Source organism: Mobula birostris, chromosome 2 (assembly GCF_030028105.1).
Source record: "Mobula birostris isolate sMobBir1 chromosome 2, sMobBir1.hap1, whole genome shotgun sequence".
NCBI classification, from domain to species: Eukaryota; Metazoa; Chordata; class Chondrichthyes; order Myliobatiformes; family Myliobatidae; genus Mobula; species Mobula birostris.
The window spans coordinates 29,385,433-29,666,733 of NC_092371.1; the positions used below are offsets into that span (position 1 = coordinate 29,385,433).

The 281,301-nt window shown below is 42.4% G+C and overlaps 3 protein-coding genes and 1 long non-coding RNA gene across 14 annotated transcripts; 1 reads left to right on the plus strand and 3 right to left on the minus strand.

Moving 5' to 3' along the window:
* Window positions 1–33,379: 33,379 nt before the first annotated feature.
* Window positions 33,380–62,247, minus strand: neurl2 (neuralized E3 ubiquitin protein ligase 2). Of its 2 annotated transcripts, XM_072239436.1 has the most exons (5): window positions 62,183–62,247; window positions 53,022–53,200; window positions 52,126–52,597; window positions 36,191–37,051; window positions 33,380–34,315 (listed from the first exon to the last, which is right to left on the minus strand). In XM_072239436.1, exons 4-5 carry the CDS (start codon window positions 36,870–36,872, stop codon window positions 34,200–34,202), a joined length of 798 nt encoding a protein of 265 aa, XP_072095537.1. In that variant the 5' UTR covers window positions 36,873–37,051; window positions 52,126–52,597; window positions 53,022–53,200; window positions 62,183–62,247; the 3' UTR covers window positions 33,380–34,199. The 2 variants fall into 2 exon arrangements, with proteins under 2 accessions (XP_072095537.1, XP_072095526.1); XM_072239425.1 differs by lacking the exon at window positions 62,183–62,247 and having other exon boundaries at window positions 53,022–53,239.
* Window positions 39,674–206,803, minus strand: snx21 (sorting nexin family member 21). Of its 6 annotated transcripts, none has more exons than XM_072239411.1 (5): window positions 131,660–131,819; window positions 130,851–131,104; window positions 84,545–84,696; window positions 71,390–72,099; window positions 39,674–39,691 (listed from the first exon to the last, which is right to left on the minus strand). In XM_072239411.1, exons 2-4 carry the CDS (start codon window positions 131,092–131,094, stop codon window positions 71,428–71,430), a joined length of 1,068 nt encoding a protein of 355 aa, XP_072095512.1. In that variant the 5' UTR covers window positions 131,095–131,104; window positions 131,660–131,819; the 3' UTR covers window positions 39,674–39,691; window positions 71,390–71,427. The 6 variants fall into 6 exon arrangements, 5 of the variants coding, with proteins under 5 accessions (XP_072095512.1, XP_072095503.1, XP_072095490.1 ...); XM_072239402.1 differs by lacking the exon at window positions 39,674–39,691 and adding an exon at window positions 69,496–70,868; XR_011882724.1 differs by lacking the exon at window positions 39,674–39,691 and adding an exon at window positions 69,498–70,563 and having other exon boundaries at window positions 70,689–72,099.
* A 10,853-nt stretch (window positions 206,804–217,656) lies between these two features.
* Window positions 217,657–222,262, minus strand: LOC140185795 (uncharacterized). 3 transcript variants are annotated; one of them, XR_011882727.1, is made up of 5 exons: window positions 222,211–222,262; window positions 221,841–221,924; window positions 221,451–221,580; window positions 221,192–221,357; window positions 217,657–217,785 (listed from the first exon to the last, which is right to left on the minus strand). It is a non-coding gene; the product is annotated as an uncharacterized lncRNA (long non-coding RNA). The 3 variants fall into 3 exon arrangements; XR_011882728.1 differs by lacking the exon at window positions 221,192–221,357; XR_011882726.1 differs by lacking the exon at window positions 217,657–217,785 and having other exon boundaries at window positions 219,904–221,357.
* Window positions 221,384–239,257, plus strand: LOC140185784 (troponin C, skeletal muscle-like). 3 transcript variants are annotated; one of them, XM_072239469.1, is made up of 6 exons: window positions 221,385–221,487; window positions 228,950–229,007; window positions 233,650–233,793; window positions 234,253–234,367; window positions 238,546–238,682; window positions 238,800–239,257. In XM_072239469.1, exons 1-6 carry the CDS (start codon window positions 221,485–221,487, stop codon window positions 238,829–238,831), a joined length of 489 nt encoding a protein of 162 aa, XP_072095570.1. In that variant the 5' UTR covers window positions 221,385–221,484; the 3' UTR covers window positions 238,832–239,257. The 3 variants fall into 3 exon arrangements, with proteins under 3 accessions (XP_072095550.1, XP_072095570.1, XP_072095560.1); XM_072239449.1 differs by lacking the exon at window positions 238,800–239,257 and having other exon boundaries at window positions 221,384–221,487; window positions 238,546–238,738; XM_072239459.1 differs by lacking the exons at window positions 221,385–221,487; window positions 238,800–239,257 and adding an exon at window positions 223,799–223,906 and having other exon boundaries at window positions 238,546–238,738.
* Window positions 239,258–281,301: the final 42,044 nt, after the last annotated feature.

Below are 281,301 nucleotides of genomic sequence, written 5' to 3' on the forward strand. Positions count from 1 at the left end.
TGGCCTCTCCTGTCAGTGCTGCCCTCCAGTGTGGAATGACAGACTGGATTGCGTGTGCATGTTTGTCAGTGCACTGCTGAGAACTGCACCATCAATTTGTGGGGCATATCACTCAGGGACTTAGGCTATACATATGTTTTTTTGCTCACTATGTTAAATGTGCTGTGTTTGTTTTGCACCTTGGCCCCAGAAGAACTCTGTTTCATTGGGCTGTATTCATGTATGGTTGAATGATAATTAAACTTGCATTTGATTTGAAATAGAATAATGAATCCTCAAAGGAGAATTGGTCATGCTGCACTAATAAAAGGCAAACAAATTGTAATGGGCATGATGAAAAGTGCTGCATTTAGGATCAGTTACTTGCCCTTTATTTAATTACCACATAAAAGTGTAAGGAAAGAGTTAAATTTGCTGTAAGTCATTTGATTCCTCATTGATATATGCTTACAGAAAGGCACTTGTAAGGCAAAATAATATTAGCCTGGAATTACTCTTCCCTCTTATATATAATGTTAATATAATTTTGAAATCTATATTCATATAATTGTGAAATACCCTGGAATTATGTATTAATAAATATAATCCATAAATGTTCTAAATGATAAACATACCACAACCTTTACTTTGAAATATTATAGAGCTTCAATGTATTTACATTCAGTTTTCAAGTTACAACACTGTTTTAAGTTGTAACAATAAATACAGAATGGAAGTCAGTACCGCATTGTCAATAAACCGACGGCCCATTGAGTGCCGGTGCCGTAATATGCATACAGTATTTAAAGTGCTGCGCACTTTTCAGGCAGTGTAAAAAAAAATTCCCTGCTCAGAGCAATAGCTGGTCTGCACAGCTGTAAAAATAATTAGAGGGAACATTGCTTAGACTGTGGGAATGTTTTGAGAATGTAGAAGGGGACCAGTCCAGAGCCTTGAGAGCATATAATGATGAAAAACATGCTTGTATGGGAAAGGAAAATTATGTGGGTACAGGTATCAAATGGCATCTTACCATGGGAAAGCTCTAAGGTAAGGGGTTTTGAAGAACATTAAAAAGGGCAATTTCTTTGTACAAACTGAAATCTTCTATTAGGCAGGATTACAACTAGTGCTAATATATAGAGACAGAAGCATTAAGAGACAGTGAGGGAGGGAGGGATAGGGATAGAGATAGAGAGAGAGAGTAGAAAATGATGTCAGACTCTTGTGGTTCCCTCCAGCATTTTATAGATTGGCTTGGTGACTGTTTGATAAACATTTTGATTCTTTCTATATCTCATCAGTATTTTCTTTGTTATGTATTTTATTATTTATATGACACCAATAAAGTAACTTCCTATAATTACCTCAAAACTTGTATAGTGCCTCCTTTGTGGATACTTCTTGGTGATTCAGGAAAGAGCAAAGAAATAATTTCAAAATATTTTCCTTACAAATAGTTCATTGGTTAAAAGCATAATTTATAGGAGAAACAGGCAGATAAAGTCAATTCAGAAAAACAATTCAAAAATCTGGCTTGATTTTTGTCCCCCATGGATCTAAATATGGTAGCATTGCATTTACATAATATGAAAATATGTTTCACAATACTGACAGGTGTTTTATTTCCATAAAGCCATGTTCAACTTTTATATCTTGCATTTAAATTGGATTATTGGTTAAAAATGTTTTGTGATATCCTGAGATTGTGAAGGACACATTTATTCCCATTTTTCTTTTCTGTCCAAACAATGTTCAGTGCTTCATGGAAATAAAAAGGAAAGTCTGTGTTTTCTACTGAGGTTACAGAAATCTTTTTTCTCTTTCAACCTGTTTAATATTCTTCCTCTGCTCACAATACTGAAATTCCCATTGGGAACAAGGGAAGATCCCTTAAGAGATTGTAAAAGTTTTAGCCAAAGAGAAGTCAGTCAAATTCTTAAGAATCCCTTTGTTTATTCTCCAGTTAAAGGAAATAATGGAATTTTGAAAGAAAACTTAAGCATTCAACTCATTATAACATCCCTCACACATGGGAAAGGGATTTCAAATTATTTACTACCATTTCACCTATTATCTCAGGAAATAATTTTTTTATTTTAACATAACTAAGTCATTATGACATCACTAAAGTAGAAATTTGCTATTTTTGTAATGAGTGGCACTGAAATATGAGATACATTGCAGAAGAATGATGTCACCGGATAACAGTTTATTAAAAAATCATAGAATTTGTTCCAGTGGTAAGTTCCATTTCTCACAAGAGATTCTGCATATGTTGGAAATTTTGAGCAACACACCGCTGGAGGAACTCAGCAGGTCAGACAGCATCTATGGAACGAAATATTTGACTTTTCAAGCTGAGACTCTTCATTGGGACTGGGAAGGAATGGGACAAAAGCCAGAATAAGGTGGTGGGGAGAGGGGGAAGAGTAGACGCAGGCAGGTGGTAGTTGGGTCCAAATGAGGCGGAAAGTGAGTGACTAAGGATGGATGATGTGAGAAGCTGGGAGCAATTTGTCCTCTTGATTGTATTTTTACAGTGCTACTTCCTACTTAGTTTCTCTTTTTAATCATATGCCTATGTCTAACATGCATCAGGTATTAAATGTATGTAGTGAAGTAAATATTTCAAAATAATGGAACCATTACTGAGGCATTTCCCACTGCCTTGACAGTATAGGGGCATGCTAGATAGGATAAGACAGTGGGAAATAAAGTCTGACAATGAGTACCAAAAACATGCATTAAAGCATTTTCCAACTAGGCAGTGGTAAAAATTAAAATGAGAGGTATGTGGTTTGGTACCAGATGGCTTACCAGGCCTTTACATTTCAAAGTCAGCAGAAGTAAAAGCAATACCATTATGTTCATATCAGGGATGTTTACATTTAATCTGCTGTTCAGACTGCTGGCTCCAGCTGCAAAGCCAATAACAATTTCCATCAGGTAGCATCTTTACCAACTCAGGCAAATCTGAGGAGTTCCCAGATGTGCTTAACTTGAAAGGCATCTTTACAGGGAGACACAAATTGCTCACAAAAGTTAGATGTGTTGTTCCTTTCATACTTGCAGCTGTAATTTTGCACTTCCTCACAAGGTTTTGAGCTCTGGATTTCTCTTATGATAGATTCTGATATCATTGGATGCAAGCAATTATAATATTTGTATCACTTTCACATATTAATTCCCATTGCATATCCATCCCTTGCTTTTAAGTGTTCCAAAAAAACAAAACTAATTACTGTATATGATCCAATTTTAAGCATAAAAGTAGTTTAAATATAATTATGTAAGTGTTGCTGAGTGAGGGAAGAACACAAATTATTGGGGGTGGTGGTGTGGGAAGGATGCCTACAAATTATTCCTTTTGGAGTATTTTATCCACCACACAAGTTTCATTATTTGGAAAATATAGCTTGCATAATGCTGCCACATGCTCATTACCTTGCATTGGTCTAATGTACATTTTTATCATTGATTACAATTTTGACAAGTATATTTTTCTACTTACCAAGCATGGCAAGAAGAGACCACTTACAATCCACATTCTAACATATTAAAGATCCTTGCTGTGTAGTAGCTGGTACCCTTCTGCAGATAACACGTCATTACACACTGCTCAGTTGGACCAATCTATATGTGAACCGTATGTGAAGAAAAGTTGGAGGTTATTGGAGTTTGTGTAACTGTACATAAATTGCCAATTACTTCGGAAGGCACCATATTGACATGTCTGACTTTGCAGCCTGGGCTAACTCCCTAAAGGAGGCAATGTGAAATCACAGTCAGGTCAGAGCACTTGTTCTTGACAGATACAGTTCCACCTGTGATACGAAAAGTCATCAAAAGTCTGAATTACAAAAAAAACAACCGGCTCCTTTCAAGCTTTCTTTTTCCATTTAAATACTTTTGAAGTGCTAGGCTCTGGGACCATCTGCTAGCAGAAAGCCTCTCTCAGTATTATTTTTATTTGCACTATCTTCTTTTGCACATTTGTTGTCTATCAGTCTTTGTATGTTTATGTATAGTTTTATGTAAAATTCTATTGTATTTCCTTGTCCCTGTAACTGCCTTCAAGAAAACAAATGTCAAGTTAGTAAATGCTAACATATATGTACTTCGAAATAAATTTACTTTGAACTTTGAAACAAAGTTCTTGGCACAAAGATTGTTGCATTTTCTTGTAAATATTTTTCTTGCAGTCAGAACAAAGTGTGGTTTCTTCACATAATTTCAACTTCTGCATTTTGCTCTTGGCCTAAAGTAGTGCTCATACCTCTGGCAATGCCTGAAAGGCATGCTTCTTCCTCATTACCTAGAAATAAGCACTGATTATCAGGTGTAGTCATATAAATCCAGAGTTAAAACACCTAACTGGCAGTGTGGATAGATGTTGCTTATTGGTTCCGCTGCAGAAATCCTAAGGCTGTGAGCTTAGTTGTTCAAAGTTGCTTATCTGTTATAGACAAATCAAAATTTCTCATCTGTATTGCAGTGGGAAGAATAAAACACTACATTGAAGCATTACAACAAAGAATGTATATGGAGGGCATCTAACACCAGCTAGTTGACTGGGCAATTGAGAATATCACCAAAGTGATAGTGCAGGATACTGAAATGGATGTTGATAATTAAAACCTGTCAGGAAGGGAGAAAGCATACAATCAGAGAGTCAGACAGGGGAAAAAATGAAGAAAAGACCAAGGTAGAACATTAAATGGTACTTCTTAGAAACAATGCTCAAAGGAAATGGAAGGGTAGTCCTGAGTAGCAGAGAGAAAAGGCATAATCTAAAAATTTTAGTGGAGCAACGAAACGGTAAGATGCAGAAAATATTTGTGTGAGTGTGTATAGGCTCGAGACTATAGCAATGCAGGACTTGGAGTAAATCAGTATATTAGGAGAGCAGGTAAAAAGGGTAAGACAATAATCATGAGGAGCTTCAGTCTACATACACACTGGACAGAACAAATGAGAACAATGGTGTGAAGAATATGTTTGTGGAATAGTGTTACACTAACTGCTATGCTTGGGAGGTGACATGGTAGCATAACGGCTAGCATAACACATTTACTACACCAGCGATCCCGCTTCCATTCCTGACACTGTATGCAAGGAGTTTGTATGGTCTCCCGATAACCACATGGGTTTCTTCCAGATGCTCCTGTTTCTAAAAGAAATATAGGTTAATTGGTCACATGGGTGTAATTGGGTGACATGGGGTCATTAGGATGGAAAGGCCTTTATCTGAGCTGCATCTCTAAATAAATAAAAATAAATAAATAATGTAAAAGAAAACTCTGTCCATTAATGTGTAGAAAAACCAACAGAGAATAAGCTATTTTAGATCTAATATGGTGTATGGAATATGCAAGCATATGAATTAAGAGCAGGAGTCCCTTTAAGCATGCTTCGCCACTCAATAAAATGATGTAACTTCAACTCTGTATTCCCACCTTGACCCAGTAAACTTTCGTACCCTTGTTTATTAAGAATTTATCTATCTCTGCCTTAGAAATATTCAAATACTATAATTCGATCTCCCAGGAGGAAATGAATTTCAAGAACTCTCAACCCTGTGAGATAAAAGAATTTACCTATTCCTGTCTTAAATGTGTGCTCCCTTATTTTTAAGCCACTAGTTTTAGATTCTTCTATACCTTGACACATTCACCCTGTGAAGCCCCTTCAGAAACTTGTATGTTTCAATGAATCACTTCTTATTCTTCCAAATTCCTTCTAGTACAAGTTTAGACTACCCAATATTTTCTCATAAAACTAAATGCCCATTACAGACATTAGCCCAGTAATCTTTATCTGAACTATTTTAAATATATTTGCATCTTTCCTTAAATAAGGAGATCAGAACTGTACAGATATAACCTTACTAACTGAAGCATGATCTACCTATGTTTGCCTTTAACTCCCCTAGCAATAGGTAACATTGTTAGCTTCCCCAATAGTTTCTTACCTGCATACTAATGTTTGTCAATGATGTACCAGGACACCAAAATACCTTGCATTTCAGAGATCTAGGGTCTCTTGTCATTCAGATAAAATGGACAATGTCACATTATACTCCATTTACTATATATTTATCCACAACTGATCATATCCTTATTGCTTTGTAGCCTCTGCCACTCACACATTCAAAATGCAGGTCTGATGAAGGGTTTCAACTTGAAATGTTGGCTCTGTTCCTCTCTGTAGATGCTGTCAGACCTGCTAAGTTCCTGTAGCAAATTGTGTGTGTTACCTGGATTTCTAGCATCTGCGGAATCCTAGCGTTTATTTAATGATACAGTATTATTAATATATGTACTTAAGGCACTAAAACCCAACAGAAAATAATCTGTCTAGCTATCAAAAGAAATTGAAGATAGCTTTACAACTAAGAAAAACTTAGGATGTTGCTATAGAAAGCAGCCAGGCAGATATTTTGAGAAATTTCAGAATTTGGAAAGAGGACCAAAAATATAAAAAGAAAGGTGAAAAGAAAATGGAAAGCAGAATCTATCAGATTCTCAATGGAAAAGTAGTAAGATTGACCACAGTTAATGTGGGCCCTTAACAGAATAGACAAGAAAAATAATAATGGGAAATATGCAGCAGAGAAATTGAATATTTACTGACTGTTTTTACAGAAGACATAAAGTCTCTCAGAAACAGTGGAGAGCAATAACCTAGAGTGAAAGAGGATTAGCAAATTAAAATTTGGAAGAAATTAACGGAATTTATGCAATTAAATCCCCAAAACCTTATGACCTGTCTTCCAAAGTTTTGATGAAGTTGGCTGTGGAGAAAGTGAATGTTCTTAGAATGCTTTCAACAGACAAGAATAAACTACTAGTGTATTCTTCTTCTTCTTCGGCTGTCCATCGATTTCGATGTTGACTGTGCTGAGAGTTTAGTCTCTGCAGGCACATTTATGGGCCACAAGAGCAGCATTGGATCGGCACTGTCTCCCAATTGGTTGCATTTGTGATTTTACTGGTCTAGCACCGAATGTCTGCGTTCATGACCTGCTTCATATTTCTTCTGCCTTTTCTCCTCTATAGCTGGGATTGACTTCTTGACAATGCAGTGCCAACTTCCTCTGTCCAAAGCATCTTTCTCCCAGGTGTTGACATTCATGTCAGTGTTCTTCATATGGTGCTTGAGCACATCTTTGTAGTGCAGCTTCTGACCACCATGCTTCCTCTTTCCTTCATGTAGCTCCCCAGAGAAAACAGCTTTGGGTAAACGATCATCGCTCATTCTTGTGACATGACCAGTCCAACGCAGCTGAGAAGCTGTAATGAGCGATTCTACGCTGACTGTCCCAGCACGTTTGAGCACCTCCACATCTGGTACCCCCTCTTGCCGCTTGATGTGTAATATTTGGCGTAAATGCCTATGTTGTGTCTTGGTCAATTTCTTGATGCGTTTCTGATACAATGTCATCATTTCAGTTGAATAAAGCAGAGATGGTAAAACACCTGTGTTATACACTTTGACCTTGGTTACCATTTTAATGTCATGGCGAGACCAAAGTTGCTTCTGCAAAGCACCAAAGACTTTTGTAACTGATTAAATTCTCCTCTCAACTTCCCGATCTGATGAGTTGGTGTTGGTCACAGTGCATCCTAAGTATGTGAAAGAGTCAGAATATTTCAGCGCTACCCCATTGACTGATATGACTGGTGGTTGGGTCTCACTGGGACTACACAGAGGAGGAGGCTGGTTCAGAAGTTCGGTGTTGGAGACATTGATCCTTAGGCCAAAAAGAGTGGCAGCACATGAGAAGTGGTCTACAATTTCTTGAATCACATTAACATCAGTAGCAACCAGGCTGACTCATCTGCATGCAGAAGCTCTCTGACACAGAGAGCTTCTTGATTTAAACTTACACTTAAACTGCTGCTGCCAAGGCGAAAAACACCCAGTGAAGCACCCAAGAAATTGGATGTCAACAAATTGGCCAGTGAGGAACATCAGGGGAGACTTGTCATAGCTTTGACATTATCTCTCCAAGAAGACAAAGACCCTCTCAATGACCCAACCAATATTGAAGAATGCTGGAAGCAGCCCAAGAAAACCATCCATTCAACTGCAAGTGCGGTGCTTGGTCACCCTAAGAGAAAAACTCCTGACTGGTTTTAAGAACAAAATGAGTCAATTCAAGAACTGTTGGAGATGAAATAAAGGCTTTATATGTGTCACTTGAAAGCGAACTCTGAAAGAAGCAAAGCAGCATTTAAGGCCCTGAAAGCCAAAGTTCAAAGGGAGATCAGGGCTATGAAGAACAACTGGTGGAATAAGAAAGCAGGAGAACTGCAAGCAATGTCAGAAAGGAATGCCTACCATGGGCTCTTCTCAGGCCTGAAAGCTATCTATGGTCCAAGAAGCAATACAGTGGCCCCAGTAAAAACTGTAGATGGGAGCAGGCTATACACTGACAGGAAAGACACCATTGAGTAATGGAGGGAACACTTCTGTAACCTTCTAAACCAACAAGGTGCGGCTGACCACAATGCATGTGAAAGGCTCACAACTAGACCGGTAAGACGAGCTATGTGGACTCATCACTATGACAGAACTTAAGACTTTAAAAGACACCAGAAGTGGTAAAGCACCCGGGCAAGATGGCATTCCATCAGAAGTACTGAAGCAAGGTGGCCCTGCTCTGAAGACTGAACTGTTGAACTTATATAATGCTTGTTGACAGAGTCAATGTCTCCCTCAGGACTCAAAGATGCGCTGGTAGTCACCATCTACAGGAAGAAAGGTGACCGTAGTGTTTGTGGAAACCACTGAGGAATCTCCCTTCTGTCCACAGCTGGCAAGATTATGGCAAAGATACTGCTCAACTGGCTCAAGATCATCTCAGAAGATGTGCTTCCTGAAAGCCAATGTGGCTTTAGGGCTGGAAGAGCAACCACTGACATAATTTTTACTTTGAAGTAACTCCAGGAGAAGGCAGTAGAACAGCAGCAGCCATTGTACATTGTTTTTGTTGATTTCTCACAAGCATTTGATACGGTGGACAGAGAAACATTCTGGGAAGTGCTCAAAGCTTATGGCTGTTCAGATAGGCTGGTTACGATGATCAAGTTGTTTCATGAGAACATGTCTGGCAAAGTATCTATCGGAGGAGATGTCAGCGAAGCTTTCACCATCAACCACAGGGTAAAACAGGGATGCATTCTTGCTCCAACTTTGTTCACACTATATCTTGCTGCAGTTTTGGAAATAATGGACCATAATTTGGACAAAGGTGTGTACATCAGGACTAGTGTATTAGTGTATTGGGGACTGGTTAACAGACATAATATAGAGAGTAGGAATTTACCAACCATTTTAGAAGTGTAGTGTTGAGTGAATGTGACTAGTAAGTGTAGTGATAGAGGTATTAATGTTGCAGCTCTTCACAATGATTGGACTGAGGGGATCAAATGTAATCTGTATGCTCATATTTGTTGATGGTACAAGGGTAGGTGGCCGTGTAGGCCTCGAGGAAAGTTCAACAAGATATGGGCACCCTAAGTCCATAGGCCAGGACATGGAACATAATGTGAGAATAAATGAAGCCATCCATTTTGGTAGCAAATTAGTAAAGTTTTTCTTTGAAATTTTGAGGCACTAAGAAAATGTGGATGTTCGGTTGGACCTGGTGTCCTTACAAATCACAAAAAGTTAATATGTAGTTAAGGGATAGAGCAATTAGGAATACAAGTGGTGGGTTGGCCTGTATCGCAAGAGGATTTGAAACACAAGAGTCAAAGATATCTTGTTGAATTGTATAGTCCTCTGCTAAGATTATGCCTAGAGTACTATGAAGAAGTCTGGTTTCTACTTCCAGTGAGAGAGGAAGTGTAGTGAATTAGCGTTCTGGGATAAGGCGCCAGGAGTTTAGAAGAATGAGAGTTCTTACGCAAGACAGGACCAATCCAATGGGTCAAGTTGTTACATAACAACTCAATTCTTTGTCACAGTGTAATAAGGTTTTTAATTTTCATTTTACTTCAAACCACTTGAAAATCTTTGCTGAAAATGACAAATATTATTGGCGTTACAACTGCACAATCATTTCATCACAGACGTACAAGGGACGTTTTTCAATTCTGTGGCGTAAGCAGATGCACTGTCACTTTAAGAAAATTGTAAGCCTGTGAATTGTACAGCACGGGTCACCGCATTGCACTTCTCCGCCCCACGCGAAGCAGCGAGGAACATGCCGAAGAAAAAGACAGAGAAAGGACACGCATCTTTTGCCCACCCACCCAACAAGTATATGGTCGCTGTCAATTTACAAGATTCGGATTCTCCGCACAGAGTGAATGCGACCGTTAAAGACGGCAGAGTGAACGTGTTTGGGCAGCACGTCGACGAGATCAAGACTAAAGATGGGGAGGTGCGATACAATTTCCATGGGTTTTCGAACGAATTTGAACTGCCTGATAACGTGGATCCAAATTCTCTCACTCTTAGTGTGGCCGATAATCAAACCATCTTAATCGAGGGGGACAAAATCGGTAGTCGAGGAAACGGCAAAAGACAAAAGGGTCCACCAAAGGTACCACGGGAATCTCGATCTCAGACCAGGGCTCACTCCGAGCCCCAACCCCAGCCCCTCCAAGAAAATAGAAAAGATGATCGAAGTACTGAGAATAAAGAGATGTCTTCGAAGGCGGGGAAAGACGAAGACCCACAAGCTGGACCACAACCATACAAGCCGATTCAGGAAAGCAAGATTCTTCCTTGTGATTCGCCAGTTGCTAAGTGGACAAAGCCCGACCCGGACTCGCCCCCACGCACTCCCTGTTGCCCCCTTTGCTGCGGCCCCGTATAACGGCCAGCCTGCAAGAAGTTGACAGACTTTTCCTGCATATACAGATCTCGACAAAAGGTGCAAAGACTTGGCCAAAAAACTGAAGCCACGCTTTAAAAAACGTAGCAGAAGATATTGCAAAACTTGCGAAGACTTCTATCCGGCTTCCAAAGAATGTTTTAGCATACAAAACTTCTGCGCTGATAAATTTGACGGTGTAAAAATGAAGTACGTTGAATTGGAGCTGGAACCACCGACTCCCCATTTTCACCTGTTTAATAAATCTGACAATTGTCCTTTCTCGTTGAAATTTATTCACAACTCATAAAATATATCGACACATTTTAATATAATTTTATTACAAATTAATTCAATCAAATGTTTAATTTGAGGTGTGACTCTAGAACAATAAGATTTTTTTCTCCAATACGTAAGACTATAATAAAAGTAAAACATTAATTCTGGTCATATTAAAGATATTATGGCTTATTCCAAAACCCATGTTGATTTGTTTGACAATTACGGCCCCTGCTAGGTTAAACTCTGGTATGTTAATTGTTCATTGTAAATTGTCCTGTGATGAGGCTAGGGTCAAATCTGTGGGTTGATAGATGGTGCGGCTTATTGGGTAGTAAGGGCCTGTTCCACACTGTTTTTCTAAATATATATATAATAAAAAAAAACAAAAAGATGGCAATGAGATCATGAGAAGAGTGAAAAGAGTGATTTAACAAGCTATAATGAAGAGAAGAGAGGTAGACTAAATGGCACAATTTTGTAAGTAGGGACATGTATTTCCAGAGGGAGATTGTTTTGGTGTAGAAACAGAGTGACTGTGAGTTTTATACTTGCTTAGAAAGAAAGAAAAATAAATGAGATTCTCAGTTTTACAATTTATGTAGTGGCAAAGGCTACAAAAGTAAAAGAAGTTATATTAAAAATTAATTGGATGCAGTATCAGAAAATAAGATTAGAAATTACATTGGAACTATGGGGAAGTCCAGAACGAGGGGTCACAGTTTGAGGATAAAGGGGAAGCCTTTTAGGACCGAGATGAGGAAAAACTTCTTCACACAGAGAGTGGTGAATCTGTGGAATTCTCTGCCACAGGAAACAGTTGAGGCCAGTTCATTGGCTATATTTAAGAGGGAGTTAGATATGGCCTTTGTGGCTAAAGGAATCAGGGGGTATGGAGAGAAGGCAGGTACAGGATTCTGAGTTGGTTGATCAGCCATGATTACTGAATGGCGGTGCAGGCTTGAAGGGCCGAATGGCCTACTCCTGCACCTATTTTCTATGTTTCTATGTTTCTATTATCAAAAGGCAAATTTTTTAAACTAAATAACATCAAAGAAAATAGAGTCCTTGACCCTGAGAGGTTGCCTGTGCACATTCTAAAATAGGGAAGAAATAGCAGAGCTACTTTTACATATTTAATAATGAATTCAGCAAAAGTTGGAGTTGTGTCTGGTAGAAGTAAAACTTAACTGATGAATTAAGAACCATTCAGAATAACTATCTTTTTGGGAGACAGAGCTTTAGACTTAGGATTACTTGATTTCAGTCTGTTTTGGAGATTTCTGAATTTACTAGTAACTCAGATCTTTCCACAAACGGGGCAAAAAGTGTTTGGTGTGGCAGGAGGAAGGGTCAGGGAGTGCAGAGAGAGGGATGTAGTTTATGAGGTGGTGTCAGTTTGCTATTGGCATTAATCTGCTGTCTGTTCCTGATGCATGGATACAAGGTCCCAATACAAGGGTCCTATATAGCTGTAATATTACCTCTCGGCTCCTAATCTCAATCCTACGATTGATGAAGGCCAATGCACCATGTGCTTTCTTAACCACAGAGTCAACCTGCGCAGCTGCTTTGAGTGTCCTATGGACTCGGACCCCAAGATCCCTCTGATCCTCCACAATGCCAAGAGTCTTACCATATCAGATTGTATTTACTCTCCAAATTCATTTTAATAGCAAAATAGATTTAATCTTTTCCTAGCACTGATGTTTATCAAACTGAGAAAAGGACCTTTATTTTTAATTGACCAAGTTATTAATGAAATGTTTTTGTTACTTCCAAGCTGTTTTCCTGATCTTTCAATATTATGAAACAATCTTCATATCATCTGTTCCTTTTTTTTGTCTAGCACTGTATCAAGTATTTCCTGGTGAAAATGCAAGAAAACGTACATAAATATTGTCTCATCAGTTCTCAGATGTTACAAAGCCACCATTTTAGTAGAATGAGCTGTCACGTTGGCAAATGGCCAATGTGCACGAAATTCTCAAAATGACAAATGAAATGATTTAAACACGTAAGGTTTTTATTAATGTAGAGTAAGAAAGAAGTGTTGACTAGAAAACGACAAGGATTTCACTGTGAATATTATTACGGGAACTTTTGATACCAAATTATCTAATTAACACCTCCACAATGAAGTACTTAGAACTGAACGGAATTGTCGGTCCATACTTCCGTGCTCAGTGATTAGGTGTACAACTTTCTGATTTAGGGATTAGCATTCCACTGATATTTCTATAAGAACCAAAACAATCTGTCTGGGGATTGTCCCATTTTCCATAATAGTCGCTGTATCTCTTACAGTTGACGTAATCCAACGCTTTAGCCGGTCGGTGGTCTCGTGGCATCAGCATTCGAAGCGAATGGTCTTAGGTTTGAAACCAGCCGGCTCCTTGCATGCTTTCAACGTGCTGGGTTGAACGCCGAGCTAGCAATTCGGCCTTGTGAAAAAAAGTCAAATGCTACGTAAAAAGCAAAAATGCCGCCGATGTGCCACAAGGCGCGAAAAGGAACAGTTCACTGTTTTGTTTGCCAATGACCCTTCACTTTTTGCTTTCATTTTATAACCCGAACCGAATTCCAAAATTGACTCAATGGGATGAAGATGGTGGTCCTCGTTCCCAGCAGAACATCATTTCCCGCTTCCTTTTTTTCATTTTACAAACTGTTTCCAATTTATCGTGTTTTTTTTACGAATTCCCGCGAGAAGATCCTGCTTTAATAAATTTTTTTAAAAATCAGAATGTGTTTTCACTGTAGTTTCATAAGAGCTGTGTTACATAGCCATGTGTTAATAATTGTGCATAGCCATTTTCATCATAAAGGCAGATAAACGCTTGCAAATCATACACTGTCGGTTTCAGAAAGTTACAAACCCGTGAATTATGCAACGTTGGCCGGCAGAGGATGGCGATGCATACAAGTGTCCTATGGGATTAAAGAAAGGCGGGGAACAGCTAAAATTCCGGCAAAGGGGACCGAAGTACTTGGTAGGGGATGACACTCCGGAACAGTTTGTTATCTGTATCAATCTGGGCGACGTTCCTCCAGAAAACGTGAACGCCACCATCATTGGGCGGACTGTGAATATCACTGGGGAGCGGGTAGAATTGCATGAAGAAGATGGGATGGTCAGAAAAAACTACCAAGGTTTTAACAACACATTTAACATTCCTCCAGAGGTGGACATAAACACGCTAAACTTGACTATTTGTGAAAAGCACACTTTGCTGGTTGAAGCCGATTATTTCGAAAACATTGCCGCTCTGGAGGAATACAGTTCGGACACAGAACCCAGACCAAGTCGTCTGAAATCCTCGCATAAACTGAGTTCCCAAGAAGCATCATCTCTGGATTTGGCATCGTGGCCAACAAATATTTCGTCAGAGATAAGTCAGGACTCTTTGTACGAGACTGCTTTGACACCTAATGCATCAAGAATATCTTTCATAGCCAAAGGAGATCCCAGCAGAAGAGCCTCCATTAGCGAGGAAAGAGGCTCGGTCTCGCAACCAGCTGCAAGTCGAAGTTCCTTTATAAATAAAGGGAGAACCCAATCTATGCATCAGGAAGGGAGGAAACACTCAACATCCCACCCAGTTGAAAGCCGAAGAACATCAATGAGTCCAGAACAAATTCAAGATATGCAGGAGGAGGGGAGGAGTGGCTCAGACTCCTACCGAGGTGAAAACAGAAGACCTTCGATAGGGCGGGAAAGAATTCGATCTGTTCAGGAGGAAGGGAAGAGAGGTTCAGTGCCCCATCTAATTGGAAGCAACAGAAGTTTAATAAGTGCAGAACGAATTGAAAATAGACCGGAGAAAGGGAGGAGAAGCTCTGTGCAACACCCCGAAAGTAAATCCTCTAGGAATCTAGAAAGAGTCCAAGGTGAAGAGAAAGGCAGTTCAGTATTTCAGCAGGGTCAAAGCCAAAGATCCTTAATGGGATCAAAAACATGGCACACTGTGCACGAGGAAGGGAAGAGAGGCTCAATTAATGAACATAGGAGATCTTCTACAAACGGAGTTCATGGTAAAGAGAAAAGATTCCCAAAATCCCACCAAGAAGAAAGCAGAATATCATCTGAGAATCCAGAAAAATACCAATCTATTCACAACAAAGTGAAAAGGGAGTTAAAATCTAGTACTAGAGACATGACATCATCCACAGAAAGATCAACCAATTCAAATGAGACTTCTCTGGACTCCAGTTACAGTTCAATCTCAAATTCGAGCCAAACCTCTTCAATCACAGATGAAGGGGAAAGTACTGGATCCATTCCAACATCTATGCAATCCAACCCATCCATCAGTAATATAAATGGGCTTTTCCCAAAGTCCACAAGGAATTCATTTTCTAGTCAACAAAATTCATTAAGGCCAAGGCCAAGAGATCGGCTGGCCTCAGCTGCTTCATCGTCTACCCTTGTTAAGTACCGTCAGAGATCTAAAGCTGCTAAAAAAGAAAAGAAAATTTCATTTGATACTTTTCCATTCTGCTGTTGTCCTCAGTAATTCTGAATCCCTGAGACACCTGACATCAGCAAGAAGATGCAATCATACATCATCCCTGTAGCCTCAGCAATGGAAGACACTGGGAGCTGGAAATTGGTTCAGACCAGAACAAAACAAAACTTATCTACAAAAGAAGCCATTTAATTTCTTAAATTTCTGGAATAGTTTGTCAAAGCAGAAGATCTAGCTTTATGCCTATTTGGAATTAGTAGTCTCTAAAAATGTAGCTGTTTAATAAAATTATGAATTAATCTTTAGAGTATTCTTCAATCATATTCCTTGTGTTATGTTTTAGATGGAATGTAACATCATATTTTGAACAAACTGCTTGCCAACCTTACTCACCTCCCAAAGTGAACACCTCTGACTTGTCTGGAATTAGCTCCATCTGCTATTTTTTCTCCCCACATTTCCAACTGGTCTACATTCTGCTGAATCTTTTAACAATCTTTCTCATTATCTACAACTTCACCACAATTTGTGTTGTCTACAAACTTATTAATCAACCACCTATATTTTTGGCCAAATCTGTTATATCTTATTATAACAGAGTTCCTCACATTGATCATTGAAGAACACCACTGGTTACAGACATCCAGTCAGAATTACACCCCTCCACTAATATATAAACCCTATATATAAACTCTACTATCTTACACCCCCTTCCCCATTAATCATCTTCATTGGATCCTCAAAAAAAAACCTCATTTGTGTTTGTGAGGCTTGATTCCCCCCACCCCATACAAAGCCATGCTGGCTACCCTTATAAGTCTATGCATTTTCAGATACAAGTAGATTCCAATTCCAAGAAGCTTCTCCAATAAGTTCCCTACTACTGATATAAGGTTCCCCCAGCTTTTAATTTCCTGGTTTGTTTCTATTCCCCCTTTTAAACAGATGAACAATATTGACTAGTATCCAGTCCCATGGGTCCCCACTTGTAGCTAAAGAGAATGCAAGGTTCCCTGTTAAGGCCCCAGCAATCTACTCCCTTGCCTTCCTCAATAATCTGGGATAGATCCCATCTGGCCCTTTTTCAAGAGCCTCAACTCCTTTCTTGATATCAACATGCCCTAGAATATCAGCATACCCCTCGCTGAAACTTCTAGCTAGGATATTGTCTTTCTACCTATATATGATTCCAATGTGTGTGTCACTCCTCCATGACTCCAATGCTGTTCCAACCAATTCATGTGGTTTGAGGGTGACCGCAGTTGGATGCATTTCCTGCGGACATTTTCATTAGGGACAAGAGTGCTTCCTCGTCTCCCACATTTCACTGGAGGAACATACCACTCCACTGACTGTTATTACTGCACTCAGTAAAGGAGTGGACATACTCCACCAGGGACCACCTCCCTTTTATTCACTGCAAAGCCTGTAGGAGGTATGGATGACCTGTCCTAGACCAAAACATTGTTGAGATCACTAAGAAGTTATGGCAGCACTTCTACTTTCTTAGAAACTTGAGATTTAGCATGTTATGAAATAATCCAAATAACCTCCACAGAAATGTTGAAATTATCCTGATTGGTTGCATCACAGCCTGGTAATGCACAGGGACACAAAAGGCTCAAGAGATTTCTGGACTCACCTAATCTATTGTGGGGACAGCCCTCCCCACCATTAACAGCACCTACAGGAGACACTGTTTCAAGGAGGTTGCTTCTATCTTCATAGATTCCCACCATCTAGGTCAATGCTACCACCAGGCAGGAGGTATAGAACCTAAAGTCCCACACCACCAGGGTCAGGGACAGCTACTTTCCTACAATTATCAGGATTTTTAACCTACCTACACAATCCTAAACTACCTCAGCAATGGGATAGCTCAGACCACCTCACTGACTTGTCTTTGATTGTGTCTTTGTTTTTGTTTTAGCACTGTGGTCATGCTTTTGCATAGTACATGGTCAAAGGAGACAGAAAGCAAAAGGAGTAAATGACTTTTTATAATTGCTGAAACTTCATTACTGTTACTGATGTATGACACTGCAGTCACATGGGATCATTTTTTCTCTCTGAAAATAATGAGACTGATTCTTAGTGAACATGGCTAAATGTAGATATATATCAGATTAAATTGTAAGAGAAACTGCCCTACATTTCATTAGATTAAAGGAAATATTTGAAATGAATGCAGAGAATATGAAACAATGTAATAAAAAATAGCGTTTGAAATACAAGTTGAAATGATCAAAATAAGAGAAGTGGTATTCTGGGTTCAGGATTGTTGCCAGTTCCATTTTATATACAGTGTGTAAGTTCAGTAGTTTCTATGTATCTCTCAAACTTTCTACAGTATCATGATGACACAAAGGTTGGGGGTGTTGTGGATAGTGTGGAGGGCTGTCAGAGGTTACAGTGGGACATTGATAGGATGCAAAACTGGGCTGAGAAGTGGCAGATGGAGTTCAACCCAGATAAGTGTGAGGTGGTCCATTTTGGTAGGTCAAATATGATGGCAGAATATGGCATTAACGGCAAGACTCTTGGCAATGTGGAGGATCAGGCGGATCCTGGGGTCCGAGTCCATAGGACACTCAAGGCTGCTACGCAGGTTGACTCTGTGGTTAAGAAAGCATTTGGAGCATTGGCCTTTGTCAATCGTGGGATTGAGTGTAAGAGCCGAGAGGTAATGTTGCAGCTATATAGGACCCTGATCAGACCCCACTTGTGCTCAGTTCTGGTCGCCTCTCTACAGGAAGGACATGGAAACTACAGAAAGGGTGCAGAGGAGATTTACAAGGATGTTGCCTGGATTGGGGAGCATGCTTTATGAAGACAGGTTGAGTGAACTCGGCCTTTTCTCCTTGGAGCGACGGAGGATGAGAGGTGACCTGATAGAGGTGCACAGGATAATGAGAGGCATTGATCGTGTGGATAGTCAGAGGTCTTTTTCCCAGGGCTGAAGTGGCTAGCATGAGAGGGCATAGTTTTAAGGTGCTTGGAAATAGATATAGAGGAGATGTCCGGGGTAAGTTGTTTTTTTTTAAAAACGCAGGGAGTGGTGAGTGCTTGGAATGGGTTGCCGGCAGCGGTGGTTGAGGTGGAAACGATAGGGTCTTTTAAGAGACTCCTGAATAGGTACATGGGGCTCAGAAAAATAGAGGGCCATGGGTAAGCCTAGATAGTTTTAAGGTAAGGACATGTTTGGCACAGTTTTGTGGGCCGAAGGGCCTGTATTGTGCTGTAAGTTTTCTATGTACCTATGTATAATATGAACTAATTATACACACAGTGGCCACTTTATTAAGTGTGCCTGTACACTTGCTCGTTGATGCAAATATCTAATCACCCAATCATGTGGCAGCAACTCAACGTATAAAAGCATGCAGAAGCTGTCAAGAGGTTCAGTTGTTGTTCAGACCCAACATCAGAATGGGGAAGAGATCTGATCTAAGTGGCGCTGACTGTGAATGATTGTTGGTGCCAGGCAGAATGGTTTGAGTATCACATAAACTACTGACCTCCTGAGGTTTTCATGTACAACAGTCTCTAGAGTTTACAATTATGTGAAAAACAAAAAAAAACATCAGTGAACAACAATTCTGTGGGTAAAAATGTCTTGTTAATGAGAGAGGTTTGAGGAGAATGGCCAGATTGGTTCAAGCTGACAGGAAGGCAACAGTAACTCAAATAACACTGGACAACAAATTTTTTCAAAGGTGTTGCTTCCTCAAAATTCTTTTTTGTTTATGATAGACTGCTTAAAGATGAACACAAATATAATTTCAGACTACTTGTATCAAATAGAAATTTGCAGAAACAACAAATTAACTTTTATTGATTATAATGTGTTTAATTGCATAATGGTGCTGATGCTTTGCAATAGTTCAACTGAGTTAAAAATGTTTTGTTAATGATTTTCATTTGTAGTCGGTGTCTGGGGCTTCTCACTTAAGTGTCCAACAATAATTCGCCGGCATTGATGGATTGCATTTGCCCTGGTATCTTTTCTCCATGACCGCAATGTCCTGGTGAAACCTTTCACCATGCTCGTCACTAACAGCACCAAGATTTGCAGGGAAGAAGTCTAAATGGGAATGCAGAAAATGACTCATTAGTGGCATGTTGTATTTCATTGTTTTATATGCTTGAAGCATGCTTTCAACCAGCTGCATGTACTTGTAGTTTGGTGCTCTGTAGATGCCGAAAAAAATTTCAACAACTTCCTTGAATGCCTTCCATGTGATTTTCTCCAGTCCCACTAGAAATTCTTCAAATTGCCTGTCCTTGATGACCTGTTTGATTTGTGGACCAATAAAAATGCTTTCCTTATTCTTGGCATCAGTTATCTTGGGAAGCATCTGCCTCAAATATCAAAATCCTTCATAGAAATTTTTGTACCTGGTGATAGCAAATTCCATCCTTACAATCCTGAACCCAATAATTATTACTAAAACCTGTCCTGCCATGCTGCCTAAGCATGCCCAAGCATGCCTGGACGAGATAGGAAACTTTCCAGCTTACATTGTAGGCAACCTTTTAATTGACTTGAATTATGAATTGAAATAATAAACATAAGTTTAATAAAAATGGCGCGTGATAGGGAAATTTCATGGTGATTTTCATGATCAGTAGCCTAACATTCACAAGATACACTTAAAGGTATTCAGGAAGCAAAATCTTTGTTGTCCAGTGTCACCATATGTTAAACAGTGGTGTGCAAAAGAACACCTCTGAACACACTACATGTCAAATCTTGAAGCAGATGAGTTCAGCAGCAGAGACCACGGACATACACTCACTAGCCTCTTTATTAGGTACAGGAAAGTGGTTACGGAGTGTAAATGAGGCCAAAGTTAATGCCAACTCAATGACCCAGAGTCACATATTTCTACTACATCATTCCAAATATCACAAATCTGTGCAGTTTTCAGTAAGTTAGTCCAAAACAATACCCTGGAACCTAATGAGATATGACTATACTTGCTAGATAACATTATATGGCAGTTCAGTTGTATATTTCACACAAGCTGTTTGCCTGCTTTTCAATTTATAAAATTATAGAACAACAAGAACTAATCCCACAGTTCTTGTCACACAGACTTTTCCCACACTTCAAAAACATCAACAAAAGAAGGCAAAAGTTTTGGTAACAAAAGAGGGTACAAATATAAGAGTAGCAAGAAACATATAAACAGACTGTAAGAACATTTGTAGATATGTTAAAGGATTAATAAAAGTTTATATGGGTCCCTTGCAATATGAAAGAGCAAAAATTATTTTGGGGAATAAGGAAATAGCAGAGAATTATATTCTTAACTTCTTACAGATCCAGTCTTCACATAAATTTTACAATGGTTTCTTCCTTAGCTTGTTGTGGTAAGTTCCACACTTCAACAAATATCTGTGTAAATATATTTCACTTAATCTCCTTCCTCATTTTCTCAGTTGCAATTAAAAACTCAAGATTCACAAAAGCAGAAATAAAATTCCCTAGTCAATTTACATGTAATAACTATTCACATTATTAACTCTGTAGTAAATCACGTTTCAGCTTTCTCAGGTCTCTTCTCATAGCTAGAATTTCAGAAAGGCTGATCAATGAAGTTTCTAATGACAATTTCCCTTTCTATAAAGATGTGCCCACAATGCACAAATTACTTAAGATATTACATAGTCAAGGTGATGCATAAATTAACCACAACTCCTGCATTGTAATCTTCCATCTCATTTAGAAAATCTTTAATATAAATATATCTAGTAACATTGATTACTTGGAATTTTTTTCAGTCCACCTAGGGTCCATGCATCAATCCATTAATATATACTGATTCCTAATATAGTTAGATGCTAGATACAAAATGTGTGTTATGTCATGGGCGTTTCTTTTTAGCGTTAGCTGAGCAGAGGGAAAAAAAAATCACGTTTCCACCTCCGACAGGGTCCTCACTTTGTTGGAACAATAATTACCGTTTTATATTCGATTAACTCACCAATTCATACAAGAGTCTCATGGTGGAAGGAACTGGACATAAGTAATTCGATCTATAAAAATTCTTACCTGATGAAATACTAGTAATCCCCGAAATCTAGTCTCCTCGCTCTATATAAAGGAATGAACCCACTACCTTTATCCGTGGTGAGTGATGTGACGAAAGTATCTGTGTGTGATGTCGCAATGAATCCAGTGTGATGTCATAGTCACGGTTAACAGGATTACCAAAGACAATCGGAAAAATATAAAACTGAAGGTATAAACACAGAATATATCAATTTCTTAACACAATATACATAGAATATTTTCGCTTCTTTTTACAAGTTTGGTATCAAGGACACCTGTCTTTACTAAAAGACTTCTGAAACTTTCGGTCTTTGCTTCATTGTTGCTTCATTGGAGGGCGAACACTTGCGCGGCTGTATTTGAATAAGCCACGACAAAATGTGTTAAGTAACGAGTTTATCTTACGGTAACTTACGGTACGGTATCTCATGGTCAAGCCTAAATATACAAGCTGAATGAAATAGCGGATGAGTTTAATTTATTTCGTGTAAAGCGCTTTCTAAAAAGAGCCTGGGCTACCTTCCGTCTGTGTCTCTAATAAACAAACAATGCCACAACCTTATTTCACTTGTTTGCATCACTAAGGTGCACGAGCGTGTGTGATCTCACACTCACAAACTGTGGCGTAAGGAAAAAGCGGGTAGAAACAAGTCTCTCTCCGCGGGACGGGGTGCGGCAAACAAATGGTTAATCGCCTGTGAGAACTTCTCAGAAACGGCCAGGGACACACAAAACAGGACCAATGCAATCCACCACCAACCCTTCCGAGTTCTCCTACTTTGTCAACCTAAGCGGAGTCTCTCCCGAGGAACTGGCCGTGAAGATCAAGGATGGGAGGCTGTTAGTGTATGGAGAACACGTGGAGAGATTCAAGGATGCCAACGGCGCGGAGAATTTAAATTTGCGCGGCTTTTCGAACGAAATTAACCTCCCTTCGGGCATTGGTACTGATGAGTTGACTTTCAGCATCTGCAACGATCATATTCTAAAAATCCAGGCGAAAAAGCCTTGTCCATCAGCTGCCCCAGCCGTCAAGACCCCACGTGCAGAGTTAAAACCTGCACGTGAGAATGTGAATCATACTTGTCAATCTGTTAGTTGCCCCGGTCCCCTGCCAGCCGCCGATCATCCCCCGAAGAAGCCGTGTCGCCACGTCACGGAGTGCCCGGACAGGACGCAGGAAGCCCGGCAGCCGCAGGCCGTCGCTGTCAACACGGCTCCCAAACCGAAGCATGCCCAAGGGTAGAAGGCAGGTCGGAGTCCCCAACTGGCTCTCCTCAAGAGTGATCTGAGATAGATACTTCACCGAGAGAGAAAGAAGAGGAATTTTGGATTTTTTTTTCCACCCGTGGGACGTTGAACGAACCTGTGACGAAGACGGGAAGTTATTTTGCTAAACTGCTCATGGGGATGGGGGGAGTCGGTTTTCAGCCAATGCCTGAAGTTGCTTAATAAACCATGGGCTTAATGTTCACTGCACTTCATTGTTTCAAATCTTACACGTATTTTTCTGGCCATCTTAACCTAACTAATATTTAAAATATAAACAATAGATTTAAAACAAAAGTGAAAAGCTAAGAATTAGAGCTAAGGATCAGCCATTGGGTGGGGTGCTTTAGCTCAGATCACTGCATTGATACCAGTTATTCATGGCGAACGGATTCAAATCTAATGCAACACACAAAGTGCTGGCGGAACTGAATAGGTCAGGCAGCTTCAATGGAGGGAAATAAAAAAAGGTTAATTTGCCTCCATTGACGCTGCCTGACTTGCTTAGTTCCCCCAACATTTTGTGCCTGTTGCTCAAGATTTCCAGCATCTGCAGAATTCCTTATGTCTATATTCCAATGCACTGCACGATATTTTGAGATCACATTCCAAGCTTATTTTTCTGTAAGGACTGGTTACACTTAGAATGCAGGGAACATGCGATTATTATTCATAACTGCAGGTAAGCATTACTCGTTAGCTGCTGTGGGCTCAGAGGCAGCACCGGGTTCTGTGAGTTCAGAGGAGAACACACCCCAAGCCCCTACCTTCACCTTCACCTGGTTTCACCTATTACCTTCTAGTTTGTACTACTTCCTCGTCCCGCCCTCCCCCCGACGTTCTCATTCTGACGTCATTCTTTCCAGTGCCGATGAAGGGTCTTAGCTCCAAACTTCGATTGTTTATTTCTTTCTATAGCTGCTGCCTGACCTATTGAGTTCTCCAGCATCTTGTGTGCGTTCCGCTGGATGTCCAGCATTTGCAGAATCTCTTGTACTTATGCTTCTGGCCTTCATAATGAAACACCAGGAGGTATGTGATAATGGAGAACAAGTATTCTTTCTGCCAAAACTCACATAACAGATAATAAAAATATTACCTTTATTTGTCACATGTACATCGAAACATAAAGTGAAGTGCATCGTTTGCATTGAGGGTATGCTGTGCGCAACCTGCAAGTGTCGCCACGCTTCCAGCACTAACATAGATGTTTACATCTTACCAACTCTAGCCCGTATGTCTTAGGAATGTGGGAGGAAACCCACATGGTCATGGGGCAATCATACAATTACAACAGCAGGAACTGGAGCCTGATCTTACAGGCATTTGAAGGTAAAGGCACTCTTATGATTTTTACCAGTTAAATATTCACTATTTTTTTCTGTTACAGATTAGTTGTGGATACTATAATTTTTAAAGCATTACATTGGGCAGGACTGCAGCTTCCTGTTAACTAAACTACTCCTCCAGGTCTCAACAATGAGACAGTCAAGAGCAACACTTTGAAGAAGTGAAAACTTGAATGAACTCAATATAGTTTGCATTCCAAAAGACACCTTTTGATTCCCTAAAATATAATTATTAGTGATCATTAAATAGTTATCAAACATGGTTTTGATTTCTTCTTAGACAACAATGAGCATCAGGTCTATCTCCCAAGCTCTCAAGAAACATTATACGTGACGCATTGTCCTCAGTTTCATATGTTTTGAGCACAGTTTTCACACAATATTCCAAATAACTTGTTCCTGTGCCATTGAAATTGGGTAAACATAATTTTGATGCTTTAGCATCCATCAGGAAAGTAATCTCATCACTTTCTCGATGATCTGGGTAAAAGGACTCTAATGGCAGTTATATACAGGCCTCCAAACAGCTGCAGTGATGTGGACTACAAATTACAACAGGAAATAGAAAAGGCTTGTCAGAAGGGCAGTGTTATGATAATTGTGGGGGATTTTAACATGCGAGTGGATTGGGAAAATCAGGTCGGCACTGGATCTCAAGAGAGAGAATTTGTAGAATGTCTGTGAGATGGCTTTTTAGAACAGCTTGTTGTTGAGCCCACTAGGGCAGCAGTCCCCAACCACCAGGCCGCAGACCGGTACCGGACCGCAAAGCATGTGCTACCGGGCCGCGAGGAAACGATATGATTTGGCGATATGAGTCAGCTGCAACTTTCCTCATTCCCTGTCACGCACTGTTGAGCTTGAACGCAAGCGAGGTCATTACCCACGCTTCATCCGTGTCAGCGCGGGAAGGATATCAACTCCTCAAGCTTGCAAATGACGGCGGGCTGAAAAGTATATTTGACATAACATCTCTGCTGGCATTCTGGATCAAAGTCAAGGCTGAATATCCTGAGATAGTCACGAAAGCACTGAAAACGTTGATTCCATTTCCAACATCATATCCCCGCAATGAATGCAATGGAAACTAAATTGCGGAATAGACTGGACATAAGGAACCCCCTTCGAGTATTGCTGTCTCCCATCACCCCTCGACAGGACCGTCTTGTTGCAGGGAAACAAGCGCAGGGCTTCCACTGATTCAGCGATATTGGTGTGTTGCAATGATTTTATATGTTCATACGAGGAAAATATGTGCTGTGTGTTTAATATCCAAACATTACCTAAAATGTTATGATGCTATTGACTTATAAGTGACTTACATAACCATGTAACAATTACAGCATGGAAACTCTCACCTAGTCCCACCGACCTGCCCTCAGCCCACAACCCTCCATTCCTTTCCTGTCCATATACCTATCCAATTTTTCTTTAAATGATAATATCGAACTTGCCTCTACCACTTCTACTGGAAGTTCGTTCAACACTTACTTCAAGCTCCCCCATCCTCCCCTGATAATTGGCTCATCACTATATTCATGCGAGGAAAATATGCGTTGTGTGTTTAATATTAAGTTCGTTAGATAAACCCTTTTAGAAACGAAATTGAGTATATTAGCCACTTATCACCTATATTCCGGTCGTGATTAACACCCCCCCTCGAACAGAATCGCCAAAATCGATTTGTAAAAAAAAATCGGCACGTACACGCATGTGCACACAGGTGCCTGCACAAGGCTTCATGGTCATTGTAGTCTTTCTCGGGGTAAACACAACGTATTGGACTGCTACTCTTGTCCGTTGGCAACCCTACACCCCCATCCCCAGTCAACTGGTCCGCAAAATATTGTCAATATTAAACCGGTCCGCAGTGCGAGAAAGGTTGGGGACTCCTGCACTAGGGGATCGGCTGTACTGGATTGGGTATTATGTAATGAACCGGAGGTGATTAGAGAGATTGAGGTGAAGGAACCCTTAGGAGGCAGTGATCATAACATGATTGAGTTCACTGTGAAATTTGAAAAAGAGAAGCCGAAATCCGATGTGTCGGTATTTCAGTGGAGTAAAGGAAATTATAGTGGCATGAGAGAGGAACTGGCCAAAGTTGACTGGAAAGGGACACTGGCGGAAAGGATGGCAGAGCAGCAGTGGCTGGAGTTTATGCGAAAAGTGAGGAAGGTGCAAGACAGGTATATTCCAAAAAAGAAGAAATTTTCAAATGGATAAAGGATGCAACCGTGGCTGACAAGAGAAGTCAAAGCCAAAGTTAAAGCAAAGGAGAGGGCATACAAGGAAGCAAAAATTAGTGGGAAGACAGAGGATTGGGAAGTTTTTAAAACCTTACAAAAGGAAACCAAGAAAGTCATTAAGAGAGAAAAGATTAACTATGAAAGGAAACTAGCTAATAATATCAAAGAGGGTACTAAAAGCTTTTTCAAGTATATAAAGAGTAAAAGACAGGTGAGAGTAGACATAGGACTGATAGAAAATGATGCTGGAGAAATTGTAATAGGAGATAAGGAGATGGCAAGGAACTGAACGAGTATTTTGCATCAGTCTTCACTGAGGAAGACATCAGCAGTATATCGGACACTGGGCTGGCAGGGAAGAGAAGTGTGCGCAGTCACAATTACGACAGAGAAAGTACTCAGGAAGCTGAATAGTCTAAAGGTAGATAAATCTCCAGGACCAGATGGAATGAAGGAAGTAGCTGTGGAGATTGCGGAGGCATTAGTGATGATCTTTCAAAAGTTGATAGATTCTGGCACGGTTCCGGAGGACTGGAAGATTGCAAATGTCACTCCACTATTTAAGAAGGGGGCAAGGAAGCAAAAAGGAAATTATAGACCTGTTAGCTTAACATCGGTGGTTTGGAAGTTGTTGGAGTCGATTGTCAAGGATGAGGTTACGGAGTACCTGGAGGCATATGACAAGATAGGCAGAACTCAGCATGGATTCCTTAAAGGAAAATCTTGCCTGACAAACCTATTACAATTTTTTGAGGAAATTACAAGTGGGCTAGACAAGGGAGATGCAGTGGATGTTGTATATTTGGATTTTCAGAAGGCCTTTGACAAGTTGCCACACATGAGGCTACTTAACAAGATAAGAGCCCATGGAATTACGGGAAAGCTACATACGTGGATAGAGCGTTGGCTGATTGGTGGGAGACAGAGAGTGGCAATAAAGGGATCCTATTCTAGTTGGCTGCTGGTTACCAGTGGAGTTCCACAGGGGTCTGTGTTGGGGCCGCTTCTTTTTACATTGTACATCAACGATTTGGATTATGGAATAGATGGCTTTGTGGCTAAGTTTGCTGATGATACGAAGTTAGGTGGAGGGGCTAGTAGTGCTGAGGAAACAGAGAGCCTGCAGAGAGACTTGGATAGATTGGAAGAATGGGCAAAGAAGTGGCAAATGAAATACAATATTGGAAAATGTATGGTTATGCACTTTGGCAGAAGAAATAAACGGGCAGACTATTATTTAAATAGGAAGAGAAATCAAAGTTCTGAGATGCAACGGGACTTGGGAGTCCTCGTGCAGGATACACTTAAGGTTAACCTCCAGGTTGAGTCGGTGGTGAAGAAGGTGAATGCAGTGTTGGCATTCATTTCTAGAGGAATAGAGTATAGGAGCAGGGATGTGATGTTGAGGCTCTATAAGGCACTGGTGAGACCTCACTTGGAGTACTGTGGGCAGTTTTGGTCTCCTTCTTTAAGAAAGGATGTGCTGACATTGGAGAGGGTACAGAGAAGATTCACTAGAATGATTCCGGGAATGAGAGGGTTAACATATGAGGAATGTTTGTCCGCTCTTCGACTGTATTCCTTGGAGTTTAGAAGAATGAGGGGGGACCTCATAGAAACAGTTCGAATGTCGAATGGCATGTACAGAGTGGATGTGGCAAAGTTGTTTCCCATGATGGGGGAGTGTAGTACGAGACAGCATAACTTAAGGATTGAAGGGCGCCCATTCAGAACAGAAATGCGAAGAAATTTTTTTAGTCGGAGGATGGTGAATCTATGGAATTCGTTGCCACGGGCAGCAGTGGAGGCCAAGTCATTGGGTGTATTTAAGGCAGAAATTGATAGGTATCTGAGTAGCCAGGGCATCAAAGTTATGGTGAGAAGGCGGGGGAGTGGGACTAAATGGGAGAATGGATCAGCTCATGATAAAATGGCGGAGCAGACTCGATGGGCTGAATGGCCGATTTCTGCTGCTTTGTCTTATGGTCTTTTCAGTGGCACTTTCATCCTCTCTAATACTAGGCCAGCACTTGAATTGCCAAGGCATTGAAGGCTAAGGACCAAACATGGGTAAATGGAACTAGTATCACTAAGTGCAAAGACACAGTGGACTGAATGAGCTGTATCTGTACAGTATGACTCTGTGATTCTATAACTCTATCTGCTATCAAACTCAGCCGACAATAACACCATTACTCCATGCAGAATTTGTCTACAGTGAGGTTCCTTCTTGATCCAACAGTTTACATGCACATCACCTTGATTTTATCAACTGTAATATCATGAAAACTTTCTAGTTAAAGGACTAGTGCTGAAATTGTATTTTTCATCCTCAGTGAACTTTCTGTCCTCCTATGACTTCAAATACAACATCACACGTATGTCTTGAGGGTGGGGCCTTGGATACTATTGGTTTCCAAGCCTCAGGATCATTGCAGGTTCCTGGTGCTGATCTCTGCCACATCTCAGTTTGCTACTCACTGCTGCATTAGGAAAATCACTCAGAGTGCATACTCAAGGATAGTCAATGTTGTCAACCTTTCCTGCAGCCCATAGGAGTGACAAGAGGATTTACCTGTAATGCTGACTTTCCTGAAGTGCAGGCCGTTAAAGGCTGCACTCATCTCTAAGTAGCCATCTCCCTGGCAATCTACTACTAGAAGTGCCTGGTTCTAAATCTCTATGTTCTCTGTGCAACATGTTTCTTGCACTCTTTTTAACCCCTTTAAGGCACTTTCTTGACCACTAGATACAGCAGTAGAATTAGATCACTTGGCTCTTCAAATCTGCTCCAGCATTCAATCATGGCTGGTTTATATTCTCTTTCAACCCCATTCTCCTGCTTTTTTTCCATAACTTTTGACACCCTTACTAATCAACCAATACTATCAGCCTCCACTTCAAATATACCCAGTGACTTGGCCTCCACAAATATCTGTGGCAATGAATTCCATAGATTCATCACCCTTGGCTAATGAAATTACTCCTTGTCTTTGTTCTAAAGGGAATATCTTCTATTCTGAGGCTGTGCCCTCTGATCCAATACTCTCCCACTATTGGAAACAGCCTTTCTCATTCATGCAGAATCTATTAGTGAACAAGTGACTGAGTTTCCTCACATGACTAAATGTGTTAGCAAGCATTAAGTTGCACATTCGTTCATTAGTGAATGCTAATGTTGATACCTGGTCTTCTCCATGATGTTTGTTTAGAACTGATAATGTAGTGTTCATTCCATCTTGAAAGAAATCAGCCAGAGGCTGATTTACTCCTTAAATCAGAAGCTGACAATTCAAACCCAACAGTGACAGCTCAGAAATAATTTCCATCAACTGGGTCTAATTATTGTATAAGATATTAGCAATGTTCTTTGTGTGAAAAGTGACACTGATTCTGAAGTAGTTGCAATGTTTTCTCTCATAAGACTTTACTTTGTTCACATAAAGGTGATTGTAGTGTTTATTTATTTAGTTTAATGATACAGCAAGGAGTAGGCCTTTCCAGCCCCACAACCCTGATATGATGTCCGCCATTTTATTTAAAGGAGCCTCATGCAAATGGAGCTTCATCAGCATAGCTCATTTGCATCATAGAAGTAGTTGTTGACTGAAAGATCATTGATGGTTTCTCCTAATGTGAAGAGCAACACTGTATGAGTTGTAATGGTTTATCCCATTGTAAGATGGTTTAGGTAACAGCAATCTCCATGACAAGCACTCAGTTATTAATCTGAGGGGAGAATGTAGCTCAACTGTAACATATGAAGTGACTTATGTCAACTGAATTATTTGTTGTTTTGTATGATAGAACAATAGCTATTCTTTTTATGTGAAGAGCAATACTGGAAGTAGTTGGAATTGTTTATCTCATTATAGGTTTTACTGAAAAAGTATCCAATCCTCTATATTATTCAAAAGTGTCTTACAAAGAGTTGACATCATTTGTAGAGCTCATTCATAAAGTATGGAATAATTTTACAACAAATAACCTTTTCCAGCAGTTTCTTTGCTTTATTCTCTTCAGAGTACTGAATTTCTCTCCACCATTGGTTAGGAGATTGACATAGTGATTTCAACTGCAGCCTCTCAGCGCCAAGGACCCAATGTTCAGTCCTGGCTTTGTTTGCTGTCTAGGTGGGATTTGCAAATTCTCCCTGTGACCACATTGGTTTTCCTTGGGTTCACTAGTTTCCTTCCAAAGACATGCAGATTGACAGTTTAATTGGCCACTGTAAATTGCCTTCATTTCTCTCCCTATGAAGGCAAGGAAGATCTTGTAGAGGTTTGCAAAATTATGAGGTGTATAGATAGGATGAGTGCATATGGGCTATTTTTCCCCAGGTGGAGTGAGACTAAACCTAAAGGTAATAGATCCAGGGTGACAGATGAAATATTTAATGGGTTTCTGTGGGGAACTTTCTTCACTTAGAAGGTGGTGTGATGTGGAATGAGCTGCCAGAGGAAGAAATGGATGCAAATTCAATTGTAAATGTTAAGAGAAATCTGGATATGAGAGGAGTGTGGCGGGATTTGGTCCTGCTGCAGGTAGATGGGAGTAGGCACAGGATCAGACAGGCACAGACCAGATGGGCCGAAGGGCCTGTTTCTGTGATGTAGTGCTCTATGATTCTACAAGTGTTAGGATCTGGGGTGGGGACAGGGGGAGGATGATGAGATTGTGTGGTGAATTAGAAAAGGGACTAATGTAGGATTAGTGTAAAAGAATAATTGATGGTCAGCATGGGTTTGCTGGGCCAAAGGGCCTGTTTGCATGCTTTATCTCATTATGACTCTAGGAGAACATCACTCCACCCCAAAGCTTAATTTGTGTAAAGCCTGTTTCTCCCCCAGTTATTTGTTCACTAGAACTCTAGCCCCAGCATGGCTCAGATATCATTTATCGCAATATACAGCTCTCTCCTTCCCCTGTATGATGCCAGAGGCCCATGAATGGATGAAGGAAATCCATTCTCCCACAGCAGTCACTGAGCTGAAGCAGACATCAAAATCAAGGTGGATACAAAAACCTAAATATTTGTGTGGGTCTTTATGTGACTTTCCAGAACATCTGTTCTTTAGGATTAAAGTTTTCTCAGCTGCTGTGTAACAATCAAATATTACATTAGTGCTATAACATCTCTTTGGCCTATCCTATAAACTACTTTCCCCTCGGCTTCTGATGCTCCAGAGAAAACAACCCATTTGTCTGACACACACAAAATCCAAGAGGAACTTAGCAGGTCAGAGAACACATTTATGGAGGGGAATAACTGGTCGATGACTTGGGCCAAGACCTTTCATCAGGACTAGAAAGCAAGGGGGCAGAAACAGAATAAGAATGCTAGGGGATGGGTAGGAGTGCAAGATTGCATGTGATAGGCGAAACCAAGTGAGGGTGCAGATGGGTGGATGGGGCAAGGGGGATGAAGTGAGAAGTTGGGAGAGGATAGGTGGGAGAGGTAAAGTGCTGAAGAAGAAGGAATCTAATGGGAGAGGACAATGGACCAGGGAAGGAGGGGAACCAGAAGGGTATGTGGAGAATAAGGGCTAAGAGGATTGTGGGCCAAGTGAGGGCAACTGGGCCTAGCAGGAGGATGCTGTGGTTAGCATGGACCAGTTAGACTGAATAGCCTGTTTCCATGCTGCATTACGCTATTCTATTCTCTTTAATCCTGCTTTTCCTGGCGTTCCTAGTCCCCTGCACGGGTTCTGTCCTGCTATCTTTATATTCCCAAAGGTTTCTGTCTGATCCTTAGCTTCCTATACCTTACATATACTTCTTTTTCTTTTTGACTTAGCTTACCACTTAAAGCATGGGTGCCATAGTAGCATAGTGGTTTGCGCAAACCTATTACAGCTTGGGGCATCAGAGTTCAGAGTTCAATTCCGACATCAACTGTAAGGAGTCTGTACGTCCTCCCCACAGAATGTGTGGGTTTTCTCCAGTGCTCCAGTGCTCCAGTTTCCTCCCATAGTCCAAAAACGTGCCAGTTAGTAGGTTAATTGGTCATTGTAAATTGTCCCATGTTTAGGCTAGGGTTAAATCGGGGCTTGCTGGGCTTTGCAGTTCCAAGGGCCTATTCTGTGCTGTATCTCAAAATAAATAAATAAATACCACCTCTGTCATCATCCAAGGTTCAATTACCTTGCCATCCTTGTCCTTCCATCTTATTGTAAAATGCTGGTCCTGAACTCTGATAAACTGGTCTTTAAACAACTCCCACATATCAGGCGTGGACCTTTCCAATAATAGCTACTCCCAATTAACTCCTACCATCTTCTATCTAACAATGTCGAAGTTTGACCTACCCTAATTTAGCACTTTCCTGCTGGTTCTAGACTTATCCTTATTCATAACTATCTTAAAACTTAAGGAGTTCTGATAACTATTCCCAAAATGCTCTCACACTGAAAGGCCTGTCAACTGTCCAGGCTCATTTCCCAAAACAAGTCCAGAATGGTCCCTCCTTTTGCTGGACTATTCATATACTGTTTCAAGAAACCATCTTGAACACACTGAAGAACTTCTGCAAATTCAAGCCTCTTGCAGTGAGAACATCCCAGTCAATTGTCACCCCATGTGACAACTTTGTTGTTTTTACACCTTTCCATAATCTCTCCACATATCTGTCCCTCTATTTACTGGTGGCTGTTGGGAGGCCTGTGGTATAACCCTATCAGATTCCACTTTTCTTATTTTCGAGCTGTACTCATATTGCCTTAGTGGGTGAGCCCTTCAATTAGCCAAAGGCAAGTGTGTCTGTGTGTGTAGTGGGAGGAGTAGTTTTAATAGATATTAATATTTAGTCATGTGTTTTAATATTGTGTTCATTCACAAATGTAACATCCAAGATAAAAATACTATTTTTTTATTGAAAATGTTAAGTTGAAGTTGTTTATTTGTAAAGTGTGTTTCATATAACAGTTGACTGTGTAATGCTTGCATTTGTCAAAGAAACCTGATAAATCCTTCTTTTACAGAGATGGATTAGTGAATTTTTTGTCTTAGAAATGTTCAGTTGCAGTGGTGTTAATATGTATTCCTCACACTCTAACATTTTAGTTGCGTTCATTTACTTTTAGGAATGAAGTTATACAGGGAGCCTTTACCACTCAGCAGTGATGTAATTAGTGACACCAGATTCATCATGAAACTTGTTATGACAATAATAGTATTATCCGTCTTTCGGACCTATAGGCGATGGATAGCTGAAAAATCACTGCAAGTAAAAATAAGGTTGTTAAACTTGAAACAGCAAAATGGACAGCTAATGGGAAACAAGATAGAGATTATGTTTGAAAAAAACAAAAGGGCACCAAATCACTCAATGTATTAACTCAGTTAAATCCCAACCTTTGTGTCATATGAAGGCAGAAGAGGGGAGCAGGAGTGAGACAGAAGCAGAGACAGAGATATGGGGAACATTGTTTTTACTGCTGATAGTACTCCTATATGAACGTCAATAGAACACATTACAGGAAGTGAGGATGTATATTTCAATACCACCTTAAAGTTCATAATAGCTTAATAACTTAAAATACTTATGTTTTACATTCCAATAAATCTGGGTCTGCAGTTAACAACAATCCGTGGACTTAATAAGAAACCGGGAAAGAAAAAGTAGTATGGATGATGACATAATGGTATGCAGAAAACCGTCCGATTTACTGTATCCATCAAGAGACATGATCAAAAGCTTTTCCCAACACCACTGCCTCATTCATATTTGCAGTAATTCTTTAACAGTGCTGGTAGGTCCAGCCAGTCTATAGCAAGTCTGTGCATTATGTGCTTCTGTACAACCTGTCGACACAGAGTCTGTAGAGATGGAACTGTAGGGAGAAGGACAAAAATGAAAAGCAATCTTAATAATCAGAGATAGCAAAACTTCAAACTGACAGAGTTTATACATTTGATCCATAACTATCAATGGACTCCTATTTGTAAATACAAGGGGTTCTGCAGATGCTGGAAATTCAAAGTAACACATACAAAATACTGGAGGAACTCAGCAGGTCAGGCAGCATCTACGGAGAGGAAAAAAAAACAGTTGATGCTTCGAGCTATCAGAGCCCAAAATGTCGACTATTACTCCCCTCTGCACATGCTGCCTGACTTGCTGTATTCCTCAAGTATTTTGTGTGTGTTACTTATAGAGAATATGTCAGTCTGCATGGTACCTTATGTATAAATTTATACAAAGCTACTTGTATTTGTCTAGTATGTAGTCCAAATCAGTGAGCTGGTTGGAAGATTGCTCTGTAGAATTGCCCTTCAGTTGTACTGTATTTCCTGATTAATTTGAAATATATTTTTATTTCTCTTGAGAATTGGGGCTAAGAAGGCAGGGGTATGTAAGAGTTAAATGTGATTCCTCCTTGGCATATGCTAAAATAAAATGGAAGTCTGAAACAAAATGATGTTAGCTTGGAATGGGATTGTTTTGAGAAGGTACAAGAGAAACAGTCCACAGCAATGTTTTGAGAAAGTTAAAGGACAATAAATCTACAGAAATAATAGTGGATAATGGTGAAAAACATGTTTGTCTGGGAAAGGTGAGATCACTGTGAAGGTGCAAGTGCTGAATGCATGGGAAAGTACTAACATAAGGGGTTTTGAAGGGTATAAAAAGGGGAAATTCCTTTGTGCAAGGAGAGAGAGAGAGGAGGGCGCGCACACATGTGTGTGTGTGTGTGTGTGTGTGTGTGTGTGTGTGAGTGAGAGAGAGAATCCTCCCTTAGGTCTAGTGTTAGTGCTAAGAGTTGGAGAAGATAGGGACAAGTATGTCAAGAGGGTGTGTGTGTGTGTGTGTGTGTGTGTGTGTGTGTGTGTGAGAGAGAGAGAAAGAAAAAGAAAAAAGGCTGCATGAAAGTTTTCTGGTATTCTGCATATCAGCTCATTTAGTGATTGATAAATATCAGTATGTTTTCTGTACTGCTACTTAATTAACCATTTGCTTTTCCTTCTGTATTGCATGTTTTATATAACTGTAGTAAAGTGATTTCTTAAGGTTTAACACATATACAGTGTCTCCTTTGTTTTCAAATAGATATGCGAATGCCAATTGCTGGATCAGAAAAGAACATGGAGTGAATTTTAAAATCATTTTCATTATGGGGAAGTTCAAACCCAAACTCATCCATTTCTTTGTGCCATGAATTTCAATACCATATGAACTTAAGTAATGTTATGTCTAACATTTAAAATTTACAGAGTAAGTATTGATTGCTTATATATACATTATAACTTTCCTGATTTCAAAATGTAATTATGTTCTGTTGAAGTTAAAGAAGATCTGAAATAGGCAGAAAATGGTCTACATGCATCTTTGTCCAATTTATCCTAATCACAAAGTATTACAATTACGATTTTAAACACTGGATTAACAAAATACATCATATATTTGTATAGTTGTAGCAGAGTAGCTGATGAACACCACTTTATACAGACATTCTGATCACACTGTATCAATTTACCCTATTTACTCTGAATCAAAAGTAATTGATTTTGTGTACTAAATTTTCATTATAATTTTTGCAACATGAAAATTTATCTATTTTCTAAAATGGTGTAATGGTTTGTAATCTCAGATGTACATACAAATCACAAGTGCATTGCACTGGCATTCTAGAATATGAATATAAGTTTATCTCTGAAACAGTTCAAATTGAAAACTTATTGTAATGTGATAAATTGATGATACTTACAACCATAATCCACTTGAATAATCCTTACAGACTTGGTGGAGGCAAACACATCTACAACAGCATAGAGAGGCTGATTTATGGGAATTCCTCTGGCACATGGACCCATGTCCTCACCATTGATGACAATATGCATATCCCCCATGTTACCACGAATGATATACAAGACCCCAACTCTGCTTCCTCTGGCAGTTGCCGGAAGAATATTTGACCTGTACAATTGATCTAAGATGTGACTGTACCTTCCTGGCCGGCTTCTTCCCACCAGTTTCTCCTTGGGGACCTTATAATTTCCAATCTGCAGGAAAGCCTCCATAGTACAGTGTGATATTGGAGCAGTATTCAACTCATGGCCATCAGTAGAAACCTTATTGTGATTTCTTGTTATTGCAAAAATCCAGCTGTTCCCCAAATTCACCAGATCAGGGAGGGAGTACTCAGGAACAGATTCTAGATTTCTTGGATCATGTGCCGTCAAACCGATCCTTACATTTCCACACCATCCTAACTCTTTCTCTTCAATTTCTACAAGGAAGATCTTGCCAGGGTCCAATGGTTCTCTACTGAAACAAACTCCATTTCCGAAGCTCTGTGCCCTGGTAGCCTGCGTCTGAGAATTATCCAGTATCACATTAGTTCCGTGGATGTGGTGGAAGCGCATAAACAGATCGGACTTTGCAGCCATTCTGTGATCCTGACTGCATCTGCTATTTTTAACTGCTGCTGGAATTTGTGTCACACATCAGATCAGAGTCTGACAGCTGGGTAGGGAATTTGACATAAAGTGAGGTCTGTGGCTGGAACTTGCTCTCCAATTTCTTAATCTTCTGCTGCTTCTCAAAACACCAAACAAATTTAAACCACCTGAAGACAGATTAGAGAAGATATGAGGATTTTTTTTCACTCAGATAATAATAGAGGTATGGAAATTATTTGCCTTTCAGATTAATTCAAAACATGTTCAAACAACCTACTGGTGTTTATCTGTACTAACACCAAAATATTGTAGATACTGGAGATACAAAATGAAAACCAAAAAAAAAATGCTCAGAAGGGCCAGTAGTGTATGTAGAGAGACAAAAACAGAGTCAGCATTTCATCTAGTAGAGAGAGGAACTATATCATTCAGCCATGGGGTCAAGATCCAGCAGGCAGATATTTAAATTACTCGGTAGAAGGATAAGGGATAAGATAAGGATTTTTTTTTTGCTGAGGAAATATTAAGGGAGAGGAACTATGCTTGAGAACATTGCAGAGACTATGGCAATAGCTCTACATCAGATCTGAGGTATCGGTAGTGCTCGAATTGTCTTATTGGGATGATTAATTGTCAATGAAATATACAATTCTTGTGGAGCTTGATGGAGTAAATGCTGAGAAGATGTTTCCAATACTGAAAAGATGTATCCTCTGATGGAAGTATTTAGAACAAAGAGCATTGTTTCTGAATAAGAGACAGCTCATTTAAGATGGTACCAAAGAGCATTTCTTAAGGGGTTGTGGATATTTGGAATTCTTTAACCCAGAGTTGTGAAGGTAGGTTTATTGAATATATTCAAAACTGAGACAGATATATTTTTTGGACTTTATGGAAGTCAAGGGTTCATAGGGCCAATGAAATCAGAGAAAAATTATGACCCAGAAGGAGGCTATTAACGGGAAAGTTACTAGCATGGTTAGAGCATTGACTGACTGGTAGGAGGCAGCGAGTGGAAATAAAAGGATCCTTTTCTAGTTGGCTACCAGTGACGAGTGGTGTTCTGCAGGGGTTGGTGTTGGGATTGCTTCTTTTTATGCTGTTTATAATTGATTTAGATAATAGAATAGAAGGCTTTGTTGCCAAGTTTGCAGAAGATAGGAAGATTGGTGGAGAGGCAGGTAGTGTTGAGGAAACAGGAAGGCAGCAGAAGGACTTAGACAGATTAGAATAATGGACAAGAAAGTGGTAAGTGAAATACAATATTGGAAATGAATGGTCATGCACTTTGGTAGAAGAAATAAATGTGCAGACTATTTTCTAAATGGGGAGAAAATCCAAAAATCTGAGGTGCAAAGGGACTTAGGAGTTCTTGTGTAGAACACTCCAAAGGTTAACTTGCAGGTTGTTAGTGGTGAGGAAGACAAATGCATTGTTGGCATGCATTCCAGGAGGTCTACAATATAAGGGCAGGGATGTGAAGCTGAGGTTTTATAAGGCACTGTGAAGCCTTACCTTGAGTATTGTGAACAGTTTAACCATATAACCATATAACAATTACAGCACGGAAACAGGCCATCTCAGCCCTTCTAGTCCATACCGAACGCTTACCCTCACCTAGTCCCACTGACCTGCACTCAGCCCATAACCCTCCATTCCTTTCCTGTCCATATAGCTATCTAATTTTACTTTAAATGACAACATCGAACCTGCCTCTACCACTTCTGCTGGAAGTTCGTTCCACACAGCTACCACTCTCTGAGTAAAGAAGTTCCCCCTCATGTTACCCCTAAGCTTTTGCTCCCTAACTCTCAACTCATGTCCTCTTGTTTGAATCTCCCCTACTCTTAATGGAAAAAGCCTATCCACGTCAACTCTATCTATCCCCCTCATAATTTTAAATACCTCTATTAAGTCCCCCCTCAACTTTCTACGCTCCAAAGAATAAAGATCCAACTTGTTCAACCTTTCTCTGTAACTTAGGTGCTGAAATCCAGGTAACATTCTAGTAAATCTTCTCTGTACTCTCTCTATTTTGTTGACATCCTTCCTTTAATTTTGGGCTCCTTATCTAAGAAAAGATGTGTTGGCATTTGAGAGGGTTCAGAGAAGGTTCACAGGAATGATTCTGGGAATGAAAGGATTATCACATGAGGAATGTTTGATGGCTCTGGGATGTACTTGCTGGAATTTAGAAGGATGAGGGGGAATCTCATTGAAACCTTTCAAATGTTGAAAGGCCTAGACAGAGTAGATATGGAAAGGATGTCTCCCATGGTGAGGGAGTCTAGGATAAGAGGGCACAGCCTCAAGATAGAGGGGTATCCATTTAAAACTGTCAGTACCTCCAATTGAACTCTTTTTGTGTGTTTCCCCTAGCTGTCAGTCTGTGGTTTTGTATTGCCATGTGCTGCTGTCCCCATTCCTGCTCTACTTTGACCCCTGTATTACTGAGTACTCTGTCTCTCATCTATTTCTCATTATTACCTGTATTGCTGCCACCTGTGTCTCACTGTGCTCCACCTATCATCTGCCTCTCTGTTTATTGCTCAATGTACATTAGTCTTGTATTTTCATCTGTTTATTGTCAGATTGTGCCAGTGAATTTTCTTGAGCCTTTTCAGCATTTGTATCTGTACTCTGTCTGTCTGAATATTGACTCACCTGTTTCCTAATTCTGGTTTTTGGATTTCTCTGGATGTTTTGAACTTTGACACTGACTTGGTTTGCACCTTGGGATTTGTTACTCAATTAATATCACTGTGTGCACAATACTGGGTCTGCGATTGGATCCCTGCTCCAGCACCCTGACAAAAACAGAGAGGTGGGAGAATTTCTTTAGCCAGAGTGTGGTGAATTTGTGGAATTTATTATCACTGGCAGCTGTGCAGGTTAGGTCATTGGATGTATTTAAAGCAGAGATTGATAGGTTCTTGATTGGCCGTGGCATCAAAGGTTACAGGAAACAGGCCCTGGAGTGGGACTGAGGAGGGGTAAATAATGGATCAGCCCAGTTTGAATGGTGAAGCAGACTTGATGGGCCAAATGGCCTGATTCTGCTCCTGTGTCTGTGGTCTTAATGCTGTCATGTTTATGCCAGGGTTACAAAGGGCTGCCCAAGATCACCCCACTTTACAACACAAGATCTATAACTGCAGGTCACATCACATCTGGGCATTTATTAAATGAAGTGAAGATTTCTGTTTCTACCATGCTTTCAAGCAGTGAGTTACACACTCCTAACATCCTTTTGCTGAAGAAAAAAGCTCACATTTTCTCTAATTCTTCTATCAATTAGTTTAAATAATCGCGGCAGGAGGAGAAGATGGCGGCGCGACGCAGCTCACAATGGCCACTCTGGTGGTGATGTCTGTTATCTGTCAAGTAGGGTGCCGTGCACAATCCTGATTTGATGGAGACATACAACTGCTCTTCTTGCCATATCCTAGTAGAAGAAGAAGAAACTTCTTCTTCTTCTTCATTTTCTGATCAGTCAAGGCATCAAACGATATGGCAAGGAGGCAGGTATATGGGGTTGAGTGGGATCCAGCATCAGCCATGATGGAATGGCAGAGCAGACCTGATGGGCTGAATGGCCTAATTCTGCTCCAATGTTTTATGGTCTTATGGCCCTTAGGGGTGGCATGCAGGTATTCTGAACGATGGTTAGTTTGTCTATGTTTTGATTATGAATTGATTATGGGGAGCAAGGACATGGCAGACCAATTGAATAATTACTTTGGTTCTGTCTTCACTAAGGAGGACATAAATAATCTTCCAGAAATAGTAGGGGACAGAGGGTCCAGTGAGATGGAGGAACTGAGCGAAATACATGTTAGTAGGGAAATGGTGTTAGGTAAATTGAAGGGATTGAAGGCAGATAAATCCCCAGGGCCAGATGGTCTGCATCCCAGAGTGCTTAAGGAAGTAGCCCAAGAAATAGTGGATGCATTAGTGATAATTTTTCAAAACTCGTTAGATTCTGGACTAGTTCCTGAGGATTGGAGGGTGGCTAATGTAACTCCACTTTTTAAAAAAGGAGGGAGAGAGAAACCGGGGAATTATAGACCGGTTAGCCTAACGTCGGTGGTGGGGAAACTGCTGGAGTCAGTTATCAAGGATGTGATAACAGCACATTTGGAAAGCGGTGAAATGATCGGACAAAGCCAGCATGGATTTGTGAAAGGAAAATCATGTCTGACGAATCTCATAGAATTTTTTGAGGATGTAACTAGTAGAGTGGATAGGGGAGAACCAGTGGATGTGATATATTTGGATTTTCAGAAGGCTTTTGACAAGGTCCCACACGGGAGATTAGTGTGCAAACTTAAAGCACACGGTATTGGGGGTAAGGTATTGGTGTGGGTGGAGAGTTGGTTAGCAGACAGGAAGCAAAGAGTGGGAATAAACGGGACCTTTTCAGAATGGCAGGCGGTGACTAGTGGGGTACCGCAAGGCTCAGTGCTGGGACCCCAGTTGTTTACAATATATATTAATGACTTGGATGAGGGAATTAAATGCAGCATCTCCAAGTTTGCGGATGACACGAAGCTGGGTGGCAGTGTTAGCTGTGAGGAGGATGCTAAGAGGATTCAGGGTGACTTGGATAGGTTGGGAGAGTGGGCAAATTCATGGCAGATGCAATTTAATGTGGATAAATGTGAAGTTATCCACTTTGGTGGCAAAAATAGGAAAACAGATTATTATCTGAATGGTGGCCGATTAGGAAAAGGGGAGGTGCAACGTGACCTGGGTGTCATTATACACCAGTCATTGAAAGTGGGCATGCAGGTACAGCAGGCGGTGAAAAAGGCGAATGGTATGCTGGCATTTATAGCGAGAGGATTCGAGTACAGGAGCAGGGAGGTACTACTGCAGTTGTACAAGGCCTTGGTGAGACCACACCTGGAGTATTGTGTGCAGTTTTGGTCCCCTAATCTGAGGAAAGACATCCTTGCCATAGAGGGAGTACAAAGAAGGTTCACCAGATTGATTCCTGGGATGGCAGGACTTTCATATGAAGAAAGACTGGATGAACTAGGCTTGTACTCGTTGGAATTTAGAAGATTGAGGGGGTATCTGATTGAAACGTATAAGATCCTAAAGGGATTGGACAGGCTAGATGCAGGAAGATTGTTCCCAATGTTGGGGAAGTCCAGAACGAGGGGCCACAGTTTGAGGATAGAGGGGAAGCCTTTTAGGACCGAGATTAGGAAAAACTTCTTCACACAGAGAGTGGTGAATCTGTGGAATTGTCTGCCACAGGAAACAGTTGAGGCCAGTTCATTGGCTATATTTAAGAGGGAGTTAGATATGGCCCTTGTGGCTACGGGGGTCAAGGGGTATGGAGGGAAGGCTGGGGCGGGGTTCTGAGTTGGATGATCAGCCATGATCATAATAAATGGCGGTGCAGGCTCGAAGGGCCGAATGGCCTACTCCTGCACCTATTTTCTATGTTTGGTCTCAGCAGTGTAGTGGACACCAAATGCAATGGACTGGGTTGGAAGAGGTGCGCGTGCATTTGGTTCCATCTATCTCCTAGCAGCCTCTTTCTCACCCCTCTCTCTCACTTCTATAACCTGCCTGTCTCCCCCTCTGCACTTTCAGTCCACAATGAGTCATTGATTCATACAACATGGAAATACACCCTTCAGCCCATCTGAGACATGCCAACTAAGATTCCCATCTAAGCTATCTTGCCACCTTGCCTGTGTTTGAGCCATATCACACTAAACTTTTCCTATCTCTGTACCTGTCTAAGTTTCTCAATCAAATACGTTGACCATCCCTTTGCCTCCACCGGTACAACTTGATCTTTGAGTTCTTCCAGCAGTTTGTATTTTTGGTGTACAATTCCAGTACTTGGTGTATCCATTCCTTGTTCTCTAACAATGGTATAAAAGTAACAGTTCTCTAATTCTTCAGCATTACTACTTTAGCCATGTATAGTTCAAAATAATATAGTCAGAGCCTCCATAGTTTCCTTGTTTGTTTGTCTTTAACAACTTGGAATATATTTCATTAGAGTTTAGTAATTCCAATTGATGATGCTAAATCTCTAATTATTTCACAAAATGGTTCCATAGATGAAGGAGGTAATTTGTCAGTTGTATCTACTGACTCTATATCAGAGCAATCCGGATAGTCTTTCTCATCTCCCCTTGCTCCTGCAAATTCCAATCTATCTCCCCTTTGATTTAATCTTACCTTCACCCCTGCCTTTACACGTGAACTCTGGAATTTAATAATTTGTTGCATTAAAAAAACATTTTTCTTCATGTTTTGTTTACTGTGCTTAACCTGTTTTTTCCCCCTAGCTTCTATAGATCATTGCAAGGTATTCACTAAGTCTTGTCCGTCTCCATACACAGGCTCTACTCTTTCCTGAGTTTTCCTTCAGCTCTTCATATAATTTTAAAACATTTGGATTTTATTTCCTAATTTCCCTTTCCTTGTGTACACTTGTTAAGTTCCTTCTCAAATTTACCCTCATCCAAGTTTAGAGCTTCTGCTTCTGGTTATTTTGATTGCATCATGCTCTACTTAGGACAATTCAAATGTGCAGGAAGAACAGAGGCTGCAGGAAGAGGTGGGCTCTGCCCAATACATCATGGCCACACTCCCCCCCCAACCACCATCGGTAGTATCTACACAAGATGCTCTCTCAAGAAGGCAATATCCACCATCAAAGATCCCCCCTTCTGGCCATGTCATTTCCTTGCAGTTACCATTGGACAGAAGGTACGGAAGCCTGAAGACCCATACCACCAGGTTCCAGAACAACTAACTCCCTTCAGTCACTTGCTTCTTGAACTAACCTGCATAATCCTAATCAATTCCTTAGTATTGCAACACTATAACCAGTTTAACCACATTGCACTACAGGATTAATTATTCAACTTTATACATTATACATATTCAGAATTTGCTGTGGTGTGTTGGTGCTACTTGCAACAAAAATAATAACATTCAGCAATTATAAAGAATAAACATTATATAAAAATAATGTTAGAAGTATGAATATGGAAAAAAGTACATAAGTACATAAATACCAGTGTGTATTTACAATGTAAACAGCATTATAAAAAGTGGTTTAAAGTGTTTACAGGGCAGTATAGAGACTGAAGTAATAGATAGAATGAGGGGTGGGGGGAGGGGCTAACTAGATTGGTTGATCATATTAACTGTCTGGGAGAAGAAGCTTTTAAGATGGAATGAAGTTTTATAGTCCTTTCCAGAAGGAAGCATTTGGAAAAGGCAGTTTTCCAAAAAATTGCCTTTTTTGATTAAGTTGTGTTATCTTTTTAAAATAGTGTATAATTTATGTTAATTTAGGTATTTTTGTAAATGTTGTTATCAGCTGTTATGTGCCTGTAATGCTGCTGATATTTTTCATTTCACCTGTACAAACATACTGGTGTATAATGACAATGAACTTGCCTTTGACTTTGTTTAATTCTATAGCAATATTAAGTTTCGCTGTACTGTATTATGATCACTACCACAAGAAACACCGATATTCCTTGCAAATGCCCAACTTCATTTCCTAAAACTAAGTCTGGAGTTGTTCTGAATTGTTATGGAAAACGAGCAGTAAAGAATTGGGAACCAGGTTTCACAACCAGGTTCAGTTCATATGCTATCGAGAAACAGGCTTAGGGATCCACTTGGCCTTTCTCCCCTGTTCCTTACACACCATCCCTCTGAGCTACATTGTAAACCATCCACCGCCCCAACAAAGTTGAATAATTGCAGACTATAATGTCCGTGAAATTCTACTATCCAGCAGTGACAAATTCCAGACCAAATCCGCAACTTTATCTTCAACATCTTGGAGATATATCTTAGAGGCAATGTAATCATGATCATCTACAAGAAAGATTGATCTCCCCATGATCTCTTCTAGGGAAAGTCATCCATGACTGATGTGCAATATGCAGTTTTAACTGTACCATTGATCTCAATAAGAAGCTGATGATTATTTGTTTTTGAATTTAGTTACAATTGTGCAAAGTAAGGGCCCTCTTCAGATGTTCTATTTATTTCAGATCAGTTTGTTTAACATCTGTCACAGAGAAATTAAAGCCAAATTAAAGATTTTGAAGGGCTCCCAGAATGTTCAAAGTCAACATAGCTCTTGAGGAAGTAGATGTGCTATGTATAACGGGAAATCTGTGGCATATGATGAAATGTTCTTGGCGCTTAGGTTTAAGTTTATACATATATCAGGAACAAAGTAGTGGCTCATTTAAAGGGTAGGTCCATTCAAGAACAAAGGGGGCAACTTATGCGTAGAACCAGAAGAAGCAGATGAGGTCCTTACTAAGTAATTTGCTTTGGTTTTGGATAACAAAAAAGGCACAGGGGAGAATGTATGTTAATATTCTAGATCATGGATAAGTTACTGGTTGCATTGAAAACAACATTAAGGTGGATAAGTCCCCAGTGTCTGATGAATTCTATTCCAAGACACTGGGAAAGCAAGGGAGAAGATTGTTGAGGCCTTGACATAGATCTTTTTATCCTCTTTAGCCACAGGTGAGATGCCCGGAGACAGGAGACTAGCCTATGTCATCCCTTTGTGTAAGAAAGGCAACATGGACAAACCAGGAAATTATAGGCTGCTGAGAGTCGTACATCAGTGTTAGGCAAATTATTAGAAAAAAATGCAGTATTTACTTGCACTTGGGAAAACATTGCCTTAATGGCGATGGTCAGATGGATAGACAAGGCTTGATTAGAGATAGTCAGCAGTTAGAGATGGTCAGCATGTCTTTTGGAAATCATGCAGCACAAAATTAATCGAGATTTTGAAGAGGTAACCAAAAGGATTGATGAAGGCAGGATGGTGAAAGCTGTCTCTATGGATTTAGCAAGGCCTTTGACAAGGTTCCACAAGGAAGGTTAGTCTGGAAGATTAGTTCGTATGGGATCCAGGCAGAACTGGCTGAGTGGATATAAAATTGGCTTGATGGTAGGAAGCAATGAGTGATGATAGAAGGTTGTTTTTCATAACAGTGATGTAGCCTAATGCCGAGGTTCTGGGTCATTGCAGCCCAGAGGTCTGAAATGAATTAGGGACTGCAGTCAGCCTAAGTATCATTCCCCCCCAAGCAGATGTGGAGTGTGCTCTGAACATACTGTATGCCAACATCAGTGAACTTGAGACAGGTATCCAGAGGCTTTGCTGATTACAGCCAGGGACTTTAACCAGGCCAACCTCAGAAAGGCACTGCCAAAGTTATACCAACATGTCTCCTGCCCCACTAGGGGCCCGAATATACTTGACTACTGCTACACAGCAGTCAAGGAAGCTTACCATTCCGTCCCACAGCCTCACTTTGGAAAATCGGACCATCAGGCCGTACTCCTCCTCCCGGCTTACAAACAGAAACTGAAGCGGGAGGTCACGGTGTCAAAAGTAGTGTCGCGTTGGACAGAGGAAATGGATGAGGTCTTCCGTGACTGCTTTGAATCGGTGGACTGGTTAGTATTCAAGGACTCAGCAGCTAACCTCGATGAGTATGCCTCAGCTGTCACGGACTTTATTTGGAAATGCACGGAGGACTGTGTGTCTTGCAAGACGATCTGGGTATTCCCTAACCCGAAACTTTGGATGAATTACGAGGTCAAGTCCCTTTTAAAGGCTAGAGCTGCGGCTTTTAGGTCCGGGGATACCAGTCGCTACACGGAATCCAGGGGTGAACTCCGGAAAGTCATTAAGGGCGCCAAGAGGCAATATTGAGCCAAGTTGGAAGCCCAGGCTAACCAGAGGGATGCCAGTAGACTATGGAAGGGTCTAAATGAGATCATTGGGTGCAAAGAAAAGGCTGGGAATATCAATAACTTTGGCGCTTCTCTTCCTGACGAACTTAACGTATTCTACGCAAGATTCAAACAGAAGAGGAGCGTCCCGCTCCCTCCGGATGAACCAGACCTGGTGGCATCAAGATTCATCGTCACTGAGGAGGACGTTAGAAGAGCCTTCCTGAAGATAAATCCCAGGAAGGCGACGGGCCCAGATGGCGTCCCAGGACGGGTTCTCTGGGCCTGTGCAAGTGAGCTAGCTGGAGTGTTTGCTGACATCTTCAACTGCTCCTTGCTTCAGTCTAAGATCCCCTCGTGTTTTAAGAAGGCAAAGATAATTCCAGTGCCGAAGAAGAGCAAGGTGGCCTGCCTGAATGACTATTGACCTGTGGCTCTGACATCAATTGCTATGAAGTGCATCGAGAGATTGGTTATGGCACACATCAACCACAGCCTACCGGTCAACCTCAACACTTTGCAAGTCGTCTACCAGAGCAACAGGTCAACGGCAGATGCCATCTCTCTGGCCCTACATTCCTCCTTAGAACACCTGGAGAATAAAGACATATACGTAAGGCTCCTTTTCATCGACTACAGCTCTGCCTTTAATACCATCATTCCAAATAAACTGATTTCTAAGCTCCGGAACCTGGGCCTTAGCACTCAGATCTGCAGCTGGATCTTCAACTTCCTCACAGACAGGACCCAGGCTGTAAAAATAGGGGACAAGCTCTCCCCTACAATCACTCTGAGCACCGGTGCCCCACAAGGCTGTGTATTCAGTCCCCTGCTGTACTCACTGTACACCCATGATTGTGTAGCCAAGTTTCCATCAAACTCAATGTATAAGTTTGCTGATGACACAACAATTATAGGCTGTATCTCGGGTAATGATGAGTTTGAGTACAGAGAGGAAATTAAGAACCTGGTGGCATGGTGCAAAGACAATAACCTATCCCTCAACGTCAGCAAGACGAAGGAATTGGTTGTTGAACTCAGAAGGAGTAGCGGACCACACGACCCAATTTACATCAGTGGTGCGCAAGTGGAACAGGTCAAAAGCTTTAAGTTCCTCGGGGTCAATATCACAAATGACCTGACTTGGTCCAACCAAGCAGAGTTCACTGCCAAGAAGGCCCACCAGCGCCTTTACTTCCTGAGAAAACTAAAGAAATTTGGCCTGTACCCTGAAACCCTCACTAATTTTTATAGATGCACCGTAGAAAGCATTCTTCTAGGGTGCATCACAACCTGGTATAGAAGTTGTCCTGTCCAAGACCAAAAGAAGCAGCAGAAGATCGTGAACACGGCACAGCACATCACTCAAACCAATCTTCCGTCCGTGGACTCACTTTACACCGCATGCTGTCGGAGCAGTGCTGCCAGGATAATTAAGGACACGACCCACCCAGCCAACACACTTTTCATCCCTCTTCCCTCCAGGAGAAGGCTCAGGAGCTTGAAGACTCGTATGGCCAGATTTGGGAACAGCTTCTTTCCAACTGTGATAAGACTGCTGAACGGATCCTGACCCGGATCTGGGCCGTACCCTCCAAATATCCGACCTGCCTCTCGGTTTTTTTGTACTACCTTACTTCCCATTTTTCTATTTTTTATTTATGATTTATAATTCAAATTTTTAATATTTACTAATTTTTACTATTTTTAATATTTAATATTTGTAAACCAGGGAGTGAGAAGCGCAGAATCAAATATCGCTGTGATGATTGTATGTTCTAATATCAATTGTTTGGCGACAATAAAGTATAAAGTATCAGATGGGGTGCAAAACCTAGCAACCCAGGTGCTGATAAATGTATCTGCAGCCATCGTCAATGCTAGAGAGACAACCTCCTGCCACCTGGTGGTACAATCCCTCAAGGTAAGGAGGTGCATGAAACCACGGGAGGTGGGAAGAGGACCGACAAGGTCCACATTTTCATGGTCAAACCATCGCTCAGGGACTTCAAAAGGTGCCAATGGCGCCAGAACGTGAAGGTTAATTTTTGCCCACTGGCACACCACAAAGGCTGCAGGCCAATTACACACGTCCTTTCGAAGGCTATGCCACACTAACTTCAGTGCAATCAGTTTCCTGGATGCAAGAGGTCATGTATGGAGTCAAAAAACAGTCTGCCTCCAGTCTGTGGGCACGATGGAGCGAAAGTGACCAGTTGAGACATCGTACAGGAGAGAAACCCCAGCTTCCCTGAATTTATTGTCAGTCATCTGCAAGCCCGTGACTGTTATTTGGTAAGCCTGGACCTCGTGGTCAGTTGCCATGCTGACATAGTCACCTCCTATGTGTATGGCCTCAATGGTTGGCTGTGAGAGGCAATCAGCTATGGCATTCTTTTTTCTCTCAATATGTTCTATATCAGTTGTGAACTCAGATATGTAGGCCAGGTGGTGCTGCTGCCGTGTAGACCAAGGGTCTGGTATTTTGGCCATCCTATGCATGAGGGGTTTGAGGTCAACAAATCCTCTAGAAGAAAGCGAAAATGGTGGACAGCCAGATAGAGACTGAAAAGCTCACAGTCAAACATGCTGTACTCTCTTTCCGGGGGTGGGGGCAGGGGGAGGCTGAGCTGCTGGCTGAAAAAGGTGAGCTACACACCTCCAATCAACTGTTCATGCACGGTACCCACAGTACAGTCTGAAGCATCAGTAGTAATGTCTCTAGGTGCATTGGGGAGTGGGTGCCCTGGTAGGGTTGTGTTAGAAAGAGTTCATTTGGTATCATCAAATGTCCAGGTCATGTCTGCTCACGAATCAAGCTTGTGATTAGAGGTATTGCCTTTAAGCACACTATACAGGGGAAGTATAATTTCAGCTGCTGGCAGAATGAAGCGGTGATAAAAATTAACCATACCTAAAAAACTCCTGCAGTTTTTTAGGAGTGCAGGGCGGTGGGAGATCCACAACAGTGGCTACTTCTGATGGGAGGGGTTTCGCAGCTTCTGCGGAGATGCGATGGCTGGGAAAGTTAATGGTTGACAACCAAACTGGCACTTAGCAGGATTAATAATCAACTCTTGTTGGCTTAAACACTCAAAAAATGTGCGGAGATGGGATACGTGTTCAGGTTCACTGGCAACAAGTATGTCATCCAGGTAAACAAAAGTAAAACCTGATTCTTTTAATTCAGAGTCCTATCAGCCATTGGAAAGCCTGCGCTGCATTTTTCAGCCCAAACGGCATGTAAAGAAACTCTAAGAGGCCAAATGGGGTTATCACGGCTGTTTGTGAAATGTCCTCTGAACACACAAGCACCTGATGGTAGCCCCTAACTAAATTGTTGTTGGAAAAAATTAACTTTCCGGCTAAACATGCTGAAAAGTCTTGGGACAAGGTGGCCTTGATAAGGCATCGGTAATCACGTGGGCGGCAACCGCCATCAGACTTAGGGACCATATGGAGGAGTGAAGCCCAGGGGCTATTCCACCGGTGTGTAATGCCAAATTTTTCCATGTTGGTAAACTCAGCCTTTGCAGTTGCCATCTTTTCTGGTTCCAGTCTATGTGCGTGGGCGTGGGCATGGGCTGGTGGGTCAGTTGTGGCAATGTGGTGCTCGACCCCATGTTTTGTGACTGTAGTGGAGAATAAGGGCTTGGTGAGGTTTGGAAATTTGCCCAGCAGTCACATGCAGTGGTGCATGCACTTGCAGAGTCGTTGTTGGGAACTTACTGGGGAGCAGGGTAATGATCCAAAGTCCTTGACTTCCACCGTTCTTAAGATTGACTAACAGTCCTTGGACATACGGGAAATTTGCACCAAGCAGAGGTCTAGCCACTTTAGCCAGGATAAAGTCCTGTGTGTAATGTCACCCACTGAGGCAGAGTGTCACCTGTCCTATCCTGTAAGTCTACATCCCATCGCCATTGGCCACCTCCAGCGAGGTTTCGTCGCTCTTTGCCTTCTCATCAATAGGCAATGCTGGCAGCACCTGTGTCACACAGAAAGTGTCACCCTGAAAGGGTGTCAATAATGAACAGTAGACGACCCTGGCAGCTGGAACCCACAGTGTTCACGTTCACGAACCTCTGATGTCCCAATGCGCTGGCACTGTCAATGATGCAAGGCGGTTGGCAATTCCTAGTGTTTGTACCAAAGCAAGTGTGTTAAAAACACAGAACAGGCATATTTGTTTCAGAGCGTTAGTTAGTTTCACATGCTTATGTTGGAGATCTTGCTGACCAGGCTTATTGAGGCCGGGAAATGAGGAGAAATCATGCACCCCTGCCTGGCTGAATGTAGACTATCAGCTATTTTAGTAAGCTCCCTATAGTCCACCATGGGTGCATTAGCGAGGGCTATGTGAACTGGATCAGGCATTTGCTGCATGAAGAGTTCTTTAAAAATAAAACAAGGATGGTGACTTCCCAGGAGAGACAGCATGTGGTCCATTAGCTCCGAAGATCCAGCATTGCTGAGGCTGGTAAGGAGAGCGACTGGTTTGTGCAATCAAACACCAATAGTATAAAAGTAATGCTAACACATAGAAATATTCGGTGGTGCTGGTGGTGACTTCTTGCAGCACAAATTGGGCCTTGGCTTGTACAAACAAAACAACAGCATTTTGCTCCCAAACCTCCAGCTGTTTCAAAGCAACTACATTGGCCAACATGTTCAGTAACTCTGGAATCATCCTAGAGCATCAGGGTCACAAATAATTTCTGCAAATAAAACAAAGTGAGGCGTTTTATATTTAAGAAAAACTGTAACACATTCTATTGAACTCCAAAACCTGTAAACTAAGCATGTTAAAAACCCTGTAAGTAATTACATCATCATGTCAGACCAGCCTCTTACAGTGAAGACCAAGGGGTTACTTTATATAGCTGTATAAAATCATGAGGGGTATAAGGAAATCTGGGTCCAAGTTTATAATTCGCAAAAGGTTAGTGTAGAGGGACTTCAAATCGCTTAATCAACCATTGAAGTAAGTTTATGCTTCATCTACATGGTGAAGGTCACATTTGAAGTCTTGGATGTTCAAACATTGAAAACTATTCAGAACAGATTTAAAAACAAGACAACTGCCTGCAATGAGCTGGTTGGCTTATGTTGGACAAGTTAGATTGCTGTTTAGAAGGATAAGAATGTTTTTGATTGAAACAAGGGAGTGCATATTTAAAGCAGGGGTGAGGTTAACCCCTTTTTTCTTGGAGGTTCCTCAAAGAGTACGAGTTGCATAACGAATGGGAGCAAGATTAGGTCATAAAGTTAATCAAGGCCGCTGGCCATTCAATAAAATCATCATGTAGTTTGATTGTAACTCTATCTCCATATCACCAAGCAGTAATTTGGAAACCCGTCAGGGTCGCTTGTCAATCAAAATAAGTGGCATGACCACAACCAATCACTCTCCAGTCTGTCTGGTAATCATCCATTCATCAATCAGACTACAGCTCCCGAACCATTGGCTCACTACCTTTTGACTTTGTAGGCAGACCTCCATGCCCGTCTTCACTTTTCTGTCATTGATTGGAGTCGATGTCGACGCGGAGCAGTAACCCCTCTCTGATTTGTACAGAATATTGTCAGTCAAATTCACAAGTCTGCGCTCGCTCGGCTGGTCCGTGGTCCCGGGGAACGGCAGCTCTCGGGGCGGGTTTGGTGTGTCCACTTTCGGTGGCCCGCGTTCGGGCTGCGGGTCCCAGCACTTCTGCCATGAGGAAGCAGGTGGACAGTTCAGCCGCAGTCCCCAGGGACTAGACGGGCAGGCCAGCCTTAGTAACCGGAACCCCAGCGGGCTGGGTGGACAGTAGTAAAAATTAATTCCTGACGAAGGGTCTCGGCCTGAAACGTCGACTGTACCTCTTTCCTAGAGATGCTACCTGGCCTGCTGCGTTCACCAGCAACTTTTATGTGTGTTGCTTGAATTTCCAGCATCTGCAGAATTCCTGTTGTTTGTGTTTTTAAAAATTAATTGTGTTAGTTTAAATGTACCAAGTGAAATGGCATGATCTTTTTTCCAGTTTTCAATTCTAAACCGCTTAATAAAACGAATGCCTGTGACATTTAAGGGATAGTGATCGCATGAAGATTAAATTGGCCAAGAGATAGAAAACCAAAAACAGTGATGCATGTTAAATTTTCAGAGTGAGCAATAATATTCCCCAGGGCTCAATGTGGTTTTTTAACAATGCATTGATAGACTATGGTAAACACGGCATTATTTGAAAGTTTATTCTTTCCCAGTCAGAGAAAAGCCCTGGGCCTGAGTGTATCTGCCTGCTCTGCTGAGTGTTTCCAGCATTCTTGTGGGTTTTTTTTAAATTTCAGATTTCCAGGGTTAAATGTTTTGATTTTCAGGCCTGCGTTTACCTGGCTTGTCACGGTTATCCTTTGTGAATAGAGTTTACACATGCGCTGACTTTCTATACGTCCGGCATCTGACTTGTGCCCAGCATGGATTTAATCTTTGTCAATGGCTCAGCAATCTTCTCTCTTTTATTCCAAAGCAGCCGGTCATAGATCTCGTCAGGCTCTTGGGATTTATCCACCTTCAAGTCCATTAAGACATCTTATGCTTTATTTTTAATTTTCACATATTCTACAATTTCACTGCTCCCTCTCCCTGAATTTTCCCTACAACAATGTACCTCTTTAGTGAGAATTAGTCATTTAAGACCTCACCTTCATTCTTTGGCTTCACCAGTAAATTGCCACTTTGGCTCCTAATAGACCTTACTCTTTCACTTGTTCTTAATATCCTTATTAAAATAGTTTAGGGGTTTTGAAAGTTTTGTTTGCCAGTGTTATTTTTTTTTTATTCCTTCCTACCTTTTATAAATATCTTCCCCAACCCTTGTAACATTCAGTACTCCTGAAGAGTCTCCCCTATTTTCAGTCCTCTACTTTCTGATTTTTTTCCTTTATCCAGCTTTCAGTATCCATTGATACCCAGGGTTTTCTTGGAATTCCTGGTTTATCTATCACCCTTGTAGAAGCACATTGGCTCTGAGTTAATATTTACTTTTAAAGGACTCCCATTTGATGGATAGATGATTTACCTCCAATTTAACTGCACTTAGTCTAAATTTGCCAGCATCTGTCTTTAAGATTTTGAAATCAACCTTCCTCCAATTCGAGGCCTTCATTTCTGAACCATCTTGCCCCTTTCTATAATCCCTTGAAGTTTCCAGAATCATTATCAACATCTGCAGATTGCTTTCTCACTAACACTTCAACTACTAACCTGACTACATTCCATAAGGTCATGTTCAGTACTGTCCCTTCTCTAGTAGAACGGAGTATGTACTGAAAAATATTCTCTAATAGTTCCATCCTCTTTGAGCCTTACTGCTAAAATGGTCCCAGTGAATAATGGGAAAGTTGAAATCCCCTTGTAGTACAACCTTGCATTTCTCTGTGATTTGGCTGCATAACTGCTCTTCTATTTCCTGCTGGCTCTTAGAAGGCTTGTAGTAAAGAGACTGCCCCCATTTCAATTCGCACCTGATCTTAGCATATTCTGCCTCATAACTACAGCAGTGGACTCCTCATTCACAATTGCAAATCTACCATGTTTTACATTCCTCTGCCCCTCCACATGATTATGTCTGAACATACTGTAGTATGGAATATTAATTTGCCAGCTCTGCTCTCTGTCAGATCTCTAATTTCATGGATGACTTTAATTTGCATATACACTCATTGGCCACTTTATCAGGTACACTGTACACCAGCTTGTTAATGTAAATATCTAATCAATCACATGGCAGCAGTTCACTGTATAAGAGCATGCTGACATGGTTCAGTTGTTGTCTAGATCAAACATCAGAACGTATATTATGTCCTTCTGTGTTACATCATTCCAGGCAGGTCAGGTTGGTGAAGCACACATAGTCAGATTTGTCTGAAATGTGTATTTTGATCTGTTGGTGAGGCCGCATCTGGAGTACTGCGTGCAGTTCTGGTCTCCTTACTTGAGGAGGAAGGTACAGGCTTTGGAGGCGGTGCAGAGGAGGTAAACCAGGTTGATTCCAGAAATGCGGGGGTTAGACAATGAGAAGAGATTGAGTCGCCTGGGACTGTACTCACTGGAATTCAGAAGAATGAGAGGAGATCTTATAAAAACATATAAAATTATGAAAGGGATCGATAAGGTAGAGGCAGGAAAGTTGTTTCCACTGTAGGTAAGACTAGAACTAGGGACATAGCTTGAAGATTCAGGGGAGTAGATTTGGGACAGAGATGAGGAGGAACTACTTTTCCCAGAGGGTGGTGAATCTGTGGAATTCTCTGCCCAATGAAGCAATGGAGGCTAGCTCAGTAAATATATTTAAGACAAGGTTGGATAGATTTTTGCATAGTAGGGGAATTAAGGGTTATGGGGAAAAGGCAGGTTGGTGGAGGTGAGTCCATGGTCAGATCAGTCATGATCATACTGAAAGGTGGAACATGCTCAACGGGCCAGATGGCCTACGTCTGCTCCTATTTCTTGTGTTCTTATGTGGTAAACACTGAAGGGGTTTGAAGGGGAGGGGAACATGAAGCTGCATTACTGTGTTGCTGTGTATAACTTGTACTACTACTTCCTGACACTGCATTACTACCTTATGTCCAGAACAAGTTAAACTCCATGGCATCCTTGGACCACTCGATGTGATTCTATGCTCCATTCCAGGCAGGTGAATGGATATTGTATGAGTGCGAGAGTCCATAGGCAAGTGACTTTAAAAGTTTTATTTCCATTTGCACAAAACAGGCTTTGCATTATTTACTATTTAATACTGATTAATGTACCCTTTGTAAAAGTGCATCAGTAAGTGGCAGGTTCCTTCTTGGCACACTGTTCCCTTATGATGAGTGCTTACTTTCAGCCATGTCATTCAGAAAACTGCTAAATGGAGACTAGACCAACCTCTGCCACATGGTTGAAAGTTGGATGTCAAACACCCTTAGCTACTAATTGCACTGCATTGTCTAATCAGAGGTAGATGCCTGCCCATCATATTCCAGAGCAGAATATGGCTGACTTCACTTTTCCAGCTTTTGTAATTATAGGTCTGTAATTATGAAGATCCATCCAAGAAGCATTTAACATGTCTGACAATATCAGAGTCAACTAATTAATTGTCAGTGTAGAACATATTATACAATCTGTCTAACCAATTTTATAGAGTTTTTCTAGGAGGTTACCAGGAAGGTTGATGAAGGAAGAACAGTGGATGGTGTTTACATAGCAAGGCCTCTGACAAGGTCCCATATAGGAGGCTGGTCAAGATTAAGTTGCTTGGCGTTCAGGATAAGTTAGTAAATTGGATTTGACATTGGCTTCGTGGGAGAAGCCAGAGAGTGGTAGTGGATGGTTGCCTCTGACTGGAGGCATGTGACCAGTGGTCTGCTGCAGTGGTGCTGGGTCTGTAGTTGAGACCAGAACTAGAGGTCCTACATATTGAGTAAAAGATAAAATATTTAAGGTAGGGGTTCCCAACCTTTGAATGTGACGGACCCCTCCCATTAACTCAAGGGTCTGCGGACTGCAGGTTGGGAAACCCTGATTTAAGGAGAACCTGAGGGGAACATTCACTCAGAGGTTGGTATGACTGTGGAACAAGCTGCCAACGGAAGTAGTGGATTTAAGTTCGATTTCAACATTTAAGAGAAATTTGGATAAGTATATGGATTGGAGGGGTATTGGAGTCATGGTCAAGACTATGACCAGACTAGATGGGCCTGTTTCTGTGCTGTAATGCTTTATAACTCCATAGAAAAGGTGGACACGTGAATAGCTACTGTTCACCCATTTCCCAATACACTAGAACATGTTGACGCTAAAGGCTGATTTATACCTGTGTGTCAAATGTACGCCATAGGTACCATGTACCCTACGCAGTACCTTACGCTGTAAGGTGACGTGCACCTCCCCAAAAATGTAACTCGCGTCGTGGCGATGCAGACTGCAACAACTGTGATTGGTCCGCTTGGTAGCATCGCATTTCCTCCTACGCATTTCCGGTTGCTTTTCTCCGCCGTATCTGTACACTGATGCGAAATAAATGGTTGGAGACGATGAACCAAATCATCAAATCTACCTGCCAACATCCGAAAATATTTGAAATGCATTTCCTCAACCATGTCTCTCACAAAGAAACTCAACACAGTGGCATAGAAACCCCACCGCCAACTAGCGTTTTGGCGGTGAATTGCAGAGCGACGCAGACACAACTATGCACGGTCGCTTTGGCGTAGGGCTATGCAAAAGTATAAATCAGGCCTACGGCGTAGCCCGTATGCACAAGTATAGATCAGCCTTAAGAAAGGGCAAGTGTGAGTAATGTTGCAGCTCTATAAAACTGGTTCGACCACACTTGGGAGTATCGTGGTCAGTTCTGGTCGCTTCATTATAGGAAGGATGTGGGAGCTTTAGGGAGAGTGCCAGGATGCTGCCAGAGTTAGAAAGCATGTCTTAGGTGGAAAAGTTGAGCAAGTAAAGGCTTAAGAGCAAAGGAGGATTTGATGCAATTTGATAGAAATGTACAAGATGATAAAAGGCATTGATGGAGTGGACAGCCAGTGTCTTTATCCCTGGACGGGAATCGCCAATTTCTGAGGACATCTGTTTAAAGTGAGGAAAATTTCGTAAATATGTCAGAGGTAGGTATTTTACAGAGAGAGTAGTGGGTGTGTAAGACAAACCACTGGTAGTAGTAGAGACAGATTAAAGACATTTAAGGGACTCTTAAATAGGCACATGGATGAAAGGAAAATGGAAGGCTATGGAAGGTTTAGATTGATCTTGGAGTAGGTTAAAAGGCTGGCACAAAATCATGAGCCAAAGGGCCTGCACTCTGCTTTAGTGTTCTATATTCCATGGTTTTTATTCCTGTCTACGCCGCAGTCTCCAGTCTATGTAGTGTCACTGATTAATCTGTTCCATACCTTACAATAATTAATGTTAATGCACTTCAGTTTGTTATTTATGTGTGATGCATCTGTAGATTCTACCTCTCCTTCATGTCATTGTGTGTTATGTGTATTATTGTGCTTTACATCCTGGTTCGAAGAAACATTGGCTCATTTCTATATACATTATATGGTTATATACATCATACACATGTATATAGTTAAATTACAATAAACTTGACTTGACGTACCTGGCTTTATTTTTGGAAGCCAGCTCTAAATGCACATCGATTACCTTTCTGACCTTCAACCCTGGGTACACACTTTTCCTATGTTGCAAAGATACAGAAAAGGAAAAAGAGGTCCCTCTACATGAGAATATGAAAGCTCGATGGATGTTTAACTGCTAGTGCTATGCATTGGAGTTTAGAAACATAAAAATCCTACAGTACGATACAGGCCCTTCAGCCCACGATGCTGTGCCGAACATGTACATACTTTAGAAATTACCTAGGGTTACCCATAGTCTTCTTGTTTTTTTAAGCTCCATGTACCTATGTAGGAGTCTCTTAAAAGACCCTATCGTATCCGCCTCCACCACCGTCGCTGGCAGCCCATTCCATGCAGTCACCGCTCTCTGCACAAAAAAACTTACCCCTGACATCTCCTGTGTACCTACTTCCAAGTACCTTAAAACTGTGCTCTCTTGTGTTAGCCATTTCAGCCCTGGGAAAAAGCTTCTGACTAGTCACAGGATCAATGCCTCTCATCATCTTATACAGCTCTATCAGGTCACCTCTCATCATCCATCACTCCAAAGAGAAAAGGCAAAGTTCACTCGACCTATTCTCATAGGGCATGCTCCCCAATCCAGGCAACATCCTTGTAACGCTCTTCTGCACCCTTTCTATAGTTTCCACATCCTTCCTGTTGTGAGGTGACCAGAACTGAGCACAGTACTCCAAGTGGGGTCTGACCAGAGTCTGATATAGTCACAACATTACTTCTCAGCTCTTAAACTCAATCCCATGGTTGATGAAGGCCAATACACCGTATGCCTTCTTAACTGCAGAGTCAACCTGCGCAGCAGCTTTGAGTGTCCTTGGGACTCGGACTCCAAGATCCCTCTGATCCTCCACACAGCCACACTCTAAGTCTTACATTAATACTATATTCTGCCATCCTATTTGACCTACCAAAATGAACCACCTCACACTTACCTGGGTTGAAATCCATCTGCCACTTCTCAGCCCAGTTTTGTATCTATCCTACTGATATCCCATTGTAACCTCTGACAGCTCTCCACACTATCCACAACACCCCCAACCTTTGTGTCATCAGCAAATTTAATAACCCATCCCTCCACTTCCTCATCCAGGTCATTTATAAAAATCATGAAGAGAAGGGGTCCCAGAACAGATCCCTGAGGCACACCACTGGTCACCGACCTCCATGCAGAATATGACCCATCTACAACCACTCTTTGCCTTCTGTGGGCAAGTCAGTTCTAGATCCACAAAGCAATGTCCCCTTGGATCCCATGCCTCCTTGCTTTCTCAATAAGCCTTGCATGGGGTACCTTGTCACATGCCTTGCTGAAATCTATACACATTACATCTACTGCTCTACCTTCATCAACGTGTTTAGTCACATGCTCAAAAAATTCAATCAGGCTCGAAAGGCACGACCTGCCTTTGACAAAGCCATGCTGACCATTCCTAATCATATAATGCATATGTTCATAAATCCTGCCTCTCTCCATCAGCTTACCAATGACTGAAGTAAGACTCACTGGTCTATGATTTCCTGGGCTATCTCTACTCCCTTTCTTGAATAAGGGAACAACATCTGCAACCCTCCAATCCTCCAGAACCTCTCCCGTCCCCATTGATGAGGCAAATATCATTACCAGATGATCAGCAATCTTCACCCTTGCCTCCCACAGTAGCCTGGGGTACATCTCATCTGGTCCTGGTGACTTATCCAACTTGATGCTTTCCAGAAGCTCCAGCACATCCTCTTTCTTAATGTCTACATGCTCAAGTTTTTCAGTCTGCTGTAAGTCATCCCTACAATCGGCAAAGTCCTTTTTGGTAGTGAATACTGAAGCAGAGTATTCATTAAGTACTTCTGCTATCTCCTCCGGTTCCATACACACTTTTCCACTGTCACAGTTGATTGGTCCTATTCTTTCACACCTTATCCTCTTGCTCTTCACATACTTGTAGAATGCCTTGGGGTTTTCCATAATCCTGCTCACCAGGGCCTTCTCATGGCCCCTTCTGGCTCTCCTAATTTCATTCTTAAACTCTTTCCTGCTAGCCGTATAATTTTCTAGATCTCTATCTTTACCTATTGTTTTGAACTTTTCGTAAGCTTTTCTTTTTTTCTTGACAGCCTTTGTACACCACGGTTCCTGTACCCTATCATCCTTTCCCTGTCTCATTGAAACGCACCTATGCAGAACACAACGCAAATATCCCCTGAACATTTGCCACATTTCTGCTGTACATTTCCCTGAGAACATCTGTTCCCAATTTATGCTTCCAGGTTCCAGTCTGACAACTTCATATTTCCCCTAACTCCAGTTAAATGCTTTCCTAACTTGTCTGTTCCTATCCCTATCCAATGCTTTGGTAAAGAAGATAGAATTGTGATTATGATCTCCAAAATGCTCTCCCTCTGAGAGATCTGACACCTGACCAGGTTCATTTCCCAATACCAGATCATGTACAGCCTCTCCTGTTGTAGGCTTATCTAAATATTGTGTCAGGAAACCTTCCTGAACACACCTAACAAACTCCACCCCATCTAAACCCCTTGCTCTAGGGAGATGCCAGTCAATATTTGGGAAATTAAAACCTCCCACCACGACAACCCTGTTATTATTACACCTTTCCAGGATCAGTCTCCCCATCTGCTCCTTGATGTCCCTGTTACTATTGGGTGGTCTATAAAAAACACCCAGTAGAGTTATTGACCCCTTGCTGTTCCTGATTTCCACTCACAGAGACTCAGACAATCCCTCATAACTTCCTCCTTTTCTGCAGCTGTGACATTATTTCTGATCAGCAGTGCCATGCCCCCACCTCTTTCACCTCCCTCCATGTCCTTTCTGAAACATCAGAAGCCTGGCACACTCAGCAGCCATTCCTGCCTGAGACATCCAAGTCTCTGTAATGGCCACAATATCATAGCTCCAAGTACTGATCCACACTCTAAGCTCATCTGCTTTGTTCATGATGCTTCTTACATTAAATAGACACATCTCAATCCATCAGTCTGAGCATATCCCTTCTCTATCACCTGCCTATCCTCCTTCTCACACTGCCTACAAGCCTTCTCTATTTGTGAGCCAACCGCCCCTTCCTCTGTCTCTTCAGTTCGGTTCGCACCCCTCAGGAATTCTAGTTTAAACTCTCCCCAATAGCCTAAGCAAACCTCCCTGCCAAGATATTGGTTCCTCTGGGATTCAAGTGCAACCCGTCCTTTTTGTACAGGTCACACTTGCCCCAAAAGAGGTCCCAATGATCCAGAAATCTGAATCCCTGCCCCCTGCTCCATTCCCTCACCCATGCATTTATCCTCCACCTAACTCTATTCCTATACTCACTGTCATGTGGCACAGGCAGTAATCCTGAGATTACTACCTTTGAGGTCTTGCTTCTCAACTTCCTTCCTAACTCCCTGTAGTCTGTTTTCAGGACCTCCTCCCTTTTCCTACCTATGTCATTGGTACCAGTATGTACCACGACCTCTGGCTGTTCTCCTTCCCACTTCAGGATATCATGGACGTGATCAGAAACATCCCAGACCCTGGCACCTGGGAGGCAAACTACCATCCGTGTTTCTTTTCTGCGTCCACAGAATCGCCTGTCTGACCCCCTAACTATAGAATCCCCTATTACTGCTGCCTTCCTCCTTTCTCTACCCTTCTGAGCTACAGGGCCAGACTCTGTGCCAGAGACGCAGCCACTGTTGGTTCCCCCAGGTAGAGTTTCCAGATTTTAAGCAGCAAGAATGGTGGCAAGGCTCTGAACAATGGGAGATTAATTTCTTGGTGCTCATTTCCTGTAATGGGTGCATTTTCTCTTGCTCATGATCTTTTCACTATCCCTTCTGTAGGTGGCTGCAGGAGATCTGGTACAGGGTTGCCTCTGGAAACAAAACGGAGTTGCAGCTGTTTCCTGTGCTCAAGGAGTCTTTTATGCAAAACCAAATCCTACTGAAAGCAAACCATGAAGAAAAACTATTTCCCATTTAACCCACCTTGTTTGTTAATAGTTTACCTTCAGTACAATGTACGAAACTTCATCAACTAGCTTAATAACTATCACAAAGTACTAAATATTACAAGTATATGCACATCCTGTAAAAGTTCTGTTATTAATTCCTATCCACAACTGAATTTGCTAATGATATGTTGTAATGTTTCTCCACTTCACCCTCCCCCACCTTTTTATTCTGGCTAACACAGACAAAATGCTAGAGGAACACAGCCAGTCAAGAGTAGACAATAAACATTTTGGGCATCAGGACATCCTCTCCATAGACCCTGCCTGACTTGCCGAGCTCCTCCAGCATTATCTGTGTGTTAATCTGAATTTCCAGCATCTGCAAAATCTTGTTCTTACCATCTATGTTCTTATTGTGGCTTTTTCTCCCTTCCTTTCCAGTCCTGATGAAGGGTCTTGACTTGAAATGTTGATTGTTTATTTCCCTCCAGAGATGCTGTCTGACTCAGAGTTCCTCCAGCATTTTTTGTATTGCAGTACTGCTAGCAGGGTTGTTTGGAATCATGGTCAGAGTCTCAGAATAATGAGGCCAGCTTTTCAATGACTGAGATGAGATTTCTTCACCCAGAGTACAGTGTGACTAAACCGAATGCATTGTGAAACATCAGAGAAACAAATGCAAATTGAATGATCTCTTTGTGGGAATGACCTTAAACTTTCAGTTGTCTGTCACTTTATTTTACTATCCCAATCCGAATCTGATCTCTCTGTGGCCTCTTGCACTGTTAAAATGAGGTGTAGTTGCATTCATTGATTGGAGTTTGAGTTTAAGAATAAGGAAGTCATGTTGCAGCTGTATAAAACTCCGTTTAGGCCATGTTTGAAATACTGGTTACCGTTCTGCTTGCCCCTTTACAGGAAGAATATGGGGACTTTGGAGAGGTTCACCTGGATGCTGCCTGGATTCGGTGGGTATTAGCTATAAGCAAATGTTAAACAAACTACTATTATTTTCTTTCAGAGGCAACCTGACAGAAATACATTAAAAGTCTGAGAGCTATAGAGAGGTTAAGTAGTGTCTTTTTTCTTTAGATATAGGAGCATAATTAGGCCATTCATTCATGGTTGATTTATGGAAATACAAATACTGGAGAGCACAGCTTTTAAGTGTGGTGAGAGTGTTTAAGGGAGATTTAAATGGCAAATCTTCTTTGTTGCCTAGAGTGGTAGGTGCCTGGAACACACTGCCAAGGCAAGTGATGGAAGCAGAAATAATAGCAATATTTAAGAGTTATTTAGACAGGCAGGGAGGGAATTGAGTGATATAGGCCACATACAGGCAGATGTGTAGTTTACATTGGCATCATGGTTGGCACAGATGTTTTGAACCAAAGGGATTGTTCCTGTGCTGCACTGTTCCATGTTCTGTGACACACCGTTTTTGCCTCCCATCCTTTTTACCCTTATTTCTTCTATTTGCATAATCAGGCATAGCCCGGATGGCGAGACTGTTGAACTTCACATATTTTATATTAGCAACAGAATCGGAATTAGGTTTGTATCACAAACACATTATGAAATTTGTCATTCTGTCACAGCAGTACAGTGAGAGCCATAAAAATGTTACAGAAACAGAACAGCAAAAAGGAAATAGTGAGGCAGCGTTCATGAGTCATGGACTGTTCAGAAATCTGATGGTGGAGGGGAAGGAGGAAGAATACATTATAGACAAAGAATCTTAAAAGTGCTGATTATTTGATCCTTTCAGAGGACTGTTTGTTCTACCTATTGCCCCCCCCACCTTTTCTACTACCTCAAAGGTCAAAGTAAATTTATTATCAAAGAACCATGTATGACCCTGAGATTCATTTTCTTGCGAGCATTAACAGTAGATACAAAGAAACGCCATAGGATCAATGAAAAACGCACAGATGGGCAAGCAACCCATGTGCAAAAGACAACTGTAAATAAAAAATTAATAAGTAAATAAGCAACAAATACCGAGAATATAAGATGAAAAGTCCTTGAAAGTGAAATCCATAGGTTGTGAGAACAGTACAGTGTTGGGGATTGGTGTTTCCTAATAAGGAACCAGTCAATATTCTCTCCACTGCACATCTACAGAAGTTGATCAAACTTTTAGATGACATGCCAAACTTTAACAAACTTTTACGTAGAGGCACAGTCGTGCTTTCTTTTGAATGGCACTTACATATCCTCTGAAATAATTACACTAAAGAATATAAAATTGCTGACCCTCTCCACCTCTGATTCCCCCAGTGAGGACTCTGGTTTCCTCCTCCTGTATTTAATAAATGCTTCTTGGTCTTGCTGACATTGAGTGAGAGGTTGTTGTTGTGGCACCTTTCAACCAGGTTTTCAATCTCCCTCCTATATGCTGATTTGTCACCATCTCTGATTTGACGAACATCAGCAAACTTAAATATGGCATTGGAGCTGTGCACAGCCCCACAGTCATAAGTGTAAAATGAGTAGAGCGGGGAACTAAGCACACATCCCTTTGTTGATGATGATTGTGGAGGAGATGATGTTGCCAATTTGAACTGACTCGGGTCTGCAAGTGAGGAAATTGAGGGCCCAATTGTACAAGGAGGTATTGAGGTCAAGGTCTTGGAGCTTATTTAATAGTTTTAAGGGGATGATAATATTGAATGCGGAGTTGTCAATGAAGAGCATCCTGATGTATGCATTTCACTGTACAGATGTTCCAGTGTTGAGTGAAGAGCCAATGAAATGGTATCTGCTTTTGACCTGTTGCAATGGTAGGCAAATTGGAGTCAATCCAAGTCACTCCTCAAGCAGGAGTTGATTTAGAGATACAGCACAGTAACAGGCCCTTCTGGCCCAATGAGCCCACAATGCCCAATAATACCCTAACCTACCAACCCGTATATCTTTGGAATATAGGAGGAAACCCCCACGGTCACAGGGAGAATATACAAACTCATTATGTTTTCACCAACCTGCTCCATACTTGAAGAAGGATATACTGGCTTTGGAGGCAGTGCAGAGGAGGATCACCAGGTTGATTCCAGGGATGAAGGGGTTAACCTATGAGGAGAGATTGAGTCACCTGGGACTGTACTCTGGAGTTGAGAAGAATGAGAAGGGATCTTATAGAAACATACAAAATTTTGAAAGGGTTAGATAAGATAGAAGTAGGAAAGTTGTTTCCATTGGTAGGTGAGACTAGAACTAGCGGACATTGCCTCAAGATTCAGGGGAGAAGATTTAGTTCGGAGATGGGAAGAAGATTTAGTTCGGAGATGAGGAGAAACTGTTTCTCCCAGAGAGTGGTGAATCTGTGGAATTCTCTCTCAGGGAAGTAGTTGAGGCTTCCTCACTAAATATATTAAAGAAACAGTTGGACAGGTTTTTACATAGTAAGAAAATTAAGGGTTATGGGGAAAAGGCAGGTAGATGGAGCTGAGTTTACAGACAGATTAGCCATGATCTTATTGAATGGCGAGGCAGGCTCGATGGGCCGGATGGCCTACTCCTGCTCCTATTTCTTATGTTCTGAAAGCAATTCATCACAATGAATGTAAGTGCTATTGGTCAATAGTCATTGAGGCAGGTTACCACGTTCTAGTCTAACTTGTTATTGTTCCAAGTTCTGATAAATAATTCCTGATCTGAAACTAACTGCTTTTCTTTCCACAGATGCTGGCTGGTGGGCTGAGTTTTTCCAGCATTTAGCATTTTTTAAACTTGTGTTTCATTCAACTGCATTCTTCACTAACTGTGTACAATGAAGGGAGAGGAATCCATTTCACTTCTTGTGATACGACTGGACTGAATTAAGAAGTAAGTCACCACCTGCATTGGTTTGGTGCCTCTTGAGTGAAAGCCTACGTATCATTGGGCTACTTGGCAATAATGACACGGTGTAGAGAGCAGCAAGCTCCCCCTCTGACAGACTGGAAGAGCAGAACCAAGTCAATGAACTGCACTCACTCTGAAACTGACCAGCAGTCATTAATCAATGAACAGATCTGTCATAAAACCTACTGGTGAGCATGACTCTTCCTCCACCTCCACCACTCTCAGTACTAAATACCAAACTGAATCTTCTGTGTAGAATTTAATCTGCTTAATGCAGGTCTCTTTAGGAATATTACCCATTTGTTTTAATTGGGACACATATACTAATGGTGAAATACATTTTTCTTTAATAAAGTTCGAATATGTAGTGATTTAGTCTTGTTAAATGATTTGGCTATTGAAGGAATACAAAGTATCCAAATACAAGAAAAAATTCTCTTCAATCTGTGCCCTTGATTGATTTTATGGTTTTATTGCTTTTGTAAATGATTAGTACACTGCAGGATTTGTGTTCAAAATATATCCAGTTTCCAATAGATTAAGCTAATTGATTATCACTGCAGTATTTGCTTTCAACATAAACTCTGAAAAATGTAAGTAAAATATATATACAAATTAAATAGAACTTGATACATTCTTGGAGCCAAGAGCATTGCTTCTGTTTTAAAGCTAACTTTTAAATTACAAGATTGTGGGTGCTATTTAACTAAAACCACTTAATTATTTTAATATTTTTCCTATATTTTAAAGAATAGTTTTAATAAAAAGGATATGATGATTCATTATTCACTTTTGTTTTCTTATCCATAAACTACATCCTTGTCACCAATTTGCCAAACTATGAAAATAAACAGCAAAAACAGCTGCTTCCAAACTCACCAGAATTCATAAAAATATTATACATTGTATTATTTTTGTTCAGGGTAAGAATCAGTTTTCTGACTTTAGCACTTCTACATGAAGGCACATTAAATCTTTGAAGAGTCAATCGTTAAGGATGTGGTTTTGAGGGAAATGGAGGTACACGATAAATAGGCCAAAGTCAGCATGACAAATCTTGCCTGACAAAACTGTTAAAATTTTTTGAGGAAATAACAAGCAGGATAGACAAAGGAGAGTCAGTGGATATTGTTTACTTGGATTTTCAGATGGCTTTTGACAAGGTGCTTCACCTGAGGCTGCTTAACATGGTACTACAGGGCGGAAAAAAACTAACATGGACAGAGCATTGGCAGATTGACAGGAAGTGAAGTACGAGAATAAAGAGAGGCTTTTCTGACTGGCTGCCAGTGACTCGTGGTGTTCCACAGAAGTCTTAGTTGGGACTGCTTCTTTTTACGTTGTATATCAATGATTTGGATGACAGAATGATGATACAAAGATAGGTGGAGGGGCAGGTTGTGTTGAGAAAGCGGGGAGGCTACAGGAGGACTTAAACAGATTAGGAGAATGGGCAAAGAAGTGGAAAACGGAATACAGTGTGGGGAAGTGTATGGTCCTGCACTTTGGTAGAAGCACAGTCTATTTTCTAAATGGAGAGAAAATGGAGCTTAGAAAAATAGAGGGCTATAGGCAAGCCTAGTAATTTCTAAGGTAGGGACATGTTGGGCACAGCTTTGTGGGCCGAAGGGCCTGTATTGTGCTGTAGGTTTTCTATGTTTCTATGTTTAAAAATCCAAAGTGCAAAGGGCATTTATGCAGGACTCCCTAAAGGTTAATTTGCAGGTTGAGCAGTGGTGAGGTAGGCAAATGCAATGTTAGCATTCATTTCAAGTCGACTAGAACGTGAAAACAAGGCAGTCAAGGGGGAGACCTCACTTGGAGTATTGTGAGCAATTTTGGGTCCCTAATCTAACAATAGATGTGCTGATATTGGAGAGGGGTCACAGAAAATTCACAAAAATGATTCCAGGAATGAAAGGCTTATCATATGAAGAGTGATTAATGGCTCTGGGCTTGTATTTGCTAGAAGTTAGAAGAGAGGGATCTTATTGAAATCTGTCAATATCTTATTGAAAGGCCTAGATAGACTGGATATGGGGAGGATGTTTCCTATGGTGGGGGAGTCTAGGACCAGAGGGCACAGCCTCAGCATAGAAGGAAGTCCATTTTGAAAAGAGATGAGGAGGAATTTCTTTAGACAGAGGGTGGTGAATCTGTGGAACTTGTTGCCACATGTGGCTGTGGAGGCCAGGTCATTGGGTGTATTTTATACAGAGGTTGATTGGTTCTTGATTAGTCAAGGTATAAAAGGTTCGGGGGAGAAGGCAGGAGAATGGGATTGAGAGGGAAATGGATCAGCCATGATGAAATGACAGTGCAGATTTGATGGGCCAAATAGCCTAATTTGCTCCCATGTCCTATGCTCTTATGGTAAGGACTTTGCAAAGCATCACTTAAGAGTCTTAGAAGATGCTGTAAAGATGAGGAAGAAGGTCTTATGGTCAGATGTGACTAAATTGGAACTTTTCTGGCCTCAGCAAGGTAACACCATTCTATTGTAAAGTATGGTGGAGGGAGCATTCATGTTATGGGGAACTTTTCAGTAATAGGGTGGGGAAATCTGGTCATTGATTGATGAGAAGCTAAAAGCTGCTAAATGCAGAGAACCTGAATACGAACTTGCTAGTTCCTGCCAGAAAGCTTAAACTGGGGAGGAAGTTCATCTTTTAGAAGGACAATGATTCATAGCACACTACCAGAGCAACCCTGAAGTAGCTTCAAATAAAGATAATTAATGTCCTTGAGTGGCCCAGTCAGAGTCCTGACTTTAACCCGATTGAACATCTCTAGCAAGACCTCAAGATTTCTGTCCACCACCACTCGCCAACTACCCTGGCACAGCTTGAAGAAATTTGCAAGTAGAAAAAGCAAATCTTGCTCCATCACATTGTGACTTATCCAAAAAGACTACTGGCTGAACTGCTGCTAGAGATGGTTCAACTAAGTAATGAGCAAAGGGGTATGAATACTTCTGAACTGCTGATATTTGTTTTAAATTTTTAGTTTTTCATGCTTTACAATTTTTGCTAGGTTTTTTTTTTGGGCTCTCCTATGAAAAAAGGAGCATGTGATTCACAAATAAAAATACCCAGTTAAATGGATTAAAATCCCTGGTTGTAAAACTCATGTAACCAAAGGGTTGGGGCTGAATACTTTAACAAGGCAGTGTATTTAATAGAATCTATTGAGGCAAGGTGTTTGGTAATTAAAGCAACTTATTTGGAAGAAGATGCATGCATTTGGATTGCATGGTAGCTGTCCATGTTATTTATTCATTGACATACAGTGTGTAACAGGCCCTTCTGGTCCTTCAAGGTGGGCTGCCTAGTAATCCCCAATTTAACCCTAGTCTAAATCACGGACAATTACAATGACAAATTAACCTACCAACCGGTACGTCCTTGGACCACGGGAGGGAACTGGAGCACCCAGAGGAAACCTACATGGTCATGGAAAGAACATACAAACTCCTTAACAGATAGCGACGGGAATTGAACCCGGGTCGCCTGTAGTGTACAGCGTTGTGGTAATCTGTACACTTCCATGCTGTCCATCAAATAAATCCAGAGTATGTTTAAACTTACAGGTAGCCTGAATGTATGTGAAATAAGAAAGCAAAAGAATACATATTTCAATGTTACTTGCACTATCTGATTTTACTGCACATGTCCAGTGGACTGTGTATATGACATGCACTGAAGACTTTCTTTCAATTTTAGGAAATGTGTTACCAACATAATTGTGTATTTAAAATACCATCATTATTGTGCACAAGATCATGGTACTTAGTCCTAGAAAATTGTTTAAACACTCAGATAAATCAAGGTTTGCTCATTTTTGAGGCGCATACAGGTAAATATATTGGATCACTCTGCTTGCACTCAAGTTTTTCAGGCGTTTTGTTAAGATGAATCCATTTTATTTCATAACTTGTCAATTACAGTTCACATAAGTACTTAAAACAAGATTATTCAATATTGAGATTATCCAATATTCAAAATATATTTTGCTATCCTTTTCATAAGATTTAAATCTGCCTCTGTACTCTATAAAGTTTAAACTTCTATCCATATGCTCTTCAAAAATAGTCAGAATAATGTATTCTCATGAGATATTACTACACCATTTTAAAATTATAATCCACTCTTAAAATGTTATTCAGATAATGTTGGAAGTTAGTCATCAGATTACCTAAAGAGTATGTGTTTAGAAGGAACCTTCATTTACATAATACCATTTGCATTCCAAGGAAGTCTAAAACATTTTGTAATTTTAGGAAAATGTAAAAGAATTTATGACAGCAAGATCCCAAAAAGATAATATGCGATCAAGTCAAACAGTTTTCTTGACTGAGAGATAAACAATAATTGAGAGCAGGCCACTTTGGTCAATCTTTGAATAATGGAATTGTACAATTTATCTCCACCTCTAGCTGTAAGTAATAAATCTCTGAGGTTTGTACTTTTGTTTGACGTGGTAGAATTACAGCAATACAGGGATGAAATTTATCCTTTGCTCACAATTTTAAATTGAATATACTGGGAACAGCTTCAGTAGCTATGGCTACATAATCATTATACCAAAATATATGTATCACCTCCTGCTGTGACTGCTCCACATAATTTTATAATCTGTTGCAGTGTTGTTGTTAAGAACAGTCTTCACTGAAGGTGTGTATTAACTCTATCCTGAACAGGACAATATACTCCCTGAATTAAGAAATCACCATAAAAACTCAAAACAGAAAATTGGTAGTTTGGCAGCTTTGGGTCCATGCAAACTAATACATTTCATTCAGAATAACTAATAATTTCTCTGATAAGGATACTACAGGTACTCACAATGAGAAAGCAATCATCTATGATTCATGAATCTTCTGTCGGTCCCATTTGTGAACAATGGGCTAATCCATCATCCAACATGCTCCCAGACTGATTACGAGGAGAAAAGTATCAAAAGATATGATTGGCTAGATTGAAGTGCTTTCTGAAAGTAAATCTATAAAAGAATATAAACCTAAAATTCATGCTTAGATATGATATCAGGAAACAATTACCTAGGGTTCTGGAAATCAGTTCATTCCTTCCCCAGAAAAAGTTGCTTAAACCAAGTCAATTCCGAATTTCTCAGCCAAGACGGATTTTGTTACTCACTTAAGCAATATCCCAACCATAGTTCTGATCCTTGTATTCCACAGAATTTAATTATCTCCTGGTATCTTTGGCTCTATTGCCCCCTGACAGGATGGAAATTGAAAAGTTTAAATTAAACAACAGAGACATAAACCAACTGCTTGTTAGCAAATTTACAATGCCTACATCTTCTGGTTGTCCCTGCTGAAATAAAATACACAATTTTCTTCATCTAAGGTTCATAACAAAAGATCTGTACTAAATGAACAAATGGGGGAAAAAGCCACCCCCTGTTTGACTTCTTTCCCAACAGGTTTAGTAGATTCTGGATTTACCCTCCATAACTGTTGATGAATTCACCAACCAGACCAATGAAATGTAATGCGTGGTTCTGTGTGCTTTCTCTGGTGCTGTAAAATATCCTACACTATTTTACTGAAGACAAAGAATTCCCTTCTGTCCTGGTTTAATTCTACAATTAAACATGTGAAAGTATATTAGCTGGTCAACATCGCTTTTTGTGTTTTACATTTCAGAAACTTTTCATTGTCTGTAAAGTGCTTTAAAGTGTCCTGAAGTAATGAAAGGCACTACAGTTAAATGTATTTTTTTTATTTTTGCTTACCCTTTCTTCCTCTGTCCTTTTATAGAATAGTGTCTAATTCATTCTAAGAAATATTTAATAAGGTGTTCTTTGAGAGTAGGTTGGTTTAAAACATCGACTCCAGACTCTTGGACCTGTTGGAGTCTTGCTTCAGATTGGCGTTTGTCTTTAGCTATCTTCCAGGAGAGCCTGATATTGGAATGAAGTAAAGGCACAAGTAAAGGATGATTTTCTTGTTCTTCGATACCTTGCAAGGCCCGCTCACAGTAAGCTTGGGCCTCTTCAAGGTGATCTTGCTCTTGGTAACACACACAAATAGAAGCCAGAGTGAAGAGTAAATGGCTTGTGTCACAGACGCACAACTTCTGCTGCAAGTGTAGAGCATTGATTAATGTCTCCATAGCATCCTCACACATGCCGCCCCGTAATAATCCTTGACCCACTATTAAATCTCGAAGGTAAAAGAATTCCAGAAAAATTCTGGACCTGCGAATGTCTGCAATTGAATAGATATGCTGGAGATATTGTTCAAAAGCCCGACTGCGTTTTGCAATGGTTTCATGTGTATAGTTTTTCCGGATTTTCTTCTTTGGAAAGATGACCTTCCCCATATCTTCTCTGAAATGCTTGTGGAGTGTTTCATTCAACTTTGCAAAATCGGTGTAACGCCGAACAATCAGAGCCTTGTCTTCATCGAAACATCCCGACCTAATCACGTGTATGGTGTAGGCCTTTGGAAAAGATAAAATACATATCAAAAACTATTCAAAAACATTTGTTGCAGTCTTTTTGAACACGATATACAGTATTTGCAATAACTGTCAGCACTAAGAATATGATCCACTAAACACAGTCATGGTTCCCTGCTACTAGTATTATATATTCATATTCCATCATGGGTGATTTATTATCCCTCTCAACCCCAATCATCTGCCTTCTCCCTGTAACCTTTGATGCCCTTACTAATCAGGAACCTACTAACTTCTGCTTTAAATATACCCAATGTCTTGGCCTCCACAGCTGTCTGTGGCAGTGAATTCCACAAATTCACCGCCCTCCAGCTAAAGAAATTCCTCCTCACCTGTTCTAAAGGGAGGTATTCTTCTGTTCTGGTCCTAGGCCCCCCCACTATGGAAAACATCCTCTCCACATACACCATATCCAGGCCTCTCAATATTAAATAGGTTTGCACAATTTGCCTTCTTTTGCACTTTGGTTATTCGTCAGTTTTCATGTACATGTATAGTTTTTTCCATAAATTCTACTGTATTCTTTATTTTCCTACAAATGTCTGCAAAAAAATGAATCGTAGGGTAGTATGTGGTGACATACATGTACTTTGATAATAAATTTACTTTGACTACCAATTCTGCTTCTGAATCAGAAGGCTGAGGGGCGTCTTTAGTGAACTATTCTGATGAAGGTAAACTAAAACCCTATTGACAAACTTAAAAGATCCTCTGGTATTATCTTAGAGCATAGAGAGGTTCTCAATAGTTACTACTCAACCAACACTGAAATCAAATTATCTGGTAAATATTGCATTATTGATTGTGTGCTTGGCTGAATTGGCTACTGTTTACACTGCAACGTGACCTGATCTCAGAAACACTTAATTGGGTGTGCAGCACTTTAGAAGGGTACAAAAGGTCCATTTTTTTCATTATAAGGTTGGACTCTATTTAATTTCCTCGAGCATAGAGTTATAGAAAACGACAGCACAAAAGCAGGCCCTTTGGCCCATCTGGTCCATGCTGAATCACTTAAACTGCTCAGTCCCATCAACCTGCATCCAAACCATCGCCTTCCGTACCCCTCCCGTCCAAGTACATATCCAAACTTCAATTAAACGTTGAAATTGAAATTGCATCAACCACTTGCACTGACAGCTGATTCCACACTTTTACTACCTGCTGAGTGAAGCTTTCCCTATGGTTCTCCTTAAACACTGAATTTGAATGAGCCAAGGACAATGAAAGGAGACATCCATTTTTTGAGACTGTCTTCGCAATTCCACCCCTGCCCCACCCCGCTGCCCCACCATCTTGTGCACTGTGTAATTATTCTTGCTCTGAGATAATCTAATCAGAGCAATTGAATGTTGACATAAGGAGCTTCAGGTAATGACCTGCGAAACTTGGGACAATTCTCAGATAAGTAGCTATTTATTATGTAAATTGCCAGACCTACCAAAGGAAAAAAATCTAATCTAATCTAAAACTACGTCCACACTAGACCAGATAAATCTGTAACCGAAGCTTTTTCTCTTCGTTTTGACCCCCCCGTCCATAATGAAATGGTGTTTTCTTCCCCTGAAAACCAAACTTTTCTAAAACGGTCTTCAGAGTGTTTAAATCTGAAAACGTCAGTCGGGCGGTGTAGTGTGTATGGGGTAACCGGGGCTTTTTAAAAACGCTGTCATGACATGCCGGAACAGACAGTGGCGACAGCGCGGCATTTCATTGTTTTCTTGAACGCAACCTCCAACATCACAACAACAATATCTGACGATAGATGTGTAACAGCCTAATGTAACATTGTATGGAAATACAAGATAACACGGATGCAGACATGTTTTATTCATTTAACAAGGTGTTTTATTAATGTATTGCTTGTGCAAACATTCAACAGATGCAATTATCACTACTTCCAAAATGTCATTTTTAAGTAGTAGCTTATGTTTGGCATAGACGTGAAAATGTTAAGGCCAAAAAAGGAAAATGTAAGGTTCACTTTTACTCAGGTAAAAATAAAATCACTTTTACCCAGTAACTCATTTTATTGCACATGTTAAATACAGCAAAATAATACAGAAAGACATGGCAAAAGTAAAGGCAAACAAATGAGGTAACAGCAAATTTCACTCTTGCCCAGTAGCAAGCCTTATTGCATTTAGTTGTAGCTGTCGTCCCTTTCATCGGTGAAGAGACTATGGCTGTAGGAAATGTTTCCAGGGTGACCCCTCTGTGGGAGTGGGGAAGATATTGCTGGGGCCACCCTGAGGTCTGTGTGTCCGTATGTGTAGCGATTGTAGTGGCTGCGAGGCTGGTATTGTGGCGGTGAAAAATACTTGGGGGGGGGTGCCATCATATTCCTCATCATTGCAAATCCCTCTGCAACAGAGTTAGTCAGTTTTTCAATGTTCAGCATCAGCCGGGTCATACTGTCCGTGAACTCCCTGTCGGTTGCCTCCATACGCTCCAGTATTTGTTTTTTCAGTTGTTAAGGTAGTAGGGATGGTCCGGGTAATTATAGACCAGTGAGCTCTACGTCTGTGCTGGGAAAGGTGTTGGAAAATATTCTTAGAGATAGGATCTATGGGCATTTAGAGAAACATCGTCTGATAGAGACAGTCAGCATGGCTTTGTGAAGAGCAGATCGTGTCTAACAAGCCTGATAGAGTTCTTTGAGGATGTGACCAGGCATATAGATCAGGGTAGTGCAGTGGATGTGATCTTTATGGATTTTAGTAAGGCATTTGACAAGGTTCCACACGGTAGGCTTATTCAGAAAGTCAGAAGGCATGGGATCCAGGGAAGTTTGGCCGGGTGGATTCAGAATTGGCTTGCCTGCAGAAAGCATAGGGTCGTGGTGGAGGGAGTACAATCGAATTGGAGGGTTGTGAATAGTGGTGTCCCACAAGGATCGGTTCTGGGACCTCTACTTTTCATGATTTTTATTAATGACGCGGATGTGGGGATAGAAGGGTGGGTTGGCAAGTTTGCAGACAACACAAAAGTTAGTGGTGTTGTGGATAGTGTAGATGATTGTCGAAGATTGCAGAGAGACATTGATAGGATGCAGAAGTGGGCTGAGAAGTGGCAGATGGAGTTCAACCCAGAGAAGTGTGAGGTGGTACACTTTGAAGGACAAACTCCAAGGCAGAGTACAAAGTAAATGGCAGGATACTTGGTAGTGTGGAGGAGCAGAAGGATCTGGGGATACATGTCCACAGATCCCTGAAAGTTGCCTCACAGGTAGATAGGGCAGTTAAGAAAGCTTATGGGGTGTTAGCTTTCATAAGTCAAGGGATAGAGTTTAAGAGTCGCGAGGTAATGATGCAGCTCTATAAAACTCTGGTTAGGCCACACTTAGAGTACTGTGTCCAGTTCTGGTCGCCTCACTATAGGAAGGATGTGGAAGCATTGGAAAGGGTACAGAGGGGATTTACCAGGATGCTGCCTGATTTAGAGAGTATGCATTATGATCAAAGATTAAGGGAGCTAGGGCTTTACTCTTTGGAGAGAGGGAGGATGAGAGGAGACATGATAGAGGTATACAAGATAGTAAGAGGAATAGATAGAGTGGATAGCCAGCGCCTCTTCCCCAGGGCACCACTGCTCAATACAAGAGGACATGGCTTTAAGGTAAGGGGTGGGAAGTTCAAGGGGGATATTAGAGGAAGGTTTTTTCATGCAGAGAGCGGTTGGTGTGTGGAATACACTGCCTGAGTCAGTGGTGGAGGCAGATAAACTAGTGAAATTTAAGAGACTACTAGGCAGGTATATGAAGAAACTTAAGGTAGGGGGTTATACGGGAGGCAGGGTTTAAGGGTCGGCACAACATTGTGGGCTGAAGAGCCTGTACTGTGCCGTACTATTCTATGTTCTAAGTCCTCCTGAGCAAGAGCCAACAGCAGTCCGTTGTTTGGCAATTTCCTTTTAAGTTTTTCCAGTCTGTAACTGGACAAACACGCACCAAGTATACCATTTCCTCTTTGCTTGTTTTCTGTAGATGTGCCCTGCACATGCCCAGTAGGAGGAGATTCGCCCAAATACCCATTTTAATGTGGACGGAGATATTTTCAAAAATGCCTGGTGTGGAGGCCTATTGTTTTTACACGAAACCAGCGTTTTCAAAATTATCCAGTCTAGTGTGGACGTAGTCTAAAGGCTGATTTATACTTGTGCGTACTAGCTTACGTCGTAGCCTATGCAAGTGGGCTACACTGTTGTGAGCATTTATACTTGTGCGTTGGCGTGTCTGCGTCGCTGTGCAATTCACTGCCAAAACGCTAGTTGGCGGTGGGGTATCTATGCCAATGTGTTGAGTTTCTTCGTGTTGAAACTCAACACGAAGAAACTCAAACTTCAAACAATGGTGACTGAAACTGAAGGAGGGTGAATTTTCTGTATGTACAGTGTAGTGTCACTTAACAGAATTGGGAAGTTTGAGCCAAAATCAATTTGTCAAAAAAAAATCGGCACGTCACGCATGCGCACACACTGCACGCGGAAGGCTTCATGGTCATGGTAGTCTTTCTTGGTGTCAACACAAGTTTAAAGCGAGCGTCTTTTTTCATAAAAGTGAAAATCCTCTTTCGGTTAATGAAAACAGGTACTAATGCAGGTCTTTCGTAAAAGCGAAATGTCGTAAAGAGAACGTTCGGAAAGCAGGGAACACCTGTACTCAGAGACTGGCAATCACCATTCGAGTTTTAGCTTCAGGTGGAAGTCAATAGGCTGTAGCAGCTAGCTACAAACTGGCATCGAGCACAGGGTCCTCCATAATTTCGGAGGTCTGTAAAGTATTGCAGCCAGAGTTCCTTCCCTGCCCTTCAGTCACCCAATGGCAAGCTATTGCAGCGTAGGAGGAAATGCGATGCTACCAAGCAGACCAATCACGGTTGTTGTGGTCTGCGACGCCGCGATGTGCAATTACATTTTGGGAGAGGTGCACGTTAGTTTACAGCGTAGGGTTCAGCGTAGATACGGTGTAGGGTTCAAGACTACGCTGTACTTACGGCGTACATTTGATGCACAAGTATAAATCAGCCTTTGATGTCTGGGTCATCTAGTTAGAAAGGGACCACAGTTGAAAGGAACAAATACACAAGGTTGGGAGGCAAAAATCATAGAATAATATGGATTGTGGCCCTGAACCAGAGCCAATAAAAAGGTGACACTGGAATGCTACATTTAAATTGAAAAGGAATGAATATAAAAGTGGACACTTCTAGTGCACTATCACTGAAGTTTCCTTCTTAAGTGTTCTCTCGCATTTCTTATACTCAAGTACCTCATTTGTTCCTACCTGCCTATATCTGCAATGCACCTCCTTTTCGCCCCCCCTTAACCTCAATATTTCTCAAAAACCAAGGTTCTCTAAACCTGTTATTCTTGCCTTTTATTCTGACAGGCACAAACAAGCTTTGTACTCTCAAAATGTCACTTTTGAAGGCCTCCCACTTACCTCGTACACCTTTGCCAGAAAACAGCCTGTCCATATCCGCACTTGCCAGATCCTTTCTGATATCCTCAAAATTGGCCTTTTTTCCAATTTAGAATCTCAACCAGAGGACCCGTGAACGTGTCGTTTTTGGGGGTACTGCAAGTCTGTATCTTTATTGATCTGTGCTGCATGCTTGAGTGCTTTGTGGGGGGTGCTGATGCTTTTTGCTGGTGGGGAGGGGGGTTGTTGCTTTGCTTCTGCTCGTGCATGGGAGGGGTTAGGGGGCTTTAGGGTTCTAATGTTTAATTGTCATTCATTTTTTGGGGCACTCCTCTGTTTTCGTGGATGTTTGCCAAGAAAAAGAATTTCAAAATGTATATTGTATACATTTCTCTGAAATTACGTGTACCTATTGAAACCTACTGAAATATCATTTACATACAATTACATTTTACTTCAAATGTGATTAAACACACATGGGTTCTGGAGTGCTATCAGTCTTTCAACTTACGAAATTATCTTATGAAGAAAGGTTGAGCAAGCTAGGGCTTTTCCCTTTGGGGCAAAGAGAGATGAGAGGTGATTTGATGGAGGTGTACAAGATGATAACAGGCATAAAGCAAGTGGATTGTAAGGCTTTTTGCCAGGGTGAAAATGGTTAATACAAGGGTGCATAATTTTAAGGAGATTGGAGGAAAGTATGGGGGTTGTCAGAGGCAAGAACTTTACACAGAGTGGTGGGCATGTGGAACACCTTGCTAGAGGTGGTGGCAGCTCCAGATATTTTAGGGACTTTTAAGAAACTCTTGGAAAAGACATGGAGGATAGAAATTGGAGAGTTATGTAGGATAGAAGAGTTAGATTGATTTTAGGGTAGGTTAAAAAGTTGGCACAACACCATGGGTCAAAGGCAAACAAGAGAAAATCTGCAGATGCTGGAAATCCAAGCAACACACACAAAATACTGGAGGAACTCAGCAGGCCAGGCAGCATCCAGGAACAGCACTGTTGACATTTCGGGCTGAAACCCTTCAGCAGGACTGGAGGGGAAAAAAAGCTGAGGTGTAGTTTTAAAAAGTGGAGGGAGGAGAGGGAGAAACACAAGGTGATAGGTGAAACTTGAAGGGGGAGGGATAAAGTAAAGCGCTTGGAAGTAGATAGGTGAAAGAGACAGAAAGCCATGGAAGAAAGAAAAGGGGGGAAGGAGCACCAGAGGAAGTTGATGGATGGGCAAGGAGACAAGGTGAGAAGGGAAAAGGGGATGGGAAATGGGGCACTACTGGAAGTTTGAGAAATCAATGTTCATATCATCAGGTTGAAGGCTACCCAGACGGAATATAAAGTGTTGTTCCTCCAACCTACGTGTGGCCTCATCACGACAACAGAGGAGGCCATGGAATAACAAATCGGAATGGGAATGGGAAGTGGTATTAAAACGGGTAGCCACTGGGAGATCCCGCTTTTCTGGTGGACAGAGTGTAGGGTCTCACCAATATACAGGAGGCCATACCAGGAGCAAAAGACACAGTATATGACCCCAACAGACTCACAGGTGAAGTGTCACCTCACCTGGACGGACTGTTTAGGGCTCTGAATGGTAGTGAGGAAGGAGGTGTAGGGGCAGGTGTAGCACTTGCTCCTCTTGCAAGGAAAAGTGCCAGGAGGAAGATCAGTGGGGACGGATGAATGGACCAGAGAGTCATGTAGGGAACGATCCCAGCAGAAAGCAGAATGTGAGGAGGGGGTGGGGGAAAGAGGGAAAGACATGCTTGGTGGTGGGATTCCGTTGGAGATGGCGGAAGTTTCGAAGAATTATGTGCTGGATGTGAAGGCTGGTGGGGTGGTAGGTGAGGACAAGAAGAAGAACCCTATTCCTAATAGGGTGGTGGAAGGATGGGGTAAGAACACACATGTATGAAATGGAAGAGATGTTGTTGAGGGCAGCATTAACGGTGGAGGAAGGGAAGCCCCTTTCTTTGAAAAAGGAGGACATCTCCTTAGTTCTGGAATGAAAAACCTCATCCTGAGAGCAGTCGTGGCAGAGACGGAGGAATTGAGAGAAGGGGAGGGCATTTTTACAAGTAACAGGGTGGGAAGAGGTATAGTCCAGGGAGCTGTGAGAATCTGTGGGTTTATAATAGACATCAGTGGATAAGCTGTCTCCAAAGATAGAGACGTTGAGATTGAGAAAGGGGAGGAAGGTATTGGAAATGGACCAGGTAAATCTGAGGGCAGGGTGTCCATTTCCGACACCTCCCTCCCCTTTCTCAATCTCATGAAACGTCAGCAATACCCTTTTTCATTGATGCTGCATGGCCTGCTGAGTTCCTCCAGCATTTTGTATGTGTTGCTTGACCCAACAGGTCTGTTCTGTGCTTTAGTGTTCTATGCTCTGAAATAAAAAGGAGCTCGTGCAATCCAGACAGTCTGAACACTTCCACTTTTAGACAAAATATAATTACACAGAAATTGTGAATCATCACAGATCCAAAATCAGAAATCAATTTGTTTTACTTCCATTCTATGCAAAATAGCAGAATCAGTTACAAGGCATAAGCAGACAACTAGCAAAAATGCTTTATAAGAATTTTGTCCAGTTTGAGGAAGTGAAACCCAAATCAACCACAGTAAAGATTATACATTCCACCACTGAGAACATCCCTAAGAAACATTTAGTTCAACTAAAAAAAATGGTGAGAAATAGAATGTGATGGTAATTTTTTAAATGTTTGATTTAGGAATTCTGGGCTGGCATGGTCAGGGCTAAGTGGAATGTCTCAGTGTTCAAATGGATCCGGTACTGCTTTGAATTTACATTGGTAACTTTGATGAAGAAATTCCAATGAAAATTATTACAGTTTAGAAAGGGTATAAAATAGGAGTCAGTGGATGAAATTAGTTCAGGAGGTTCAGAATGAGTTTCCCAAAATACAGGCTAAAACAGCAGGAAATTAAATGCAAGAAATATAAAATATTCCTTGTAAGGAAAAAAAGTGAATGGCAAATAGGGAAGGTGGTAAAACAGGCAAACCAAGGATTCAATAGATTCCACATACAAAAATGTCATAGTATCAATTAACAAAGCCAATGGAATAGTTAACTACATTGTCAAAACCAGAGAAATAAATTGTGTGATACTGAAAAATGTAACAACTTGCAAGTGAATTTCTCAGCATGCATCACTTAAAATTTATTAAATCTACCAAAAGAACAGAATATAGTATTTAAATTAATTTGCAAGGGTATCTTGCCCTCTAGACCTACAATCTAGCCCAATTCTGACCTCTCACCCCAACCATTTTTGCTCCATTACCTACAACCATGTCTTCAGCATTTTATACATGCAGCTCTAGATTTCTAAAACTCTCTTTTAAAGACATCCCTTCTGTTAAAAAAAAGAAAAAATCAAAATAGTTTGTTTGGAAAACATCATTAAAAATAAAATTTGACTTATGGACAAAAGTCCTTATGGACAAAATTTGACTTATGGACAAAAGTCTACAAATAAAATTTGACTTATGGACAGTCAAGATGAACTTCTAAAATCTGATTGGCTTTAGTTTTTGCAATTGAGGAACAAGCAGAGGATGTTATAGAGCAAGTCTGTTTGGAAATGTGATCAGAAATGAAAAGCCTTTGTAAAAGATGCAAGTAGCTAATCTTCCATTTGTTTCAATGAATGTAAAAATGAGGAGAATTCTTAGAAAATGTCCAATCTCGAAATCCTGAGCAACACATACAAAATGCTGGAGGAACTTAGCAAGTCAGGTAGCATCTATAGAGGAGAATAAACAGTCAACATTTCAGGCTAATACTTCGTGGCCTGCCAAGTTCCTCCAGCTTTTTGTGTGCTTTGCTCAAGATTTCTAACATCTGCAGAATCTCTTGTGTTTATGCAAATCTGTTTATGGTTTATTTTAATAATCCCGTGGGAGTCCATGCATGGAAGGACTCTGAACAGTAGTGTTAATGGCTCCAGGATTTCAACACAAAGGATATGCAGAATATTTCCAAGTCAGAATGACCTTAGAACAGAACTTACTGGAGATGGCTTTCATGTGCATCTGCTGCTCTTGTATTATGTGATAGAAACAACCCCTATGCACCTTGTCCCATCTACTTGCACAAGGACCATAGCTCTCCATACCCCTTTAATCCATGTACCTATGCAGACTTCTCTTAAATTTACAACTGAACCCACACATACCACTTACACTGGCAGCTTGTCCAGACTCACACCACCCCCAGTGAAGAAGTTCCCCTTAAATAGTTCACCTTTCATCTTAAACCTACAGCCTCTAGTTCTAGTCTCACCGGAGCTGAGGGGGAAGAGCTTGCAACCATTCACTCTATCCATACCCTTCATAACTTTGTATAGCTCTACAAGATCTCCCCTCATTCTCCTGCTCTCCAGGGAATAAGGTCCGAACTTATTCAACCTTCCCCTATGACTTAGGTCCTCAAGTGCGGGCAACATCTTTGTAAATTTTCTCTGCATTTTTCAAGCCTATTGATAAGTTTCCTGTAGGCAGGTGACTAGAACTGCAGATAATACCCCAAATTTGGTCTCACCAATCTCCTATACAACTTCAACATAACACCCCAACTCCTATAATGATTGCTCTGAATTATAAAGGCCTATGTACCAAAAGCTCTCATTACCACCCTATCTACCCATAATGCTACTTGTCACTTTTCAGCCAATGAATGAATGTTATCCAGATGTTGCCGGCAACAGACAGACCAATTCATTTTCTGGCAAGTTGTCAAATTGATAAAAAAAAAATTCCACTATGAAAATTTATGGAATTCATTCAGTCAAACTATTGTTCCTTAAGCAGCAAAAGTATTAACAGAGATGAGATGACAAGTCTGGGAGGAGATGTTGAGAATCAAAACAAGGGCACCACTGCTCAATACAAGGGGACCTGGCTTTAAGGTAAGGGGCGGGAAGTTCAAGGGGGATATTAGAGGAAGGTTTTTTACTCAGAGAGTGGTTGGTGCGTGGAATGCACTGCCTGAGTCAGTGGTGGAGGCAAATACACTAGTGAAATTTATGAGACTACTAGACAGGTTTATGGAGGAATTTAAGGTGGGGGGTTATATGGGAGGCAGAGTTTGAGGGTCAGCACAACAATGTGGCTGAAGGGCCTGTATTGTGCTGGACTATTCTATGTTCTAAAACAGTACATTAAAGGGAAGGAGGGTCACATTATCAACATCACTGAGATAACTTTACATTCCACTGTGAACTATCACCAGAACAGAACCAACAAATGGAATGTTCTGGGAAGTAATATCTTGTGAAAGAGACAGGCTGACAACTTGGCAAATTTAAGTTGGCACAACATTGTGGGCCAAAGTGCCTGCAGTATGCTGTACAGTTCTATGTTCTGAATTGATATTTGAAGACCAGGTGGCTACAGTGATATTAAACTGAAGGTATCAGCATCAAGCAAGTGTCCAGACGTGATGTGGAGAAGGGTTTAAAAAGATATCTGATAGGAAAGCTGATGGCAGTGACCCAGACACCCACCAATGAAGATAATCCTGAGTTAGAGACTCAGAGGGGTACTTCCCAAGTGCAACCCCAGCCAGGTTCATTTAAAGCAGGGAATATCTGAATACAAGGAGAGAGTTTTAGAGGTTGTGAAAGTAAACTGATGTAAAACGAAAGATTTATTGTTTCAGCTACAAAGGGAATCCAAGTCGTTTGAACTAATCATGATTAATAAAGTGAAGCTATAAGGAAAAGTCAGTGTCTTATTGTGTGCTACATTTCATTGGCAGCAGAGCAGCTGCAAAAGTTGGAATTCTAAAAATGATTGGTGTTACACAACTTACCAGGCATGGTATGTCTGCAGGGCCGGTTTGTGGTGTATGCAAGGGTGTGGTTCATTAACTACTAAAATAACAGGATGCCCTCTTCAGAACTGCTTTGCTTTATTCCATATAAAGTCAGGAGATAGGGGATGTTGTCTTTTTTTGGGGAAGGACAGAAGAGGAAATATAGTTACAAGGATTTGTTTCTACAACACTAAGAGGTCATAACTTCCCCTTCTGATTCATCTCCCTCACCTCACATAACCCTTTACTCCTTTCTCCCTTAAATTTGTCTTGTTTCTTTAAATAGGTTTATAATATTTACCACAAAGACCAGGGCAAAATAACTAAGTGTAACTCCAATATCAAGTTACAGTAAGGTCCCAACTGATCCTCAATTGCAGTCTCTTTGTGACCAAGGAACTTACGCGAGGGAAAGTATCACCATTTTGCTGCAGTTGGGTGAGGGGTGCTACTAAGCCACTACCCTGCTTTAGCTGACTGTCAAGCCTGTCAAAAATTCAATCTTTCTGTTCCAAGTCATTAAAAGATTGAAAAGATTTTTTTCAAAACAATAATCAAATACTAAACAGCTAAAGGACAAAACCAGGTAAAATACATGTAACCAATTCATTAAAAGAAACACAAGAGATTCTGTAGATGCTGGAAATCAAGAGAAATTCAATGCCAGAAACATATACAAATTTAGACACGTCCTTATGAAGACTGGAGTTAGATTTCATAAGAAAATCTAATTCATTAAAAGATTTGGAACTATCAATCATAACTTGTTCCCTTGCAGGAATTTTGTTTGTACTGTTGCAAATCATGTGTTTGGAATGTGGGAGGGAACCCACACCATACAGACAGCAGTGGAACTGAATCCCCAATCACAGATTGCTGGCCCTGTAACAGCAATGGAGTAAGCACTATGCTACTGTGCCATCGTATTTAGTCCCCTGTACTCTTATCGTTTCTGCATTCGGAGAAATGGAGACCCTGCTCTTGTGATGGGTCTGACATAGCTGTTGCTACACCTCCCAGTTTCAGCTGTCTGCCCAGCACCATGTTGGATCAGTTAGGGGTTGGCAGTACGGGGCTCAGAGTACAATTCACTCACATGCATGCAGGGCATCTCGAATCAGAAATCAGTACAATCCACTCAACAGAAACAACTCTCACCACATATTTGGAAGACGAGTCCTGGATGACATTAGCGCTTGTGACCTCAAAAATCAACTTCTCTTCAATAAACTTCACCTTGGCCTTCTTCCAACTTTCCTGAAGGTGCTTTGTAAGCAGATTGCAGTGTTTAAGCTCACCCAAGGGATTTTCTACAAAACAAAAGAGGTGAATTGTATGTTGCATGTCTTAACAATATTTGAAACTGGAGCACCTCAATCACGTACTTTCCTGGGCATTTACCATCTGTGAAAGAAAGGAAACATTGAAGCATTTCATAATCTGAAGAAATTCCAAATGTACTTTGCAGTTCAAATTTTGATTTGTGATCACAATTGTAACAGGTGCAGCCAACATCTTTGATGGAAGGATAAATATTAGCCAGGAGACTGGTGTTAACCAGTGCAAAGGGATTTAAGAGTCCTCGTGCAAGACTCCCAGAAGGTTAATTTACAAGTTGAGTCTGTGGTAAAGGTGGCAAATGCAATGTTGTTATTTATTTCAAGGGGAATAGAATATAAAAACAAGGAGATAATGCTGAAGCTTTATAAGACATGAGTCAGGCCCCTCTTGGAGTATTGTCAAGTTTTGGGCCCCCTATCTCAGAAAGGATGAATTGTCACTGGAGACAGTCCAGAGCAGGTTCACGAGAGTGATTCCAGGAATGAAGGGGTTAACATACAAGGAGCATTTGGCAGCTTTGAGCCTATGCTCACTGGAATTTAGAAGAATGCATGGGGATCTCATTGAAGCCTACCGAACGTTGAAAGGACGAGATGAGGAGGATGTGGAGAGGATGTTCCCTCTGGTGGGGGTATCCAGAACTCAAAATTGAGGGGTGACCTTTTTGAACAGAAGTAAGGAGGCATTTTTTTTCCCCAGCCAAAGAGTGGTGAACCTGTGGAATGCTCTGCCACAGACTGCAGCAGGTCAAGTCTGTGGGTATATTTTAAGAGGAAGTTGATGGATTCCTGATTGGGCATCAAGGGATATGGTGAGAGGGCATGTGTATGGGGTTGAATGGAATCTGGGAGCAGCCATGAAGAAATGATAGAATGGACTCGATGGCCTAATTCTGCTCCCATGTCTTATGGTCTTAACTCTCAGCTGTCAGTGAAAGTATTTCCATGATATATTTTATAGAATCTACAAAAGCAGAATCTCTGCCCAATTCTTCACTTGGAAAGTAGCACCAGTAAAAAAAAAATGCAGAATTAACTTTAGTACCACATTGGAGTATAGGCAAAGATTGAGGCATATCTCATAGACTCGCACGGCATGAAGACGATTCCTTCAGCCCATTAGCACCACACCAACCACCCACTTGCACTCCCCTTTTCTCATTCTCCTCAAATCATCTCCCCTTCAATGAGATTCCACCACTCTTGGGACAGTTTACAACCATTGTAGGAAGAAACTCACCCTGTTACAGGGACAACTTATAAACTGTCCGCAGACAACACCAGAGATCAGGACTGAAGCTGGGTCTCTGAAGTTGTAAGGCAGGAGCTATACTAAACAATGCCCATGGCACTATTTTGCTAAGTTACTGCCAGTGTTCTGCCCAATATCGTCTACCCAAACTTATCAAAAACAATGCCCCAGAACTCAGTTTGTGGGTGTTTACCATACACCAATTGGCTGCTGTGTTTTGCAACATTGACATCAGCTAAACTATTTGTCTATGAAAAAGCACAAACAGTCCAGAAAGCCTTTTGAATGTGTCCAAAACTTCCAGACTGCTGATGATTCAGAGGCTGACTCACTGCATCCTTGAACTGAGGCCACAGTGCCAGTAGGTACAGAAAATCTCTATGTTTGACTGCAGCTAACCATTGCTGTGCCTCTTAAAAGCAGATAAAGAGTTGCAATGGCCTGGGAGCTGGTTATCTATTCTACCTTCTTGACATCCACATTACTAGGTCCAGAGAAGGTTCAAACATAGACACAAAAAGTGTGACCCTGTCCTTAAATTCCCCACTCTTGAAAGGACATAAAACACAAGCGATTACAAGACATACTGTAGGAGCAAAATTAAGCCACTTGGCCCATTTATTCTGCTCTGCTATTCCAAAGTTAATTTATTTCCCCTTTCTACTCCATTCTCCTGTCTTCTCCCAGTAAACTTTGATGCCCTTACTAAATCAAGAACTTTACTAATGTCACTTTAAGTATAGCTAATGACTTTGACCTCAACAGCCATCTGTTACAATGAATTCCACAGATTCATCACTATCTGGCTAAAGAATTTCCTCTTCATCTCTGTTCTAAATGGATGCTCCTCTATTCTGAGGTTGTAACCTCTGGTCCTAGACTACCCCAATATTGGAAACATCCTCTCCATGCCCCACTTTATCAAGGCTTTACAATAATTGGTAGAACCCCCCTCCCCCCGCCCATTCTTCCATACACCATTGAGTACAAACCCAAAGCTATTAAATGCTCCTCATATATTAACTTTTTCATTCCCAGGATAATTTTTGTGAACCTCTTCTGGATTAATGGCAGAAATAAAAATTAATTTAAAGTCTTATAGTACAGTTGTATTGCTAACATTGGCAATTTAACCTCAGTGCTGATTGCATTGATCGCTTTCTTACCGGAATACTGAACTGGCATAATACTATGATTGAGACTGAGTGTTTTACTTCATTAACAAGAATGTAGATTAAAACAAAGCAAGTAAGCCCTCTGACCTACCTGTCAGCTCCCCTGGTGCCCCTCCTCCTACCCTTTCTTCCATGGTCCACACTTTCCCATCAGATTGCTTCATCTCCAGTCTTTTGTCTTTTCCACCTATCACCTTCTAGCTTCTTACTTCATCCATCCTCCCCCACCCACCTGGATTCACCTATCACCTCCCAGCTTGTGTTCCTAACCCAAACGTATTCTGTCATATTCCCCATCCTTTCCAGTCCTGAAGAAGGGTCTTGGCCTGAAACGTCGACTGTTTATTCCTCTCCTTAGAGGCTGCCTGACCAGCCAAGTTCCTCCAGCATTTTGTGTGTGTTGCAAGGGAGCTTAAGTCTTTTTTTTAAAATTAACTTTTTAAATGGTAACTGGAAATTCAAACATTGATCTTCAGTGCTCTTATCGCTGTTGTGTGCTGAGGCAGCAGGCTGAGGGTAGCAGACACCAACAGAATCAACAAACTCATTCGTAAGGCTAGTGATGTTGTGGGGATGGAACTGGACTCTCTGACGGCGGTGTCTGAAAAGAGGATGCTGTCTAAGTTGCATGCCATCTTGGACAATGTCTCCCAGCCACTACATAATGTACTGGTTGGGCACAGGAGTACATTCAGCCAGAGACTCATTCCACCGAGATGCAACACAGAGCGTCATAGGAAGTCATTCCTGCCTGTGGCCATCAAACTTTATAACTCCTCCCTTGGAGGGTCAGACACCCTGAGCCAATAGGCTGGACCTGGACTTATTTCCTGGCATAATTTACATATTACTATTTAACTATTTATGGTTTTATTACTATTTATTATTTATGGTGCAACTGTAACGAAAACCAATTTCTCCCGGGATCAATAAAGTATGACTATCTCAATCAGCATGTGTAGGTGTTCTGTGTAATACCAAGTTTGTGCACAGTACATTACAATTTGTTTAAGGAGTTAGAAGGATCTGTCATTTGTCAAATTTATTCCAAACTTTTTTTTAAATATTAGACTGGTTTGACTGTGGAGACAAAGGTCAGAGCAGCTCTATTTTCTCAGGATGCGGCAAAGTTCAAAGTAGGTTTATAATCAAAGTACGTATATGTAACCATATACTACCTTGAGATTCATTTTTTGCAGACATTCAAGGTAGAACAAAGAAATACAACAAAATCAATGGCAAAACAACAACAAAGACTGGCAATGTGCAGAAGACAAAATGAACAAACAAGACTGAGCAACACACACAGAATGCTGGAGGAACTCAGCAGGCCAGGCAGTGTCAAACAACACTGAGAACACCAGTTGTAGAGTCCTTAAAAGTGAATCAGTTCAGTGTTGAGGTGAGTGAGGTTATCCACGCTAGTTCAGGAGTCTGCTGTTTGAAGGGTAACGACTATTCCTGAACTTGGTGGTGGTGTGGTTGATACAGACCCATACAGCATAGAACAGGCACTTTGGCCAAACCAGTCTGTGCCAACTAAGATTCCAATCGAAGCTCGTCCCATTTATACAAGTTTGGACCTGTCAGTTTACAACTCACTGCCTCACTTATTCTCAAAGAGCTGCTCCGTTCAAAGAGTGGGGGATGCCTCCCTTTCTCTTTTAGCATGCAACGCAAACCCTGAGTTTTCTCCTGACAGTGGCCTTCCTCAGTCCATCCAGAGAGATTCACACACTGCAGTCTGCAGTTCCTTTTATGTAACTGTGTTTATGCTCCACAGGGATGTCGGGCCTCAGTCGCTCAACAGGATTTTATTTATTTCCACCTACAGCACGGTAACAGGTCCTTCTGGTCCATTGAGCCCCCACTGCCTGATTACAACCATGTGACCAATTAATCCATGTCTTTGGAACGTGGGAGGAAACTGGAGCACCAGGAGAAAACCTACGTATGTCCCAGAGAGAACGTACAGATAGCAGCAGGATCGAACCTGGGTGGCTGGTGCGGTAATAGTTACGTTAACTGCTATGGCGCCATGGTGCAGAACATGGGGATTCCTTTATCTCGTGCGGTTTCTTGCTATCACCTTTGTACACTGCCCTGCGTGTTTGAGCGCTTGCAATATTTTATGGGGTAGTTTGATGCACATCAAATGCATACACCTGAGGTACACAGTGCACACAGTGATACAACCAATTCCCACTTGATTTTCACTTCACACACTGAGGGCCTTCACGTCAGTAAAGCACTGCATAAGTCATACGTAAGAAATTCAAGCTGGACAGCAGGAAGGAGCCTCATTTCTGAACTTCTAAAAGGGATTATCTAGAGCAACCCACATCAAAGTTGCTGGTGAACGCAGCAGGCCAGGTAGCATCTATTGGAAGTGTTTCAGTCGACGTTTCAGGCCGAGATCCTTCGTCAGGACTAACTGAAGGAAGAGTTAGTAAGAGATTTGAAAGTGAGAGGGGGAGGGGGAGATCCAAAATTTTAGGAGAAGACAGGAGGGGGAGGGATGGAGCCAAGAGCTGGACAGGTGATTGGCAAAGGGGATATGAGAGGATCATGGGACAGGAGGCCCGGGAAGAAAGACGGGGGGGGGGGGGGGAAACAGTGGATGGGCAAGGGGTATAGTCAGAGGGACAGAGGGAGAAAAAGGAGAGTGAGAGAAAGAATGTGTGTATAAAAATAAATAACCAATGGGGTACGAGGGGGAGGTGGGGCACTAGCAGAAGTTAGAGAAGTCGATGTTCATGCCATCAGATTGGAGGCTACCCAGATAGAATATAAGATGTTGTTCCTCCAACCTGAGCGTGGCTTCATCTTTACAGTAGAGGAGGCCATGGATAGACATGTCAGAATGTGAATGGGACGTGGAATACTTGGAGTATTCCAAGTATTCCAAGAGACGTGGAGTCCCTGTATACTTCCATCCCCCATCAGGAAGGTCTCAAAGCTCTCCGCTTCTTTTTGGATTCCAGACCTAATCAGTTCCCCTCTACCACCACTCTGCTCTGTCTAGCAGAATTAGTCCTTACTCTTAATAATTTCTCCTTTGGCTCCTCCCACTTCCTCCAAACTAAAGGTGTAGCTATGGGCACCCGTATGGGTCCTAGCTATGCCTGCCTTTTTGTTGGCTTTGTGGAACAATCTATGTTCCGTGCCTATTCTGGTATCTGTCCCCCACTTTTCCTTCGCTACATCGACGACTGCATTGGCGCTGCTTCCTGCACGCATGCTGAGCTCGTTGACTTTATTAACTTTGCCTCCAACTTTCACACTGCCCTCAAGTTTACCTGGTCCATTTCCGACACCTCCCTCCCCTTTCTAGATCTTTCTGTCTCTATCTCTGGAGACAGCTTATCCACTGATGTCTACTATAAGCCTACTGACTCTCACAGCTACCTGGACTATTCCTCTTCTCACCCTATCTCTTGCAAAAATGCCATCCCCTTCTCGCAATTCCTCCGTCTCCGCTGCATCTGCTCTCAGGATGAGGCTTTTCGTTCCAGGACGAGGGAGATGTCCCCCTTTTTTAAAGAAAGGGGCTTCCCTTCCTCCACCATCAACTCTGCTCTCAAACGCATCTCCCCCATTTCACGCACATCTACTCTCACTCCATCCTCCTGCCGCCCCACTAACAATAGGGTTCCCCTTGTCCTTACCTACCACCCCACCAGCCTCCGGGTCCAACATATTATTCTCTGCAACTTCCGCCACCTCCAACGGGATCCCACCACTAAGCACATCTTTCCCTCCACCCCCCCCCCCCGCTTTCTGCAGGGATCGCTCCCTACGCAACTCCCTTGTCCATTCGTCCCCCCCATCCCTCCCCACTGATCTCCCTCCTGGCACTTATCCTTGCAAGCGGAACAAGTGCTACACATGCCCTTACACTTCCTCCCTTACCACCATTCAGGGCCCCAAACAGTCCTTCCAGGTGAGGCAACACTTCACCTGTGAGTCGACTGGGGTGATATACTGCATCCGGTGCTCCCGATGTGGCCTTTTATATATTGGCGAGACCCGACGCAAACTGGGAGACCGCTTTGCTGAACACCTACGCTCTGCTGAACACCTGCACTCTGTCCGCCAGAGAAAGCAGGATCTCCCAGTGGCCACACATTTTAATTCCACGTCCCATTCCCATTCTGACATGTCCATCCACGGCCTCCTCTACTGTAAAGATGAAGCCACACTCAGGTTGGAGGAACAACATCTTACATTCCGTCTGGGTAGCCTCCAACCTGATGGCATGAACATCGACTTCTCTAACTTCCGCTAGTGCCCCACCTCCCCCCTAGTACCCCATCGGTTATTTATTTTTATACACACATTCTTTCTCTCACTCTCCTTTTTCTCCCTCTGTCCCTCTGAATATACCCCTTGCCCATCCTCTGGGTACCCCCCCCCCCACCCCTTGTCTTTCTTCCCGGACCTCCTGTCCCATGATCCTCTTGTATCCCTTTTGCCAATCACCTGTCCAGCTCTTGGCTCCATCCCTCCCCCTCCTGTCTTCTCCTATCATTTTGGATCTCCCCCTCCCCCTTTCAAATCCCTTACTCACTCTTCCTTCAGTTAGTCCTGACGAAGGGTCTCGGCCTGAAACGTTGACTGCATCTCTTCCTAGAGATGCTGCCTGGCCTGCTGCGTTCACCAGCAACTTTGATGTGTGTTGCTTGAATTTCCAGCATCTGCAGAATTCCTGTTGTTTGCGTTTTTAAAGTATCTTATACCATATGTCCAAAGAGCAACGTGCCCAGCGGCAAAGATTGTCAAAGCCCATAACCAATGGGGGGATGTATTCATTTCGAGAGGACTAGAATATAAAAGCAAGGATATAATGCTGAGGCTTTATAAGGCATTGGTCAGACTGCACTTGGAGCATGCTGAGCAGTTTTGGGCCCCATTTAGTCAGCGGGCAGTGAAATCAGCGGAATTCATTTCGACAGACAGCTGTGGAAACCAAGTCACTGGCCCAATTAACGGGAATCTAATTGAGAAACGTGCCAGGATTCCCCTCATTTATTAGGGACACAATGCCACTCAATTGGAGCAGGAAACTGTTGCCAAACAGGTTCTAACAGTGTCAATCACGTGCACTTGTGTGGCCATTAGTCATGACACCACGTTTAGAGAGAACAGTTTTCAAAAAGTGTCCGTCGTGTGTGTATGTTCAAAAAGCAGTGACTTTTGGCACTGTTAGTTAGTGAGAAATAGGCCATAAGACAATTCTGAACTGTTTTGCTCACTGCGGTTTTAAGCATTCAAGCTTGGAGATGCCAGATGCAGCCAGGAGTGAAAATAAAATGAATTCACTACTTCAACGAGGGACTATGAAGAACTTGAAAGTATCAACAATCATCTTGAATGTTCCAAAGAAACTGAAGATTTGAAGGATGCAATTGTCAACAGCATTGTATGAAGGCAGTCCATTATCTGCATTAGGTGTCTGCACTGATTTTGTTCATGATGTACACAAGATAAACTTATCTGTTGATAAATATTAGGAACTAATACAGTTTTTTGGTATTATAGTACTGTTAATAGTGTTATAATTTGTTCTGTAGTTCATTTAAATACACAATTTATTACTCAATTCATCCTTTTTTAAAAAATGTACCTTTTTAACTATTTCCATGAAACTTAACCTAATTGGGCAGCTGCTTAATTGAGCCAAAATGTGCTGGTCCCAATGTGTTCCACTTAAAAACAGGATTTAAAACGGAGGTTGATAGCTTCTTAATTAGTAAGGGTATCAAAGTGGCAGAAGCAAGGAGAGTGGGGTTGAGGGGGAAGATAAAGTCAGCCATAGTGGAATGGCGGAACAGACTCAATGAACCAAATGGCCTAATTCTGCTCCCAAGTCTTACGTCTTGTACACTGTCATCACCTTGGGTAACTATCAGCGGGCAATGCAGACCCTGGATTGTCAACGACAGTGACCACCCTCCTAGCGAGGGAAATTGCATACATGGTGTGGATTGTTTGTGTGAATCACAAGTTATTTCGTAATAGAATTATACAGCAAGAAAACAGGCCCTTTGGCCCATCAAGTCCATGCTGACCATATAACAATTACAGTGTCCCATTTTCTTGACTGTGGTCACTCAAGAAATCTCGATAGCTTAATGCAGGAAACAGTCCTCTGTCTGAGCCATATTCCAGCAATTCGCCAGGCAAGCACTATTCCCCGAGTCCATGAGCATGCAAACTTCAGGTGTAAGTGACATACAGTACAAGAGCAAACCTGTACACCCGTATTCTACAGTAATTCATTGTACCATTCATACAGCCTGGGTCATTTGTACTTCCTTTGGCCTCTCCACATGTTCCTCCCTTCTGATAAATTGGTTTATTATTGTCACATGTACCGAGGTACTTAAAAGCTTGCCTTGCATACTGTTCATGCAGATCAATTCATCGCCCGGTACACTGAGGTACAATAGCAATGCAGAATAAAGTGTTACAGTACACAGAACGTGCAGTACAGGTAGACAATAAGGTGCAAAATCATAATGAAGTGGACTGAGATGGAGTCCATCTTATTGTACTAGGTCTTATAACAACAAGGCAGAAATCATCCTTTAACAACGGGGTAGAAGCTGTCCTTCAGCCTGTACTTTCAGGCCTTTGCAATCAACCATCCATAAATTCGATAGATACATTAGACGCCAAGAAAGCACACCTCTATTTCCTCAGGAGGTTAAAGAAATTCGGCATGTCCTGCAGACTCTTAACCAATTTTTAATCAATGCACCTTGGAATGCATCCTGTCTGGCTACATCACGGCTTGGTATGGCAAATGCTTTGATCGTGACCACAAGAAACAGCTCAGCACAGCACAGAAACCAGCCTCCCTTCCATCAACTCTGGCTACACTTCTTGCTCCCTCAGCAAAGCAGCTAATAGAAAAACCCCACCCACCCTGAATGTTCTCTCTTCTCCACTCTTCCATTGGGCAGAAGATACAAAAATCCCAAAAAAAACATTTACCACCAGGCTCAAGGACAGCTTCTACCTCATCAGAAAATTACTGAATGGTTCCCTAGTATGATAAGATGGACTTTTGACTTCACAATCCACATCACTATGATTTTGAACCTTACTGTTTACCTGCATTGTACTTCTGTACCACTTTATTCTGCATTCCGTTACTGATTTCCCTTGCCCTATCCTCAATGCACTCTGGAATGATTTGACCTGTATGAACAATATGCAAGACAAGCTTTTCATTGTATCAATTCCAGATAGTCATACAGCACAGAAGTAGGCCCTTCGGCCCATCACACCCATGCTGACCACTGTGTCCCCATCTATATTAATCCCATTTACTAGCACTTGGATCATAGCCTTCTGTGTCTTTTCCAGCAAACATCTGGTATCTTCGTAAGAAAATAGGACGAGTCCATTTGACCCTTATGCCAATTTATTCAATAATTTAATTATCTGTTACTTTGGTGCCCCTTTCCTTCGGTATCCCACATCCCTTAATATCCAAATATCTATCTTTATTTTGAGGGTGACACCCTTCACAGCACTTTGAGCACACTATTACTAAGATTCACAACCTCCTGAATGAAGAAATCACCCCCACCTCAGCACTGAGTGCTCAGACTCATAGATAGTGTAACCGCTTGATCCAGACAACTTTGTCAAGGAAAGCATCATCTCCCTTCTTTACCCCGTGAGACTCTCCACGACTTTCATTCATCTCGATGGGAATTTGACATTCAGCTTCTTAACTGTTCTTCAATTATGAACTACAGCAATAGACATTTGTTAAGTGAGGAGCCAAATCTGCCAAGGTGGGAAAATGTAAACAGGTCTATTTTAGGAGGGGATAAATATCAAATGGCTCCATTTATTATCAGAAGGCATATTGTCCAAATAGTGAAGAGATTACAGAGCTCTGGGATGCAAGAATGTAGGCAATACGTGATTGGCAGAAAACGAACAAGTGATTGAGAAGGAAAGCTACTGAATGTTACTGTTTATTGCTAGGGATATTGAAGATAAGCACAGGATGTTATGCTGCAATTTTAAAGGGCAATGGTGAGATCATTTGTGGAGTATTGTGCCATATTCCTCCCCCTATTTAAAAAGGGACATTAATGCATTAAAAACAATTCAAAGATTTACTACACCTGGGGCTGGGGCTACGCCTCATGGCTTGCGTGCTTGGACTTTTTGCCCAGTAGTCATAGAGTCACAGATCAATACAGCACTGAAACAGGTCCTTTGGCCCATCTAGTCGATGCTGAACCATCATTGCGCCTCGTCCCATCGACCCGCACCTGGGCCAGAGCTCTCCACAACCTTCCCATCAATGTACGTACCCAAACTTCTCTTAAACGTTGAGCGAAGAGGCATCCAGCAGTTCTGCTGGCAGCTCATTCCACACTCACCCTGAGTGAAGTTGCTCCCCCTCATGTTCCCTTAAATATTTCAGCTTTCAGTCAAAACTATCTATCCTCTAGTTCTAGTCTCATCAAACCTCAATAGAAAAGGCCTGCTTGGATTTACCCTATCTATACCTCTTCTAACAGATTTAGTTTAAAACAAGTTGTTGGAGGTACACAACAGGACAAGCAGCAACTGTGGAAATGTTGGACAAGTTTGTCTTGCATCCTCTGCAGTTTTAGATGATTGACAGCAGCCTTGATTGAAACATAATAGACCCTAACAGGTCTCAGCTGGGTGGATATAGAAAGGATACATCCACCTGTGTAAGACTTTACAACCAGGGGCCCCGAAAAGAAAAATAAATCACCTCGCCATCCTTAAGTATCAGATTCCTTATTTTTATAAGGAGATTATTGAGTTTTTGAAACTGTCTCCCTCAAAGGAGAGCTTTTGAATAAATAAGGTAGAGGTAGACATATTCTTGAAGAGCAAGAGCTTAGTAGGTGACCAGTGGCTGGTAAAAAGAGGAGATCAGCCATGATCTTATTACATGGTGGGCTAAGTGCAAGAGACTGAGGAGCCAACATGCAATGCTAATTTGTACGTTTGTTCACTAAGCCTTCTCCGAGGAATTGGTATTGTACAGGCTGCTATAAGTATAATATATTGTCCTCATTCTTGCTTCTAACTCACTCCTAACCTTCACCCTGTACCAGTTCTTTTCTTTTCTCTTTACCCTCCATTACACAGACTCTCTTGGGCATACTGTTAAACCTTGAATATTTTTCAGTTCTGGATGGAGGTTGTTCATCTTGAACTCTTGCAGCCCCATCTCGCTTTACACAGTCCTCTCCACCTACTGACCACTTGAGGTTTTCCACCACTTATCTTTATCAGGTTGAACAGCCACCATCTGCAATACTTCAACAAAATTATTTCATCGGCTTTTGGGATATCCTTTGGTCCTGGAAAGTATTTACACATATTCAAAAGGTTCCTAATGTTAGCAACCACTACCTTTACCACAGTATATGTAATAATGTTTGCATGTACAACACAGAGCAGTACAGAACAGGGCCTTTAGTCTACAACATTGTGCCAACCTTTTGAACTATCCCTTAATCTAACCCTTCCCTCCATTTTCTTTCAAAATCTGCCTAACTAATCGAAGAGTCTCTTAAATAGGATAGAGGATTGTCAAAGATTGCAGAGAGACATCGATAGGATGCAGAAGTGGGCTGAGAAGTGGCAGATGGAGTTCAACCCGGAGAAGTGTGAGGTGGTACACTTTAGAAGGACAAACTCCAAGGCAGAGTACAAAGTAAATGGCAGGATACTTGGTAGTGTGGAGGAGCAGAGGGATCTCGGGGTACATGTCCACCGATCCCTGAAAATTGCCTCACAGGTGGATAGGGTAGTTAAGAAAGCTTATGGGGTGTTAGCTTTCATAAGTCGAGGGATAGAGTTTAAGAGTCGCGAGATAATGTTGCAGCTCTATAAAACTCTGGTTAGGCCACACTTGGAGTACTGTGTCCAGTTCTGGTCACCTCACTATAGGAAGGATGTGGAAGCATTGGAAAGGGTACAGAGGAGTTTTACCAGGATGCTGCCTGGTTTAGAAAGTAGGCATTATGATCAGAGATTAAGGGAGCTAGGGCTTTAATCTTTGGAGAGAAGTTAGGATGAGAGGAGACATGATAGGGGTGTACAAGATAATAAGAGGAATAGATAGAGTGGATAGCCAGCGCCTCTTCCCCAGGGCACCACTGCTCAATACAAGAGGACATGGCTTTAAGGTGAGGGGTGGGAAGTTCAAGGGGGATATTAGAGGAAGGTTTTTTACTCAGAGAGTGGTTCGTGCATGGAATGCACTGTTTGAGTCAGTGGAGGAGGCAGATACACTAGTGAAGTTTAAGAGACTACTAGACAGGTATATGGAGGAATTTAAGGTGGGGGGTTATATGGGAGGCAGGGTTTGAAAGTCGGCACAACATTGTGGGCCGAAGGGCCTGTACTGTGCTGTACTATTCTATGTTTAAATATCCCTAATGTATCAGCCTCGTCCACTGGCAGTGTATTCCAGACACCCACCATTCTGTGTAAAAAAAATACACGACCTCTAACATCCTCCCTGAAGTTTCCTCCACTCACCTTAAAAGGATATCCTTTGGTACTAGCCATTGCCGCTCTGGGAAAAGGACAGACACCTGTGGAGACCAAGTCATTGGCTATATTTAAAGTGGAGGTGGATTGGTCCTTGATTATTAAGGGCGTCAAAGGTTATGGGGTGAAGGCAGGAGAATGGGGGTGACAAGGATAATAAATCAGCCACAATTGAATGGCACAGAAGTCTGAATTGGCCAAATGGCCTAATTCTGCTCGCAAGTCTCATGGATAAAGGCACTGTTGTCCACTCTATCTATGCTTATACACCTCTGGAAGAAGTAAGGTTTCAGCCTGCACAGGACACATAAAGATTCAAAATACTGTATACTCTAGTTTATGCAGAAAAATTCAATACAGCGGGAACAATTGACGGAATGTTTTATTGCAATGGGAATGTCGGTCTGCGAATGGGAGAGCGAGCGTATGAGAAATGCCAACATTGCAGTGTCCTTTACAGCTCATTACAGTTAAATAAAAGAGGAATATCATGGTTTTAATATTATTCAGAGCTCCACATTAATTCCTGTTTTGTTAAGCCACAATGTGGGCTTCATTCTGCAGTATGGTGCAGAGAATCAAATCTGATGGGAAATGGAAGAATTGACTCCACTGAGGTCAGTAGAATTGTGTGTGTTTAGGAGGTACAACAGGCAGCCATTAATTTCACGTGTTTTTTACCAGCAAACATTGTTGAATTTGATGGAATAATGGGATAACAGAAGAAAACACTCTCCTTTTGCGTTCATTCAACGTCAGTGAGGAAACTGTTCAGTGGTAGAGCCTGGCACTTCACTAGAATATTTCAGCCAATGACCTCTTCATTAATGCATATGACCGTAAGGCATAGGAGCAGAATTAGGCCATTCAGTCCACTGAGTCTGCTCTGCCATTCCATCATGGCTGACCCAGATCCCATTCAACCCCAATCACCTGCCTTCGCCATTACCTTTGATGCCCTGAGCAATCAGGAAACTATCAACTTCCGCTTTAAATATACTCACGGACTTGGCTTCCACCACAGTCTGCGGCAGAGCATTCCACACATTCACTACTCTGGCTAAAAAAAATTCCTCCTTACTTCTGTTCTAAAAGGGTCGCCCCTCGATTTTGAGGCTGTGCCTCTAGTTCTGGATACCCGCACCATAGGACACATCCTCTCCACATCCACCTTATCTAATTCTTTCAACATTCGGGACGTATAGTAGCACCCGTAGTAGGCTGGATGAACTCAGTACATCTATGTCAATGAATAAAAAGTCGACATTTTGGGCCGAGACCTTTCATCAGGACTGGAAAAGGGGGAAGAAGCCATAAGGTGGGGGAAGGGCGAGGAGCACAAGCTAAAAGGTGATAGGTGAAGCCACAAGAGGGGGAAGGTGATGGGTGGGGGGGGGGTGATAGATGAAAAATGTAGAGTTGGAGAAGAATCTGAAAGGAGAGGAGAGTGGACCATGGGGGAAAGAGAAGGGAGAAGGAGGAAGGAGGTGATAGGCAGGTGAGGAGAGTAAAGGGAAGAGTGGGTCCAAAGTGGGAATGGGAAAAGAGAGGAGGAGAGGGGGAAGAAATTACCAGAAGTTAAGAGAAATTGATGTTCATGCTGTCAGGTTGGAGGCTACCCAGAGTTGCTCCTCCAACCTGAGAGTGGCCTCATCATGGCAGTAGAGGAGGCCGTGGACCAACAGGTCGGAATGGGGATCGGAATTAAAATGATCGGCCACCGGGAAATCCTGTCTGTTGCAGATACAGTGAGCATAATACTACTCCGTCTGGATAAAGTATGTTCTATCATGGTGAATTGATTATGGGGAGCAAGGACATGGCAGACCAACTGAATAATTACTTTGGTTCTGTCTTCACTAAGGAGGACATAAATAATCTTCCAAAAATAGTAGGGGACAGAGGGTCCAGTGAGATAGAGGAACTGAGTGAAATACATGTTAGTAGGGAAGTGGTGTTAGGTAAATTGAAGGGATTAAAGGCAGATAAATCCCCAGGGCCAGATGGTCTGCATCCCAGAGTGCTTAAGGAAGTAGCCCAAGAAATAGTGGATGCATTAGTGATAATTTTTCAAAACTCGTTAGATTCTGGACTAGTTCCTGAGGATTGGAGGGTGGCTAATGTAACCCCACTGTTTAAAAAAGGAGGGAGAGAGAAACCGGGGAATTATAGATCGGTTAGCCTAACGTCAGTGGTGGGGAAACTGCTGGAGTCAGTTATCAAAGATGTGATAACAGCACATTTGGAAAGCGGTGAAATGATCGGACAAAGTCAGCATGGATTTGTGAAAGGAAAATCATGTCTGACGAATCTCACAGAATTTTTTGAGGATGTAATTAATAGAGTGGATAGGGGAGAACCAGTGGATGTGGTATATTTGGATTTTCAAAAGGCTTTTGACAAGGTCCCACACAGGAGATTAGTGTGCAAACTTAAAGCACACGGTATTGGGGGTAAGGTATTGACGTGGATAGAGAATTGGTTAGCAGACAGGAAGCAAAGCGTGGGAATAAACGGGACCTTTTCAGAATGGCAGGCAGTGACTAGTGGGGTACCGCAAGGCTCAGTGCTGGGACCCCAGTTGTTTACAATATATATTAATGACTTGGATGAGGGAATTAAATGCAGCATCTCCAAGTTTGCGGATGACACGAAGCTGGGCGGCAGTGTTAGCTGTGAGGAGGATGCTAAGAGGATGCAGGGTGACTTGGATAGGTTGGGTGAGTGGGCAAATTCATGGCAGATGCAATTTAATGTGGATAAATGTGAAGTTATCCACTTTGGTGGCAAAAATAGGAAAACAGATTATTATCTGAATGGTGGCCGATTAGGAAAAGGGGAGGTGCAACGAGACCTGGGTGTCATTATACACCAGTCATTGAAAGTGGGCATGCAGGTACAGCAGGCGGTGAAAAAGGCGAATGGTATGCTGGCATTTATAGCGAGAGGATTCGAGTACAGGAGCAGGGAGGTACTACTGCAGTTGTACAAGGCCTTGGTGAGACCACACCTGGAGTATTGTGTGCAGTTTTGGTCCCCTAATCTGAGGAAAGACATCCTTGCCATAGAGGGAGTACAAAGAAGGTTCACCAGATTGATTCCTGGGATGGCAGGACTTTCATATGAAGAAAGACTGGATGAACTAGGCTTGTACTCGTTGGAATTTAGAAGATTGAGGGGGGATCTGATTGAAACGTATAAAATCCTAAAGGGATTGGACAGGCTAGATGCAGGAAGACTGTTCCCGATGTTGGGGAAGTCCAGAACGAGGGGTCACAGTTTGAGGATAAAGGCGAAGCCTTTTAGGACTGAAATTAGGAAAAACTTCTTCACACAGAGTGGTGAATCTGTGGAATTCTCTGCCACAGGAAACAGTTGAGGCTAGTTTATTGGCTATATTTAAGAGGGAGTTAGATATGGCCCTTGTGGCTAGGGGGATCAGAGGGTATGGAGGGAAGGCTGGTGCAGGGTTCTGAGTTGGATGATCAGCCATGATCATAATAAATGGTGGTGCAGGCGCGAAGGGCCGAATGGCCTACTCCTGCACCTATTTTCTATGTTTTCTATGTTAAAACAAAGGTAGCAGCCCACTTGTGCAAAGCAAATCCCCAAAACAGTGCATTACTGAAAGTGTTTCCAGTTTTGTCAGTTAGGAGTAATTTTGATCCAAAATACATTCATGCTTCATGGTGGAATCTTTTGCATTTATCTGAATGAGGATCTCAGCTTAGCATTGCATCAACAAAAAGTCCTCCCGCAGCCATGCTCTGTAAGTCACGTGACGAAAGGTTTCAATTGTGAGTGAACACAAGGTTGTGAAGACTGCTAAGTGAATCATTAGGGTCTCCCTTTCTCCCTCCCCATCCATGACACACACCAGAGGAACTTCATTTTGCAGGGCACTCAGCATTATCAAGGATCTCTCCCATCCAGCTCACAATCTCTGACCTCCTACCATCAGCAGAAGACACCTCAGTACAAGATCAAGGACTGTTAGGCTGTGTAACAGCTCCTTCCACCAGGCTGAGAGACTTCTCAACACCTTGCTACCATTCAGTGCAGATTAATTATGACAGCGCCAGCAGCAGCATACTGTTCTATATTTAACTATATGTTGCATATATTGTGATTTTGCAGATGACAGAGTCCTGCTCTCTGACCAGATGGAGGAAGCACAGCAGCTACTGGCAAAAGTGGAAATAGAATGCAATAAAGTTGGACTTCACCTAAACGCTAGAAAGACAGAATACATGGCATTTAACTGCGACAAAGGTACTCTCAAGACTGTAGAGAATGATAACATTAAGAAAGTCTTTGACTACAAGTACCTCGGGTCAAGAATGTTGAGTTTGGAGAAGGACATAAAGATACAGAGGGCCCTGGCGTGGAGGGCTATGAACGACATGAAGGAAATCTGGAAGTCGAACCTGACCAGAGGGCTTAAAAAGAGGATTTTCATGGCAGTCAGAGAGTTCATTCTCACGTATGGATGCGAGACGTAGACACTCAGCAAGACGATGCGGAAGTCTCTAGATGGTTGCTATGCACGAATGCTTCGGATGGCTCTTGACGTGAGTTGGCAACAGCACATGACAAACGTCGAGCTCTATAATAACCTACCGATGCTCACCACTAAAATTGAGGCGAGAAGACTGCAGCTAGCGGGGCACTGTCTACGCCACCCCGAGCTACCTGCCAGCCTAGTCATCACATGGGAGCCCAAGCATGGGAGGATGAACCCTGGGCGCCCTCCCAAGACTATGGTCAACACGCTCCTAGAAGACAGCGGCGTGGCTAATGCAGATGAACTGAACACACTGATGAGGGAGAGGGAGAAGTGGAGAGTCCATCATCGTGCCGATGCCGGCCCCCTAGGCCTGAGTCGACGTAGTAGTAGTGCATATGCACTTTATGTCAACAGAGTACTTCTTAAAAATCAGTTATATTTATTTAGAGATACAATGTAGAACAGGCCTTCCATCCAACAATTTGCACCACCCAGCAAGCCACCTATTTAACACTAGCCTAAATACAGGACAATTTATTATGACCAATTAACCTACTAACTGGTATGTCTTTGGAATGTGGGAGGAAACTAGAGTACCTGGAGGAAACCCAAGCACTCAAAGGATGTACAAACCTCTTACAGATGGCATTGGAATTGAACTCTGAACTCTGACACCCAAGCTAAATAGCGCTGTGATAACTGTGAGGCTATCGTGGGCCCATTTATTGTGTTAATATGCTGTGTGTGATATACTTACAGTGATTTGCACCTTGGAAGCTGAGGAACATTGTTTTGTTTGGCTATATACATGTGTGGGATGTATGGGGTAACCAGGGAGGGGGAACACCTCTGGTGAAGGGGTTTGCTTTGTCCATTTCAGGGCAGCTTATACAACTTTGGTCCCCCGGAAACCACCTAGCTCTCAATTGTAACGCTAAGTAGCTATTCACGTGTGACAGTGGCCATACTCTGGTACACTGCTTCAACAGGCAGTCACTATCCCGGTGAGTTAGGGATGTGTCTGTCCTTGCACACTAAGTCAGCTCTGGCGGACTGGGCGATGAGATCTACAGTGAGATCCAATGGACTGGAAGGTGATACAGCAACGCTCCATGGAGATCGAAGGGCATGACAAGACATAGATGATGTCATGGTCATCCACTGCAACCAAGGAAGACCCCAGCTTGTGACGCTTGGTCGTGCCACTGGTCCTGGAGAACTGCCCTGGTACAATGGCTTTTTCCACCAGGGACAACCACCATAGATAGAGTCATTGAAAACTAGTGCCTAAACAGTCCCTTCAACCCATCTAGTCCACGCCAAACTACTTAGACTGCGTGACCATCGACCTGCACACGGGCCATAGCCCTCCACATCCCTCCCATCCTGATACCTATCCAAACTTCTCAAATACTGAAATCAAAATCACATCCACCATGTGTGTTGATAGCTCATTCCACGCTCTTGCCACCCTCTGAGTGAAGAGGTTTCCCCTCATGATCCCCTTAAACATTTCACCTTTCACCCCTAACCTCTGACCTCTATTTGTAGACTTGCCCAACCTCGGTGGAAAAAGCCTGCTTGCATTTATACTATCTATAACCCTCAATTTTGTATACCTCAATCAAATCTCCCCTCAATCTTTCTATGTTCTAGGGAATAAAGTTCTAACCTATTCAATTTTTCCTCATAACTGACAACCTCCAGTCCCAAGCAGCATCCTTGTAAATTTTCTCCGCATTCTTTCAACCTTGTTTACATCTTTCTGGTAGGTCGGTGACCAAAACTGCCCACTATACTCCAAATTAGGCCTCACCAACGTCTTATACAACTTGAACATAACGTCCCAATTCCTGTACTCAATACTTTGATCGATGAAGTTTAATGTGCCAAAAGCTTTCTTTATGACCCTATCTACCCGTGATGCCACTTTCCAATGAATTATGGACCTATGTTCCCAGATGCATCTGTTCTACTGCACTCCTCAGTGCCTTACCGCTCACTGTGCAGGACCTTCCCTGGCTGATCCTTCCAAAGTGTAACACCTCGCATTTGTCTGCATTAAATTCCATTTGCCATTTTTCTGCCCATTTTTCCATCTAGTCCTGATCCCATTGCAAGTTCTGATAGTCTTCCTCGCGGTCCACTACACCCCCAATCTTCATGTCATCTGCAGATGTGCTGATCCGGTTAACCGCATTATCAACCAGATCTTTGGTATAGACGACATGCAGCAACAATCCCTGCGGCACTCCACTAGTCACAGGCCTACGTATGTACAGTCGAATGACAATAAACTTGAACTTCAGCTTGAATGTGCAGTGATCCAGAATTGAAGAGATGAAGATTAGTTTTTTCTCCCCCCACCCCCACATGCACATCAAAACGCAGTGAAATGTGCCATTTTTCATCAAATCTAGAGTGTCACTGTGCTTCTGGTACTATCACAGCCTGTCCGCAACTCACTAACCCTAACCTGTACATCTTTGAATGGTGGCAGGAAACTGGAGCACCCATGGGAAACCCACAGGGTCACAGGGAGAATGTTTAAACTCCTTACAGATATCAAACTCCAACCTTACAGCTGGCTAACAACTACATTACCATGCCGCCCAATACTCAGAGAAAAAAACTTCATGCCCAGGAGGATTTAGAACTTGCCGGGGGTGGGGGGGGGGGGGGTTGGGAAGCGGTGAGTCAGAGGGGAGGGTTCATATCGACAGCTTCAACTTAGAAAAAAAGGGAGAGGCAACAGCTTAGTAGAAGGCAGTGTGGCCTGTGCAGCAGTGTACTGGATATACTGATGCAAATAATTGTTGTTGTACATAGGCCACTCACTCTGAATGTTGACCTCTGCCCAGTATCCAAGGTTTTATCTCTCTCCAGCACTGTTGCAAAGCTGACTTCCTGAACCCATTAGTGTTTACAATCAAACAACAAGAGCCGGAAGTTGTGAAAAATACTTTCAGTCTATTTGGCCTTGAACATGAGAGTGTTATGGCCCTAAAAGCAGAGGGAATTATTTTCTTCTTAGTGTTATTGCTCTTTGTCTGCCTCTCCTCAGTCTGCTTTCACTCTGTTTGGATTCAACTAATCTGACATCTGGGAACGGCTGAAATCAGTTTCTGAGGTCTGCAGTCAAGTCTCACTGGAGAAGTGAAGTCAGCAAACACTCCCCACAGCCCTGTTCGAATCCACAGAGAACAGAAAGTCAGCTGATCTCCGCTGCTGGGGGCCTATTGTCTAAGCTCTAGAAATTTCTAACTTCTCCATTTATCCAATAGATTCTAATCACATACATAGTCACGTCTGACTTTGGCACTAAATAAGGGCTTGAAATTCTTGGGCCATGAACGCATTTCAAAGCTTCTAACCCAAGAGTTGTTTGTTCTCCCAATGCTCACTGATATTAAGTGTTCCCTCTGTACAGACATTATTGACCTTCGCTTCAAACCCGCTTGCTGAAACCCCCACTCAAAGCTCGCGCACTTACACTGTGCCCGCTCTAATCACCAACTCATCTCCAGTTCCTCCATCCAGTGACACCAAATATTTCAGCATCTGGCACAAATTCTGTGGGGCAGTCTTCCCCTTCACAACATCACAAAGACAAGCACTGAACCCCACAACACTTTACTAAATACACTCCCTTCCACCCCAAACCCTTTATACTCGCCATTACTGCCATCTTTTCTGGTGCCCTGAGTTCCGTGTGAGGCTGAATACCTTGTATCTAATCATGCTGGATGATACCTTCATTTCTCTGACCTACCCCATTACCATCCTAATCCCTGGTGCACTGTTGAGAAATCTGTCTAAACATTCCTCCTCACCATTCTCCCCACATCAGAGATGAGTTAGATCCACTTGCCTTCCACATACAGTTTGCCTACAACTGTAATAGATGATTTCTCCGTCTCTTCATTCTGCTCCGGACCATCTGGACAAAGGAGTTCGCATGTCAGGCCACAGCTTGGAGCTGAGCAGAGCCGTCCCATCCAAGCACTCCATCAAGCTTCAAGACCCAAGCCTCTGCATCTTCCTCTGCAACTGGATACCCAGCTTCCTCATCAGCAGACATCAGTAAGGACTGGCAACAGCACCTTCTCCTCACTGACCATCAGCACAGGTGCCCCACCAGGCTGTGTACTAGCCCCCTGCTCTACTCTCTATTCACACGACTGTGTGGCTAAACACAGCTGCAGTGTAATGTACACCAAGAGCACCTCCGTTGTTGGAGAAGTCTGGATGAGGGGAGTGTGGAGGGACATGTTCTGGATGCTGGTAGATGGGTCTAGGCAGAAAGCCAGGCTTCTATGACTCCAACTCTAAATCACAGGTGGCGATGAGTCAGTGCACAGGAATGAGACAGATCACCAGGATGAGTGGTGCTAACAACCTCGCTCGATGTCAGCAGAAGTAAAGAACTGATTGCTGACTTCAGTAAAGGGGAAGGAGATTGAACATGAGCCAATCTACAAGGGGGAGAAAACTAGTGGTGGAGAGAGTCAGTGGCTTTAAATTCCTGTGTATTAACCGGGACGTTCACTTTGAGATTAAGGTTTGAATTTCTACGGATGTACTGTTGAAAGTTTCTCGACAGGTTGCACAGTGGTCTGGTACACATTCAAGCCAGACTGTGCCCAGTACATTACAGGCACGTCCCTTCCACGCCATTGGTGCTGCTGCCTCATCAGGTCTCCATTATCTGGCAAGTTTTTGATTGAACCAGTGTAAGCATGTATTATGCAAATAACCACAAACTCCAGTATGATTCAAAACCATCCCCTGGATGATTTTGTCCAGTTCTTCTGCTCCTCTTTCCTCCATAAAACAACACCATTTCACTTTGTATCGATGAAACAGTTTGTCCACATTATTTGCAGAATATATACTAATTGTCTAATATACTTATATAAATGCAGAACATAATAACAACACACGCAACATGCTAGGGAAACTCATTAGGTCAGGCAGCATGTATGGAGGTAAACAAACACTCAATATTTCAGGCCAAGGCCCTTCAAGACTGAGAAGGAAGAGGGAAGATGCCTGAATAAAAAGGTGGGGGGAGGGGAAGTAGCTAGCTGGAAGGTGATAGCTGAAGTCAGGTGTTGGAAATGGAAAGGGCTGGAGAAGATGAATTCTGATAGGAGAGGACAGTGGAGCATAGGAGAAAGGGAAAGAGTAAGGGACCCAAGGGCAGGTGAGAAGAGGTAAATAGGCTGAATTGGGGTATAGAGGAAGAGGGAGGGGAGAAATTGATATTCATGCCATAAGGTTGGAGGCTACCCAGACAGAATATAAGGTGCTGGTCCCCCTCCCTGAGGGTAGCCTTATCTTGGCACAAGAGGAGGCCATGGACTGACACGTCAGAACGGGAATCAGAATTAAAATGTTTGGCCACCGGGAAGTTCCATTTTTGGTAGATGGAGCAGTCCCCCAATTTACGGCACATCTCAACAATGTAGAGTAGGCCGCATCAGAAGCACCAGGTACAACAGATGACCCCAGCAGATTCACAGGCCAAGTGTTGCCTCAGGTGGAAGGGCTGTTTGGGGCCCTGAATGGAGGCGAGGGAGGTAGTATATGGGCAGGTGTGGCAGTTAGGCTGCCTGCAGGGATACGTTCCGGGAGAGCGATCAGTGGAGAGGGATGAATGGACAAGGGAATCAAGGAGGGAGCAATCCTTGCAGAAAGCAAGGGGTGTGGTGGAGGGGGAAAGAGATGTAGAAAGTGTTTAATGGCAGCTAACTTTCTGCACAACAGGATCAATATTCTAACTGCATTTCCCCAGGGTGGACCTTCCCCAGATGGACATCTCAGACCGGAATACTGTACAATCCATTCGGAATTTTGCACTTTGCTGACTTAACCACCACTTCCCACTATGCATTTCCTACAACTGAGTGTGGAAGCCTACACAACTGGATATAACATCCTCAAAGACCAATCAATGGAGTGGAGGTAGAGATCAGTTACCATCCAAAAAAAAAAATAAATCAACGGCCCGATCGTCATGCATCTCTCTGCTCTTATGAAATAACTTATTAAAGCATAAGGTGATGTTAGGCCAAGTAGTGGACTTGTGACCACAGTGGGTTAAATATTCTTCAGTACAGCAGGAAAATGATGTAAATGACCCAACTCATATGCAGTGCTAGGTATAAGGCAGTTTCCACAAAAACTACAAACTTCACCACATTGTCAGATACCGGTTCTGATATCTCCATCCTCAGACATACAGAAGACATATCCATAGTTACTGTTTAAAATTAAATCACTTACCACTTTAGGTGCAATTATGAAGCTGGATTGACAAACCCTAACTCAAGAATGAATTCACTTGACATCCCTCATCACTTTGGAACATAACTTCCCTGCTTTTTTGGTGTTAGGCTTTTCTAAATTTCAAGGTTAAACATCAAATATGTGCAATTCAGGTTGCTGCAAATTAGGAAGGAAGACAAAAGCTCAGAGAGGATGTAATGGTACAGTCACGTTATACTTTATACTTTATTGTCGCCAAACAATTGGTACTAGAACGTACAATCAACGTACAAGTGATATGTGATTCTGCGCTTCACACTCCCTGGATTACAAATATAAAATATTAAAAATAGTAAAAATTAGTAAATATTAAAAATTTAAATTATAAATCATAAATAGAATATAGAAAAATGGGAAGTAAGGTAGTGCAAAAAAACCGAGATGCAGGTCCGGATATTTGGAGGGTATGGCCCAGATCCAGGTCAGGATCCGTTCAGCAGTCTTATCACAGTTGGAAAGAAGCTGTTCCCAAATCTGGCTGTACGAGTCTTCAAGCTCCTAAGCCTTCTCCCGGAGGGAAGAGGGATGAAAAATGTGTTGACTGGGTGGGTCGTGTCCTTGATTATCCTGGCAGCACTGCTCCGACAGCGTGTGGTGTAAAGTGTGTCCACAGACGGAAGATTGGTTTGTGTGATGTGCTGCACCGTGTTCACGATCTTCTGCAGCTTCTTCTGGTCTCGGGCAGGACAACTTCCATACCAGGTTGTGATGCACCCTAGAAGAATGCTTTCTACGGTGCATCTATAAAAATCAGTGAATTAATTTTTACAGATTAAATTTTATAGAAATAATTAAAGAATTAAAAAATTGCATTTATATAGCACCCTTCAAAGACACAACACCCACATGTGCCCAGAAGCCTGAAAGCTCACGCTCAGCTCAGGGCTGCACAGTGGCGTAGGGGTTAGTGTAATGCTGATCCAGCACCAGCGGCCTGCATTCATTTCCTGCCGCTGTCCGTAAGGAGGTTTCCCCACATTATCCACAAACAGAGGGTAGTAGGATAACTGGGCACTGCAGGTTCAATGGGCCTGTACTGTGCCGTATCTCTATAGTTCAAAGCTCTAAGTAGATTTATTAAATTACATATACAGTGTGCCAACCCTGAGATTTGTTTTCTTGCAGGCATATGCAGCAGATCCAAAAACCATAACAGAGTCAATGAAAGACCGCACCCAACAGGGCGGACAAACAAGCAGCGTGCAAAAGGCAACCGACTGTGTAAATACAAAAGAGAAAACAATAATAATTAAATAAGCAATAAATATCAAGAACATGAGAAGAAGAGTCCTTGAAAGTGAGTCCATTGGTTGTGGGAACAGTTCAGTGTTGGGACAAGTGAAGTTATCTGCACTGGTTCAAGAGCCTGATGGTTGAAGGGTAATAACTGTTCCTGAACCTGGTGCTGTGAGTCCTGAGGCTCCTGTACCTTTTTCCTGATGGCTGCAGCAAGAAGAGAGCAGGGCCTGGATGGGGGTGGGGGTGTCTTTGATGATGGATGCTGCTTTCCTATCACAGTACTCCATGTAGGTGTACTCGATGGAAAGGAGGTCTTTACCCAGGACGGATTGGGCTGTATCCACTAATTTTTGTAGGATTTTCTGTGCAAGGACATTGGTGTTTCCATACCAGGCTGTGATACAACCAATCAATATACTCTTCGCCATCTACTGAAGTTTGTCAAGGTTTTAGATGTCATGCCAAACCTTTGCAAACTTCTAAGGAAATAGAGGCACGGCTGTGTTTTCTTTGTAATTGCACTATGTGCTGGGCCCGGAACAGATCCTCTGAAATGATAACACCAAGGAATTTAAAGTTGCTGACTCTCTCTCCACCTTCGATTCCCCAGTGAGGACGAGCTCCTGGACCTCTGGTTTCTTCCTCCAATAATTAGCTCCTTGCTCTTGCTGACATTGAGTGAGAGGTTGATGTAGTGGCCAGATTTTAAATCTCCCTTCTGTATGCTGATTTATCAACAAACAACAAACATCGGCAAACAACAAACTTAAAATATGACATTAGAGCTGTGCTTAACCACACAATTATAAATGTAAAGCAGGTCGAGCAGGGGACTAAGCACACAGCCTTGTGGTGTACCTCCGCCGAGGGAGATTGTGGAGGATATGTTGTTGCCAAACCAAGCTGACCGCAGCCTGCAAGTGAGGAAATTGAGGATCCAATTGCACAAGGAGATAGAGGCCAAGGTTTTGAAGCCTATTGATTAGTTCTGAAGGGATTATAGTATTGAATGCCAGGCTGTAGTTGATAAAGAGCATCTGATGCATGCATCTTTGCTGTCCAGATGTCCAGAGTTGAGTGACAAGCCAATGAAATGGCACCAGCTGTGGACCTGTTGTGCCAGTAGGGAAACTGGAGCGGATACAAGTCACTTCTCAGGCAGGAGTTGATGTGTTTCATCACAGTGATGAAAATGCTAATAGTGATAGTCATCGAGGCAGGTTACCACGTTCTTTTTAGACATAGTCATAGTCATACTTTATTGATCCTGGGGGAAATTGGTGTTCGTTACAGTTGCACCATAAATAATTAAATAGTAATAAAACCAGTATGACACCAATATGATTGAGGCCTGCTTGAAGCAGGTGGGTACCTCAGACTGCCGATGTGTGAGGTGATCAGCACAGGTTGTTAGTACTCGACCAAGTGCCTCATCTGGGCTGGATGCTTTCCCTGGGTTCACTCTCCTGAAGGATGCTCTCATGTTGACCTCAGAGACTGAAATCACATGGCCACTGGGGGCTCTGGGAGTTCATGAAGGTTCCTCCATGTTTTGACAGTCAAAATAAGCATAGAAGGCATTGAGCTTATCTGGAAGTGAAGCCCCGTTGTCATCTATGTCACTCGGTTTCACTTTGTAGGAGGTGATAGCATTCAAGCCCTGTCACAGCTGTCGAGCATCCCTCAGTGATTCAAGTTTAGTCCGGAATTGCCACTTCGCCCATGAGATGGTTTTCCAAAGATTGCACCCGGACCTTTTGTATCTTGTTTGATCGCCAGACTTGAGTGCCACTGATCTGGCCCTTAGCAGATTTCTGATCTCCTGGTTCACCCAGGGTATCTGGTTGGGGAAGACTCTGAATGATTTTGTGGTGACTCACTTGTCTACGACTGTTTTTATAAACTCCATGACAAACATGGTGTATTCATTCAGATCCACTAACAAGTCCTTGGGTAAGGCCTAGTCCACCGACTCAAAGTGATCCCATTTGCTGCTCCTCTGCCTCCCATGACCACCTCTTTGTTGTATTAATCCCTGGAGCCTTGCTCTTTAGCCTCTTTGTTGTATTAATCTCTGGACCCTTGCTCTTTAGCCTCTGCCTGTATACAGGTAGAAGAACGATGGCAAAGTGACCAGATTTCCCGAAATTCTGTCTGGGTGTGGATGGTAGGCATTTATTATAGTATAGCAGTCGTCTCATGTGTTGGGACCCCTGGTGCTACAGGTTAAATACTGATGGTAATTGGGCAGAGATTTCTTCAAACAAGCCTGGTTGAATTCTATGATTTGAAATGCATCAGGATGGACTGGTTCTTGTTTGGTGATGGCATCATGCAGTATCTCAAATGCCTGATTACAGTTGGTTGATGGTGGTATGTAAACTGTGGTCAAGATCACAGAGGAGAGCTCTCTTGGAAAATAGAATGGTCGGCACTTGATCGTTAAGCATTCCAGGTCAGGGGAACACGAATATGACAAAACCACCACAGTGAGTTCATCATGATACACACAACCCCATCTTTTGCCTTTACTGAATCAGCAGTGTAAACAAACAAACAAAAACATCTTGAGGTGGAGCTTCTTCCCTCTGCCATCAAATTTCTGCATGACCCATGGACACTACCTCACTATTCCCCTTTAACAATATTCATTGTTACTGTAACATTCTCGTTATAAGAATAAAACTACACCTATGCCAATACCTGCAGCATCTGGTGATCCTATAATCTGTTGTGGACACTGATGTCAGAACATTTCTCAAGAAGGTGAACCCTCACAATGACACCTTTAGTCTCTCACTGCTGCAGTTCAATAGGATGACAATCATACCAGTGCCCAAGAGCAGGGTGAGCTACCGCAATAACTATCACCCACTTCCACTCACATCTACTGTGATGAAGTGCTTTGAGAGGTTGGTCATGAACCGGCTCCTAAGCAAGGACCTGGGCCAGCTGCAATTTGCTCATTGCCACAACAGGTCTACAGCAGATGCAACCTCACTCGGCCACTGACTCACTTAGACCACAGCAAAATCTCCTTCAGGCTGCTGTTTATTGACAGCAACTCAACGTTCAATACCATCACTCCCTCAATGCAAACCCACAACCTTCAAAACCTGAGCTTCTGCAACTGGATCCTCGACTTCCCCATTGGGAGACACAGTCAGTGCATTTCGAAAATAACATCTCTTCCTCACTGACAGTCAATACCGGTACACCACAAGGTTGCATGCTATCCCACCGCTCTGCTCTCTCTACATCCACAACTATGTTGCTAGGCACAGCTCTAATGCCATCTATAAATTTGCCAATGACACAACTACTTGCACTCAATGTCAGTAAGACCAAGGAGTCGATTGTGAACTTCAGGAAGGGGCACACCAGTCCTCACCGGGGACAGGTAGACAGCAGTGGGAAAGCTGAGCGGTTTTGAGCTGCTGGCTGTCAACATCTCTGCGGATATATCCTGGGCCCAACATATTGATGCAATTACAAAGAAGGCATGACAGTAGGTATATTTCATTAGGAGTTTGAGGAGATTCAGTACATTACTAAAGACTCGCAAATTTCTACAGATGTACTGTGGAAAGCATTCTAACTGATGCATCACCATAGTGTATAGAGGGGCCACTTCAGAAGATTGGAAAAAAGCTGCAGAAAGTTGCAAACAGACAAGTCCATCATGGTACTAGCCTCCCCAGCATCGAGGACACCTTCAAAAGGTATGACTCAAAATGGCACCATCCATCATGCTCTCTTCTCATTGCTACCATCACGGAGGTGGTGTAGGAGACTGAAGACACACACTCAATGTTTCAGGAACTTCTCCCCCACCACCATCGCAATTCTGAATAGACAATGAACACTACCTCACTTTTTATTTTTGCTCTCTTTTGCACATTTAATTTCTCTATTTGTTGTAATTTATGGATCTTTTTATTTTGTATTGCACTGCACTGCTGCTGCAGAACAACAAATTTCACGACATATGCCAGTGATATTAAAACCTGACTCTGATTCAATTTTAAATGTCTGGCACAGTACCCTGCCACCAAACAATGAATTTCAATACATATGTCTGAAGTAACTGGCAGATACAGTGATTCAAAAACCTTGTTTATTGCAAAGGGAACTGAATAAGAGAAGGAAGCTTCGCAGAAGTTATTTTGGGCAACGGCTACAGCTCACTTGGGATATTGTGTACTATGTTGGTCACCTGATTGAAGGGACTTCTCTGAGGCTTGTTACCTTGTTGTAGTGGACGGGCTTGCGAGTTTGTGAGGCCCCAGAGTGATGCCATCTGGAGTTTAGCCACCTTGTACTTAGCTCCTGGGTTACCCTTGGTGGTAAGGTCAAGTGGGAGGTTCCAGACAAAGAGTAATCCAACCAAGGTCTCAACGGTGGAGATGGCAGAAGATAATGACACATCACAATGGTAGTGAAGGGAGTGGAAGGCTGCAGCAGTGAAGGGCCCTCAGCTGTCTTGCATTGAATACCACTGCACCCTGACCTCGATCTGTTAAGGACTGTGTGGTGGCTGCCCATGTAGCAGCCTGCCCACATTAAGCAAAGTCATACACAGGCATTCTCCATTAAGGAAACCCACCCTAACATCCTGGTTATGTAGATTCCAGACTGGCCTCCACAGCCCGAGGTCCCAACAATAGACAACCTTGTATGACCCCACCATGCTAGACTCGAGTGATCGCACTACTACTGCCACTTAAGCGAGGATGGTAATGACTAGACTTTCACCTACACTGGGCGAGTTGTCTTATGAAGACTGATTGGGCTGGTTGGATTGTACCCATTGGAGTTCAGAAGAGTGAGAGAGGATGATAGAAACACAGAAGATCCTGAGGCATCCTGGCAGAATGGATGTGCTGAGGATGTTCCATGCCATGGGAGAATCTAAACGTAGGGCCCACTATTCAGAATTTCCTTCTCTCAGGGAGCTTAATGTCTTTGAAACTCCCCTTACTCAGAAGGGCAGTGCAAGCAAATCTTGCAAGATTTTTAAACCACAGACAAGCAGATACTTGGTAAGCAAGGAGGTCAAAGGGTACTGTGGCTTGGCAGGAATTCAGGAATAACACTCAAGTCATCATTTCACTCTGAGAGTCATGAGAGTGTGGAACGAGCTGCAAGCATGTGGTGCATGCAAGTTTGATTTCAATGCTTAGGACAGGTTTGGATAGGTACATGGATGGTAGGGGTAGAGAAGGCTATGGTCCTGGTGCAGGTGGATGGGCGTAGGTACTTTAAATAGTTTGGCACAGACTGGATGGGCTGAATAGCCTATTTCTGTGCTGTACTTTTCTATGACTTCTATAAGACCAGAAGATACAAGTAGAATTAGGCCATTCAGCCCATTGAGTCTGCTATGCCAACCCATCATGGCTGATTTCCTATCTCTCTCAACCCCATTCTTCTGCCTTCTCCCCGCTTTAAATGATTTGGCCTCTCCAGCCATTTGTGGCAATGAATTATACAGATTCAACTTTCTGGCAATAATTTCCTCCTCGTCTCTGTTCTAAAGGGACATCCTTTCATTCTGAGGCTATGCCCTCTGGTCGTAGGCAGCACGATACGAAACATCCTCTCTATACCCATTTTATCTAGGCCTTTCAAAATTCAATAGGTTTCAATTAAATCCACCCCCCCACACCCCAATCTTCTAAATTGTAGTGAGTACAGTCCCAGAGTCAAATGCTCCCTATGTTAACCCTTTCATTCTTGTGAACCTCCTCTGGACTCTCTGTAATGCTAACTCATCCTAGATAAAGGACAGGGGAACCAAAACTGTTCGCACCACTCCAAATGTGGTCTGACCAATGCCTTATGAACACCAGGAAAGGGATGTGATCTGGAGTGGTCTCCCTTTCTACACCTTCTTGCTGAATTTTTTGTTGGGCGTGGAGTTGTGTTGTGGGGATTTTGTGTAGAGGTTCTTTATTTTATGGATATTTTGTTTTTGGTCCATTTTCTCTCATACTGTAGTGAATGAGCCCACGGTGACGGAAGCTGTCTCCAGCCATAAATAACTACTATCTGGAATGGCTTTGGTTCTGTATGGAGGCCATATGGGTCAAAAGGTGCTTATGTAAATACACATTTTTATTCTTACATGTGACTGAAACACTCCATCCTCTCCTGATTCAGTGCCTCAGCCCAAAACCTTAACTGTTTATCCATAGATGCTGCCTGACTTGCTGAGTTCCTCCAACATTCTGTGTGTTATCCTCTATGAGCCTTTCTTTGTCTTTATCCTAACCTGCAACAACATGAATTGGACACGGTTTAATATTTGAGGTATAACTTTACAATTTAGAAAGACTTAACACCAGAAAATCACTCATCCTGCAGATTCGTGCTAAAGAGTTTCCCTCTGGATTAGCGCAATATTGCACTGACAGTAACTGAGAAGTCACGCTGTGTCAATGATGTAGTTTCAATTAACCCAACCTTGGATTAATGGATTGGGTCAGTGTAAATTCATGTGTTTTTAACTATGGCTTGCAGCGGATGTTACAAGCCATGGTAGATGAATTTCTAAAAGAGCAACCGAATCTGATAACTCCCTCCTGAATCAAAGACTTTTGAAAAGTTCAAAATTAAAAATCCTTGCGGGGGGGACTCTATCACTCTGTGGAGGACAAAGTATCACTGACACCAACTTCAGACATTCTCTTTTCTCCCACTGGGCAGAAGATACAGAAGTATGAAAGCTCAAGGATAGCTTCTATCCTGCTGTTATCATTCTTAAATGGACCTCTTGTACGATAAGATGGTTTCTGGGCCCCAAAATCTACCTTGTTGTGATCTTTCACTTTAATCAATTTCCCGTACTGCATATTTTTGGTAGTTTTTACACATTAGTATTATTTTATCTTGTTCTACCTCACTGCAATGTGTATAAACTATATGCAAGTTTTTCCACTCTATCTTGGTACATGTGACAACAATAAACCAATGTCCACCTTTAAATACAAATGTGGAAACTCCTTAATGGCTGCCTAATGGTACAGATCGTCCCAGGTAACAAGAGGGTTCCACTCCTGTGAACTGTTCATAATCTGGACAGTTCCAAAATCAGAAATGTGGCTGTGCAGAGAGTTCACAGCTTAGAAATATAGAGGGCCATACGCTAGGGAAATTCTAGGCGGTCTCTAGAGTAGGTCACATGGTTGGCACAACATTGTGGGCCGAAAGGCCTGTAATGTGCTGTAAATTTCTGTGTTCTATGTTCTTGCAGAGTAGAAGATGCCTGCAACCTCACAGTGCTTACAAATTCATCTTTTTGATCTCCCACATACTTGCTTGTAAGCATTGGCTGGAGAACTCAGGCATTTGTAACCCGAGGAGGAACTGTACTAAAGGTATTGCAACAGCCCAAAAATCCAGACTGTTGTAGAAAAGTGTGAAATGGCACATGAAGCAGTGAGATCGCGTTTGCAGTTTGTCTCTGCACTGCTCACAATCCCTGAACATGTCCCATGGGTCCAACAGAACAGAATCAGCACCTACCAATTGGCACAATGCTAGAGCAATCTACAGTCCTGTGGATTTTCATTTCACTGATCCAAATTCTAATATACTGTCCATGCAATTCTGGCTCTTATGGTTAATTTGTTTCATGGTTATATATTTTCAGAATCAAACCAACCAGCAGCTCGTTCTCCAACATCATTCATACTTCCTACTGCACAGGCATGATGGGCTGAATGGCCTCATTCTGTGCTGTAACATTCTTCGACAGATTTCATTCCTGGCATCACTTATTATTGATGTTAGTGCATTGATCATGTGGATAGTCAGAGGCCTTTTCCCAGGGCTGAAATGGCTAACGTGAGAGGGCACAGTTTTAAGGCGCTTAGAAGTAGGTAGAGAGGAGATGTCAGGAGTAAGTTGTTTTTTTTTTCCAAACACAGAGAATGGCGGGTGCATGCAATGGGCTGCTGGTGACAGTGGTGAAGGAGGATACAATAGGGTCTTTTAAGAGACTCCTGGATAGGTACACGGAGCTTAGAAAAATAGAGGGTTATGTGTAACCCTCGGTAATTTCTACAGTAAGTACATGTTCGGCACAGCATTGTGGGCCGAAGGACTTGTATTGTGCTGTAGGTCTTGCATTGAACTCACCCTACATCTATCCAATTCATTCTATCATTTCTAAATAGCACAGATTAGTATCTTTGGTTTGCATTGAATCAGTCTGTCATCCAATTGATTTCTCCTATCTCTAAATTACTTTCTCTTTGAGCCAATTGTTTAATCTTTGAATTTAGTTAAAAGGAACTTGCCAAATGACTTTGAAATTTTAGAGTCTGCTACTTATCCTTTATGTTGTTGTCTCACTAAACACCTACTATGTTCCCATTCTGCCCTCATGATTGTGATTCCATGTGACCATCTTCGGATACTCTTGATGAGGGCTGATTAAAGGAGGCATAGCTAACTGACGCGAGTTCACAAATGTCTGATTTCTCCTTTGCTTGCGTATTTAAAACTGCTTTCAATCCATTACAAGAGTAGTCAAGTACTGAAGTTAATTAGAAAGGCACACAAGCATTGTAACACTTTCATATTAGATACTGATAGGTTTTGAGTCAAAGTGATAAATGCAATGTCCTAAGCATCAAGGAAGCTGCATTGTTAATGAGTTCAGAATTGAATAAAAAGATGTGGTAAAGACAGTCAGACGCAGAGGCTATTTGCTTTGGAAAGGAAGTCCTCAATAACACTACTACCAAGTCTTCCTTCCTTGCCATCTTTGCATCTTCAACAAATCTGGCTATAATATATCCCGTGTCTTTGCTCAATTTATTAACATAAATTGCACACAATTAAGGATCCACCAGATTCTTGAGGTACCAAAAAACAAACCATTTTACAGTAAAACTCCATTAATCTGGCACACTCAACATTTGCAGATTTTCCAGACTATTGGAAGTTGTTGCAACTCTAATACACCTCCAATTCTTTCTTCAAAAGATGTTACAAAGCAATACTACAGTGAACCCCGGAATTTTCAAGGGCTGAGAGAATACAAGAGATTTTGCAGATGCTGGAAATCCAGAGTAACACGCACAAGATGCTGGAGGAACTCAGCAGGTCAGGCAGCATCTATGGAGAGGAAAAACAGTCAGGGTTTCAGAGCGAGACCCTACATCAGGACTGGAAAGGAGAAGAAGCCAAGGGGGTGGGGAGAAGGAATATAAGCCGGCAGTTGATAGGTCACCTCTCCCACCTATCACCCCCACCCCACCCCCCCCCCGGCTTCTCACTTCATCACTCCCCCTTCATCTGACTTGATCTATCACTGCATTCCATCGATGTCCCGTTGTAATCTACAACAATCTTCTACTCTATCCACAACAGCAGCATTCTGTGTGTCATCTTCATACTTACTAACCCACCCTTCCACTTCCTCATTATGATGATTATGAGGACACGCAGTCCCCTTTTATTGTCATTTAGTAATGCATGCATTAAGAAATGATACAATGTTTTTCCAGAATGATATCACGAAAACACATGACAAACTGACTTAAAAACTAACAAAAGCCACATAATTATAACATATAGTTACAACAGTGCAAAGCAATACCGTAATTTGATAAGAACAGACCATGGCACAGTAAAAGTCTCAGAGTCTCTCGAAAGTCCCATCATCTTACGCAGACGGTAAACCTCCAGTGCCGCCAACTTGCTGATGCAGCATCCAGGAAGCATCTGACTACGAGTCCATCCGTAAACTCCGAGCCTCTGATCACCTCTTCGACACCGAGAACTATCTCTGCTGAGCGCTTCAACTCCGGCCCCGGCAATAGGCAAAGCCGAGGATTTGGGGCCTTCTTTTCCGGAGATTCTTGATCGCACAGTAGCAGCGGCAGCGAAGCAGGCATTTCAGAAGTTACTCCAGATGTTCCTCTGCGCTTCTCATGGCTGTCTCCATCAAATCGGGATCGTGTACGGCCCCCTAGTTACACATAATCAATATTCATTCGGAATGGCCGCGCACACTGCGTTGTGCCGCCATCTTCTCCTCCCTCCTTTCCAAATCATCAAAGCCATTCACAAAAATCACGAAGAGAAGGGTCTCAGAGAGATCCCTGCACAACAGCACTGGTCACTGACCTTCAGGCAGAAAATACTCCCTCTACTACCACCCTCTTCTTTCTGTGGACAAACCAGTTCTGAATTCACACAGCCAAGTTACCCTGGACCCCAAGCCTCCAGGCTTTCTGAATGAGCCTTATGAAAGGCTACAGACCAGCATGTCATTCATTTCAAGAAGACTAAAATATAAGAGAAAGGATGTAATATTGAGGCTTTATAAAGCACTGGCGAGGCCTCACTTGGGAGTATTGTGAGCAGTTCTGGGCCCCTTGTCTTACAAAGGATGTGCTGACATCACAAAAATGATTCCAGGATTGAATGACCTGTCATATGAAGAGCATTTGATGGCTCTGGGCCTGTATTCACTAGAATTCAGAAGAATGAAAGGTGACCTCATTGAAACCTATCAAATGGTGAAAGGCCTTTATAGAGTGGATGTAGAGAGGATGTTTCCTATGATGGGAGAGCCTCAGAATAGAGGGGTGCCCTTTTAGAACAGAGATGAGGAGGAATTTCTTTAACCACAGTGTGGTAAATTTGTGGATTTCTTTGCCACAGACAAAGACAGCTGTGGAGCCAAGTCTTTATGTATATTTAAGGCAGAGGTTCATAGATTCTTGATTAGTCAGGCCATGAAGAGATATGGGGAGGAGGCAGGAAATTGGGGCTGAGAGGAAAATTGGATCAGTTATGATGAAATGGCAGAGTAGACTCGCTGAGCCTAATAGCCTACTCCTACTCCTATATCTTATGGTCTTAGGTCAGAATGGGAGTCTACCATACAGTATCTAATTGTCCTGGTTCAGACTCCTCGACATCAGTGAGACCCGACTGGTGCCTGCTTTGTCAAGCATCTTCACTCCATCTACCACAACAGGCAGGTTTTCCCAGTGACCACCCATTTTAATTCTACTTCCCATTCCGACTGCCTTGATGAGGCCACTCTCAGGTTGGAGGAGTAATACCTTATAGTTCTTTGGGGTAGCCTTCAACCTGACGGCATGAACATTGATTTATCTAACTTCCAGTAATTTCTCCCCCATCCTTCTCTCTTTTTCCATTCACCATCCCGGTTCCCCTCTTTCACCCCCTTCTCTTCTCAGCTACCCATCACCTCCCTCTGGTGCCCCTCCTCCTTCCCTTACTCCCATGGTTCACTCTCCTCTAACACATATCTTCTCTGTGCCAGGAAACCTTCCTGGACACGGCTAACAAAGTCCGTCCCATCTAAACCTGTGCACTGAGAAGGTGCCAATCACTTTACCTCCTCCACCTATCACCTACCAAAGTCTTACTCCACCCCCCTTCCCCCACATACCTATTATCTGCCAGCTTGTACTACTTCCCCTCCCCCCACCTTCTTATTCTGGATTCTTCCCCCTTCCTTTCCAATCCTGAAGGGTCTCGACCCAATACGTCAACCGACCTGCGGAGTTACTCTAGCAGTTTTCGTGTTACCTAAACAATCTCCCCATTTCAGTTGTGCATTTCCATGAGTACATCTGTTCCCAATTTACCCTTCCAAATCTCCCTCAATGTCAGCAAAACCAAGGAGCTGATTATGGACTTCAGGGGGAGTAAACTGGAAGTCCATGAGCCAGTCCGCACCAGGAGATCAGAGGTGGAGAGGGTCAGCAATTTTAAACTCCTTGGTGTTATCATTTCATATCTTGGGCCCAATGGGCATTGCAATTACATAGAAAGCACGTGGCGCTTCTACTTCCTTAGAAGTTTGCAAAGATTCGGCACAACATCCGAAACTTCGACAAACTTCTATAGATGTGTGGTGCAGAGTATTTTGACTGGGTACATCACTATCTGGTATGGAAACACCAATGCCCTTGAATGGAAAATCCTACAAAAAGTAGTGAATACAGCCCAGTCTATCATGGGTAAAGCTCTCCCCTCCATTGAGCACATCTACACAGAGTGTTGTCGCAGACAGCAGCATCTATTATCAGGAATTCCCACCACCTAGATCATGCTTTCTTCTCACTGCTGTCATCAGGAAAGTGATACAGGAGTCTCCGAACTCACACCACCAGGTTCCGGAACAGTTATTATTCCTCAACATCAGGCTCTTGAACGAGAGGGGATAACTTAACTCAATTTCACTTGCAACTTCACCGATCTGTGCCCACAACCTATGGACTCACTTCTTGTGGGCACTGATTCTATTAGAGTTATCGGATTTATTGAATATGCCTGTCTCGGAGTATCTCGGAGTTTGTATATGGTGACATACATGTACTTTGATAATAAATTTACTTTGAACTTCAGGACTTTTTCCTGCCAGCGTTGTTGGTACCATTATGTTCAGTATCATAACTTCTGGCTGCTCACCCTCACCCTTTAGAATGCCATGGTTATTGACAACTCCTCAAATTAAAACTGAACTATGGTGTGTTAAACCATCAGAAAATGGAACTAAATGATCTGCCAATTTCAAGGCAATTGCCTTAGGGCTAGAAACCACAGAAGTTTTGCTTTTGATTGAGAACATAACCCAGATATTGTAGGCGGTGGTGAATAAACAATGCTTTCTCTTCACTACTTTCAGACTTGCACATAGACTGTAATTGGACCTTGGTATGGAAATGAATGGTATTTGGCCCACACCCAGAACAAAATAACTGGAGCCCGCCGAATCTTCAACCAATGCCTTCCTGAGACAGAAACTAAAGCAGAAAATACAAGCTAAAGAATTCAATGTCACACCTGGCACAGGAACTACTACAATTGAAGGATTAATGGTGAAAAAGACAAAACAAAAATCAAAACAACCACAGCACAGAAACAGGTCCTCTGGCCCATCATGTCTATGCTGACCATGATGGCAAATTAAACAAATCCCACTTGCCTGCACACGATCCATACCTTCCTACTGCCGTCAGTCCAGGTGTTTGTCTAAAGCCCTCTTTCATTTTTGCTTCTGCCACCTCCCCTGTTCCAAGCACCTACCACTCAGCCGGTGAGGCGGGGACGCAAGTCCCAAGGGCTTTTGCTTCTGATCGGAAGCACCCAGCCACTTACCACTTTGTGTAAATAAAATGTGTCACATCAATCAACCTTCTTTGAACTTTTCTCTTCTCACCTTAAACATAAGCCCTCTAGCAGTTAATACTTCCGCTCGAGGAAAAACTATCCTATCTATGCCTCATATTTTATATGTTTTTATCAAGTTATGTCTTAGCCTCTAATATCCCAGAAAAAAACAATCCACCTTTGTCCAACCTCTCCTTACAGTTAGAGAAAAATTTTGGTGACTCTCTTCTGCACCCTCTCCACAGCCTCCACATCCTTCCTAGTGGGATTATCAGAGCTGCACAGAATACTCCAAAGGTGGGGTGGCACAACAGTGTAGCAGTTAGCGTAATGCTATTACAGTGCCAGCTGAGAGATCGGGGTACAGATCCCACTACCATCTGTAAGGAATTAATATGTTCTCCCTGTGAAGATGTGGCTTTCAAGTTTCTTTAGGTGCTCAAGTTCCCTCCCACCTTCCAAAGACTACGAGTTAGAGTTAGTGAGTTGCACTGTATGGGCATGGTATGTTGGCGCTGAAGCGAGGTGATGCATGCCCAGCACAATCCACGCTGATTTGATTAGATGCTAATGATGTAGTTTGTTGTTTTTTTTTTGTGTACACATGACAAATAAGACAGTGACAGTGATTCAGGGGATACTTGACAGCAATGGTGACTTGCTGACCAGTCAACAAAACAGAATCACAAACTGACCAGTAAACATTCTGCAGACTATGTACATCAACCACATATAGAATAGAATATGCTCATTTCTAGAGCACTTTTCATATAGACGTTGTAGTTCAAAGTGCTTTACAATGAGATAATGTGCAAACAAGAAAATAAAAAACAAAAAGACATTAATTAAAAGCAAGGTTAAGTCAACAGGTTTCGAGATGGAGTTTAAAAGTGTCAAAGGACTGTGCATCCCTTATTGGTTGAGAAGCTTAGTTCCAAAAGGCTGACTTGCAAATTAACCTTCAAGGAAGGCATCCGTTAGTCCTGCAAGACCATGGATCTACGCCTGGACACAACACATGTCCTCTGCTGGGGCTCGAACTCACAACCTTCAAGTCGCTAGTCCAATGCCTTAACCACTTGGCCACGTGCCTGCACTACCTTCAAGGAAGATTGTTTACATTTAAGAGGCTGACGGAAGAAGACCTGAGAACTCAAGCAGGATTACAAAATGAAAGCAATTCTGTGATGTACTTTGGTCCCAGACCATTGAGAGCTTTAAAAATAAATAAGAGAAATTTAAAATCAATTCTACAAGATACAGGAACTCAGTGCCAGGAGTGATACTCTCCCTCATTCTGGTTTTAGTTAACAGTCTAGCAGTGGTATTCTGAGTGAGTTGATGTTTGTCAACAGATTGTTCTAGAAGGCCAGTAAAAAGTGCTTTGCGTTAATCCAGTCTATGCAATATAAAGGCACGAACTAGTTTCACATGACAGAAACAGACATACCTTTCATCACGTAGAAATGCTGCTCTGGTCACTTACTTAACGTGGGCCAAGTTGCCAAGTTTATAAGTAAGTTTATCTCTTCCAGCTTTGGGACCAACCGGTTTTATCTCTATTGAGTTTTAGGAAATTATTACTCAGTCATTTGTCTGTTGCAGCCCATCCCGGAAGTCAGACAAGGCAGGGTGTCATCATCATCGGGCTCATCCGAGATATACAATTGTGTGCCATCTACACAGAAGTTTAAGCTCTGCAATGATGTCTCCTCAGGTGTAAAGAGAAGAGCAGGGGACCCAGACAACTTCCCTGAGCAACACCAAAAAGTACATTGTTTCTCTTAGAAAACTGCTCCTCTCCAAGACAGAAAACAATCTCTAAGATATGAGCAAAACCAATTGAATGTACTACCAGAGACCAACCCAGTGCTTAAGGATATCTAGAATGTCATGGTCAGTTATGTCAAAGGCAGCACAGAAATCTAGGTGAATTAAAACTGAGACCTGTTGGCATTAATGCTGAACCTGATTCTGAGAGAAAGCAAGCATTAGATTTAGGAGGGCAGTAAATGATAACGCAAAGGACAGGACTGGTGCCATAAATTTTAAACGCATGTACTTCAGTCTTGAAAAATTGTTGACACACAGTCGACTGTATCTAAGGTGCTTTTTGAACACCGTGGCGCATAGCCAGAATAGATTAAAATTGCCAATGAAGCCCAAGTTCACTGCACCGCATCGCATCTGAAGCCAATCATGTAGAGGAGGAGCCTCCTAAAACCCCCAGAGCCATGACCCAGTGTGAGGATTGGTCCAGAGATAAAAATGTCCTTGCCACTGATATCTAGAAATTCAAGGCACCACTAAAGTCACGGCTTGAGCAGCTCAGATTGTTGCTGACCAATGTCATTTGTACCAACATGGTCAACGATCCTCTTCACAGAGGGGTGGTCAGTTAGCAGGTAAGGGAGCTCGCACGTTATATCACAGACAAACACGAAAACAAACAGCTTTGAATTAATCTTCCTGGTGATGGGGTCATGATTATCAGCATTGTTGGAAGTGGGAGAGAAGACAATGGAATCTGCAGTAGCATTGCAACCCGGGAGATAGCCCAAAAGCTACCCCAGTTAGGGTGCAGTGGAGGCTGAGGGGTACCTACTGGCGATCTGGAGCATTTCGCCATTCATAATTGAGTTCCTGATACCCCAGGAGTTGGAGGTTGAGACAAGACAGTGCGGGAAACCCTTCTTATCCAGGATGTTGAATCTATTCTGTAGTTGGATTTCTTGTTGTGAAGGAGTGGAGCGATAATACAACAGACCAAGGCTCCACTAAGGGGGAGTTGAGCTGGTTGATACCTTGGGCCCGGCTCCCATTTGAATCCAGGGTCATTTGGCTCAGCTAGAGAAGCCTCTGAACGTAGAGCAGTGGAATTGGGCCCAATCCAGGGGACAGTGGAGACAGGCTCTCGCTGTGCCAACCATAGTGACTACAGACTTGAGAAACTACTTGCCATCCTTAATCCGATGAAACTGGGATATTCTCCCATTGAGTGTGGCGATTTTCTGGTCACGGCGAAGACAGCCGTCACAGACAAATGGGGAGGTGAAAGGTGTCATGGTCCCTGTCTCCACACAACCGAGTAAAACGGTATCAAGCCTTATCCTTCCCTTATTTCAGTACCAAATCTTTTAGCCAGCTACTCAGCCAGCAGTGCAGAGGTTCAGACCATATAACAATTACAGCACGGAAACAGGCCATCTCGGTCCTTCTAGTCCGTGCAGAACCCTACTCTCACCTAGTCCCACCGACCTGCACTCAGCCCATAACCCTCCATTCCTTTCCTGTCCATATATCTATCCAATTTAACTTTAAATGACAACATCGAACCTGCCTCACCACTTCTGCTGGAAGCTCATTCCACACAGCTACCACTCTCTGAGTAAAGAACTTCCCCCTCATGTTACCCCTAAACTTTTGTCCTTTAACTCTCAACTCAATATTATAATATAACAGACAACAATATTCTTATTATGGCTGCACACAGACAATGGAAGTGGTAAACTGATTAACTCTATATCAGTGACTGCCTGGAGCCTCTTGGCACATGCTGGTCTCCTGAACCTGAGATGTGGACTGCTTCCAGTACTGAACAGATTCCATGTCATCACCAAAAAGCTACTGGTAGAATACGTGACCTCATGTTAATGTCCTCACACAGGCCAGCATTCCAGTTACTGAGGCTCTCATCATGCACAGACAGTTCCACTGGGTAGGTCATGGCTTTCACATGCCCAGCACGAGACTTCCAAATCAGATTCTCTATTCTGCCCTCTGTTGGGTGGACAGAGAGGAAAGAAAAACTCAGGATGTTCCCAGATCCTCTGGGAGAAACACAACATTTCCACTAATTGTTGAGAATCGCTGTCCTCTGACCACTCAAAGTGGAGCAGGAACATGTGTGATGACATGGGGAACTGATACAAGCAAAGAGGCCCAGTATAAATAGCAGGAGGTGCATACCTCCTCTCAAACTGGTGAACCTCATCCCTGCCAAGCAACACCTGCCCTGCAGGAGGCAGAAACAGCCATGTGAGAATCTACAAAACTGAAGTCCTCCTAAGGAACTACCTAAGAAGGAAATGCTGCAAAAATGGGATTGAAGTCTCAAATACTGGTGAACACACACAAAATGCTGGAGGAGCTCAGCGTGTTGGGCAGCATCCACAGAAAGGAATAAACAGCCAAACGTTTAGGACTGGAAAGAAAGGAAGGGGGAAGAAACCGGACTGAGAAGGTGGGGGGGGCGGGGGAATGGAACAATTACAAACTAGAAGGTGACAGGCGAAGCTAGGTGGGTTGTGGGGGGGGGGATAGAAAGTGAGAAGCTGAGGGGTGAGGGGTGGAAAAGGTAAAGGGCTGAAGGAGGAATCTTGACAGGTGAGGAGAGTGGACCATGGGAGAAACAGGAGGAGGGGCACCAAGGGGAGGTGACAGGCATATGAGAAGAGTTAAGAGGGGCACCAGAGTGGGGAATGGAAGAGGGAAAGGGGAGTTGTAAATATTACAGCAAGTTAGAGAAATCAATGCTCATGCCATCAGGATGAAGACTACCCAGACGGAATACGAGGTGCAGCTCCTCATCAAATTGCAAGCAAAAGAAAATCTGCTGATGCTAGAAATCCGAGCAACAAACACAAAATGCTGGAGGAACTCAGCAGGCCAGGCAGCATCTATGGAAAAAAGTACAGTCGATATTTCATCAAGAAGTACTTTTTTCCATAGATGCTGCCTGGCCTGCTGAGTTCTTCCAACATTTTGTGGGCGTGGCCTCATCAAGGCAGTACAGGAAGCCACAGAATATGATGGAATGGGGTTTGGAATTAAAATGTTGGCGACTGGGAAATCCTGCTTGTTGTGGATGGAACAAAGGTGATTGATAAAGTGGTCCCTCAATGTACATTGGGTCTCAACAATGTAGAGAAGGACACGTTGGGAACATTGGATACAGTAGACAACCCTAACAGATTTGCAGGTGAAGTGTTGCCTCACCTGGAAGGACAGTTTGGGGACCTGAGTGGAGGTGACAGAAGAGGTGAATGGGCAGGTGTAGCACTTCTTCCGCTTGCAGAGATAAGTGACAGAAAAGAGATTAGTGCAAGGTGATGAATGGACAACGGAAAAATGCGGAAGAGCAATCCCTGTGGAAGGTGGATAGGGGGAAGGTAAAGATTTGTTTGGTGGTAGGATCCCATTGAAGATGATGGAAGTTGTAGAGAATGATGTGTTGGACATGAAAGCTCGTGGGGTGGTAGGCAAGGACAAGAGGAATTCTATCTGTATTAAGGTGGGAGAAAGATGGGAACTGGAGGAGATACATCAATGGAAGAGGAAGGAAACCCCATACTTTGAAGGGGGGGGCATCACCAATGTTCTGGAAAGGAAAGCCTCATCCTGGTAACAAATGTGGTGAAGACAAAGGGACTGAGAAAATGGAGTGGCATTTTTTTTTAAACAAGTGATAGGGTGGGAAGAAGTATAGCTAAGATAGCTGTGGGAGTTGGTAGGTTTATAAAAGTTTGGCTCCAGAGATGGAGACAGATCAAGAAAAGAGGAGGGGAGTGTCAGAAATGAACTAAGTGAATTTAAGGGCAGGATGGAAGTTGGAGGCAAAATTGATTAAATTGACCAGCTTGGAATGGGTGCTTGAAGCAGTATCAATGCAGTCATTGTTATAGCGCAGAAAGAGTTAGGGGGGCATTACTAGTGAAGTTTAGAACATGAACCATTCCACACAGCCCACAAAAAGGCAGGCATAGTGGGGTGGGGGGGGGGGAAAGAGTGGGCAGCCATGCGGGTGCCCATGGCTACACTTTGGTTTGGAGAAAGTGGCAGGAGCTGAAAGAGAAATTATTTAGTGTGAGAGACAATTCCACCAGATGGAGGAGTGTGGTGGCAGAGGGAACCGGTTGGGTCTGTCGTCAAGAAAGAAGCGGAGAGTTTTGAGGCCTTCTTGGTGGGGGTGGGGGGGGGGTGGTAGAAACATCCATGGTGAAAATGAAGTAATCAGCTCCAGGGAATTGACAGTTGTTTTTAAGATTGAGAGCATGTGATTGAAGTGTCGCAGGTGTACACTGGAAGAGACTGAACCAAGAAGGATAGAATAGAGTTGAGGTATGCGGACACAAGTTCAGTGGGGTAGGAGCAGGCAGTAATAATGGGCCTACAGACAGTCAGGTTTGTGGATCTTGGTAGGAGGTAGAAATGAGCAGTGTGCGGTTAAGAACTCTGAGGCTGGTGGCAGTGGATAGGAGATCTTCATAGATGTTGAGTTTGGTGATGGTGCAGGAGACAATGGACTGATGGGCCTGAGTGGAGACCTTTTCCGGGGGTAAGCAAGAGGAGATATCAACTATTGATGAATACCATTGGATAACACAGTACGCTTTTCACTCTTTCGGCTATTTCCCACATGAACCTGAGAACTTTATTGGCAGCAAGTGTCAGCGACAACTTCATCAGGAAACTAATGCTTTCCTTAACCTTAGTACACAAAGCCAGAAATTGTACATGGTAAATTCTTTAACATAGACAGCACCAGTACAGTCATCTGCAATTTACAGGAAGGAGATATTGAGCTTAGTGACATGGTGTCAAGACAACAACCTTTCCTTCAATGTCAGCAAACAAAGGAGCTGGTCATTGATTTCGGGGGGGGGGGAAGAAGGGAGGGTGTACACGTTCCTGTCTTCATCAAAAGTGCTGAGGTTCAGAGGACTAAGAGCTTTAAGTTTCTAGGAGTGAACCTCACCAACCTGATCCAAGCACAAACAAAAAAAAGCTCACCAACACCCGCACTTTCAGAGGCTAAAGACATTTAGCATGCTCCTGACGACCCTTACCACCTTTTAATTGATGCACCATAGAAAACATCCTGTCTGCATACATCACGACTTGTCAACTGCTCTGCACGTCACTCATGGAACTGTCGAAAGTTGTAGAAACAGCTCAAAACACCGTGAAGAGTAACTTCCCCTCCATGGATTCAGTCTTCACCTTCCTCTGCCTCAGTAAAGCAGTCTGCATAATCAGACCCCACTCACCCCAGCCATTCTCTCTTCCCTCTTCCATGGGGCAGAAGATTAGATTAGATTAGATTAGATTATGAGGACACTCAGTCCTCGTTTATTGTCATTTAGAAATGCATGCATGCATTAAGAAATGATACAATGTTCCTCCAGAGTGATATCACAAAGAAAAACAGGACAAACCAAAGACTAACACTGACAAGACCACCTAATTATAACATACAGTTACAGCAGTGCAAAGCAATACCATAATTTGATAAAGAGCAGACCATGGCACGGTAAAAAAAAGTCTCAAAGTTCCGATTGACTCCTGAGAGTCCCCTATAGCAGGCGGCAGAAGGGAGAAACTCTCTCTGCCATAAGCCTTCAGGCACCGACAACTGTCGATGCATTGGAAACACCCGACCACAGCCGACTATGAGTCTGTCCTCTAACCAGCCCTTCGACACCGAGCACTTCGACCCCATCCCGGCTGCCGAGCAACAAGTAAAGCCGAGGACTAGAGGCCTTCCCCTCCAGAGATACCACAAGACACCAGCTTCTACCCCACTGTTATAAAACTATTTAAGTTTCCTAGTATGATAAGTCGGACTCGACCTCACAATCTACCTCGTTATGATCTTGCATCTTATTGTCTCCCTGTACGGCACTTTCTCTCTAGCTGTTACATTTTATTCTGCATTCTGTTATTGTTTTACTTTGTTCCACTTCAATGCACTGTGTAATGATCTGAATGATGAGTATGCAAGAAAAGCTTTTCATTGTATCTTGCTACATGTGACAATAATAAACCAATTCCAGCTTTAAGAATTTCCAAATCTTTAAAAGAAATAAGATACTACTTTTACCTGTCCTTTCAAGCTCATCACTCTCAAAGCTGCATAAAAAATCAGTGTCACTGTCCACAGCTTGGGCCCCGTTTTCTTCCGCTACATCCGAATCCCCGAAGCTCAGCGTCCCGCTGAGACGGGCGGACACCCCGTCTGTCTCGTCGTAAAGTTCCGATCTCTCGGGAAAGTCTTCCGCCGTTTCATCAGCAACACCGCATTTCTCAGCTTTCCTCCGAAACCTGTGGAGAAGTTTCGAGGCCATGTCCTGCACTCTGCAAGCAAGAGCACGTAACTGTTTACAGTCGAGTAGTGCACTCTTAAAGCAGCACTCATTCCAAGATGCAATGCACTGGGGTAAAGCAATTGAACTTTATCAGAACGTCGAATTTTGCATGAACATTAAATGTTTCCAGTTAAAGAGTGTATTACGACATTGTATTACCAGTACTCGTGGAATTGCAGTAACACACAGCGCTTAACCCCACTGGAGAGGCAAGGCAACAAGTTACTCTCCACAACAGAAGGCGCTGGCCGGGAGCCGCCCACGGGAGGCAGGAAGCTGCTGTTTTCCACTGATTAACGACCAGTTTATGGAAGACATTCAGCCAATGCATACGAGTTTAGCAAGAAATAAATTAGAGTCGAGCGGAGGGAGGGTTGTTGGTCAGCGCACAAATGGAGCGGGTAGCCTCGCCCGGCTCACAACACCCCCCCCACTTCCTCCACATCCATACCCCTCGCCGGGGCAAGTCAGAGGCCCGGCCTCGCACCGTGCGTCCGTCGCCACCAACGTGCAACGTGAGCTCGGCTGCTTTCCTGGGACTCACCTGGACAGCTACCCAGGTTTCATGGCCGGCTCCGCTCCCTCTCCGCCGGGGAAACGTTCCCCGCCTCTCGCCTGACTCAACACAAGAACCGCCCACTGCAGGCGTTGGCAGGATTTCGGTGCAGCTGCCCAACTCCCGGCTGCTGCCGGCCGCCGGTGTGCACCCCCCAAACCCCCATCCATCCTCCCTCCCTCCATCCCGCGACGGCCGAGAGAGGCGGGACTGCCACCGAAGGCCGAGGCCGGGGCAGGAGGGGAATGTAGCGACCGTGATTTAACACGGAAAGTAAAAACCTCAGGGAATGAGTTGGACGCAGAAAGTTCATTGAGAGTAAAGCATCACTCAGCCTGGTACCCTGACGTGAAAGTTTGCAATGGTTTAACATGAGTATTGACCGGAAACCCTGCTTTGCTGAGTAGATGGGGGTTTCTCGACTAAAAAATGATTGCGACTGCCGATCGAGGATTGTGGAAAGGATCAAACAGGGACGCCATCGCTGAATGGACGTGCGCCGTCCCTTGCATTAATCTTTCCACGTATGCAGAGTTCCCGTTGTGTGTGGTCGAGGGGGGTGGCTGGGGTGGCTGGATTTGTCTGCTAATGTCTCTGAGAAAGATCTGTTTCAAAGTCCATTCCATATCCTTTCCCAGTTTGATTAATATAAACAAAAAATAATATGAGCTCAAAGCTTCGAGGCACAAAGTCTCGGCGCTGTTTGTCGTCAAACATATCGAACGATAAGTTTGTCACTGTCAGCTACAATGAACATTTTGAAACGCAATTTAACTTGGCAAGTTAACTCCCATTTAACTAGAAATATCAACACTGTTTCTTTCTCTATGGATGCTGCCTGATGTGAATTTACAACATTTTCTCTTTTGAAAGTTAATTTATTATCAATGTACACTTGGTGTATGTTATCGTGAGGTTCATTTTCTTGCCAGTATTCACGTTAGGTACAAAGAAACAATAGAATCGATTAAAAATGCACACAAAAGCAGACAGATAACTGATGTGCAAAAGAAGGAAAAAATGTGCAAATATACATATTAATAGTGAATGTGAGTTGTAGATTCCTTGAGAGTGAGTCAATAAGTTGTGGAATCAGTTCAGAGTTGACGTGAGTGAAGTTATCCATGCTGGTTCAGTAGCCTGGTGGTTGGAGGGTAATGACTGGTGGTGTGGGACCTAAGGCTCCTGTACCTCCTTCCCAATGGCATCAATAAGAAGAGGGCATGGTCTGGATGGTGGCAAGGCATGTTGTGGGGAAGTGGGGAAGACTTTTCCTGTGAAGCAACACACAGAAGATGCTGGAGGAACTCAGCAGGCCAGGAAACATCTATGGAAGAGAATAAATAGTCAACATTTCAACTGGCTTAGATGGTGAGAACTTTTGTGAACCATCTAACATCTAGTTTTTCAGTTGGAAGAGGAAGCAATTGTACATTGCTCTTGCTCAGTCTGTCTTAGATGAAGAAAAACAAGGGTATGCTTTGGAAGGAGAGATTGAGAAAGTCGAAGGTCAGATCGGCCGAGGTTGTCTCTCAGCGGAGGAGATCAGAAAGGCTGAAATGGAGATCACTGAATTTTTCCAAAGAAAGAGATTTCCAGAGGAATTTGCAAGTTTGCAAAGGGGAGAAAGAGTGAAAAGGAACAGCCATATTTTCAAGCTCAATCCAGTACTTGAAGATGGTGTCTTGAGAGTTGGTGGATGGCTTAGTAGGGTAACCATGCCTGAAGAGTTGTAGCATCCTGTTATACTGTCAAAGGATCATATCTTAGATCTCATTCTGAGGCATGTACATCAAGAGGTGGGACATGGTGGTCGTAACCACGTGTTATCTAGGCTGTGCCAAAAATACTGGATTCCTCGTGCGAGTACAGCTGTAAGATGAAACCTGTCTAAGTGTATTACTTTTTGATGGTTGTATGCAGCCACAGGATGCCAGTATGTGGCAGATCCACCTCTGGACAGAGTCTCTGTGGATGAACCTTGTTTACACGTGTAGGAGTGAACTACTTTGGAGCTTTTGAGGTGAAGAGCAGAAGGAGTATGTTGAAGGGATATGGGGTCATATTTACCTGTCTAGCTATACGAGCTGTTCACATTGAAGTGACATCTTCTTTAGACACAGATTCCTTTGTTAATTCACCTCACTGCTTTATAGCAAGACAAGTACAGGTTTGTGAACTGCACTCTGCTAATGCGACAAACTTTGTTGGAGCTGAGTGTGAGTTGCGAGAAGCCATTGAGAAGTGGAATCATTCATGGATTAGTAATGTCCTTCTTCAAAAAGGAATTGTGGATTTTTAACCCCCCGGCTGGTTCACATCATGGAGGAACATGGGTGAAGTTGATCAGGTCTGTGTGAAAGGTCCTCAATTCCACTATGAAGGTATGGGTCTTGACGAAGAGAGTTTCCATTCATTGCTTTGTGAAGTTGAGGCTATTATCAATGGTCATCCAATTCCTAAAGCATCCCCCGATTCCAATGATTTGGAAGCATTAACACCCAACCATGTGCTGCTTCCGAAGATCTCATCATCCTTACCACCAGGAGAGTTTCAAAAGGAAGACATTTATGCTCATTGTAGATACAAGCAGGTCCAATACATGTCAAACTTGTTTTGGAAATGGTGGGTCAATGAGTATTTACCACAATTGCAGGAATGTCTGAAATGGTCAGGTATGAAATGGAATTTCGTCCCATGAGTTATTGCGCTTATTGTTGATGACATAATGCCTCAAAACTCATGGATTGCCAGAAGAGTCATTCATAGAAGAGGAGTTGTGTGCACATCAAGACCAAGACCAGCTGCCTAGACAGGCCTATAACCAAGATCTGTCTTCTACAGGAGGCAGAGGTTTGAGGAGATATGTTGTGTCAGTACAACTACGTATCAAACAAAAGCATGCACAAGGGAGATTGCTTTAACTTTTGTATTCACATTGAAGCAAGGGGGGGAAGGGAGAGAGAACACAGATCAATGTGCATGTGTACACAACAGATCAATGCATGTAGGTAAGTTATCAGTCCATGAGTAATGCTAAGGGGAGTTATTGCTCTAAAATAAATCAATCCATACAGTACACTTCCTCCCCCTTTAGATTAATGTGGCATAAAACTGTAGATGTCATAAAATATTCAACTTCACTTTCACAACCCATATTCAGATAAACATGTTTTCACAGTAAAAGTCCATAACAAACTTCACTATACTAAAGATTCAGTCTTTCAGGTGGCAGTCTTGTTTCTTTCAGGATAGTGCCTTTGGACCTGTGGAGTGGCATCAGGTTCGGCAGGTGTCTTGTCAAAGACAAATTTCTCTGTCTCAGGTGTCATGTTGCTGATAGTGACTTTATCATCACTGAGAGGCAAGTCCCGTGGCTGCATTGTGTCTGTTGTTGGATGCAGTCAACTCAGTTGTGTTCTTTGGCTGAGCATCCATTATCTGGTCCACATGACGTCTCCACATCTGATCTCCAACATCCACTGTGTACATCAGTGGTCCAGATCTTGTAGCTACAAGCCCACTTGTCTTCTCGGTAATCACACACTAGGGCTTCCCGTCCAACCTCGAAGTCCTTGCAGCTTCACTGGATGATCTGTTTATTCTGTACTTTCCTCTGTAGATCTGGTTTCAGGAGCTCCATGTGAGATCTCAGATTCCTGCTCATGAACAGCATAGCAGGTGTTTAATTTGTCATCACATGAACAGAGTTCTGTTACACAAAAAGGAAATTGTCCTTGTGCTGTTGAGAAATATCCTCCCTGTCCATAGCTTTAATGGACTTCTAGAAGTCTGGGATAAACTTTTCAGCTAACCCATTTGTTGCTGGATGGTGAGGAGCTGACTTGAAATGTTTGATGCCATTTTTCTTCATGAATCTTCTGAACTCTTCTGAAGTGTATTGCAGTCCGTTGTCACTCATAATTTGTTTAGGTAAGCCATTGCTGGCAAGGATATCCTCAGAGTGGAAACAGTCTTTTCTGATGTGGTTGACTTCATTGGTATGAGCTCTGGCCACTTTGAATGTGCATCCACAACAATCAGAAACGTGGAGTCCATCAATGGCCCAGCAAAGTCAATACATACTCGTTACCATGATGAAGGCTGACACTCCCACAGGTGTAATGGTGTCTGTAGGGATACATTTTGAATTTTGTGCATCCTGAAAAGCTTTTGGTTAAGTCTTCAATCAGTCTACCTATTCCCAGCCACCACGTGTAGCTCCGGGTGAGATTCTTCATCTTGACTGTGTCCAGGTGTCCCTCGTGCAGATTCTCTAACACTCTAGTGCACAGTTTAGAGGGAACCACAACGTGAAATCCACATATCAGCATTCTTTCACATATGGACAGATGGTCTCACCTCACCGAGAACTTCGGAAACATAGCATTACCATGAGCTGGCTATCCTGGCATGGTGATGTCATAGACTTTAGTCAACATCGGGTCATTCCTTGTTTCCCTTTGTATCTCAGAATTTGTTATCGACAACTGGTCCACCAATGCTGTGTTGAACACTTCTGCTGGGTCACAATATGAGGGCTTTTTTCCTTCTGTTGCCAACAGTGGTAGACGTGACAAGCCATCAGTATTGCTGTGTTGTTTGGTACCTTTGAACTCTACGTTATAAGTGTGTGCTCCCGGGGATAGTATCCAACATTGTAACCGGGTAGCAGTCATCACTGGAATTCCCTTCCTGGAATTGAAAGTGGACACAAGGGGCTTGTAATCTGTCACTAGGGTAAACTTTTGTCTGTAGAGTTTATGGTGGAACTTCTTTATTCCCCATGCTAGACTAAGGTCCTCTCGGTCGATCTGTACGTAGTTGCATTCTGCCTTGTCAGTGATCTTGAAGCAAATGCAATCAGGCATTCAGATCCATCTTTCATAATGTGTGACAAAATGGCCCCAATGCCTTAAGGGGATGAATTGCATTCCAGGCTGATGGGCAGAGGTGGGTCATAATGGGTGACCAGTTCATCTGATGTTATTAGTCTCTTTGTTTCCTTGAATGCTCTTTCACATCTTTCTGACCATTCCCACTTTGTTCCTTTCTGCAACACTTCCACCAGTGGGTGCAACATAGTAGCAATGTTTGGGAGAAACCGGTGGTAATATTTTACAAGACCCAAGTATGACCTGAGTTGTGACACATTCTCTGGTTTAGGAGCCTGTAGCACTGCTTCAATCTTCTCTTGTGACTTATGTAAGCCATACTTGTCAATGATATGTCCACAATATGAGACTTCATGCTTGAAAAACTCACATTTCACACTCTTTGCACGCAGACCATACTCACTCAGCCTGGTAAACACTTTACCAAGGTTCTGGAGGTGCTCTTCATCATTTCTGCCAGTCACAATGATATCATCAAGGTAACATTGTGTTCCTGGAATATCCTGGAGCCTTGTTCCATTGCTCTTTGTCAGATTGCTGGAGCTGATGTGATGCCACAGACAAGACAATTATGCTGGAACAGCCCCTTGTAAGTGTTGATTGTGAGGAACTTTCTGCTTGACACCTCAATCTCCATTTGCAGATAGACTTGTGACAAGTCAGTCTTTTAAAATCTCTCCCCACCTGCCAAAGATGCAAAAATGTCTCCTATCTGTGGCAAGGTTATTGCACAGTACACAGCACCAGGTTGATGCTCTCTTTAAAGTCCCCGCATATGCGAGAAGCTCCTGCCTTCCCTTTCTTGATCACCGGGACAGTGGGCACAGCCCAATCACTCCACTCAACCTTGGAGAGAATGCCAGATGTCTCCAAGCTCTGCAGTTCAGCATCTACATCAGGACATAGTATGTGAGGCACTGGATGCGCTTTATGGAATCTTGGTGTAGCTGCTTCATCCAGTTCAATTCTGACCTTCATGCCTTTGAGTCTACCAATATCCTTCTCAAACAGCTTCTCACTAGCATTATGCGGCTGTACCAGTCTCTGGTTAGTGCTACCATTTGGGCTTTTTTTGCCTGTTGATGTCACACTGGGAGCTTTGATTGTGTTCCAGTCTAGTTGGATTTTTCTCAACCATTCATGTCCAAAAAGTGCTGGCCCAACACTTTTCAATACATGAAGTTCTAACTTCTGTGTTTGGCCTCCATACATCACCGTCACTCTTAGTTTGCTTGTGGGAGACACTTCTTCATCGGTGTAGGTCTTTAGCATCAGTGAGGTCCTTTCTACTGGTAGCTTAGAAAACAGCCTGTTGTAGTCAGCCTCTGAAATTTATAGCCAAAGCTGATTCTGTATCCAGCTCCATTTACAGTTTTACACCGGATACATCTATTTGAACCAGATGATTTTGTGATCTGCTTCAGTGATGCTATGCAGTTCTAGACATGGCCGCTCACCTTTGTCAGACTCTGTGTTGTCCAATTCTGCTTCACATTTAGTCACTTTATGCATTTGTTTAGCTTTGTGTTTGAATCTTTTAACTCTGTATAGTTTTTCTCTTTGTTTGTTGTTTTTGTCTGACTTGCACACTGGCTCTATGTGACCTTGGCTGTGACACTTCCTGCAGACCTTTTCTTTGAAACAACAGTCAAAGGATTTTCCACATCGATAACATTTTTGGTTTTTCGCACCATTCAGGGACATTTTGTGCATTTCATATTCTAAGCTCCTTTTCTGTAGTTCTGCTGTATCCTTTGCTATAGTCTCTAAAGATATTGCAATGGTCAATGGCTGTTTTAGAGTTAAGTTTCTTTCTGACAGTGGCTTCTTTTGACTGTTTTAACTATGCATGCCGCATACAAGCCTAACCCTTAATACATCAGAAAGTCCTTCTCTAAAGTCACAGTACTGGGAAAATTTGCACAGTTCTGCAATGTATTCAGTAATGTTTTCATTCTTTGACTGGTTCCTTTTGTTAAATCTAAATCTCTCAGTTATTACCAGCAGTTTTGGGTGCAAAAATTTGTAATAATTTCATCAAACATCTTACTTGCTGCCTTTTCAGGAGTTACTAAGTTGCATAAGCGCCAGTATGTTTTAGTACCCATTAAGCTAAGAAGTGCAGAGACTTTATTTTCCTAGTCAACGTTGTTCACATTACAATACTGTTCACTGTCTCAATATATGATTCCCAGTCCTCATTAGCACTATCAATTTCGTCAACTTTCGCGACTAAGGCCATCACCTCCTGTTTTTTTTTTACTTTAACTTTGCTAGTTGTTGTCTTTCACTGTGTACTGTGCAGTTACTCGTGTATCCCTTTGTTAGCGTCTGTGCCATGTCTATACTGTTTAACTCTTTCCTCTCGGTATCTCTGTCCAGACTTTTAGGTTCGTATTTGTCACCAATTTGTTGTGTCTGTACAACTACATATCAAATAAATAAAAGCACATGCGTGGGAGATCAGGTTAACTTGTGTATTCATATTGTAGAGAAAGAGAGAGACAGACAGACAGAGCACAGATCAATGTGCATGCATAGACAACAGATCAGTGTGCATAGATAAGTTATCAGTCCATGAGTAGTGCTAAGGCGAGTCATTGCTCTAAAAGAGATCAATCCATATATTACAAGCTACATTCTGCACTAGGCTAAGTGGTGGTAACCTCTGGCCTAGATGACTGTTACATGACTTGACTGGAAGAAGAAAGAAGAAAGAATATTTGCATAAATGTTAAGATGTTTGTCTTGAAGAATTCATGTCTCATATTTTAGTAGTATGTAGTTGTAATTATTATACAGTCATAATTTGGGGCTGGGATGTAGAGGCCATATATCTATTTTCTGGTCTGTGGAAGCCATGGATCTATTTTCTGTCTGTATTATATTTTGTGGCATGTTTATTATGGTAATCTGTCATTTGGGTTGTGGCATGGTAGAAGCAAATGAGTAACCATGCTTGCAGTTACTTTGTTGTTAGCCAGAAAGAGTGAGCCATGGGAAATGATTTTTTTGTTCGCCACTTAAATATGCTGTTAGCTAATTGAAATGCTAATTTAGTTTGACCACTAATTACACCTAGTATTGTTGGATCTCTGTTCTAATCCTTAAAGTTCTTCTGGGGTTTAAGAATGGTGAGCAATCTTAATTCTGAACAATTATTTATTTTAAAGTTTAAACAAACATACAAGGACTAAGCCAACTAAGTGAAAAGCCGGGAAGCAAAGCAGAGATTCAAGCAAAGAAGACGAAGATGAAAAGATGAAAAAGAAAAGATGGCACCTCTGAAGAATCGGTCACCTTTATCATCGAGATAAGACAAAATTCCTTAGATAAAAATAAACCAATCACTGGTTGCATAATTACATCACGTGCGTAATATTCTAATATTTAGCCAATGAAAAATAAAAAGGCATATGTAACTGTTATAATGCCTTCTGCCAGTAAGTGGGGACAAACCACCACATACTGTGAAAATTACATGAATTTGTTAAAAAGTACAAATGATTAAACTACAGCTTCAGTCTTACATTAATTCATCTAATAACTAATAAAAAGTAGGAAATAGTTAAAAGGTATAAAAAAGACAAACTACTGTTTAACTGAGTAGCAATTTATGTATCTGAATGAAATACAGAATACATTAGAACACCATCAATATCTCTACAGTTCTATAAAACTGTGTATCAGTTCCAAATAGGAGGAATTCATTTGCCATGTTCTTTTGATTGGCTGTAAACGTACAAAATCAGCACAGACACCTATCTTTGTATAACTTACAGACTTGGCCACAAAGCCATCAATTCCGTCATTCAGATCATTAAATATATTATGTGAAAGGTAGCAAACACAATACCTATCCCTAGGGAATATCACTAATCATTGGCAGTCAGCCAGAAAAGGACCCCTTTATTCTCACTCTTTACCTTCTGCCAGTCAACCAATCTTCCATCCATGCTCATTTCTTTCCTGTAATACCATGGTTTCTTATCTTGTTTAGCTGCCTCATGTGTGCAGCACAACACATTATGGCTGCTGATTCCTGTTGGTCAATTTAAGTTGTTATTTTCCTCACACCATTCACTAACGTCAAAAATTCTCTCACTTTAGTGACTTGACAACGAGCCCCTGAGCCATAGGGCCATACAACATGGAAACAAGACTATGCTTAACTTTATTTTATTTTATTTAGAGATACAGGCCCTTCCGGACCAACAGGCTGCACCACTCAGCAACCCACCTAACACCAGCCTAATTACAGGACAATTTACATTGACCAATTAACTTACTAACTGGCACATCTTTGGACTGTCAGAAAAAAACAGAGAGCCTGGAGAAAAACGATGTGGTTACAGGGAGAATGTAAAAGCGCCTTACAGTCGGTACCGGAATTGAACTCCGAACTCTGGCGATAGTGTCATGCTAGTTGCAATGCCACCATGAGGCCTTGTCCGTACTGACCAAGATACCTCTTCATGTTAATTATTATGCAAAGTAATTTGAGATGAAATGGATCTAGATAATTCATACAAGATGAAACAAACGTTTCTTTAACATATACAAGTGGATGGAGGCAACATAATTATATAATTGGTAACAATACCAGTACCTCATTTGTTGCATTGGTTTGCGAAACTTTTATATAATGAGAGATTCGGTAGACTGGGTCTGTTTTCCTTAGAGTGAAGGAGGCTGAGAGGAGACCTTACAGAGGCTCATAAATTATAAGAGACATGGATAGGGTTATAGTGTTTATTTGCAATGGTAGGAGTGGTTAAAACTCGAGGACATAGGTTTATGGTGAAAGATATTCTGTAGATGCTGGAAATTCAGATACACACACACACAAAATGTTGGAGGAACTCAGCAGGCCAAGCAGCTTTTCCAGAAAAAAGAGTCAACATTTTGGGCTAAGACTTTTCATCAGTTCTGAAGGGTCTGAATATACTGATGAATGGTCTCAGCCCAAACCATCAGCTCTTTATTCTTGACAGACTTGCTGGGTTCCTCCAGCATTTTCTGCGTGCTGCTCCGGGAAAGGGCAGGCAGCTCGAAGGGGATCAGAACAGTACACTTTTCATCCAAAAAGTAGTTGGAATCTGGAATGAGCTGCTGGAGGTGGTGATGGAGGCAGGAACGGGAATGACATTTAAGAGGAATCTGGACAGTACTTGAACGAACAAGGTGTAGAGCAAATTAATAGATGAGTATAGATAGACATAATGATGATCATAGACCAGGAAGCTGATTGTGGTGGAAATGATAAGCAGTTTCAGGTTCCTAGGCATCAGCATCTCAGAGGGTCTCGAGTGGGCCCAACACATTGATGAAGAAGGTATGCCAGTGGCTTTACTTCAGTAGGAGTCTGAGGAGATTTGTTAGTCACCAAAGACTTGCAAATTTCTACAGATGTACAGTGGAGAGCTTTCTAGCTGATTGCCTCACAGCCTGTGGGGGCTCCAGTGCACAGGATAAAAAGAGGCTACAGATGGTTGTGGACTCAGCATAGGCACAGCCCTCCTCACCATTGAGAACATCCTCAAGAGGTGGTGCCTCAAAAAGATGACATCCATCATTAAAGACCCATACCATCAGGGGTCTGTCCTCGTCTCATCACGGACTACTATCAGTGAGAAGGTACAGAAACCCACCCCCCAACTCATCGTTTTAGGAACAGCTTCTTCTTCCCCTCTGCCATCAGATTTCTGAACAGTCCATGAACCCGTGAACACCACCTCGTTAATCCGTTTTTGCAATATTTATTTATTTATGTGACTTCTAGTAATATTTACATCTTACACTGTACTGATGCTGCAAAAAAAAATCATGACACAGCTCAAATGCCATCTGTAAATTTGCTGATGATACAACCATCTCAGATGGTGACGAGAAGGCGTGCAGGAGCGAGATATACCAGCTAGTTGAGTGGTGTTGCAGCAATAACCTTGCACTCAAAGTGAGGAAGTCGAAAGAGTTGATTGTGGACTTCAGAAAGGATAGGACGAGTGAACACAAACGAATCCTCAAGGACCAGAAGGGGAGAGAATGATCAATTTCCAGTTCCTGGGTGTCAAGATCTCTGAGGATCCAACCTGGTCCCAACATATCAAAGCAGCTATAAAGAAGGGATGACTGTAGCTATATTTCATCAGGAGTTTGAGGAGATTTGGTTTGTCAGCTAAAATACTCAAAAACTTCTACAGATGTTCTGCAGAGAGTAGTCTGAATGGCTGCATCACCATCTGGAATGGGGCGGAGGGTGGCAATTGCACAGGAACATAGTAAGCTACAGAGAGTTGTAAAATTAATCAGCTCCATTCTGGGTGCTAGCCACCATAGTATCCAAGTCATCTTCGCGGAGCAATATCTCAGAAAGCCAGCCGCCGTCATCAAGGATCACCAGCACCCAGGAATGCCACCATGAGAAAGGAGGTACAGAAGCCTGAAGGCACACATTCAGCGATTCAGGAACAGCTTCTTCCCCTCCACCATCCGAATTCTGAATGGACATTGAACCCAGGAACACTACCTCAATATTTTTTTAAATTTCTGTTTTTGCACTTCTTACCTTAATTTATATATTGAATATACAGTATATATGTTGCATATACTTACTGTAATTCAGATTTTTCTATACTTATCATGTATCGCATTGTATTGCTGCTGCAAAGTTAGCAAGTTCCATGACATACTTTGATTCTGACTCTGGTACTGACCCTGTAATAAGGAATACAGAAGGTAGAAGGATGGGTTGGCAAGTTTGCAGAGGACACAAAGGTTGGCGGTGTTGTAGATAGTGTAGAGGATTGTCAAAGATTGCAGAGAGACATTGATAGGATGCAGGAGTGGGCTGAGAAGTGGCAGATGGAGTTCCACCTGGAGAAGTGTGAGGTGGTACACTTTGGAAGGACAAACTCCAAGGCAGAGTACAAAGTAAATGGCAGGATACTTGGTAGTGTGGAGGAGCAGAGGGATCTGGGGGTACGTGTCCATAGATCCCTGAAAGTTGCCTCACAGGTAGGTAGGGTAGTTAAGAAAGCTTATGGGGTGTTAGCCTTCATAAGTCGAGGGATAGAGTTTAAGAGTCACGATGTAATGATGCAGCTCTATAAAACTTTAGTTCAGCCACACTTGGAGTACTGTGTCCAGTTCTGGTCACCTCACTATAGGAGGGATGTGGAAGCATTGGAAAGGGTACAGAGGAGACTTACCAGGATGCTGCCTGGTTTAGGGAGTATGCATTATGATCAGAGAATAAGGGAGCTAGGGCTTTACTCTTTGGAGAGAAGGAGGATGAGAGGAGACATGATAGAGGTATACAAGATATTAAGAGGAATAGACAGAGTGGATAGCCAGCGCCTGTTCCCCAGGGCACCACTGCTCAATACAAGGGGACATGGCTTTAAGGTAAGGCGTGGGAAGTTCAAGGGGGATATTACAGGAAGGTTTTTTACTCAGAGTGTGGTTGGTGCGTGGAATACACTGCCTGAGTCAGTGGTGGAGGCAAATACACTAGTGAAATTTAAGAGACTACTAGACAGGTATATGGAGGAATTTAAGGTGGGGGGTTATATGGGAGGCAGGGTTTGAGGGTCGGCACAGCAATGTGGACCAAAGGGCCTGTACTGTGCTGTACTATTCTATGTTCTATGTTCTAAGACATGATTGGAAACTAAAATTGTCTTTGCTGCCATCTAGTGTTGGTTTTTATATTTAAGAATAACTTTTGGGTGGGGTTATCTCAGCATTATGCAATGTATTAACCGCATTGGTATTGGTTTCATATTGGCACATGCACCAAGATGCAGTGACGATCTTGTCTTGTATACTGTTCATACAGATCAGATCACTACACAGTTTATTGAGACAGAATAAGGTAAAACAATAACAATGCAGTGTAAAGTATAACAGCTACAGAGAAAGTGCAGTGTAGGTAAAATTGGAAATCCATATTAGGGTAATCGTATTTCTGAAAAATGTTTACAATTACCTTCCCACATTATTTCCTTTTGTCCTTGCTCCTCCACCAGCCCACCCTCTCCCTCTCACTTGGGCTCATGATACCTGAGCTCCTCATCTTCACCATGGATGTTCAGTCCCTAAACACTTCTATTCCCCATCAAGAAGGCTCAAAGCTCTCCGCTTCTTTCTTGACAAAAGAACCAACCAATCCCCCTCCACCACCACCCTCTTCCATCTGACACAACTGGTTCTCACCCTGAATAATTTTATCCCACTTCCTCCAAACTCAAGAGGTCGCAATGGGCATTTGCAGAGGTCCCAGCTATGCCTGCCTCTTCGCTGGCTTTGTAGAACAGTTCATGTTCGAAGTCCTCCCTGGTTATACTCCCCAACTCTCTTTCCTCTACTTTGATGACTGCATTGGTGCTGCTTCATGCACCCATGCTGAGCTCGTCAATTTCATCAACTTTGCCTCTAACTTCCACGCTGCCCTTAAATTCACTTGGTTCATCTCTGACACCTCCCCCACCCCCACCCCGCCCCCCAATCTCTCAGTCTCCGTTTCTGGAGACAAATTGTCAGCTAACATCTTTTATAAACCTACTGACTCCCACCATTACCATGACGAGACTGTTTCCCACCCTACCTCCTGAAAAATGCTATTCCCTGTTCTCAGCATCTTCACTTCCATCACACCTGTGCCCTGAACACGGCTTTCAATTCCAGGATATCAGGGATGTCCACCTTCTTTAAAGAACAGGCTTTCCCTCCCTCCACTGTTGATGCTGCCCTCACCTGCACCTCTTCCATTTCCTGCATGTCTTCCAGCCGCCTTAATAGTGATAGAGTTCTTCCTGACCTACAACCGCATGAGCCTCCGCATCCAACACATTATCCTCCGCAACTTCCACCATCTCCAAAGGGATCCTACCCCTAAACATATCCTTACCTCACCCCCCCACCCCACCTCTGCTTTCTGCAGTAATCACTCCCTTTGCGATTCCCTTGTCCAGTCGCCTCTCCCCTCTTATCTCCCTCCCGGCACTTAGCTCAGCAGGCAGCCTAAGTGCTGCACCTCCACTCACATCTTTCCTCACCTCCATTCAGGGCCCCAGGCTGTCCTTCCAAGTGAGGCAACACTTCAACTGCAAATCATCTGTGGCATTCAGTGTTCCCAATGTGGCCTTTCTATATTGGTGAGACCCGTCATAAACTGGGGAACTGCTTCGTCAAGCCCCTCTGCACCGCTGCCACAAGCGGAACTTCCCAGTGGCCAAACAATCTAATTCCGATTTTCATTCCCATTCCAACGTGTTGGTCGGTGGCCTCCTCTTGTGCCAAGATGAGGCCACTCTCAGGGTGGAGGAGCAACACGTTATATTCTATCTGGGTTAGCCTCTAACGTGATGGCATGACAATGAATTTCTCCTTAAGGTTAACAAGTTCCCTGCCCCATCCTCTATTCCCTTCTCTGATCTTTTACCTCTTCTCACCTGCCTATTACTCCTCCCTGCGTCCTCTCCTCCTCCCCTTCTTCCTATGGTCCTCCTCTCCTACCAGATTCCTTCTTCTCCAGCTCTTGACCTTTCCCACCCACCTGGTTTCACCTTTCAGCTAGCCTCCTTCCCTTCCCCCACCTTTATTTTATTCTGGCATCCTCCCCCCTTCCTGAAGAAGGGTCTCGGCCTGAAACGTCGGCTATCTATTCGTTTCCATGGATACCGCCTGACCTGCTGAGTTCCTCCAGCATTTTGTGTATGTTGCTCATCTATTGCCTGTCAGCTTGCACTCCTCCCCCTCCCACCACCTTCTTACTCTGGCTTCTGCCCTTTTCCTTTCTAGTCTTGATGAAGGATTTGGGCCCAAAGCATTCACTGTCCATTTCCCTTCATAGATGCTGCCTGACCTCTGAGTTCCTGCAGCATTTTGTGTGTCTCGCTAAAGAACATAATTAATGGGCAGTATGTGTGAACACTTTATGATTATCGTGTTGGCTTGCTTTACTTCCTCGGTTAAAAAGGTTATCTTTATTTGTCACATATACATTGAAACACAATGAAATGTGTCTTTTGTATCAAGTGAAATCAGTGAGGATTCTGTTGAGCAGCCTGCAAGGGTCCCAACACTTCGACTGGATATGTAAGTGAACACACCTGAAGTCCATTGATCACTATTTCATGTTTTCTTGCATCATTGAAAAGACTACTTGGGCCAACGAGACTCTGCCAGCTCTCAGAGCAATTTCATCGGTCCCCTTCCCCTGTGACCTATTCTCTTTCACATGCCTTTCAATGCTTTCCTCAAATCCATCACACTTGTTACGTTTTGTAACTCAAAAACATAAAACTAATTGCGAGAAAAATCTATTTATTATTTATGGTGCAACTGTAACGAAAACCAATTTCCCCCGGGATCAATAAAGTATGGCTAATGACTAATGACTGAGATGGGAGCCTAGGACAACAGACCTTAGTTTTGATTTTACTGTAAGTGATGCGTGCACGTGTGAGGTGGTGGCGTGATGACGTATGCCATTCACATAGTATTACATATAACCCATTATGAATTCTTTCAATGAACAAGAATGCTTAATCAAACAATGCATTTACAATATTACTCAAACATTACTGAAATGTTAAATACACACCACTCCTCCCTGCTTAGCTATAAAGTCCAGCTTAATATAGAGTACATCTCAACTGCAGGGGAATGGGGACCAGAGTGATAGTGCTGAAAATGAGCTGGTTGATTTACAGACAGGGGCAATGTGTAGTGAGGAGAGGCTGTTGACAGGGCAAAATTGCACTCAACAGGATGATTTGCAATGTAAAAGGTGGACAAAATCAAAAAGGGTGAATACAGGACTAAAGGTGTTGTATCTGAATGCGCGCACTATATGAAATAACATCAATGAACTTGTAGCACAGTTACACATTGGCAATAATATAGGCATCACTGAATCATGGCTGAAAGAAGAATATAGCTGGGAACTTAATGTCCAAGGATACACACTGTATTGAAAGGGCAGGGAGGCTTCATTCTTATCCCCTAAGTGTTGGACTTTTGCCTCAGTGCCTTAAGAAGATGTCAGCCATCATTAAGGACCCTGTCATCTGGACAGGCTCTCTTCTCATTACTATGTCAGGAAGGAGGTACTGGAGTCTAACAGTCATAATGAGAAGAAGGCATACCCCAGGTAACGCGGGTCCTTAATTAAGGACCCTCACCATCCAGGACATGCCCGCTTCTCATTTCTACTGTCCAAGTTTTAGGAACAGTTTCTTCCCCTCCGTCATCAGGTTTCTGAATGGTCCATGAACTATAGAACACTACCTCATTGTTCCTTTCTTTGCACTATTTATTTTGTAATTTATAGTAATTTTATGTCATTGCACCGTACAGCTGCCTCAAAACAACAAACTTCACGTCATGTGAGACAGTAATATAAACCAGGCTCTGATTCTGAATCTGGTTCTGAATTCCCCATGAGCTGAACAGTTGTGTACAGTTCCAGCTCAAGCTCCTCATTCTTTCTGTTCTGTGGTTCACCCTTGTTTTTTTTTCTCTCTGTCATTTAACATGAACACTTGGTAGCTGTTAATAAAACCACATCCCAGGAATTTGCCAAGGGGCAAACAGAGATATTTTTAAAACTTCTATATCCTCTCCATTTCCTCTTTAGATATGCTCGATTCAATCTCTGCATGGCACACAATGACTCTGTTCTTCTCTTGTCTAATTCAGAGACCAGGTTCGAATGTTTAATTGAAAAGTAACAGGTTTCACAGATGCGGCAGCTCACTGTTAATGGAACAATATTAATGGAAAGGAAAATAAAATCACAAATCTCTACATTAATGTAATAGGCAGCAGAGTACACTGCATAACGAAGACACATTGATCCTTGCGGATGCTAGGAAAATATTTAGCTGACAGCTGGGAGCCTTTCAGTGAGACTGAGGAATGATCAGACAGCTATTTCCAGCTGCACCATGAAAGACATTTGGTGCTGTGACAAATGATACTCTGCTTGCTTTAAGTTGTAGTCAGGCAAAGTGAAAAGACTCACAGAAGGCAATCGATACCTGAAAGTAGGGCAGCTAATCCCTGTCAAGTCAGACCCCGAGGCCTTCCTCTATCTTATCTGAATAATGTACTTTTATGAGTGCATTGATCTCATTCTATTAAAAATGCATGGAAAAATAAAATAATAACTTTGTATTAAAAGGAAGAAAGAGCTGGAACTTTATTCATCTTGCTGTGTCTAAACAATTACATTTTTTTAAGACTTTTTGCCTTTTAGCCTTGGGGCTATGAATGTAATATTGCCCACAATGCCATTTGATATGCCAATTTTTCATGTACTATAAATATTTAAATTTAAATATTCAAACATTCAACATTTAGAAGCTTACATTACACAATAATTAAAAGGTTCACAAATTTAGTTTAATTTCCATTTCACATTCCATTATTATGCAAAGGCCCTTTGAGTTGTGTCAGCTCACAGGGCAATTCCACTCTGATTAATTCTCCTCACAACCTATCCTCTCCACATTCCCATTGATTCTCCCTGGATTCTGTCACTAAACTCTACAGTCGGTGGTCCGTAATGACAATTTTAGTGGACAGTTAATCAAACAATCTACATTTCTTTTGGGATGTGGGAGAAAACCGGAGTGGCGGGAGGAACAGGCTCAGTCACAGGGAGAATGTTCAAGCTCGACGCAGACAGCACAGTTGGAACAGACCCTGGTGGTTGGAGTTGTCAGACTGGAACATTCCTTGCTGCACAACTGTGCCAACCTTAAAGTTTTAATTCAAATGCATTTGTGCATAGATTGATGTGCTGTCCTTGTCAGTATTGTTTAAATATTTGTTCTGCCTTGTGAGAAACAGACTGTAATTGATTAAAGAGTCAGTTGGTGCATGGGCGCATGTGTGCACACACACACACACACACACACACACACACACACACACACACACACACACGCATACATACATACACACGTATACACACACACATATACACACACATACACACACACACACACACACACATGTATACACACACGCACACACACACACACACACACACACACACACACACACACACACACACACACACACACACACACACACACAGACCCAGACAAACACAGAGTTATATATACACACACACAGAATGACATTTTCATTTGGCTTGTTCATTGCTTGTTAAACAACAATGAGCAGAAATATTAGAAGATTCACCAAAGGTTATTTATTTCATGCATTCAATTTAATTTTAAAACATTTAGAGATAACAGGTCCTTCCAGCCCAACGACTCCATGCCATCCAATTACGTGTGTCCAATTAACCTACTAACCTGTACATCTTTGGAATGTGGGAGGAAGATGAAGCCCTGCAGGAAACCCACGCTGCTTCGGGGAGAACATACAAACTTCTCACAGACAGCAGCAGAATTGAACCTTGGTCACTGTCGCTGAAATTAGGTTAACCACTATGCTACCGTGCCATCCTAATTTGTTTAATCAAGTTGGTGCAAGAAAACTGATTCCAGTGTAAAGGATAATAATTCTCATTTCGGTCTAAAACAATATTCTCTCTCTGTCTCGCTCCCCGGTACTGCAATGATGGTTCTTCACATTTCTCTTTGATAAGAACATAAGAAATAGGAGCAGGAGTCAGCTATCTGCCTCATTGATCCTGCCCTGCCATTCAATTAAATCATGGCTGATCTGGCCGTGGACTCAGCTCCCTGCCTGCCTTTTCCCTGGAACTCTTAACTCCCCTGCTATGCAAAAACCTATCTAAATGTGCCTTAGATTTAATGAGCTCACCTCTGTTTCCCTGAGTAGAAAATTCCACAGAATCACTACTTTTTGGGAAAAGCATTTTGTGCTCATTTCTGTTCGCAGGCATGGGGAGAAAGTACAAATTCCTTACAAGCAATCAGAGGATTTGAGCCATGATCAGCAATCATTTACACTGTAAATCAACTGTGTAACCACTACATAACAATGTTGTCCTAATCTTTAATCTCTTGAAGAACTTTTTAACTTTTTAATCTCTTGAAGAAGCACCTGTAGGTTAATAATCCCTGAATTATTAAATGAGCAGGCACAAATCCCGGCAGTCACAGGTTGTTCTTTATATATTTATACCGTGGCTGATGAAGGACAGATGGGTCGTTTAGCACCAGAATGGCAGTCCAAGGGACCAGTGTCCAATGGGATTTACTCCAGCTGAACCAGAATGTCCTAATGGAGAGAGTGAATGTGGAGCTGGCAAAGATTTCCAACCTGTTAAACAGTGAAATGACCCACAAGAAGGGATACAAACTTAAAAATTAATTAACCCTAAAAGGACAGCAGAGACAGACCAAACTAAAGGTAACAAAAGCAAGAGAGTAAGAGGAATCAGAATCAGGTTTAACATCACTAGCATATGTTAATGATAGGAGGAGGGAGGAGAAGATGGCGGTGTGACGCAGTGTGCGCGGCTGTTCCAAATGATATCGTATGTGTAACTAGGGGCCGTGCACAATCTTGATTTGTTGGAGACAGCCGTGAGAAACACGGAGGAACACCTGGAGAAACTTCTGAAATGCCTGCTTTGCTGCCGCTGCTACTGTGCGATCGAGAATCTCTGGAGGGGAAGGCCCCAAATCCTCGGCTTTGCCTATTGCCTGTTGCCAGGGCTGGGGTCAAAGCGCTCGGCAGAGATGGTGCTCGGTGCTCGGTGTCGGAGGCTTGGAGGTTTTGGACGGACTCGGAGTCGTACTGTGGTCGGATGCTGCATCGGCAAGTTTGCGGCACTGGACGTTCACCATCTGCCTGAGATGATGGGACTTTCGAGAGACTTTGAGACTTTTTACTGTGCCTATGGTCTGTTCTTTATCAAATTATGGTATTGCTTTGCACTGTTGTAACTGTATGTTATAATTATGTGGTTTTTGTCAGTTTTTCAGTCGGTTTGTAATGTGTTTCTGTGATATCATTCTGGAGAAACATTGTATAATTTCTTAACGCATGCATTACTAAATGACAATAAAAGAGGACTGCGTGTCCTCATAATCTAATCTAATCTAATATGTCGTGAAATTCTTTGTTTTGTGGCAGCAGTACAGTGCAATATTTGGGTTAGAGTTAGAATGGAAACAACAAAAAGTTTTCAAATGATGTTAAAATTAAATAAACTCTGTACACACATGAGCACAGTGTCCATAATACATCAGGGAAGTGAGGCACTTAATATATTGTGGAAGACATAGATAGATAGATAGATAGATTCACTGTGGAGGTTGGTTGAACCACAGCCTGGTATGGAAATACCAATGCCCAGGAATGGAAAAGTCTGCAGAGAGTGGTGGATACAGCCCAGTCCATCACAGGCAAAGCCCTCCCCATCATTGAACACACTTACAAGAAAGCAGGATCCACATCAAGGACCCCTACCATCCAGGTCATGCTCTTTTCTCACAGCTACTGTCGAGTATGAGGTACAGAAGCCTTGTGTCCTACACCACCCAGTTCAGGAACAGTTATGACCCTTCAACCATCAGGCTCCTGAACCAACGTGGATAACTTCACTCACCTCAACTCTGAACTGATTCCACAGTTTATGGATTCCCTTTCAAGGACCCTATAACTCATCTCTCAGCATTATACACACTGGATTCTGGTTAATTAGGCTATTGGTTAATAGCGACAGCTGCTTATTTGGGATAATGAAGAACAAAAACTGAATCGAGAAAATTGTCAGGATTCCATTCGTTTATTTAGGACACTATACCGCATAATTGGGGCAGGAAACTGTTGCTGAACAGTTTCTAACAAGCATCGGTCACATGGACTTGTGTGGCCTTTAGATACTACACAGTGATTAGAGCGAGCAGTTTCTAGATGGCTTTAATCACATGTGTTTGTGTTTAAAAAGCAGTGATTTTTGCCACTGATAGTTGGTGAGAAATAAGCAGTAAGACTACTCAGAATTGTTTTGCTCACTGTGGTTTCAAACATTCGGGCTTGAAGATGCCAGACACGACTGGGAGCAAAAATGAAATTATTTCAAAGGATTCAAAGTACATTTATTCAAATATATATGCAGTATACAACCCTGAGGTTCATCTTCTCCACAGACAGCCACAAAACAAAGAAAACCATGGAACTCATTCAAAGAAAAACATCAACCCCCTCCCCACGTGCAAAAAAACAAATCGCACAAATGGCAACAAGAACATCAACCCCAACTCCATCCAGCACGCCCCAAGTGCAAAAAACAAATCGTGCAAACTGTACCAAGAACATCAAGCCCCATGTGCAAAAAACAAATCACACAAATGGCAACAAGAAAGAACAAGTGAAAACACAGAATATAAAACACTAAACCTAAAGAGCTCATATTCTGCTCAGCTCAGTGCTGGCGGGAGGAGAAGATGGCGGTGCGATGCAGCGCGCGCAGCTCTTCGGTGAAATGATATCGTATTTGTAAGTAGGATGCCATGCACAATTCTGATTTGATGGAGACAGACGTGAGAAGCACAGAGGAACATCTGGAGAAATTTCTGAAATGCCCGGTTCGCTGCCGCTGCCACTGTACGATCAAGAATCTCTGGAGGGAAGGCCCCAAAATCCCCAGCTTTGCCTGCTGCTGGCGACCGGAGCTGAGGTCGAAGCATTTGGCAGAGATGGTGCTTGGTACTCGGTGTCGGAAGGCTGGTTGGAGGCTCGAAGTTTTCGGACGATTCAGAGTCGGACTGTGGTCAGGCATGGCAGGGAGAGTTTTCTTCCTGCTCCCGTTTGCGTGAGATGAGGGACTTTCGAGAGACTTTGAATTTTTTTTTACTGTGCCCATGGCCTGTTCTTCATCAAGTTATGGTATTGTTTGCACTGTTGTAACTATATGTTATAATTATATGGTTTTTGTTAGTTTTTCAGTCTTGGTCTGTCCTGTGTTTTTGTGATATCACACCGGAGGAATATTGTATTATTTATTAATGCATGCATTACTAAATGACAATAAAAGAGGACTGCGTGTCCTCATAATCTAATCTAATTATCTGCAGGCCAGTCCAGTTCAAAGGCACCCAAAATAGCAACAGAAAAAGGAGTGACCAGGAACTATGGTCCATTCCACCAACTACAGACCAGAACTTCAGTACCATCCTCCGACATATCAAGGGAGAGGGAAACCTTTCGAATGCAGGGACCTTCCCTTGGGAGCAGTGAGAGGGAGGGAGAGAAAGACCATCAAACTCAGTCACCTTCCTCTGGCAGTAATGAGCAAGAGGCTGGTAGACAGTGCTGAACGCTTGCTCATCTTTTGCACTTGCCTTGATGGTTTCAATTTTCCTTGATGCTTTAATCAGTGAGATCAGTGAGAAGTGGAGTTGATCATGGGCTCACTTCTTGGTCTCAAGGCTGCTCACTTCCCAGAACTTTCTTGGAGATAGCAAAGTGCCAGATTGCTCAATCGGCCCGAAAAACACTCCATCAAACTGTAGATCACAGGCTTTAATTGTACCAGACACACATTTAAGAGAAAAATACATTAAAAAAAATGAAAGTAACAGTTTCATGGATCATCTGGAGGATGCTGCCCGTGGTAGTATCATCTGCTGGTGTCATCACCACTTCAAATTAGGAACTATAAACTATGAAGAATTTGAAGGTATCATCAATCATCTTAAATGTTCCAATGAAAGTGAAGATTTGGAGGATGCAATTGTCAAAAGCATTGTATGAAGGCTGTCCAATATCTACACTTAGTGTCTGCGCTGATTTTTTGCATTTACAGTCAAACAAAAGACCATGGCAGCACACACTGGATGAATTCCCCTGTCATTAACTATTAGGAACTAATACAGTTTTATAGTACTGTAGTAGTATTGGTAGTGTTCTAATTTGTTCTGTATTTAATTTAAATAAATAATTTGTTACTCAGTTTGTCTTTTAAAATTTTTTTTTAACTATTTGCATGAAACTTCAGCTAATTGGGGCAGCCGCTTAATTGGACCAAAACATACTGGTCCTGGTGTGTCCAAATTAACTGGAATCCACACTATACTGTATAATAGTGAGAATAAAATAGTATTTATCTACTTAGCTATTTATTATTTATTTGCTTATTTATTTATTTAAATTATTCATTTAGATTTGCACAATATGTCTTCTTTTGAACATTGGTTGTTTGCCAATCTTTACCTATGTTTTCCCACAAATTTTATTGTATTTCTTTACCTATGAATGCCTGCAAGAAAATGAATCTCAAGATCGTATATGGTGACAGATGGATACTTTGATAATAAATTTATTTTGATTTTGGACTTTGAATAGGGAACATCTATATACAGTGCCCTCATAAAGATTATGGCAGGGAATATATATGATAGAATATAAAACAAACTGGGAACAGAAGGAAGAAGGAATGATGTTACCTATTTGCAACAGCATGACGGTGGGAGGTTACACAGTCAACAGCACAGCGGAGTCCCTGTGGTTAGAGAGAGAAAAAAATTTAAAAAGCGTCAGCCACAACTAGGAGAGTAGGGCAGACCAGAGAGTAATAAAGGGGAGGTGTAGAGGAAATATCCAAACAACTGAGTAACCTACTGCACATAGAACAATGCTCATTGGAATCTCTATCAGCTACCCAGAAATTAATTGATCAGAAAAAGTAGGTAAAACCTTTAGACTTATTCCATCAGTAGAAATGCAATAAAAGGGCATTCTCTGCTGGATGTGGTAATGGAGAATGGGTCAAAGCGGAGAAGTGAAATAAAAGAAAGGAAAATAGGGGACGGTGACTGTAGTATGACAAGGACATAAGCTTGATAAAGACTGGGTATGCTGGAGAAATACTTTCTTTCGAGGGATTGAGAAAAGATCTTGGGGAAACCTCATTGCGGGCAGGCTGCAGGACGAGGAGCAAGCTGATGTTTGACTCCTTTTCGTCGATTAAAGCTTTCACTGTTTGCTGACTAAATCAACGAGGGAGATTCAAAGAGAGTGTGGGAGGTTGAGCAGCAGCTGCCTGTCTTTTGCTCGCTCTGCTATGCTACCAGAGGGGAGAGCCTGGCGCTGTGGAGAGTTTTGCCCAGCTTCAGCCATTTGGATGTGGACTTGGACTATAAAATATTATTTTCAGTCTTATAGATTGTATATTCTATGTTTTTACGCCCGATTTTCTCGTTGTTTTTATGCGGGGAGAGTCGATGTGCCTGATCTGTTCGGTTCACTTTTTTGTATGGGAGAAGGGATTTGGGGTGTCTTTCTTTTTGTGTGTGTGTGTGTTGCTTGAATTTCCAGCATCTGCAGATTTCCTCATGTTTGGGGTGCCTGATACGTTTGGCTCAGTTGTCGTTCAAACCAAACATCAGAATGGGGAAGAAATGTGATCTAGGTGACTTTGACAGTGGAATGATTGTTGGTGCCAGACAGGGTAGTTTGAGTATCCCAGAAACTGCTGCCCTCCTGGGATTTTCATGCATAACAGTCTCTAGGGTTTATATACAATGGTGCCAAGAAGTAAGAAACATCCGGCGAGCAGCAGTTCTGTGGGTGATAATGTCTTTTTAAAGAGAGAGGTCAGAGGAGAATAGCCAGACTGTTTCAAGGCGACAGTAACTCAGATAACCACATGTTACGGCAGTGGCGTGCAGAAAAGCAGCTCTGAAAGCACAACATTTCAAACCATGAAGTGGCTGGTCTGTAGCAGCAGAAGAACATGAACATACACTTAGTGGCCACTTTATTAGGTACAGGAGGTATCTTTTAAAGTAGCCACTAATTGTATGAAAACTTAAGGGGACTACTGCGAACAAAGCAAGCAACTAGCAAAGTTATAGACACAAGTGGTAAGCACTCAACAGGCTGCTGGTATTTCCTTAACTGAATAGAAAAGATTTTACAGGCAATTCAATTAATTCTAATCAAATCATTGATCTTGCATTAAACGGTAATGGGTGTTGACTTTAATATTGTTCTCACTGGCATCATTTATGCAGACAGTGACAAGGAACAGCTGGGCAGTGTAACCTTTATTTTTTTAAAAAACTAATTAGCTTTTTTGACCAATGTCTTTCCTCAACTTATGAGCATTCGACATTGCCATCTGGGTTGTGCAAATCAGAATATCCAGATTTTCATGGGAATTGAGACACAAAAAACGCTTGTTGAAAAGTACATATCAGAAATGTAAATATCCTTCATGATTTTAGTGATGAATCCACTCAAGTTTGCAGTCCATTATTAAAAATGAATCTATCCTCTATTTTTTTAGTCAAAGAAAGACTCATTCTTAAAAATAATCTCACAGTACAAGACCTTGTTGATAAACTTTACCACTACAAGTGATCCCAAGTAGTGCGGAGCCAATTTGCAGGTCTTGACTTTCAGGGGAAGATCCCTTGATGACAACCGGACCTCCTCTCCTGGCTTGAATGGCCTTACCTGTCAGTGGGGTATATCAGTCTGCCGGGCATGTTGTCTCAGAGTGCACAGCAGAGAAGCCCTGGCTTGTCTCCACGTGCACTCGTAGCACTAGATCAGCTGTTCACCAGCAGGAACTCCTACGTCAATCTCCTGATCAGGGAAGAGTGGGGGCTGGAATCCCTTTTGACATTCAAATGGGGACATACCTCTGGAGGATGACTGGAAGTTATTGTGGGCGATTTCTGCCCAAACCCATTGAGAGCTCCATGACGTGGGGTTGGAAGAGGCAAGACGGCACAGGGTTGTCTCCAACTGATTCAGTCTCAGTCTGGTCATTGGATTGGGGGTGGAAGTCAGACGAGAGGCTAGCCATGGCTCCTACAAAAGAGCAGAAACTCTTCCAAAAGTGGGAAGTGAACTGGGGTCCACGATCAGACACTATGTCTTGAGGGAAGCAGTGGAGACTGAACAAATGTTGAAACATGAGTGTGGCCATCTCATGAGCTGATGGGAGTTTAGAGAGGGCAAAGAAGCAGGCAGCCTTGGAAAATCGATGCACAATAACTAAAATGATAGTGTTTCCATTACACGGGGGTAGCCCAGTGATGAAATCTACTGAGAGGTGGGACCAGGGGTGGTGGGACACAGGCAGTGGACATAACAGACCCGCAGGACACTGGGGTGTCTTGTTCTGAGCGCAGGTGGGACAGGCAGATACAAAGTCATGGACATCCTGAGACATACAGTAGATAGCCATCAAAATAGTCTCTTTATAAACTCCTGGGTCCATTGAGTTCCCGGATGTCCAGCCAGACAGGAGGAGTGACCCCATTCCAAACATTGGAACGCACCGCAGCAGGGACAAACAGCCGGTTGGGAGGTCCCCCATCCGGGCCTGGATCTGATTGTTGGGCGGCCCTCACCTCTGCCGCTATTGCCCAGATCACCGGAGCAGCAATACCTGACTGAGAAAGAATGGGCTCTGGGTTGGCATTGTCCTCAGATCCATCGAACTGCCGGGAGAGAGCATCGGTCTTGGTATTCTTGCTGCTGGGACAATAGACGAGGATGAAATTAAACCGGGTGAAGAAGAGAGCCCAATGGGCTTGACGAGAGTTGACTCTCTTTGCATCCTGAATGTAGGAGAGGTTCTTGTGATCTGTCTAGACCAAGAGTGGATGCTCTACCCCCTCCAGCCAGTGTCGCTATTCCTCCAGGTTCTCCTTGACAGCCAGAAGTTCCTGGTTCCCAACATCGTAGTCCCTCTCAGCTGGAGTTAAGTGACGGGAAAGAAAGGCGCAAGGAGGTAGCCGGCTATCCACAGACGAGTGCTAAGAGAGGACAGCTCCAATGCCTACATTGGATGTATCCACCGCAGAATTCCTCGTGTTTGCAATGAATGGCTGAGATGGGTCTGGGTGTTGCAGCAATGGGGCAGTGATGAAATGTCACTTTAACTCCGAAAATGCTTGGTCGGCATCGTCTGTCCAATTGAATCTTGCAGGTCCTGGTGATTGCGTTTATGGGAGCCATGATAGAGCCGAAATTCTGAATGAAGCGGTGATAAAAGTTTGCAAATCCCATGAAGCGCCACACCGGTTTGACTGAAGATGGATTGGGTCACTCCATAACTGTCTGAACTTTACCAGGGTCCGTTTTAACACTGGATGCGGTAAGTATATAGCCCCAAAATTACACCTGGTCTTTATGGAACTCACATTTCTCGTGCGTGGTGTATGGGTTATTTTAGAGGAGCCATCTTAGAACTGCCCCCCCCCCCCACTGACTCTACCTGCAAGTTAACCTTTAGGTTGTTCTGCATAAGGACTCCCAAGTCTCTTTGCATCTCAGAGTTTTGGATTTTCTCCCTATTTAGAAAATAGTCTGCACATTTATTTCTTCTACTAAAATGCATGACTATACATTTTCCAACATTGTATTTCATTTGCCACTTCCTTGCCCATTCTCCTAATCTGTCTTTCTGCAGCCCACCTGTTCCTCAAGACTACCTGCCCTCCACCAATCTTCATATCATTTGCAAACTTGGCAACAAAGCCATCTATTCCATTATCTAAATAATTGATACACAGCATAAAAGGAAGTGGTTCCAACACCGAACCCTACAGACACCACTAGTCACTGGCAGTCCCCCAGAAAAGGATCTTTTTATTCCCACTCGCTGCCTCCCACCAATCAGCCAATGCTCTAACCATGCCAGTAACTTTTCTGTAATACCATGGGCCCTTAACTCGGTAAGCAGCCTCATGTGTGGCACCTTGTCAAAGGCCTTCTGAGGTCCAAATATACAACATCCACTGCATCCCCTTTATCTACGCTACTTGTAATCTCCTCAAAGAATTCCAACAGGTTTGTCAGGCAAGATTTTCCCTTAAGGAAACCATGCTGACTTTGTCCTATCTTGTCCTGTGTCACCAAGTACTCCATAACCTCATTCTTAACAATTGACTCCAACATCTTCCCAACCACAGAGATCAGACTATTTGGTCTATAATTTTCTTTCTGCTGCCTTCGTCCTTTCTTAAAGAGTGGAATGACATTTGCAATTTTCCAGTCCTCTGGCACCATGCCAGAGTCCAATGATTTTTGAAAGATCATTATTAATGCCTGCATAATCTCTTCCGCTACCTCTTTCAGAACCTAGGATGCAGTTCATCTAGTCTGGGTGACTTATGTACCCTTAGGTCTTTCAGCTTTTTGAGCACCTTCTCCCTTGTAATAGTAACTGCACTCACTTCTCTTTTCTCATACTCTTCAACATCTGGCACACTGCTAGTGTCTTCCACAGTGAAGACTGATGCAAAATACTCATTTAGTTCATCTGCCATCTCCTTGTCCTCGTTATTATTTCTCTGGCTTCATTTTCTAGTGGTCCTCTATCCACTCTCATCTCTCTTTTATTTTTTACATTCTTGAAAAAGCTTTTACTATTGACTTTCATATTGTTTGCTAGCTTGCTTTCATATTTCATCTTTTCCCTCCTAATGACTCTTTTAGTTGTTCTCTGTAGGTTTTTAAATGCCTCCCAATCCTCTGACTTCGCACTAATTTTTGTTTTGTTGTATGCCCTTTCTTTTGCTTTTACATTAGCTTTGACTTCCCTTGGAACAGTTGTACTATTTTGCCATGTGACTATTTCTTTGTTTTTAGAATATGTCTATCTTGCACCTTCCTCATTTTCCCCAGAAACTCATGCCATTGTTGATCTGCTGTCATCCCTGCCAGCATCTTCTTCCAATTACTTTGGCCAACTCCTCATTCATACCACTGTAATTTCCTTTAGTCTACTGAAATACTGTCACATCAGACTTTACTTTCTCCCTATCAAATTTCAAGTTGAACTCAATCATATTGTGATTGCTGCCTCCTAAGGGTTCTTTTACCTTAAGCTCCCAATCGCCTCCAGTTCATTACATAACACCCAATCCAGTATAGCTGATCCCCCAGTAGACTCAATGACCAACTGCTCTAAAAAGCTACCTTGTAGGCATTCAACAAATTCACTCTCTTGAGATCCATTACCAACTTGATTTTCCCAATCAACGAGCATGTTGAAATCTCCCACGACTATCATAACATTGCCCTTTTGACACACCTTTTCCAATTCCCATTGTAATCTGTCGTCCACATCCCAGTTGTGAGGCCTGTATATAACTGCCTTCAGGGTTCTTTTACCGTTACCAGCAGAGCCACGCCACCCCCTCTGCCCACCTTCCTATCCTCTACGTTTCGGGCCAAGATCCTTCATCTGGACTGGAGAAAAAAAAGATGAGGAATCAGAATTAGAATTTGCAGGAGTTGAGGAAGAAACGCAAGGTGATAGATGAAACCTGGAGCCGGGGTGGGGCGGGGGGGGAGGTTGTGAAGTAAAGAGCTGGGAAGTTGATTGGTGAAAGAGGCACAGGGCTGGAGAAGGGGAATCTGATAAGAGAGGACAGAAGGCCATGGAAGAAAGAAAAGGGGGGAAGAGCACCAGAGGGAGGTGATGGGCAGGCAAGAAGATAAGGTGAGAGAGGGAAATGGGAATGGGGAATGGTGAAGGGGTGGGGGGCATTACCGGAAGGTTGAGAAATCAATATTCATGCCATCAGGTTGGAAGCTATCCAGACGGAATATAAGGTGTTGTTCCTCCAACCTGAGTGTGGCCTCACTGTGACAGTAGAGGAGACCGTGCACTGACATGTCAGAATGAGAATGGGAAGTGGAATTAAAGTGGGTGGCCACTGGGAGATCCCGCTTGTTCTGACGAACAGAGCTTAGGTGTTTGGCAAAGTAGTCTCCCAATCTGCGTTAGGTCTCAGTGGTATACAGGAGGTCACACCGGGAACACCAGAGACAGTAGATGACCAAAACAGACTCTCAGGTGAAGTGTCGCTTCACCTGGAAGGACTGTTTGGGGCCTTGAATGGTAGTGAGGGAGGAGGTGTAGGACCATAAGACCATAAAACTCAGGAGCAGAATTAGGCCATTCAGCCCATCCAGTCTGGTCCGCCATTCTATAGGAAACATCCTCTGCACATCTACTTTATCCCGATCCTTCACTGTTTGATAGGTTTCAGTCAGGTCACCACTCATTCTTCTGAATTAGACTGAATACAGACCCTGAGCCCTCAGACAAGTCATTCAATCCTGGAGTCATTTTCGTGAACCTCCTTTGAACTGTCTCCGGCGTCAGCACATCCCTTCTAAGATAAGGGGCCCGAAGCCGCTCACATAGTGAGTCCTCACCAGTGCTTTAAAAAACCTCAACATTACATTCTTAGTTTTATATTCAATTCATCTTGAAATGAGTGCTAACTTCACATTTGCCTTCCTCACAATGGACTCACCAGCAAATTAATCTTTAGGGAATCCTGCACAAGGACCCCCAAGTCCCTTTACACCTCTGAGTTTTGAATTTTCTCTCCATTTTGAAAATAGTCTACCCTTGTATTTCCTCTGCCAAAGTGCATGACCATTCACTTCCCGACACTGTACCCGAACTGTACTCCAAGTACCCGGAACTATATCCTTAATAATCCATTCCAACATCTTTCCAACCACTGAGGGCAGACTAACTGGTCTATAATTTCCTTTCCTCTGCTTCTCTCCCTTCTTGAAGAGTGGAGTGACGTTTTTAATTTTCTAGTGTTCTGGAACCATATCCGAATCGACTGAATCTTGTAAGATCACAACTAATACCTCCACAATCTCTTCAGCCACCTCTTTCAGAACCCTGAGGTGTACACCATCTGGTCCCGGTGATTTATCTACCTTCAGACCTTTCAGTTTCCCAAGAACTTTCTCCCTATTAATGGCAACTTCATACACTCCTGACCCCTCATGGTCTAGATTTTTCACCATATTGCTAGTGTTTTCCACAGTGAAGACTGATGTAAAATATTTATTCAGTTCGTCCGCCATTTCGTTGTCCGCCATTGCTACCGCTCCATTATCCTTTTCCAGGGGTTCAATATCCACTCTCACCTCTCCTTTACACTTTATATATCTGAAGAAACTTTTGGTATCCCCTTTAATCTTATTGGTTAGCTTACCTTCGTATACCATCTTTTCCTGCTTTTTCCTGCTTTTCGAGTTGGTTAGTTTTATTATTAATATACAGGCCAAATTATTTTTATTGATATGCAAACATCATTTGATGAAAAAGAGTTCACAATACTGCAAGTGGATGGGCAGCACGGTGGCATAGCAATTTGCGTAATGCTGTTACAGTGCCACAGCCCTGGGTTCAGTACCACCATTATCAATAAGGAGTTTGTATGTTCTCCCTGTGACTGCGTGGGTTTCCTCTGGCTGTTTCCATTTCCCACATAGTCAAAGCTAAAAATATTGAATGGAAAACATCTTCATGGTTTTAATTATGAAGCAGATAAAGTATGGGCAATACATTTGACAGAATAAAATTAGCCAAACTGATCTTATTTCAAATTAACATCATTAAACTGTACTTGTAAAATCATTAAACATACGGTAAGTTTACACTTATAATACTCTCTGCCGTGTTATCTGTAGGTCAGTTTTTAAAGGCATACATTATTGTCTGAAATGTTTGTGAGTGAACTATCTCGAATAGTGGCGAACAAAAATATGTTTTCCTTGTACTGGAAATAGTGCTAGGTGCTATTATTTTTAATCTATTTCTGTGAACTGATAAAATTCACGACATTGCCAGGCTGCATACTATAGCCTAAGTTAGCAAAGCAAAGTATATAGAAGCTTTTTCGCTCTTGAGATTCCATAAACAAGAGCAAATACTGACAACACACATCAAAGTTGCTGGTGAATGCAGCAGCAACTTTGATGTGTTTTGCTTGAATTTCCAGCATCTGCAGAATTCCTGTTGTTTGCAAATACTGATATTCATCTTCAGTAGTATGCTCGCTGTAACGGGGACAGTTGCCATGCTGGGGTTGGTTAGGGATTATTATGGTGAAGTTCCATACCTTCATCCAGGGGAGACTTACACCAGGTGGACCCCAGTCAGAAGAGACCAGCTTGGAGTTAAACAAAGAATCTTTATTTGTGGATTGTAGAATCACTACACACAGGGTAGGAAAACTCAAGACAGAGCAAAGGCAAAACAGCAGGGACTTAGAGAAACGAAACAAGGCACAGGCACATTGAGAACTAAAATGAGACACATGAAAATAATCAACAAATAATCAAGGAGGAGGAGCATCAGAGCCTGGAGGGTTGTGGCGCCCCTTGGTGGTCAGACCAAAGCATAACACCCACTTTGACCAACAGTACACTTCTTGAACGTCCACAGATCCTGACGACCCTGTGATCTTAGTCTCTGAGGTCATCCTTCATGAGGGCGAACCCACAGTACGCATTTGGCACAGACGGCATACTGGCTGAGGACTGAAGACCTGTGCTAATCAACTGGCTGGACATCTCCAACCTCTCCCTTCAGCAGTCTGTGGTAGCCACTTGCTTTAATTAGGTTTCAGCCATACCGATGCCCAAGAAGAATGTGGTAACCTGCCTCAATGACTATCGTCCACTATGATGAAGTGCTTTGAGAGCTTGGTCATGAATAATATCAACTCCTCCCTGAGAAGTGACCTGGATTCACTCTAATTTGCCTACTGTCATGAAAGGTCAAAAGCTGATGCCATTTCACTGTTCCTTCACACAGCTCTGGAATGCCTGGACAATGAAGGTGCATACATCAGGATGCTCTTCATTGACTACAGCTCAGCATCCGACAATATAATTGCCTTGAAACTCATCACTAAGCTTTAAGGCCTGGGTATCGGTGCCTCCCTGTGCAATTGGATCCTTGATTTCTACATTGGCAGACCCCAGCTATTAAGGATTGGCAACAATATTTCCTCCTCACTCACCACCAGCACAGGTACACAACAGTTATTACCCCATAACCATCAGGCTCCAGAACCGGTGTGGATAACTTCGCTCACCACTACTCAGACTGATTCTATGACCTACAAACTCACTTTCAAGGACTCTTTACAACTCATATTCTCAGTGTTTTTGTTTGTTTGCACAACTTATCTTCCTTTGTACATTGGTTGTTTGTCAGTCTTTGTTTATGTAGATTTTCGAAAATTCTATACAATTTATTTTTCCTGTAAGTGCATATATGTACTTTGAAAATAAATTTACTTTTAACTTTGAGTACAATAAATACTTTCCTGAATGCCTTCCAATGAATTATTGCAAGATTCTTAATCTCTCTTAGAATGATGCTTTATAAGGTATTGGTCAGACTGCATTTAGAATATGGTGATGAGCAGTTTTGGGCCCCTTATCTAAGAAAGAATGTCCTCGCATTGGAGAGGGTTCCGAGAAGGTTCAGAAGAATGATCCCAGGAATGAAAGGGTTAACGTATAAGGAGTGTTTGATGGCTGTGGGACTGTACTCGCTGAAGCTTAGAATGGGGGTGGGGGGTCTCATTGAAATCTATTAAATATTGAAAGGTCTAAATGAAGTGGAGAGGATATTTCCTGTGGTGAGGAATCTTGGACCAGAGGGCACTGCCTCAGAATACAATGATTTCTCTTTAGAACAGATAAGGATGAATTTCTTGAGCTAGAGAGTGGTGAATCTGTGGAAATCATTGCTACCGACAGATGTGAAGGCCAAATCATTTGGTATATTTAAAGTGGAGATTGATACAGAGTCTATAAAAAGTATTCACCACCCTTGGAAGTTTTCATGTTTTATTGTCTTACAACATTGAATCACAATGGATTTAATTTGGCTTTTTTGACACTGATCAACAGAAAAAGACCCTTTCATGTCAAAATGAAAGCAGATCTCTACAAGGTGATCTAAATCAATTGCAAATATAAAACATAAAATAATTGATTGCATAATTATTCAGCCCTTCAAGTCAGTACTTAGTAAATGCACCTTTGTCAGCAATTACAGCCTTGAGTCTGTGTGATAGCTCTCCATAAGCTTTGCACATGTGGACACTGCAATTTCTCCCCATTCGTCTACAAAATTGCTCAGGTTCTGTCAGGTTGCATGGGGATTGTGAGTGAACAGACCTTTTCAAGACCAGCCACAAATTCTCAATTGGATTGAGGTCTGGACTCTGACTTGGCCACTCCAGGACATTAACTTTGTTGTTTTTAAACCACTCCTGCTTAGCTTTGGCTTTATGATTGCGGTCAAAGTCTTGCTGGAAAACAAATCTTCTCCCAAGTCACAGTTTTCTTGCAGTCTGTATTGGGTTTTTCTCCAGAATTTCCTTGTATTTGGCTGCATTCATTTTACCCTCTACCTTCATAAGCCTTCCAGGGTCTACTGCAGTGAAGCACCCCAACAGCATAATGCAACTACTACCATGTTTCATAGTAGGGATGGTGTGTTTTTGATTATGTATGGTAATTGGCTTATGCCAAACATAACGTTTAGTCTCATGGCCAAAAAGCTCAATTTTGGTTTCATCAGACCATTGAACCCTCTTCCAGCTGACTTCAGAGTACCCCATATGTCTTCTGGCAAACTCTAGATGAGATTTCATGTGAGTTTTTATCAACAGTGGTGTTCTCTCTTCCACTCTCCCAAAAAGCCATGACTGGTGAAGCACCTGGACAACAGATGTTGAATGCTCAGTCTCTCTCATCTCAGTCACTGAAGCTTGCAACTCTTCCAGAGTTGTCATAGGTCTCTTGGCGGCCTTGCTCACTAGTCCCCTTCCTGCATGGTTACTCAGTTTTTGAGGACGGCCTGCTCTAGGCAGATTTACAGCTGTGCCATGTTCTTTCCATTTCTTGATGATTGACTTCACTGGGATATTCAGTGACTTTAAATTTTCAATAACATTTTAACGGGTTGCTTTGAATGTTCTTTTGGTGTTCTCATGGTGTTGTTTTTACCAGGATACTAACTTGCCAGCAGTTGGACCTTCCAGACAGAGGTGTATTTTTACTACAATCATTTGAAACGCCTTGACTGCACACTGGTCTCCAAAAGCAGATCTCCATCTAAATCCGATTGGCTGCATCAGTGATAATTTGGTGTGTCATTTTAAAGAGGGCGTGAATACTTATGCAATCAGTTATTTTGTGTTTTATATGTATAATTAATTTAGATCACTTTGTAGAGATCTGTTTTCACTTTGACACAAAAGAGTCTTTTTCTGTTGATTAGTGTCAAAAAAGCCAAATTAAATTCACTGTGATTCAATGTTGTAAAATAATAAAACATGAAAAATTCCAAGGGGGGGGGTGAATACTTTTTATAGGGTCTGTAGCTTCTTGATTTGTAAAGGAGTCAAATGTTACAGGGAGAAGATTGGAGAATGGGGTTGAGGGTAATTATAGATCAGCAATGATAGAATGGCAGAGCAGATTCAATGGGCCGAATGGTCTAACTCTGCTCCTATTATGGTTTTATAAACTTAGAAAAGTCACATTAATTGCCATAGAATCTCTTCTTTCATTAGAAGCTTGCACATCTGTTTGCCAGTTCAACTGTAAACCATAAAATTTTACCATACTTTTTCTAAATGACTGAGCGATGTTTGGCTTCATTGCTGCAACTTAAAATGAGAATCGTCATATTTATTACAGAGCAATGTTATCCATCACTTGCATTTCCTGGAATATTACAAGAAATATGAATTTGTTATATACAGCAAGCACAAAATTTCCTTATCTGGTTCACTTTGTGCACCAAATTGCTTGACATGCGTTCTGCTAAAAAAAACTGACCTCATTCTTTGGTTGTCCCAAGCTTACATGTTATGCGAGTTATACAGCAAAGCCATTCTGCATTGCCACATACATATATTCAGTGGTCACTTTATTAGGTACCTCCTACACCTAATAAAGTGGCCACTGAGTGTATGTTCATGGTCTTCTGCTTCTGTAGCCCATTGGCTTCAAGTTTCGACACATAATGCATTCAAAGGTGCTCTTCTACACACCACTGTTGTGGGGCGAGGGCCTTCGTCAGTCAGAGTTGACCATGATTATCGTGTCCTAACTGTCTAGATACACGAGCCTGGGCAGTATGATATGGAGAGCAAGATGTTGCCCATGTAGTAAGTTCACCCTCTCCACGCATCTGATGAACCCAGAGGAACGGCAGAGACCAACACAGTTCAGTACCAGCAGCATCGCAGGAGTTGCCAGTCAGCATTGAACTCAATATAAGACTGCCTTAGAGACTCCAGCTCCGATGTTTCCTTCAGGGTTTACTCCTGAAGCCTTCCCCTTGAGTGGGTATTGCTGCAAGGCAGCGGAGATTTGTGATCATGGTTTTCCTTCTCCTAGATGAGCTGTCAACCACGGCTGACGAGCCCCATCTGCCCGAAGCGATCGGTTTTAAAGTGCCAGTAACCCGCCTTTGCCCCTTCCCCTGTCAGTAGAAATGGTTCCGCCAGGCTTAATAACTAAGCCGCACGTGAAGGCCGGGAACTGGACTTGCTTGTCAGAGACTATTTGTTGTAACACGTGGTTATTTGAGTTACTGTTGCCTTCCTGTCAGCTTGAACTAGTCTGGCCATTCTCCTCTGACATCTCTCATTAACAAGGCATTTTCACCTATGGAACTACCACTCACTGGATGCTTTTTTTTGTTTTTCACACCATTCTCTGTGGGCTCTAGAGACTATTGTGGGTAAAAATCCCAGGATCAGCCTTTTCTGAGATACTGAAACTACCCCGTTTTTCCGACAATTATTCCATGGTCAAAGTCACTGAGATCACATTTCTTCCCCATTCAGATGTTTGGTCTGAAAGACCACTGAACCTCTTGACCATGTTTGCATGCTACCACGTGATGGGCTGATTAGGTATATACATTAACCAGCAGGTGTACAGGTGTACCTAATAAAGTGGCCACTGAGTGTACATTTACTTGTATTGGAAATTTATTGTGGTGTGACATGCAACAAAAAAAGAACAACATTCAACAATTATAAAGAGTGTATTTTTAATTAAATAAAGGCTTGAAAGATATATCTTGCAATTTTTCATCACTTTAGGATTGTCCTAAGTTGTTTTGGAAGGACTGTTTTCCGGAGGACATTTATTAGTTCCCTTTGACATTTACAAATAGTTAAAGACTATCTTCTAATCTTTATTTATCCTCATACTTATCTCTCCCTCCTTGAATTACTTGATTTTATTCATCGTACTTTGATCTGATCGGCAGATTATGATGATATTGGTAGAACTGATACAGTGTCTGTAGTAAACAGATACATGATGATAACAGGCTATATTTTGAACTTTGACAGCTGATGTTAGATAAACTCAATTTAGACTAAGGACCTTTCTAGTGAACTTGACCTGCTCTGTTTTGGCTTTGCGTACTGGGAGTAGTCTGTCGCACTATCAGGATGGTTCTGCTGTTACAGGGCTGCTGAGGTACGTTGATTGCTACTAGTGGTTGGAAGTGGTTTGTGCTGTTCAAGCTTCACTGAGGCTCACATCTGATACATGTCACATCAGTGATATCTGCCGTCAGGCTTGTTGTTTTACAGCAGCAGTATAGTGCAATACATAAAATATACTCTAAATTATAATGAGAAATATCCATTAAAAAAAGGTAAACAAGGTGCAAAAAGAGAGCAAAGGTACTGAGGTAGTGTTCATGGGTTCATTGTTTGTTCAGAAATCTGATGGTGGAGGGGAAAAGGTTGTTCCTAAAATATTGAGTGGATGTCTCCTGTACCTCCTCCCTGATGGTAGTAATGAGAAGGGGGCATGTCCTGTGTGGTGGTGGTCCTTCATGATGGAGGCTGGCCTTCTGAGGCATTGCCTTTTGAAGATGTCCTCAATGGTGGAGTGGAGGGGGTTGGGATCTGCTTGTGATTTTCCTTCTGTGCCTGTTTCTCATCTGATGTCATCTGTATGGCTGCAACATGAAGCAATGGGGACCAAGCTCCTGGTCTTTCCCGTACCTATCTACGCTGTGGAATCCTAAACTTAGTGCTCCACTGAGTACTCTGCTTCTGAGATCTTCTTTAAATCCTTCAAACTTTTGCGATAAATAGGCTTTTTTGGCTTAAATTAGGTTCTGTGGAGAACTGCCAGGCATCAGCTGTTCACACTTCGGTTTGATTCAGACTTTGACACATGCTCGGCCACATGCAGAAACCCAAAACCAACTGGAGGTCAGATGCGAGTGTAAATGACCTCCTTCCCTGGGTCCTGGTGAACTTCACGTCCAGCCCATCAGCTTTACACCAGGGGGACTGGCACGTAAAAAACATTCTCAGTAGTCTGAATGGAGCCACCGACCACAGAATTATAAAAATCAATCTGAGGACGGTATGTGCAGGAAAGAGTTTATGTTACTTTATCATTCTAATTAATTAAAACATTATAATAATATGTCATTTTAATTTTTGCTATAAAACATTTAAAAAATGATGTAAATCAACACAAGAGATTCTGCAGATGCTGGAAATCCAATGAAACAAGCACAGAATGCTGGATGAATTCAACAGGTCAGGTGGCATCCACGGACAGAAATGAACAGTTGACGTTTCAGGCCGAGACCCTTCATCAGGACATCAGAAAAAGCTAACGCTTTGCTTTTTGAAATATTTAAATATCTATGAGCAAGATTTAAACATTTCTCTCAGTGCTCGGGCAACTGATAACTTACCCCCACATGACATACTGTACTCATATTGATTTAATTTGGCCCCCAGACTGGCGCCATAGAGCTGAGTGAGGCTTCATTCACGGTGCAGCCACTCCAGTGATTCTGATGGAAGCTGCGTAGACCAAGCTCCACTTTCACTGAGTAGCGCAAGGCTCCCACTTAACCCTCCTACTGATCTTCTCAAATGATTAACCTCGAATTTTGTAGACCCTCTAATGTCCCAGTAGTGGTGAGTTCACATTAAAGGCACACTGTACCTAGGTTTATGTTTTGCTTTCACCATGATTAGTATCTTTTGCCTGCATCACCTTCATTCCATTTGCTGTCTTATGATAATTTGCGAGGCGGCAAGATTGCGTAGTGGTTAGCACAACCCCTTCACAGTGCCAGCGATGACCAATCAGGGTTTGATTCCCACTGCTGTCTGTAAGGAGTTTGTATGTTCGTCCTGTGACCGTGTGGGTTTCCTCCCACAGACCAAAGGTCTACGGTTACGGTTGGGGTTAGTGAGTTACAGGCATGTTATGCTGGTGCTAGAAGTGTGGCAACACTTACGGGCTGCCCCCAGCACAATACTCAGACTGTTGGTCGTTGACACAAAACACGGTGTGTTCTGATATTTTGATGTGCATGTGGCAAATAAAGCTAATTTTTATTTTTATTTGATCTTGGGCTCCGATTATTCTAAACCTTCATGATATGGTATTTTGGATCCATTTATTCTTTGGTATTTAACCATTTGGATGCATGTACAGCTGTAACCATCTAGTTAAACTTCACTAAATGGCCTTTATTTTCCAGGAGTCAAGAATGAAGGGATTAGACTGAGCAGTGGAGGGGAGTGCATCAAGCACTGCCAAACATTGCAAATGCACATGGCGTAACTGGAGAGAGACTGAAGAAAATTGCCATAAGTCAGGGCAGTAGCAGCCATGGGACATTGAATTCTTCTGCCGAGGAAGAGCCATCCATCTCCAAGGAGTGCCAGGTTTTCAAAGTTCAAAGTTCAAATTAAATTTATTATCTAAGTATGTATATGTCACCAAATATGATCCTGAGATATGTTTTCTTGCAGGCATTCACAGTAGATACAAAGAAGTATAATAGAATCAATGAAAACTACACACAAACAAAGACTGAGAAGCAACCAACGGACAAAAGAAGACAAACTGTGCAAGCACAATAATTATAACAATTAATAAGTAAGTAAATGAATAATACTGAGAACATGAGTTGTAGAGTCCTTGAAAGTGAGTCCATAGGTTGCGTTCAGTGATCAGTTCAGTGTTGTGGTGAGTGAAGTTATCCCTGCTGGGTCAGAAGTCTGATGGACGAAGTGTAATAATTGTTCCTGAACCTGACAGTGTGGCTCCTAAGGCTCCTGTACCTCCTCTTCGATGGCAGCATTGAGAAGAGAGCGTGGTCTGGATGGTGGGAGATGTTGGCAATCAAGCAAGGCTTGCAAACCATTTGGTGTCTAGTAGTTTGAACCACCCACTGAGCAGATGCACACTGTTCTCCTGCGTGGTATTAATAAATACAGAGATGTTGTGGAGGCTGGCATTCACAGGCCAGTCGCATCAGGACTAACTTTGCAGAATCATCTTCAATAATGTGGAAGGTCTTGTGGCTGAAAAACACTCTTGGATAATATTAATATAAATCTGTACATAACTTAATTGTCCTTGATCATTCCCTGTAGTCATGGGAATGAAGTCAAAGCCTCAGCTGTGGGAAATTACTAATCGAACTGGCATCATCAAAAATAAAGTTGATATAGCTGGCTTCCACCAGCATGAGGGCTGTGTATTTTTGTGTGGTGATGGCAAGAGTCTGCAAATGTACTTAGCGAGCCCTGGAGAAGATCATTCCAGGGCAGTTGTAGACATTGGTGTCTTTGCCTGTTAATGGCAAAATGTGACTACCAGGTCCAGTGGGCAACCAGTTACTTTCTGACAGGTAGCCCATGTCCACTAGCACCTGCTGCAGGACTCTGAACTTCCTGAGGCAAATGTTAAGTTGCCTGTCTACTGTTTAGAGACCGTGCATGCCAATGCGAACTGCACCCCTCTGTTGCTCTGCTATTTCTTCTCTAGCTATAGCTCAGGGGACAGCTGGTCTGGTGTCGTCGTATTCTCACATTACACAGCAGAAGTGTGTAATACAAATACGGTTCTGATAGATCTGAATTCCAAAGTAAGGGTCAGACCTCAAAATCTCTAAAGCTTCCATGACATCTCCAATCTGTTGGAGAAATTTCTAAAGTGCGTAAAGTAGGGTCAAAAGTTCAAAATAAATAAAAAAGGAATAAAAACACATCCTTTTCCGCTACGATGGCATCTGCCTCTCCCATTGTCAGCTTGCCCTCAATGCAGAATCCTAGGAGGAATGGGAAACCAAAGTTCAGGTTGAAACAAAAGTCAATGCAGATCTGATGGAGGTACACAGAACATAGAACAGTATAGCACAAAAATGGGCCCTTCGATCTGTGCTGACCACGATGCCAGATTAAATTACTGCTGCACATGGTCCCTATCAGAATCAGAATCAGTTTTATTGTTACTGACATGAAGTTCGTTGCTTTGCGGCGGCAGTACCATGCAACAGTGCCACCATTTCCTGTTGAGGTGCCTGTCTAAATCCTACTAAATCCCACAATCGCGTCTGCTTCCACCAGCACCCTGGCAGTGCATTCTAGGCACACGCCACCTTCCATGTAAAAACTTTGCCCCACACATCTCCCTTAGACCTTGTCTCCCTTAGCTTAAATCTATGTCCTCTAGTAGTTAACATTTCCACCATGGAAAAGAGACTTTGACCATCTATCCCATCTATGTCCCTATGAGGTTTCTCCTCAACATCCAACACTCCAGAGAAAACAATCCAAATCTGTCCACACTCTCCTCATTGCTAATACCCTCTAGTCCAGGCAACATCCCGGTGAACCCCCTCTACATTCCTTTCAAAGCTTCCCCATCCTTTCTACATGTGGGTGACCAGAAGTGAACACAATACTCCAAATGTGACCTAACCAAATTTTTATATGTCTACTCACAGGCTGAGTGATAAGTTGAAGCTTGGGAATAATTTAACATATTGCTACCTGCCGACCACATAACTTGTTCTCATGCAGCCTAGTGCAGCAACAGCTTGGAGCTGGTTTCACGATGTGATGCAATTATTAATAAGGCACTTGCTTTTGTACCTACGTACATGTTACAATTCCACGAACATAAGACCACAAGACCACATTCTTTGGAGCGTAGAAGGTTGAGGGGGGACTTGATAGAGGTGTTTAAAATTATGAGGGGGATAGATAGAGTTGACGTGGATAGGCTTTTTCCATTGAGAGTGGGGGAGATTCAAACAAGAGGACATGAGTTGAGAGTTAAAGGGCAAAAGTTTAGGGGCAACATGAGGGGGAACTTCTTTACTCAGAGAGTGGTAGCTGTGTGGAACGAGCTTCCAGCAGAAGTGGTTGAGGCAGGTTCAATATTGTCGTTTAAAGTTAAATTGGACAGCTATATGGACAGGAAAGGAATGGATGGTTATGGGCTGAGTGCAGGTCGGTGGGACTAGGAGAGTGTAAGAGTTCGGCACGGACTAGAAGGGCCGAGATAGCCTGTTTCCGTGCTGTAATTGTTATATGGTTATATGGTTATACAGGTAGTGTCCATTCAGAAATCTGATGGTGGAAGGGAAGAAGCTGTTTCTAAAATGTTGAGTGTGTGTCTTCAGGCTCCTGTACCTCCACTTTGATGGTAGTAATGAGCAGAGGGTATGTCCTGGGTGATGAGGGCTCTTAATAATGGGTGCTGCCTTTTTTGAGACATCATCTTTCGAAGATGTCCTCGATGCTGGGGAGGCTAGTGCCCATGATGGAACTGGCAAAGTTTTGCAACTTTCTGCAGCTTTTTCTGATCCTGTCCATACCAGACAGTGATGCAACTAGTTAGAATGCTTTCCACGGTACACCTGCAGAGATTTGCTAAAGTCTTTGTAACTTACCAAATCTCCTCAAACTCCGTCTGTCATATCTGTCATGTCTTCTTTGTATTGCATCAGTATATTGGGCCTAGGATAGGTCATCAGAGATTAGACACCCAAGAACTTGAAATTGCTCACCCTGTCCACTGCTGATTCCTCTATTAGGGCTGGTGTGTGTTCCTTGACTTCCCCTTCCTGAAGACAACAATCCATTCCTTGCTCTCACTGACTTTGAGTGCAAGGTTGTTGTTGCTGTACTCCACTGATCCAGAACAAGTGCATCCAGAATCAGCCACCCCACTCATCTGGTGACCCATCAAACCTGATAGGCATTATCCTTAATCCTTCAGGAATTGCCATTGAGCTTATGGGCTACCAGGGAGCATTTGAGAAGGCACCATACACAGTAAAGCGCCAATCAACCATTTGGAAATCCCAAAGATGTGGCAACTGGCTCAGCCAGTTCATTATGTTTCCCCATCCACTCACTGTGCCCAGGTTCCCACACTCCCCTCTACTCAGCTGCTCCCTTCCCACTCACCAGCACCCTGTTGCTATTCTCCCATTTAATTCACTGGGACTAGGTTCCTATGCTTTCCTTCTGACCCAACTTCCACTCCCTTTAAACCGGGAAATTTATTTATCTACACCATAATATCTAAAAAAAAGGGGGGGGGGCGGGATTATAATGTGCTGGGATAACATCAATAGCTTTGAAAATTTGCAGATCTGGCACCATTGATGTCCTAAACATTTTAGATTATTACTGTAAACGGTGTATCGTCAAAATTGAAAGCCTTGGAATAAGAAGGATTACAGCAGCACAGATAGGGATTTAGTGGGTAATGAAAACAGAGCAGTGGTGAAAAGATGCTCTTCAGACTGGATATGTCCTCTGGAAGTCTCCAGGGGTTGGTAATAGCATTGCTATTTTTAGTGCAAATTAATGATAAGGGTTTGGGGAAATGAGAGGATGATTTCAAACCTGCAGATGAACTAAGACTGGGCGGCCTAAGGAATTGTGAGGAATAAACCGTGGGTTGCAGGCAGGCTGTGGAATTCAATGGGATGAAATTTAATGCTGAGAAATGTTACACATTACATTTTGGCAGGAGGAATGAATACAGACGACATTAAAAGAACAATTTTTAAATATTGGAACAAAAACAGATGGATCTGGGATATATGTAAATAGTATATCTGCACTTGCCAGAGCAATTTGAGAATGTGCTACAAAAGCAAAGGGGATTTTGTTTTTGTTTTTGTATTTGTAGACTGAGCCATAGAGAACAGGAGAAAAGGAAAGTTATGAATGAGAGTATGTCCTTTTTACGAAAAAATATGTAGAACATAGAACATAGAATAGTACAGCACAGTACAGGCCCTTCAGCCCACAATGTTGTGCCGACCCTCAAGCCCTACCTCCCATATAACTCCCCACCTTAAATTCCTCCATATACCTGTCTAGTAGTCTCTTAAACTTCACTAGTGTATCTGCCTCCACCACTGACTCAGGCAGTGCATTCCACACACCAACCACTCTCAGAGTAAAAAATCTTCCTCTAATATCCCCCTTGAACTTCCCACCCCTTACCTTAAAGCCATGTCCTCTTGTATTGAGCAGTGGGGAAGAGGCGCTGGCTATCCACTCTATCTATTCCTCTTAATATCTTGTATACCTCTATCATGTCTCCTTTCACCCTCCTTCTCTCCAAAGAGTAAAGTCCTAGCTCCCTTAATCTCTGATCATAATGCATACTCTCTAAACCAGGCAGCATCCTGGTAAATCTCCTCTGTACCCTTTCCAATGCTTCCACATCCTTCCTATAGTGAGGCAACCAGAACTGGACACAGTACTCCAAGTGTGGCCTAACCAGAGTTTTATAGAGCTGCATCATTACATCGCGACTCTTAAACTCTAACCCTCGACTTATGAAAGCTAACACCCCATAAGCTTTCTTAACTACCCTATCTACCTGTGAGGAAACTTTCAGGAATCCGTGGACATGTACCCCCAGATCCCTCTGCTCCTCCACAAGTATCCTGCCATTTACTTTGTACTCTGCCTTGGAGTTTGTCCTTCCAAAGTGTACCACCTCACACTTCTCCGGGTTGAACTCTATCTGCCACTTCTCAGCCCACTTCTGCATCCTATCAATGTCTCTCTGCAATCTTCGACAATTCTCTACACTATCTACAACACCACCAAACTTTGTGTCGTCTGCAAACTTGCCAACCCACCCTTCTACCCCACATCCAGGTCGTTAATAAAAATCATGAAAAGTAGAGGTCCCAGAAATGATCCTTGTGGGACAGCACTAGTCACAACCCTCTAATCCGAATGTACTCCCTCCACCATGACCCTCTGCCTTCTGCAGGCAAGCCAATTCTGAATCCACCTAGCCAAACTTCCCTGGATCCCAGCCTTCTGACTTTCTGAATAAGCCTACCATGTGGAACCTTGTCAAATGCCTTACTAAAATCCATGTAGATCACATCCACTGCACTATCCTCATCTATATGTCTGGTCACCTCCTCAAAGAACTCTGTCGGTCTTGTTAGATACGATCTGCCCTTCACAAAGCCATGCTGACTGTCCCTGATCAGACCATGATTCTCTAAATGCCTATAGATCCTATCTCTAAGAATCTTTTCCAACAGCTTTCCCACCACAGATGTAAGGCTCACTGGTCTATAATTACCCGGAGTATCCCTACTACCTTTTTTGAACAAGGGGACAACGTTCGCCTCCCTCCAATCCTCTGGTACTATTCCCCTGGACAACGAGGACATAAGGATCCTAGCCAGAGGCTCAGCAATCTCTTCCCTCGCCTCATGGAGAAGGCTGGGGAATATTCCGTCAGGCCCTGGGGCTTGGAGAGAGTGCAGAAGAGACTGACCAAAATGATCTCAGGAATGAGGAACTTCAGTCATGTGGGTGGACTGGGGAAGATGGGATTATTCCTTAGGATTGATAGAGTGGTTTATATTATGAAGTCATAAGTCAGATAAGTATCTCAGTAGTCTGACATTAGAAAATCACATTTTTCTTATGCTTCCTTATAACAGAGAAGGGGGATATTTAGCCCATCAAGTTTCTGCTGGGTCTCAGAGTGATCTCATCACCCACCTATTTCTCTGGAGCCCATTCACTCACATGGTCATGGCTACGCACTACAGGTCATCTACAGCCAATAGTTCACACTACAGGTCATCTACAGCCAATAGTCCACACTACAGGTCATCTACAGCCAATAGTCCACATTACAGGTCATCTACAGCCAATAGTCTGCACTACAGGTCATCTACAGCCAATAGTTCACACTACAGGTCATCTACAGCCAATAATCCACACTACAGGTCATCTACAGCCAATAGTTCACACTACAGGTCATCTACAGCCAATAATCCACACTACAGGTCATCTACAGCCACCAATTGTCCTGCCACCTGGCATATCTTTGGGATGTGGTAGGAAACCAGGGCACCCTGGGGAAACCAACCTGGTGGTTCATACAGATAATATCAGGAGTCAAGATTGAAGCACTAGAACAGGAGGCGGTGGCGCTACCTTCCATGCTACTTTGCCACCTGAGCACTGCGCATTGCGTAAACCATGCAGCCTTAGATAATGATCAGTGTTCTTTGTGAAAGGAAAGGCTTTATAATACGTCCAACCCATGAAAATTAATGATCTACAGTACACAGGCATGTTTAAAAAGTGATGACAAAATGGTTAATTTACTGAAACAAAACAAAGAGTCTTTTTAAAACTGTTCCCACTGGCGAAAAGGATCAAGGATTAGGTGAAACAGAGTAAAGGCAATAGACAAAAGAACAAACGTGACATGGGGAAACTCTTCTCTATACAGTGAGTGACTTGGGCTTGGATTACACAGCATGACCTCAGAATGGACGCAGACAGTTGTAACACATAGAAAATGCTGGAGGAACTCAGCAGGTCAGGCAGCATCTATGAAGAGTAAAAAAGAGTCGATGTTTCAGGCTGAGGCCCCTGATGTCTCATTCTTAGCCTGAAATGTTGGCTCCTATTCCTCTCCATAGATGCTGTCTGATCGGCTGAGTTCCTGCAGGATCTTGTGTGTGTTGCTCTGGAATTCCAGCGTCTGCGGAATCTCTTGTGTTTACAGCACACAGTTGTAGTGTTGAAAAGGGAGAATCTGCAAAATGGTCATGCTATTTGGCCCTGGAGTCTGTTCCACATTCAACAAGATCAAGTCACAATGCTCATGCCCATTCCATTCATTCAGCTTTACTGAGGCAGTGAGAACTATAGACGGAGTCAACTGAGGGGAGGCTGGCTTCGGTGACGTACTATGCAGTACCCACAATTCTCTGCAGTTTAATTGGTCATTGTAAATTGCCCTGTGATAAGGCTAGCGTAAAATCGGGGGTTGCTGGCAGCATGCCTCGAAGGGCCGGAAGGGCCTATTCCGTGATGCATCCCAATAAAAATAAATAAATAGATCCTTTTTTGGAGTTGGTTTATCATTGTCACCCGTACCAAGATACAGTTAAAAGCTTGTCTTGATTTTGCAGTGAATGGAGTGAGACGCATTTTCACTGCAGCTCTACTTTTTAATACCTTACATTCCACTGATAGATCCATTTTAAGTTTGAAGATTCACTATTTTTGTTGAAGGATTTATGACTTAACTACGATGGCAGGAAGTTGATCCAGTATTGAATTGAGAGGCGGCAAAACCCTTCCTGAAACGGAACAAACTGAACAAACAAAGAAATCGGAGGAACTTTCTACTTTAGAAAGAATACTCTCTTCAATACAAGATATGAAACTTGAGTTTGGTTTGCTTAACACTAAGATTGATAAACTGACGGATGCTAACAGAAAGCTTGAAAAATCCATCTCCACTGTTCAAAATTCTTTGAAGAATTTGGATTTTCAATTTCAGACACTCAAACAGACTAGTCATCGAATTGAGAGGGAACAGGAGATATTCAGGCAAACTATTAATGAGCAAGAATTGAAGATGTCATCTATGGAAAAGAAAATTAATGAAGTTACTTTGGAATTAATCAAGAACGAAGAAAAAAACGATTGATTTAGACAGCAGAATGCGCAGGAGGAATTTACATATATTGGGCTTGCCTGAAAATACTGAGACCGGTAACCTGTAAAGTTCTTTTCAGATATGCTATATTCAGTTTTTAGCGAGATTCTTGAAGCGCACCCTGTACTTGATACAGCTCATCGAATCCCACGATCTAAGCCCTCGCCGGAACTACATCCACGACCACTGATACTATGCCTGCACTATTTTACAACCAAAGAAGCTATACTCCGAGAGGCAAGAAAAAGGGGTAAGCTAATCTACAATGCAACAAAAATTCGTATAGTGGAGGACTTTGCTCATGAGATTTTTGCTGAAAGAAGGAAATACCGGGAACTGATGGTTGAATTATATAAAAGAAAATGTCGCCCGTCGCTCTGTTATCCAGCACCTTTGATAATTTTTCTGCCTGACTCTCAGCCACAAAAGATTAACTCTCCAGATGAAGGTTGGGAATTTATTAAGGGGTTTAAGTCTATGCTGATTGCAACTTGAATAGGTAACTCTGAGTTGGGAGATGTTTATAGATGCCTTGAGGAAAGTCTGTTCTACGTTTTATGGACGTCTGTACAGGACTTGGCAGATTTAATTTTTTTTAATTTATTAATAGTTAGTATATATCTATAGTTGCTTTGAAGAAAGTCTGTTCCACATTTTATGGATGTCCGCTCAGGACCTGGTTGATTTAATTTTTTTTCTTGCTTGCCTTAATATTAGTATAGCTTTGGGTTTGATATATATGTATATTTACTTTTTTTATGATTTGTAAGTTTTTTTAAATTTCAGTTGTAATATATTATTTGCTTGGATTTATCCTTTTCTGAATACTGATTAATATACTTTAGATGAATTTAAGATGGCCGTCGCCAATTACGTTTTAACTATTGTTCGACATAACATTTCAATATTTGAAATCTGTTCATCTCTTTTATTATGTCCAAAATCGGTGGTGTAAACGTATAACTTTGCTAATATAGCTGCAAAATGGAGATTGGGGCTAGGATCATAGGTCAGCATGCAATCCTATTGGATCACTTTTCAGGCTTTGGGGGAGAGGGGTGGGGCTATTAGAATAGTTTTTTTTCTCGACTGGGCAGTTCTGAGAGATCATATCTTGTGTCAATCATGTGATCACTTCTGGTCAAGTCAGTGCTGGTTTTTTTTCCTTTGGATTTAGTTTGCGCTTGCAAAATAACTTTCTTTATAAAACTTTAAATTAAATCTTAAACATGGATGCTAATAAAATTAATATAATTTCTTGGAATTTGAATGGCATGTCATCCTATTAAGTGTAAAAAGATTTTTAAGAAATTAAAAACACTTCATGTGGATATTATTTTCGTGCAAGAAACTCATGTATGCAGACAGGATGAAAATCGCCTTTTTAAATTCCTGAAGGAACCTTTATATCATTCTTTATCAATAAATAAAATTAGAGGGGTATCTATTTTTGTTAACTCTAAAATCCCTTTTGTACATTTTAATACTGTTACTGATTTGATTGGAAGATATTTAATTGTCACTGGTTTGCTATGTGGTCAAAAGGTAGCTTTGGTGTGTGTTTATGCACCTAATCTAGACAGTCCTGAATTTTTTAAGAAGCTATTTTCCGCGCTCCCGAATCTAAATGAATATAAGTTGATTATGGGCAGTGACATTAACTGTTGTCTTAACCCGTTGATTGACAGGTCATCAATCAATCCGTTGCTTCCTAATAAAGCGGAGACTTGTATTAATTCTTTTCTATTAGAATATGGTGTGGCTGATATTTGGAGATATAAGCACCCTAATGATAAAGATTTTTCTTTTTTTTCACACATACATCATAAATATTCAAGAATTGGTTATTTCTTTCTAGATACACGATTGTTGTATTCCCTTGCCAATTGTGCGTATGACATCTTTGCGTTGTTGGATCATGCACCTATGAAATTAACTTGGAGGCTTTCTCATAATATTTTGAAAATATCACAGTGGAGACTGAATCCCGACAAGATCCAACTTTTGTTAGTTTTATCAAGGAGCAAATTTCTTCATTTTTTGAACTTAATACAACTGAAGGTATGTCAAATTTGGTTATATCGTATACGATGAAATCCTTTCTTTGAGGACAGATAATTTCATATTCAGCAGGTTTAAGAAGGAAAACCAAAGCAGAACTTTTAGTGATTACTAATAAAATCAAAGAGATAGATAAAGCGTATTCAGTAAGACCTAGTGAAGATCTATATAAGGAAAGGGTTGAACTCCAAACACAACATGATCTGCTTTTGACCTTCCCCACTGAGCAGCAACTTTTTAAATCCAGAAGTCAATTTTATATACATGGTGATAAATAAGGTAAATTGCTGGCTGGTCAGTTGAAGGCAAATATGGTCAGAAGACAGATTTTGAAAATACGTAGACCAGATAAAACTGAAACATTAGATCCCCATGAAATTACTAAGATATTTATGGATTTCTATTCTAACCTTTATAAGTCTGAATTTTCTGATAATACTACCTTTATGAATAGATTTTTGCAAAAATTAAATATACCTAAAATTTCTATTCAAGATATTAACACATTAGATGTGCCTTTTAAACAAGAGGAAATAGCTAGGGCTATATCCTCTATGAAACTAGGGAAAGCTCCGGGACCATATGGATATACAGTGGAATTTTATAAGACTTTTACTGAAATGCTTATATCACATCTATGTCAAACTTTCACTGATTCTATATCCTCTGGGAATCTCCTGAAAACTTTTTATGAGGCATCAATTTCATTGATTCCTAAAAAAGAAAAAGATCTATCTAAGTGTGCCTCCTATAGACCAATTTCCTTATTGAATGTGGATTTTAAAATTCTCTCTAAGATTCTGGCTAATAGGCTTGAGAATATTTTGCCTACTGTTATTTCAAATGATCAAACTGGATTTATTAAAAATAAGGTACTCACATTTTAATGTTCGAAGATTGTTATTCTCCCTCAGTTAAAGAATCTGGATGTATTGTCTCTCTTGATGCGAAGAAAGCCCTTGACAGGGTGGAATGGCCTTATTTATTTCTGGTTTTGGAGAGATTTAATTTTAGTCCAGGATTTATTTCCTGGATCAAACTGATCTATCAAGCCCTGATGGCTGCAGTTATAACTAATAATCAAAAATCTCCTTATTTTAGACTATACAGAGGAACTCGTCAGGGTTGTCCTCTTAGTCCCTTATTATTTAATTTGGCTTTAGAACCACTTGCTATTGCTGTTAGGGATTCCAAATCTGTTCAGAGTATTAAGAGAGGGGATAAAGTACACAAGGTTTCGTTGTACGCAGATGATTTATTAGTTTACATTTCAGACCCTAGGAAATCTATTTCCTCTATGTTATCCATATTTTAGATTATGAGAACACTCAGTCCTCTTTTATTGTCATTTAGAACTGCATACATGCATTAAGAAATCATACAATGTTTCTCTGGAGTGATATCACAGAAAACAGGACAGACCAAAGACTAACACTGACAGAACCACATAATTATAATGTATAGTTACAGCAGTGCAAAGCAATACCATAATTTGATAAAGAGCAGACCATAGGCACAGTAAAAAAATAGTCTCAAAGTCCCGAGTCCCCGATAGCAGGCAGGAAAAGGGAGAAACTCCCTGCCATAAACCTCCAGGCACCGTCAACTTGCCGATACCTTGGAAGCAGCTGAACCCAGCCGACCCTGAGTCCATCCGTCCGAAAACTCCGAGCTTCCGATCAGCCTCTCCAATACAGCCTCCCGAGCGCCATCCTCTGCCGAGCGCCTTCGACCTCTCCCCGGCCACTGAAACACGTGAAGCTGAAAGTACTGAATTTAGTACTTTTTCCGGATGTAAGTTAGATTTACATAAAAGTGAATTATTTCCTATTAATAATTATTCAGATCAATATGATCAAATACCTTTTAATATTGCTAAAAATTATTTTACCTATCTTGTTATCAAAATTACTAAAAATTTTAAAGATTTATATAAATATAATTTTCTTCCTTTAGTTGAATATACAAAACAAACACTTTCCAAATGGTCACCTATGATGATGTCATTAATTGGTCAAATAAATGCTATAAAAATGACAATTTTACTGAAATTTTTATACATTTCAAGCTGTTCCATCCTTTGTCCCGAAAATGTTTTTTGGTAGAATAGATTCTATGATCTTGTCATATATCTGGAATAATAAAAGCTGTAGAGTGAGTAAACCTTTACTGCAAAAATTAAAAAAAGATGGTGGCTTGGCTTTACCAAACTTTAGATTCTATTACTGGGCAATTAATATTTGTTATTATTACTTTTTGGATTCACTGTATAGATATGTAGGACTGTCCTTCATGGCTGGACTTGGAAGAGAACTCAGTAAAGGGGTTCTCTTTGGCTTCTTTACTGGGAGCTTCTCTTCCCTTCTTGTTTTCTAAGATTGGTAGACAAGATCTTAGTCCCATTGTTAGACATACATTAAAAATTTGTTTTCAGTTTCACGGATTTTTTGACTTAAATAACTTTGTTCTTTCTAGTAATATCCATTTTAACTATTTTTTTAAACCATCGATTTTAGATAAGGCCTTTTTAACGTGGAAAACTAAAGGAATAAAAACTTTTCTATATTTGTTTTTAGAGGATTGTTTAATGTCTTTTTCGCAGCTAGTGGACAAATATGATTTATCAAATGCACAATTTTTTAGATATTTACAAGCCAGGAATTTTTTACGTGATTTGTTACCAAATTATCCATCTTCTCATTTACCAAATATGACAGATGTTATCTTTCAGCTTAAACCATTTCAAAAAGGATTGATAGCCATTATATATAAATGGCTATTGAATTTACGAATGATGTCTAATGATAAGGTTAAATGTGCTTGGGAATTGGAACTTCAAGAGTCACTTTCAGATAATCAATGGAATAAAATTTGTCATTTAGTTAATAATTCATCTTTCTGTGCCTGTCACTCCTTGATTCAGTTCAAGGTAGTGCACAGGGCACATATGTCAAAAGATAAACTAGCGCATATTTTTTCCAATATAAATCCTACCTGTGATAGATGGAACACTACCTTAACTCATATGTTTTGGTCCTGCATAGCGTTAAATAATTTTTGAACAGATGTTTTTAGAATGTTATCAAAAGTCATAGGTCTGGACCTACAGCCTAATTCATTTACGGCAATCTTTGGGACTATTCCAACGGAAGCAGGAAACGTTCCTGCTTCCGCTCAACGCATGATAGCTTTCTCAACTTTATTAGCTAGGAGAGCTATTCTATTGTACTGGAAGGATCCCAATCCACCTACTGTTTTTTTTTGGCTCTCCTCCATTATGTCGTGTTTAAGTTTGGAGAAAATAAGGATTCGGACGTTTGATACATCTTTTAAATTTGAGCAAACTTGGCGACCTTTTATTCAATATTTTCACATGATCTAAGTCTTTTTACTTTTTCAGTTAATTTTTTTTCTTCTCTGTGAAGGTTTAGATTTGACCAGAAGGATTTTTTTCTTTTTTGAACTGTATCCTCAAATTTGACTGCCCAGTCCTCTTTTTTTGTTGTTTTAGGTTAGTTTAGTAGTTTTTTTTCTCTCAATAACAGAAATCTTGAGTCTTTTTTTTCTATAAACTGTTAAGAGGAGAAATGGTTCTTTTCTTTCTTTATATTAGCTTAATACTATATATGATTTTGACAGTGTATATTCCTTTCTTTGTTTGTGCTATTATTGAAATATGTATTTGAGATAACTGCTCCTCTGGTTTGTATTTATCCTTATTCTTTTAAATCAATAAAAAAAGATTGAAAGGACAAAAGCTTGTCTTGCATATTGTTCATACAGATCAAATCATTACAGAGTGCATTGAAGTTAAACATTAACAATGTAGAATATGGAGAAAGTCCAGTGCAAGCAAACATTAACATATAAGATAAAGATTGTGAGGTCGGGAGTCCAACACATCATACTAGGAAAGTATTTAAAAATCTTATAACAGTAGGGTAGATGCTGTCTTTGAGCCTTGTGGTACACACCGTCAGGGTTTTGTATCTTCTGCCTGATGGGAGCGGGGAGAAGAGAGAATGTGCAAGGGCTTTTAGGGTATTATTTTCTGCCCTGTGAAGGAAGGGAGAGGAGAAAATTTTTGGAGAAGGTGGTGTCTTTGTTTATGTTGGCTGCTTTACTGAGGCAGTGAGAGGAAGGGACACAGTCAAAGACAGGAGGCTGGTTTCCAAGATGTGCTGAGCTGTGTCCACAACTCTGCAGTTTCAGGGTAAGGAGACCAAGTGTAGATCCTATCAGTTTGTAGTAAGGCATCTTTACACCTCTCATAATAAAGATTAGCACATTAATGGCCATCCTAAAAGTTCATGGCACCTGCATATTGGTTTACATTGACTTGTGTACACCCAGCACCCCTTGAACAGCAACAATTCAGTATTGAGACTATTTAAACAAATACTGGTGAGTTTTTGTTTTTGGACTGGTTGTGTTGTTCACCTGCCTGACACTAACTTCCAAAGGAGATTGTGTGGTTATATGAAATGTACAAGGTTCAAAGATGTTCTAAAGATAAACATGAAGATAAAGATAAGTAAACACGAGGAATTCTGCAGATGCTGGAAATTCAAGCAACACACATCAAATTTGCTGGTGAACGCAACAGGCCAGGCAGCATCTCTAGGAAGAGGTACAGTCGAGGTTTCGGGCCATGAGCCTTTGTCAGGACTAACTGAAAGAAGAGCTAGTAAGAGATTTGAAAGTGGGAGGGGGAGGGGGAGATCCAAAATGATAGGAGAAGACAGGAGGGGGAGGGATGGAGCCAAGAGCTGGACAGGTGATTGGCAAAAGGGATATGAGATGACCCTCTCACTTTCAAATCTCTTACTAGCTCTTCCTTCAGTTAGTCCTGATGAAGGGTCTCGGCCTGAAACGTCGACTGTACCTCTTCCTAGAGATGCTGCCTGGCCTGCTGTGTTCACCAGCAAATTTGAGATAAAGATAAGCTTTGTTTGTCACATGTACATTGAAACACACAGTGAAATGGGTCACTTGCGTCAAATCAAAAGATTCTGCTGGGGTAGCTCGCAAGTGTCATCACGCTTCCAGTTCCAACATAGCACGGCTACAACTCACTAACCCTAACCTGTACATCTTTGGAATGAGGGAGGTTACCCACGTGGTCTCAGGGAGAATGTAGAAACTACTTACTGACAGCAGTCAGAATTGATCGCTCATTTTACATTGTAAAGCAATTGCACTACCGTACTACCCTGAAAAATCATTAACACCCACCCTGACTCTGGTCCATGATCACTCAAACCAGATTTGGCATTGTATTGTGATCCACATGGCCATGTATCAGGAACACACAGGAACTCTGTATAATAGAGCTCACCATCTCACAAAGCCCAAGTTCCATCAGCCTTATCTTTGGTAGAACTTGTAGGTCTTAGATTGGCCTGGATTGGGAATAAGTTACCCTTGACCCTGCAAGATCATCCAGGAATGAGAAGATTCGAAAGGTTCGGCCACAGCGGGAGCACTGGGTGCTGTTCCGGTTGCTACACGATAGAAAGAACGGCTGTGTTGGACAGAATGCAGAAGTGATTTGCCAACTTAATGTCTAGGACAGGAATTTAAACATTTCTTTTTAAAGATTAGCTTTATTTGTCACATGTACATCAAAATATACAGTGAAATGCATCATTTGTGTCAATGACCCAAATGGCGGGAGGAGTAGATGGCGGCGCAATGCAGTGCGCGCAGGTCTCCGGTAAAATGATATCATATTTGTAAGTAGGATGCCGTGCACTATTCTGATTTGATGGAGACAGACATGAGAAGCAGAGGAACATCCGGAGAAATTTCTGAAATGCCCAGTTCGCTGCCGCTGCTACTGTGTGATCGAGAATCTCCGGAGGGAAGGCCCCAAAATCCCTAGCTTTGCCTGCTGCTGGCGACCGAGGCTGAGGTCGAAGCATTCTGCAGAGATGATGCTCGGTACTCGGTTTCGGAGGGCTGATTGGAGCTCGAAGTTTTTGGACGACTCAGAGTCGGACTGTGGTTGGGCATGGCAGGGAGAGTTTTCTTCCTTTCCCGGTCTGCGTGAGATGTGGGACTTTCAAGAGACTTTGAACTTTTTTACTGTGCCCATGGCCTGTTCTTCATCAAGTTATGGTATTGTTGCACTGTTGTAACTATATGTTATAATTATGTGGTTTTGTTAGTTTTTCAGTCTTGGTCTGTCCTGTGTTTCTGTGATATCACACCAGAGGAATATTGTATCATTTCTTAATGCATGCATTACTAAATGACAATAAAAGAGGACTGCGTGTCCTCATAATCTATTAATTTAATCCTAAAGATGTGCTGGGGGCTGCCCGCAAGTGTTGCCATGCCTCCAGCGCCATCATAGCATGCCCACAACTTACTAACCCTATGTTTGTTTTTTGGACTGTGGGAGGAAACTGCAGCACCCAGAGGAAACTTATGCAGTCACGGGAAGAATGTACAAATTCCTACAGACAGCGGTGGGAATTGAACCCTGATCGTCTGATCGCTGCTGCTGTGAAGTGTTAAGCAAACTACTATGCTACTGTGCCATCATCTTTAAAGATCTTTATCTTTAAATTTTCAAATCTTTTAAATGTTTTTTTTAGCAAACTTCATATGAGTGTCACTTTCTACAATAAGACCAATAGTAACTGGCTGTAATCAACTTTATTTGGTGTATTTCATGGTGCTGAATAATTGGGTAATATTTATTTGATTGTGGATCTTAAACCTGAAAATTAAGAGCCAATAGTAAATCAAATCTTCGAAATTCTCTTAATCAGTGTTTCCAGAGCAAACTGCATTTAATTGCCATCAGTGTTTCAGTTATGAGGAGAAACTAGTTAAGGTTCATATTCTTTGGAGTGGAGGAAGCTGAGGAAGAAGCTGATTGAAATACACAACATCATGAGGGATGTAGATAGGTCATACAGTGGCAGAAGTGTGCAGAACCTGAGAGCACATGTTTAACACAAGGGTGAGGGACTCAGCGGGGATTAGATAAAGAGTTTTCTCTCCCAGAGGATAGATCTGGAATGTGCTTCCTGAGCAAGTTTATGGGGACATGTATCGTCACAATATTTAACAAATATTTAGGCAAGTACTTGAAGCACCTTAGTACAGTAGGATATGGACAAAGTGTTTGTACATTGAATTAGAAATGGCCAGCACAAATATGTTTGGGCTGAAGGGTGTGTTTCTGCGCACTATGAATCTCTGATAATTATCTGAAAGTAAAACATTTGCAGGACTGTGGGGAGTCGGATAGGTAGGAATAGCTGGGCTGCTCTGGCATGTTTGATAAAACAAATGACCTTCTGTGATTGTATGATGTGCACAGGGTCCCAGCTTGTAATGCTTGAGTTTATAGCTGATCCTTTCAGCAATATGGACAGTACAGCTACACACACAGAATGCTGGAGGAACTCAGCAGGTCAGGCAGCATCTATGGAAGAGACTAAACAGTCGACGTTTTGGGCCGAGATCCTTCATCAGAACTGGAAAAAAAGATGAGGAGTCAGAGTAAGAAAATGGGGGGAGGGGAGGAAGAAACACAAAGTGATAGGTGAATTGGCGGGGACGGGGGCCAGAGAACGGTGAAGTAAAGAGCTGGGAAGTTGATACAGGGCTGGAGAAGGGAGAATCTGATAGGAGAGGACAGAAGGCCATGGAAGAAAGAAAAGGGGGAAGAGCAACAGAGGGAGGTGATGGGCAGACAAGGACATAAGTAAGTTGAGAGAGGTCAATGGGAATAGGGAATGGTGAAAGGGGTAGTGCATTACCAGAAGTTAGAGAAGTCGATGTTCATGCCATCAGGTTGGAGGCTACCCAGACGGAATATAAGGTGTTGCTTCTCCAGCGTGAGTGTGGCCTCATCACAGCAGTAGAGGAGCCCGTGGACTGACATATTGGAATGTGAATGGGAAGTGGAATTTCCTGGCAGACAGAGCACAGGTGCTCGGCGAAGTGGTCTCCCAACCTATGTCAGGTCTCACCGATATACAGGAGGCCACACCGGGAGCACAGTTTACAGTATATGACCCACAGGTGACGTGTAACCTCACCTGGATGGACTGTGTGAGGAGGTGTAGGGGTAGGTGTACCACTTGATCTTCTTGCAAGGATAAGTGCAGGAGGGAGATCAGTGGGGAGGGTCGAATGAACAAGGGAGACACATAGGGAGCAATCCCTGCTGAAAGCAGGAAGTGCCGGGGGGAGGGGAAAGATGTGTTGGTGGAGGGATCCCATTGGAGATGGCGGAAGTTATGGAGAATTATGTGCTGGATGTGGAGGCTGGTGGGGTGGTAGGTGAGGACGAGGAACCCTATCCCTGGTAGGGTAGCAAGAGGACAGGGTAAGAGAGACATGCATGAAACGGAAGAGATGTGGTTGAGTGCAGCATTGATAGTGAAAGAAGGGAAGCCCCTTTCTATGAAGAAGGAGAACATCTCCGTGGTTCTGGAATGGAAAGCCTCATCCTGAGAGCAGTATAGCTCTCGCTTTAGCCACATCTATACATTTGATGCAAGTAACAGTAATGCAAGTAAACAAAAATGAACCCAGATTTTTTTTGCAACACACATCAAAGTTGCTGGTGAATGCAGCAGGCCAGGCAGCATCTCTAGGAAGAGGTGCAGTCGATGTTTCAGGCCGAGACCCTTCATCAGGACTAACTGAAGGAAGAGTGAGTAAGAGATTTGAAAGTTGGAGGGGGAGGGGGAGATCCAAAATGATAGGAGAAGACAGGAGGGGGAGGGATGGAGCCAAGAGCTGGACAGGTGATTGGCAAAAGGGATACGAGAGGATCATGGGACAGGAGGTCCGGGAAGAAAGACGGGGGGGGGGGGGGAACCCAGAGGATGGGCAAGGGGTATATTCAGAGGGACAGAGGGAGAAAAAGGAGAGTGAGAGAAAGAATGTGTGTATAAAAATAAGTAACAGATGGGGTACGAGGGGGAGGTGGGGCATTAGCGGAAGTTAGAGAAGTCGATGTTCATGCCATCAGGTTGGAGGCTACCCAGACGGAATATAAGGTGTTGTTCCTCCAACCTGAGTGTGGCTTCATCTTTATAGTAGAGGAGGCTGTGGATAGACATGTCAGAATGGGAATGGGATGTGGAATTAAAATGGGTGGCCACTGGGAGATCCTGCTTTCTCTGGCGGACAGAGTGTAGGTGTTCAGCAAAGCGGTCTCCCAGTCTGCGTCGGGTCTCGCCAATATATAAAAGGCCACATCGGGAGCACCGGACGCAGTATACCACCCCAGCTGACTCACAGGTGAAGTGTTGCCTCACCTGGAAGGACTGTTTGGGGCCCTGAATGGTGGTAAGGGAGGAAGTGTAATGGCATGTGTAGCACTTGTTCCACTTACACGGATAAGTGCCAGGAGGGAGATCAGTGGGGAGGGATGGGGGGGACGAATGGACAAGGGAGTCGCGTAGGGAGCGATCCCTGCGGAAAGCAGAGAGGGGGGAGGGAAAGATGTGCTTAGTGGTGGGATCCCGTTGGAGGTGGTGGAAGTTATGGAGAATAATATGTTGGACCCGGAGGCTGGTGGGGTGGTAGGTGAGGACCAGGGGAACCCTATTCCTAGTGGGGTGGCAGGAGGATGGAGTGAGAGCAGATGTACGTGAAATGGGGGAGATGCGTTTAAGAGCAGAGTTGATAGTGGAGGAAGGGAAGCCCCTTTCTTTAAAAAACGAAGACATCTCCCTCGTCCTAGAATGAAAAGCCTCATCCTGAGAGCAGATGTGGCGGAGACAGAGGAATTGCGAGAAGGGGATGGCGTTTTTGCAAGAGACAGGGTGAGAAGAGGAATAGTCCAGATAGCTGTGAGAGTCAGTAGGCTCATAGTAGACATCAGTGGATAAGCTGTCTCCAGAGACAGAGACAGAAAGATCTAGAAAGGGGAGGGAGGTGTCGGAAATGGACCAGGTAAACTTGAGGGCAGGGTGAAAGTTGGAGGCAAAGTTAATAAAGTCAACGAGCCCTGCATGCGTGCAGGAAGCAGCGCCAATGCAGTCGTCGATGTAGCGAAGGAGAAGTGGGGGACAGATACCAGAATAGGCACGGAACATAGATTGTTCCACAAAACCAACAAAAAGGCAGGCATAGCTAGGACCCATACGGGTGCCCATAGCTACACCTTTAGTTTGGAGGAAGTGGGAGGAGCCAAAGGAGAAATTATTAAGAGTAAGGACTAATTCCGCTAGGCAGAGCAGAGTGGTGGTAGAGGGGAACTGATTAGGTCTGGAATCCAAAAAGAAGCGGAGAGCTTTGAGACCTTCCTGATGGGGGATGGTAGTATATAGGAACTGGACATCCATGGTGAAAATAAAGCGGTGGGGGCCAGGGAACTTAAAAGCATCGGAAAGTTTAAGAGCGTGAGAAGTGTCACGAACATAGGTAGGAAGGGATTGAACAAGGGGGGATAAAATCGTGTCGAGGTATGCAGAAACGAGTTCGGTGGGGCAGGAGCAAGCTGAGACAATAGGTCGGCCAGGACAGGCAGGTTTGTGGATCTTGGGTAGGAGGTAGAAACGGGAAGTGTGAGGTGTGAGAACTATAAGGTTGGTAGCAGTGGATGGGAGATCCCCTGAGCGGATAAAGTCAGTGATGGTGTGGGAGACATTGGCCTGGTGCTCCTTAGTGGGGTCACGATCGAGGGGTAAATAAGAGGTGGTATCCGCGAGTTGTCGCTGTGCCTCGGCATGGTAGAGGTCAGTACGCCAGACTACAACAGCACCCCTCTTATCGGCGGGTTTAATAATAAGGTTAGGATTAGTGCGGAGGGAGTGGAGAGCAGAGCGTTCCGAAGGAGTGAGGTTGGAATGAGAACAATGTGCGGTGAAGTCGAGATGGTTGATGTCCTGTCGGCAGTTAGCGATAAAGAGATCCAGAGCAGGCAGAAGACCAGAGCGGGGTGTCCATGAAGAAGAGGAGGGTTGAAGACGGGAGAAGGGGTCATCAGTGGGTTTTGGTGGGGCAGGAGCAAGCTGAGACAATAGGTCTGCCAGGACAGGCAGGTTTGTGGATCTTGGGTAGGAGGTAGAAACGGGAAGTGCGAGGTGGGATTTTGGTGGGGCAGGAGCAAGCTGAGACAATAATTTTGGAGGGGCAGAATTTTTTTTGTAATTTTTATGTCTGGTTTGATATACCACTGAACATAGAGTCAATAGAATGGGAATGTGAGTATATCCATGAAATGGCCATTTCTCGGTGAATTCCATGGCATTTCTCTCACTGATCAGCCTGGACACATTTATAGATCTACACTTCAATGCTGTTCTTATGCTCGAGGTGACTGAAACCTCAATATTTTGTCTTTTAGAGCATGGGAGAGGAGGGATTAGTGAGTCATGTACAAAATTATAGATTTCGATAAATTATTGGAACTCTTACGAAATTAATTTAAATTGTAAATATTAGAAACTGAAATCTGAAATCAGTGGTCTTTAAAATGCATTAGTCTAATTGTGTGTCTGGAGTGTGGAGCAGGAACACAACTAATGGGACCTGAAGTAGAAGTGTCACTGTTTAACACCACTGGTCCAAATCTCATCCTCTTTGGGAATGTGTAAGACTAGATGCCTAAATTTCAAGGACCTCTCCTGAAGTGTCAAATATCACATAACTTCTTAAGATGGCTTTTAAGTCACTGCAGATGTCACTCTCCCACTTCTCCTGGTCTCCCTATATGGTAACACAGAAGATCCTTCTGTTAAAAATAACTATACCAAATATATCATTTCTGCCTAGGCAGCATTTTCAGTTCTGTGAAATGCCAAGCAGTGTTGTTTGTGTGTGAAATACTATTTACAAAAGTACAATAGATAGATCATCGCATCACTTCCATAGGCTGGAGTTTTTCAATAATCATCTTTAATATTGACTTCCAGAATTTCCTTCCTTGTTAATGAAAGAGGAATGCAGATTTTGTAATTATTAGTTCTTCCTTTATAAGGACAACCTAGTATGGTATTATTTACTAAGAATTAAATTAACTTGCACGTCTTCCTCTTTCCAATAATTTATTCAGCAGACAGCCAGTATAGGATATCATACAGACAGCCTAAAGAGAGAGACAAGTACATCTCCACAACAGGGAAGTTCTATTCAGCTGAGGATCTATTAGAAATGGAGCTGTTCCCTGGATTCATTTAGTGGAGAAGAAATGGTATCAATTTAATTCATACCATGAATGAAAGTCTTCATTCTCACTTGAATATGACTGTGAAGCCATGTATATCAAATGCTCCTGCACGAATCCCTCAACCAGTGTCCTCGATTCAACCATCTTCAACTGCTTCATCAACGACCTTCCTTCCATCATGAGGTCAGAGGTGGGAATGTTCGCTGACCGCTGCAAATATTTGATTCCGCTTGCAGCTCCTCAGAAAACAGTGAGTGCCTGCATGACTGTTTTCTACCTGTGTCTTTATTTCTTGGAATGTAGGAGAATGAGGGGTGACCTTATAGAAATATTTAAATTATGAGAGTTATATGCTATACATAAGGTGGATGGTAGGCGAGTCCAAAACGAGGGGTGCATAGATTTCAGGAGAGAGGGAGTAGATTTAACGGGACCTTCGGGGCAACTGCTTCACACAGAGGGTGGTGAGTATATGGAACAAGCTGCCAGAAGAAGTTGTAGAGGCAGGTTCGACAGTATCATTTGAAAAGCATCTTGATAGGTACATCTGGGGAGGGGCTTAGAGAGAGATGGGCCGAACGCAGGAAATTAGGACTAGCTAGATGGGAACCATGATCGGCATGCACCGATTGGGCTGAAGGGCCTGTATCCGAGCTCTGTGCTTCTATGACTTCGTGAGGCAAATCCACCAAAATTCAGGCATGGGTGGGTAAGTATCATAAGTTGAGTTTACTTCACAGGTTCCTGTCAATGACCATTTCCAAGAAGTGAGTCTTAAACACCTACCATGGACCTTGACTGGAAAGTTCTTCATGATCACTATCCTGGGGATCATTGTTAACAAGGAATTTAGTTCTCTTGGCCACAAATGTCCCATGGTTACAAGGTCAGCTGAGCTGTGCTGTATCCTGCAAACTGGGAATGAGCCCACAGGCTCTGCAAAAGCACATTGTGTTTTCGAGCAGCGTGCAGTGTCCCATGGGCATGTGGAGTGTGGAGTTTACTGAACTTGGCACTCTGGTGAGGTCTGGCAAAGATCCAGCTTCATAATGAGCTTATCATAAAGGCCACATGTTGTGTTGTAGCTCTAGGCCATGGAAGCTGACAGAAACTAATGCAATCAGTGATATTTTCAGCTCATTGAGTTCTGATACAGAATAGAGGACCTGGAGAACAAGACACAGATGCTACAAGTCATCAGGGAGGGGCACCTATGAGGAAAATTCACTGAAATTCACTTGCCCCATCACTGAACTGTTCTCTGGACTTACTTTCAAGGTTTGCTTCAGTATTCACTACAGAAAAGGATCTTGGCAAATGTAGGGACGACTTGCAGTAGACTGAAAAGCTTGAGCATGTAGATATTAAGGAAGAGGATGTGCTGGAGCTTTGGAAAGCATCAAGTTGGATAAGTCACCGGGACAATAGACAATAGACAATAGGTGCAGAAGTCGGCCATTTGGCCCTTCGAGCCAGCACCACCATTCACTGTGATCATGGCTGATCATCCACAATCAGTACCCTGTTCTTGACTTCTCCCCATATCCCTTGACTCCGCTATCTTTAAGAGCTCTATCTAACTCTTTCTTGAAAGAATCCAGAGAATTGGCCTCCACTGCCTTCTGAGGCAGAGCATTCCACAGATCATCAACCCTCTGTGTGAAAAAGCTTTTCCTCAGCTCCGTTCTAAATGGTCTACCCCTTATTCTTAAACTGTGGCCTCTGGTTCTAGACTCCCCCAACGTCGGGAACATGTTTCCTGCCTCTAGCGTGTCCAATCCCTTAATAATCTTATATGTTTCAATCAGATCCCCTCTCATCCTTCTAAATTCCAGTGTATATAAGCCCAGTCGCTCCAATCTTTCAACATATGACATTCCCGCCATCCCTGGAATTAACCCAGTGAACCTATGCTGCACTCCCTCCATAGCAAGAATGTCCTTCCTCAAATTTGGAGAGCAAAATTGCACACAATACTCCAGGTGGGGTCTCACCAGGGCCTTGTACAACTGCAGAAGGATCTCTTTGCTCCTATACTTAACGCCCCTTGTCATGAAGGCCAGCATGCCAACAGCTTTCTTCACTGCCTACTGTACCTGTATGCTTATTTTCAGTGACTGATGAACAAGGACACCCAGATCTCGTTGTACTTCCCCTTTTCCTAACTTGACACCATTCAAATAGTAATCTGCCTTCCTGTTCTTGCCACCAAAGTGGATAACCTCACATTTATCCACATTAAACTGCATCTGCCATGCATCTGCCCACTCACCCAACCTGTCCAAGTCACCCTGCATTCTCATAACATCCTCCTTACATTTCACAGTGTCACTCAGCTTTGTGTCATCTGCAAATTTGCTAATGTTACTTTTAATTGTTACGTACCCCGTAACTGGGTTGCCAAACCAGCAGAAATGGATCACTCAGTTGGAGTCTGGATTACTAGAACTAAGAAAGTTTTATTAAAGAAACAAGCAACACAGTACTCTAATCAAAAGGATAATGAATGCAACAGTTCAGCAATGATAAACATACATGTACACAGAATTAAGATAACAGGATCAATCAAGCTGTATCGTTGTCTAGGGGCAAATGACCAGTTTCAAAGTGACGCAAAGTTCAGTTCAATTTAGTTCAGTTCAGTTCGCAGTAATGGCTGCCGTGGCGATGGACAGTGGGGGGAAGCAGAGAGAGAGCAAAACGAATGAATATCCAAAATGGCTTCCACGCAGACCTTCGCAGTTAGCTTTCGGGCGAGTCCTTTGTGATGTCATCTGAGGTCACCGACCGTGACCCCTCCGTTTCCCGATACGATCGTTTCTCTGCGGTGAACCTGGCACCCAGGCAAGGGTGGACACACACCAGGTTCCCGCCGATCGTGCCTTTCCACCCTGTACCTCTATGGCTTGTCCCGCGACCAGCCGTCCAAAACTTCCCACCGACTTGTGAGAGACGCACCGCTTCCAGGGTCTCGTTACCTCGGGGTGTCATGTGTCCTGCCTTAGCGAACCTGTCCCTTTTTATCCCCCTGCTGGGGTATCGCCTGTCCATCACACTTCAAACAGTTCAGGGTTCAAAGGGGGAGCCGATCTTGACAACTCTCCTTCCGTTACTCTCTCCCGTCCCTTCATTAACATCTCCAAATGCTGCTCCATTGTTTTCCTTATCTCTCTCTCTCCTGAAGACAGATGGCAGACCAACTGCTGATCCCACTGGTGCCAGCACAGGACAGCTAACATCTTAATCTATGTGTATTCTCGTCACATAATCCCTTCATCTAAATCATTGATGTACATTGTAAATAGCTGCGGTCCCAGCACTGAGCCTTGCGGTATCCCACTAGTCACTGCCTGCCATTCTGAAAAGGACCCGTTAATCCCTACTCTTTGTTTCCTGTCTGCCAACCAACTTTCTATCCATGTCAGTACCCTACCCCCAATACCATGTGCTCTAATTTTGCCCACCAACCTCCTATGTGGGACCTTATCAAAGGCTTTCTGAAAGTCCAGGTACACTACATCCACTGGCTTTCCCATGTCCATTTTCATAGTTACATCCTCAAAAAATTCCATAAGACTTTTGGAAGGGACCGGACGGGATATACCCCAGGCTACTGTGGGAAGCAAGGGAGGAGATTGCCGAGCCTCTAGCGATGACCTTTGCATCATCAATGAGGACAGGAGAGGTTCTGGAGGATTGGAGGGTGGCGGATGTTGTTTCCTTATTCAAGAAAGGTAGTAGAGATAGCCCAGGAAATTATAGACCAATGAGTCTTACTTCAGTGGTTGGTAAGTTGATAGAGAAGATCTGAGAGGCAGGATCTATGAACATTTGGAGAGGCATAATATGATTAGGAATAGTCAGCATGACTTTGTCAAAGGCAAGTCGTGCCTTACAGCTTGATTGAATTTTTTGAGGATGTGACTAAACACATTGATGAAGGAAGAGCAGTAGATGTAGTGTATATGGATTTCAGCAAGGCATTTGATAAGGTGCCCCATGCAAGACTTATTGACAAAGTAAGGAGGCATGGGATCCAAGGGGATATTGCTTTGTGGATCCAGAACTGGCTTGACCACAGAAGGCAAAGAGTGGTTGCTGACAGGTCATATTCTGCATGGAGGTCGGTGACCAGTGGTTTGCCTCAGGGATCTGTTCCGGGACCCCTATTCTTTGTGATGTTTATAAATGACCTGGATGAGGAAGTGGAGGGATGGGTTAGTAAATTGCTGATGACAGAAAGGTTGGGCGTGTTGTGAATAGTGTGGAGGGCTGTCAGAGGTTACAGCGGGACATCAATAGGATGCAAAACTGGACTAAGAAGTGGCAGATGGAGTTCAACCCAGATAAGTGTGAGGTGGTTCATTTTGGTAGGTCAAATATGAAGGCAGAATATAGTATTAATGGCAAGGCTCTTGGCAGTGTGGAGGATCAGAGGGATCTTGGGGTCCGAGTCCATAGGACACTCAAAGCTGCTACGCAGGTTGACTCTGTGGTTAAGAAGGCATACAGTGCATTGGCCTTCATCAACCATGGGATTGAGTTTAAGAGATGAGAGGTAATGTTGCAGCTATATTGGACCCTAGTCAGACTCCACTTGGAGTACTGTGCTCAATTCTGGTCGCCTCACTACAGGAAGGGCGTGGAAACCACAGAAAGGGTGCAGAGGAGACTTACAAAGATATTGCCTGGATTGGGGAGCATGCCTTATGAGAATAGGTTGAATGAACTCAGCCTTTTCTCCTCGGAGCGACGGAGGATGAGAGGTGACCTGATAGAGGTGTACAAGATAATGAGAGGCATTGATCATGTGGATAGTTAGAGGTTTTTTCCCAGGGCTGAAATGGCTAGCACGAGAGGGCATAGTTTTAAGGTGCTTGGAAGAAGGTATAGAGGAGATGTCGGGGTAAGTTTTTTATGCAGAGAGTGGTGAGTGCGTGGAATGGGCTGCCAGTGGCAGTGGTGGAGGCAGAAATGATAGGGTCTTTTAAGAGACTCCTAGATGGATACATGGAGCTTAGAAATATAGAGGGCTATGGGTAAGCCTAGGTAGTTCTGAAGTAAGGAATAGTTTGGCACAGCTTTGTGAGCCAAAGGGCCTGTATTGTGCTGTAGGTTTTCTATGTTTCTATGACTCCTCACCTCGTATTCTTAATACTTACCGTTTATTTATTTATTATTATTTTTTCTCAGCTCAAGCTGGTAAAATCTGAGGTACGGGCATAACCAAGCACACTCATTTCTTGATTGCTTGGAAATTTCGGACTATCCTAGTGGTGTTTAGTATTGTGGCTTTCTGGAGATTTACATAAATATTGCTGTGTAGCCTTAATTATTTAATACTATTGCATAGTGACTTTGGGATGATAACCAGATGTAGATTTTACTTTCAGGACAGTGTATACCTCGTTCATGTTCCAATTTCCTCTTCTAATTAATTGTATTTCTAGTGTTTTGCACTTATTGATTTCTGTAAGTTGTGTGTGGTTGGAATGGCTATACCAATTAAGTAAGTTGTTTTTGCTTGTTTATCCTGTAATATTATATTCAGACTGTTGTCCTATCTGTAATGATGGATTGGTCATAATATCATTTATAGGACCTTTTCTCTTTTTTTGGTAATTTGCACAGTTTCTTATCTCTTGCACCCTGGTTGTCCACCCTGTTGGTGCAGTCTTTCATTGATTCGATTATGGTTATTAGAATTATGGAATATGCTCGCAAGAAAAGGAAACTCTGGGTTGTATCCTGATCCTGGTCCTGTATATGGTGAAATATATGTACTTTGATAATAGATTTACTTTGAACTCACTTTCTACCTGCCCCCCCAACACAAAGACCAAATATTAGTTCAAGGGGACAGTATCATTCGGAGATTCTTAGATCCTCTGTAGCCATGAGAATAAGCCTCAAACTGCCCAGTCTTGGAATTCCAAGAAGAACGTGGAATGGCAGTAGAAAGGCCTAGTGGTCATGGTCCATATAGGAAACCACATCGATGGAACAGAGGAGGAGGTTCTGCTGAAGGAGTACAGCATGGCGCAGGCCCTTTGGCCCACTATGTTGTGCTGAACTATATAATCATACTCCATGGTAAATTTAACCCCTTCCTTCTATGCAACCCATAACCCTCCATGTTTCATTCAACCATGTGCCTATCTAAGAGTCCCTCAAAAGTCCCCAATTTATCGGTCTCAATCACTAATCGCAGAAGTGCATTCCAGGCACTATGTGTGGAAAACCTACCTCTGACATCTCTTCTAAACTTTCTTCCACTTACCTTGAAAGGAGGTCCTCTGAATATTGCCCTGGGAAAAAGTTGCTGGCTGCCCACTCTTAAAATCTTATACACCTCTATCAGATTGCCTTTTCAACCTCCTTTTGCTCCAAAGAGAAAAGGTCTAGTTCACTCAACCTTTCTTATAAGACATGCTCCTTAATCCAGGCAACATCCTGGTAAATCTCTGCCACACCTTCTCTAAAGTTATACAGTAATGAAGAGACTTGAACTGGACAAAATACTCCAAGTAACTGCAAACCAAATTAAAAAGTAGAACCAGAAACCTGGATCATGATCTTTACAACATGTTAATTTGCAGAGTTTCAGAAGATCAGAAAGTCCATCAAAGTTTGTCGAGGATCTAGTTTTAATTCGCAGGGCATTAATACTGGTCCTGGGGAAAGAAGAAGCCGTTTATCAGGGTTCAAAAACTTGCTGTAAATAATGCTTTAAATTAAATGTGGGCAGGACAGATGTGAAGGAATTAAAGAGGGAGTTCTTGGAGAGGGGAATTAAGAACGCTAGAGAGAAAGGACAAGGGAATATGGGTAATGATAACAAGAGGTAGCAAGGAACAGAGCACACAAACTAAGAGCTAGCCCCAGTTAGGGTCACAACAGTGAATGCACAAATCTGAACAATTCTTATTTAAATCCACAAGCATTAATGACAAAGTAGATGAATTTGAACATTGCACATTACAACACGGTACAGTCCTTTTGGCCCACAATGTTGTGCTCACCTATAACCTACTCTAAAGTCAATCTAATCCTTCCCTCCCTCAGAGTCGTCTTTTTTCCTGTGAGTCTCTTAAATGTTCCTCATGTATCTGCCTCTACTGCCACCCCTGGCAGGGCCTTCCATGCACCCACCACTCTCTGTATAAAAAACACACCTCTGACATCCTTCCAATATGTTCCTCCAATCACCTTAAAGTTATGGCTCCCCTTTGTTAGCCATTTCTGCCCTGGGAGAAAGTCCTCGCCTTCTTACCAACTTGTACTTCTCTATCAAGTCATCTCTCATATTCCTTTGCTCCAAAGGGAAAAGTCCAACTTCACTCAACCCATCTTTGTAAGACTGTCATACGGGGGGGAGGTGCTGGAAGCGTACCCAAGTGCAAGATGCAGACACTGAAGGACTAGGAACTGGAATAGGTGTGTCAGGAAAGCAAGCGAAGTGAGGAAGAAACGACACTGGACAAGACACAGGCCCCTGGACGAGACTAGGATACAGGGCTTGGGCTAGGACTAGACTAGGAAAGCAGGACCTGGACGAGGAATTAGGAACTTGGAACCTGGACAAGGACTCCAAGCCAGAGACTGGACAGGGACCCAGAACCTGGGTCTTGATTCGGGCTTGGACCCCGGATCTAGGTTAGGACAAGGCGTAGCTACAGGACGAGTAGTGGCAACAGGACTGGACGTGAGACTCCTGGACAGGACAAGGGAACCCCAGCACCAGGCTGGGTGAGATACTCCTGGGCTGAGTGATGCACATGGACAGGACAAGAACACGAAGCCTTGACTTGGTCATGAGGGAGACAGCAATGCAGAGTCTTTGTAATCTTGAGAGACAGGAACTTGGAACACAGAGCCAGGACCCCTCCTTGGAAACAGGACATAGGGCTGGGACTCATACACAGAACACTGAGAGACAGATCTCCACTCAAGGTAGCAGCAAACGGCCGGACTTACCCAGTGGAGGCAAGGGCACAAAGGGACGGTTCCGAACACTAGGTAGCGGCAAACGGCTGGACCTACCTAGTGAAGGTGTGGACACAGAGACAGTTCTCAACACTAGGTAGCGGCAAATGGCTGGACCTACCTAGTGAGGGTGTGGACACAGAGACAGTTCAAAACAACGATAGACAGTTCTTTATCTTGCTCTGGAGGTTGAACTTGACAGCGGTGCAGGTGAGGCAAGGCTTCAGACGAGGCAAGGTAAGAAGGCTTCAGATGAGGCAAGGCGAGGCAAGGCTTCAGACGAGGCAAGGTGAGGCAAAGCTTCAGATGAGGCAAGGTGAGACAAGGCTTCAGGCAAGGCAAGGTGAGACAAGGCTTCAGGCAAGGCAAGGCGAGGTGAGGCAAGGCAAAACTTCAGGCAGGGTTCCAGGAGGAAGGTGAAAGGAAGAAGAAAGGAAGAGAACAGTCCAGCAACTGAAGCTGAACCCAGGAGCTGTCCACACAGCCAGCCTAAAATGGGAACCACGTGCCCTAATCAAGGCACACAATAGGACAAGGAAAAACTGGAAAACCTGGAACAAGGAACGACGGACCGGACCATGATCTGGAACGCAGATCCCACAGACCGGACCATGACAAAGACATGTCCTCCAGTCTAGGTAGTATCCTAGTAAATCTTCTCTGCACCCTCTCCAAAGCTTCCATATCCTTCCCACAATGAGGCAACCAGAACTGAACACAATATTCCAAGTGTGGTCTAACCAGGGTTTATAGAACTGTTACATTACTTTGCAGCTCTTGAACTCAGTCTTCTGACCAATGAAGGCCAACACACCATAGGACTTGTGTGGCAACTTTGAGGGATCGATGGACATGGACCCCAAAATCTCTCTGTTCCTCAACACTACTAAAAATTCCTGCCATTAACTTTGTACTCTACCATGAAGTTTGACCTTCTAAAGTGCGACACTTTTCTGGATTGAACTCCATCTGCCACTTCTCATTCCAGCTCTGCATCCTGTCAATGCCCCGTTGTAACCTACGGCAACCTTCTTCATTATTGAGAACACCACCAACCTTCGTGTAAACTGCAAACATAAAAACCTACCCTTCCACTTCTTTTTCTAAGTCATTTATAGAAAAAAATCATGAAGAGCAGAGGTCCTAGAACAGGTCCCTGTGGAACTTATGTTCCATGTACTACCACAAGTTCCTATTTTCCTCACCTACCACCCCAAGAGCTTTTGCATCCAACACATCATTCTCTGCAACTGCTACCATCTTCAATGGGATCCCACCTCCAAACACATCTTTACCCCCACCCCACTCTCTGCTTTCTGCAGGGATTGCTCCTTCTCTGATTCCCTTGTCATTCACCTATTCCCCACTAATTTTCCTCCTGGCATGTGTCCCTGCAGGTGATAAAAATGCTGCTCCCGCTCATTCATCTCCTCCCTCACATCCATTCAGGACCCCAAACAGTTCTTCCAGGTGAGGTAGCACTTCAACTGAGAACCTGTTGGGGTCATTTATTGTACCCGGTGATCCCGATGTGGTCTCCTCTACATTGATGAACCCAACATGAACTGGGGTACAGCTTTGTCGAGCACCTCCACTCCAACCACAAAAAGTGGAATTTCCCAATGGCCAACCAATTTAATTCCTGTTCCCATTCCCATTGTGACATGTCAGCCCATGGTCACTCTCCGGATGGAGATGCAATACCTCATATTCCATCTAGGTATCCTCCAACATGATAACATGAGCATCAATTTCTCCCTCCAGTAATTTTCTTTCCTTTTTCCCCTCCACCTTCCCTTTCCCACTGTCCCCCACTCTGGCCTGTTACTCTTCCTCTCATCTCCCTATCATCTCCCCCTGGTGTCCCTCCCTTCTTCCTTTTCTTCCATGGTCCTCTTTCCTCTTCTATTGGGTTTCTTCTTCTCCAGCCCTTTACCTTTCCCACCCACCTGGCTCCACCAATCTCCTTTAGCTTGTCCTGCTTCCCCTCCCCCACCATTTTATTCAGGTGTCTTCCCCCTTTCTTTCCGGTCCTGATGAAGGGTATTGACCTGAAACATCGACTGTTTATTCATTTCTATAGATGCTGTCTGACTTGCTGAGTTCCTCCTGCATTTTGTGTGTGTTGCACTGAATTTCCAGCATCTGCAGAATCTTTTGTGTGTAAGCCACTTCTGAATCCCTCCTATTCCTCCTGACTTTTTGAATTAGACTACCGTGGAAAACAAACACCTTATAAAAATCCATATTCAGGGGAGGGAGAGGCGGAAGGGGAGGGGGAGGAGAGGGAGTAGGGAGAAGGGGAGGGGAAGAGGGTTAGGGGGAGGAGGAGAGGGGGAGGGGAGAGGAGAAGGAGGGGGGAGCCAGAGGTAGGTAGGGGGAATGGAGGAGGAAGGGGAGGAGAGGGGAAGAGAGGGGCGGGGTGAGGGGGGAAGAGAGGGTGGGAGGAGGGAGGAGTGGAAGGGAGGGGAGAGAGTGAGGGTGCAGGGTGGGAGGAGGAGAGAGGGGGAGGGGAAGAGGGGGAGAGGGAAGAGGAGGGGAGGGAGGGGAGGGGGAGGAGAGGGGAAGAGAGGGGAGGGGTGAGGGGAGAGAAGGTGAAGGAGAAGAGGGTGTGAGGAGGGAGGAGTGGGGGGAGGGGAGAGACCGAGGGAATAGGGTGGGAGGAGAGGGAAAAGATGAGGGGAAGGGGGAGGGAGAGGGAGGGAGAGAGGAAATGGGGAGGAGGGGGAGAGTGGGAGTGGGAGTGGAGGGTTTGAGGAGAGGGGAGAAGCAGAGTAGGGAGAAGGGGAGGGGTAGGAGAGAGGAGAAGGATGTGAGGGGGAGAAAGGGGGGGACAGGGAAGAGGGAAGGGGAGGAGTGTGAAAGTGAGGGGAGGAGGAGAGAGGAGGGGAGAAATTGGTGGGTATGAGAGAGGGGGAAGAGGGCTGTTTTGTGTTTGTTGAATTAATATTGTGAAGTTCAAATTGATCTTGTGCTCTAGACCAAAGTAAAACATTTTACTCTGAGTCCTGCCGAAGGGTTTTGGCCCGAAACGTTGACTGCACATTTTTCATAGATGCTGCCTGGCCTGCTGAGTTCCTGCAGCATTTTGTGTGTGTTGCTCGGATTTCCAGAATCTGCAGACTTTCTCTTGTTTACTCTGGAGTGAATTTGCTTTCTTGTTTTAAAATATGTTAATGTGTCAGGGCCTCACACAGCAGATTTCTCCCTCATTTTTTTTGTAAAATGTATGAAAGTTTTCAGTGAGACTTTGCCGTTTATTTAGGCTTTGCAGTTACTTGTGAAGGCTCTGAAGGAAGAAAGGTACAAGCCTGGATTTTTGTTCTTTGTTGCTGCATGTTTTTTTTTGCTTGTGTTTCTTTATTTGTTTTCCATGTAATTATTTTGGAGAAAGCCTGATTCTACACTAGCCACGTGGAATTTAAGTTAATGAGATGGAAATTTGTGCATCTGTATTCTGGATATGAGATGCCCACGTTTCTGAGGGAAATAGGCATTTGGGAGAAATTGCTCATTGGGAATTGGGAAAGTTAAATTGGAAATTTTAAATTAACAATTTTGGAAAGATTGAAATATTTCAGGAGCATCCTAAAAGTTGCTTTACTAACAAGACTGCCATCTTTCACAGAACATAAAAGGTGTTGCTTGAGACTTTTGACTATTAATTTTGAGTTTGAGATTCCATGGAAAATAGTTTTGATGCGATCAATGTTTTGTCATGTAAATTGCAAATGGAAGAAAGTAAGGAGTTTCCTTGGGGGCTCTACTCTCATACTGCACATGAATGACCTCCTGTCAACCTCCCCAAGCAAGGAAACTTGTGAGCAGGACTCCCTCTAACTTTTATATAAGATAGCTAAGAAAGGCCATAACGTATTAAAGCAGAAACTACAAGTTTGTACATTCAGAGGTTACTTATCTGGGACGTACCCTATCCCAGGGTACAAGGTTATTGGTTAAGACTCAGATGGAGGCAATAATCAAAGCCCAACAGCCAACTGGGAAATGGGGATGACAGGCACTGTAGGCAGTAGATTTTAGATTATGCCGCTATTGTTAGGCCCCTGCAGGAAATATCCCTTCCTAGTCAACCAGATCTGTTATGTTTGACCCCAGAAGTTGCCGAGGCATTTGAACGTATAAAAGAGGCAATGATATCTGCCCCAGCTTTGGGCCTCCCAGACTATAGTAAGGAGTTTCACCTTTACTTCATCATAAGAATGGTTTTGCTCAGGGCATCTTGACTCAGAACCAGAGGGAAAGCCAAGGCCAATTGCTTATTTAATTGCTCAGTTAGATCCAATAGCCAGAGGTTTTCTGGTGTGTTCCAGTGGGGGCAACCATCGCTTTGCTGTTCAGCACATTATCTCTGACTCACCTTACTCATATCCATGTCCCACATTCAGTTACTGACTCACTGTGACACACAATACCTTACCCCATGCTTGGCAAACTAAATATGAATTTGAGTTATTAATAAATCTAAATGTTAGAATTACTCACTATGCAACTCTTAATCCGGCCACTCTTTTCCTCACGGAGGAAGATGTTGATTCACACTGTTCTGTAACTGTTACACAAGAGGCAATAAACCCTCATGTGGACCTTACTGATACTCCTATTATTAATGCCGATTCAACTTTCATTGTGTTGACGGCTCGGCTTTACGTGGCAGTCTGGGAAAACCATGCGCAGGAGATGCAATTGTTTCCCTCACCTGTGTTGTGGAGGCTGGGGCACTTCCCATGTCTACTACAGCATCAGAAGCGAGTTCTTTGCGCTCACTATACTTACATACTTGCTGAAGGCCAGACTGCCTTTGAAGTAGCACATGATTATGGACGGAACTGGAAATTGCAGGGATTTTTGACATCAGAAGGTTTCCTTATTAAAATAATCCAGTGCATGTACAAAACCTATTGGCAGCATTACAGGAGCCTAGACGGGTTGCGGTTATTAAATGCGCAGGACATACTGGACGAATGGATGAGGTCTCTAACAGCAATAAAGTGGCAGATTGTACTGTAAATGAGGCCAAAATTAGGCTCACCCTTGTTGTTCTAGACACCTCCCACTTTGGAGAACTCATGACCATACCAGTCCACTGCTCCATCAGTAAAGTGGGAAAGCTGGGTTGTAAGCAACACGATGCTGTGTGGCCTCAGGTAAATTGGTATTGTGAATTGCCGATGTGCTCACAAGTTCACACATGAGGGCAAGAGGGGAATGATTGATTAAGTAAACCAAACTTGGTGTGCCCCTGGAGTATCTCAAGTTTCAGAACAAATCCGTAGACAATGTATGATATGTGCCTTACGGAATCCGAGAAAACTGGTACAAATTACAGGGGCTCATACCCCACTGTCAGATGGCCCTTTTGTATAGATGGACTTTTTTGAATTGTCTTAATGTAAAGGGTATAAGTACGTACCGGTCATTATGGGTGTGGTCTCATGATGGGTTGAAGCATTTTCTTGTAGAAAGAATGATGTGATTACAGCAGCAAAATGTTTATTAAAGGGAATAATCCTGTGATTTGGAATCCGCTGGAAACTATGTAGTGACAATGGTGTCCATTTCAGCGGCAACGTAATTATAGAAGTATGCAAGGTCTTACAGGTGGATCAACATTTCCATTGTAGCTACCATCGTCAGTCAGTGGGCCTAGAGGAAAGGATAAAGGGAGCAATTAAGAATAAATTTAGCAATATGTCTGAGGAAACTGGACTGAACTGGAAGCAGGTGCTGCCTTTGGTTCTGATGTCTATTCGATCCACTGCTAATAAAACCATTGGCTTATCCCTACATTAAATCATAATGGAATGGCCCCATGCATCTGCCGTCAGGTGCGCTACAGGGAATTAAGCCGATGGATGAGAGTATTCTGAACTGTTATATTGCCCTAAGGAAAATCGTTACCAAATATCAGCAACAGGCAAAGGAGGCCCGGCAACCAGCGGCATACACTAAGTGCCACGATATCAAACCTGGAGACTACGTGGTGATTCGGACATTTAACAGAAAGAATAGTTTGGAACCGTCATGGATTCAAACCTCTGGGGATCAAAATCAACTTTAATATCACCAGCAAATGTTGAGAAATTTGTTGACTTTGAGGCAGCAGTACAATGCAATACATAATACAGGGGAAAAATCTGTGAATTACTATATAGCTGTTCCTGAATTATTGAGAATATGCCTTCGTGCTTTTGTACCCCCTTCCTGATGGTAGCAATGAGAAAAAGGCATGACCTAGGTGATGGCGGTTCTTAATGATGGACGCTGCCTTTTTGAAGATATTGCTTCTTGAAGATACCCTGGATATTCTGAAGCTAGTGCTCGTGGTGGAGCTGACTGCGTTTACAACTCTCTGTGGCCTACTTCGATCCTGTGAAGTAGCAGACCAGACCTTCCCCTCCCCCTTACCAGACGGTGGTGTAGCCAGTTCAAATGTTCTCCACGATACAGATGTACAAACATTTGTAGAAATTGAGTGCTTTTGGAGACATGCCCAATCTTCTCAAACTCCTAATGAAATATAGCCGCTGTCGTGCCTTCTTTGTAGCGGCATCGATGTGTTGGGTCTGGGTTAGATCCTCAGAGATATTTACATGCAGGAATTTGAAATTGCTCACTCTTTCCACTTCTGATCCCTCTGGCGACTGGTGTGTGTTCCCTCGTCTTACCCTTTCTAAAATCCAGTATCAGTTCTTTGGTCTTACTGATGTTGAGTGCAAGGTTGTTGCTACCACACCACTCAATTAGCTGATAAATCTCCCTCCTGTATGCCCTCTCATCACCATCTGAAATTCTGCCAACAATAGTTGTATCATCCCAAATTTCTAGATGGCATTTAAGCTGTGCCTTGCCACACAGTCATAGGTGTAGTGAGAGTAGGTGTAGGCCAAGCACACGTCCCTGAAGCGTGCCAGTATTGAACGTCGGTGAGGTGGAGATGCTGTTTCCAATCTGCACACATTGTGGTCTACCTGTTAGGAAGCCGAAGCTCCAGTTGCAGATGGAGGTACAGAGGCCCAGGTTCTGGAATAGCGGTGTTAAATGCTGAACTGTAGACAATAAAAAGCATCCTGACATAGGTAGTCATATTGTCCAGATGATCCAAGGCTGCATGAGGAGTCAATAAAATCATGTTTGACATTGAACTATTGGCAAATTGCAATGGGTCCATGTCCTTGCTGAGGCAGCAGTTAATTCTAGCCATGACCAACCTCTCAAAGCACTTCACTGTACTGTAGATGTGAGAGCTACTGGACGATAGTCATTAAAGCAGCTCACCCTGCCCTTTTTAAGTACTGGTATATTTTTTGCCCTTTGAAGCTTCTCACTGTAAGAAGGTGCCTAACTATGTAAAAAAACATTGAGAGTCCCAATAATAGCGTTTAGATTAGCACTTGTCCTTCACCTAACAGCTGTAACTGCTATGAACACTTTCTTACAAATAACTAAGGAATATGCAAACAGAACCAAAGTCTCAACCTATTGAGATTGCATGGCTGTCCCGGCACATGTAAAAATGGACATGCCCTTCGATCTATTTCCTTCAATAAAACAGAGGTGATCTGTTACTTTAATTGGTCTAAGCCCTCTGCCCTGGATAAGCTTGATACAATGATCATGGGACTCAGAAATATAAACCCCTTCCTCCACTTATTGCTGCAGTCAGAATGTCATTGGGGGAAGATGGGGATATAAATTTGGAAACAATAAATGTTTTAGACGATGGTATATACTTCTGTATGACAATGCTAACCCCAGAATAGAAGAACTTAGTGTTGTCCTTCGGGAAGGAAACACCTGCCTATGGAACTGGTAAAGCAGTACAGGAACTGAATAACATAGCATCAACATTGAAAAAGTTAGGAAATGAGGCCGCATATGCTCTCAATTGAACCTAATAAGCAATATCTAAATTGGTAGTGGTCTATACAGTAGCATTGCAAAAGCAAATGGCTTTGGACTTTGATTTATCCAAGAAAGGAGGCATGTGTGCCCTGATTGGACAAGAATGTTTCATTTGCATAGCAGATGAATCAGAAGACATAACTCACTTTGCAGATCATAACTGAGAGGCCACTGAAATGATAAAGGAAGTGAGAGACCAGTTTCATGATTGTAATGTTCCAGGAAGTGGATGGTGGGTGACCATCCTATATTACGGTTTAACCATTGGTATAATAACAATAATAGTTGTTATGCTTTTCGCAAATTTTTGTGTAGTATAGTAGAATTAAGATGGAGAGGATATTGAAAATGGTTACCTGTTGGTGTGGATTGGGAAACAGGGATTTTGCTTAACTGAAGTTCTGAGACTGTACCATTATGTGAATGTTTGAAATGACTTTGATTACTGTACTCATATCTTAACAATTGTGTTTTGAAGATTATAGTGTTGTCATGAAATGTCAAAAAGGAGGGAATGTGGAAACATATCTATAACCTTAAATTCTTTATGAATTCAGAACCTTTCTAAAACATAGCAGAAACATAGAAACATAGAAAACCTACAGCACAATACAGGACCTTCCACCCACAAAGCTGTGCCGAACATGTCCTTACCTTAGAAATTACCAACGGTTACCCATAGCCCTCTATTTTTCTAAGCTCCATGTACCTGTCCAGGTGTCTCTTAAAAGACCCTCTCGTATCCGCCTCCACCACCGTCACTGGCAGTCCATTCCACGCACTCACCACTCTCTGCGTAAAAAACTTACCCCTGACATCTCCTCTGTATCTACTTCCAAGCACCTTAAAACTGTGCCCTCTCATGCTAGCCATTTCAGCCCTGGGGAAAAACCTTCTGACTATCCACATGATCAATGCCTCTCATCATCTTATACGAGGGGTGATTGATAAGTTTGTGGCCTAAGGTAGAAGGAGTCAATTTCAGAAAACTTAGCACATTTATTTTTCAACATGGTCCCCTCCAACATGTACACGCTTAGTCCAGCGGTTGTGGAGCACACGGATCCCTTCCTTGTAGAAGTGGTTACAGCTGGGGTGATTGATAAGTTCGTGGTCTAAGGTAGAAGGAGATGAATGATACAGCTCTTGTTACATGCACGTGCAGTTCAATTTTTGAGTGAAAATGCAGAAAGTTTGAAGTTAATAACTCACCTCCTTCTACCTTATGCCACAAACTTATCAATCACCCCTGCTGTGGACCCCTTTCTGGAGGTTCAAGACGCCGACCTCTACAAAGAAGGGATCCGTATGCTCCACGACCGCTGGACTAAGTGTGTAAATGTAGGAAAAATAAATGTGCTAGGTTTTCTAAGATTGCCTCCTTCTACCTTAGACCATGAACTTATCAATCACCCCTCGTACACCTCTATCAGGTCACGTCTCATCCTCTGTCGCTCCAAGGAAAAAAGGCCAAATTCACTCAACCTATTCTCATAAGGCATGCTCCCCAATCCAGGCAACATCCTTGTAAATCTCCTCTGCACCCTTTCTATGGGACAAAATAGAACCTGTGTGATCCCAGAGTGCTTTGTTGGTTTGTTGGATTGTTTGGGTGGGAGGCTTACAAGAAGTTTCTGTGTGTATTTTACATCAAGATGTATGTTTATGGCAGGAATGTTCTGACAACAGAGGAAAATAGGACAAAGCTGCCTTGGGGGAAGAAGCTAAAGACAAATGGACTGATTGACGAATAGATGCGAAGAACCAGAGACGGAAGCAGATAACAGAGGAGTGTCATTTTGGAGTGAAGAACCTAACGACCGGTCACTGTAAAAGTATAAAAGTGGTTTTCTTTGAGCTGTAAGATTGAAGCAACCTACCAACTTAATATATGGAGGTAGACTTTCCTTGCAAGCAAACAAAATGCGCATATAATTTGATCCACTCTGAATTTCTTGTAGTTTGTTACTGTATATTTGAAGAGCTAGTTGAACAGTACACAACAGTGTCCACTTTACTACGCACCTCCTGTACCTAATAAAGTGGCCACTAAGTGTCTTTTGCTGCTGTAGCCCATCCACTTCACGTTTGTTGTGCTTTCAGAGATGCTCTCCTGCACACCACTATTGTAACGTGTGCCTATTTGAGTTACTGTTGCCTTCCTGTCAGCTCGAACCAGTTTGCCTAACCTCCTCTGACTGCTCGCATTAACAAGGCATTTTCACTCACGGAACTGCTGCTCACTACATTTTTTCATATCATTCTCAGTAAACTCTGGAGACTGTTGTGCATGAAAATCTCAGTAGATCAGCAATTTCTGAGATACTCAATCCACCCCGTCTGGTACCAACAATCATTCCAAGGTCAAAGTCACTTAGATCACATTTCTTACAAATGCAAGAAAATCTGCAGGTACTGGAAATCCAAAGCAGCACACAAAATGCTGGAGGAGCTCAGCAGGCCAGGCAGCATCTATGGAAAAGAGTTAGCAGTTGATGTTTTGGGCTGAGACCCTTCATCAAGGCTGGAAAGGAAGGGGAAAAGTCAGAGTAAGAAGGTGGGAGGGAAAGTAGAAGGAAGTGGCAGATGATAGGTGAAACCAGGAGCAGGGGGAGGGGTGAAGTAAAGAGCTGGGAAGTTGATGTGAAAGAGAAAAAGGGCTGGAGAAGGGGGAATCTGATAGGAGAGAAGGGTATGGAAGAAAGTGAAGGGGAGGAGCACCAGATGGAGGTGATGGGCAGGTAAGGAGATAAGAATCAGAATCAGAATCAGGTTTATCATCTCTGGCATGTGTCGTGAAATTTGTTAACTTAGCAGCAGCAGTTCAATGCAATACATAATATAGAAGAAGGGGAAAAATTAGTAATAAAAAAATAAGTAAATCAATTACCGTGTATGTGTATTGAATAGATTGAAAATCATGCAAAGAACAGAAATAATATATATTTTAAAAAATAAGGTAGTGTTCACGGGTTCAGCGGCCATTTAGGAATTGGATGGCAGAGGTGAAGAAGCTGTTCCTGAATTACTGAGTGTGTGCCTTCGGGCTTCTGTACCTCCTACCTGATGGTAACAGCGAGAAAAGGGCATGCCCTTGGTGCTGGAGGTTCTTAATAATGGACGCTGCCTTTCTGAGACACCGCTCCCTGAAGATGTCCTGGGTTCTTTGTAGGCTAGTACCCAAGATGGAGCTGACTAAATTTACAACCCTCTGCAGCTTCTTTCAGTCCCATGCAGTAACGGCCCCCCCTCTCCGAATGCTCTCCACAGTACATCTATAGAAGTTTTTGAGTGTATTTGTTGACATACCAAATCTCTTCAAACACCTAACGAGGTATAGTTGCTGTCTTGCCTTCTTCATAACTGCATCGATATGTTGGGACCAGGTTGGATCCTCAGAGATCTTGACCCCTAGGAACTTGAAACTGTTCACTCTCTCCACTTCCCTCTATGAGGATTAGTGTGCCTTCTTTTATCTTACCCTTCCTGAAGTCCACAATCAGCTCTTTTGTCTTACTGATGTTGAGTGCCAGGTTGTTGCTGCGACACTACTCCACTAGTTGGTATATCTCGCTCCTGTACACCCTTTCGTCACCATCTGAGATTTAACCAACAATCATTGTATCATCAGCAAATTTATAGATGGTATTTGAGCTATGCATAGCTACACAGTCATGGGTATAGAGAGAGTAGAGCAGTGGGCCAAGCACACAACCCTGAGGTTCACAGTGTTGATTGTCAGTGAGAGGAGATGTTATCACCAATCTGCACAGACTGTAGTCTTCCAGTTAGGAAGTCTAGGATCCAATTGCAGAGGGATGTACAGAGGCCCAGGTTCTGTAACTTCTCAGTCAGGATTGTGGGAATGATGGTGTTAAATGCTGAGCTACAGCTGATGAACAGCCTCCTGTTTATATTGTCCAGCTGGTCTAAGGCTGTGTGAAGAGCTATTGAGATTGCATCTGCCATTGACCTTTTGTGACAATAGGCAATTTGCAATGGGTTCAGGTTCTTGCTGAGACAGGAGTTCAATCTAGTCATGACCAACCTCTCAAAGCATTTCATTGCTGGAAATGTGAGTGCTACCAGGTGATAGGCATTAAGGCAGGTCACATTATTCTTCTTAGGCACTGGTATAATCATTGCCTTTTTGAAACAAGTGCGAACTTCCATCCATAGCAGTGAGAGATTGAAAATGTCCTTGAATACTCCCGCCAGTTGGTTGGCACGAGTTTTCAGAGCCTTACCGGATACTCTATCTGGACTTTCCACCTTGTGAGAGTTCACTCTCTTTAAAGACAGCCTAACATTGGCCTCTGAGACAGAGATCACAGGGTCCCCAGGTGCAGCAGGGATCTTCACAGCTGTAGTTATATTCTCCCATCAAAGCAGGCATAGAAGGTGTTGAGTTGACCTGATAGTGAAGCATCACTATCATTCATGCTATTAAGGTGAGAGAGGGAAACAAGAATGGGGAATGGTGAAAGGGTGGGGGGCAATTACCAGAAGTTAGAGAAATCGATGTTTATGACATCAGGTTGGAGATTACCCAGATGGAATATAAGGTGTTTCTGCCCCAACCTGAGTGTGGCTTCATCACGACAATAGACAACGCCATGCACTGACATGTCAGAATGGGAATGGGCAGCTACCAGGATATCTTCTTGTGGCAGGTGGGGCAGAGGTGCTCAGCGAAGCAGTTTCCCAATCTGCGTCGGGTCCCACCGATATACAGGAGGCCACACCGGGAGCACCAGATACAGTAGATAACCTTAACAGACTCACAAGTGAACTGTCGACTCACCTGGAAGGACTGTTTGGGGCCCTGAGTGACAGTGAGCAGGGAGCTGTAGGGGCAGGTGTGGCACTTGTTCCGCTTGCTAGGTTAAGTACCGGGAGGGAGATCAGTAGAGAGGGATGACTGGACAAAGGATCGCATATACTGTGAAAAGTGATAGGGGGATCCCGTGGGAGATGGCAGAAGTTATGGAGAATTATGAGCTGGATGTGGAGGCTAGTGGAGTGGTTGGTGAGGACGAAGCGAGTGGGGTTGCAACAGGAGGATGGGATGAGGGCAGATGTGTTTGAGTGGAAGAGATGCGGGTGAGGCCATTGATGGTTGAGAAAGGGAGGTCCCTTTCAGTGAAGAAGGAGGACACATCAGTTGTTCTGGAATGAAAAGCCTCTTCCTGAGAGTGGATGAGGTGGAGATGGAGGAACTGAAAGAAGAGGGTTGCATTTTTACAAGTGACAGGGTGGGAAGAGATATAGTCCAGATAGCTGTGAGAGTCAGTGGGTTTGTAAAAGATATCAGCAGCTAGACCATCTCCAGAGATGGAGACAGAGAGGTTGAGAAAGGGGAGAGTGGCGTTGGAAATGGACCAAGTAAGTTTGAGGGCAGGGTGGAAGTTGGAGGCAAAGTTGATGAAATCAACAAGCACAGCATGGGTGCAGGAAGCAGCACCAATGCAGTCATCGATGTAGCATATGAAAAGTTGAGGAGCAATCACATTTCTTGCCCACTCTCAAGTTTGGTCTGAAGAACAGCTGGACCTCTTGTATGTGTTCATGCACTGAGTTGCTGCCACATGAGTGACTGATTAGATATTTGCATTAACAAGTAGGTGTATGGTTATACCTAATAAAGTAGCCACTGGGTGTACATTTGCTTGTATTAGGAATTTACTGTGTGCATTGGTCGGGGTGTAACAAAAAACATCATTCAACAATTACATAGAATAAACAATTATACAAGAGGTTGAAGGATGAATATGGAATAAAATGTGCAGAGATATATAAAACCAGCATGCATTTACAATGTAAACAACATTATAAAAAGCAGTTTAAAGTCTCTACAGCGCAGTGCTGTGATGGGCGAACTATAATGGTTGATAAGATTAATTCCCTGGAGGGAAACGAACTTTTAAAATGGCATGAAGTTTCTGTTTTAATAGTCCTATAATGTTTTCCAGAAGGAATCTTTTGGAAAAGGCAATTTGGTGGGTGGGTAGTGTCTGCAATGATTTTTCCTGCCCGCTTCTTTCTTCGGGGGCTGGAACTCAGTGCTCCTGGAACCGTATTATTGCAAGGGGTTAAATTCTTGCCATAAACCGGGTAATCCTTGAAAATCCAACACTGATGACATATTACTTCAGGGAGTTACATCGGCTGATTCAGCGCTAAACGTGCAAATTCATGTTGCAGAGACAATTTGAGTATCATAGCGGTTGCAGTTAGATGACAAATTGCCCCGTACCACTGAAAAGTATTGCTTCTCGATTAGCAATGCTAATGGATTTAAATTGCAGAAGTCATTAGAGTAATAAACTGTACATGTATTAGGACTTTTCCTCTCAAACCAAAATAATTTCTAAAGTGGTTTTGCTCTGTTCTATTTCTGCTCTATGTTTGTGTATGTGTCCAGAGAATATTACCTTTTTAAAACCCTTGTGTATCTACCTAGCTTCTTATGTCTATGGATTAACAAATTATCTGTTTCCTGAGCTCTGGAACTCATACCGATGATTTGACTTTGACGGTGAGGTCTATTGTATGCAGATTGTTGGCCTTTCACCCATCTGGGGTGGACAAGCTGCCACCTGCAGCATCGAAACTGATGACGGTGACATCCGCGTCCGTGAATAAAGAACTTCAGCCCCAAAGTGAGAAAGATTTCAACCCCGAGAGGAGAAATGAAGTGGTTTGGATTGTGCTTGTTCCTCCAAATTTTAATCCAGGTTAGTTCTTAAATTTACCTGATAGGCAGTGGCATCTGCGTCGAGGAAGAGTTGGCGACGGTGATGAGATACATTGTTAGGAGAGATCAAGCGATATTTTCACGGCGCATTCAAACAGTGTTTCTGAAGGTCTGCTGCTTCCTTGAGCTCTTGCTTGTTGCCAACATTTTATCAGTTGGGGGAAATGAAAACTTCACCCGATGAGACAAGATGGTGTTGCGATGATTGGTTTGCAGATAACCTGTAACCTTTAAGGAATGTGGAGGTTGAAATATGGTAAAAAATAGAGCGTTTGACGTCCTGCACTATCAATCTCTCCAAAAAGGAACGGAATGGAAATCTGGTGGCTGATGTCAGTAGAATGTGCCACATTCAACTCACTGGATAGAATGGCATCAAAATGTGAACGAAACTGATCCCACCACCCCTCACAGTAAATGTGGCATCGGGTAGATATTTTATCCGAGTCCTTCGTTTGGACCTGTTTCTAGATTTAAAATATGTTTAAACGTCAAAAAAAAATTCGTTGTACAGAGTTCAACACCTACTCGATTTAGTACCAAGAATTGTGTGCGCAGAGGTGGTGCAGCTGGCAGGATCTTCTGAATTGATAATTTCCTGTAAAATTACGGGAATGGAAAATATCAAGTTTCCGACACCGGGTCCCATGGGGAAGATTACATCCCTGCTTGTCCCAAAATGTGACCTGCGTTGTAAAAACTAGAGATTACAAAGTGTTCTTTGCCAAGGAGTGCCAAATTGCTGTGTCAAGTGCGATTTAGAGGATCTAAATCAGAAGTAAAAGCAGTGTTATTTTATTTCAGAAAACCCTGCTCTCCCGGACGCAACTCGCAGCAATAAATTCCTACATCTTAGCCACACTTTTTTACTTGCTTTGGAACCATATTTCCTAATCTTACTTGCGTTCCAAGGATACATGTGCCCAATCGGCTGCACTTAGTTCAAAGTTCAAAGTAAATTTATAATCAAAGTACGTATATGTCACCATATACTGCCCCGAGTTTCGTTTTCTTGTGGGGATACGGAGCAAATCTCTATAATAGTAACTATAACAGGGTCACTGAAAGATCATCCAGAGTGCAGAAGATAGCAAACTGTGTGAATGCAAACATAAATGATTAGCAATAAATAAATAACACATGAAATAATGAGATGAAGAGTCCTTAAAGTGAGATTATTGGTTGCAGGAACATTTCAGTAATGGGCATGTGAGTGTAGTTACTCCATTTTATTCAAGAACCTGATGGTTGTGGGGTAGTAACTACTCCTGAACCTGGGGTTTTGTACATTCTAGCCGATGGCAGCAGCGAGAAGAGAGCATAGCCTGGGTGGTGGGAATATCTGATGATAGATCCTGCTTTCCTATGACAGCGTTTCATACAGAATATGCTCAGTTGTTGATTGGAAGGGCTTTATCGTGATGTACTGGGCAGAAATCCACTACCTTTTGAATTGAAGCGCAATGCATTCTTTGAACACATTTGAAGAAAGTGATCATCGAACTCTTTACCGTAGGTGACAGAACTGTTGTTGGACTTCTCGGCTCCGCGGATTCCCCTTCACTCACATCCCCTCCCACTGCTCACCACCTCCCCCCCCCCCAACCCCGTCCGTCCTTCCAAAGCATGCCGGGTCTGTGTCCTTTGAAAAGTATCTCCATGATTCACGGCAGCTGATTGTAACAAAACCCCAAGCTTCAAAATCGCACCCAGTTCCCGATATCTTGTTTCTCCAGCTCAAGATCTGTTGGCACATGAAACTAATAAATCAGTAAAGACACGTATTGCTTTCTTTTTTAATTAAACTGAATACCTTAGCACGAAAGCCAACTTAGTATTTTCCGACTTGGGTCTCTGCTGCTAAATGGGGTCATTTAATCACTGGGTGATCCGCGGTGATAGCGCCTAAAATAGCATCTTCCCAACCCTGACAGTAAGAGTGGGAACGGACATTTTTTTTTGTTTTGAAAAGCATGAGGTCACAAATAAAGCATTACCTGTCAGGAACAAACTTCCCAGTCTTCTCACTCTCAATGGAGAGTGCATATCCTTTGCTCAAGAATGTACTGTATGCCCGCCACAGACTATTACCGCCGGACACATCAAGGGCAGAAACCGACACAGGGAACGGATAATCGCAAGTGCACATGTCATGTACATTATAGATAATTCTATTACTTCAAACGCAAGCAGGAGCATCGTGGACAAATACATTATAAGGGAGGCTGCTAATCTGTCGTGGACGAATACAAGTATACCTGAAAAACAGAGGTTCCCAACTTTTTTAATCCCATGGACCCTTATCATTAACGGAGGGACCCCAGGTTGGGAACCCTTGCTGTAAAAGGGAAACAATACAGGTATACTTATAACACATAAATACAGAGAAAAACATTTTTGACAAAAATTACTGAGATGGTCATAATAAGACAGAATGGGGACCTAATAAGTAGATAAAAGTACATTCGTGGCGAGATACACGTATTGCTAGCATGTAGTTGTATTCCCGTTTCAAGTAAACGTACACCCGTCACAAAAAATACAGGTAGCATTTTCACAGCCAAATACAGGGCAATTTAGGTGTACGCCTAACATTACATTGATACGCTCAATACAGCCAGATACGGATACACCTGCAACAATTGAGGTCCGCTGCACAGGTCACACCAAATATACAGGTGAATTCGTGTGAATCCATAAACAGGTAAATACAGTTACATGTCCATGAATATATATTTTTGTCGGCTATATAACTATATAGCCGACAAAAATAAATGCCATATATCCACGCTAAAGAAATTCAGATACGTTTAAAGGCAAAAACAGGTAATTTTTTGCAGGCACAAGAAACCGCAGCTGCTGTTATCTGGATCAAAAAAAATTGCTGGAGAAAATCAGAAGGTCAAGCAGCATCTGTTGGGAGGGGGGCGGGGGGGGGGTGGCGGGAGGAAAGGGAAAGATTTGCCTCGAGTCGAGATCCTGCGTCAGGACCGTAAACCTGGTGTATATCGGATATTTGTATAGACAAACGCATTTCAAACCATTGTTGGCAAATAAAGGTATAACATCGTCAAATCCAAAAGCAAACCCTCGCGGGTAAATTGTACACTGACATGGGCAAATACTTGTACTCATGGAATGAACAAATACAGTTACCTCCCTAAAAGATAAATTTGCCACATCATAGACAGATTCAGGTGCATTGACCTAGCCAATTAACAGTATACCCTTAACAAATATGGTATCCCCGTAATAGACAAACGTAGGCGTACACATTAAATATGAACTCTAAAATATCCGCAATAGATTTACAGTAAATCCACCCAATAAAGACAGATACATAGAACATTGAACAGTAGAGAGCTAGAATGGGCCCTTCGGCCCCCAATATTGTGCCGAACCAATCAAATGGCCAACTAAACTCATCCCTTCTGCCTACACAATATTCGTATCCTTCCATTTCCCTCATAGTCGAGTGCCTATCTAAGCAACTCTTAAAAGTCCCTAATGCATCTGCCTCTACCACCGCCCCAGGCTGTGTATTCCAGACACCCACCAGTCTCTGTGTAAAAATCCTTGCCCCTCACATCTGCTTGGAACTTAGCCCCTCTCGCCTTAAATGTATGCCCTCTGCTATTAGACATTTCAACTCTAGAAAAAAGATGCTGCCTGTCCGCTATGTCGACGTCTCTCATAATCTTATCTGATCTACCGTCCACCTCCGCCGCTCCAGAGAAAACAGCTCCATTTAACAATACAATGTTAAATATAAAGAATTTCTGTACATTTATTTTGATTTTTAAAACACACAGTTAATAAAGACTAATAGAAGTTATTTAAATCGAAGAACGACATGACCAAGGTGAGTGAATCATTTGTTTTATTAATCGCCATTGCGTTCGGAGTTCGACCGCCCGATAATAATTCACACCCAGGGAATTATTACCAGCTTTGTTGACATCCATTATCCTGTGTCCTTCTTAGCAGAACGAGTAAAAATAACATACTTAAGGACTGCAGTAATTTTTCTACATCAAAACCAGAAGCATAGATGTAATACAATTCATTTATTGGCGGGTTGATGTGTTTTATCCAAATATTCAATGACTGCCAGTAATGGGATTTAGAGAATCTTTCTTTTGAAGGAAAGTGATGCATTTTGAAAAAAAAAGTATCTTCCTACTACTTGCTAAAACAGTTGACCATTTCGGGGACATAAATTCTGTTAGCATTTTATTACTAATTCGAACGGCAGGGTTCTTTGAGTTTCGGTGGCCGTCCAGTGGAGACTGCGGGCCGTTTTACTCTTTCAAAATTTCACCATGATGATGAAATCAGTATATGCTTGTTCCCATTTTAAAAGGCATTTTCATACAATCATTGTGAATCCAATGTTACCAATTAATAGGCTGCTCTGAGAGAATGGAGTTTCAAATCCCTTACTCACTCTTCCTTCAGTTAGTCCTGACGAAGGGTCTCGGCCTGAAACGTCGACTGCACCTCTTCCTACAGATGCTGCCTGGCCTGCTGCGTTCACCAGCAACTTTGATGTGTGTTGCTATGGTTTACAATTGGCAGCTCTGGGTCCATTCTACGATTGCCTTTACAATGCTAACCATTACGGTAAATCTTTATTTTCGTCGTAATTTTTGACTCCTAATCCCGACCAAACACAACCCATGCTGAAAAGTTCTCACCTTGCACCCAAGAGCCAAATACAGTTCTCACTTTCTTGTACTCTTCTGGAACTCAACTGGAGACTGAAGTGTAAAGATATCCCTTTTTAATTGCCAGTTCGTCGGTTTTGTTTTATAAGCTTAAGCTTCTTGTCCTTTATTCATCTCCATTGATGCTGCCTAACCTGCAGAGTTCCTCCAACATTGCGTGCGTTTGTGTTACTTTAATCTTGCTTTGTTCTTGTAACTGTCTGGGCTAAAACTCGAATTCTTGAAATGGGAGATCCCTTTACTAAAGGATTTAGGGATCCGTCTATCCGTACATCTTGGTACCAAAAGTATACTGTTAACTGATGATGCGAATGATATGTTATAATGCAATGCGAAGGAAACAGTGAAGATGATATAAAACAACGTTTAACTGGCTTCAAGTAGTCAGCAAATTGAATGGTTCTTCAAATCATAGTCACATACCTGAGATGCCCCGGAATTTGGTCTGAATCAGACACGTTATATATTTTTCCGGCTAGTGACCTCCCTCATTCGGTTGTTAAAAGAGGACACGTGTCAGAAAGGCAATCTCACTATTGGCTTTTCAGAAAGCAAGGTCACAGATCCTGAAATCTCACTGGGCATTCGGCTAATTAAAGAAAGAGGGCAGGTTAAAAGCTGAGGACAAAAAAAGTCTTGCTTTCGAGTGGGGAGTTGTGGAGGAGAGGAGTTTCATTTTTACCTGAGTTTCTGTGTCGCCCAAATAAACCAGGACCATGGTAAGCAAAAGTCATTAAATTAATATTTCCAGTCTATTGTTTCATTTATTGCAGCATCGTGCTGAACTCATCCAGATTGTATAGAAATCGCTCCTGTGGTGTATATAATAATATACAGTTATAAATATATATTTAAATAGTGAAAGATAGTAACTATGCACAAATCTAAATATTCAAATATTATTTTAAGATATCATGGCCAGGGTCAGAAACTACTTTACAATAAAAGATAATTATCAGTAGAAAATAATTATTCGGCATTCAAGCTAAACAAGCAGACGGAAAGGAATTCAGCGGCAACAAACGGTGATGGGCGCCCAGTGCTTACTACAATACGGAGAAGGTAGTGTTACCTGCAGCCAGGTTCCGTAGAACCGTCGGATGGCGTAATAGCAGAAAGTCGACGTCTGATTTTTCAGCAGGGTAACTTTGATGTACTTTTTTTAAAACGAAAAGTAAATTTTGAAAATTTAAGTATGCATGTTGTAGGATGTTTTTTTCATCTGCAAATCATTTTACAATAGACAAATTTAAGCGGTATAGCCAGCATGCATTAGAAGGAAATTTATTTCAATGTTTTCTCAACAATTTGATAGCTACAAAGGAAACGCTACCAGAGAAAACAAAGACTTCGACTCAGCACAGCCTCCCAACTCAGCACTGTTACTTTCAAAACCCTATCAGCATAAGATTAAAATAATGAAAAAAGTAAACCAAGTTTACTGTGATTTTCGCTGGGAGCTCCAGCCGATCTGCTGTAGGTGGAAGAGCAAGCGAAACAGATAAAAAGTCTAAGATTCGCGTTATAAATAGTGTGAAACGGAGGGCGCCTTCACTTACGAGGCACATTCCTATGGCTAAAGTTTCTGAGCTAAGAGAGTTGCTCATCTGGGAGCTTCGAGTTTTCCGCCTTCTCCTCCTTTAAAGGGCTAGAAGATTTCGAAATGTTCGCAGAAAAAGCGCGAGTGGTGGGACCCGTCTGTTTTGTAGACGCGTTGCATTTCAACAGCACAATTCAAAAAAAAAAGGCCACCTGGTTATAACTTTATTCCATCCTCCAAAATCATATTAAACACTCCTGAGTACTTATGACAAAATTATATGCTGATACTCTGCTGAGAACATCGACAAACATTCTCATTGATTGAAAGAAAAGTGAGTATACAAACAAATGGCAATTTGTCGTATTGACTGGATAAAACCTCAGACTTAGGCTGACTACATTAAAGGAACGCTGATTTAACTGGATATTAAAATAACGGCGGTGTGTATCAAATAAAACGTGCAACATTGTCAGCCTGTCGGCGCACCACATGTATCCAAACTTGCTGATCCCTTCAAACTGCAGGCTCTCTCCTGATTAATTTAAACCTCCGCTGGAGGAGTTTTCCCTATATGGCGTGAATTAATTCTTCCAGTTAAAAATATCTGATATATTCTTGCCTTGCGGGACCGTCCCGTTGAGGCACGAAATCTGCCTTCGTGATATCTACTGCCACCCAGTGAATCTTCAGACTCAGAATCTAGTCCGAGTTATGGGATTATTGAATTATTGATATTGCCATAGAACTGAAACAGTCATATAACTGTTATTAAATCATTTTCTTTCATCCACCGTTGAGTGTGATGTCATACAACATAATATGGCATTCATGTTAACATACCAAAAAATGCTGGAGAAACTCAGCAGGTCAGTCAGCATCTATTGGAGAGGAATAAAGAGCCGACGTTTCGGGCCGAGACACTTCACCCCGAAAGGTCGACTGTTTATTCCTTTCCATAGACGCTGCTTGACTTGTTGAGTTCCTCAAGCATTTTGTGTGCGCTACTCTGAATTTCAAGCATCTACAGATACCTTGTGCCTGTGACATCCATGTACCTCATAGAATCATAAAGCACAGATACAGGCCATTCGGCCCACCTTGCCCATGCGGGCTATCAAGGTCATTTTCAAATACCGTGCTTCTTATGAACAATGTGCCCAATCTGGACGAGTGAAACGTTGTTACTAGAACATGGTGAGATACCTAAAACCCAACTCACTCCCAGCAACATGTCTGTACTCTCCCCAATACTACCTCCGGCGATGTTATTAAGGAAAAAAAATCGAGAAATGTGTAATTCTAGCATCGCACATAATCTGGCCAGTTTATCGACAGACGGGGGAGGTTAAATTTGCTTCTAAATCTGCATCTTTTATACAGTTGCAGTGTGATCCGGATGTTCTCCGTTCCACACTTTGCTTCCTGCATCTTTTCTGCGTACTCAGCAGAATATTCCCCTCTCACCCCAAGCTGATTTGCTGTTGGAGAAAGCCGACGTCGGCTAGTTTACTAAGGTAAATTTACAGACCAAGTGACATTAATATTGTTGCTGCTGCCGAAGTCAGGAGTAGAGGCTGTCAAAAATAAAAGCCGAGGTAAGAAATTACTTTGTCCGTCTTTCCCCAACATATTTACGGCAAAACGAAGGGTTGGAATAAATAGCTTGGAAGGACTTTGTTCCAATGATTATTGACGAAATGTGCACCTTTGCTTTTCTGCAACGCTCTTGAACATAACAGTAAGCCAAATCGTCCCGGGCATATTCTCACTGCTTGGAAGGAACCTCAAGAATGGAGAAGCCTCGGGATTTATGAGCCGAGTTCACAGGTGTTCATCGGTCGTGTTTTTTTTTGCGTGGTGTGTAAAATGTATGTTGCGCTAAGTGACTGGTGAGAGGCTGAAACTGAAAATTTTAAATGGATTGCAAACTTGAAATTCATGTTAAATAAATGTTGTTTTGTTTGGTGTTATTATTGGCAGTATGAAGATGTGATTTTATATATAGACAGCTGACAAATTTTGATTAATTCACCCACCTCCAAATTATTTCCTTTTTTTGGCATTGGGATTAGGATATTTAACCACTTCTCCAATGCATTACTGATTTTGTGTAGCGCTTTCGATGCATTTGTTTTTGCTTCGAGAAAAATATTCAGGGGCAGAGGAAGTGAAATGGTTAATCGATTTTGCAGTGTAGATCAGTTTATTTGGGATGAAGATTTAGGCTTTGGGCTGAATTTGCACCGTCTCGTGCCTGTATACTGATCATCCCTTCCTTGCTCTCTTACTAAATGCTCAGTTTATGGAACTTGCCACATCTCTCTTTGGTTTAGAAGGTGATAGACTGGGCTTGCTGCTGTGGGAACACAGTGTGTTACCGTGGCACTGGTTGAATCATACTGTGAGGGGTTGTTGTCACCACAAATGCCAAAGGGAAGGGCATTTCAAAACTTGAGAATAAAACAGAACATTAAGGGAGCATCATTTGTCAAAAATGAGCGACTGATTTAGAAAGAGGATCAGATCCAAATGAACAACTAAACTAAGATGTGATTGAACAGGGCTGTTGTCAACATGCCCATCAGTAACTAAAAAAATCAATGGATCATCCCTGTTACTAACACTATTAACTATATTCTACACTGAGTGATTGATTTCCTGACTCACCAAAGTTACATGAAGACATTTCTGAAAGATGACAGAATGTTGTTCATTTGTCTGGATCATTGAGAAACCTGATGCCCCCAGGGGTAAAAGCATTTACCACATGAGACATCTCAGCTTCCACATACAATGTAATGGGAAAACTTGCAAAGGCTTCTCCAAAATACACATTTTTAAAATCAACTCAGCAGACAGATGTATGAATTGAATATGTATTGTGGCTCCTTCGTCTCTTGAAGTGTCCAGATCCTGGAATTAGAATACATTTAGACACTGGATACCATCTTCTCAATGACAATTTGAGAAAGACATTAAATACTATTGTTTTCATATTCCTTAACTTAATGAAATTCAGATTGCTGAAAACTGATATAATAAAAACACAATTTCAGCTGTTGGATCATCTTTATCTTTTTTAGATGGCTTGGCATGCAAGTCAACAAGGACTAAAACACTATTATATCCTATGATGTGGACTTTGCATTGGAAAAATGCCAAATGTAATAAAAGAAGCAGGAGATGACTGTTCTCAGGAGTTTCTGAAGGGAGCATCTGTAAAAGGTTATAAGATGGGCTGCAATGTCTTGAGCTAAATTTAGTCACAAGATTTTAAGACTCTACTGCTAGAACTACCATTTATAGAAGCAGAGACTCCTTGGCTGTGGCGAATACTGGACTAAGATTGGGCTGTGATCTAGTGGATCATGGTATTTACTGCCATTTATTGAATGATCATAGCAGTAAGAAAACTATCAGGGCATTGCATCGCAGGCGTGTGTTTGCATTGAATTTGGTGCGTCCAAATAAACCTGGTATTGTGTATAAACCTGGTACTTTACCTGGTAAAAGAGAATCTCATTTTTGGAAAAAATGTGCAATATATATTCAAAGTTAACCAGCCAGAGGAATTAACTGTAGATAGTTTCAGGAGCATTGCATGACATTCATCTTCCCAGTTTGGGGTGATACCTCTACTTTATGTTGAATGCGGGTTCAACCAGCAGTTAATCATCTATAGTGAACAAGGAATTAAAATAATTGACAAAGGAGGTGATAGACAAAGGAGGTGATAGATAAACAAAGTTTGAGGTGATAGAGCACAGCCACCCTGATTGAAATCATTTGTTCTGTGTAACTGGGTTGATTTATTTTTATATTTGAAGAGGCAACGATGATGGCTCATGGAATGAACTGCAATAGTTGGTGGTTACATAGAGTTTCAGCGGTCATTCAATAAAGGCATATGCAATAGACTGGTTAACAAAACTGAGTCCTGTGGAATTAAGAATGTGGAATAGATTCAGAGACAGAAAGCAAAGAATAGTGCTAAATTGTTGTTTCCCAGACTAGGAGATGGTGGACAGAAATGTTTCCTAGGGATCAATTTTGGCTGCTGTGATTTTCACATTTATACTATTAGCTTAGGAATGAGGATGTAGAGTAAAACTTCAAAATTTGTAGATGGCACAAGGGTTTGAAGAGTGGTATACATAGATAAGGATAGTAGTGTTCTGGAAAGGGGCATAGAGAGACTGGACAGTTTGAGGTGATACACTTTGACAGACAGAATAAAGAGTGTCAATATATTCTGAATGTTCTGTAACAGAACAGGAAACATAGGGCAATGTGCCTAACTTTTTGTAAGTACCAGAGAATGTTTGTTGTCTGGCCAGTTTTTTATATGGAGTCTGAGAGTCTTGCATCAAAAGACTAAAGCACTGAAGTCACACTCAGTGGCCACTTTATTAGGTACACTTGCTTGTTAATGCAAATATCTATCAGCCAAGCATGTGGCAGTAACTCAATGCATAAAAACGTGCAGACATGGCCAAGAGGTCCAGTTGCTGTTGTTCAAACCAAACGTCAGAATGGGGAAGAAATGTGATGTAAGTGACTTTGAACCTGAAACGATTATCAGTGCCAGACAAGGTGGTTCGACTGTCTCAGAAATTGCTGATCTCCTGTGATTTCCACATACAACAGTCTCTGGAGTTTACAGAGAATGGTGTGAGAAACAAAAAAAAAATCAGTGAGCGGCAGTTCTGTGGGTGAAAATGCCTTGTTACTGAGAGAAGTCAGAGGAGAATGGTCAGACAGGTTCAAGCTGACCGGAAGGTGACAGTAACCACAGATGCAGAACAGCATCTCTGAATGCACAACATGTCAAACCTTGAAGTGCATAGGCTACAGCAGTAGAAGACCATGAACAAACACTCAGTGGCCACTTTATAAGGTATCTAATATTTTGGTAGCTGAATGTATTGCATATTGAATATGCATGCTATCTGCTAATGACACAGCTGGACAACTGTGCCTAAAATGGACGCCTATGATGCATTGGAATAGTTCTGGGAACAAGTAGTTTCAACTACTGGAAACACTAAGTAGATCTGGCAGCAGCTGTGGAAAGAGAAACTGAGTTAATGCTTCCAATTCTTAGTTCTGATGAAGGATCTTCAACCTGCAATGTTGGCCGTTTTACCTTCCACAGTTGCTGCCCAAACTGCTGGGTGTTTCCAGCATTATCTTTTGTACTTTTAAATTTACAGTTTCCATTGGCAGCCATTAGATTAGGCTAGAGAGGTTCAAGGTTCAAGTTTACTTATCATGTGTACATCGAAACATACAATGAAATGCGTCATTTGCGTTAACAACCACTAACCCGAGGGAGGTGCTGGGGCAGACCATAAATCTCGTCACTCATTCCAGAGCCAACTTAGCATGCCCACAATGCTTGGCAGAACACGACAAGCAACAAAACAACAACAACAACAACAAAACAAGCCCGACCCCTGCCTCCACCCCCCCCCATGCACATACACAGTCCTTTAACCCTAAGACAGGCTGAGCTTGTTTTGTTTGAGTTAAGAAAGGTGAAGAAAGGTTTGATAGAGGTGCGTGAGATCATAACTGGTTTAAACAGGGCAAATACAAAAATGTTGTTCCCATTAGGAAACAGTTAATTGATTAGATCGTGGCTGACAGAATAGAGTTAAAAATTCACAAAAATTATCACTTCCATGAAAAGGACACCCAATATGGAAGGGAGATATGCACCAGCCATGATCTAGTTGAAAGGTGGATCTGCTTTGAACTTGAAAGGTTGAAGTTTTACTCCATCAATGGAGAAAGCTGAACTTTAAAAAAATAAAAACAGTAATTCAAACAACACATCAGCTCCCTTCAGCACCTGAAAAAGTTAAAGAATTGTTGAATATTTTGGGTGGACTTCAGAAGATGAACTTCTGCAGCCACTTGCTGTGAAGAGAATCATGACTTAATAATAAAATAATCTTTGCTGCTGGATAAACATAGGAGATCACCTCCTGTTTGATGCTAAGTCTGGCTTCATGCAGCCACTTATTGTATCAAAACAGAAAGTGAAAAGGCATCAGTCACTGAAGCCAAAAGTCAACATAACACTCGGTGCATATTGGAACCTCTCGAGCTGAAGAGTAGAAGTCTCTTGGTCCTGGAGTTATATAGCACAGAAACAGGTCCTCTAGAGCCCATCGAGTCTGCCATACACTTAGACCAATCCTACATTAATCCCGTTCTTTCCCTTTCCCCATTCTTGCCAACTCCCTTCTGATTGCCTCGCCTACACACTTGGGACAATTTACAGCCACCAACCTGCAGGTATTTGGGGCATGAGAGGAAACTGGAGCACCGAGAAGAAACACGCCCAATTCACAGTGACAGCACGCAAACTGCACGCAGACAGCGCCCAAGGTCACGATTAAGCCCAGATCTCTCACTTGGAGGCAGTGTCTCCAATATCTGTGCCACTAAAACTTTTTTGAAACTTCAGGGTGGTATCAGTAGATACATCTAAAGGAAAAAAATGGTTCAATTATGATGTGCAGATTTGCTTTTATCTTACTTGGAAGCTCACTATGCAGATTATTCCAAGCTCAGAATACAATGTGGTTGTGTGTGCCTCATGTTACTAAAACAGTTCTCTTCTCTTTCAGCCAATGACAGAACAACAAGCAGATGCGAGGTCTTACCTCAGCGAGGAAATGATCGCTGGTGAGTGGAAGATAAAATACAGTTGACTAATTATTATTGCAGCAAATTCAATATATGACCCCAGATTTCACCTTCAAGTTGGAAGCTGGTAATCAGATAGCCTGTTGTATTCCAGCACATCATTGTAGTTGGAATTAGTGCACAAGCCTTTCGATTCTTTTGGGTAGTTTTCTCACCTCTTTTAGAAAGTTGTGGGTTTATATTTCATTTCAAAACAGTGCTGAAAGAAAGCTGCTCTGTAGTAGGGGTGGGTGGGGGGAACAGGTGAGGGAAAACTGCCTTTGGGATGGGACCCTAGTTGGCACAAAAATTCAGATCTACAGCAAGTTGTAAATGTCAGTCAGTTTAATGTGTGTGTCATATTTGACCATGTGTTTATGATGTCAGTTTGTGTTCAGCTCAAGAATCTTGAATAAGCCAGATACACCTTTAGAGCTCTATGTATTTCCTTTGTAATACTGCATGGGAACTCACAGGTATACAGCCAACATTGGCACAGAGAAGGAAAAAAAAGGAATACAAGCCACTTGAAATAATGAGGGTGTTCAGTGGCTGTATACACATGTTGGTAGGGGTGAGTCACTTTTACATTAACCTGTATATTCAAAGCAAATAAGCAGGAACATAGGTGCGTGCATGTAAATATTAAAGGTCAGTCTATGAGTTTGTTTAGTTAAACTTGGCAAGTATTAAAATGGTGACAGTGCAAGATTGCAGCTTAGAATCAATTTTGTTATATTGAGCCATTGAGTTGGGATAAAACTTGAGAGTCTTTCAGTCCTTAAACAGAAGAATGAGAAATGTTTCTCAGGGAAACAATTGAGGCAATAAAAGCCAATGAAGAAGAAACTTGGGTGTCCCTGCAGTCAGTCTGCAGCCTTGCTTAAAACTGTATAAATGCCAATACCAGTAATAATAGAAAACCTACTATTTCTAAAATGAGGGCTAAGGTCAATGTCCGGTACATTAACAGAGCTGATGGATGATCAGCTCTGTATAAAAAGAGGTGAAGGAACTATTTTGGTGATACACAGAAAATGCAAGACCAGATACAATGTGTTGTTAATTTATACAGTTAGCTACTATAATCGGCAAATTCACCAATTAGAGTAGCTAACTACACAAAAAAATTCTCTAAAGGAAAGATAGGGTCAAAGATTGAACGCTAATTGTCAAGTTGTATCTAGTGTGACTGCATTGCAACCACTGCTAGTTAAGGTGATTTATTGTAAGTTTGATATACTGCCATTATAGGCATATGAAGCCCACATACACATCAGGCTGAACATCATGGCATTCTAGTGCAAACCCCTACTGAAGGCCCGTACAATGCACTGAAAGTAGAGGGAGGGCTCTTGGTGGAAACAACACAGTGACTGTCCAACATCCACTGTTGTGGTGCTCAAATCAAACAACACTATGTGACCATAGAGACATTTTAAGGTAAACCTCAACCAAGCCACAGACAATGACCAATACCTTTTGAGTCCTGAAGAAGATTCTTGGTTTGAAACACCGATTGTTTATTCCTCTCCATAGAAGATGCCTGACTTGTTGAGTTCCTTTGTGTGTGTGAACCAAGTATCCTTTGCATCCATATCAGAATCTGTACTAAATTGTCAGAAGCCAAAGTATTTACTGGGTTGGACCTGTCTCAGAAAGTCAACACACATTACAAGCAGTACTTATTTTCTAAGATGCAACATGACTCCATATACTATGATTTCCACATTTTTGTAGCTATTACAGATAAAACTTCAGTTCCAAATTAGTGTTTGTTGTACATGCATATTCACTCTGTATCCCTTTTGGTGAGAGTAGATCACACATCCAGTTAACAAGTTTGGAGTTACACATATTACGCTGTTAATTATGTCCAACGTTCTCTCCCTCTCCCAGCTTACACTAATATTATGTTTACCTTTGCCAAGAAGTTATGGATAATTTATGTTAATTTATGTTTGTTACATATACAAGATACCAGGCTGATATTGCAAAAAAACTAATTTTCATGACCTTTATACCCCGTGTGTATACGCCTGCAACAATAAACTTGGTTTTCCTTGATCTTGAAGTAGACAGTTATACAAGATATCCAGCTAATAGTCTGTCTGAATAATACAGGAATGAATCCGCACATAAAAATGTCAATTCCACCAGAGGTGGACAATAATAATCCAATTCCCTATTCCCTATTCCAATTCCAAATTCCAAATTCCAATTCTAATTCTTCATCTACTTTTACAGGGAGCCTGTTAATTGATTTCTATAGATATTAAAGAAACATAATTAATACAGGGAAGTGTCAAGTCATACACTTGGGGAAGGTGGATCTTATTACCTTACTGGGAAAAGAGTGAAGTAAAGAAAAATCTGAGAATTGAGTGGGGTTCTAGACTTGCAGGTTGAGAAGCAAAAGTAAGCTTTTAAAAATATTTTCCTCCAATTTAATATTTACAAATACTTCCAGTGATTTAAATTTTTAATAAATATTTTAATTTAACTTTCTAGTGTTACGTACCCCGTAACTGGGTTGCCAAACCAGCAGAAATGGATCACTCAGTTGGAGTCTGGATTACTAGAACTAAGAAAGTTTTATTAAAGAAACAAGCAACACAGTACTCTAATCAAAAGGATAATAAATGCAACAGTTCAGCAATGATAAACACACATGTGCACAGAATTAAGATAACAGGATCAATCAAGCTCTATCGTTGTCTAGGGGCAAATGACCAGTTTCAAAGTGACACAAAGTTCAGTTCAATTTAGTTCAGTTCGCAGTAATCGTTGCCGTGGCGGTGGACAGTGGGGGGAAGGAGAGAGAGCAAAACGAATGAATATTCAACACAGCTTCCACACAGACCTTCGCAGTCAGCTTTCGGGCGAGTCCTTTGTGATGTCATCTGAGGTCACCGACCGTGACCCCTCCATTTCCAGATACGATCATTTCCCTGTGTTGAACCTGGCACCCAGGCAAGGGTGGACACACACCAGGTTCCCGCCGATTGTGCCTTTCCACCCTGAGCGTCTAAGGCTTGATCCCGCGATCAGCCGTCCAAAAGCTTCCCACCGACTTGTGAGAGGCGCACCGCTTCCAGGGTCTCGTTACCTCGGGTGTCGTGTGTGTCCTGCCTTAGCGAACCTGTCCCTTTTTATCCCCCTGCTGGGGTATCGCCTGTCCATCACTTCAAACAGTTCAGGGTTCAAAGGGGGAGCCGCTCTTGACAGCTCTCTTTCTGTTACTCTCTCTCCCGTCCCTTCATTACACATCTCCAAATTCTGCTCCATTGTTTTCCTTATCTCTCTCTTTGCTGAAGTCAGGCGGCAGACCAACTGCTGATTCCACTGGTGCCAGCACAGGACAGCTACATTTTAATCTATGTGTATTCTTGTCACACTAGTTATTTACCTAAAATCTAATCATTTTTATTTTTCTCTCTGGATGTCTGTAAAAAGTATTCAAATGCCTGTGGAGGCTGGAAACAAAGGCTCACTTTGTCTTCCGTCAGAGCATGTCCTGGGTTTCTTAGACGCAGGGTCACTGCACCAGCACTGCTTGAATTATGGCAACCACGTGGACCATGCAACCCCACTTGAGTGTTGTAGGGGACTGAAAGGTTAGCCTTCCGCCTTTGATTCAGATAAGCGTAAGCATGCGGGGGCTGTGTGAATAATAATGTCGGTCACACTTGAGATACTAGAGGCCATTTAAGCATAAATGAAGGTAATAACAGATAATCAGTGATAGTGGTGTGGTAGTATAGTGAAGGCTTGCAGATAGGGGGGAAAAACAGGCATTAAAATAAAATGTGTGACAGGAATTAGTAAGTTTTGGAATTGTCCAGTTGCCGATGATCAGAAAACATGTCACATCTCTGACTTGCATTAATCTGCTTTTTCCCTAATCAGTGCAGAGTAGTACACTTTACTTTCCATGACTAATGACTTGATTGCCCACAAGCTTGTCAAACCTCAGGTGGCAAAAGTCCTACATAAAACTTGAGTAGAAGATAAAGGTAACTGGTTGCACTGACTGGTCTGTTGTTGTGCTCCAGGAAAGTACTCTCCTTCCTCAAACTACACGCAAGATATTAGTCATAGTCATAGTCATACTTTATTGATCCCGGGGGAAATTGGTTTTCGTTACAGTTGCACTATAAATAATTAAATAGTAATAAAACCATAAATAGTTAAATAGTAATATGTAAATTATGCCAGGAAATAAGTCCAGGACCTATTGGCTCAGGGTGTCTGACCCTCCAAGGGAGGAGTTGTAAAGTTTGATGGCCACAGGCAGGAATGACTTCCTATGACGCTCTGTGTTGCATCTCGGTGGAATGAGTCTCTGGCTGAATGTACTCCTGTGCCCACCCAGTATATTATGTAGTGGATGGGAGACATTGTCCAAGATGGCATGTAACTTGGACAGCATCCTTTTTTCAGACACCACCATCAGAGAGTCCAGTTCCATCCTCACAACATCACTGGCCTTATGAATGAGTTTATTATGCAAGGATGTGCATTCATAGATAAATACACACATTGGAAGTAGTCCAGATGAGATTCAGTAGGTTAATTCATGGGATAAGAAGAATTAGAAAGTAAGTGACGTGACACTAATTATTTGCATTTTGTTCTATAGAGTTTAAGGCCGCATTCGACATGTTTGATGCTGATGGCGGTGGTGATATCAGCACCAGAGAGTTGGGACAGGTGATGAGAATCCTGGGGCAAAACCCCACCAGGGAAGAACTGGATGCCATCATTGAGGAAGTGGATGAAGATGGTAAGAAAGCATTTGTCTATAGCAATCTCAAATAGGTGGTGGGTTCTCAAATGCTGGTGGTTAACAGTGAACCAAACTGTTATAATTTACTGCCCATTTAGAACAAAGACATAGAACATTACATCACAGTACAAGCCCTTTGGCCCACGATGTTGTGCCGACACTTTAATCCAATCCAAGAACTATCTAACACTTCCTTCACACATAGCCCTCCGTTTTCTTTCATCTATGAACCTATCTAACCATCTTTTCAATTCCCCTACCACCACTCCTGGCAATGTATTCCATGCACCCACAATGCTCTGTGTAAAAAAACTTACCACTGACAACTCCTCAATATATTCCTCCAATCACCTTAAAATTATGCCCTCTCATAATTACCATTTCCACTCTGGGAAAAAGTTTCTGGCTGTCTACGTAACCTGTGCCTCTTATCATCTTGTGCACAATGTATCACAGGAAGTGGCACCATTGACTTTGAAGAGTTCTTGGTGATGATGGTGCGCCAGATGAAAGAGGAGGCAAAAGGAAAAACTGAAGAAGAGTTGGCAGAGTTCTTTCGCATATTTGACAGGTGAGTTTGACCTTGATGACCTTCATGGTTAAAAACGAATCCTAAACTTGACAGAATATTTCTTTCTGTGTCAGGACATACTTACTGTCAGAGAAGCAACACGTCTCTGACCAAGAAGAGCACTTTAAGATGCTGGCTTGTGAGCACTAGCAGAAAAGCAATTTTCATAATCTCTCATACAGGAACATTATAAGGAACTGAGAGAGAGCTGTTGCCCAGTGTGGAGTTCCCAGGGCCATGTATAATCCCATGTTTCCATTACTTTGAATTATTGATTTCGACAGGTTTAGAATCAAGTTGGCAATGAGGCAATAGAGCTAAAAAGAGCTTTTTTAAAGACCTTTACATTATCAAAAAGCTGAACAGAATAGAAACATAGAAACATAGAAAATAGGTGCAGGAGTAGGTCATTCGGCCCTTCGAGCCTGCACCACCATTTATTATGATCATGGCTGATCATCCAACTCAGAACCCCGCCCCAGCCTTCCCTCCATACCCCCTAACCCCCGTAGCCACAAGGGCCATATCTAACTCCCTCTTAAATATAGCCAATGAACTGACCTCAACTGTTTCCTGTGGCAGAGAATTCCACAGATTCACCACTCTCTGTGTGAAGAAGTTTTTCCTAATCTCGGTCCTAAGAGGCTTCCCCTCTATCCTCAAACTGTGACCCCTCGTTCTGGACTTCCCCAACATCGGGAACAATCTTCCTGCATCTAGCCTGTCCAATCCCTTTAGGATCTTATACGTTTCAATCAGATCCCCCCTCAATCTTCTAAATTCCAACGAGTACAAGCCCAGTTCATCCAGTCTTTCTTCATATGAAAGTCCTGCCATCCCAGGAATCAATCTGGTGAACCTTCTCTGTACTCCCTCTATGGCAAGGATGTCTTTCCTCAGATTAGGGGACCAAAACTGCACACAATACTCCAGGTGTGGTCTCACCAAGGCCTTGTACAACTGCAGTAGTACCTCCCTGCTCCTGTACTCAAATCCTCTCGCTATAAATGCCAGCATACCATTCGCCTTTTTCACCGCCTGCTGTACCTGCATGCCCACTTTCAATGACTGGTGTATAATGACACCCAGGTCTCGTTGCACCTCCCCTTTTCCTAATCGGCCACCATTCAGATAATAATCTGTTTTCCTATTTTTGCCACCAAAGTGGATAACTTCACATTTATCCACATTAAATTGCATCTGCCATGAATTTGCCCACTCACCCAACCTATCCAAGTCACCCTGCATCCTCTTAGCATCCTCCTCACAGCTAACACTGCCACCCAGCTTCGTGTCATCCGCAAACTTGGAGATGCTGCATTTAATTCCCTCATCCAAGTCATTAATATATATTGTAAACAACTGGGGTTCCAGCACTGAGCCTTGCGGTACCCCACTAGTCACCGCCTGCCATTCTGAAAAGGTCCCGTTTATTCCCACTCTTTGCTTCCTGTCTGCTAACCAACTCTCCACCCACACCAATACCTTACCCCCAATACCGTGTGCTTTAAGTTAGCACACTAATCTCCTGTGTGGGACCTTGTCAAAAGCCTTCTGAAAATCCAAATATACCACATCCACTGGTTCTCCCCTATCCACTCTACTAGTTACATCCTCAAAAAATTCTATGAGATTCGTCAGACATGATTTTCCTTTCACAAATCCATGCTGACTTTGTCCGATCATTTTACCGCTTTCCAAATGTGCTGTTATCACATCTTTGATAACTGACTCCAGCAGTTTCCCCATCACCGACGTTAGGCTAACCGGTCTATAATTCCCCGGTTTCTCTCTCCCTCCTTTTTTAAAAAGTGCAGTTACATTAGCCACCCTCCAATGCTCAGGAACTAGTCCAGAATCTAACGAGTTTTGAAAAATTATCACTAATGCATCCATTATTTCTTGGGCTACTTCCTTAAGCACTCTAGGATGCAGACCATCTGGCCCTGGGGATTTATCTGCCTTCAATCCCTTCAATTTACCTAACACCACTTCCCTACTAACATGTATTTCGCTCAGTTCCTCCATCTCACTGGACCCTCTGTCCCCTACTATTTCTGGAAGATTATTTATGTCCTCCTTAGTGAAGACAGAACCAAAGTAATTATTCAATTGGTCTGCCATGTCCTTGCTCCCCATAATCAATTCACCTGTTTCTGTCTGCAGGGGACCTACATTTGTTTTTACCAGTCTTTTCCTTTTTACATATCTATAAAAGCTTTTACAGTCCGTTTTAATGTTGCCTGCCAGTTTTCTCTCATAATCTTTTTTCCCCTTCCTAATTAAGCCCTTTGTCCTCCTCTGCTGAACTCTGAATTTCTCCCAGTCCTCAGGTGAGCCACTTTCTCTGGCTAATTTGTATTCTTCTTCTTTGGAATTGATACTATCCCTAATTTCTCTTGTCAGCCACGGGTGCACTACCTTCCTTGATTTATTCTTTTGCCAAACTGGGATGAACATTTGTTGCAGTTCATCCATGCAACCTTTAAATGCCTGCCATTGCATATCAACCATCAATCCTTTAAGTGTCATTTGCCAGTCTATCTTAGCTAATTCACGTCTCATACCTTCAAAGTTACCCCTCTTTAAGTTCAGAGCCTTTGTTTCTGAATTAACTATGTCACTCTCCATCTTAATGAAGAATTCCACCATATTATGGTCACTCTTACCCAAGGGGCCTCTCACGACAAGATTGCTAATTAACCCTTCCTCATTGCTCAAAACCCAGTCCAGAATAGCCTGCTCTCTAGTCGGTTCCTCGACATGTTGGTTCAAAAAACCATCCCGTATACATTCCAAGAAATCCTCTTCCTCAGCACCTTTACCAATTTGGTTCACCCAATCTACATGTAGATTGAAGTCAACCATTATAACTGCTGTTCCTTTATTGCACACATTTCTAATTTCCTGTTTAATACCATCTCCGACCTCACTACTACTGTTAGGTGGCCTGTACACAACTCCCACCAGCGTCTTCTGCCCCTTAGTGTTACGCAGCTCTACCCATATCGATTCCACATATTCCCGGCTTATGTCCTTCCTTTCTATTGTGTTAATCTCTTCTTTGACTAGCAACGCCACCCCACCTCCCCTTCCTTCATGTCTATCCCTCCTGAATATTGAATATCCCTGAACGTTGAGCTCCCATCCCTGGTCACCCTGGAGCCATGTCTCTGTGATCCCAACTATATCATAATCATTAATAACAATCTGCACTTTCAATTCATCCACCTTATTATGAAGCAGGAATACTGACTATAACTAGTGGGACTGGATTGCCGGGGTTCAGGAACAGCCAATGCTTTGGGTATTGAAGGCTAATTGTCTCTGATATCTTGCATAACCAGAAAAGCATATGCTGTGTCAGACAGTTGGGAGACATAATAAATATTCTATTTCAAACACATCTAATATTTTATGATTTTATATTGAATTTTATTTTTGGGCATATTCATGTATCCATTAATAATAACCATGCATGTTGAAGATCAAGGGAATGGTTTTGTGTACTGTCAGAATAGAAGGCGTAATATTTTAGGATAATCAATTTGAGTAACTTGCAACGATTCAGTATATATATATATATATATATATGTATGGAAGTAAATCTATCATTCCAGAGCTCATCATCACTGGAGAATTCTAATGAAAATCCCTAGGTTAATTGTAGGCTCAATAATTGAAAATATTAATAAGGTTAACCACTGACTCCATTTTCACTATGTTATGTGACTACAAGAAGGGAGGCTAAACGAACGCTGGTCTTTTCTCATATATTAACTTCTAAGGCAAACTACATTGGTTGAAACCATCTCCATTTAAACAATATTCTGCCTTTTGATTGCTTTTTCCATAGTGCATGGCCTTACATATTCTTACATTAAACTCCATTTGCTAATTTTCACCTACTCATCCAATATTTCTATATCCTGTTGCAGCATCCAAATATCCTCATAATAGCATGCCTTACTACTTAATTTAATGTCGTTGGAAAATCAGAATACATAGACTTTGTTGGTCACTAATTAAGTGAGAGGCAAGAATGGCTCTTGGGCAATTCTACTAGTTAAATACTTACGGCCTTTGCAAATGACCTATTTATTCTGACACTATTTATTTTCTGTAACTGTTATCCAATCCATGTAACACACTTCTCCGAATGCTTACCTTGTCCACAGGAACGCTGATGGTTTCATTGAACGGGATGAGCTTTGGGATTTAATTAAGGAAGCTGGAGAGCACATCACAGAAGAGGAAATTGATGAAATCATGAAGGAGGGTGACAGAAACAACGATGGCAAACTAGACTTTGATGGTTTGTATACAACTACAAAAGTAAATAAAATATTGGTTGAAATATTTATCTTTTAGCCATGTCAATGAAGCTAAACTCAATCAAACTTCTTTTCTTTCCTTTCTTCCTTCATTTCAGAATGGGTGAAATTGATGGAAAATGTCCAGTAAATGAACAACATTCCTCAACAACCATCAGTATCTCATTTCTTCAGAAACCTTTTAAAATGTCATCTTCCATCTCCTGCTCTACAAAAACCATTACTTCTGGCTTTTGGCTCAGCCTCTCTTCAAGATCACATTTAAATAAATTAGAACACATAGCTTACTGTACAGTATCTCGTCCCACATTTCTCCTGCTCTTCTGTAGCTAACCGATCATCAGACATTTGAAAGGAATGTGATCGCTGCATCGAATGCAAAATTAGACATAATTGACCTATACTCTGAAATTGCTAGCATTGTCGCTACAATTCACTCCTGCAGAGGAAGAAGCAACATTCTATGTACGAAACTCTTAATGATTTTGCCAGCAGTCTAGAACACAGTACCACATATTCCAAACCTTTTCCCAATAAAATTAATGTCATTTTTTCAGCCAGTTGTTGTTGCAATTATTGAGTGCCTGACATGCTTAAAAATGTCCCGGTTATTATTCTTAATTATCAACAGACGCCAATTGCAACTTTCCGCAGGTTCTTCCTGATCTGCCTTTATATCTCACAGACAATAGAACACTTCACTGGTATTTGTGAAAGTTTACTCAGCTACTTGTTGTAACTATTAGGCCTATTAATTTAAATCTGAAGTTATGAAAAGTATGGTGTATCAAAAGTTGCACTGAAAATAAGACCATAAAACATAGGAGCAGGATTAAGCAATTCGTCCCATCGAGTCTGCTCTGCTATTCCATCGCGGCTGATTTATTATCCCTCTCAACACCATTCTCCTGCCTTCTCCCCATAACCTTTGATGCCCTTGTGATCGAGAACCTATCAACCTTCAATGACTTGGCTGCCACGGCTGTCTGTGGCAATGAATTCCACAGATTCACCAGCTTCTGAAATTCCTCCTCATCTCTGTTTTAAAGGGACATCCTTCTAGTCCGAAGCCGTGCCCTCTGGTCCTAGACTCCCCCACTACAGGAAACATCCTCCCCATGTCCACTCTATCTAGGCCTTAAGATGTTCAGATGGAAGTTCTAAATATGGATATATTTACTTAGATTGAGTTTGCCCGTAGCTGGCAGTTTTATAGATGCCAAATGCTAGCATGTCGAACCTTCTGCTCCATTGATAGGGTGTTCACTAACTCCATCACTAACTGGAGTATTGATGTGCTGAAATACTGAACCGTATGCAAAATGCCAGAGCTGGCTGGCTTAAGAACTACAGTCTCTTTCAATTATAAAAGATGTGATGCAAGTTGAGTATTTATTTTATTTTAATTATTTTAAATTGATTTCTAATTAAAAGTTTTTTTTGGTTTTATGAACTAACCTTATTCTTTCCTTAAATTTATTTGAATATTTTTTATCCTGAGACATTTAAAAATAATTCCAAAGTCATTGTTAGCAGGGTGTTCAGAGGCCAAGACCTCGGCATGTACTATCTGAAGCCTGCTCCAGAAGCTGCAGCAGAAGCTCTGGGGGAATGCCTCTGAGAGTTACCTTCACTCCCTATATCTTAAAGAGATCCGTGAGTGGTGGCTTTGGTTATCGGGTGGATTCATGGTGATATGGTACACACAAGACTTAGCAAACAGTAATAGTTACATTCCATTTTTCATCTACTATTGGACAATCCTTGTGACATGTTCAGGGCAATTAATAACTCCTAATCATTATACACCTGAAAGATAAACTTCAACAGCTTGGTTTATTCGAGCACCAATTCTTGTAGTGTCATTGCAGAGAACTGCTGCATTCATTCATGTACAACTTAGCAACAGCATTTACTGATGTAAGTTAGAGTTTACAGGAAATGGTGCAGTAATAACAAGAGTTTAGAAAAATTATTCACTTTGTCCCTTGGGCAGTGTACCTTGCGAAGAGTTATCGTTCATATTCTGTGTTGGGTGGTAAGTCAAATGTGCTTGTTTCCAATCATCATCCTTAGACTATTTTTCTTAGAGTTGCAGTCAAATAGAAGCAAAATGACAAGATAATAGGCATGTCCTTTACGCGCGACTGATGTTTATTGTCGAGGTTCGCACATGAAAAGTGGAATTTACTTTATCTTTTCATCGATGAGATATGGATGGCAACAGCAAGGCCAGAACTTGGTGCCCATCCTTAATTGCCCTGAGAAGGTAGTAAAGATCCATTTTCTTGAATTAGTTTAGTCCTCTTGATATAAGTAATCCAGTAGTGATTTGGTTATTGTTCTAGTACTTAGATCCAACAATGATAAAAGAAAATTGATAAATTTCCAAGTCAGGATGGCTTTTGGCTTGGGAATGGACGGGATATGGTTGGAAGCTGAAAATGATGGTGTTCCCATATACCTTACTGTCTTTGTTATATCTGGTGATAGAGTCCTGGGTTTAGCAGGTATTTTGAAGATGCTTTACATCTTGTAGTTAATGCCAAGACTTTGAGGAATCAAAAAAAAAAATTTCTGGATAAAACCCAGCCTTAAAAATTAGCCTTGTAACTAAAGCATTTATGTGTTTGGTCTCATGAACATAAGAGATTAGAGTAGGAAAAAGATACTCACCCGCCCCTCTTCCCCTTTGTCCATGTTCCATCATTCAATAAGATCATGGCTGCTTAATTACCTTAGTAACTATGTTCCTGGCTATGTTATTGCTATATTCTTTGAATCTTTTAATATAAAAAAAATCTATCCATCAAAGTTTTAAATGCAATTATTGACTGAGTCTCTGCATCCCTTCAGGACAGAGAAGCCCAATGATTTACAATCTTTTAAAGACAGAAAATTTTCTTTATTTTAGCACTAAATGGCTTAGCCTATGCTTTGAAATTACAATCCTAGTTTAAGACCATTCTGAGGCCCTGCTGTTACCCCTTGTAATAATGATCACTGAGGCACAGAGCATCTGTATTTACCGACAAGTAACTTTTATTGTCTCAACTATAAAAAACACATGGATTCACAAACTAACTACCTGTGTACACCCCACTGGGATTACCTGACCCTCCATGAACACTTTACCTGGGAAAAGAGTTTACACTGGCCAGGCATTCCTCGTGGTTCCGACCTCCACGTGTCCGTGGGATTCTCCTTATCTGTGATGGTTGGTCTCTGGTCACCCTTATGTATTTGGAGCTCCTGACTCTTGTAGCGTTCCTCATCAGTTGAACTGGTGGCCCTCCAGCCCATTGGCTCAAGGTCACTAACGTACCTGCATCACCTTCTTTCTGGCTCTAGTCCAGGGCTGCAATCAACAATGTTTCATGTCTCTGTCCAACCCAGACTTGTGTATTTGTATCTTTCAACTCTGACTGGTCCAAACCAGCCCAGTGAGGTGACTCAGACAGTGTCTAATGAGATTACAGGTTGCTTCTTTGGTAGGTATGTCATTTTACATTTTAAGTCACTACTCATCTGAGAATGGTCTTAGGTTTAGTAGATCATTACCTGAAGCTCCTTGTGTCCACATCCAATTGCTTTGATTAGATTATCCCTGAGCTTGATTCATCAAATCCACTAATTGTAGACTGTAGGTTGTTCAGGCCAACATCTCCCTCCTCTTGATCCAAAAATATTTATCTTAAGATCATTATCCTCCTCTCATTCGGTTGATTTTCCACAGGACTGCCATGGAACCCCAGTAGGTCTGCAACACTTACATTCTATAACTAATATTAACATTTATTACTAAATTCACCCACTTTATACTGACAATCATTTCTACAGTTTCATGAAAGCATTATCCTCTACTTTTTCCATTATTTCAGCCTTTCATCTTCTCAATTGATGTACATTGAGCAATACAATTATCGGGGTACATAAAATTAGTATTACAGCAGCACGTGATACTATTCTCACCCACGGATATATTTGAACATTTGTCCCTCAATTCCAAAATTTACTCCAAAAGCCTGGGTCACTCGATATTTCATTTGTCTTACCAGCGTGTGTTTTAATTACTTTAGTGTGTTTAGTCCATTAATGGATGATCTCCCTTGCCTCCTCCATGACATGTGTCCAGTTTGCGGTCAAGTGAAGAATTGGTGGCAACTCAGTAACAACGTAGTCCCACAGATATTCATCTGTATCAGTGCTTTGGATCTTGAAGTTCTCCTTCATTACTGTGTCTCCCGCTGGCTGAGGCAAAATCCATCCTCCAAAGGCCAGATCTAAAGTCACATTTCCTATGGTGACATTGTGACTTTCCAAAGAGTATTGTTCCCATCCCTTGATATAATGTGTGGCACTGTTGCCATATAATATGTCTGTTCCACCAATGCATATTGTAAAAAAAGATTGATTATTCACAGTCAAAATAGACAATAAACAATTTTAATAAGTACTGAAACCACAATTTGTAAGCTTCTGTTTCGTCATTTCTTCTGGACAAGACCAGTGGTCTCCCCCTTGGTGGCATCTTGATAAATCTATCTCTTTCCCAGTACCATTCATAACAATAGCAGATGTTGGTGGGTTACTTAAGGATATCCATGTATTCTCATGATAGTTACTAACACTGTGAACCCTTTTCAAAGTGTAGGTTGAATTATTTTCATGTCGGGGAAAGTGGAATACTGCCCCAACATAAAACCTTCCTTTACCATTATCACAGGTACCCAGTACTCTGTTGATTATTGTAAGGCTTCTAATATGACACAATGGCACCCTTTCTCTGACCTATTCTTTTAGATGCTCATCTGAGATCCAATTTGTAATAGATTAGTGGCAAATGTGGTAAGCAACCAACTAGCTGATGTAGCACAGATTCTCAGTTTTATGCATTTCCCCAGACATGAGGTCTATGCTTCAATAATCAGATTTGTTGAATCTTCAACAGGCTTCAGAAATTTAACCACATCCAGTTACCTGGGATGCATCTTGACTAATCTGATTAGTTTGTACCTGATCTTGATCATTTTCTCCAGTAATATCCCTTGTTTTCTGCTGGAGTGATTGTATCTGGTTTTCGAATTCTGCTATATCTAATGTGTTGGGCGTTGCAACCCCTGATGCATAACCTACTCCTATTAATTCCAATAGTCCTCTTTTCCTTCTATTTTTGACTAGCTTAAAATCACTCTTGCTTAGCTGTCTTCCAAGAAGGTGAGTAAATAATCATTTTGTTGCAGGTGAACATCATCCAGGCACCATTATTTTAGTTAGATTGAAGATTACCTGCACATGGTACCCTGGCATCAAAGTGACAAGTTTCCCTGTATCTTCTAACACTAATCCTGCCCCATCTGTATTATGCTGGGTCTCACTACATTTAGGCTCTGGTGTAGTTTCCATCACTAGTGGGCATGGAGTAGAGATTTTTCTTATAGTTTTGAAAACCTGGAAAGGGCCTGGGCCCTGACAAAAACTCTTCTTCGGGTCCTTTAGTGTGTTCCCCATTCTACTCTCCCTGTGTACTATATTCTCCTGTGGGCAGTTTATAATGATGGAAGCAACCTTTGAGAAATGTAAGGGGGTGACTACCACTCCAGTCAATATACCTCATGTGTAGACCACTGTCCCATTCAATATTCACATGAGTGTGATCCCACAGAACTGTAATCTTACCATGGCCACCATTACCTGAAGGCTGCTAAATACCTACAGACTAACATATGATTATTCCCTCTGGGATACTGAATAATGTCAGCTTTAGAATTATATTGCTTAGGAACTGTGCCTTCGTACCTTCTGGAATACCTAGGGTTTTGTCCATGCACATAAACCCATCTCCCCCAATATAATACCAATTTGAATCATCCATTTCTCTTTTGTAAGCCTGTATTACCCGTGTCCATTGAGAAGATTTGTTTTTGTTCACTGAGTGTTTTCCAAGCAACAACATCACTCTTGACACATGTGTGATGGCTGTAATGGCTCTGGAGCAAGACTGGCCATGGCCCCAGTCATGGGTAATTCCTTTGCAACAAAATACATTATTCTCTTCATGTTGAATTAAACCTGTAACATATAATAGACATAGGCATATAATAGTACAGCACAGTACAGGCCCTTCGGCCCACAATGTTGTGCCGACCCTCAAACCCTGCCTCCCATATAAGCCCTCACCTTAGATTCCTCCATATACCTGTCTAGTAGTCTCTTAAACTTCACTATTGTATCTGCCTCCACCACTGACTCAGGCAGTGCATTCCACGCACCAACCACTCTCTGAGTAAAAACCCTTCCTCTAATATCCCCCTTGAACTTCCCACCCCTTACCTTAAAGCCATGTCCTCTTGTATTGAGCAGTGGTGCCCTGGGGAAGAGGCGCTGGCTATCCACTCTATCTATTCCTCTTATTATCTTGTACACCTCTATCATGTCTCCTCTCATCCTCCTTCTCGCCAAAGAGTAAAGCCCTAGCTCCCTTAATCTCTGATCATAATCCATACTTTCTAAACCAGGCAGCATCCTGGTAAATCTCCTCTGTACCCTTTCCAATGCTTCCACATCCTTCCTATAGTGAGGTGACCAGCACTGGACACAATACTCCAAGTGTGGCCTAACCAGAGTTTTATAGAGCTGCATCATTACATCACGACTCTTAAACTCTATCCCTCGACTTACGAAAGCTAACACCCCATAAGCTTTCTTAACTACCCTATCCACCTGTGAGGCAACTTTCAGGGATCTGTGGACATGTACCCCAAGATCCCTCTGGTCCTCCACACTACCAAGTATCCTGCCATTTACTTTGTACTCTGCCTTGGAGTTTGTCCTTCCAAAGTGTACCTCCTCACACTTCTCCAGGTTGAACTCCATCTGCCACTTCTCAGCCCACTTCTGCATCCTATCAATGTCTCTCTGCAATCTTTGGCGATCCTCTACACTATCTATAACACCACCAACCTTTGTGTTGTCTGCAAACTTGCCAACCCACCCTTCCACCCCCACATCCAGGTCGTTAATAAAAATCACGAAAAGTAGAGGTCCCAGAACAGATCCTTGTGGGACACCACTAGTCACAATCCTCCAATCTGAATGTACTCCCTCCACCACCACCCTCTGCCTTCTGCAGGCAAGCCAATTCTGAATCCACCTGGCCAAACTTCCCTGGATCCCATGCCTTCTAACTTTCTGAATAAGCCTACCATGTAGAACCTTGTCAAATGCCTTACTAAAATCCATATAGATCACATCCACTGCACTACCCTCATCTATATGCCTGGTCACCTCCTCAAAGAACTCTATCAGGCTTGTTAGACACCATCTGCCCTTCACAAAGCCATGCTGACTGTTCCTGATCAGACCATGATTCTCTAAATGCCTGTAGATCCTATCTCTAAGAATCTTTTCCAACAGCTTTCCCATCACAGATGTAAGGCTCACTGGTCTATAATTGCCTGGACTATCCCTACTACCTTTTTTGAACAAGGGAACAACATTCGCCTCCCTCTAATCCTCCGGTACCATTCCCGTGGACAACGAGGACATAAAGATCCTAGCCAGAGGCTCAGCAATCTCTTCTCTCGCCTGGTGGAGCAGCCTGGGGAATATTCCGTCAGGCCCCGGGGACTTATCTGTCCTTTCTTTCTTTTTAAATCTTTTTATTGAATAAGTATACAAAAGGGTAAGCCATATAGGCACTAATACACTGTTAGAATATAATAAAATTACAGGAGATATTAATACAGAAAAAAGGTGATACAAACAATGTAATTTAAACATAACATACTAAGGTAACATAATAGTATACTAATTTTTATATATATATATCAATAGAGAAAAGAAAAAAAAAACCCCAAAAAAACCCACCGTGCAACTAAACTAAAAGCACAGCAAAGCAATGGGCTAACTTGGAACCAAATAAAGTTAAAGAACTTAAAATCACGTCCTCAAACCCGACCTCCATTAAAAACAGTAAAAAAAAACAAGAAGGGTATATAAATATGGAGCAAAAAAAGAGAAGAAAAAAAATTACATTAAATGAAAATATTGAATAAAAGATCTCCAGGTCTGTTCAAATTTAAGTGAGGAATCATAAAGATTGCTTCTAATTTTCTCCAAATTCAAGCATAATATCGTCTGAGAAAACGAAAAAGAGGTGGTTGGAGCGTTAAGCTCTTTCCAATGTTGTAAGATACATCTTTTCGCCATTAAAGTAAGAAATGCAATCATTCTACGGGCTGAAGGAGAAAGATTACTGGAAATTTTAGGTAGTCCAAAGATAGCAGTAATAGGGTGAGGAGAGATATCTATATTCAATACCTTTGAGATAATATTAAAAATGTCTCTCCAAAAAGTTTCCAGAGTAGGACAAGACCAAAACATATGAGTTAAAGAGGCTATCTGCCCCGGACATCTATCACAAAAAGGATTAATAGGAGAATAAAAGCGAGCTAATTTATCTTTGGACATATGTGCTCTATGAACAACTTTAAATTGAATTAGGGAATGTTTAGCACAGATAGAGGAAGTATTGACTAATTGTAAAATCTGCCCCCAGTCATCCATGGAAATGATAGACCCCAATTCCTGTTCCCAATCTACCCTAATCTTATCAATTGGAGCTTTCCTAAGTTTCATAATAATATTATAAATCATAGCCGATGCACCTTTCTGACATGGATTAAGGTTAATTATAGTATCTAAAATGTAAGTAGGAGGAAGCATTGGAAAAGGAAGTATAGTACTTAGGAAATTTCTAACTTGTAGATATCTAAAAACATGTATTCTTGATAAATTATATTTATTAGATAATTGTTCAAAAGACATAAGGGAACCATTTAAAAATAAATCCAAAAACCGTGAAATACCCTTAGTCTTCCAAATTTGAAAAGCACGATCCGTAAAAGAGGGAGGAAAAAATGTTACCTAAAATAGGAATCGCTAGCCCAAATTGGTTAAGATCAAAAAATTTTCTGAATTGTAACCTGTCCTAATGTATTTTAACAACTCCAACACCTCCTCTCCCTTAATATCAGCATGCTCCAGAACATCAACCTCACTCATATTGTCCTCACCATCAAGTTCCCTCTCATTGGTGAATACCGAAGAGAAGTATTCATTGAGGACCTCGCTCACTTCCACAGCCTCCAGGCACATTTTCCCACCTTTATCTCTAATCGGTCCTACCTTCACTCCTGTCATCCTTTTTTTCTTCACATAATTGAAGAATGCCTTGGGGTTTTCCTTTACCCTACTCACCAAGGCCTTCTCATGCCCCCTTCTTGCTCTTCTCAAACCCTTCTTAAGCTCCTTTCTTGCTTCCCTATATTCCTCAATAGACCCATCTGATCCTTGCTTCCTAAACCTCATGTATGCTGCCTTCTTCCTCCTGACTAGATTTTCCACCTCACTTGTCACCCATGGTTCCTTCACCCTACCATTCTTTATCTTCCTCACCGGGACAAATTTATCCCTTACATCCCGCAAGAGATCTCTAAACATCGACCACATGTCCATAGTACATTTCCCTGCAAAAACATCATCCCAATTCACACCCGCAAGTTCTAGCCTTATAGCCTCATAATTTGCCTTTCCCCAATTAAAAATTTTCCTGTCCTCTTTGATTCTATCCTTTTCAATGATAATTATAAAGGCCAGGGAGCAGTGGTCACTGTCCCCCAGATGCTCACCCACTGAGAGATCTGTGACCTGACCCAGTTCATTACCTAGTACTAGATCTAGTATGGCATTCCCCCTGGTCGGCCTGTCCACATACTGTGACAGGAATCCATCCTGGACACACTTAACAAATTCTGCCCCATCTAAACCCTTGGAACTAATCAGGTGCCAATCAATACTAGGGAAGTTAAAGTCACCCATGATAACAACCCTGTTATTTTTGCAACTTTCCAAAATCTGCCTCCCAATCTGCTCCTCTGTATCTCTGCTGCTACCAGGGGGCCTATAGAATACCCCCAGTAGAGTAACTGCTCCCTTCCTGTTCCTGACTTCCACCCATATTGACTCAAAAGAGGATCCTGCTACATTACCCACCCTTTCTGTAGCTGTAATAGTATCCCTGACCAGTAATGCCACCCCTCCTCCCCTTTTTCCACCCTCTCTATTCCTTTTAAAGCACTGAAATCCATGAATATTAAGAACCCATTCCTGCCTTGGTGCCAGCCAAGTCTCTGTAATGGCCACTACATCGTAATTCTATGTATGTATCCAAGCTCTCAGCTTGTCACCTTTGTTCCTGATGCTTCTTGCATTGAGGTACACACATTTCAGCCCTTCCACCTTACTGTCTTTACACCGTTTATTCTGTTTCTCTTTCCTCAAAGCCTCTCTGTATGTTAGATCTGGCTTTACTCCATGCACTTCTTTCACTGCTCTATCGCTCTGGGTCCCATCCCCCTCGCAAATTAGTTTAAACCCTCCCGAACCATGCTAGCAAACCTACCTGCAAGGATATTGCTCCCCCTCGAGTTCAGGTGCAACCCATCCAATCTGTACAGGTCCCACCTTCCCCAGAAGAGATCCCAATGACCTAAAAATCTAAAACCCTGCTCCCTGCACCAACTCCTCAGCCACGCACTCAACTGCTATCTCCTCCAATTCTGACCATCTCTGTCACGTAGGACTGGCAGCAATCCTGAGAACGCCACCCTTGAGGTCCTGTTCTTCAGCCTTCTGCCTAATTCCCGAAACTCACACTTCAGGACCTCATCCCTCTTCCTGCCTATGTCGTTGGTCCCAACATGTATCACGACTTCTGGTTGCTTTCCCTCACGTACCAGGATGTCGTGCACCCGGTCAGAGACATCCTGGACCCTGGCACCCGGGAGGCAACAAACCATGCGGGTGTCCTTCTCACGTCCACAAAATCTCCTGTCTGCTCCCCTGACTATAGAGTCTCCAGTGACAACAGCTTTCCTCTTCTCCGTCCCACCCTTCTGCACCACAGGGTCAGACTCAGTGCCAGAGGCCCTGCCACCGTGGCTCACACCTGGTCGGTCGTCCTCGCCAATAGTATCCAGGACGGTAAACTTATTATTCAGGGGAATGGCTACAGGGGTGCTCTGCACTACCTGTCTGCTCACCTTCGCTTTCCCCCCTCTGACTGTCACCCAACGACCTGTTTCCCACAGCCTAGGTGTGACTACCTCCCTGTAGCTCTCATCTATGACTGCCTCATTCTCCCTTATGAGTCAAAGGTCATCCAGCTGCTGCTCCAGATTCCTTACACGGTCTTCCAGATCGCCCAGCCATATGCACTTCTGGCAGATGTGACTCTGCGGGAGAGGGGCATTCCCCCAAGACTGCCACATCTCACATGAGAGGCACATCACCGTCTCAGGAGGCATTGTAAAAACTAACTGCGAGCTAGCTTGTCCTCCGCCTCTTCTCATCGAAGCCTTTCGAGTCAAAGTCTCAAAGCTCCACTCCTTCACTGGCCCACTCAACTCACTGGCCGCTTCACTTGAGCTATCCCTCTATTTATCTGTTTGAGCTTTTCAAAATGTTTGGTCACCTGACCTCAGCTGCCCAATCAGCTGCTTTCTGCTGGGTCTGAGCTATTTAAATCTTGATTGACTTGATTGCACAGACCAACTGCCAAAACTGCCAGAATCTCTCAAGTCAAAGTCTCAAAGCTCCACTCCTTCACTGGCCCACTCACGCTTTGGCCACTTTCCACTGGCCACTTCGCTTGAGCTACCCTCTATTTATCTGTTTGAGCTTTTCAAAATGTTTGGTCACCTGACCTGGACTGCCCAATCAGCTGCTTTCTGCTAAGTCTGAGCTTATTCAAATCTTGATTATCTAATTAACAGCTTACTGCTGATCTATTCAAATCTTGATTGACTTGATTGCACAGACCAACTGCCAAAACTGCCAGAATCTCTCGAGTCAAAGTCTCAAAGCTCCACTCCTTCACTGGCCCACTCACGCTCTGGCTGCTTCGCTTGAGCTATCCCTCTATTTATCTGTTTGAGCTTTTCAAAAGGTTTGGTCACCTGACCTGGACTGCCCAATCAGCTGCTTTCTACTGAGTCTGAGCTTATACAAATCTTGATTGTCTAATTAACAGCTTACTGCTGATCTATTCAAATAAGGGTAATTTCTGCTCTTATTTCCAGTTTAAATGTTAATTTATTTTAAGTCCATATTTTCTATTTGTTTTTCTAGATCACCCAATCTGGACTCCCAATTGTCTTTGGACTCAAGGCGTCCATTTTCCCTCACCCAATCTTGTTTCAGGATAGGAGAGACAAGCACTGACACATTTTCCTTTTCCTTTGTTTTTTTGACAAAAATCCCCTGGTTCTCAGGATGAGGGAACTGAACATCACCCCATTGAGAGGACCTGTTCCCATCTTCTTGAACAGTTGTTCCATCCTCAAGTCTCCCAAATCAGGGCCATCATGTACATCAATAGTTATGTGCTGATGGTGACAACATTCCTGTTTTTCCCCAACCGATTTCAGCTGGTTGATATGTTACCACCCACTTTTAGCTGGAGAAATCAGTACTTTCTTCACTGAAAGACTTGTTTGGTCTATAATTTCATAGAGCCCTGCAAACCCTCAATTTAAAAATGAGGTGGGTTGGTGTATTCTAATCATCACTCTTTGTCTGGGCTTAACTCTATGGGACTGACTTTTGAGTCAAAGTAGGCTTTACTCTGTTGCTTTTTCTTTCCTATTTGGTGGGCTGCCACATAATTGGCCTCTTCACTGTTTCTACCAATTGTTGTACCTACTTTTCTGGCACAATTCCATCGACTTCAGGTTCTGACAAATCTAATCCTAACAACTCCTCCGATCCTCTCATGTCCCTTTCGGTCATGAGCTTATAAGGAATGTAACTTGTTGAAGATGCCACTGTGTTCCTTATTGCCAACAGTACATAAGGCAAAACTACCTGCCATGTTGTTGCACCATTTTTGCAATTGTATTTTTTAGTGTTTGATTCATCCTTTCCATGATTTGATATGACAGTGGTCTATAGAGTATATGAAATCTCTGCTTGATCCCTAAAAATGCCATGACATCTTGCAATATCTGGGCTGTGAAATGTCTGTTTTGATCCGAATCGATACTCTGGGGTAGTCCCCAGTGAGTGAACATCCTTTCCAATGAAATTTTTGCAGTGGTGTTTACTGTGTTTATCTTAGCCGAGAAAACTTCCACCTACTTTGTAAAGGTCCCTATTACTATCAGAATATATTTGTACCCTCTTGGGGTGGATGGGAAGAAGACCAACATAATCTATCTGCAAGTTAGTCCAAGGCCCACACACTGGTCTGGTGTGTTGAAAGGCTCCTTTCTTTACATTTCTGTCCAGATTATATTGTGCACAGAGAAAGCAATTTTTGACAAAATGCTCTACATCATCCTTCATTGTAAGCCACCAGCCAACTTCCTTGATCTTTTCCAGGGTGCTTTTGCTCCCCTGGTGTTTCCATAGATCATAGTAGCAATGGAACATCTGGTTTCTTCCTCCCTCTGGAACCACAAGCTTTCCTTCATGAAGGACAACCCCATCTTTGACAAACACTCTCTTGTGCTCTTTGTATATTTCAGACCCTGCTCCTTCTGTCAATTTTTTTTTAATCTTTCTTCTGCTCCTCTGTTAAATCCAAGTCTTATGTTGTTTCTTCTGCCTCCCAATCTCCCCAATCTGTGGCTGCCGTTCCTGCCCAGTTAAAACATCTTGCTTCACCAATTCATCAGCCTTTCTATTTCCCTCAGGAGATAATTTAAAGTAGGCTTTCACCTTCATGACTCCATATTCTTTTCCCCTTGCCTCCTCAAATATATATTGCAGTAAAACAACAGATGGGAGGGGCTTCCTGTCAGCTGAAACAAACCCTCTGGCTTCCCACGGAAGCTAATGTTCAGTGAGGCTGTTACAAACATACATAGTATCAGAGTGTATGACTGACCCTGGCAGAAAACGTTCTGGGTGGCTAACCACATGTGCTACAGCTGCCAATTCTACTGCCTGTGCACTCATGGTTTTGGGTAAGCTTAAAGCTATACTATACCTTTCCTGGCCTCTACATATATGTCAGACCCAGTTCTCCTCTCACCATCCTGTACTGATGAGGAGACATCTACAAAAATTTTACAGTAGGGTTTTTCTTTTTCCTTTGTGTCTTTGTTCTCAGTCATTACTTTATCTGATCTGCTTCTACCCCCTTCTTTTTGTTTTGATACAAATGGACCCTTGGGATCATTTGCTATCATAACTTGACACTCATGTTCACTTCCTTGGTACACCAGGTTATCGGCTCACACAGGGGTAATGTTTACTTGCTGTACACTAATATTTCTCCCTTGCAACAGCAATGTCCAGCTAGCAATTCTGTTTTGACTTCCTGAACCGTCTTTAATCCTTCCATCTGACAGTAATTGTATGGGAGTGTGTTCTGTCAGTGCTGTAAGTGGATTAAGTCCCACTATGTAGGCAAAATGTTGTACTGCCCAGAGAACCACAAACAAGTGTTTTTCACATACCTGTTCTACTAGTGAGAGTATGCATGATACATACACTACTGGTCTTAATTTCACATGTGTCTCCTGTAAGAGCACTGCTGAGAGGGTGGTATCAGTTGTAGCCACTTCCAATGAGAATGGCTCATTTAAATTTGGGGTTTTAAGAACAGGCCAATGCTTGCTTCAGAGCTGTGATGGCCTGGGTATGTTCTGATTTCCACTCCCATGCCATGTTCTTTTTCAGTAATTTCATTAAAGGAGCTGCCTTAGTGGAAAATCCACCGATGTAATCTCTACAGTATCTTACCAGCCCCAGAAAGGACCGCAACCCTTTCAGGTCTTGGGGAATAGGCAGTTTCAGAACCAATTTTACTCTTCGCTTATTAATTTCTCTTTTTCCCAGTGTCAAGACTATTCCCAAATAACTAACTTCTTGTTTCATTACCTGTACTTTTTTAGGGTTTACCTTTAATCCCAATGTAAATAACAATTGCAGCAGTTCTGTCAATAGTTGATAATGTTCCTGCTTGGTTTTAGTATGCAGGAGTAGATCATCTATGTATTGTACCAACCACGCAGGCTTTGAAAACAGTCTTAACCCTTCCCCTAAATGCTGGTGAATTGTAGATGGGGAATTATGGGACCCCTGCGGGGGGGGGGGGCATTCCATGTATACTGCTATTCCTGAAAGGTAAATGCAGTCTTGTATTGCCACTCTCATTCCAGTGGGATAGACCAAAATCCATTATTTACTTCTAAAACTGTGAACCATTGTGCTCTTTCATTCTGTTTGACCAGTATTTCTGGGTTACTTGCTCCAGTTGGGGCTGTTAACAGGGTTACTTAATTCAGCTCTTGATAGCCTATTTTCAACCTCCAACTACCATCTGGTTTCCTCGTGGGCCATGTGGATGAGTTATAAATGGAGGCTACTGCCCTCGGTATCTCTTGTTGTACCAAACTCTGTATTACCTTACCAACATCTTCCTCTGCTTTTTTGGGAAACCCATATTGGCTTTGTGGTTTGGGGTCTGGACCTTGTATTCACACACTGCCAGCCTTCTTTCCACAGCCATGCTTGTGCCTTGAAAATGTCCCTGAGTTCTGTGCAATAATTTGCTGCACCTTTTGATCATTGCTCATCTCCTCTGATTTTGTCCACATTTCACCAATTGTGCATATTCTATCCTGATATTCTCATGCTGGTATATGCATGTTTTGTATGTTATTCAGGCCAGTCGGCATCAGCCAAATCATACAATTAACTGGGTCAAAACAAAGCCCTGCTTTGGCCATATAATCACTCCCCAGTACATGTTCCTGCTCCCTGCACAATTCCACCAACACTATTGAATGCTCCAAAGCAATATCTCCTATTCTAACTTCTAATGGTACACTCACATGTCCCACTTGTGAACGTCCTGTGAATCCACTTAGGATATTTTTACCTTGTATCTCACAATTTGCGTTATTTATATTAGTGTTGTTGACAGTGGTTCGGGATCCTCCAGTGTCCCATAAAAAGGTAACAGGGTGGCCCCCGACTCAACCGCTCACTAGGGTTCTTCCGGTTTCATCCCACCTTGTGTCACACAGCCATGTTGGTGAGGCTTGAAGCTCAGGGTACAATTCCCTAGATGGTGGTTTCTCCACCATGTTATGTCGTGGGCTCCGTCTTTCTGGCCCCTCCAAGAGCAACCCGCATTGGTTCGCTCTTTCTCGTCTCAGGTTGGGACACTCTCCCTGAACGTGTCCCTCTTGACCACAGTTATAGCATTTAATTATTCCATCTTCGGTTCTCCCTGTTCCTGGCACTGTTCCATTTCCTCTGCCCTTCCTTGCATCTTGATAGCGTCACAGGGAGGCTCTTGGGATGGGTCCCTTACCCCCATTTCTCCAGACAATTGCCTGACTTTTAACAGGCGTCACCTTCCCATTAGAGAGTTTAGTTGGTCACTGTATCTCCTTTTCCCTCGCTCTCCTCGTTTTCCTCAGTGCCCATGCCTCAGTATGTGTGGGTTCAGAAGGATCAAACATTTCCAGTGCCTTTTTAGATTCATCGGTAGAATGAGTCATCAGTGTCCTCAACCACCTATCTGAGGCCTCTGGTGCTAAATGGTCCCGAGCTAACGCCGTTCCATAAACCCCTCGGAACACAGTCCATAAACGGGATGCAAATGCAGTGGGATGTTCACCACTCCTCTTGTAACATTTGGCTAGCGCATCTACCAGATCCCCGCTGTTAACACCCATAACAGTCACCATTGCGTTCTTTAATTCCCTACTTGTTCCCCCACCATGTCGTTGAATATCTGACAAATGCATTGTATTCAATTTCCTTTCCTCGGAGTCGTCTAACCCGTGTATTACTCTCTGATGACTAGTTGCTTGGTAAAGCTCTCGAAGTTCGTTTCCGAGCACACATGTCCCGATATCCTTAGAAATGTCCCGATATCCTTAGAAATGTCTCGAAGCTGCAGTACCCCAAACGGTGTGGTGTAAGTTATATTCTGATTGTGATTTCCGCCCCCGGCTCCCCCCTCTCTGATAGTAACTAGGGGTGCCAATCGCGCAGACAATAGCTCCGGCTCCCGTTGGTAGCCTGTCGGTGGGAGATCCTCGGGAAATGGTGCGTCGTAATGATCGTAATCCTAACTAGTAGCTAAATCACGCCAATCAATATCTCCATATTCACCTTCCTCCCCTTTTTCATATCCAAAAGCACATACTGTATTATTCCTCACTGTGAGGCTTTGGTCCTGCAGCTTTTGAATCTGCTTTAAACTCTGCATGCTCCCCAGTGTTACTCATCCTTTCCTGTGCTGATTTCTGAATCATATCATAACCGTCTTTAAATCGCTGCTCTGTTTCCTTAATCCTTCCACTTCATTCTTCGCTAGTGCGGCTGCTTCCTCTTGTTTGCTTTTTTCTTTAAGTAATTTCTCTCTTCAACCGAAGCTGGTTCATGTGCATCAAGTCCATACCTCCCTGACCCTGTAAATCAGTAAATCTTTCTCTAAAGGTTTCTACCTCCTTGTGCGACTTTTGTGTTTTACTTCTACCCTCTCTCGCTCCGCTTCTGCTTTATGCCGATATTCGTTTCCGTTCTGCCTTAGTATTTTGCCGTAATTCTATCAAATCTTCAATTAAACAGCCAACTGTTTCTTGTAATTGTTTAAACTTCCTGCCTTGAACAACTTTCCACAGGGCATCCCCATCAATTTTCACTGCACAGCCAGAGTGATCGACAGACTCCTCATATTGCAGCCACGTCCCAACACGTATTTCTGGAGGTACAGTACCCCCTCCAATCAAAACAATTCAAGTCCTTAGAACTTGCAGAATTTCCTCAATTCTTCATGCCGGGTTAGTAACCGGTAGCTACCCATCCCCAGATCTCTCCGCGCCTCACCCACGAGGTCCGACTCGAGTCTCCTGCTCAACGAAGAGATTTATTCTCGATCCCACTACAGGGATGTCGATTCTGTTACAAGAATCACCCCTTGTAATAATGATCAGTGAGGTACAAAGGATTTGTATTCGCCGACAAGTAAATTTTATTGTTCCAACTAAAAAGCACGTGGGTTCACAAACTAACTAGTTGTGTATACCCCCACTAGAATTCCCAGACCCTCCATGAAAAGACAAAGAAAAGAAAAGGTATTACCCGGGAAAAGTCTACACTGGCCAGGCGTTCCTTGTGGTTCCGATCTCCAGGCATCCACGGGGTTCTCCTTTTCCGCGATGGTTGATTTCTGGTTGCTGCAGTGTTATTCCCCTACGTATTTGGAGCTCTTGATTCTTACAGTGTTCCTCATCAGTTGAACTGGTGGATCTCCATCCCATTGGCTCAAGGTCACCTTCTTACTCGTTCTAGTCGTGGTTCTGCCCACCCCTGTATTTGTGTCTTTCAACTCTGACTGGTCCAAATCAGTTAAATGAGGTGACCCAGATACAGTTCAACAAGATTACAGATTGCTTCTTTAGTAGGTCTGGCATTTAACATAATATGTAGCTACTGGTCTGAGAATGGTCCTAGTTTTAGTGGGCCATTATCTGAAGTTCCTTGTGTCCACATCCAATTGCTCTGATTAGATTATCCCGGAGCAAGAATCAGATTAGAGTCCACAAAATGGAGGAAAACAAAGACAACTGGTTTGTCTGTTTCCCTTGTCCTGGATTCATCAAATCCTCTAATTGTAGACTGTAGTTTCTACTGGTCAACACTCCTTTGGTCAAGTTTGACTATGGATATTGTGTCCTAGCTGTCAATGTAACCAATAGATAGTTGATACGCAGACCAGAGCAGGAGGATATGGAGAGCAAGCTGTTGCCCATGCAGCAGACTCACCCTCTCTAAGCAGCTGATGAATCCAAGAGGAATGGCAGAGACCAACACAGTTTGACCGATACAGCGCCATCGCAGAAGTTGCCATTCAGTGTTGAACTTAATGTAGGACTGCCTTAGGCTCCTGATTTTTCTATGGAGGTTACTCCTGAAACCTTCCCTGTGAGTGGGTATAGACACAAGGCCGTGGTGGTTTGAGATCAGAATTTGCCTTGGCCTCGATGAGCTGCCAACCTAGGCTGATGAGCCCTATCTACCTGAATAGAGCATTCTACCACAGAAATATCCATGCAATATTGCTCCTGTTCCACCACCTACCCCACCACTCTTTAATCTGGTTACCTTCCCTCTCCACTATGTACTGACGCAGGGTCTCATTGGGCTGGAAGGGCTTGTTCTCATGTTGTGTCTCTAAATAAAACAAATAAACTCTCTCAACCTCAGCATCATTAATGCAGACAGGAGAACTTGTGCTGTTACTTCAGATAGTTCTGGGCAAATATGACCATTAGGATATTGAAGATGGGGATTTGATGCTGTTAATGCTATTAAATATCAAGATGAAAACAAGAATAGGTGGTTAGATACCTGGCACTTGCATGGAATAAGTGTTTCTTGCTGCTTATTAGTTTATGTCTGAAAAAAGTCTAGATGTTTTTTTTTCTGAGGAATGGAATTGAACAATGTGCAATCACGGGGTTCAATTATACTAGTGCCCAAGTAGTACGTGGTAACCTGCCTCAGTGACTACCATTAGTAGAACTTACATCCACTGTGATGAATTTCTTCAAGTGGATGGCCAGGAAGCATATCAGTTTCTGTCTGAGGAGTGATCTGGTTCTGCATAACAGGTCAGCAGCAGATGTCGTTTCATTGGCCCTTTACTCAGATCTGGAACACCTAGACAATGAAGTTGCATATGTTAGCGGTGAAATCATCGGACAAAGTCAGCATGGACTTGTGAAAGGAAAATCATGTCTGACGAATCTCATAGAATTTTTTGAGGATGTAACTAGTAGAGTGGATAGGGGAGAACCAGTGGATGTGGTATATTCGGATTTTCAAAAGACTTTTGACAAGGTCCCACACAGGAGATTAGTGTGCAAACTTAAAGCACACGGTATTGGGGGTATGGTATTGATGTGGACAGAGAATTGGTTGGCAGACAGGAAGCAAAGAGTGGGAATAAATGGGACCTTTTCAGAATGGCAGGCAGTGACTAGTGGGGTACCGCAAGGCTCAGTGCTGGAACCCCAGTTGGTAACAATATATATTAATGATTTAGACGAGGGAATTAAATGCAGCATCTCCAAGTTTGCGGATGACACGAAGCTGGGTGGCAATGTTAGCTGCGAGGAGGATGCTAAGAGGATGCAGGATAACTTGGATAGGTTAGGTGAGTGGGCAAATTCATGGCAGATGCAATTTAATGTGGATAAATGTGAGGTTATCCACTTTGGTGGCAAGAACAGGAAAACAGATTATTATCTGAATCGCGGCCGATTAGGAAAAGGGGAGGTGCAACGAGACCTGGGTGTCATTGTACACCAGTCATTGAAAGTAGGCATGGAGGTACAGCAGGTGGTGAAAAAGGCGAATGGTATGCTGGCATTCATAGCAAGAGGACTCGAGTACAGGAGCAGAGAGGTACTACTGCAGTTGTACAAGGCCTTGGTGAGACCACACCTAGAGTATTGTGTGCAGTTTTGGTCCCCTAATCTGAGGAAAGACATTCTTGCCATAGAGGGAGTACAAAGAAGGTTCACCAGATTGATTCCTGGGATGGCAGGTCTTTCACATGATGAAAGACTGGATCGACTAGGCTTATACTCTCTGGAATTTAGAAGATTGAGGGGGGATCTGATTGAAACGTATAAAATCCTAAAGGGATTGGACAGGTTAGATGCAGGAAGATTGTTCCCGATGTTGGGGAAGTCCAGAATGAGGAACGAGGGGTCACAGTTTGAGGATAAAGGGGAAGCCTTTTAGGACTGAGATGAGGAAAAACTTCTTCACACAGAGAGTGGTGAATCTGTGGAATTCTCTGCCACAGGAAACAGTTGAGGCCAGTTCATTGGCTATATTTAAGAGGGAGTTAGATAAGGCCCTTGTGGCTAAAGGGATCAGGGGGTATGGAGAGAAGGCAGGTATAGGGTTCTGAGTTGGATGATCAGCCGTGATCGTACTGAATGGCAGTGCAGGCTCGAAGGGCCAAATGGCCTACTCTTGCACCTATTTTCTATGTTTCTATGTTAGGATGCTCTTCATTGACTACCGCTCAATATTCTACACTATCATCTCCTTGAAAATCATCGCTAAATCCCAAGATCTGGGCCTTGATACCTCCTTGTGCAACTGGATCCTTGGTTTCCTCACTGACAAATCCAGTAAGTATGGATTGACAACAACATCTCCTCCACAATCACCACAAGACTCTATGCTCAACCCCCTGCTCTACAACTTTATACCTATCATTTAGTGACTAAGTACAGCTCCATTGCCTTATTTGAGTTTGCTGATGACACCACTGTTGCTGGCCCTATCAAAGGTGGTGATGAACCTGCATATAGGAAGGAGATTGAAAATCTGGTTGAGTGATGCCACAACAACAATCTCTCACTCAATGTCAGCAAAACCAAAGTGCTGATTATTGACTACAGGAGGAAGAAGCTGGAGGTTCATGAGTCAGTCCTCATAGGGGATCAGAGGTGTGAGGGTCAGAAACTATAAATTCTTTGGCATTATCATATCAGAGGATCTATTCTGGGACCAACAGGTATGTGCCACGACAAAGGTGGCATGACAATGCCTTTTTAAAAGCTTACGTAGATTTAGCATGATACCAAAATCTTTGACAAACTTTTATAGACGTACAGTAGAGTGTATCCATACTGGTTGCACCATGGCCTGGTAGGGAAACACCAGTGCCCCAAGATGAAAAAAAAAACAACCGGAAGTGGCGGATACAGCTCAGTCCATCACGGGCAAAGCCCTCCCCGAATTTGAGCACATTTACATAGAACATTGCCATAATAAAGCAGCATCCATCATCAAAGACCCTCACAATCCAGGTCACACTCTCTTCTTGCTACACAATTGGAAAGGGGGAACAGAAGTCTTGGGTTCCACACCACCAGGTTGAGGGACAGTTATTACCCTTCAAACATCTGGCTCCTGAACTGACATGGATGACTTCACTCATCACGTCACTGAACCGATTCTACGACCGACAGACTCACTTTCAAGGACTCTTTACAACTCATGTTGTAGCATCTTTGTTTTACTTGCACAATTTGTCTTCTTTTACACGTTGGTTATTTGTCATTCTTTATGTATAGTTGATCGTAAGTTATCTTGCAATTCTTTATTTTTCCTGTAAATGCCTGCAATGAAATGAATCTCAAGATAGCATATGGTAAGATGTATGCACATTGTTTGTTAACACATTTACTTTGAGCTTTGAATCATCAATGAACATCTCCACTTCAGACCATTTGATAGATGGAAGGTTATTTATGAAGTATCTGAAGAGAATTATACTGAGGACACTGCCTTGAAGAGCTCCAATAGTAATGTTCCGTGGATGAGACGATTAACTTCTATCAACCCAGAGTACCTTCCTTTGGTTGCCCCCAGCCAGTGGATAGACATCAATGAGGTCTCCTCCAGCCATGGTAATTTTAACCGTGGCTTCCATTGACCAGTTTTGGTTGACAATAGACAATAGGTGCAGGAGTAGGCCATTCGGCCCTCCGAGCCAGCACCGCCATTCACTGTGATCATGGCTGATCATCCATAATCAGTATCCAGTTCCTGCCTTATCCCCATAACCTTTGATTCCGCTATCTTTAAGAACTCTATCCATCTCTTTCTTGAAAACATCCAGAGACTTGGTCTCCACAGCCTTCTGCGGCAGAGCATTCCATATATCCACCACTCTCTGGGTGAAAAAGTTTTTCCTTAACTCCGTTCTAAATGGCCTACCCCTTATTCTTAAACTGTGGCCTCTGGTTCTGGACTCATCCATCAGCGGGAACATGCTTCCTGCGTGTCCAATCCCTTAATAATCTTATGTTTCAATCAGATCCCCTCTCATCCTTCTAAATTCCAGTGTATACAAGCCCAGTCGCTCCAACCTTTCTACATATGACAGTCCCACCATCCCGGGAATTAACCTTGTGAACCTACGCTGCACTCTCTCAATAGCAAGAATGTCCTTCCTCAAATTTGGAAACCAAAACTGCACACAGTACTCCAGGTGGGGTCTCACCAGGGCCCTGCGCAGCTGCAGAAGGACCTCGTTGCTCTTATGCTCAATTCCCCTTGTCATGAAGGCCAGCATGCCATTAGCTTTCTTCACTGCCTGCTGTACTTGCATGCTTGCTTTCAGTGACTGATGTACAAGAACACCTAGATCTCGTTGTACTTCCCCTTTTCCTAACTTGACTCCATTTAGGTAATAATCTGCCTTCCTGTTCTTACCACCAAAGTGGATAACCTCACATTTATCCACATTAAACGGCATCTGCCCACTCACCCAGCCTGTCCAAGCCACCCTGCATTCTCATAATATCCTCCTCATATTTCACACTGCCACCCAGCTTTGTGTCATCTGCAAATTTGTTAATGTTACTTTTAATCCCTTTAATCCCTGGTTGATGCCACAATCTGTCAAGTACTGCTTGAGGTCAAGGGCAGTCCACCTCTGTTGCTCATATTCGAGTCAGGTCGGCAAAGAGATCCAGTCTGACCTCTAGTAGGATGCCATGGTAACAGAGCAGTTAACATTTCGCATTTATAGCTTGGAGGGCTCCGGAGTTCAGAGTTCAATTCTGGTGTCATTTGTAAGGAATTTATAGGTTTTCCCTGTTAATACATGTTTTTTTCCTGGGTGCTCTGGTTTCATCCCACAGTCCAAAGAAGTACTGGTTATTAGGTTAATTGGATATTGTAAATTGTCTTGATTAGGCTAATGTTAAATCAGAATCGGAATCAGTATCAAGTTTATTGTCACCGGCTTGTGTCGTGAAATTTGTTAACTTAGCAGTAGCAATTCAATGCAATACATAATAGAGAAGGGAAAAATAATAATAATAAATCAATAAGTAAATCAATTACAGTGTACATATATTGAGTAGATTAAAAATCATGCAAAAACCAGAAATAATATATATATTAAAAAAGTGAAGTAGTGTTCAAGGGTTCAATGTTCATTTAGGGATCGGATGGCAGAGGGGAAGAAGCTGTTCCTGATTCATTGAGTGTGTGCCTTCAGGCTTCTGTACCTCCTACCTGATGGTAACAGTGAGAAAAGGGCATGCCCTGGGTGCTGGAGGTCCTTAATAATGGATGCTTCCTTTCTGAGACACCGCAGCTTGAAGATATCCTGGGTACTTTGTAGGCTAGTACTCAAGATGGAGCCGACTAAATTTACAACCTTCTGCAGCTTCTTTCAGTCCCATGCAGTAGCCCCTCCATACCAGACAGTGATGCAGCCTGTCAGAATGCTCTCCACGGTACATCTATAGAAGATTTTGAGTATATTTGTTGACATACTAAATCTCTTAAAGCTCCTAAAAAAGTATTGGTGCTGTCTTGCCTTCTTCATAACTGCATCGATATGTTGGGACCAAGTTAGGTCCTCAGAGATCTTGACACCCAGTAACTTGAAGCTGCTCACTCTCTCCACTTCTGATCCCTCTGTGAGGATTGGTATGTGTTCCTTCGTCTTACCCTTCCTGAAGTCCACAATCAGCTCTTTTGTCTTACTGACGTTGAGTGCCAAGTTGTTGCTGTGACACCACTCAACTAGTTGGCATATCTCACTCCTGTACGCCCTCTCGTCACCACCTGAGATTCTACCAACAATGGTTGTATCATCAGCAAGTTTATAGATGGTATTTGAGCTATGCCTAACCACACAGTCATGTGTATAGAGAGAGTAGAGCAGTGAGCCAAGCACACACTCCTGAGGTGCACCAGTGTTGATCGTCAGCGAGGAGGAGATGTTATCACCAATCCGCACAGATTGTGGTCTTCCGGTGAGGAAGTTGAGGATCCAATTGCAGAGAGAGATACAGAGGCCCAGGTTCTGTAACTTCTCAATCAGGATTGTGGGAATGATGGTATTAAATGCTGAGCTATAGTAGATGAACAGTATCCTGACAGACAGTCATTAAAACAGCTCACATTATTCTTCTTAGACAGTGGTATAATTGTTGCCCTTTTGAAGCAAGTGGGACTTCTGCCCGTAGCAGTGAGAGGTTGATAATAGGTGGGTTGGTGGGCTAGAAAGGCTTGTTCCACACTGCATTTCTAAATAAATAACATGTTAATACTATCCCTGACATTGGTGCTCCTGGAACACATACCTTATACTTTATACTTTATTGTCACCAAACAACTGATACTAGAGTGTACAATCATCACAGCGATATTTGATTCTGCGCTTCACTCTCCCTGGAGTATGAATCAATAGTAAATATTTAAAAATTTAAATTATAAATCATAAATAGAAAATAGAAGATGGAAAGGAAGGTAGTGCAAAAAAACCGAGAGGCAGGTCCGGATGTTTGGAGGGTACGGCCCAGATCCGGGTCAGGATCCGTTCAGCAGTCTTATCACAGTTGGAAAGAAGCTGTTCCCAAATCTGGCCGTACGAGTCTTCAAGCTCCTGAGTCTTCTCCCGGAGGGGTGAAAGTGTTGGCTGGGTGGGTCGTGTCCTTGATTATCCTGGCAGCACTGCTCCGACAGCGTGCGGTGTAAAGTGAGTCCAAGGACTGAAGATTGGTTTGTGTGATGTGCTGCTCTGTGTTCATGATCTTCTGCAGCTTCTTCCGGTCTTGGACAGGACAACTTCCATACCAGGTTGTGATGCACCCTAGAAGAATGCTTTCTACGGTGCATCTATAAAAATTAGTGAGGGTTTTAGAGAACAGGCCAAATTTCTTTAGTTTTCTCAGGCGCTGGTGGGCTTTCTTGGCAGTGGACTCTGCTTGGTTGGACCAAATCAGGTCATTTGTGATATTGACCCTGAGGAACTTAAAGCTTTTGACCTGTTCCACTTGTGCATCACCGATGTAAATTGGGTTGTGCAGTTTGCTACTCTTTCTGAAGTAAACAACCAATTCCTTCATCTTGCTGACATTGAGGGATAGGTTATTGTCTTCGCACCATGCCACCAGGTTCTTAATTTCCTCTTTGTACTCAAACTCATCATTACCCAAGATACGGCCTACAATTGTGGTGTCATCAGCAAACTTATATATTGAAGTCGATGGAAACTTGGCTACACAATCATGGGTGTACAGTGAGTACAGCAGGGGGCTGAGTACACAGCCTTGTGGGGCACCGGTGCTCAGTGTGATTGTAGAGGAGAGCTTGTCCCCTATTTTTACAGCCTGGGGCCTGTCTGTGAGGAAGTTGAAGATCCAGCTGCAGATCTGAGTGCTAAGGCCCGGGTTCTGGAGCATAGGAATCAGTTTATTTGGAATGCTGGTATTAAAGGCAGAGCTGTAGTCAATGAAAAGGAGCCTTACATATGCGTCTTCATTCTCCAGGTGTTCTAAGGAGGAATGTAGGGCCAGAGAGATGGCATCTGCCGTTGCATTGCAACACACATTGCAGATTTGATAGGTTACTTGTCAGCTTTACAACTTTTTGAGTTGTTGAAATACCATGGGCCCTGCTTTACCTTGTTTTTTTTTTAATTACAGTTGTTAAAATCAAATGATTCTGCAGCTGGGAGCGGACCCAGGTGCAGGACACAGGCACGGAGACTTGACACGGAGACGGACTTGGACTTGACCGGAACACAGAGACAGGACCTGGACTTGACCAGAAGACAGAGCCAGGACCTGGACTTGACTGGAACAGAGCGACAAGACCAAACAATGACAGACAATTTGTATTGCGGCTCGGAGCAGCAGCAAATGGCCAGCAATACTCAGCCAGACACAAGACGACAAACACAAACAACGACAGACAATTCATATCGCGGCATGGAGCAGCAGCAAATGGCCTGCAATACTCAGCTGGACAGAAGATGACAAAAACAAACGACAGGCAATTCGTATCGCAGCTCAGAGCAGCGGCAAACAGCCTGCAATACTCAGCCGGACACAAGAAAACAAAAACGAACAACGACAGTCCTTTTGTATCTTGACTCCGGGTAGCACATGAAGCGGCAAATGGCCGGCAAAACTCAGCTGGACAGCAGGCTCTCGACTCGACCCAGGAACTGCGGATGACAGGTTCTTGACTCGACCCAGGAACAGCGGACGGAAGGCTCTCGACTCGACCCAGGAACAACGGATGACAGGCTGTCGACTCAACCCAGGAACTGTGGACAGAAGGCTCTCGACTCGACTCACTCTCGGCAGCCCGGATTGAGCATAGCCGCTCTGCTGAGGTGACGAACCAGCAGCAAGTAGACGTAAGCCGGAGTTTTTATGCTGCTGGTTCGAATAAGGATCAGGTGCCCTAATCAAGGAGCCCAGTGGAACACGGGGAAAAGGAAACTAACGGAAATGAGGAGCTCTCCTGGGTATGAGGATAAACTACATCTGGCTGTGGAGCATTTGCTTTGGGTAATGAGGTTACTATCAACTACAGCTACCTCCAGGTCACCCTTAGGCAAGGTGTAGCACCTGTTAGCCTCCCTACTTGGGTTACAGTGAAGCCACAGAATGCAGGTGGTGGATGAAGCAGAAGGCAAGTTGTGAGTAACACAATCGATGGTTCCTGCTTCTCAGACGCTGAGCAGTAGATCCTTTTAATAGGACAATGTTCAGGGTCACCTGTCTTGTAAAGACACTGCATCGGAAGCAAGCAAGGGGAAGCTACCTCTTGTATTTTATCCCTAGTACAACCATGGTTAATACATACACAAATGTAAGAGACAACAGCGTAAATGGCAGCCCACTTCCAACTAGTGTGGACACCTCGCTCGGTACGGGATATCATGTAAACAGACAGGTGAACCTGGATCGTCATACCACTACTGTCTGCAAGAACAAGAGACTGCGAATTGCCATTTGGAATGTTCGAATCCTACACCAAGCTGGTAAGCTAGAAAATGTAAAATTAGAAATGAAGAGGTGAGAAGTCAGCATCCTAGGCCTAAGTGAAATAAGATGGAAAGGCACTGGAGTATTCTGATATTCCAACCAGACGACTACAAGATGATATACTCTGATGGAGATAAACATGAAAAGGGTGTTGCAATCATCTTAGACAAAGAAACATCCAAGAGCCTGCAAGAATACTGGCATATCTCAGACAGAATGATGCTAATAAAATTAAAAGGACAACAAAACAAAATCTCGATCATCCAAGTATATGCACCGACAATGGCAAGCTCAGAGAAAGAAACTGATGCCTTCTACCACGCCCTAGACAAAGCACTAGAAGAATACAAATCACAAGAAGCCATCATAGTCATGGGCGACTTCAATGCAAAAGTTGGTGAGGGAAGAGAAGACCATATTGTTGGAGATCAGGGATTGGGAGAAAGAAGTGAAAGAGGAAAAAAGCTTATATCATGGTGTAAAACAAACAATCAGATAATCACCAACACTTGGTGTAAACAACATCCAAGAAGGAAATGGACCTGGAGAAGCCCGGATGGGAACAACAAAAATCAAATCGACCACATAACAATCAATAACAGTTTCAAAAACTCGATAACTCAATCTAAAAGGTACCCTGGAGCAGACTGTGGAAGCGACCACATTTGCAAAATGAAAATAAAGATGATAAAATTAAAGAAACCAAAAAGATCAGAACCACTGGATTATCAACAACTACAAAACAACCCTCATCTGAAAACAGAGTACACAATCAAGGTGAAAAACAGTTTTCAATTGCTGCAGGATGAAGGAGGCAAATCTTCCTGGGACATACTGAAGGAATCCATGGTTGTAGCTGCAAAAGAAACCATCCCACGAAAAGAACGGAAAGGTAAGAAGAAATGGATAACTGAGGATATAATACAATTGATGCAACAAAAACAGACCATCAAACCAAGAGACAGCGAAGAATACAAATAACTTGATAAGACAATAAAAAGAAAGTGCAGAGAAGCTAAAGACAGATGGCTAAATGAGAAATGCTCAGAGATAGAAATGCTACAAACCCATAACCCTGGAACAAAGTTGATGCACAATAAGATTAAAGAACTAACAGGGAAATTACCTTGCTCAGCAAGTGGATGCATCAAGGCAAAAGATGGCAGCTTAATTATGAACAAAGAGGAAATCCTAAACAGATGGACAGAATATATAAAAGAACTTTTTGAAGACCAAAGAGGAGAAAAACCGAACATAAAGAAGAATCTTGAAGGACCTAGTGTTCTAAAATCAGAAATTCGAGCAGCCACAAATAAAACAAAACATAACAGAGCAACTGGTCTGGACAACATTGCTGTTGAAATGATACTGGCCTTAGAAGATTTTGGAATAGAGAAAATAACAGAAATAGCAAATGAAATCTATGATCATGGGGAGATACCCGATGATTTAAGTAAATCAGTGTTCATCACACTTCCAAAGAAAGAGGGAGCAACAGAATGTGAGTTACATCGTACAATAAGCCTGATGAGCCACATGGCAAAAATTATTCTCAGTGTAATCATGATGAGAGCAAGATGCTGTATAAAACCAGAAATCAGTAAAGAACAAAGCGGCTTTGTGGAAAACACTGGAACCAGAAATGCAATTTTCATTCAACGGATGATCTGTGAACGAGCCATCCAGGTACAAGAAGACATCTACCTATGTTTCATTGACTATACAAAAGCTTTTGACATTGCCAGACAGCAAGATCTTCTGGAAATACTTCAAGATCTTGACATAGATGGGAAAGATATACGTTTCTTAAGAAACTTATACTGGGACCATCAGAATAGAAGGAGAAGTGAGTGAGTATGTGAATATCATGAGAGGAGTCAGGCAAGGTTGTGTCTTTTCGCCAGACTTATTCAGCCTGTATAGTGAAAATATCTTGAGAAGTATCAAAGACATCAAAGGATTCATAATTGGAGGCCATAATATAAATAACATCAGATATGCTGATGACATTGTATTAATAGCTGACTCAGAAACAAAACTCCAAGAACTACTCACGATAGTGGCAGCAGAAAGTAATCACAGAGGCCTCTCAATCAACACCAAGAAGACAGAAAGCATGGTCATCTCCAGAAAGACAAACATCCCACAATGTGTGATCAAGGTCGGAAATACAAACATCAAACGAGTCAACAAGTTCAAATATCTTGGCAGCCTAATAACAAGTAATGGTGGGTGTGACACAGATATCAAATACAGAATAGCAATGACGAAAGAAGCTTTCCAAAAAATGAAGACCATATTAACAGACAGAAAGATGAGCACGTACACTAAAAACAGAATACTGCAGTGCTACATTTATTTTATCCTGACTTATGGAAGTGAATGCTGGACCATTTCTCCAGCAATGGAAAAGAGACTAGATGCTGCTGAATTATGGTTCTACAAGAGAATGTTAAAAATATCATGGACCACACACACATCAAATGAAGAAGTTCTCAGAAGAGCCCAAGCAATTCGATCACTCATATCAACAATAAGAGAAAGACAACTCAGATTCCTGGGACACATCATGCAGAAAGCTGAACAAGAAAAACTCATACTTTCTGGAAAGATTGAGGGGAGTAAACCTGGAGGAAGACCTTGGCTTATGTACATCAAAAGCATAGCCAGGTGACTACACATCGAGGAAATGGAAGTCATCCAAAAAACGAAGGATAGATCTATATGGAAAACCATGGTCACCAAAGTCGGCATCAGATATGGTACCTAGGCAGACAGAGGAGTCAACGGACTGGACCGTGACAGATTCATATTATTTTCTTAGGAAATAGCTTTTGTTCATCTTCAACAAAAGACCTCCCCACTTTATTATAGTTCCTTTACAGGAAGATTCAATTTCTCAGCAATAGGAAAATAGGCAGTGGCAACCTAGTGCAGCTGTGATAGGCATACATGTATGTTAAACTGCAAAACAGGTTGAAATAGATGGAGCCAAGCAAGATCACAAGCAATGGATCAAATCAAAGATTTATCTAGTCATGTATGGTAATGGACAATCAAACAACCAAGAGGAGGATGGAGGCCAATGGTCATTCCCATTATCCATGAAGGCAAGACCCAGCACGTGAATGCTAAAGGCAAGTCTGAAACAATCTATCCATTTGCAATTCACCTACTGGAGCAACAAGTCAACGGCAAATGCCATCTCTCTGGCCCTACATTCCTCTTAAGAACACCTGGAGAATAAAGACGCATATGTAAGGCTCCTTTTCATTGACTACAATTTTGCCTTTAATACCATCATTCCAAATAAACTGATTCCTAAGCTCCGGAACCTGGGCCTTAGCACTCAGATCTGCAGCTGGATCTTCAACTTCCTCACAAACAGGACCCAGGCTGTAAAAATAGGGAACAAGCTTTCCTCTACAATCACTCTGAGCACCGGTTCCCCGCAAGGCTGTGTACTCAGCCCCCTGCTGTACTCACTGTACACCCATGATTGTGCAGCCAAGTTTCCATCAAACTCAATATATAAGTTTGCTGATGACACAACAATCGTAGGCCGCATCTCGGGTAATGATGAGTTTGAGTACAGAGAGGAAATTAAGAACCTGATGGCATGGTGCAAAGACAATAACCTATCCCTCAATGTCATCAAGACGAAGGAATTGGTTGTTTACTTCAGAAGGAGTAGCGGACCGCACGACCCAATTTACATCAGTCGTGCGCAAGTGGAACAGGTCAAAAACTTTAAGTTCTTTGGTGTCAATATCACAAATGACCTGACTTGGTCCAACCAAGCAGAGTCCACTGCCAAGAAGGCCCACCAGCGCCTTTACTTCCTGAGAAAACTAAAGAAGTTTGGCCTGTCCACTAAAACCCTCACTAATTTTTATAGATGCACCGTAGAAAGCATTCTTCTAGGGTGCATCACAACCTGGTATCGAAATTGTCCTGTCCAAGACCGGAAGAAGCTGCAGAAGATCGTGAACACAGCACGGCACATCACACAAACCAATCCTCTCGTATCCTTTTTGTCAATCACCTGTCCAGTTCTTGGCTCCATCCCTCCCCCTCCTGTCTTCTCCTATCATTTTGGATCTCCCCCCTCCCCCTCCCACTTTCAACTCTCTTACTAACTCTTTCTTCAGTTAGTACTGACGAAGCGTCTCGGCCTGAAACGTCGACTGTACCTCTTCCTAGAGATGCTGCCTGGCCTGCTGCGTTCACCAGCAACCTTGATGTGTGGTGCTTCCGTCCGTGGACTCACTTTACACCACACGCTGTCGGAGCAGTGCTGCCAGGATAATCAAGGACACAACCCATCCAGCCAACATACTTTTCGTCCCTCTTCCCTCCGGGAGAAGGTTCAGGAGCTTGAAGACTCGTATGGCCAGATTTGGGAACAGCTTCTTTCCAACTGTGATAAGACTGCTGAACAGATCCTGACCCGGATCTGGGCCGTACCCTCCAAATATCTGGACCTGACTCTCGGTTTTTTTGTACTACCTTACTTCCCATTTTTCTATTTTTTATTTATGATTTATAATTTAAATTTTTAATATTTACTAATTTTAACTATTTTTAATATTTAATATTTGTAATCCAGGGAGTGTGAAGCGCAGAATTAAATATTGCTGTGATGATTGTACGTTCTAGTACCAATTGTTTGGCGACAATAAAGTATAAAGTATGTTCAGCCAAGAATACTGAGGTATGGTAGTGCTTTACAGTGCAATCATCGATCGGGGTTCATTTCCTACTGTTGTCTGTAAGAGGTTTGCACATTCTCCCCGTGACTGCATGGGTTTCCTCCCACATTTCAAAAATGTACGTTTAGGATTAGTGAGTTGTTGGCATGTTATGTTGGCGCAAGAAGTGTGGCAACACGCATGGGCTGCCCGCAGCTCAATCCATGTTGATTCATTTTGACATACATGCAGCAAGCACTTCACTGCACGTTGCGGTGTTTTGATGTACACATGATAAATAAAGTTCATCTTTATCCTTCATTTAATAGTCCAGAGATTATTAACATCCAGGTGCTGCTTCTAGTTTAGTTCTTACTTCTTACTATTTATTGAGGAACACCTCTTTTCTGTTCTACCTGTCTAATGTGTTTTAATATGGACCTTATGTTTTCCAAACTCTTTTAATCTCAATACTGGAATCGCATAGGGCATTGGTTTGAACAAATCCACGATTGAAGTATTCCCTATCACTTTTAAATATTAATTGACTCTTCTACTTTGACAATCTTCCTCATTTTCTATGGAAAAGAGTAAACAGTCATTGTATTGGGCCATGGCCCTTCATCAAGACCTGATGATGGGTCTTGGCCCAAAACGTGCAACTGTTTACTCTTCTCCATACATGCTGCCTGGCATACTGAATTGCTCCAGCATTTTATGTGTGTTGCTTTGGTTTTGCAGCATACGGCAAATTTTCTCATGTCAGTGTAGCACTGAAGACCTGTACTCCAGAACTAGCTCTGCTTCTAGCTAAGTTATTCCAGTACAGTTATCACAGCGGCATCGACCTTCCCATGTGAAGTAGGCTGGGTATCGTGTGGCAAGTGACTCACATCAGGCCTTTCCAGCAATTACAAGTCAAGACCTGATGACGGGTCTCGGCCCAAAATGTGGCATACTCTCTAACAGCTTGACGAGTGCAGCTCTGTAAACTCACATGAAGCACGGCAGAAGACAGGGCAAAGCACATCCTTTGATTGGTATTCCATCTCCTGTACACTCTAATGTTCACTCTAACACATTCATTGTGGCTGTAAGGTGCTTCAAAGTATATTGCATTTTCTTTCCATGGCAGCTCCAAAACCTGCATTTCCTAGCAGCAAGGAGGACCAGAGGCATGGGAACACTACCACTACGTGGATGGGAAGGGAATGGAGAGATATGGTTCAGGTGCGAATCGACAGGACGAGGCAGAATAATAGTTTGGCATAGATACATGGGCTCAAGGGCCTGTTTCTATGCTGTGGTGCTCTATGACTATATTCTTCTTCAAGTTGCACACCATTCATTTATCATAACTGGATCCATATCTCTTCTTAATAGCATTAAGGGATTACTTTCACCAGGACTAGAGCGATTTTAGCAGGCAGTTCACAACGACCTTTTTGAGGACATTTTGAGAATGGAATAAAATTGTCAGTAATGCCTGAAAGTATTGTACCTGTATATGATTTCTAAAATGCAGCCAGATAAAACTGGAACAGCTCCTGGTATGGGTGACAGCAAGGAATGGAATTCCCAAGCAACGGGAAGGTGTGGAATCTCCAAACAATGAACTGAAATACTGAACTGGTTGCAGTGTTAACTGTCTAAATGCTACACTGGTGCAAGAAGAAAGAGAAAAGCTGTTCATTGTTGGGGGGGGTAACTTAATGACAAGATAAAAGCTGACGTTCTTCAATATTCAAAACAGAAACCATCATGTAGGTAATATACTGAACATTACATAGAAACAATGCGGCGAGATGGATCCACACTGACCTGTGGACACCCTGTCTACATCTGCCACAAGTCCAAGGAGATCTTTAAACATTGTGGAAAACTCAGTAGAAGAAAATGTATATATTTAAGATTGGCTCATCCATTCACAAATATTTAGCTTAGTTGATAAATATGATTTACTAGTATATTAAATTTGACTCTCAGCCTTATCCCCAACACATTGCTTGGAAGTTAAATGATATTGTTCTGCCTACTTTGGTGATATGCAAGTGGAAATGAACTTGACACATGACAAAAATATGGTCGCTGTGACCTCATGGTCACTCCAAACATTTTACTTCTGATTCCCTTCACAATGAGGCCATCCTCGGGGGACACCTTACATTCTGTCTGGGTAGCCACCAAGCTGCTGGCATGAATATCGATTTCTCCTTCTGGTAAAAAAAATCTTTCTCCTCTTCTTCTTCTATTCCCTCCTGTGACCCCTTACCTCTTCTCACCTGTCCCTAGGAACCCCCCTCCTCCTCCTTCCCTTTCTCCTATGGTCCCCTGTCCTCTCCTATCAGATTCCTTCCTCTCCTGCCCTTTTACCTTTCCTACCCACCTGACTTCACCTATCACCTTCTAGCTATCCTCCTTCCCTGCCCCCCCCGCAACATTTTTATTCTGGCATCTTCCCCCTTTCTTTCCAGTCTTGAAGAAGGGTCTCAGCCTGAAACATCAACTGTTTATTCATCTCCATAGATGTTGCCTGACCTGCTGAGTTCCTCCAGCATTCTGTGTGTGATGCTTTGGATTTCCAGCATCTGCAGAATTCCTTGTATTTATGATCTGTCACTCTGGAAAGTTGCTCAGGCACCTCCAATTGTGAGTTGTCCCGATGCATCAAATGGGAATTGCATGAAGTTAAATCACACCTCAGGCAATGTTCTTTTTGGAGGCCTCCATGGGGAATTTTCCTAGGAACAGGATTCATCAAGTTCTCTAAGGCAAATAAACCTTCACAGTGCAGCACTGAACTGGAACACGATAGAGGTATTTCATACAACACACATCAAAGTTGCTGGTGAACGCAGCATGCCAGGCAGCATCTCTAGGAAGAGGTACAGTCGACGTTTCAGGCCGAGCCCCTTCGTCAGGACTAACTGAAAGAAGAGTGAGTAAGAGATTTGAAAGTGGGAGGGGGAGGGGGAGATCCAAAATGTTAGGAGAAGACAGGAGGAGGAGGGATGGAGCCAAGAGCTGGACAGGTGATTGGCAAAGGGGATATGAGAGGATCATGGGACAGGAGGCCCAGGGAGAAGGAAAGAGGGGAGGGGGGAAAAACCCAGAGGATGGGCAAGGGGTATCGTGAGGGGGACAGAGGGAGAAAAAGGAGAGAGAGAAAAAGAATGTGCGTATATAAATAAATAACAGATGGCATACGAGGGGGAGGTGGGGCATTAGCAGAAGTTTGAGAAGTCAATGTTCATGCCATCAAGTTGGAGGCTACCCAGACAGAATATAAGGTGTTGTTCCTCCAACCTGAGTGTGGCTTCATCTTTACAGTAGAGGAGGCCGTGGATAGACATATCAGAATGGGAATGGGACGTGGAATTAAAATGTGTGGCCACTGGGAAATCCTGCTTTCTCTGGCGGACAGAGCGTAGGTGTTCAGTGAAACGATCTCTCAGTCTGCGTTGGGTCTCGCCAATATATAGGGAAGATATATATATATTTCATACCTCCTATTCCATCCCTAGTCTTAACACCAATTCTCCCTCCTCTCTCTCCTCCCAGCACTTCTTCCCATTTGATCCCTGGTCCCCAATACCCTCTTCTGACCCCTACCTTGCCCCAGCTCTACCTCCTGCCATGTCTTCACTATCCCCACTCCCCACATTTCCTCTTCCCTGATACATAATGGCAGCCTGACCTTTGTACTCTAGTGCTCACACCTGTTCAGAGCCTGATATGCTGTTGAGCCCTTGTTTTCTATTTCCTCTACTCTGTGCCCTACGTTTTTGACATTAAATCCTCACTAATGACACTTTTCTGTTTCCAATACTCCCCTTCCTCATGGTCAACCTCTCCGGGACTTCTGCCACCCTTGACCTTTTCAATTGTCGCTGTGGCATCAACTGCATCGACTTCCCCACTCCCATCATTCATTTCCAAGCAGACCCTGACTGACTGTATGTGCCAATCCTAACCTAGTCATCAAACCACCAGACGATCGTGGTGCCACTGTCCATTGACAGACTGACCAGACCAGGAGACAACTCTCATACACCTCGTACCTACTCTATCAATGAATTTCAAGCCCTTGCCTCCTGCACTTTCCCATACCAAATCTATCAATAAATATTAGGCCCCTGCCTCATAGACCTCGTCATACCTATCCTACCTGTGAACATCGGGCCCCTGCCTCATAATCCTCGTCATATCTGTTAGATCTGGAGATGATGCCAAGAAGGCTCTTCAGAAGTCAAAAATGAGACACAGGCCTTACGTTTACAGCCATTTTATTAGCTTTTCATTACAGAACAGGTCAGATACAGCCAATCTGTACCAGCAAGGCAAGTAACACAAAAGCAAGTAAGTAGAGGAAAGGCAAGTAAAACCAAAGAACAGACCGAAGACACCCACTGAACACTTATAGACAAATAGATCATGATACAAACATATAAGGAAACATAAAGAAGGCTAAATCACAAGAAAAAATAACAATTTAAATAGTAATTTCAAACCTAATCCAACTTACCCAACCATTGTACATCAGACCCTGCCTCATACACCTCCTTGCATCCACACTGCCAATGAATACCAAGCTCCTACATCTCATACACCTTCTCATACCCATCTTGCCAATGAACATCAGGCCACTGCTTCCTAAGTCAAAACAGCCTGATCCACCGAGACTGCTCCACCTTTCAACCATGTCTGTTTTAGTTCCTTTACTCAACCCCATCCTCCCCACTTCTTCCGGTAACCATAAATCCCCATACTAACCAAGAATGCATCAACTTTTGCCTCAAATAGACTATATGACCTGGCCTCCACAGACCTTTCTGGCAATGAATTCTGCAGATTCATCACTCTCTGGTTGAAGAAATTCCTCCTTACTTCAGTATTATTATGTCCATTGCTTTGGCCTGCTTTTGTCCCACTGAACTTATCTCCTATACCTTGACTATCTCATCCCCTTGTCTAGTACCTTACAATCCACATATGGGGCATCTTGCATGTTCTCGTTCTTTTGACAAATTCCAAATCCCTGACCCCTGTTGCCTGATCTTCACCAGAGATATCCACTCTTTATAACCTCCATTCTTCATCAAGAAGGTTCAAAAAGATTCATTTATTATCAAAACAAGTATCCATATACAACTCTGAAACTTGGATTCTCCAGGTAGCCACAAAACAAAGAAAGAACATAAAGTCGTTCAGAAAGAAACATCCCCCATACAAAAAGGAATGGTATCAACTCCCACCCAAATCCCCCCTTCCCTCACACAAAATGGAACTGGAATATTGACCCCCAAAAAAACGACCCCTCCCCTGCACAAAAAAACTAATAGAACATTAACAGAATATCAACCCTCAAACCTCCTTCCCTCACACAACAAAACAGAAAAGGAACGGGCAAGAAAAGAAACACAAAATATAAAATCTATAAGTCTGAAAAGTTCCACAGTCCATAAATCCGAAAGTCCAATCTGTAAATGCAGAACCATGATACCATCCTGTGATATCACTGACATTCATGGAAAGAGAGAGGCACCACACAAATGCAGAGGCCTACCTGCCTGCCACAGCTAGCCACACAGCGATCAAAAGGAAGGCTGTTGGCGCTGAACTCTTGCTTGCCTTCTGCACTTGCCTCCATGCCTTAACCTTCATCGATGCTGTTTAGAAGGCCGTAAAACCTTTCACTTCTTTCATCAACAAAGATCCAATCAGCTCCCATAGAAACCATAGAAACTACAGCACAGAAACAGGCCTTTAGGCCCTTCTTGGCTGTGCTGAACCATTTTCTGCCTAGTCCCACCGACCTGCACACAGACCATATCCCTCCATACACCTCCCATCCATGTATCTGTCCAATTTATTCTTAAATGTTAAAGAAGAACCCGCATTTACCACCTCGTCTGGCAGCTCATTCCATACTCCCACCACTCTCTGTGTGAAGAAGACCCTCTTAATGTTCCCTTTAAACTTTTCCCCCCTCACCCTTAACCCATGTCCTCTGGTTTTTTTCTCCCCTTGCCTCAGTGGAAAAAGCCTGCTTGCATTCACTCTATCTATACCCATCATAATTTTATATACCTCTATCAAATCTCCCCTCATTCTTTGACGCTCCAGGGAATAAAGTCCTAACCTATTCAACCTTTCTCTGTAACTGAGTTTCTGAAGTCCCGGCAACATCCTTGTAAACCTTCTCTGCACCCTTTCAACCTTATTAATATCCTTCCTGTAAATTGGTGACCAAAACTGAACACAATACTCCAGATTTGGCCTCACCAATGCCTTGTACAACCTCATCATAACATTCCAGCTCTTATACTCAGTACTTTGATTAATAAAGGCCAATGTACTAAAAGCTTTCTTTACGACCCTATCTACCTGTGACGCCACTTTTAGGGAATTTTGTATCAGTATTCCCAGATCCCTCTGTTCCACTGCACTCCTCAGTGCCTTACCATTAACCGTGTATGTTCTACCTTGGTTTGTCCTTCCAACGTGTAATACCTCACAATTGTCTGTATTAAACTCCATCTGCCATTTTTCAGCCCATTTTTCCGGCTGGTCCAAGTCCCTCTGCAGGCTCCGAAAACCTTCCTCACTGTCTACTACACCTCCAATCTTTGTATCATCAGCAAATTTGCTGATCCAATTTACCACATTATCATCCAGATCATTGATATAGATGACAAATGACAATGGACCCAGCACTGATCCCTGTGGCACACCACTAGTCACAGGCCTCCACTCGGAGAAGCAATTCTCTACTACCACTGTTTGGCTTCTTCCATTGAGCCAATGTCTAATCCAATTTACCACCTCTCCATGTATACCTAGCGACTGAATTTTCCTAACTAACCTCCCATGTGGAACCTTGTCAAAGGCCTTACTGAAGTCCATGTAGACAATATCCACTGCCTCCCCTTCATCCATTTTCCTGGTAACCTCCTCGAAAAACTCCAATAGATTGGTGAAACATGACCTACTACGCACAAAGCCATGTTGACTCTCCCTAATAAGTCCCTGTCTATCCAAATGCTTGTAGATTCTGTCTCTTAGTACTCCCTCCAATAACTTACCTACTACCGACGTTAAATTTACTGGCCTATAATTTCCTGGATTACTTTTCGATCCTTTTTTAAACAATGGAACAACATGAGCCACTCTCCAATCCTCCAGCACCTCACCTGTAGGCAGCGACATTTTAAATATTTCTGCCAGGGCCCCTGCAATTTCAACACCAGTCTCCTTCAAGGTCCGAGGGAACACCCTGTCAGGTCCCGGGGATTTATCCACTTTAATTTTCCTCAAGGCAGTAAGAACCTCCTCCTTTTCAATCTGTACAGTTTCCATGATCTCACTACCTATTTCCCTTAATTCCATAGACTTCATGCCAGTTTCCTTAGTAAATACAGACGCAAAAAACCTATTTAAGATCTCCCCCATTTCCTTTGGTTCTGCACATAGCTGACCACTCTGATCTTCAAGAGGACCAATTTTATCCCTTACAGTCCTTTTGGTCTTAATATACCTGTAAAAGCTCTTTGGATTATCCTTCACTTTGACTGCCAAGGCAACCTCATGTCTTCTTTTAGCCTTCCTGATTTCTTTCTTAAGTATTTTCTTGCACTTCTTATACTCCTCAATCACCTTATTTATTCCCTGCTTCCTATAAATGTCATACAACTCCCTCTTCTTTTTTATCAGAGTTGCAATATCCCTTGAGAACCAAGGTTCCTTATTCTTATTCACTTTGCCTTTAATCCTGACAGGAACATACAAATTCTGCATTCTCAAAATTTCTCCTTTGAAGGCTTCCCACCTACCGATCACATCCTTGCCAGAGAACAACCTATCCCAATCCATGCTTTTTAGATCCTTTCTCATTTCTTCAGATTTGGCCTTCTTCCAGTTAAGAACCTTAACCCTAGGACCAGATCTATCCTTGTCCATGATCATGTTGAAACTAATGGTGTTATGATCACTGGAACCAAAGTGCTCCCCTACACAGACTTCTGTCACTTGTCCTAACTCGTTTCCTAACAGGAGATCCAATATTGCATCCCCTCTAGTTGGTCCCTCTACATATTGATTTAGAAAACTTTCCTGAACACATTTTACAAACTCTAAACCATCTAGACCCCTAACAGTATGGGAGTCCCAATCAATATATGGAAAATTAAAATCCCCTACCACCACAACTTTATGTTTCCTGCAGTTGCCTGCTATCTCTCTGCAGATTTGCTCTTCCAATTCTCATTGACTATTGGGTGGTCTGTAATACAATCCCACTAATGTGGCCATACCTTTCCTGTTTCTCAGCTCCACCCACAAGGACTCAGTAGACAATCCCTCTAATCTGTCCTGCCTGAGCACTGCTGTAATATTTTCCCTAACAAGCAATGCTACTCCCCCACCTTTCATTCCTCTGCCTCGATCACATCTGAAACATCGGAACCCTGGAATATTAAGCTGCCAGTCCTGCCCCTCCTGTAGCCAAGTTTCACTAATTGCTATAACGTCATAATTCCACGTGTCAATCCACGCCCTCAATTCATCCGCCTTCCCCGCAATACTCCTAGCATCGAAATATATACACCTCAGAAGATTTTTACCACCACTCACAATCTTTCTATTAGCTGATTTGCTTGAACTTTTAACATCATTTATTTTCAGCCCAGCCACACTGTCAGCTCTGGCACTCTGGTTCCCATCCCCCTGCAAATCTAGTTTAAAGCCTCCCCAATAGCAGTATCAAACCTCCCTGAAAGGATATTGGTCCCCCTGTAGTTCAAGTGTAACCCGTCTCTCTTGTACAGGTCCCACCTGCCCCAGAAGAGGTCCCAATTATCCTGAAATCTGAAACTCTGCCCCCTACACCAGTTCCTCAGCCACTTGTTCATCCTCCAGAGCATCCTATTCCTACCTTCACTGGCATGTAGCACAGGTAGCAATCCTGAGATTACCACCATTGAGGTCCTGCTTCATTAACACTCTCATCCATCTACCAGAACATGTTCTTGCCCTGAACGGCTTCTCTTTTTATAGCCCTTACTTCATACCAATCAAAGGTGTGGCCATGTGACAGTCCCTGTCCCAAGCCATATCTGTTACCACTCCCCAAACTTTTCTGTTACATTGACAACTGCATTGGTGCTGCTTCCAGCATTAATGCAGAACTTGTGTGTTTTATCAACTTCCTTCCTACCCTCAAATTCATGGACCATTTTTGACAAATCTCTCCCTTTTCTATGCTCCATCTCAAACAAGATATCAACTGATATTTAGAAAAACAATGGACCCCACAGCTGATTGAGTCCATACCCCTCCCATCCACGTATTTTCCCAAGCTTCTCTTAAATTTTGCAAGTGAACACTCATCCATTTCTTCCTCTGGCAGCTTGTTCCACACTTACACCACCCTCAGTGAAAAACTCTGCCTCAGGTTCCCTTTAACTATATCACCTTTCCCCCTTAACCTACAACCTCTAGTTTTATTCTCACTCTATCTCAGTGGAAAAAGTCTGCTTGCATTTATGCTATCTATACCCTTCATATTTTTGTAAACCTCTACCAAATCTCCCATCATTCTCCTATAATCCATAGAAAAAAATCCTAACCTATTCAATCTTTCCCTATAACTCAGGTCCTCAAGCCCCAGCAACATCCTTGTAAATGTTCTTTGTACTTTTTCAATCTTATTGATATCAGTCCGGTCAAAATGTAACCAGAACTGCACAAAATACTCCAAATTAGGCCCCACCAAAGTCTTATACTATTTCATCATAACATCCCAATTCCTCTACTCTGATTAATGAAAGAAAATGTGCTAAAGCTGATCACATCTCCTTCTGTACTCCAATGAGTGGCGGTTCAACCTCCCTAACCTTTGGTCCACAACTTCAAGGTGAAATGGAGTCAAGAAGGTTGTTTCCTGGTTTATTAAGAAACGCACACGAAATGCTGGAGGAACTCAGCGGGTC

Coding starts and splice junctions, on each gene's coding strand:
- LOC140185784 (XM_072239449.1), top strand. Junction 229,008..233,649: donor CAGCGAGGAAATGATCGCTG/GTGAGTGGAAGA, acceptor TTTGTTCTATAG/AGTTTAAGGCCGCATTCGAC. Junction 233,794..234,252: donor TGAGGAAGTGGATGAAGATG/GTAAGAAAGCAT, acceptor AATGTATCACAG/GAAGTGGCACCATTGACTTT.
- snx21 (XM_072239411.1), bottom strand. CDS start 131,094: ATGGCCTCGAAACTTCTCCACAGGTTTCGGAGGAAAGCTGAGAAATGC. Junction 84,697..130,850: donor TGATGAGCTTGAAAGGACAG/GTAAAAGTAGTA, acceptor TTTGTTTTGTAG/AAAATCCCTTGGGTGAGCTT. Junction 72,100..84,544: donor ACTCGTCTTCCAAATATGTG/GTGAGAGTTGTT, acceptor TCTTTTCCAAAG/GCCTACACCATACACGTGAT.
- neurl2 (XM_072239436.1), bottom strand. CDS start 36,872: ATGGCTGCAAAGTCCGATCTGTTTATGCGCTTCCACCACATCCACGGA. Junction 34,316..36,190: donor TATTCAAGTGGATTATGGTT/GTAAGTATCATC, acceptor TTCTCCCTACAG/TTCCATCTCTACAGACTCTG.